The sequence below is a fragment of the Oncorhynchus mykiss genome, chromosome 13 (genome assembly GCF_057628025.1).
Source record: "Oncorhynchus mykiss isolate SJ-2025 chromosome 13, ASM5762802v1, whole genome shotgun sequence".
NCBI classification, from domain to species: Eukaryota; Metazoa; Chordata; class Actinopteri; order Salmoniformes; family Salmonidae; genus Oncorhynchus; species Oncorhynchus mykiss.
The window spans coordinates 5,616,460-5,850,077 of record NC_143034.1 but is presented as its reverse complement, the minus strand read 5'-3'; the positions used below and the strand labels follow the sequence as shown (position 1 = coordinate 5,850,077).

Here is a 233,618-nt window from a genome sequence, read left to right as displayed (position 1 = left end):
GTTGTTAATTAAATATATATAGACACAACCAGTCAAAAGTTATTACATATATATAGACACTCAAAAAGAAAGGAGGACCAAGGCGCTCTTCATATAATTGATTCAAATGTCTTTATTAGTATGGCATGTTCAATATAAACACTTTTTTTTTTTCGACTCGTTTTGGCTGCGTGGCCTTTTTTTTGTACTCCCTGGGGAAAGGCCACGCAGCCGAAACGCATCGGTTTTAAAAAAACTTTGTTTCTATTGAACATGCCATACTAATAAAGGCATTTAAATCAATTATATGAAGAGCGCCCTGGTCCTCCTTTCTTTTTGATGACCAATTCACCCCTTTTACCAAAGAGCACCTTCTATCTACCAAAATGTACTATTGTGTACCTTAGTAGCGCTTCCCTTCCTCCTATTTCTACTATATATAGACCAGTATATATATATATATATATATATATATATATATATATATATATATATATACCTATATATCTACCAGTCAAAAGTTTCAGAACACTGACTCATTCAATTTTTTTTGATTTTTTTTTTTTTTTTTGACAGTTTTCTACATTGAAGAATAATAGTGAAGACATCAAAACTATGAAATAACACATATGGAATTATGTAGTAACCAAAAAAGTGTTAAACAAATCAAAATATATTTTATATTTGAGATTCTTCAAATAGCCACCCTTTGCCTTGATGACAGCTTTGCACGCTCTCGGCATTCTCTCAAACAGCTTCACCTGCAAAACCATCTCAATTTGGTTGAGGTTGAGGGATTGTGGAGGCCAGGTCATCTGATGCAGCACTCCATAACTCTCCTTCTTGGTAAAATAGCCCTTACACAGCCTGGAGGTGTGGTGGGTCATTGTCCTGTTGAAAAACAAATGATAGTCCAACTAAGTCCAAACCAGACAGGGTGGCGTACCACTGCAGAAGGCTGTGGTAGCCATGCTGGTTAAGTTAGCCTTGAATTCTAAATAAATTACTGACAGTGTCACCAGCAAAGGACCCCCACACCATCACACCTCCTCCTCCATGCTTTACGGTGGGAAATACACATGCAGAGATCATCCGTTCACCCACACCGCGTGTCACAAAGACACGGCGATTGGAACCAAAAATCTCCAATTTGGACACCGGTCTAATGTCCATTGCTCGTGTTTCTTGGCCCAAGCAAGTCTCTTCTTCTTATTGCTGTCCTTTAGTAGTGGTTTCCTTGCAGCAATTCAACCATGAAGGCCTGATTCACGCAGTCTCCTCTGAACAGTTGATGTTGAGATGTGTCTGTTACTTGAACTTTGTGAAGCATTTATTTGGCCTGAAATTTCTGAGGCTGATTTTTCAATGTAGAAAATAAATCATTTAAAAACAACCAGATGTGATGTTCTCTCTTACTTCTTACAGCCAATAGTTTCCTCCAAGGCTGACCTGCCCATTAGGCAGATTGAGAAGGGCGTCATTTTCCAAGCTCAATTGACCAAGACGCACCGCCAACAACACATAATAACACAGCACATAATTCTGCCAAAAAACAATTAAAACTTCTCTCATCCAGTGGCATATGGGCTATTTAGGTGAGTAGCCACATGAAGCAGTGCCCACTTTGCCAAACGTGGACAGATACGGCTTTACCTGTGCAGAGTAAATGCCCCTTTGCCCTTCCAGTCTCCTAATTGCCTTTTTTGGTTGGTGATATCATTTGCATAAAAACATTTGGCGTTGTTGCACTAAGCCCATTGCTTGCAAGTTGTTGTTAAATTAGTGTTTTGCATTTTCCTTCTACTTCCTGAAGAGGAAACAGAGAGGAATGCCTGTGGCGCTCAGATTGTCTACACTACGTGTAGCTGTTAGCGATGATGCTGATTGTCTCCCACTATGTAGCTGTTAGCGATGATGCTGATTGTCTACCACTGTGTGTAGCTGTTAGCGATGATTTTGATTGTCCACCACTGTGTGTAGCTGTTAGCGATGATGCTGATTGTCTCCCACTATGTAGCTGTTAGCGATGATTCTGATTGTCTACCACTGTGTTTAGCTGAAGGCGATGATTCTGATTGTCTACCACTGTGTGTAGCTGTTAGCGATGATGCTAATGATCCACGATGTGTAGCTGTTAGCGATGATGCTAATGATCCACTACAGTGGGGCAAAAAAGTATTTAGTCAGCCACCAATTGTGCAAGTTCTCCCACTTAAAAAGATGAGAGAGGCCTGTAATTTTCAACTTCAACTATGACAGACAAAATGAGGGAAAAAAATCCAGAAAATCACATTGTAAGATTTTTTAATGAATTTATTTGCAAATTATGGTGGAAAATAAGTATATGTGTGTGAATACCCCATTACACCATGTGAATACACTACTACCCCTGTGGATACCCTATTACACCATTACCGCCTGTGAATACCCTACCACACCGTTACCCCCTGGGAATTCCCTACTACATCATTATCCCCACAAATTCCCTACTACACCATTACCCCCTGTGAATACCCTACTACACTATTACCCCCTGTGAATACCCTACTACACCATTACCCCCTGTGAATACACTACTACACCATTACCCCCTGTGAATACCCTACTACACCATTACCCCCTGTGAATACCCTACTACACCATTACCCTGTGAATACCCTACTACACCATTACCCCTGTGAATACCCTACTACACCATTACCCCCTGTGAATACCCTACTACACCATTACCCCCTGTGAATACACTACTACACCATTACCCCCTGTGAATACCCTACTACACCATTACCCTGTGAATACCCTACTACACTATTACCCCCTGTGAATACAATACTACACCATTACCCCCTGTGAATACAATACTACACTATTGTATCTTCTATTGTTGACCAATGTTTTTCGTTTAAGTAAGCATGTTTAAGAAGGCTATTGCTCCAAAATGAACACCGTTTCGTTATTTAACAGTAGGCTAAATTCACTGAAGAGTAATTGAAAGCCACGTTCACAATGCTTTTAGTGTAGAGCAAATGTAAACCTGCACTGGGTAACTATATGTGTATTGCGTCACTATGTGTGTACAGGTGTTTTTGGAGACCCCTCTGGCAAGAATGTAGTATTATTCTAGATTTGAAAATGATATCCCAGAAACGATCAACTTCTCCTCTGGGACTTTGTACTGACTGCAAAATAAAAGTACATTTTATTGCCATACTTTCAGTTTATTTTTTTTTATTTCTTTCATTAAATAACATTATATTGAGACATACAAAGAGAAGCGTGTGTTAATTGATTAGTTCAGCTCATTTTTTAAATGATTGCGAATTTAAAAACATAATTTATATCTACTATACAGGGCTTCAGATACTAATCTGAAGATTTGGATTGAACTTTCATTTTTATGCTGCTGACATAAATATATGTGAGGACAAAGACTCACATTGAGATTTCAAGAACCAAACTGACAAACTGTCTAGATGAGGACACTGAGAACCAGACTGACAGACTGTCTAGATGAGGACACTGGCAGAGACTTCAAGAACCAAACTGACAAACTGTCTAGATGAGGACACTGAGACTTCAAGAACCAAACTGACAAACTGTCTAGATGAGGACACTGAGAACCAGACTGACAGACTGTCTAGATGAGGACACTGGCAGAGACTTCAAGAACCAAACTGACAAACTGTCTAGATGAGGACACTGAGACTTCAAGAACCAAACTGACAGACTGTCTAGATGAGGACACTGAGATTTCAAGAACCAAACTGACAGACTGTCTAGATGAGGACACTGAGAACCAAACTGACAGACTGTCTAGATGAGGACACTGAGACTTCAAGAATCAAACAGACTGTCTGGATGAGGACACTGAGAACCAGACTGACAGACTGTCCTTGATATGGCTGAGACTTCAAGAATCAAACTGACAGACTGTCTAGATGAGGACACTGAGACCCAGACTGACAGACTGTCTAGATGAGGACACTGAGAACCAGACTGACAGACTGTCTAGATGAGGACACTGAGAACCAGACTGACAGACTGTCTAGATGAGGACACTGAGAACCAGACTGACAGAATGTCTAGATGAGGACACTGAGAACCAAACTGACAGACTGTCTAGATGAGGACACTGAGAACCAGACTGACAGAATGTCTAGATGAGGACACTGAGAACCAAACTGACAGACTGTCTAGATGAGGACACTGAGAATCAGACTGACAGACTGTCTAGATGAGGACACTGAGAACCAGACTGACAGAATGTCTAGATGAGGACACTGAGAACCAAACTGACAGACTGTCTATATGAGGACACTGAGAACCAGACTGACAGACTGTCTAGATGCAATCAAAAGACGGACGCAGTTAAACGTAATTGCAGCAAACCAGACCTTCTGCTTTTTGGCTCTAAAAGTGCACAGAACTAGATGAGCACTTTCTCATTTGAAGGAACATAAAATCAGGTCGCGTAACATCGCTCCAATCAGGTCGCCTAACATCGCTCCAATCAGGTCGCCTAACATCGCTCCAATCAGGTCGCCTAACATCGCTCCAATCAGGTTGCGTAACATCGCTCCAATCGGGTCACGTAACATCGCTCCAATCAGGTCGCCTAACATCGCTCCAATCAGGTTGCGTAACATCGCTCCAATCGGTGTCGCGTAACATCGCTTCAATCAGGTCGTTCTTCAATCAGGTCGTTCTTCAATCAGGTCGTTCTTCACTACTGCTGACAGGAATCCCAGTAAGGCTTCTTTCCAGACCTCAAACCAAAAAAAAAACATCAACCCTGTTTTATAAAACCTCCATTGGCTTCCTGTTTAGGACGCTTCCTCTTTGCTCACCTCTATTGGCTTCCTGTTTAGGAAGCTTCCTGTTTGCTCACCTCTATTGGCTTCCTGTTTAGGAAGCTTCCTCTTTGCTCACCTCTTTTGGCTAACTGTTTTATTCAACCTCTATTGGCTTCCTGTTTAGGAAGCTTCCTGTTTGCTCACCTCTATTGGCTTCCTGTTTAGGACGCTTCTTGTTTGCTCACCTCTTTTGGCTAACTGTTTTATTCAACCTCTATTGACTTCCTGTTTAGTATCAAGTGTCAGATTGTGCTGCTCACCTTTAAGGTTCTCCAGAGTTAATGCACCTTCACACACATGCTATAACTTCTAGAGAACTACTCCCCAGCACCACACTACCATCATCAGACCAACAGCCTACACTATTCAGAAAAAAACTGTTGCATTAATCAAGTCCTTTTTTTATAATCATCACCTGTTTTATTCTGACATAGTGGAATAATACTGATGGGAACATTCATGGAGGTATTGAATGTTTTTAATGTCCAGTGTTATTATCAGAACAACATTTTCATATTCCTTGATGACTAGTACACACATTAAGTCAACGAAACACAACAACAACTAAACTAAAGAGGTTTCAAGGTTAGAATAAAGAAAATCTGAATTATATTAATCTACTTGTTAATTTACAATTTGAAATATCCAAATCATCAAATTAAACATCCACATTTGCATCCATTCAATCGATGTCTATAATCAAAGTGAAATACACATTTCATTTGATTAAATCCGATTTGAGATATTTGGAGGTTAAAATAGAAAAACAAATGTAGGTCTAATTGTGAGTATGATTTTATATATACAATTAGGATTTCATGTCAACAACCAAAAACAAAAAGTCTTAATCAAATACATAAGTCAGAACACAGCCTCTCTTTTCTCTCATGTGATTTCAGGTCCTCTGAAAGTGTATTTGGGCAATGAGGAGCAGTGGTATGTCTTCTCCTCCTGTGTTTGTACTTTCTCATGCTCTTTCAAGTCTTTCTTTAAAATGAACAAAACCCTTTTCACACTGGGAAAAGAGGTGAGGCTAGCCAACTTTATGTGTCACCTTATGCATTTTCAGGTTCCCTAACCAGGTAAAACGCTTTCCACACTGACGGCATTGGAACGGCTTCTCTCCCGTGTGTGTCATCTCATGCGTTTTCAAGTTCCCTAACCGGGTATAACTCTTTCCACACTGCAAGCATTGGAATGGCTTCTCTCTTGTGTGTATTCTCTTATGGACTTTCAGATGCGATGACTGGAAAAATCCCTTACCACACTGAGAGCACTGGAAAGGCTTCTCTTCAGAGTGTGTTCTCTCAGGCTTTTTCATGTCCCCTAATGACACATACTTATTTTTTTCACACTGGGAGAAGTTACATGGCTTTTCTCCAGTGTGTGTATACAGCTTATGTGATTTAAGGGACCCCAACCTTCTAAAACTCTTTCCACACTGGGAGCAGTGGTAAGGCTTCACTCCTGTGTGTGTTCTCTCATGCTCTTTCAGTTGTCCTGACCAGCTAAAAGTACTTTTACATTGGGAACAGTGGTAAGGCTTTTCCCCTGTGTGTATTCTTTCATGTGATTTCAGGTCCCCTGATCGTGAAAATGTCTTTCCACACTGAGAGCATTGGAATGGTTTTTCCCCTGTGTGTATTCTTTTATGTATTTTAAGGTTCCCTAACTTCGCAAAACTCTTTTCACACTGTGAGCAGTTGTAAGGCTTCACTCCTGTGTGTATTCGCTCATGCATTTTCTGGTTCCCTAAACGGGTAAAACTCTTTCCGCATTGAGAGCAGTGATAAGGCTTTTCCCCTGTGTGTGTTCTTTCATGTGATTTCAGGTCCCCTGATCGGGAAAATGTCCTTCCACACTGAGAGCATTGGAATGTTTTTTCTCCTGTGTGTATTCTCTTATGCTCGTTCAGATGTGATGACTTGAAAAACCTCTTTCCACACTGGGAGCAGTGGTAAGGCTTCACTCCTGTGTGTATTCTCTCGTGTTCTTTCAGTTGCCCAGACCAGCTAAAACTCTTTCCACACTGAGAGCAGTTGTAAGACTTCTTCTCTGCATGTGTTCTCTTGTGGTTTTTAAGACTCCCTAAATGGGTAAAACTCTTTCCACACTGGGAACAGTGGTGTCGTCTCACTGGTTCAGACGTCTCTGGTTCCTCTGAGTCGGGTCGCTCTTCTGCCAAAGATAAACAGAGTGGTTAAAACAGGGAGACCTGAATGAAATCTCCACATACATTTGAGTCATTTATCAGACCCTCTTATCCAGAGAGACTTACAGTCAAGTGCTCTTAGTATGTGATGCATGTGCTCCATTGTTCACATGACCCATGTATTTTACATTGTGTGGCTTTAAGAGAATAGTATGGTCACTATCAAGAGCAACTTGTTAGTCCATCCATCTTAAGGTAGCTTGGTGAGACAACCACAACAGTGATAGTAACCACATTTTCCCTCAATTAAATGGGATAATTTATAATGACCTGGCCTGTGTCCCATAATAGAACCACCCAATGGTATTATGCATTGACTTTAACATAATTAACATTCTAAAATATATCAGAATAATGTGGGCATTGCCTGACTAAATAAACAGCCTGACTAAATAAACAGCCCGACTAAATAAACAGCCCGACTAAATAAACAGCCCGACTAAATAAACAGCCCGACTAAATAAACAGCCTGACTAAATAAACAGCATGCTCCCCACAAACACACTAATGAAGTCTGTCCATGTGGTACTAGTCAGTCTGTCCATGTGGTACTAGTCAGTCTGTCCATGTGGTACTAGTCAGTCTGTCCATGTGGTACTAGTCAGTCTGTCCATGTGGTACTAGTCAGTCTGTCCATGTGGTACTAGTCAGTCTGTCCATGTGGTAGTAGACAGTCTGTCCATGTGGTAGTAGACAGTCTGTCCTTGTGGTAGTAGACAGTCTGTCCATGTGGTAGTAGCCAGTCTGTCCATGTGGTAGTAGACAGTCTGTCCATGTGGTAGTAGACAGTCTGTCCATGTGGTAGTAGACAGTCTGTCCATGTGATAGTCAGTCTGTCTGTCTATGTGGTAGCAGTCAGTCTTGTCCATGTGGTAGCAGTCAGTCTGTCCATGTGGTAGCAGTCAGTCTTGTCCATGTGGTAGCAGTCAGTCTGTCCATGTGATAGTAGTCAGTCTGTCCATGTGATAGTAGTCAGTCTCGAAATTTGAGATGTTGAAGACTTATTGAGGAGTTATTCAGAGGGTCAGACACGAGGCGTATGTGGCAGGGGCTTCTAACGATCATGGATTACCAAATGAAAGCCAGTCAAGTGGCGGACACCAACGCCGTCCTACAGGACGAGCTATTTACTGCAGAGGAAAACGAGGTCTCCACCACCAAGACCGTTGCTATGAGGTTCTTGCTGTGGAATGCAGTGATTGGTTTTCACCAGACATAACAGGACACCATTATCATGGAAAATGGATCTCATACATGACAGTAGTGTTTTTTTTAGATAGAAAGATAAGTGTGTTTATAAAAAAACATCTGAGAATAGACCAGGGCCAGGTTTCCCAAAAACATCTTAGAGACATGCTCTGGAACTTTGGCGACTAGTAAGTATGTTTTAAACTTCCTGCTTCGGGCCGAATGTGTCCATATGTAGTTTATACGTGTATATAATCTATGAGCAGAAATACTGTCTTCTCGCAATTTGCTAAGAAATCCCTTCCGCCTCACTTTCTTCAGAGAAGATCTCCGCTAAACATAGAATCAAGAAGTGACCTCCGATAACTTCAGAACACAGATGACCAGGCCTATAAATACACAGTTGACCAGGCCTGTAAATACACAGTTGACCAGGCCTGTAAATACACAGTTGACCAGGCCTGTAAATACACAGTTGACCAGGCCTGTAAATACACAGTTGACCAGGCCTGTAAATACACAGTTGACCAGGCCTGTAAATACACAGTTGACCAGGCCTGTAAATACACAGTTGCCAAAGTCTTACAAACAATTTACCCTTCGCTAAGCACTGAACCCCTTGATTACTGTTGTAACCCCGGACAACATTTTCCCGGGAGGCCCCATTCCCCTCTGGGGGGCAGGGTAGCCTAGTGGTTAGAGTGTAGGGACGGCAGGTTAGTCTAGTGGTTAGAGCGTAGGGACAGCAGGTTAGTCTAGTGGTTAGAGTGTAGGGGCGGCAGGGTAGCCTAGTGGTTAGAGTGTAGGGGCGGCAGGGTAGCCTAGTGGTTAGAGTGTAGGGACGGCAGGGTAGCCTAGTGGTTAGAGCGTAGGAGCGGCAGGGTAGCCTAGTGGTTAGAGCGTAGGGGCGGCAGGGTAGCCTAGTGGTTAGAGCGTAGGGGCGGCAGGGTAGCCTAGTGGTTAGAGCGTAGGGGCGGCAGGGTAGCCTAGTGGTTAGAGTGTAGGGGCGGCAGGGTAGCCTAGTGGTTAGAGTGTAGGGGCGGCAGGGTAGCCTAGTGGTTAGAGTGTAGGGGCGGCAGGGTAGCCTAGTGGTTAGAGTGTAGGGACGGCAGGGTAGCCTAGTGGTTAGAGTGTAGGGACGGCAGGGTAGCCTAGTGGTTAGAGCGTAGGGGCGGCAGGGTAGCCTAGTGGTTAGAGTGTAGGGGCGGCAGGGTAGCCTAGTGGTTAGAGTGTAGGGGCGGCAGGGTAGCCTAGTGGTTAGAGTGTAGGGACGGCAGGGTAGCCTAGTGGCTAGAGTGTAGGGGCGGCAGGTTAGCCTAGTGGTTAGAGAGTAGGGACGGCAGGGTAGCCTAGTGGTTAGAGTGTAGGGGCGGCAGGGTAGCCTAGTGGTTAGAGAGTAGGGACAGCAGGGTAGCCTAGTGGTTAGAGCGTAGGGGCGGCAGGGTAGCCTAGTGGTTAGAGCGTAGGGGCGGCAGGGTAGCCTAGTGGTTAGAGCGTTGGACTAGTAACCGAAAGGTTGCAAGTTCAAACCCCCGAGCTGACAAGGTACAAATCTGTCGTTCTGCCCCTGAACAGTTAACCCACTGTTCCTAGGCCGTCATTGTAAATAAGAATGTGTTCTTAGTTCTTAGTTAAATAAAGGTAAATTATAAAATACTACAGGAGAAAACCCCTCACATTGATCTCAAAATGTGTTTTTAATACACAATCAAATTAAACACGCTTGTTAATCAGAGAACTCTCTGGAATGTTGTGGTGGACAGCAGACGATAGCTGTATTCATAATACAGCTAGCTAACATACATTTCGAGAAGTTTTTCCATGGTTCTCATTGGCTTTCATGCATTTGAAAGGTGAGCTTGTCTGACGTGTCGGACTTGACGACTGTTGACAATCCATTAAGCACTGTGATTGGTTGCCCAGAATTCTGCAAATACACTGCGACTTCGTGTCAGATTCCAGCGCTAGGTATTAACAGCCAATCTACAGCGCTAGGTATTAACAGCCAATCTACAGCGCTAGGTATTAACAGCCAATCTACAGCGCTAGGTATTAACAGCCAATCTACAGCGCTAGGTATTAACAGCCAATCTACAGCGCTAGGTATTAACAGCCAATCTACAGCGCTAGGTATTAACAGCCAATCTACAGCGCTAGGTATTAACAGCCAATCTACAGCGCTAGGTATTAACAGCCAATCTACAGCGCTAGGTATTAACAGCCAATCTACAGCGCTAGGTATTAACAGCCAATCTACCGTGTTTGCCAGCACCCACACAAGGGCGACGCTAACGTGGCTATCCACATGTCCTCGTATATAGTGGATCCCCTCTGTAAGTTTCACACAGGACATTCCATATACTACACATGCAAAGGTAATGCCCGTAACACTGGAATTGACTCATAACTCAAAAAATGAAAGGGCTTTACACAGCCACCGGAATATTGTAGTTTGTCACCGAGTACCCCAGTTGTCCCTCTAGTTAAAGAGGCTAGTGCCTTCACACCATTCACATGCAGGGCAACAACCACCGCGGACCATCGCAACGAAATAAATCAAAATATTAATCGCTGTTAGACCAGAAGCATTAAAAAAAACGAATGATTCATCCTAAAGTAGATTTCGAATTTGTATTTATTTATTGTTTACCGTGACTCTGTAAACTGATAGTGTTAGCCAGCTAGCTAGCTAGAGTGGGCAAGTTAACTGGCCCTGTTGTCAAACATACATTTCAACTCAGTTTTTCACAATTCCTGACATTTTAATCTTAGTAAAAATTCCCTGTCTTCAGTCAGTTAGGATCACCACTTTATTTTAAGAATGTGAAATGTCAGAATAATAGTAGAGAGAATGATTTCTTTCAGCTTGTATTTCTTTCATTACATTCACAGTGGGTCAGAAGTTGACATACACTCAATTAGTATTTGGTAGCAATGCCTATAAATTGTTTAACTTGGGTCAAACATTTCGGGTAGCCTTCCACAAGCTTCTCACAATAAGTTGGGTGAATTTTGGCCCATTCCTCCTGTCAGAGCTGGTGTAACAGTCAGGTTTGTAGGCCTCCTTGCTTGCACACACTTTTTGCCACAATTTTGGAAGTATGCTTGGGGTCATTGTCCATTTGGAAGACCCATTTGCGACCAAGCTTTAACTTCCTGACTGATGTCTTGAGATGTTGCTTCAATATATCCACATAATTCTCCTCCCTCATGATGCCATCTATTTTGTAAAGTGCACCAATCCCTCCTGCAGCAAAGCACCCCCACAACATGATGCTGTCACCTCCATGCTTCACAGTTGGGATGGTGTTCTTCGGCTTGCAAGCATCCCCCTTTCTCCTCCAAAAATAACAATGGTCATTATGGCCAAACATATCTATTTTTGTTTCATCAGACCAGAGGACATTTCTCCAAAAAGTGCCATCTTTGTCCCCATGTGCAGTTGCAAACTGTAGTCTGGCTTTTTTTATGGCGGTTTTGGAGCAGTGGCTTCCTTGCTGAGCGGCCTTTCAGGTTATGTTGATATAGGACTTGTTTTACTGTGGCTATAGATACTTTTGTACCCGTTTCCTCCAGCATCTTCACATGGTCCTTTGCTGTTGTTCTGGGATTGATTTGCACTTTTCGCAACAAAGTAAGTTCACCTCTAGGAGAAAGAACCCGTCTCCTTCCTGAGCGGTATGACTGCTGTGTGGTCCCATGGTGTTTATACTTGCGTACTAATGTTTGTACAGATAAACGTGGTACCTTCAGGCTTTTGGAAATGGCTCCCAAGGATGAACCAGACCTGTGGAGGTCTACAAAATGTCTTCTGAGGTCTTGGTTGACTTCTTTTGATTTTGCCATGATGTCAAGCAAAGAAGCACAGAGGTTGAAGGTAGGCCTTACACAGGTACATCTCCAATTGACTCAAATGATGTCAATTAGCCTATCAAAAGCTTTTAAAGCCATGACATTATTTTCTGGAATTTTCCAAGCTGTTTAAAGGCACAGTCAACTTAGTGTATGTAAACTCCTGACCAACTGGAATTGTTATACAGTGAATTATAAGAGAAATAATTAGTCTGCAAACAATTGTTGGAAAAATGACTTGTGTCATGCACAAAGTAGATGTCCTAACTGACTTGCCAAGAGTATAGTTTGTTAACAAGAAATGTGTGGATTAGTTGAAAAACGAGTTAATGACTCCAACCTAAGGTTGTAAACTTCCGACTACAACTGTACCTGCTGACATACCACCACGCAGGCTACGTTGACAGGATACAGGAAATGAGTTTAAATAGTATATTGAGTGAACGTCATTAGATATAGTCTCAAATATTTTGGTTATTATTTTTTAAGAGCAATGGGGCTGGCAGGTAGATTTAGTTCCTCCCTGTCTTTGGCCAACACTCCAGTACAGTAGGTTGCGGTAACGCACCATAACGTCGGATGCCAACTGACGATAAACCCCACGGAAGAAGAAAAGATTTCTCAGCTTTTTTTTGCATCACTCAACTCTCATTTATAATGAGTCTCCTTAGCAATGAGAGGGATGTAGTTAGATATAGGCCTATGTATTGTTGATGTGTTGCTGTAGTCGTGGATGGAGCAGAAGGATAGAACGTGCGCGAGAGGAACGATCAATAGGCCTTTGCGTCATAATTACCTTCAGAAATCTGACCTACAATTTGTAAACAAAGCTGCTGTACTTAAAATTCGTAAAACCTACAGTTTTATCAATTGGATGTGACCCAAATGGCAAATTAATTTCGAGATATTTTAAACCAGCAAAAAAAGTTACATTATATTTGGGATTTACTGAGTCTATGGGATGTCGAGTATTTAATCTGAACGAAGCACTGCATGAAGAGATATGGGAAGCATTTGATCCATTACTAACGTGCTGTTGGTGCTTTGTAGCTTTAACGATTCCTACAGTCCTGAACAAGATTTCCAAGTGTAGAACTTCAGTAGAGTGCACCTTAAAAACCGCACAATGATTCAACAACAGCAGAGGTTGTGCCTCTGTTTTTAAGACAATACTCACTGGAGTTAATCAGATCTCCAGTCTCCTCCTCCAATGTGACAGTAATCTCGCCCTCCTCCTTCAATCCAAACACTTCCTCTTCTATCTCTTCTTTCGCAATAAAATCCTCTTCTTTCACTCTGAAGTCTTCTTCCTCTTTTTTCACCGTAACTTCTTTCTCTTCCTCTTTCACTGTGACCTCTTCCTCTTTCATGAGAGTTTCTTTCTCCGTCCAGCAGACCTCTTCTTTAGCAGGGAGGGAGTAGCTTAGTGAGTTCATGGTCGGGATGTTAGCTAGCTAGTTAGCATTAGTGAGCCAGCTGACTACTAACAACGTAAAATGAAATTAAATGCGGCAACTAGCTATAAAACATACGTTTGCTTAAAACACAGAGGCTAATATACACAGATAGTGTCTAAAGAGCTGTAATGTTCCGGCTATGTTGGCTAGCAAGCTACCAAAGAGGCTTAACTAGCTGTTGTTGAAGAAGCGTCCCGTCCACTAGATTATACGTCACACCAGCAGCTTCGCCTGCAAGTCGCACATCGCCCTCTATTGACTGGAGTTGGTAACGCAGTTCAGCGAAAAGTTTATTTTATTGCCATTTACGAACTTGAATACACGACATGGGTACATGTATTTCACAAGATAGTTTGTTTATGGACAGACTGCATTAGTTGCAATGTTGTACAGCAAGCTTGGGCCCAACTAGTCAAGCAGTATGTTAAAGGAGGGGGCCATAGCATTATCATAGCATTGAAGTACAGTTTTGCTGTCTCTGTAAATCAAACATTTCCGTATGTGTAGAACATTATAGCAGACGCAAACATGAGTCACTGAGCCACTTTGTAACATGGGACAATTTCTGCTGTGAGTTCTTGTGCAGCTTGTTGTTTCTCTTTGCATGCACATATCACTGTATAATCTGCATGTGTACTTTGGACCCAGTACAGACAGAAGGCAGATCATTACTGTAGAGGCTGAACAGGATGGGGCCCCAGTAAACAGCTAGGCCTGTTTCCACACGTGCCGCCCAAACTGCTGGCTTTCCCAATAGCATAGGCTTGCGGTTTGAAACAATCCACAGCTATTTAAGTGTTTTGAATAATTTTATTTAGACAGGAGTAATTGTGTAATTTTGGCAAAATTACAGTCTCTGATATGTATTATAATCCAAGGGGCAGGCAAGAGACAGGTCGTGGACAGACAATGGATCATAAACAAGGTCAGGAGGAGGAGTCCAGGAGGAGGAGTCCAGGAGGGACAGAATGGCAGGTATGCTCGGGGTCAGGGCAGGCAGAATGGGCAGGCAGGCGAGTTCAGAGTCCAGGAGGGACAGAGTGGCAGGCGTGCTTGAGGTCAGGGCAGGCAGAATGGGCAGGCAGGCTGGTTCAGAGTCAAGGCAGGCAAGGGTCAAAACTGGGAGGACTAGCAAAACAGAGATGAGGGGGAAAAAGCAGGCACACGGCAAAACCACGCTGGTTGACTTGATAAGAGAAGACGAACTGACAGACAGAGAACACAGGTATAAATACCCAGGGACTAAATGGGGAAAACAGGTGACACCTGGAGGTGGGTGGAGACAATCACAAAGACAGGTGAAACAGATCAGGGCGTGACAAAGCATCTGAACTCTGCACCGCCAACTTTCCTTTCTAATTCACAAGAGGCTGAAGCCAGAGATCTGTATATAACGACGAGATGCTCATGTCTCCACCATAACAATGTGAGTCGTTGTCCCTAAAACGTGTATGCAGACGACAAGCTCAGTAATGCATATTATGCCCATAGAAACGCATTGGGCTTATTCAGGACAGGTTTTGGCAAGTGAGCCCTCTCGTTTGTTGCCTCTTCCTTTCTGCTGAAACAAGCGAGCAAAACAGCATTGCACAGTGGAGGTGTCATTAATACCCATAAAACCTAACGGTCAAACAGGGAAATGGTTCCAATCATTTTTCCACCATTCATTTTTTTCTCCATATGGGATTTTAGAAACACTTAAAATAAGGGGTATGTTTTGTGTCGGTTTATCTTGTCGTGACGTTTTGATAACAATATAAATCTCTCTCGGACAAGGTGACTTGTCAATATATATTCGGCGTGTGCAGGATTCTGTACTTTACGCACGGTCTCTGCTGTACTAGTTGGGCTGATCAGAGAACAGGTTTAATGAAGTCAGATCAGTCTCTGCTCTACTAGTTGGGCTGATCAGAGAACAGGTTTAATGAAGTCAGATCAGTCTCTGCTCTACTAGTTGGGCTGATCAGAGAACAGGTTTAATGAAGTCAGATCAGTCTCTGCTGTACTAGTTGGGCTGATCAGAGAACAGGTTTAATGAAGTCAGATCAGTCTCTGCTCTACTAGTTGGGCTGATCAGAGAACAGGTTTAATGACGTTAGATTGAGGTAAATAAAAAAGGTGTTCCAAAAGGGAGGATTTAAGATACTCTTTGAAGAGGAAGGTGGGTTTCAGATGTTTTTGGGAAGATGGACAGGGACTCTGCTATCCTAGCTCCAGGGGGAAGATGGACAGGGTCTCTGCTATCCTAGCTCCAGGGGGAAGATGGGCAGGGTCTCTGCTATCCTAGCTCCAGGGGGAATATGGGCAGGGTCTCTGCTATCCCAGCTCCAGGGGGAAGATGGACAGGGACTCTGCTTTCCTAGCTCCAGGTGGAAGATGGGCAGGGACTCTGCTGTCGCAGATGGACAGGGACTCTGCTATCCTAGCTCCAGGGGGAAGATGGACAGGGACTCTGCTGTCCTAGCTCCAGGGGGAAGATGGGCAGGGACTCTGCTGTCCTAGTTCCAGGAGGAAGATGGGCAGGGTCTCTGCTATACTAGCTCCAGGGGGGAGATGGGCAGGGTCTCTGCTATCCTAGTTCCAGGGGGGAGATGGGCAGGGTCTCTGCTATCCTAGTTCCAGGAGAAAGATGGGCAGGGTCTCTGCTATTCTAGTTCCAGGAGGAAATGGGCAGGGTCTCTGCTGTCCTAGCTCCAGGAGGAAGATGGGCAGGTTCTCTGCTGTCGCAGATGGACAGGGACTCTGCTATCCTAGCTCCAGGGGGAAGATGGTATTCCCAGAATCTCTATGTTAACCAAGGGTTTTTTAAATGTAACCTCAATAGGTTAGAGAAGAGAAAAGGACGGAAGCGGTATTTATGACGGTCATAAACCTATCCCCCAGGCCAACGTCATGACAGTGATGTGGACACCAAGGAACTTGAAACTCTCGACCTGCTCCACTACAGCCCCGTCGATGTTAATGGGGGCCTGTTCGAACCCGCCTTTTCCTGTAGTCCATGATCAGCTCCTTTGTCTTGCTCACATTGAGGGAGAGGTTGTTGTCCTGGCACCACACTGCCAGTTCTCTGACCTCCTCCCTGTAGGCCATCTCATCGTTGTCGGTGATCAGGCCGACCACTGTTGTGTTGTCAGGAAACGTATTATCTGTAAGACGTAAGATAAAATATATCAGCTTATTGTTCAATTATTATGACGTTCTTTCCAATACAAAAGTGTTGTAACTATTGTTTCCAAACTGCGTTACCCACTCCAGCCAGCAGATGGCGATGTGCGTCTTTCAGTTGATGCTTCTTCCGTGACGTATAATGGACTGGACGGGACGCTTCTTCAGGAACAAACAACACGGATACTATTTCAACCACCTCGGTAGCTTGCTAGCCAACATAAAACTGAAACATTCAGGTTTTAAATATGTTAATTAGCTGATCTCAGTGTTTAAAAACATTTCTGTTGACGTATTAACTGGTTAACTTGAACCTAATTTGCAAACTTGTTAAAGATTGATACTGAGCCAAGCCGCTAATGCTACCTAGCTAGCAAACTAGCTAACATCCCTGACCACGAGTTCACTAAACTACTATTCCCCTGCTAAAGAAGATGGCTACTGGTTCAATTTGCAAACTTGTTAAATATTGATACTGAGCCTAGCACTAGGTTACTCGCTAATGCTAGCTAGCTAACTAACATCACTGACCATGAGCTCACTAAACTACTCCTCCTCTGCTAAAATAGAGGATGTCTGCCGTACGGAGAAAGAAGCTTTGGCGCTGGACATTGTCGTGAAAGAAGAAGAAGAGGATATTACAGTGAAAGGAGAGAAAGAACCTTTCAGAATTAAAAAGGAGGAAGAGGAGGCTGTTATAGTGAAGGAAGAAGAGGATGATGTTATAGGAAAAGAAGAGAAAGAACCGCTTAGAGAGGAAGATGATGCTGTCTCAACAAAGGTGAAGAAGGAAGACGTTTTGGGAGTGAAAGAGGAGGAGACAGAATATCTGATTAACACCAGTGAGTACTGTCTTCAACAGGGACACAAACTATGCCGTTGTTGAACTAATGTGTGGTTTTAAAGTGGCATTCTACTGAAGTTCTACACTTGAATATGTTGTTCAGTACTGTAGGAAATGTTAAAAGGTCGATCTGCCATTGGTTCATATAATTTGGGGTCTTTTAAATTAGATTTATTTAATTCTCCATGTGGACTATATTAAAGTCCCCCCCATCTACTATAACAAGCTTTTAAAATTCACTATTGAAACATAATCTCTTCTTAAAATATCAAAGGGATGGGAAAGGCACCCATTTCGTGGAACGACCCTTTTACATTTACATCACAAACAATATTTTATAAAATCATGATGAAAGTGGCCATTTTAGGCTCTTTTTAGACATATTCATGCCTCTTGTAAGACTCTGTGATTGGAATAGACGGTCATACATTTACCATCTGTTTTATGTTCTCATTCACACAGGAGAGAGACATGACTATGGTGGATCCTCTGGGGAGCCTCAACAACATCCTGATGCTGACGAGGAAGAGAAGAGTCTCTCCAGATCAGAACACCAGATGGTACAGCTTGGTCTGGTCTAGCATACAGCTTGCTCTATCGGGCTCTGGGCTGGGTTTCTGTAAAGCACTTTATGTCAACAGTGACATCAGCATCCATAATGATATGTGTCTGCGTCCACTCTTTATGGTTACCAGGACAACGCTAGCCCTTCCTCCCTCCCGGAGTCCCTGTGTCATGCCTCTCCCGGTAGCTCCTTACTGCTGGGTATGAAGAGGTTGTCTGTGCTGCTGGTGGACTGCAAGAAAACAACGGGGCTGAGTGGAACTGTGAGAGGAGGAGAAGAGATGAAAGGATCAGATTTGACACATCAAAGTAAGTGCTGTAGTTCAGTTTGAACAAATAAAATACATCTGCCCACTGGTATCTGTTCCCAATAGGGCTGTCCCCGACTAATACAAATACAGCTTTGCAGACTCTTGGCATTCTCTCAACCAGCTTCACCTGGAATGATTTTCCAACCGTCTTGAAGGAGGTCCCACATATGCTGAGCACTTGTTGGCTGCTTTTCCTTCACTCTGCGGTCCAACACATCCCAAACCATCTCAATTGGGTTTAGGTTGGGTGATTGTGGAGGCCAGGTCATCTGATGCAGCGCTCCATCGCTCTCCTTCTTGGTCAAATAGCACTTACACAGCCTGGTTGTGGTTGGGTCATTGTCCTGCATTGAAAAACAGATGACAGTCCCACTAAGCTCAAAGCAGATGGGATGGCATATCGCTGCAGAATGCTGTGGTAGCCATGCTGGTTAAGTGTGCCTTGAATTCTAAATGAATCACAGACATTGTCACCAGCAAGCACCATCACACCACCACCTCCATGCTTCACGGTGGAAAAAGACACGGCGGTTGGAACCAAACATCTCAAATTTGGACTCATCAGACCAAAGGACAAATTTACGCCCGGTCTAATGTCCCTTGCTCATGCTTCTTGCAAGTCTCTTCTTCTTATTGGTGTCCTTTAGTGGTGTTTTTTTTTTGCAGCACTATGAAGGCCTGATCCACGATGTTGAGATGTGTCTGTTACTTGAACTCCGAAGAATTTATTTGGGCTGCAATCTGAGGTTCAGTTAACTCTAATGAACTTATCCTCTGCAGCAGAGGTGTAACTCTGGGTCTTCCTTTCCTGTTGCGGTCCTCGTCAGAGACAGTTTTCATCATAGCGCTTCAAGTTATGTGTGACTGCACTTGAAGAAACTTTGAAAGTTCTTGACATTTTCGATGTTGACTTACCTTCATGTCTTAAAGTAATGATGGACTGTCATTTCTCTTTGTTTATTTGAGCTGTTCTTGCCATGATATGGACTTGGTCTTTTACCAAATAGGGCTGTCTCCCCCCTACCTCATCACAACACTGTCTCCCCCCCACCTCATCACAACACTGTCTCCCCCCCCACCTCATCACAACACTGTCTCCCCCCCACCTCATCACAACACTGTCTCCCCCCCACCTCATCACAACACTGTCTCCCCCCCTACCTCATCACAACACTGTCTCCCCCCCTACCTCATCACAACACTGTCTCCCCCCCACCTCATCACAACACTGTCTCCCCCCCACCTCATCACAACACTGTCTCCCCCCCACCTCATCACAACACTGTCTCCCCCCACCTCATCACAACACTGTCTCCCCCCACCTCATCACAACACTGTCTCCCCCCACCTCATCACAACACTGTCTCCCCCCCACCTCATCACAACACTGTCTCCCCCCCACCTCATCACAACACTGTCTCCCCCCCACCTCATCACAACACTGTCTCCCCCCCACCTCATCACAACACTGTCTCCCCCCACCTCATCACAACACTGTCTCCCCCCACCTCATCACAACACTGTCTCCCCCCCACCTCATCACAACACTGTCTCCCCCCCACCTCATCACAACACTGTCTCCCCCCCACCTCATCACAACACTGTCTCCCCCCCACCTCATCACAACACTGTCTCCCCCCCACCTCATCACGACACTGTCTCCCCCCCACCTCATCACGACACTGTCTCCCCCCCACCTCATCACGACACTGTCTCCCCCCCACCTCATCACAACACTGTCTCCCCCCCACCTCATCACAAGACTGTCTCCCCCCCACCTCATCACAACACTGTCTCCCCCCCTACCCCATCACAACACTGTCTCCCCCCCACCTCATCACAACACTGTCTCCCCCCCTACCCCATCACAACACTGTCTCCCCCCCACCTCATCACAACACTGTCTCCCCCCCACCTCATCACAACACTGTCTCCCCCCCTACCTCATCACAACACTGTCTCCCCCCACCTCATCACAACACTGTCTCCCCCCCACCCCATCACAACACTGTCTCCCCCCCACCTCATCACAACACTGTCTCCCCCCCACCTCATCACAACACTGTCTCCCCCCACCCCATCACAACACTGTCTCCCCCCCACCTCATCACAACACTGTCTCCCCCCCACCTCATCACAACACTGTCTCCCCCCCTACCTCATCACAACACTGTCTCCCCCCACCTCATCACAACACTGTCTCCCCCCCACCCCATCACAACACTGTCTCCCCCCCACCTCATCACAACACTGTCTCCCCCCCACCTCATCACAACACTGTCTCCCCCCCACCCCATCACAACACTGTCTCCCCCCCACCTCATCACAACACTGTCTCCCCCCCACCTCATCACAACACTGTCTCCCCCCCCACCTCATCACAACACTGTCTCCCTCCCTACCTCATCACAACACTGTCTCCCCCCCACCTCATCACAACACTGTCTCCCCCCCTACCTCATCACAACACTGTCTCCCCCCCTACCTCATCACAACACTGTCTCCCCCCCTACCTCATCACAACACTGTCTCCCCCCCACCTCATCACAACACTGTCTCCCCCCCACCTCATCACAACACTGTCTCCCCCCCTACCTCATCACAACACTGTCTCCCCCCCTACCTCATCACAACACTGTCTCCCCCCCACCTCATCACAACACTGTCTTCCCCCACCCCATCACAACACTGTCTCCCCCCCACCTCATCACAACACTGTCTCCCCCCCACCTCATCACAACACTGTCTCCCCCCTACCTCATCACAACACTGTCTCCCCCCCTACCTCATCACAACACTGTCTCCCCCCCTACCTCATCACAACACTGTCTCCCCCCCTACCTCATCACAACACTGTCTCCCCCCCTACCTCATCACAACACTGTCTCCCCCCTACCTTGTCACAAAACAACTTATTGGCTCAAACGCATAAAGAAGATAAGAAATTCCACTAATTACCTTTTTTAACAAGGCACACCTGTTACGGATATAATCAGTCTCTCCCAGTCTGCTGTCCCCACATTCTTCAAGATGGCCACCATTGTTCCCGTACCCAGGAAAGCAAAGATAACTGAACTAAATGACTGTAGCAATCACTTCTGTCTTCATGAAGTACTTTGATAGACTAGTCAAGGATCGTATCACCTCTACCTGACACCCTACCTGACACCCTACCTGACACCCTAGACCCACTTCAATTTGCTTACCAGGTCCATAGACGATGCAATCGCCATCACACTGCCCTATTCCATCTAGACCAGAGGAATACCTATGTACGAATGCTGTTCATTGACTACAGCTCAGCATTCAACACCATAGTAGTTGACTACAGCTCAGCATTCAACACCATAGTACCCTCCAAGCTCATCATTAGGCTCAAGGCCCTGGGTTTGAACCCCGCCCTGTGAAACTGGGTCCTGGACTTCCCGCCCCCAGGTGGTGAAGGTAGGAAACAACACCACTTTGCTGATCCTCAACACAGAAGCCCCTCAGGGGTGTGTACTCAGTCCCCTCCTGTACTCACTGTTCACTCATGACTGCACGGCCAGGCATGACTCCAACACCATCATTAATTTGCCGATGACACAACAATAGCCCTGATCAACGACGAGACAGCCTATAGGGAGGAGATCAGAGACCTGTTGCCAGGCCAACAACCTCTCCCTCAACGTGATCAAAACAAAGGAGGTAATTGTGGACTACAGGAAAAGGATGACCGAGCCACGCCCCCATTCTCATCGACCAGGGCTGTAGTGTCCACATCACCAACTAACTAACATGGTCCACAGTTGTGAAGAGGGCACAACAAAACCTATTCCCCCTCAGGAGACTGAAAAGATATGGCATGGGTCCTCAGATCCTCAAAAAGTTCTACAGCTGCACCATTGAGAACATCCTGCAACAATTTCAATTATTTACAGTTCATATAAGGAAATCAGTCAATGTAAATAAATCAATTAGGCCCTAATCTATGGACTTCACATTACTAGGCAGGTGCGCAGCCATCCACCCACTGGGGAGCTAGTCCCACCCACTGGAGAGCCAGGCCCAGCCAATGAAGCTGTCCGGGTGGCTGGTCTAAGACAATGTGGAGGTCCTGGACTGGCATGGTTATACGTAGTCTGCGGTTGTGAGGCCGGTTGGATGTACTGCCAAATTCTCTAAAACAACATTTGAGGTGGCTTATGGTAGAGAAATTAAGAAAAAGAGAAATTCAATTCTCTGGTAACAGCTCCAGTGGATATTCCTGCATGCCAATTGCACACTCCCTCAAAACTTGAGACATTTGTGGCATTGTGTTGTGTGACAAAATTGCAAATATTTAGAGTGGCCTTTTATTGTCCCCAGCACAAGGTGGACCTGTGTGATGTCCATGCTGTTTAATCAGCTTCATGATATGCCACAACTGTCAGGTGGATGGATTATCTTGGCAAAAGGATGTTAACAAATTTGTGCACACAATTTGAGAGATATAAGCATTTGTGCGTATGGAAAAAGTCTAATTATGTATCTTACAACTATGAAGGTTATATACTGTATTTAGAACCACCTGCTTGATAGGAATCCATCGATGTCTGTGTCTTGAGGGTTCTAGAACTTTCTAGTTGTTTGTATTCTGACTTCTAAAACAGAATTAATAAATAAGTAAGTAAACGTATCAGTAATTACCAGGAAGCTCTACAACATAATTTATTTTAAATTATTACATGTTTGAAAACTGGCCTCAGGTTGAGTGCTCTGATTTGGATTAAACCTCATAGCAAGCACTTTTATCATGGGGAGATTTCATTTTGGTCTCTCTTTAAAAAAAAAAAACATTGTCTTTGGCAGGAGGAAAACCAAATTTGGAGGAACCGGAGACGTCCGAACCAGCAAGACGACACCTCTGCTCCCAGATTGGAAAGCATCTTACCAAGCTAGGAAGCCTGAAAAGACATGGGAGGACACACACTGGAGAGAAGCCACACCATTGCGCCCAGTGTGGACATAGTTTTAACCAGTTAAGAAGCCTGAAAGCTCATGAGCGAATACACACAGGGGAGAAGCCTTACAAATGCTCAGACTGTGGGAAGACATATTACTCATCATGGTCACTTAAAGTTCATGTGAGAACCCACACAGGGGAGAAGCCTTACCACTGCTCCCAGTGTGCAAAGAGTTTTAGCCAGTTAGGATACCTGAAAGCTCATGAGCGAATACACACAGGGGAGAAGCCTTACCACTGTTCCCAATGTGGAAGTAGTTTTAGCCAGTTAGGAAACCTGAAAGTTCATGAGCGAATACACACAGGGGAGAAGTTTTACCACTGCTCCCAGTGTGGAAAGAGTTTTAGCCAGTCAGGAAGCCTGAAAACTCATCAGCGAATACACACAGGGGAGAAACCTTACCACTGCTCCCACTGTGCAAAGAGTTTTGTCCATTTAGGACATCTGAAAGAACACATGAGACTGCACACAGGGGTGAAGCCTTACCAATGCTCAGACTGTGGGAAGACATATTACTCATCACAGTCACTTAAAGTTCATGTGAGAACCCACACGGGAGAGAAGCCTTACCACTGTTCCCAGTGTGCAAAGAGTTTTAGCCAGTTAGGACACCTGAAAGCCCATGCGCGAATACACACAGGGGAGTAGCCTGCTCCCGCTGTGCAAAGAATTTTACCAAATTATGAAGCCTGAAAAAACACATGAGACTGCGCACAGGGGAGAACCCTTACAAATGGTCAGACTGTGGGAAGACATATTGCTCATCACAGTCACTTAATCATCATGTGAGAATCCACACAGCAGAGAATAATTACTTATAGTGTGTAAATTTATATTTCACTTCACATTGACCTAATTACTTCTCCTAGTGTGTAAATTGATATTTCACATCACATTGACTTAGAATTCATCAACAAACATACACAGTGCTCCCATTGTCTTATATTGTTGACTGAGAATGTGTTCTTGTTTATACCAGATGAAAATGTAAAATGTACTTATACAAAGAATCCTAATAATACAGGGATAATACAGGGATATTTGGATGTGATGCATTTGCTCCATTGTTTACATTTGCATTGTAGCAAATTGAATGTAAAGAAGATCAGGTTCCTTGTTTTAAATGGTCCTTTTTTAAGCTCTGACTGTGTGTTTATCTGAATGTAATTGTTGACATTTGCATTGTTGGCCCACTGATGATTTAATTAAATTAAAATGTTCACAGACTCTGTAATGGAAAATGTTAGTTGTATGTGTGTCCACATAACTGAGTATGTGACTAACCTTGTGAAACTGTCCTATTATAATCTCCTGTTTTTGGGAGGATCATTCTGTGTTGCAAACCGGCTGCACCTGCATCCTTGTATGAATAAAGTCCCTCCCAGGAACAAGAAACTATATAAAGATATCACTCAATGCTTCAGGAATTCATACTGTCTACGCTGCGCTGTGTATCTCTGTTATTCTCTCTGAGCTCAGAAATAAAGAATCTTGGTTTGACTTGGACTCCAGCAGATCCTTATTTTTATCAAAGTGAGGGGGAAAAAGTATTTGATCCCCTGCTGATTTTGTACATTTGCCCACTGACAAAGAAATGATCAGTCTATAATTTTAATGGTAGGTTTATTTGAACAGTGAGAGACAGAATAACAACAACAAAAACATCCAGAAAAACGCAAAGGTCAAAGATGTTATAAATAGAAGAGGAAATGCCCCTGTCTGAGTGTGTGCATTTGTCTACCACTATGTATAGCTGTTAACAATGACGCTAATGACCACCATCTCCTGGTTGATGGAAAAGCTTTCCCAAACACGTTGTCAATTAAATGTTAGCAGGTGGCGTTGTCAATTAAATGTTAGCAGGTGGCGTTGTCAATTAAATGTTAGCAAATGGCGATATGAGTCTTTCAGGTGATGTTTCTTGCGTGACGTATAATCTGGTGGACGGTAACAGGAGGCTTCTTCAACAGCGACAAAAAGGCTTCTGATTCAACCAAAGCGGTGGTTTGCTAGCCAACATAAAACCGAAACATTGAAGCGCTTTCGACCAATCTTGTGTATATTACTCTTGGTGTTTTAAACATAATTCTGTTTACGTATCTACTAGTTCATTTAAACGCAATTTGCTTAAATTAGCAAATGTGTTAACTAGATACGGCACTAGGCTAATCTCCCGGAGCATGAGGTCACTAAACTCAACGGAGAAAGAAGCTCTGGTGAAAGGAGACGAAGAAGCTTTCAGGATGATAGAGGAAGAGGAGGCTATTGCTTTGAAAGAAGAAGTGGATGATATTACAGTGAAAGAGGAAGATGGGAAAGAGGTTGTCAGAGTGGAAGGGGAGGAGGTAGAAGCTTTCCGAATCAAAAAGGAGGAAGATTCCATAACATTGAAAGAAGAAGAGAATGTAGTGAAAGAAGAGGAAGAACATGTTGGAGTAAAAGAGGAAGAGGATGCTGTCTCAATTAAAGAGGAGGAGGAAGACGTTTTGGGAGTGAAAAAGGAGGAGGAGACTGAAGTACCGATTAACACCAGTGAGTACTGTCTTAAAAACAGGGGCACAAACTATGCAGTTGTTTTACTAATGTGTGATTTTTTTTTTTTATAAGGGCATTCTACTGAATTGGAATTGTTAAAGGGGCAATCTGCCATTGGTACATATATTTTTTGGACTTTTAAATTAGATGTGTTGAATTCTTATACTTATAACAAAGGGACGCAAAAGGCAACCATTTTGTGGAACGACCCTTTAACATTTTCATCACAAACAATATATTTAGAAATCATGATGAAAGTGGCCATTTTAGGCCCTTTTTAGACATATTAATGCCTCTTGTAAGACTCTGTGATTGTAATAGAAGATCATAAATTTGTTTGATGTTCTCATTCACATAGGAGAGAGACATGACTATCGTGGATCCTCTGGGAAGCCTCAACAACATCCTGATGCTGACGAGTCTGAGAAGAGTCTCTCCAGATCAGAACACCAGATGGTACAGCTTGGTCTGGTCTAGCATACAGCTTGCTCAATCTGGGTCTGGGCTGTGTTTCTGTAAAGCAGTTTATGACAACAGTGACATCAGCATCCATAATGGTATGTGTCCCCTCTTTATGGTTAACAGGACAATGCTATCTCACCCCCTTCCACCCTCCTGGAGTCACTTTGTCATGCCTCTCCCGGTAGCACCTTACTGCTGGGTATGAAAAGGTTGTCTGTGCTGCTGGTGGACTGCAGGAAAACAACGGGGCTGAGTGGAACTGTGAGAGGAGGAGAAGAGAAGAAAGGATCAGATTTGACTCATCAAAGTAAGTGCTGTAGTTTAGTTTGAACAAATACAATAGATCTGCCCACTGGTATCTGTTCCCATTAGGGCTGTCCCCAACTAATACAAATACAGCTTTGCACACTCTCTCAAATCTTAAACTGCATTGACTGCTACTGTTTTGGTGGTGGACCAGTCTTGGTACACATGGGAAACTGTAGAGTTGCAGTTCTTGACACAAACCGGTGTGCCTGGCACCTAATACCATACCCCGTTCAAAGACACTTCAATATTTTGTCTTCCCAATTCACCCTCTGAATGGCACACACACACAATCTATGCCTCAATTGTCTCAAGGCTTAAACATCCTTATTTAACCTGTCTCCCCCCCCTTCATCTACACGGATTGAAGTGGATTTAACTTGTGACATCACTTAGCCTGGATTCACCTGGTCAGTCTAAGTCATGGAAGGAGCAGGTGTTCTTAATGTTTTGTCTACCCAGTGTAAAGCACTACAGATAATCAAGTGCTATTTGCATGTGATGCATTTGCCATATTGTGTCCAGCAGGGCAAGTAGTTCTGACATCATAATACATCCTTCTGATAATCAAGTGATATTTGGAATGTCTGAGTAGTTCTATATGATGTCATAATACACCAGTCTGATAATCAAGTGATATTTGGAATGTCTGAGTAGTTCTATATGACCCCTCTGATAATCAAGTGCTATTTGCATGTGATGCATTTGCTCTGTTTACAGGTTTATTCATATTTTATAGAGCGTGGCTTTAAGGAAATAGTACCGTCACATCTAGATTAAAACTAATGTGAAAAATGAGCAGAGAAAATGTGTATTAACACGCTACCTATTCATCTAAGTTATTCTGCCCTTGAAGTGCGTTCCCATGCAAAACTAGACAGATAGATAGCTAACAACTAAGTCTTCAATAAAACTTCCAAGGCGTCACTTTTCTTGAATTAATATTGAATTAATATTCAAAATGTTTAGGTTGTGAAACTACAAAATACAGAAAATAATATACTTTAGTATTCAATTCACATCGACATACTGTAGCTGTACATTATACATTTCAAGTTGAAGTTGCATAAATACAAAGCACGTGCCAATGTACCATGTATCTGGCATGATGCCAAACCATATAGCTAATTGTTACTCATATGGTAATTCTCAGTCAACTCCTTTAATTACTCTAATGTACAACCACCTCTGTAAAATAACAAAGCATATTACACTAGAAACAGTAACAAAACTTCAGTATTGTATGTTTTACAATACGGCATACATGATTGGCAAGGTAATTTGTGTGAGTAAATGCAACCAACTAACATTGATTAGTAAGCAATTCTATCAATAACAAGATTATCATCACTAGCAACATGCTTGAATCGAACTTACAAACAAATATTTTCCGAGGATGAAGCGTGACAAGAAATAACTGCACTGAAAGACTGAACCGTAGCGCTGCTTCTATGCGCGCAGAACGAATTCTCTACTTACTGTTTCCGTACAGTCTTTCTAAGTACCAGGAACCTCCACTAGGGGGCGATAAACACCATGGAACACAATGAAAATCCATCGTTACCACGGTAATAAAACAGTCTGTTACCTTCTGACAGGATGGCGGCACAGAAGCATTTATTCATTATCTACATATTCATATTACGCTTCTACGTCTGTGAACAGGAACGTATTATTTGTAAGACGTAAGAGAAAATATATCAGCTTATTGTTAAATTATTATGACGTTCTTTCCAATACAAAACGTGTCCTGACTATTGTTTCCAAACTGCGTTACCCACTCCAGACAGCAGATGGCGATGAGCATCTTTCAGGTGATGCTTCTTGCGTGACGTATAATGGACTGGACGGGACGCTTCTTCAGGAACAACAAGGCAGCTACTCTTTCAACCACCTCGATAGCTTGCTAGCCAACATAAAACTGGAAGATTGTCGCTTTAAACCATGTTAATGTACATTATCTAATCTCAGTGTTGTAAACGCAGTTCACTTGACGTAATAACTGGTTAACTTGAACCTAATTTGCATGTTCAATTTGCAAACTTGTTAAAGATTGTTGCTGAGCCTAGCACTAGGCTAGTCGCTAATGCTAGCTAGCTAGCTAGCTAATGTCACTGACCATGAGCTCACTAAACTACTCATCCCCTGTTAAAGAAGAGGTCTGCTGTTTGGAGAAAGAAGCTCTGGCGATGAACATTGTCGTGAAAGAAGAAGAAGAAGAGGAGGATATTACTCTGAAAGGAGAGGAAGAATCTTTCAGAATGAAAAAGGAGGAAGATGAGGCTGTTATAGTGAAAGAAGAGAGAGAACCTTTTAGAGAGGAAGAGGATGCTATCTCAATAAAGGTGAAGGAGGAAGACGTTTTGGGAGTGAAAGAGGAGGAGACAGAATATCAGATTAACACCAGTGAGTACTGTCTTAAAAACAGGGGCACAAACTATGCAGTTATTGAATGTTGGGTTTGTAAGGGGCATTCTACTGAAGTTCTACACTTGAATATGTTGTTCAGTACTGTAGGAATTGTTAAAGGGTCAATCTGCCATTGGTTCATATATTTTGGGGACTTCTCAATTAGATGTATTGAATTCTCCATGTGGTCTATATTAAAGTTCCCCTCATCTAATATAACAGGCTTTTAAAGTTCAATATTGGTGCATAATTTCTACTTAAATATCAAAGGGATGCAACAGGCACCCATTTCGTGGAACAACCCTTTAACATTTGCATTTTAGGCCCTGTTTAGAGATATTAATGCCTCTTGTAAGACCCTTTGTAATAGTAGATCATAAGTTTACCACCTGTTTGATGTTCTCATTCACACAGGAGAGAGACATGACTATCGTGGATCCTCTGGGGAGCCTCAACAACATCCTGATGCTGACGAGGCAGAGAAGAGTCTCTCCAGATCAGAACACCAGATGGTACAGCTTGGTCTGGTCTAGCATACAGCTTGGTCTGGTCTAGCATACAGCTTGGTCTGGTCTAGCATACAGCTTGGTCTGGTCTAGCATACAGCTTGGTCTGGTCTAGCTCACAGCTTGGTCTGGTCTAGCTCTATCGGGGTCTGGGCTGGGTTTCTGTAAAACACTTTATGACAACAGTGACATCAGCATCCATAATGATATGTTTCTGTGTCCCCTCTTTATGGTTACCAGGACAACGCTAGCCCTTCCTCCCTCCCGGAGTCCCCGTGTCGTGCCTCTCCCGGTAGCACCTTACTGCTGGGTATGAAGAGGTTGTCTGTGCTGCTGGTGGACTGCAGGAAAACAACGGGGCTGAGTGGAACTGTGAGAGGAGGAGAAGAGATGAAAGGATCAGATTTGACTCATCAAAGTAAGTGCTGTAGTTTAGTTTGAACAAATTAAATAGATCTTCCCACTGGTATCTGTTACCAGGACAACCAGCAGAGTTCTGTTAGTTGACAGGAAGATAGACTGGTGGATATGGATGTTATGAATATCATAACACTGAAAAATGATTCTGCCAGTGAAAAGAGAGAAACCAATAGACCATATAAAACCTTGATGAAAGTTCGCTTTAGAGAGAAACCAATAGACCATATAAAACCTTGATGAAAGTTCGCTTTAGAGAGAAAGTTTCAAGATGATCTGATGTAAGGTGCATGTTTTACAAAACATTTTCCTCTAAACATTATGGATTTTACATTGCCTGTCCCAGTCAACCCCCCTATCTTTACAAGACTGTAGAACAGGAAAACTAAACTCCAGACACTTCAATGTGTCCTGTTTTAATTAATTAACTAATACTGGAGGAAAGCTGTGATCAGGCTGCCCACTCAAGAGAAAGCTTCAAACTGTAACCAGTGCCTGCATCCTGGTTATCAATCAACCTACCAGGGTAGTTACAAACAGTAGAGGAATGAAATCATCAACATGGTTTGATCATATCTTTACTAATGCTGCAGAAATGGGGTTTAAAGCAGCATCCAGATCCATCAGATGAAATGATCCCAAGATAGTAGCATGTCTAGGAAGACCAAAGCTCCAAAGGCGGGGCCCTAGTAATTAAAGAGGGTTAAAGATAGAGATTTTGTTGGGGCGCCAGGCAGATATTAACCTGCTGAAAGGAAAAGAGTAGATTAGCGCTACCAGGCACACATCATCAGAAGATGCTGAATAAGAGTGGAACCTGTTGGCCAGATAGCCAGTGGAGCCTGTTGGCCAGATAGCCAGTGGAGACTAGAGTGGAGCCTGTTGGCCAGATAGCCAGTGGAGGCTAGAGTGGAGCCTGTTGGCCAGATAGCCAGTGGAGCCTGTTGGCCAGATAGCCAGTGGAGACTAGAGTGGAGCCTGTTGGCCAGATAGCCAGTGGAGACTAGAGTGGAGCCTGTTGGCCAGATAGCCAGTGGAGGCTAGAGTGGAGCCTGTTGGCCAGATAGCCAGTGGAGCCTGTTGGCCAGTGGAGGCTAGAGTGGAGCCTGTTGGCCAGATATCCAGTGGAGGCTAGAGTGGAGCCTGTTGGCCAGATAGCCAGTGGAGGCTAGAGTGGAGCCTGTTGGCCAGATAGCCAGTGGAGGCTAGAGTGGAGCCTATTGGCCAGATAGCCAGTGGAGGCTAGAGTGGAGCCTGTTGGCCAGATAGCCAGTGGAGGCTAGAGTGGAGCCTGTTGGCCAGATAGCCAGTGGAGGCTAGAGTGGAGCCTGTTGGCCAGTGGAGGCTAGAGTGGAGTCAGATAGCCACTCTCAGCTACGTACCCCCTCTGCGCTGACCCTGGTGCTACTCTCAAATGTTTGTTTTTTTACGTCATTGTAAGCCGGTCTCACACTATACGATACATTTATTAAACATAAGAATGAGTGTGAGTTTTTGTTTACAACCCGGCTCGTGGGAAGTGACAAAGAGTTCTTATAGGACCAGGGCACAAATAATAATATAATAATAATCAATCATTTTGTTCTTTATTTAACCATCTTACATATAAAACCTTATTTGTTCATCGAAAATTGTGAATAACTACAGGTTAATGAGAAGGGTGTGCTTGAAAGGATGCACATGCAGTAACTCTGCAATGTTGGGTTGTGTTGGAGAGACTGGGTCTTAAATCGTTTTCCACACAGTCTGTACCTGTATTTAAAACGTGTCTATACTTTGCCCCTTGATGACCAGGTAATCTGTATTACCTCCCGGTGGTGGAGTGCAGGGGGGGGTAATAATCTGTATTACCTCCTAGTGGTGGAGTGCAGGGGGGGTAATAATCTGTATTACCTCCTAGTGGTGGAGTGCAGGGGGGGTAATAATCTGTATTACCTCCTAGTGGTGGAGTGCAGGGGGGGTAATAATCTGTACCTCCTAGTGGTGGAGTGCAGGGGGGGTAATAATCTGTATTACCTCCCAGTGGTGGAGTGCAGGGGGGGTAATAATCTGTATTACCTCCCAGTGGTGGAGTGCAGGGGGGGGTAATAATCTGTATTACCTCCCAGTGGTGGAGTGCAGGGGGGGGGGGGGGGGGGTAATAATCTGTATTACCTCCTAGTGGTGGAGTGCAGGGGGGGTAATAATCTGTATTACCTCCTAGTGGTGGAGTGCAGGGGGGGTAATAATCTGTATTACCTCCCAGTGGTGGAGTGCTGGGGGGGGGGGTGTAATAATCTGTATTACCCCCCAGTGGTGGAGTGCAGGGGGGGGGGGGTAATAATCTGTATTACCTCCTAGTGGTGGAGTGCGGGGGGGGGGTAATAATCTGCATTACCTCCTAGTGGTGGAGTGCGGGGGGGGGGTAATAATCTGTATTACCTCCCAGTGGTGGAGTGCAGGGGGGGGTAATAATCTGTATTACCTCCCAGTGGTGGAGTGCAGGGGGGGTAATAATCTGTATTACCTCCTAGTGGTGGAGTGCGGGGGGGGGGTAATAATCTGCATTACCTCCCAGTGGTGGAGTGGAGGGGGGGGGGGTAATAATCTGTATTACCTCCTAGTGGTGGAGTGCAGGGGGGGTAATAATCTGTATTACCTCCTAGTGGTGGAGTGCAGGGGGGGTAATAATCTGTATTACCTCCCAGTGGTGGAGTGCTGGGGGGGGGGTGTAAAAATCTGTATTACCTCCCAGTGGTGGAGTGCAGGGGGGGGGGGGGGTAATAATCTGTATTACCTCCTAGTGGTGGAGTGCAGGGGGGGTAATAATCTGCATTACCTCCCAGTGGTGGAGTGGAGGGGGGGGGGTAATAATCTGTATTACCTCCTAGTGGTGGAGTGCAGGGGGGGTAATAATCTGTATTACCTCCTAGTGGTGGAGTGCAGGGGGGGTAATAATCTGTATTACCTCCCAGTGGTGGAGTGCTGGGGGGGGGGTGTAATAATCTGTATTACCTCCCAGTGGTGGAGTGCAGGGGGGGGGGGTAATAATCTGTATTACCTCCTAGTGGTGGAGTGCAGGGGGGGTAATAATCTGTATTACCTCCTAGTGGTGGAGTGCAGGGGGGGTAATAATCTGTATTACCTCCCAGTGGTGGAGTGCTGGGGGGGGGGTGTAATAATCTGTATTACCTCCCAGTGGTGGAGTGCAGGGGGGGGGGGGGTAATAATCTGTATTACCTCCTAGTGGTGGAGTGCAGGGGGGGTAATAATCTGTAATACCTCCCAGTGGTGGAGTGCAGGGGGGGGGGGGTAATAATCTGTATTACCTCCTAGTGGTGGAGTGCAGGGGGGGTAATAATCTGTATTACCTCCCAGTGGTGGAGTGCAGGGGGGGTAATAATCTGTATTACCTCCCAGTGGTGGAGTGCAGGGGGGGGGGGGGGGTAATAATCTGCATTACCTCCCAGTGGTGGAGTGGAGGGGGGGGGGGGGGGTAATAATCTGTATTACCTCCCAGTGGTGGAGTGCAGGGGGGGGGGGGGGGGTAATAATCTGTATTACCTCCCAGTGGTGGAGTGCGGGGGGGGGGTAATAATCTGCATTACCTCCCAGTGGTGGAGTGGAGGGGGGGGGGGGGTAATAATCTGTATTACCTCCCAGTGGTGGAGTGCAGGGTGGAGTGCAGGGGGGTAATAATCTGTATTACCTCCCAGTGGTGGAGTGCGGGGGGGGGGTAATAATCTGCATTACCTCCCAGTGGTGGAGTGGAGGGGGGGGGGGGGGGGTAATAATCTGTATTACCTCCCAGTGGTGGAGTGCAGGGTGGAGTGCAGGGGGGTAATAATCTGTATTACCTCCCAGTGGTGGAGTGCAGGGGGGGGGGGGGGGGGGGGGGGGGTAATAATCTGCATTACCTCCCAGTGGTGGAGTGCAGGGGGGGTAATAATCTGCATTACCTCCCAGTGGTGGAGTGGAGGGGGGGGGGGGGGGGTAATAATCTGTATTACCTCCCAGTGGTGGAGTGCAGGGTGGAGTGCAGGGGGGTAATAATCTGTATTACCTCCCAGTGGTGGGGGGGGGGGGGGGGGGGGGGGTAATAATCTGCATTACCTCCCAGTGGTGGAGTGCAGGGGGGGTAATAATCTGTATTACCTCCCAGTGGTGGAGTGCAGGGGGGGTAATAATCTGTATTACCTCCCAGTGGTGGAGTGCAGGGGGGGTAATAATCTGTATTACCTCCCAGTGGTGGAGTGCAGGGGGGGTAATAATCTGTATTACCTCCCAGTGGTGGAGTGCAGGGGGGGTAATAATCTGTATTACCTCCCAGTGGTGGAGTGCAGGGTGGGGGGGGGGGGGGTAATTACCTCCCAGTGGTGGAGTGCAGGGGGGGTAATAATCTGTATTACCTCCCAGTGGTGGAGTGCAGGGGGGGGGGTAATAATCTGCATTACCTCCCAGTGGTGGAGTGGAGGGGGGGGGGGGGTAATAATCTGTATTACCTCCCAGTGGTGGAGTGCAGGGTGGAGTGCAGGGGGGGTAATAATCTGTATTACCTCCCAGTGGTGGAGTGCAGGGTGGAGTGCAGGGGGGGTAATAATCTGCATTACCTCCCAGTGGTGGAGTGCAGGGGGGGTAATAATCTGTATTACCTCCCAGTGGTGGAGTGCAGGGGGGGTAATAATCTGTATTACCTCCCAGTGGTGGAGTGCAGGGGGGGTAATAATCTGTATTACCTCCCAGTGGTGGAGTGCAGGGGGGGTAATAATCTGTATTACCTCCCAGTGGTGGAGTGCAGGGGGGGTAATAATCTGTATTACCTCCCAGTGGTGGAGTGCAGGGGGGGGGGGGGGGGGGGTAATAATCTGTATTACCTCCCAGTGGTGGAGTGCAGGGTAATAATCCATTGGTGGCCCTGGGTGGGCATAACCCAGAACCTCCAATCAGAATTAGTTTTTCCCCACAAAAGGGCTTTATTGCAGAGAGAAATACTCCTCAGTTTCATCATCAATGTGGTCTGCGGTTGTGTCTGATGTACTGCCAAATTCTCTAAAATGACGTTGGAGGCGGCTTCAAGTAAAGAAATGAACATTAAATTATCTGATAGCTGCTCCAGTGGATATTCCTGCAGTCAGCAGGCCAATTGCACGCTCCCTCAAAACTTGACACATCTGTGGCATTGTGTTGTGTGACAAAACTGCACATTTTAGAGTGGCATTTTATTGTCCCCAGCACAAGGTGCACCTGAGTAATGATCATGCTGTTTAATCAGCTTCTTGATATGCCACAACTGTCAAGTGGATGGATTGTCTTGGCAAAGGAGAAATGTTCACTAACAGGAATGTAAACAAATTTGTGCACAGAATTTGAGAGAAATTAGCTGTTGTGTGTATGGAAGAATTCTGTTATTTCAGGTCATGAAACATGGGACCAACACTTTACATGTTGCGTTTATATTTTTTAGGAACATCTATCCAAAATATGTGACACCATTTTTTTTTACTTTACACAAAATATCATGACATGATTAGTCAAAAATGTAAAAAATGTGTGAATGTCTAAATAATAAAAAGCCATTGTGTCGAACCCTTTCAACAACAGGGAGATGTTACTGATGAGCTTTGTGTCTGTCTCCAAGTTTTGGACTTCCACACAGAATTACTTCTTTACTTATTTTATGTTTAAGGAAGTGTGTAGGTCACATTCTGTATCGTACAGCTATGAAAGTTATATATTTAGAACCACCTGCTGATTGGAATCCAGTGACGTCTGTGTCTTCAGTGTCACAGAACTGTAGAACATAGAATCCAATTATGTCTTGAGTGATCTAGAACTGTCTAGTTCTTTGTGTTCTGACTTATAAAACAGAAAGAATAATATGTAATGTAAACAGATCAGTAATTACTATTAATGACCAAATTATGACATTTTTGGAAAACTAGCTTCAGGTTATTGAGAGATCTGATTTGGATTAAACCTCATAGCAAGGCAGTTTTATGATGTGGAGATGCAATTCTGTTCTCTCTTTAAATAAACACTGTCTTTGGCAGGAGGAAAACCAAACTTGGAGGAACCAGAGACGTCCGAACCAGCAAGACGACACCTCTGCTGCCATTGTGGAAAGAGTTTTACTAAGTTAGGAAGCCTGAACAGACATGAGAGGGGACACACAGAACCGAAGACACAAAATTGCGCCCAGTGTGGAAAGAGTTTTAGCCAGTCAGGAACCCTGAAGGAACACATGAGACTGCACACAAGGAAGAAGCCTTACTACTGCTCACATTGTGGGAAGAGTTTTAGCCATTTAGTTAGCATGAAAAGACATGAGAGGATACACACAGGAGCGAAGCCACACCTGTGCTCCCGGTGTGGAAAGAGTTTTAAGCGGTTAGACACTCTCAAAACCCATGAGCAAATACACATTAGGCAGAAGCTGTACCATTGTGCCCAATGTGGAAATAGTTTTAGCAAGTCAGGAAGCCTGAAAGTTCATGAGCGAATACACACAGGGGAGAAGTCATACCTTTGCGCCCAGTGTGGAAAGAGTTTTAGCCAGTCAGGAAGCCTGAAGGAACACATGAGACTGCACACAAGGAAGAAGCCTTACTACTGCTCACATTGTGGGAAGAGTTTTAACCATTTAGTTAGCATGAAAAGACATGAGAGGATACACACAGGAGCGAAGCCACACCCGTGCTCCCAGTGTGGAAAGAGTTTTAAGCGGTTAGACACTCTCAAAACCCATGAGCAAATACACATTAGGCAGAAGCTGTACCATTGTGCCCAGTGTGGAAAGAGTTTTAAGCGGTTAGACACTCTCAAAACCCATGAGCAAATACACATTAGGCAGAAGCTGTACCATTGTGCCCAGTGTGGAAAGAGTTTAAAGCGGTTAGACACTCTCAAAGCTCATGAGCGAATACACACAGGGGAGATACCATACCATTGCGCCTAGTGTGAAAATAGTTTTTGCCGGTCAGGAAGCCTGAAAGTTCATGAGAATACACACAGGGGAGAAGTCATACCTTTGCGCCCAGTGTGGAAAGTGTTTTACCCATTTAGGAAGCCTGAAGGAACACATGAGACTGCACACAGGGGAGAACCCTTACAAATGTTCAGACTGTGGGAAGACATATTACTCATCACAGTCACTTAAAAGTCATGTGAGAATCCACACAGCAGAGAATAATTACTTATCCTAGTGTGTAAACTTGTAATTCACATCACATACACTTAAAATTCATCGGAGAGCGTACACACTGCTCCCATTGTCTTATGTTGTTGACTGAGAATGTTTACTTGTTTATACTATAAGAAATTAAATTGTACACAGTCTACTCAAACATATATATATTTGTATGTTTTTATTAGAAAACATGAATTGAATATGGAGTATGTCAGTTTGAATACAGAGTAAATCATATAATCTCCTGTTCCTGGGAGGATCATTATGTGACTGTAATAGAAAATGTTAATTGTTTGTGTGTCCACATAACTGAGTATGTGACTAACCTTGTGAAACTGTCCTATTATAATCTTCTGTTCTTGGGAGTATCATTCTGTGTTGCAAACCAATTTGGACCTGTGTCCTTGTATGAATAAAGTCCCGCCCAGGAACAGGAAACTATAAAGATATTTGCTAATCACTCAATGCTTCAGGAATTCAGACTGTCTACACTGCGCTGTGTAACTCTGTTATTCTCTCTGAGCTCAGAAATAAAGAGACTTGTTTTGACTTGGACTTCACCCAACTTGCAACCTAAATCCAATGACAGTTGACATGTTGTGTTTATTTCATGTTGAATTCACTTTAGTTGACGACTCAAAGAAATGTAAATAGAAACTAGATGTTGAACTGACGTCTGTGCCCAGTGGGCTGGTTTGAATAAACGGCAGGTGTTGGATAAATATCCACCTTCGTTGGTTACGGGATCGTCAGCCATCTCCTTCAGCGCCATTCTTCATATGATCTATTACATCATAAAACACTACTCAACCCATATGATCTATTACATAATAAAACACTAACCCATATGATCTATTACATCATAAAACACTACTCAACCCATATGATCTATTACATCATAAAACACTACTCAACCCATATGATCTATTACATTATAAAACACTAACCCATATGATCTATTACATTATAAAACACTAACCCATATGATCTATTACATTATAAAACACTAACCCATATGATCTATTACATAATAAAACACTAACCCATATGATCTATTACATAATAAAACACTACTCAACCCATATGATCTATTACATAATAAAACATTAACCCATATGATCTATTACATAATAAAACACTACTCAACCCATATGATCTATTACATTATAAAACACTAACCCATATGATCTATTACATAATAAAACACTAACCCATATGATCTATTACATAATAAAACACTACTCAACCCATATGATCTATTACATAATAAAACACAACTCAAACCATATGATCTATTACATAATAAAACACTACTCAACCCATATGATCTATTACATCATAAAAGTCTAATAAAACATCTACAAATATGTCATAGTGATGCCATGACGTGAATGAATACCTTATAAAATGGCTTTATATATATATATATATAATATATCTCTACTGAACAAAAATATAAACGCAACATGCAACAATTTCAACGATTCACAGTACATATATGGAAATCAGTCAATGTCAAATGTATTAGGCCCTGATCTATGGACTTCGTGTAACGGATGTGAAACGGCTAGCTTAGTTAGCGTGGGCGCTAAATAGCGTTTCAATCAGTGACGTCACTTGCTCTGAGACCTTGAAGTAGTAGTTCCCCTTGCTCTGCAAGGGCCGCGGCTTTTGTGGAGCGATGGGTAACGATGCTTCGAGGGTGAAATATAAAATACACTGCTCAAAAAAATAAAGGGAACACTTAAACAACACAATGTAACTCCAAGTCAATCACACTTCTGTGAAATCAAACTGTCAACTTAGGAAGCAACACTGATTGACAATAAATTTCACATGCTGTTGTGCAAATGGAATAGACAACAGGTGGAAATTATAGGCAATTAGCAAGACACCCCCAATAAAGGAGTGGTTCTGCAGGTGGTGACCACAGACCACTTCTCAGTTCCTATGCTTCCTGGCTGATGTTTTGGTCACTTTTGAATGCTGGTGGTGCTTTCACTCTAGTGGTAGCATGAGACGGAGTCTACAACCCACACAAGTGGCTCAGGTAGTGCAGCTCATCCAGGATGGCACATCAATGCGAGCTGTGGCAAGAAGGTTTGCTCTGTCTGTCAGCGTAGTGTCCAGAGCATGGAGGCGCTACCAGGAGACAGGCCAGTACATCAGGAGACGTGGGGGAGGCCGTAGGAGCGCAACTATCCAGCAACAGGACCGCTACCTCCGCCTTTGTGCAAGGAGGAGCAGAAGGAGAACTGCCAGAGCCCTGCAAAATGACCTCCAACAGGCCACAAATGTGCATGTGTCTGCTCAAACGGTCAGAAACAGACTCCATGAGGGTGGTATGAGGGCCCGATGTCCACAGATGGAGGTTGTACTTACAGCCCAACACCGTGCAGGACGTTTGGCATTTGCCAGAGAACACCAAGATTGGCAAATTCGCCACTGGCGCCCTGTGCTCTTCGCAGATGAAAGCAGGTTCACACTGAGCACATGTGACAGACGTGACAGAGTCTGGAGACGCCGTGGAGGACATTCTGCTGCCTGCAACATCCTCCAGCATGACCAGTTTGGCGGTGGGTCAGTCATGGTGTGGGGGGCCGCACAGCCCTCCATGTGCTCCACAGAGGTATCCTGACTGCCATTAGGTACCCGAGATGAGATCCTCAGACCCCTTGTGAGACCATATGCTGGTGCGGTTGGCCCTGGGTTCCTCCTAATGCAAGACAATGCTAGACCTCATGTGGCTGGAGTGTGTCAGCAGTTCCTGCAAGAGGAAGGCATTGATGCTATGGACTGGCCTGCCCGTTCCCCAGACCTGAATCCAATTGAGCACATCTGGGACATCATGTCATCCACAGACTGTCCAGGAGTTGGCGGATGCTTTAGTCCAGGTCTGGGAGGAGATCCCTCAGGAGACCATCCGCCACCTCATCAGGAGCATGCCCAGGCATTGTAGGGAGGTCATACAGGCACGTGGAGGCCACACACACTACTGAGCCTCATTTTGACTTGTTTTAAGGACATTACATCAAAGTTGGATCAGCCTGTAGTGTGGTTTTCCACTTTAATTTTGAGTGTGACTCCAAATCCAGACCTCCATGGGTTGATAAATTTGATTTCCATTGATACATTGTTGTGTGATTTTGTTGTCAACACATTCAACTATGTAAAGAAAAAAGTATTTAATAAGAATATTTCATTCATTCAGATCTAGGATGTGTTATTTTAGTGTTCCCTTTATTTTTTTGAGCAGTGTATATATACTGAACAGAAATATAAATATATACTGAACAGAAATATAAATATATACTGAACAGAAATATAAATATATACTGAACAGAAATATAAATATATACTGAACAGAAATATAAATATATACTGAACAGAAATATAAATATATACTGAACAGAAATATAAATATATACTGAACAGAAATATAAATATATACTGAACAGAAATATAAATATATACTGAACAGAAATATAAATATATACCAACAGAAATATAAATATATACTGAACAGAAATATAAATATATACCAACAGAAATATAAATATATACCAACAGAAATATAAATATATACTGAACAGAAATATAAATATATACTGAACAGAAATATAAATATATACTGAACAGAAATATAAATATATACTGAACAGAAATATAAATATATACTGAACAGAAATATAAATATATACTGAACAGAAATATAAATATATACCAACAGAAATATAAATATATACTGAACAGAAATATAAATATATACTGAACTGAAATATAAATGCAGCCTTCCGAGTGGTGCAGGGTATAAGGCACTGCATTGTGCTCGCTGCATTAACACAGATTCTGGTTTGATACCCAGCTCTGTCGCAACCGGCCACAACCGGGAGAGCCAATTGGCCCAGCGTCGTCCGGGTTGGGGGGGGGGGGGGGGGTTTGGCCGGTCGAGATGTCCTTGTCCCATCGACTCCTGTGGCGGGCCGGGCGCCAGGTGTAAGGTATGTAAGGTATTTCCTATTTCCTCCGACACATAAGTGCTTCCAGGTTAATTGCATTGTGTCAAGAAGCAGTGCTGCTGTGTTTCGGAGGATGCATGGCTCTATAGCGCTTGTCAACTGCGTTTATTTTCAGCAAATGGCTCTTGAAGTTCACCTCTCCTGAGTCCGTATGGACGTTGCAGCGATGAGACAAGACTAACCACCAATTGACGAAAAAATATCAATATAATAATAATCATTTTTAAAAAGTCTGCCCCAAATATTTCACTCTTTTTTATATCCATTAGCGATTAGTAAAAATGTAAAAAAATGTGAACATTGTGTCGAACCCTTCAGACAACGGGGAGATGTTACTGATGTGCTTTGTGTCTTCAAAGTTTAAAAAAAACATTTGACTTCCACACAGAATTACTTATTTACTCATTTTAGGTTTACGGAAGTGTGTAGGTCACATTCTGTATCATTCAGCTGTGAGGGTTATATATTAAGAACAACCTGCTCAATAGGAATACAGCGACTTCTGTGTCTTGAGTGTCAGAGAACTGTCTAGTGTTTAGTGTTCTGACTTGTAAAACAGGATGAATAATTCATGTTAACATATTACCAGGAAGCTCTACAACATTTGTTTTAAAATCACACCAAGATTGTTTTAAATTTTGAAATGTTTGAAAATTGACCTCAGGTTACTGAGGGATCTGATTTGGATTAATTTGCTACAGATTTTGATGTGAATATTCTCAAATCTGCATAAAACAATATATGCCTTTTCCCACCAGAAATGTTTCTATCAAACAAACTTATTGCGATAAAAGGCTTTGCATGATTACGTAGTGCATTCCCATGTACCGAATGAAAAATACAAGTTAAATGGCTTTCCATCTCATTTTCACACATGACTGCAAAACCCTTTGGATAAAAGTGTCTGCTAAATGGCAGATATATCCACTGATTCTACCAAACATTTGGAACAACTTCCTAATATGGAGTTGGACACTCCCCTTTTCCCCCCAGAACAGCCTCAATTAGTCAGGGCATGGTCTCTGCAAGGTGTCGACAAGCGTTCCACAGGAATGCTGGCGCATGTTGACTCCAGTGCTTCCCACAATTGTGTCAAATTGGTTGGATGTTCTTTGGGTGCAGTGGAGGCTCCTCAGAGGAGGAAGGGGAGCCCCATTTTCAGAAGAATAAAAATGGTAAAACATTTAGAAAGTAATTGTTATCCTTTTTAGATCAAACTACACCAAATATAATCACATCACCAAATAATTGATTAAAACATACTATTTTGCATCCTCCTCTGGGTACATTGACTTCAATACAAAACCTAGGAGGCTCATGGTTCTCAAGCCCTTCCATAGACTTACACAGTAATTATGACAACTTCTGGAGGACGTCCTCCAACCTATCAGAGCTCTTGCAGCATGAACTGACATGTTGTCCACCCAATGAAAGGATCAGAGAATGAATCTAGTATGAGCTACAGCTAGGTAGCACTGCAAGTGCATAAAATGTGGTGAGTAGTTGACTCAAAGAGAGAAAAAGTAAAGGGGTTAAGTAGTTCTGACATCATAATACACCCTTCTGATAATCAAGTGATATTTGGAATGTCTGAGTAGTTCCATCTGATGTCATAATACACCCTTCTGATAATCAAGTGATATTTGGAATGTCTGAGTAGTTCTATATGATGTCATAATACACCCCTATGATAATCAAGTAATATTTGGAATGTCTGGGTAGTTCTATATGACCCCTCTGATAATCAAGGGCTATTTGCATGTGATGCATTTGCTCTGTTGTTTACAGGTTTATTCATATTTTATAGAGCGTGGCTTTAAGGGAATAGTACCGTCACATCTAGATTAAAACTAATGTGAAAAATGAGCAGAGAAAATGTGTATTAACACGCTACCTATTCATCTAAGTTATTCTGCCCTTGAAGTGCGTTCCCATGCAAAACTAGACAGATAGATAGCTAACAACTAAGTCTTCAATAAAACTTCCAAGGCGTGACTTTTCTTGAATGAATATATTGAAAAGTTTTAGGTTGTGAAACTGAAAAATACAGAAAATAATATACTTTAGTATTCAATTCACATCGATATACTGAAGCTGTACATTATACATTTCAAGTTGAAGTTGCATAAATACAAAGCACGTGCCAATGTACCATGTATCTGGCATGATGCCAAACCATATAGCTAATTGTTACTCATATGGTAATTGGCTAACTCCTTTAATTACTCTAATAATGTGCAACCACCTCTGTACAATAACATAACGAATTCTCTACTTACTGTTTCCGTACAGTCTTTCTAAGTACCATAAAGCTCCACTAGGGGGCGATAAACACCATGGAACACAATGAAAATCCATCGTTACCACGGTAATAAAACAGTCTGTTACCTTCTGACAGGATGGCGGCACAGAAGTATTTATTCATTATCTACATATTCATATTACGCTTCTACGTCTGTGAACAGGAACGTATTATTTGTAAGACGTAAGAGAAAATATATCAGCTTATTGTTAAATTATTATGACGTTCTTTCCAGTGCAAAACGTGTCCTGACTATTGTTTCCAAACTGCGTTACCCACTCCAGTCAGCAGATGGCGATGAGCGCCTTTCAGGTGATGCTTCTAGCGTGACGTATAATGGACTGGACGGGACGCTTCTTCAGGAACAACAACACGGATACACTTTCAACCACCTCGATAGCTTGCTAGCCAACATAAAACTGGAAGATTGTCGCTTTAGACCATGTTAATGTACATTATGTAATCTCAGTGTTGTAAACGCAGTTCAGTTGACGTATTAACTGGTTAACTTGAACCAAATTTGCATGTTCAATTTGCAAGCTTGTTAAAGATTGTTGCTAAGCCTAGCACTAAGCTAGTCGCTAATGCTAGCTAGCTAGCTAACATCCCTGACCATGAGCTCACTAAACTACTCCTCCCTTGCTAATGAAGAGGAGGTCTGCTCTATGGAGAAAGAAGCTCTGGCGATGAACATTGTCGTGAAAGAAGAAGAAGAGGAGGATATTACTGTGAAAGGAGAGGAAGAACCTTTCAGAATGAAAAAGGAGGAAGAGGAGGCTGTTATAGTGAAAGAAGAGAAAGAGCCTTTTAGAGAGGAAGAGGATGCTGTCTCAATAAAGTTGAAGAAAGAAGACGTTTTGGGAGTGAAAGAGGAGGAGACAGAATATCAGATTAACACCAGTGAGTACTGTCTTCAACAGGGACACAAACTATGCCGTTGTTGAACTAATGTGTGGTTTTAAAGTGGCATTCTACTGAAGTTATACACTTGAATATGTTGTTCAGTACTGTATAAATTGTTAAAGGTTCGATCTGCCATTGGTTCATATATTTTGGGGACTTCTCAATTAGATGTATTGAATTCTCCATGTGGTCTATATTAAAGTTCCCCTCATCTAATATAACAGGCTTTTAAAGTTCAATATTGGTGCATAATTTCTACTTAAATATCAAAGGGATGCAACAGGCACCCATTTCGTGGAACAACCCTTTAACATTTGCATTTTAGGCCCTGTTTAGAGATATTAATGCCTCGTCTAAGACCCTTTGTGATTGTAATAGTAGATCATAAGTTTACCACCTGTTTGATGTTCTAGTTCACACAGGAGAGAGACATGACTATTATGGATCCTCTGGGGAGCCTCAACAACATCCTGATGCTGACGAGGCAGAGAAGAGTTGCTCCAGATCAGAACACCAGATGGTACAGCTTGGTCTGGTCTAGCATACAGCTTGCTCTTTCGGGGTCTGGGCTGGGTTTCTGTAATGCACTTTATGACAACAGTGACATCAGCATCCATAATGATATGTGTCTGTGTCCCCTCTTTATGGTTACCAGGACAACGCTAGCCCTTCCTCCCTCCCGGAGTCCCCATGTCGTGCCTCTCCCGGTAGCTCCTTACTGCTGGTTATGAAGAGGTTGTCTGTGCTGCTGGTGGACTGCAGGAAAACAACAGGGCTGAGTGGAACTGTGAGAGGAGGAGCAGAGAAGAACGGATTAGATTTCACACATCAAAGTAAGTGCTGTAGTTTAGTTTGAACAAATACAATAGATCTGCCCACTGGTATCTGTTACCAGGACAACCAGCAGAGTTGTCTCTCCACAAAGAGCCGGAAGTGCTATCGGTTGGCGCAGAAGTTTTGACAGTGTGTGCAACTCTGCAGAACTCTTGTTCGTTTTCAGCGTGCTTAGTTGTGAAGTGTTTAAAACTTCTTAAGACTAGCGGAACCCCTCGACAACATCCGCTGAAATGGCAGAGAGCGAAATGGAAAAATATTTTTGGGAAATATTTAACTTTCATACATTCACGCGTGCAATACACCAAATTAAAGCTTAACCTCTTGTTAATCTAGCCATCGTGTCCAATTTCAAAAATGCTACACAGGGAAAGCTCACCATACGATTATGTTAGGTGAGCACCTAGTCACAAAAAACATATAAACATTTTCCAGTCAAAGAGAGGAGTCACAAAAGGCAGAAATAGAGATAAAAATAATCCCCAACCTTTGATGATCTTCATCAGATGGCACTCATAGGACTTCATGTTACACAATACATGTATGTTTTGTTGGATAAAGTTCATATTTGTATCCAAATATCTCAGTTTACATTGGAGAGTTTGTTCAGTAATGTTGTGCCTCGAAAACATCTGGCGAATTTGCAGAGAGCCAAATCAATTTACAGAAATACTCATCATAAAATTTGATAAAAGATATAAGTGTTATGCATAGAATTAAATATATACTTCTCCTTAATGCAAGCACTGTGTCAGATTTCAAAAAAGCTTTACGGAAAAAGCACACCATGCAATAATCTGAGGACAGCGCGAAGCCACAAAAAACAAGCCATACAGATACCCTCCATGTTGTGGAGTCAGAAATAGCGTTATAAATATTAACTTACCTTTGATGATCTTCATCAGAATGCACTCCCAGGAATCCCAGTTCCACAATAAATGTTTGTTTTGTTCAATAAAGTTCATCTTTATGTCCAAATACCTCCTTTTTGTTAACGGTTTTAGTTCACCTATCGAAATTCACAAGGCGCTGGCAAGTCCAGACGAAAGTCCAGACGAAAAGTCAAAGAAGTTCTATTACAGTTCGTAGAAACATGTATAGAATGTATAGATGTATAGAATCAATCTTTAGGATGTTTTTATCATAAATCTTCAATAATGTTTCAACCGGACAATTCCTTTGTCTTTAGAAATGAAAAGAAACGCAGCTCGCTCACGGCCGCGCTCATGACTTAGCTCAAGGCATTCTGCCAGACCCCTTAGTCAAACAGCTCTTATTCGCTCCCCCTTCATAGTAGAATCCTGCAACAAGGTTCTAAAGACTGTTGACATCTAGTGGAAGCCTTGGGAAGTGCAATATGACCCAATTTACACTTTATATACGAAAGGCAATGACTTGAAAAACTACAAACCTCAGATTTCCCACTTTCCCCCTCTCTCTCCCTGTAGTGTTGTACTGAAACAGCTGCTCTCCCTCTCTCTCCATGTAGTGTTGTACTGAAACAGCTGCTCTCCCTCTCTCTCCCTGTAGTGTTGTACTGAAACAGCTGCTCTCCCTCTCTCTCCATGTAGTGCTGTACTGAAACAGCTGCTCTCCCTCTCTCTCCCTGTAGTGTTGTACTGAAACAGCTGCTCCCCCTCTCTCTCTCCCTGTAGTGCTGTACTGAAACAGCTGCTCTCCCTCTCTCTCCCTGTAGTGCTGTACTGAAACAGCTGCTCCCCCTCTCTCTCTCCCTGTAGTGCTGTACTGAAACAGCTGCTCTCCCTCTCTCTCCATGTAGTGTTGTACTGAAACAGCTGCAAAACGTGACTCGTGACGTTGCTGCATGCGGGCCTCGCTCTTCTGCTTTGCCAGTTAATTTGTTATTTTATTGAAGTTATGGCTTTTGTCTTGCAGCTGGATTTTTTTTATTTGTTTGAGAGAAAAAAAACACTTTTCAACCTGTAAAACATATACAAATAAACACAACAAAAAAATTAACGTATCTTTTTTCAGGACCCTGTCTTTCAAAGATACTTTGTAAAAATCCAAATAACTTCACAGATCTTCATTGTAAAGGTTTTAAACACAGTTTCCCATGTTTGTTCAGTGAACCATAAACAAGTAACGTAAAACATATACAAATATGATGATGTCATAATGAATTCATGACACGTGATTGAACAAATATGATGATGTCATAATGAATTCATGACACGTGATTGAACAAATATGATGATGTGGGGCGGCAGGGTAGCCTAGTGGTTTGAGCGTTGGACTAGTAACCGGAAGGTTGCAATATCAAATCCCCGAGCTGACAAGGTACAAATCTGTCGTTCGTCCCCTGAACAGGCAGTTAACCAACTGTTCCTATGACGTCATTGAAAATTAGAATTTGTTCTTAACTGGCTTGCCTAGTTAAATAAAGATAAAATAAAAAATAAATAAATGTCATAATGAATTCATGACACGTGAATGAACAAGCCTTTCTATATACGGTGCCTACATTATTATATACACTATATACGGTGCCTTCATTATTATATACACGGTGCCTACATTATTATATACACTATATACGGTGCCTACATTATTATATACAATATATACGGTGCCTTCATTATTATATACACTATATACGGTGCATACATTATTATATACACTATATACATTATTACATACACTATATACGGTGCCTACATTATTACATACACGGTGCCTACATTATTATATACACTATATACGGTGCCTACATTATTATATACAATATATACGGTGCCTACATTATTATATACACGGTGCCTACATTATTATATACACTATATACGGTGCCTACATTATTATATACACTATATACGGTGCCTACATTATTATATACAATATATACGGTGCCTTCATTATTATATACACTATATACGGTGCATACATTATTATATACACTATATACATTATTACATACACTATATACGGTGCCTTCATTATTATATACACGGTGCCTACATTATTATATACACTATATACGGTGCCTACATTATTATATACAATATATACGGTGCCTACATTATTATATACACTATATACGGTGCATACATTATTATATACACTATATACATTATTACATACACTATATACGGTGCCTACATTATTACATACACTATATACGGTGCCTACATTATTATATACTCTATATACGGTGCCTACATTATTATATACACTATATACATTATTACTTATTACATACACTATATACGGTGCCTACATTATTATATACACTATATACGGTGCCTACATTATTATATACATGGTGCCTACATTATTATATACACTATATACGGTGCCTACATTATTACATACACTATATACGGTGCCTACATTATTATATACACAGTGCCTACATTATTATATACACTATATACGGTGCCTACATTATTATATACATGGTGCCTACATTATTATATACACTATATACGGTGCCTACATTATTACATACACTATATACGGTGCCTACATTATTATATACACAGTGCCTACATTATTATATACATGGTGCATACATTATTACATACACTATATACGGTGCCTACATTATTATATACATGGTGCCTACATTATTATATACATGGTGCCTACATTATTACATACACTATATACGGTGCCTACATTATTACATACACTATATACGGTGCCTACATTATTATATACTCTATATACGGTGCCTACATTATTATATACACGGTGCCTACATTATTATATACATGGTGCCTACATTATTACATACACTATATACGGTGCCTTCGGAAAGTATACATAACCCTTGACTTTTTCCGTGTTTTTTTACATTACAGTCTGAATGTAATATTGAGGGGGCACCTGTGTAATGATCATGCTGTTTAATTAGCTTCTTGATATGCCACAACTGTCAAGGGAGATGTTACTAATGTGCTTTGTGTCTGTCTCCAAGTTTTGGACTTCCACACAGAATTACTTCTTTAGTTATTTAATGTTTAAGGAAGTGTGTAGGTCACATTCTGTATCATACAGCTATGAAGGTTATATATTTACAACCACCTGTATGATAGGAACAACATCTGTGTCGTCTGTGTCTTGGGTGTCATAGAACTGTCTAGTTGTTTGTATTCTGACTTGTAAAACAGAAATAAAGATAAGTCATGCAAACATATCAGTAGTTACCAGGAAGCTCTACAACATAATTTGTTTTAAATTATGAAATGTTTGAAAACTGGCCTCAGGTTGAGGGCTCTGATTTGAATTAAACCTCATAGCAAGCACTTTTATCATGGGGAAATTTCATTCTGTTCTCTCTTTAAATAAACACTGTCTTTGGCAGGAGGAAAACCAAACTTGGAGGAACCAGAGACGTCCAAACCATCAAGACGACACCTCTGCTCCCAGATTGGAAAGAGTTTTACCAAGTTAGGAAGCCTGAAAAGACATGAGAGGGGACACACAGAACCGAAGCCACAAAATTGCACCCAGTGTGGAAGGAGTTTTAGCCACTTAGGAAATCTGAAAGCTCATGAGCGAACACACACACGGGAGAGGCCTTTCCATTGCTCCCAGTGTGGAAAGAATTTTAAGCGGTTAGACACTCTCAAAACCCATGAGCAAATACACACAGGGGAGAAGCCATACCATTGTGCCCAGTGTGGAAATAGTTTTAGCCAGTCAGGAAGCCTGAAAGTTCATGAGCGAATACATACAGGGGAGAAGTCATACCTTTGCGCCCAGTGTGGAAAGAGTTTCAGCCAGTCAGGAAGCCTGAAGGAACACATGAGACTGCACACAAGGGAGAAGCCTTACTACTGCTCACATTGTGGGAAGAGTTTTAACCATTTAGTTAGCATGAAAAGACATGAGAGGATACACACAGGAGCGAAGCCACACCCGTGCTCCCAGTGTGGAAAGAGTTTTAAGCGGTTAGACACCCTCAAAGCTCATGAGCGAATACACACAGGGGAGACACCATACCATTGCGCCCAGTGTGGAAATAGTTTTAGCCAGTCAGGAAGCCTGAAAATACATGAGAGAATACACACAGGGGAGAAGCCATACCATTGTGGCCAGTGTGGAAAGAGTTTTAGCCTTTTAGAAAGCCTGAGAGTACATGAGCGAATACACACAGGGGAGAAGCCTTACCACTGCTCCCAGTGTTCAAAGTGTTTTACCCATTTAGGAAGCCTGAAGGAACACAGGAGACTGCACACAGGGGAGAAGCCTTACAAATGTTCAGACTGTGGGAAGACATATTACTCATCACAGACACTTAAAAGTCATGTGAGAATCCACACAGGAGAGAATGCTTACTTATCCTAGTGTGTGAACTCATTTTTCACATCACATTGTCCATTGTCTTATATTGTTGTCTGAGAATGTGTTTACCTGTCTTTACCATATGAAATTAAATGGTACAGGGTATACTCCAACATATATTTGTTTGTTTTTATTAGAAAACATGAATTGAATATGGAGTTTGTCAGTTTGAATACAGAGTAGATCAGATTCCATGTGTTTAAATGGTCCTTTTTTAAACTCTTTGTGTGTGTTTATCTGGGTGTGTCATTCCTCCAGCACTACAGATAATCAAGTGATATTTGGATGTGATGCATTTGTTCCATTGTTGACATTTGCATTGTTGGTCCACTGATGATTTAATGAAATGAAAATATTCAGACTAATAGAAAATGTTAATTGTATGTGTGTCGACATAACTGATTATGTGACTAACCTTGTGAAACTGTGCAATTATAATCTCCTGTTCTTGGGAGTTTCATCCTGTGTTGCAAACCAATTTGCATCTGCGTCCTTGTATGAATAAAGTCCCTCCCAGGAACAGGAAACTATAAAGATATGTGCTCATCACCCAATGCTTCAGGAAATCAGACTGTCTACACTGCGCTGTGTAACTCTGTTATTCTCTCTGAGCTCAGAAATAAAGAGACTTGGTTTGACTTGGACTCCACCCAACTTGCAACCTAAATCCAATGACAGTTGACATGTTGTGTTGATTTCATGTTGAATTCACTTTAGTTGACGACTCAAAGAAATGTAAATAGAAACTAGATGTTGAACTGACGTCTGTGCCCAGTGGGCTGGTTTGAATAAACGGCAGGTGTTGGATCAATATCCACCTTCGTTGGTTACGGGATCGTCAGCCATCTCCTTCAGCGCCATTCTTCACTTTAATAGATCATATCATAAAAGTCTGATAAAACGTAACAAATATGTCATAGAGAATTCATATTTACTTTATAATATGGCTATATATATATGTATATGTACTGAACAAAAATATAAACGCAACATGCAACAATTTCAACGATTCACAGTACATATATGGAAATCAGTCATTGTCAAATGTATTAGGCCCTGATCTATGGACTTCACATGACTGGGCACGGTGCAGCCATGGGTGGGCCTAGGAGGGCACATGTGGTGAGTAGTTGACTAAAAGAGAGAAAAATACAATAGTTGAACAGTTTTGAACAAATTAGGAGAAGGGAGAGAGAGAGATGACGCATGGCTTTTGACGTTCGCCTCTCCCGAGTCCGTACGGGAGTTGCAGCAGTGAGATGAAATAAGACTAACTTCCAATTGACAAAAAATTGGGGAGAAAAAGGGGGTGAAAAATATAAATATAATAATAATTTAAAAAATGTCTGCCCCAAATATTTCGCTTTTTTTTAATTTTACCCAAAATATCATGACATTAGTGATTGGCCAAAATGTAAAAAATGTGAACATCTAAGTCAACATTGTGTCGAACCCTTGAGACAACGGGGAGATGTTACTGATGTGCTTTGTATCTGCGACGTAAAAACAAGTTTTGGACTTCCACACAGAATTACTTCTTTAGTTATTATATGTTTAAGGAAGTGTGTAGGTCACATTCTGTATCATACAGCGATGAAGGTTATATATTTACAACCACCTGCTGATAGGAATCCAGCGACTGTCTAGTTTTTTGTTTTCTGACTTGTAAAACTGAATGAATAATTAATGTTAACATATTACCAGGAAGCTCTACAACATTTGTTTTAAAATCACACCAAGATTGTTTTAAATGATGAAATGTTTGAAAATTGACCTCAGGTTATTGAGGGATCTGATTTGGATTAATTTGCTACAGATTTTGATGTGAATATTCTCAAATCTGCATAAAACAATATATGCCTTTTCCCACCAGAAATGTTTCTATCAAACAAACTTATTGCGATAAAAGGCTTTGCATGATTACGTAGTGCATTCCCATGTACCGAATGAAAAATACAAGTTAAATGGCTTTCCATCTCATTTTCACACATGACTGCAAAACCCTTTGGATAAAAGTGTCTGCTAAATGACAGATATATCCACTGATTCTACCAAACATTTGGAACAACTTCCTAATATGGAGTTGGACACTCCCCTTTTCCCCCCAGAACAGCCTCAATTAGTCAGGGCATGGTCTCTGCAAGGTGTCGACAAGCGTTCCACAGGAATGCTGGCCCATGTTGACTCCAGTGCTTCCCACAATTGTGTCAAATTGGCTGAATGTCCTTTGGGTGCAGTGGAGGCTCCTCAGAGGAGGAAGGGGAGAACCATCGTCCTCAGTTATTTTCAGAAAAATAAAAATGGTAAAACATTTAAAACATTTAATCCTTTTTAGATAAAACTATACTAAATATAATCACATCACCAAATAATTGATTAAAACATAGTATTTTGCATCCTCCTCTAGGTACATTGACTTAAATACAAAACCTAGGAGGCTCATGGTTCTCAAGCCCTTCCATAGACTTACACAGTAATTATGACAACTTCTGGAGGACGTCCTCCAACCTATCAGAGCTCTTGCAGCATGAACTGACATGTTGTCCACCCAATGAAAGGATCAGAGAATGAATCTAGTATGAGCTACAGCTAGGTAGCACTGCAGTGCATAAAATGTGGTGAGTAGTTGACTCAAAGAGAGAAAAAGACAATAGTTTAACAGTTTTGAACAAATTAGGAGAAGCAAGAGAGTTTTGGTCATTTATTTTCCACTTTCAGTTTCACTTACTTAGCTAGCAAGTTTAGCGTACTCAAACAGAGCGATGCTATGCTAAAAGAATCATCCTCCCTCATCTTAAACCACATTGACCTCTACTGTTTTGGTGGTGGACCAGTCTTGGTACACATGGGAAACTGTAGCGTTGCAGTTCTTGATGCAAACCGGTGCACCTGGCACCTAATACCATACCCCGTTCAAAGACACTTCAATATTTTGTCTTCCCAATTCACCCTCTGAATGGCACACACACACAATCTATGCCTCAATTGTCTCAAGGCTTAAAATTCCTTATTTAACCTGCCCCCTTCATCTACACTGATTGAAGTGGATTTAACTAGTGACATCAGTAAGGGATCATACCTTTAGCCTGGATTCACCTGGTCAGTCTAAGTCATGGAAGGAGCAGGTGTTCTTAATGTTTTGTAGACTCAGTGTAAAGCACTACAGATAATCAAGTGCTATTTGCATGTGATGCATTTGTTCTATTGTGTCCAGCAAGGCAAGTAGTTCTGACGTCATAATACACCCTTCTGATAATCAAGTGATATTTGGAATGTCTGAGTAGTTCTATATTGTTACTCATATGGTAATTGGCTAACTCCTTTAATTACTCTAATAATGTACAACCACCTCTGTAAAATAACAAAGCATATTACACTAGAAACAGTAACAAAACTTCAGTATTGTATGTTTTACAATTCGTTTACATGAGCAAAGGAATACAGCTGACGGCATACATGATTGGCAAGGTAATTTGTGTGACTAAATACAACCAACTAACATTGATAAGTAAGCAATTCTATCAATAACAAGATTATCATCACTAGCAACATGCTTGAATCGAACTTACAAACAAATATTTTCCGAGGATGAAGCGTGACAAGAAATAACTGCACTGAAAGACTGAACCGTAGCGCTGCTTCTATGCGCGCAGAACGAATTCTCTACTTACTGTTTCCGTACAGTCTTTCTAAGTACCAGGAACCTCCACTAGGGGGCGATAAACACCATGGAACACAATGAAAATCCATCGGTACCACTGTAATAAAACAGTCTGTTACCTTCTGACAGGATGGCGGCACAGAAGTATTTATTCATTATCTACATATTCATATTAAGCTTCTACGTCTGTGAACAGGAACTTATTATTTGTAAGACGTAAGAGAAGATATATCAGCTTATTGTTAAATTATGACGTTCTTTCCAACACAAAAAGTGTCGTAACTATTGTTTCTAAACTGCGTTACTCACTCCAGTCAGCAGATGGCGATGAGCGTCTTTCGGGTGATGATTCTTGCGTGACGTATAATGGACTGGCCGGACGCTTCTTCAGGAACAACGAGGCGCCAACTCTTTCAACCACCTCGGTAGCTTAGTAGCCAACCTAAAACTGGAAGATTGACGCTTTAGACCATGTTAATGTACATTATGTAATCTCAGTGTTGTAAATGCAGTTCAGTTGACGTATTAACTGGTTAACTTGAACCTAATTTGCATGTTCAATTTGCAAACTTGTTAAAGATTGTTGCTGAGCCTAGCACTAGGCTAGTCGCTAATGCTAGCAGGCTAACATCACTGACCACGAGTTCACTAAACTACTCCCCTGCTAAAGAAGAAGAGGTCTGCTGTACGGAGAAAGAATCTCTGGCGATGAACATTGTCGTGAAAGAAGAAGAAGAAGAGGAGGATATGACTGTGAAAGGAGAGGAAGAACCTTCCAGAATGAAAAAGGAGGAAGAGGAGGCTGTTATAGTGAAAGAAGAGAAAGAACCTTTTAGAGAGGAAGAGGATGCTGTCTCAATAAAGTTGAAGGAGGAAGACATTTTGGGAGTGAAAGAGGAGGAGACAGAAGATCAGATTAACACCAGTGAGTACTGTCTTTAACAGGGACACAAACTATGCCGTTGTTGAACTAATGTGTGGTTTTAAAGTGGCATTCTACTGAAGTTCTACACTTGAATATGTTGTTCAGTACTGTAGGAATTGTTAAAGGGTCAATCTGCCATTGGTTCATATATTTTAGGGACTTTTCAATTAGATGTATTGAATTCTCCATGTGGTCTGTATTAAAGTTCCCCTCATCTAATATAACAGGTTTTTAAAATTCTATATTGGTGCATATTTTCTACTTAAAATAACAAAGGGATGCAAAAGCCACCCATTTTGTGGAACGACCCCTTTTACATTTGCATCACAAACAATATTTTAGGAAATCATGATGAAAGTGGCCATTTTAGACATATGCATGCCTCTTGTAAGACTCTATGATTGCAATAGATGATCATAAGTTTACCATCCACTATCGTGGATCCTCTGGGGAGCCTCTATTATTATTATTATTATATACACTATATACGGTGCCTACATTATTATATACACTATATACGGTCCCTACATTATTATATACACTATATACGGTGCCTACATTATTATATACACTATACACGGTGCCTACATTATTATATACACTATATACGGTGCCTACATTATTATATACACTATATACGGTCCCTACATTATTATATACACTATATACGGTGCCTACATTATTATATACACTATATACGGTGCCTACATTATTATATACACTATATACGGTCCCTACATTATTATATACACTATACGGTGCCTACATTATTATATACACTATATACGGTGCCTACATTATTATATACACTATATACGGTGTCTACATTATTATATACACTATACGGTGCCTACATTATTATATACACTATATACGGTGCCTACATATAATTCTCCATGTGGTCTATATTAAAGTTCCCCTCATCTAATATAACAGGCTTTTAAAATTCAATATTGGTGCATAATTTCTACTTAAATATCAAAGGGATGCAACAGGCCATTTAGTGGAACAACCCTTTAACATTTGCATTTTAGGCCCTGTTTAGAGATATCAATGCCTCGTCTAAGACCCTTTGTGATTGTAATAGTAGATCATAAGTTTACCACCTGTTTGATGTTCTAGTTCACACAGGAGAGAGACATGACTATTGTGGATCCTCTGGGGAGCCTGAACAATATCCTGATGCTGACGAGACAGAGAAGAGTCTCTCCAGATCAGAACACCAGATGGTACAGCTTGGTCTGGTCTAGCATACAGCTTGCTCTCTCTGGGTCTGGGCTGGGTTTCTGTAAAGCACTTTATGACAACAGTGACATCAGCATCCATAATGATATGTGTCTTTGTCCCCTCTTTATGGTTACCAGGACAACGCTAGCCCTTCCTCCCTCCCTGAGTCCCTGTATTGTGCCTCTCCCGGTAGCTCCTTACTGCTGGGTAGGAAGAGGTTGTCTGTGTTGCTGGTGGACTGCAGGAAAACAACGGGGCTGAGTGGAACTGTGAGAGGAGGAGCAGAGAAGAACAGATTAGATTTCACACATCAAAGTAAGTGCTGTAGTTCAGTTTGAACAAATACAATAGATCTGCCCACTGGTATCTGTTACCAGGACAACCAGCAGAGTTCTCTCTCCACAAAGAGCCGGAAGTGCTATCGGTTGGCGCAGAAGTTTGACAGTGTGTGCAACTCTGCAGAACTCTTGTTCATTTTCAGCGTGCTTAGTTGTGAAGTGTTTAAAACGTCTTAAGACTAGCGGAACCCCTCGACAACATCCGCTGAAATGGCAGAGAGCGAAATGGAAAAATATTTTTGGGAAATATTTAACTTTCATACATTCACGCGTGCAATACACCAAATTAAAGCTTAAACTCTTGTTAATCTAGCCATCGTGTCCAATTTCAAAAATGCTATACAGCGAAAGCTCACCATACGATTATGTTAGGTCAGCACCTAGTCACAAAAAACATATAAACATTTTCCAGTCAAAGAGAGGAGTCACAAAAGGCAGAATTAGAGAGAATATTAATCCCCAACCTTTGATGATCTTCATCAGATGGCACTCATAGGACTTCATGTTACATGTATTGTGTATGTTTTGTTCGATAAAGTTCATATTTATATCCAAATATCTCAGTTTACATTGGAGAGTTATGTTTAGTAATGTTATGCCTCGAAAACATCTGGCGAATTTGCAGAGAGCCAAATCAATTTACAGAAATACTCATCATAAAATTTGATAAAATATATAAGTGTTATGCATAGAATTAAATATATACTTCTCCTTAATGCAAGCACTGTGTCAGATTTCAAAAAAGCTTTACGGAAAAAGCACACCACACTATATACGGTGCCTACATTATTATATACACTATATACCTTGCCTACATTATAATATACACTATATACAGTGCCTAAATTATTATATACACTATATACGGTGCCTACATTATTATATACACTATATACTGTGCCTACATTATTATATACACTATATACTGTGCCTATATTATTATATACACTATATACCGTGCCTACATTATTATATACACTATATATGGTGCCTGCATTATTAAATGCACTATATACGGTGCCTTCATTATTATATACACGCTGCCTACATTATTATATACACTATATACTGTGCCTACATTATTATATACACTATATATGGTGCCTAAATTATTATATACACTATATACGGTGCCTACATTATTATATACACTATATACGGTGCCTTCATTATTATATACACTATATACGGTGCCTACATTATTATATACACTATATACGGTGCCTACATTATTATATACACTATATACGGTAACTTCATTATTATATACACTATATACGGTGCCTACATTTAATTCTCCATGTGGTCTATATTAAAGTGCACCTCATCTAATATAACAGGCTTTTAAAATTCAATATTTGTGCATCATTTCTACTTAAAATAACAAAGGGACGCAACAGGCACCCATTTCATGGAACAACCCTTTAACATTTGCATTTTAGGCCCTGTTTAGAGATATTAATGCCTCTGGTAAGACTCTATGTTATTGTAATAGTAGATCATAAGTTTACCATCTGTTTGATGTCCTCATTCACACAGGAGAGAGACATGACTATTGTGGATCCTCTGGGGAGCCTGAACAACATCCTGATGCTGACGAGGCAGAGAAGAGTCTCTCCAGATCAGAACACCAGATGGTACAGCTTGGTCTGGTCTAGAACACAGCTTGCTCTCTCTGGGTCTGGGCTGGGTTTCTGTAAAGCACTTTGTCAACAGTGACATCAGCATCCATAATGGTATGTGTTTGTGTCCCCTCTTTATGGTTACCAGGACAACGCTAGCCCTTCCTCCCTCCCTGAGTTCCTGTATTGTGCCTCTCCCGGTAGCTCCTTACTGCTGGGTATGAAGAGGTTGTCTGGGCTGCTGGTGGACTGCAGGAAAACAACAGGGCTGAGTGGAACTGTGAGAGGAGGAGCAGAGAAGAACGGATTAGATTTCACACATCAAAGTAAGTGCTGTAGTTTAGTTTGAACAAATACAATAGATCTGCCCACTGGTATCTGTTACCAGGACAACCAGCAGAGTTCTCTCTCCACAGAGAGCCGGAAGTGCTATCGGTTGGTGCAGAAGTTTGACAGTGTGTGCAACTCTGCAGAACTCTTGTTCGTTTTCAGCGTGCTTAGTTGTGAAGTGTTTAAAACTTCTTAAGACTAGCGGAACCCCTCGACAACATCCGCTGAAATGGCAGAGTGCGAAATGAAAAAATATTTTTGGGAAATATTTTAATTTCATACATTCACGAGTGCAATACACCAAATTAAAGCTTAACCTTTTGTTAATCTGGCCATCGTGTCCAATTTCAAAAATGCTATACAGCGAAAGCTCACCATACGATTATGTTAGGTCAGCACCTAGTCACAAAAAACATACAGACATTTTCCAGTCAAAGAGAGGAGTCACAAAAGGCAGAATTAGAGATAATATTAATCCCCAACCTTTGATGATCTTCATCAGATGGCACTCATAGGACTTCATGTTACACAATACATGTATGTTTTGTTGGATAAAGTTCATATTAGTATCCAAATATCTCAGTTTACATTGGAGCGTTTGTTCAGTAATGTTGTGCCTCGAAAACATCTGGCGAATTTGCAGAGATCCAAATCAATTTACAGAAATACTCATCATAAAATTTTATAAAAGATATAAGTGTTATGCATAGAATTAAATATATACTTCTCCTTAATGCAAGCACTGTGTCAGATTTCAAAAAAGCTTTACGGAAAAAGCACACCACACTATATACGGTGCCTACATTATTATATACACTATATACCGTGCCTACATTATTATATACACTATATACGGTGCCTACATATAATTCTCCATGTGGTCTATATTAAAGTGCACCTCATCTAATATAACAGGCTTTTACAATTCAATATTGGTGCATAATTTCTACTTAAATATCAAAGGGATGCAACAGGCACCCATTTCGTGGAACAACCCTTTAACATTTGCATTTTAGGCCCTGTTTAGAGATATCAAATCCTCTTGTAAGACCCTTTGTGATTGTAATAGTAGATCATAAGTTTACCACCTGTTTAATGTTCTAGTTCACACAGGAGAGAGACATGACTATTGTGGATCCTCTGGGGAGCCTCAACAACATCCTGATGCTGACGAGGCAGAGAAGAGTCTCTCCAGATCAGAACACCAGATGGTACAGCTTGGTCTGGTCTAGCATACAGCTTGCTCTCTCTGGGTCTGGGCTGGGTTTCTGTAAAGCACTTTATGTCAACAGTGACATCAGCATCCATAATGGTATGTGTTTGTGTCCCCTCTTTATGGTTACCAGGACAACGCTAGCCCTTCCTCCCTCCCTGAGTCCCTGTATTGTGCCTATCCCGGTAGCTCCTTACTGCTGGGTATGAAGAGGTTGTCTGGGCTGCTGGTGGACTGCAGGAAAACAACAGGGCTGAGTGGAACTGTGAGAGGAGGAGCAGAGAAGAACGGATTAGATTTCACACATCAAAGTAAGTGCTGTAGTTTAGTTTGAACAAATACAATAGATCTGCCCACTGGTATCTGTTACCAGGACAACCAGCAGAGTTCTCTCTCCACAGAGAGCCGGAAGTGCTATCGGTTGGTGCAGAAGTTTGACAGTGTGTGCAACTCTGCAGAACTCTTGTTCGTTTTCAGCGTGCTTAGTTGTGAAGTGTTTAAAACTTCTTAAGACTAGCGGAACCCCTCGACAACATCCGCTGAAATGGCAGAGTGCGAAATGGAAAAATATTTTTGGGAAATATTTAACTTTCATACATTCACGCGTGCAATACACCAAATTAAAGCTTAACCTCTTGTTAATCTAGCCATCGTGTCCAATTTCAAAAATGCTACACAGGGAAAGCTCACCATACGATTATGTTAGGTCAGCACCTAGTCACAAAAAAACATAGGGCCATTTTCCAGTCAAAGAGAGGAGTCACAAAAGGCAGAAATAGAGATAAAATTAATCACTAACCTTGGATGATCTTCATCAGATGTCACTCATAGGACTTCATGTTACACAATACATGTATGTTTTGTTCGATAAAGTTCATATTTATATCCAAATATCTCAGTTTACATTGAAGAGTTATGTTCAGTAATGTTGTGCCTCGAAAACATCCAGCGAAATTTGCAGAGTCACATTAATTTACAGAAATACTCATCAGAAACTTTGATAAAAGATACAAGTGTTATGCATAGAATTAAAGATATACTTCTCCTTAATGCAAGCACTGGGTCAGATTTTAAAAAAGCTTTACGGAAAAGCACACCATGCAATAATCTGAGGACAGCACGAAGCCACAAAAACAAGCCATACAGATACCCGCCATGTTGTGCAGTCAGAAATAGCGTTATAAATATTAACTTACCTTTGATGATCTTCATCAGAATGCACTCCCAGGAATCCCAGTTCCACAATAAATGTTTGTTTTGTTCGATAAAGTTAATCTTTATGTCCAAATACCTCCTTTTTGTTAACGGTTTTAGTTCACCTATCGAAATTCACAAGGCGCGGGCACTAAGTCCAGATGAAAAGTCAAAGAAGTTCTATTACAGTTCGTAGAAACATGTCAAACGATGTATATAATCAATCTTTAGGATGTTTTTATCATAAATCTTCAATAATGTTTCAACCGGACAATTCCTTTGTCTTTAGAAATGAAAAGGAACGCAGCTCGCTCACGGCCACGCGCGTGTGACTTAGCTCAAGGCATTCTACCAGACCCCTTAGTCAGACAGCTCTTATTCGCTCTCCCTTCATAGTAGAATCCTGCAACAAGGTTCTAAAGACTGTTGACAGCTAGTGGAAGCCTTGGGAAGTGCAATATGACCCAATTTACACTTTATATTCGAAAGGCAATGACTTGAAAAACTACGAACCTCAGATTTCCCACTTTCCCCCTCTCTCTCCCTGTAGTGCTGTACTGAAACAGCTGCTCTCCCTCTCTCTCCCTGTAGTGCTGTACTGAAACAGCTGCTCTCCCTCTCTCTCCCTGTAGTGCTGTACTGAAACAGCTGCTCTCCCTCTCTCTCCCTGTAGTGCTGTACAGAAACAGCTGCTCTCCCTCTCTCTCCATGTAGTGCTGTACTGAAACAGCTGCTCTCCCTCTCTCTCCCTGTAGTGTTGTACTGAAACAGCTGCTCTCCCTCTCTCTCCATGTAGTGTTGTACTGAAACAGCTGCTCTCCCTCTCTCTCCCTGTAGTGCTGTACTGAAACAGCTGCTCTCCCTCTCTCTCCCTGTAGTGTTGTACTGAAACAGCTGCTCTCCCTCTCTCTCCCTGTAGTGCTGTACTGAAACAGCTGCTCTCCCCCTCTCTCTCTCCATGTAGTGTTGTACTGAAACAGCTGCTCTCCCTCTCTCTCCATGTAGTGTTGTACTGAAACAGCTGCTCTCCCTCTCTCTCCATGTAGTGTTGTACTGAAACAGCTGCTCCCCCTCTCTCTCTCCCTGTAGTGTTGTACTGAAACAGCTGCTCTCCCTCTCTCTCCATGTAGTGTTGTACTGAAACAGCTGCTCTCCATCTCACTCCATGTAGTGTTGTAGTGAAACAGCTGCTCCCCCTCTCTCTCTCCCTGTAGTGCTGTACTGAAACAGCTGCTCTCCCTCTCTCTCCCTGTAGTGTTGTACTGAAACAGCTGCTCCCCCTCTCTCTCTCCCTGTAGTGCTGTAGTGAAACAGCTGCTCTCCCTCTCTCTCCATGTAGTGTTGTACTGAAACAGCTGCTCTCCCTCTCTCTCCATGTAGTGTTGTACTGAAACAGCTGCTCTCCCTCTCTCTCCATGTAGTGTTGTACTGAAACAGCTGCTCCCCCTCTCTCTCTCCCTGTAGTGCTGTAGTGAAACAGCTGCTCTCCCTCTCTCTCCCTGTAGTGCTGTACTGAAACAGCTGCTCTCCCTCTCTCTCCCTGTAGTGTTGTACTGAAACAGCTGCTCCCCCTCTCTCTCTCCCTGTAGTGCTGTAGTGAAACAGCTGCTCTCCCTCTCTCTCCATGTAGTGTTGTACTGAAACAGCTGCTCTCCCTCTCTCTCCATGTAGTGTTGTACTGAAACAGCTGCTCTCCCTCTCTCTCCATGTAGTGTTGTACTGAAACAGCTGATCTCCCTCTCTCTCCATGTAGTGTTGTACTGAAACAGCTGCTCTCCCTCTCTCTCCATGTAGATTTGTACTGAAACAGCTGCTCTCCCTCTCTCTCCCTGTAGTGCTGTACTGAAACAGCTGCTCTCCCTCTCTCTCCCTGTAGTGCTGTACTGAAACAGCTGCTCTCCCTCTCTCTCCCTGTAGTGCTGTACTGAAACAGCTGCTCTCCCTCTCTCTCCCTGTAGTGCTGTACTGAAACAGCTGCTCTCCCTCTCTCTCCCTGTAGTGCTGTACTGAAACAGCTGCTCTCCCCCTCTCTCTCCCTGTAGTGCTGTACTGAAACAGCTGCTCTCCCTCTCTCTCCCTGTAGTGCTGTACTGAAACAGCTGCTCTCCCTCTCTCTCCCTGTAGTGCTGTACTGAAACAGCTGCTCTCCCCCTCTCTCTCCCTGTAGTGCTGTACTGAAACAGCTGCTCTCTCCCTCTCTCTCCCTGTAGTGCTGTACTGAAACAGCTGCTCTCTCCCTCTCTCTCCCTGTAGTGCTGTACTGAAACAGCTGCTCTCCCTCTCTCTCCCTGTAGTGCTGTACTGAAACAGCTGCTCTCCCTCTCTCTCCCTGTAGTGCTGTACTGAAACAGCTGCTCTCCCTCTCTCTCCCTGTAGTGCTGTACTAAAACAGCTGCTCTCCCTCTCTCTCCCTGTAGGGCTGTACTGAAACAGCTGCAAAACGTGACTCGTGACGTTGCTGGATGCAGGCCTCGCACTGCTGCTTTGCCAGTTAATTTGTTATTTGTGGGGCGGTAGGGTAGCCTAGTGGTTCGAGCGTTGGACTAGTAACCGGAAGGTTGCAAGTTCAAATCCCCGACAAATCTGTCATTCCTCCCCTGAACAGGTAGTTAACCAACTGTTCCTAGGACGTCATTGAAAATTTGAATTTGTTCTTAACTGGCTTGCCTAGTTAAATAAAGATAAAATAAAAAAATACATGTCATAATGAAGTGATGACACGTGAATGAACAAGCCATACTTCATAACATGGCTTTATACATTATTATATACACTATATACATTATTATATACACTATATATGGTACCTACATTATTATATACACTATATACGGTGCCTACATTATTATATACAATATATACAGTGCCTACATTATTATATACACTATATACGGTGCCTACATTATTATATACAATATATACAGTGCCTACCTTCTTATATACACTATATACGGTGCCTTCATTATTATATACACGGTGCCTACATTATTATATACACTATAGACCGTGCCTATATTATTATATACACTATAGACCGTGCCTAAATTATTACATACACTATATACGGTGCCTTCGGAAAGTATTCAGAACCCTTGACTTTTTCCGTGTTTTTTTACATTACAGTCTGAATCTAATATTGATTTTTATTTTATTCCTCATTAATCTACACACAATACCCAAAAACAGGATTTTAGACATTTTTGGAAATGTGTTAAAAACAGAAATACCTTATTACAGTATTAGTATTCAGACGCTTTGCTATGAAACTCAAAACCGAGCTGTTCATCATGTTTCCATTGATTATCCTGTGTAGCGACGCTCCCCATCCAACCTGACAGGGCCTGAGGGGATCTGCAGAGAAGAATGGGAGAAACTCCGCAAATGCAGGTGTGTTCATCATACCCAAGAAGAATCTAGGCTGTAATCGCTAGTTTTTCCCCACAAAGTGGCTTTATTGCAGAGAGAAATACTCCTCAGTTTCATCATCTGTCCTGGTGGCTGGTCTCAGACGATGGTCCTGGGTTGGTGTTGTTAAACGTGGTCTGCGGTTGTGAGGCCAGTTGGATGTACTGCCAAATTCTCTAAAATGACTTTAGAGGTGGCTTCTAGTAGAGAAATGAACATTCAATTATCTGATAACTCCTCCAGTGGATATTCCTGCAGTCAGCAGGCCAATTGCACGCTCCCTTGAGACATCTGTGGCATTGTGTTGTGTGACAAAACTGCACATTTTAGAGTGGCATTTTATTGTCCCCAGAACAAGGTGCACCTGAGTAATGATCATGCTGTTTAATCAGCTTCTTGATATGCCACAACTGTCAAGTGGATGGATTGTCTTGGCAAAGGAGAAATGTTCACTAACAGGGATGTAGACAAATTTGTGCACAGAATTTGAGAGAAATTAGCTGTTGTGTGTATGGAATAATTCTGTTATTTCAGGTCATGAAACATGGGACCAACACTTTACATGTTGCGTTTATATTTTTTAGGAACATCTATCCAAAATATGTGACACAATTGTTTTATTTTACACAAAATATCATGACATGATTAGTCAAAATGTAAAAAATGTGTGTCTAAATAATAAAAAGCCATTGTTTTCGAACCCTTTCAACAACAGGGAGATGTTACTGATGAGCTTTGTGTCTGTCTCCAAGTTTTGGACTTCCACACAGAATTACTTCTTTACTTATTTTATGTTTAAGGAAGTGTGTAGGTCACATTCTGTATCATACAGCTATGAGGGTTATATATTTACAACCACCTGCTCAATAGGAATCCAGCGACGTCTGTGTCTTCAGTGTCCTAGAACTGTCTAGTTTTTTGTTTTCTGACTTGTAAAACAGAAATAATAATAAGTTATGTAAACATATCAGTAGTTACCAGGAAGCTCTACAACATCATTTGTTTTAAATTATGAAATGTTTGGAAACTGGCCTCGGGTTATTGAGGGATCTGATATAGATTTAACCTCATAATAAGGCAGTTTTATCGTGTGGAGATTTCATTCACGTCTCTCTTTAAATAAACACTGTCTTTGGCAGGAGGAAAACCAAACTTGGAGGAACCAGAGACGTCCAAAACAGCAAGACGACACCTCTGCTCCCAGATTGGAAAGAGTTTTACCAAGTTAGGAAGCCTGAAAAGACATGAGAGGGGACACACAGAACCGAAGCCACAAAATTGCGCCCAGTGTGGAAAGAGTTTTAGCCACTTAGGAAATCTGAAAGCTCATGAGCGAACACACACACGGGAGAGGCCTTTCCATTGCTCCCAGTGTGGAAAGAATTTTAAGCGGTTAGACACTCTTAAAACCCATGAGCAAATACACACAGGGGAGAAGCCATACCATTGTGCCCAGTGTGGAAGTAGTTTTAGCCAGTCAGGAAGCCTGAAAGTTCATGAGCGAATACATACAGGTGAGAAGTCATACCTTTGCGCCCAGTGTGGGCATCACATCACATTGTCCGTTGTCTTATATTGTTGACTGAGAATGTGTTTACTTGTTTATACCATGTGAAATTAAATGGTACAAAGTCTACTACATGTTGTGTTGATTTCATGTTGAATTCACTTTAGTTGACGACTCAAAAGAAATGTAAATAGAAACTAGATGTTGAACTGACGTCTGTTCCCAGTGGGCTGGTTTGAATACGGGGCAGGTGTTGGATCAATATCCACCTTCGTTGGTTATGGGATCGTCAGCCATCTCCTTCAGCGCCATTCTTCACTTTAATAGATCACATCAGAAAAGTCTGATAAAACGTAACAAATATGTCATAGAGAATTCATATTTACTTTATAATATGGCTATATATATATGTATATGTACTGAACAAAAATATAAACGCAACATGCAACAATTTCAACGATTCACAGTACATATATGGAAATCAGTCAATGTCAAATGTATTAGGCCCTGATCTATGGACTTCACATGACTGGGCACGGTGCAGCCATGGGTGGGCCTAGGAGGGCACATGTGGTGAGTAGTTGACTAAAAGAGAGAAAAATACAATAGTTGAACAGTTTTGAACAAATTAGGAGAAGGGAGAGAGAGAGATGACGCATGGCTTTTGACGTTCGCCTCTCCCGAGTCCGTACGGGAGTTGCAGCAGTGAGATGAGATAAGACTAACTTCCAATTGACAAAAAATTGGGGAGAAAAAGGGGGTGAAAAATATAAATATAATAATAATTTAAAAAATGTCTGCCCCAAATATTTCGCTTTTTTTTAATTTTACCCAAAATATCATGACATTAGTGATTGGCCAAAATGTAAAAAATGTGAACATCTAAGTCAACATTGTGTCGAACCCTTGAGACAACGGGGAGATGTTACTGATGTGCTTTGTATCTGCGACGTAAAAACAAGTTTTGGACTTCCACACAGAATTACTTCTTTAGTTATTTTATGTTTAAGGAAGTGTGTAGGTCACATTCTGTATAATACAGCGATGAAGGTTATATATTTACAACCACCTGCTGATAGGAATCCAGCGACTGTCTAGTTTTTTGTTTTCTGACTTGTAAAACTGAATGAATAATTCATGTTAACATATCACCAGGAAGCTCTACAACATTTGTTTTAAAATCACACCAAGATTGTTTTAAATGATGAAATGTTTGAGGCTCCTCAGAGGAGGAAGGGGAGAACCATCGTCCTCAGTTATTTTCAGAAAAATAAAAATGGTAAAACATTTAAAACATTTAATCCTTTTTAGATAAAACTATACTAAATATAATCACATCACCAAATAATTGATTAAAACATAGTATTTTGCATCCTCCTCTAGGTACATTGACTTAAATACAAAACCTAGGAGGCTCATGGTTCTCAAGCCCTTCCATAGACTTACACAGTAATTATGACAACTTCTGGAGGACGTCCTCCAACCTATCAGAGCTCTTGCAGCATGAACTGACATGTTGTCCACCCAATGAAAGGATCAGAGAACGAATCTAGTACTGAAAGCAAAAGCTACAGCTAGCTAGCACTGCAGTGCATAAAATGTGGTGAGTAGTTGACTCAAAGAGAGAAAAAGACAATAGTTTAACAGTTTTGAACAAATTAGGAGAAGCAAGAGAGTTTTGGTCATTTATTTTCCACTTTCAGTTTCACTTACTTAGCTAGCAAGTTTAGCGTACTCAAACAGAGCGATGCTATGCTAAAAGAATCATCCTCCCTCATCTTAAACCACATTGACCTCTACTGTTTTGGTGGTGGACCAGTCTTGGTACACATGGGAAACTGTAGCGTTGCAGTTCTTGATGCAAACCGGTGCACCTGGCACCTAATACCATACCCCGTTCAAAGACACTTCAATATTTTGTCTTCCCAATTCACCCTCTGAATGGCACACACACACAATCTATGCCTCAATTGTCTCAAGGCTTAAAATTCCTTATTTAACCTGCCCCCTTCATCTACACTGATTGAAGTGGATTTAACTAGTGACATCAGTAAGGGATCATACCTTTAGCCTGGATTCACCTGGTCAGTCTAAGTCATGGAAGGAGCAGGTGTTCTTAATGTTTTGTAGACTCAGTGTAAAGCACTACAGTTAATCAAGTGCTATTTGCATGTGATGCATTTGTTCTATTGTGTCCAGCAAGGCAAGTAGTTCTGACGTCATAATACACCCTTCTGATAATCAAGTGATATTTGGAATGTCTGAGTAGTTCTATATTGTTACTCATATGGTAATGTGTCTAGCATGATGCCAAACCATATAGCTAATTGTTACTCATATGGTAATTGGCTAACTCCTTTAATTACTCTAATAATGTACAACCACCTCTGTAAAATAACAAAGCATATTACACTAGAAACAGTAACAAAACTTCAGTATTGTATGTTTTACAATTCGTTTACATGAGCAAAGGAATACAGCTGACGGCATACATGATTGGCAAGGTAATTTGTGTGACTAAATACAACCAACTAACATTGATAAGTAAGCAATTCTATCAATAACAAGATTATCATCACTAGCAACATGCTTGAATCGAACTTACAAACAAATATTTTCCGAGGATGAAGCGTGACAAGAAATAACTGCACTGAAAGACTGAACCGTAGCGCTGCTTCTATGCGCGCAGAACGAATTCTCTACTTACTGTTTCCGTACAGTCTTTCTAAGTACCAGGAACCTCCACTAGGGGGCGATAAACACCATGGAACACAATGAAAATCCATCGGTACCACTGTAATAAAACAGTCTGTTACCTTCTGACAGGATGGCGGCACAGAAGTATTTATTCATTATCTACATATTCATATTAAGCTTCTACGTCTGTGAACAGGAACTTATTATTTGTAAGACGTAAGAGAAGATATATCAGCTTATTGTTAAATTATGACGTTCTTTCCAACACAAAAAGTGTCGTAACTATTGTTTCTAAACTGCGTTACCCACTCCAGTCAGCAGATGGCGATGGGCGTCTTTCCGGTGATGATTCTTGCGTGACGTATAATGGACTGGACGGGACGCTTCTTCAGGAACAACAAGGCGCCAACTCTTTCAACCACCTCGGTAGCTTAGTAGCCAACCTAAAACTGGAAGATTGACGCTTTAGACCATGTTAATGTACATTATGTAATCTCAGTGTTGTAAATGCAGTTCAGTTGACGTATTAACTGGTTAACTTGAACCTAATTTGCATGTTCAATTTGCAAACTTGTTAAAGATTGTTGCTGAGCCTAGCACTAGGCTAGTCGCTAATGCTAGCAGGCTAACATCACTGACCACGAGTTCACTAAACTACTCCCCTGCTAAAGAAGAAGAGGTCTGCTGTACGGAGAAAGAATCTCTGGCGATGAACATTGTCGTGAAAGAAGAAGAAGAAGAGGAGGATATTACTCTGAAAGGAGAGGAAGAACCTTCCAGAATGAAAAAGGAGGAAGAGGAGGCTGTTATAGTGAAAGAAGAGAAAGAACCTTTTAGAGAGGAAGAGGATGCTGTCTCAATAAAGTTGAAGGAGGAAGACATTTTGGGAGTGAAAGAGGAGGAGACAGAAGATCAGATTAACACCAGTGAGTACTGTCTTTAACAGGGACACAAACTATGCCGTTGTTGAACTAATGTGTGGTTTTAAAGTGGCATTCTACTGAAGTTCTACACTTGAATATGTTGTTCAGTGCTGTAGGAATTGTTAAAGGGTCAATCTGCCATTGGTTCATATATTTTAGGGACTTTTCAATTAGATGTATTGAATTCTCCATGTGGTCTGTATTAAAGTTCCCCTCATCTAATATAACAGGTTTTTAAAATTCTATATTGGTGCATATTTTCTACTTAAAATAACAAAGGGACGCAAAAGCCACCCATTTTGTGGAACGACCCCTTTTACATTTGCATCACAAACAATATTTTAGGAAATCATGATGAAAGTGGCCATTTTAGACATATGCATGCCTCTTGTAAGACTCTATGATTGCAATAGATGATCATAAGTTTACCATCCACTATCGTGGATCCTCTGGGGAGCCTCTATTATTATTATTATTATATACACTATATACGGTGCCTACATTATTATATACACTATATACGGTCCCTACATTATTATATACACTATATACGGTGCCTACATTATTATATACACTATATACGGTCCCTACATTATTATATACACTATATACGGTGCCTACATTATTATATACACTATACGGTGCCTACATTATTATATACACTATATACGGTGCCTACATTATTATATACACTATACGGTGCCTACATTATTATATACACTATATACGGTGCCTACATTATTATATACACTATATACGGTGCCTACATATAATTCTCCATGTGGTCTATATTAAAGTTCCCCTCATCTAATATAACAGGCTTTTAAAATTCAATATTGGTGCATAATTTCTACTTAAATATCAAAGGGATGCAACAGGCCATTTAGTGGAACAACCCTTTAACATTTGCATTTTAGGCCCTGTTTAGAGATATCAATGCCTCGTCTAAGACCCTTTGTGATTGTAATAGTAGATCATAAGTTTACCACCTGTTTGATGTTCTAGTTCACACAGGAGAGAGACATGACTATTGTGGAGCCTGAACAATATCCTGATGCTGACGAGACAGAGAAGAGTCTCCAGATCAGAACACCAGATGGTACAGCTTGGTCTGGTCTAGCATACAGCTTGCTCTCTCTGGGTCTGGGCTGGGTTTCTGTAAAGCACTTTATGACAACAGTGACATCAGCATCCACAATGATATGTGTCTTTGTCCCCTCTTTATGGTTACCAGGACAACGCTAGCCCTTCCTCCCTCCCTGAGTCCCTGTATTGTGCCTCTCCCGGTAGCTCCTTACTGCTGGGTAGGAAGAGGTTGTCTGTGCTGCTGGTGGACTGCAGGAAAACAACGGGGCTGAGTGGAACTGTGAGAGGAGGAGCAGAGAAGAACAGATTAGATTTCACACATCAAAGTAAGTGCTGTAGTTCAGTTTGAACAAATACAATAGATCTGCCCACTGGTATCTGTTACCAGGACAACCAGCAGAGTTCTCTCTCCACAAAGAGCCGGAAGTGCTATCGGTTGGCGCAGAAGTTTGACAGTGTGTGCAACTCTGCAGAACTCTTGTTCGTTTTCAGCGTGCTTAGTTGTGAAGTGTTTAAAACTTCTTAAGACTAGCGGAACCCCTCGACAACATCCGCTGAAATGGCAGAGAGCGAAATGGAAAAATATTTTTGGGAAATATTTTAATTTCATACATTCACGAGTGCAATACACCAAATTAAAGCTTAACCTCTTGTTAATCTAGCCATCGTGTCCAATTTCAAAAATGCTATACAGCGAAAGCTCACCATACGATTATGTTAGGTCAGCACCTAGTCACAAAAAACATATAAACATTTTCCAGTCAAAGAGAGGAGTCACAAAAGGCAGAATTAGAGAGAATATTAATCCCCAACCTTTGATGATCTTCATCAGATGGCACTCATAGGACTTCATGTTACATGTATTGTGTATGTTTTGTTCGATAAAGTTCATATTTATATCCAAATATCTCAGTTTACATTGGAGAGTTATGTTTAGTAATGTTATGCCTCGAAAACATCTGGCGAATTTGCAGAGAGCCAAATCAATTTACAGAAATACTCATCATAAAATTTGATAAAATATATAAGTGTTATGCATAGAATTAAATATATACTTCTCCTTAATGCAAGCACTGTGTCAGATTTCAAAAAAGCTTTACGGAAAATATATATATATACGGTGCCTACATTATTATATACACTATATACCTTGCCTACATTATAATATACACTATATACAGTGCCTAAATTATTATATACACTATATACGGTGCCTAAATTATTATATACACTATATACGGTGCCTACATTATTATATACACTATATACTGTGCCTACATTATTATATACACTATATACTGTGCCTATATTATTATATACACTATATACCGTGCCTACATTATTATATACACTATATATGGTGCCTGCATTATTAAATGCACTATATACGGTGCCTTCATTATTATATACACGCTGCCTACATTATTATATACACTATATACTGTGCCTACATTATTATATACACTATATATGGTGCCTAAATTATTATATACACTATATACTGTGCCTACATTATTATATACACTATATACGGTGCCTACATTATTATATACACTATATACGGTGCCTACATTATTATATATACTATATACGGTGCCTAAATTATTATATACACTATATACGGTGCCTACATTATTATATACACTATATACGGTGCCTACATTATTATATACACTATATACGGTGCCTAAATTATTATATACACTATATACTGTACCTACATTATTATATAAACTATATACGGTGCCTATATTATTATATAAACTATATACGGTGCCTACATTTAATTCTCCATGTGGTCTATATTAAAGTGCACCTCATCTAATATAACAGGCTTTTAAAATTCAATATTTGTGCATCATTTCTACTTAAAATAACAAAGGGACGCAACAGGCACCCATTTCATGGAACAACCCTTTAACATTTGCATTTTAGGCCCTGTTTAGAGATATTAATGCCTCTGGTAAGACTCTATGTTATTGTAATAGTAGATCATAAGTTTACCATCTGTTTGATGTCCTCATTCACACAGGAGAGAGACATGACTATTGTGGATCCTCTGGGGAGCCTGAACAACATCCTGATGCTGACGAGGCAGAGAAGAGTCTCTCCAGATCAGAACACCAGATGGTACAGCTTGGTCTGGTCTAGAACACAGCTTGCTCTCTCTGGGTCTGGGCTGGGTTTCTGTAAAGCACTTTGTCAACAGTGACATCAGCATCCATAATGGTATGTGTTTGTGTCCCCTCTTTATGGTTACCAGGACAACGCTAGCCCTTCCTCCCTCCCTGAGTTCCTGTATTGTGCCTCTCCCGGTAGCTCCTTACTGCTGGGTATGAAGAGGTTGTCTGGGCTGCTGGTGGACTGCAGGAAAACAACAGGGCTGAGTGGAACTGTGAGAGGAGGAGCAGAGAAGAACGGATTAGATTTCACACATCAAAGTAAGTGCTGTAGTTTAGTTTGAACAAATACAATAGATCTGCCCACTGGTATCTGTTACCAGGACAACCAGCAGAGTTGTCTCTCCACAGAGAGCCGGAAGTGCTATCGGTTGGCGCAGAAGTTTGACAGTGTGTGCAACTCTGCAGAACTCTTGTTCATTTTCAGCGTGCTTAGTTGTGAAGTGTTTAAAACTTCTTAAGACTAGCGGAACCCCTCGACAACATCCGCTGAAATGGCAGAGTGCGAAATGAAAAAATATTTTTGGGAAATATTTTAATTTCATACGAGTGCAATACACCAAATTAAAGCTTAACCTCTTGTTAATCTAGCCATCGTGTCCAATTTCAAAAATGCTATACAGCGAAAGCTCACCATACGATTATGTTAGGTCAGCACCTAGTCACAAAAAACATACAGACATTTTCCAGTCAAAGAGAGGAGTCACAAAAGGCAGAATTAGAGATAATATTAATCCCCAACCTTTGATGATCTTCATCAGATGGCACTCATAGGACTTCATGTTACACAATACATGTATGTTTTGTTGGATAAAGTTCATATTAGTATCCAAATATCTCAGTTTACATTGGAGCGTTTGTTCAGTAATGTTGTGCCTCGAAAACATCTGGCGAATTTGCAGAGATCCAAATCAATTTACAGAAATACTCATCATAAAATTTTATAAAAGATATAAGTGTTATGCATAGAATTAAATATATACTTCTCCTTAATGCAAGCACTGTGTCAGATTTCAAAAAAGCTTTACGGAAAAAGCACACCACACTATATACGGTGCCTATATTATTATATACGCTATATACGGTGCCTATATTATTATATACACTATATACGGTGCCTACATTATTACATACACTATATACGGTGCCTACATTATTATATACACTATATACTGTGCCTACATTATTATATACACTATATACTGTGCCTACATTATTATATACACTATATACTGTGCCTACATTATTATATACACTATATACGGTGCCTACATTATTATATACACTATATATGGTGCCTGCATTATTAAATGCACTATATACGGTGCCTTCATTATTATATACACGCTGCCTACATTATTATATACACTATATACTGTGCCTACATTATTATATACACTATATATGGTGCCTAAATTATTATATACACTATATACTGTGCCTACATTATTATATACACTATATACGGTGCCTACATTATTATATACACTATATACGGTGCCTACATTATTATATATACTATATACGGTGCCTAAATTATTATATACACTATATACGGTGCCTACATTATTATATACACTATATACGGTGCCTACATTATTATATACACTATATACGGTGCCTAAATTATTATATACACTATATACTGTACCTACATTATTATATAAACTATATACGGTGCCTATATTATTATATAAACTATATACGGTGCCTACATTTAATTCTCCATGTGGTCTATATTAAAGTGCACCTCATCTAATATAACAGGCTTTTAAAATTCAATATTTGTGCATCATTTCTACTTAAAATAACAAAGGGACGCAACAGGCACCCATTTCATGGAACAACCCTTTAACATTTGCATTTTAGGCCCTGTTTAGAGATATTAATGCCTCTGGTAAGACTCTATGTTATTGTAATAGTAGATCATAAGTTTACCATCTGTTTGATGTCCTCATTCACACAGGAGAGAGACATGACTATTGTGGATCCTCTGGGGAGCCTGAACAACATCCTGATGCTGACGAGGCAGAGAAGAGTCTCTCCAGATCAGAACACCAGATGGTACAGCTTGGTCTGGTCTAGAACACAGCTTGCTCTCTCTGGGTCTGGGCTGGGTTTCTGTAAAGCACTTTGTCAACAGTGACATCAGCATCCATAATGGTATGTGTTTGTGTCCCCTCTTTATGGTTACCAGGACAACGCTAGCCCTTCCTCCCTCCCTGAGTTCCTGTATTGTGCCTCTCCCGGTAGCTCCTTACTGCTGGGTATGAAGAGGTTGTCTGGGCTGCTGGTGGACTGCAGGAAAACAACAGGGCTGAGTGGAACTGTGAGAGGAGGAGCAGAGAAGAACGGATTAGATTTCACACATCAAAGTAAGTGCTGTAGTTTAGTTTGAACAAATACAATAGATCTGCCCACTGGTATCTGTTACCAGGACAACCAGCAGAGTTGTCTCTCCACAGAGAGCCGGAAGTGCTATCGGTTGGCGCAGAAGTTTGACAGTGTGTGCAACTCTGCAGAACTCTTGTTCATTTTCAGCGTGCTTAGTTGTGAAGTGTTTAAAACTTCTTAAGACTAGCGGAACCCCTCGACAACATCCGCTGAAATGGCAGAGTGCGAAATGAAAAAATATTTTTGGGAAATATTTTAATTTCATACGAGTGCAATACACCAAATTAAAGCTTAACCTCTTGTTAATCTAGCCATCGTGTCCAATTTCAAAAATGCTATACAGCGAAAGCTCACCATACGATTATGTTAGGTCAGCACCTAGTCACAAAAAACATACAGACATTTTCCAGTCAAAGAGAGGAGTCACAAAAGGCAGAATTAGAGATAATATTAATCCCCAACCTTTGATGATCTTCATCAGATGGCACTCATAGGACTTCATGTTACACAATACATGTATGTTTTGTTGGATAAAGTTCATATTAGTATCCAAATATCTCAGTTTACATTGGAGCGTTTGTTCAGTAATGTTGTGCCTCGAAAACATCTGGCGAATTTGCAGAGATCCAAATCAATTTACAGAAATACTCATCATAAAATTTTATAAAAGATATAAGTGTTATGCATAGAATTAAATATATACTTCTCCTTAATGCAAGCACTGTGTCAGATTTCAAAAAAGCTTTACGGAAAAAGCACACCACACTATATACGGTGCCTATATTATTATATACGCTATATACGGTGCCTATATTATTATATACGCTATATACGGTGCCTATATTATTATATACGCTATATACGGTGCCTACATTATTACATACACTATATACGGTGCCTACATTATTATATACACTATATACTGTGCCTACATTATTATATACACTATATACGGTGCCTACATTATTACATACACTATATACGGTGCCTACATTATTATATACACTATATACTGTGCCTACATTATTATATACACTATATACGGTGCCTACATTATTATATACACTATATACGGTGCCTACATTATTACATACACTATATACGGTGCCTACATTATTATATACACTATATACTGTGCCTACATTATTATATACACTATATACGGTGCCTATATTATTATATACGCTATATACAATGCCTATATTATTATATACACTATATACGCTGCCTACATTACTTAATACACTATATATGGTACCTACATTATTATATACACTATATACGGTGCCTACATTATTATATACACTATATACCTTGCCTACATTATAATATACACTATATACAGTGCCTAAATTATTATATACACTATATACGGTGCCTACATTATTATATACACTATATACTGTGCCTACATTATTATATACACTATATACTGTGCCTATATTATTATATACACTATATACTGTGCCTACATTATTATATACACTATATATGGTGCCTACATTATTAAATGCACTATATACGGTGCCTTCATTATTATATACACGGTGCTTACATTATTATATACACTATATACTGTGCCTACATTATTATATACACTATATACGGTGCCTACATTATTATATACACTATATACTGTACCTACATTATTATATACACTATATACGGTGCCTACATTATTATATACACTATATACGGTGCCTACATTATTATATACACTATATTCGGTACCTACATATAATTCTCCATGTGGTCTATATTAAAGTGCACCTCATCTAATATAACATACTTTTAAAATTCAATATTGGTGCATAATTTCTACTTAAATATCAAAGGGATGCAACAGGCACCCATTTCGTGGAACAACCCTTTAACATTTGCATTTTAGGCCCTGTTTAGAGATATCAAATCCTCTTGTAAGACCCTTTGTGATTGTAATAGTAGATCATAAGTTTACCACCTGTTTAATGTTCTAGTTCACACAGGAGAGAGACATGACTATGGTGGATCCTCTGCGGAGCCTCAACAACATCCTGATGCTGACGAGGCAGAGAAGAGTCTCTCCAGATCAGAACACCAGATGGTACAGCTTGGTCTGGTCTAGCATACAGCTTGCTCTCTCTGGGTCTGGGCTGGGTTTCTGTAAAGCACTTTATGTCAACAGTGACATCAGCATCCATAATGGTATGTGTTTGTGTCCCCTCTTTATGGTTACCAGGACAACGCTAGCCCTTCCTCCCTCCCTGAGTCCCTGTATTGTGCCTCTCCCGGTAGCTCCTTACTGCTGGGTATGAAGAGGTTGTCTGGGCTGCTGGTGGACTGCAGGAAAACAACAGGGCTGAGTGGAACTGTGAGAGGAGGAGCAGAGAAGAACGGATTAGATTTCACACATCAAAGTAAGTGCTGTAGTTTAGTTTGAACAAATACAATAGATCTGCCCACTGGTATCTGTTACCAGGACAACCAGCAGAGTTCTCTCTCCACAAAGAGCCGGAAGTGCTATCGGTTGGCGCAGAAGTTTGACAGTGTGTGCAACTCTGCAGAACTCTTGTTCGTTTTCAGCGTGCTTAGTTGTGAAGTGTTTAAAACTTCTTAAGACTAGCGGAACCCCTCGACAACATCCGCTGAAATGGCAGAGAGCGAAATGGAAAAATATTTTTGGGAAATATTTAACTTTCATACATTCACGCGTGCAATACACCAAATTAAAGCTTAACCTCTTGTTAATCTAGCCATCGTGTCCAATTTCAAAAAAGCTATACAGCAAAAGCTCACCATACGATTATGTTAGGTCAGCATCTAGTCACAAAAAAACATAGGGCCATTTTCCAGTCAAAGAGAGGAGTCACAAAAGGCAGAAATAGAGATAAAATTAATCACTAACCTTGGATGATCTTCATCAGATGTCACTCATAGGACTTCATGTTACACAATACATGTATGTTTTGTTCGATAAAGTTCATATTTATATCCAAATATCTCAGTTTACATTGAAGAGTTATGTTCAGTAATGTTGTGCCTCGAAAACATCCAGCGAAATTTGCAGAGTCACATTAATTTACAGAAATACTCATCAGAAACTTTGATAAAAGATACAAGTGTTATGCATAGAATTAAAGATATACTTCTCCTTAATGCAAGCACTGGGTCAGATTTTAAAAAAGCTTTACGGAAAAGCACACCATGCAATAATCTGAGGACAGCGCGAAGCCACAAAAACAAGCCATGCAGATACCCGCCATGTTGTGCAGTCAGAAATAGCGTTATAAATATTAACTTACCTTTGATGATCTTCATCAGAATGCACTCCCAGGAATCCCAGTTCCACAATAAATGTTTGTTTTGTTCGATAAAGTTAATCTTTATGTCCAAATACCTCCTTTTTGTTAACGGTTTTAGTTCACCTATCGAAATTCACAAGGCGCTGGCAAGTCCAGACGAAAGTCCAGACGAAAAGTCAAAGAAGTTCTATTACAGTTCGTAGAAACATGTCAAACGATGTATATAATCAATCTTTAGGATGTTTTTATCATAAATCTTCAATAATGTTTCAACCGGACAATTCCTTTGTCTTTAGAAATGAAAAGGAACGCAGCTCGCTCACGGCCACGCGCGTGTGACTTAGCTCAAGGCATTCTACCAGACCCCTTAGTCAGACAGCTCTTATTCGCTCTCCCTTCATAGTAGAATCCTTTAAAGACTGTTGACAGCTAGTGGAAGCCTTGGGAAGTGCAATATGACCCAATTTACACTTTATATTCGAAAGGCAATGACTTGAAAAACTACAAACCTCAGATTTCCCACTTTCCCCCTCTCTCTCCCTGTAGTGCTGTACTGAAACAGCTGCTCTCCCTCTCTCTCCCTGTAGTGCTGTACTGAAACAGCTGCTCTCCCTCTCTCTCCCTGTAGTGCTGTACTGAAACAGCTGCTCTCCCTCTCTCTCCATGTAGTGTTGTACTGAAACAGCTGCTCTCCCTCTCTCTCCCTGTAGTGCTGTACTGAAACAGCTGCTCTCCCTCTCTCTCCCTGTAGTGTTGTACTGAAACAGCTGCTCTCCCTCTCTCTCCCTGTAGTGCTGTACTGAAACAGCTGCTCTCCCCCTCTCTCTCTCCATGTAGTGTTGTACTGAAACAGCTGCTCTCCCTCTCTCTCCATGTAGTGTTGTACTGAAACAGCTGCTCTCCCTCTCTCTCCATGTAGTGTTGTACTGAAACAGCTGCTCCCCCTCTCTCTCTCCCTGTAGTGTTGTACTGAAACAGCTGCTCTCCCTCTCTCTCCATGTAGTGTTGTAGTGAAACAGCTGCTCCCCCTCTCTCTCTCCCTGTAGTGCTGTACTGAAACAGCTGCTCTCCCTCTCTCTCCCTGTAGTGTTGTACTGAAACAGCTGATCCCCCTCTCTCTCTCCCTGTAGTGCTGTAGTGAAACAGCTGCTCTCCCTCTCTCTCCATGTAGTGTTGTACTGAAACAGCTGCTCTCCCTCTCTCTCCATGTAGTGTTGTACTGAAACAGCTGCTCTCCCTCTCTCTCCATGTAGTGTTGTACTGAAACAGCTGATCTCCCTCTCTCTCCATGTAGTGTTGTACTGAAACAGCTGCTCTCCCTCTCTCTCCATGTAGTGTTGTACTGAAACAGCTGCTCTCCCTCTCTCTCCCTGTAGTGCTGTACTGAAACAGCTGCTCTCCCTCTCTCTCCCTGTAGTGCTGTACTGAAACAGCTGCTCCCCCTCTCTCCCTGTATTGCTGTACTGAAACAGCTGCTCTCCCTCTCTCTCCCTGTAGTGCTGTACTGAAACAGCTGCTCTCCCTCTCTCTCCCTGTAGTGCTGTACTGAAACAGCTGCTCTCCCCCTCTCTCTCCCTGTAGTGCTGTACTGAAACAGCTGCTCTCCCTCTCTCTCCCTGTAGTGCTGTACTGAAACAGCTGCTCTCTCCCTCTCTCTCCCTGTAGTGCTGTACTGAAACAGCTGCTCTCCCCCTCTCTCTCCCTGTAGTGCTGTACTGAAACAGCTGCTCTCTCCCTCTCTCTCCCTGTAGTGCTGTACTGAAACAGCTGCTCTCCCTCTCTCTCCCTGTAGTGCTGTACTGAAACAGCTGCTCTCCCTCTCTCTCCCTGTAGTGCTGTACTGAAACAGCTGCTCTCCCTCTCTCTCCCTGTAGTGCTGTACTGAAACAGCTGCTCTCCCTCTCTCTCCCTGTAGGGCTGTACTGAAACAGCTGCAAAACGTGACTCGTGACGTTGCTGGATGCGGGCCTCGCTCTGCTGCTTTGCCAGTTAATTTGTTATTTGTGGGGCGGTAGGGTAGCCTAGTGGTTCGAGCGTTGGACTAGTAACCGGAAGGTTGCAAGTTCAAATCCCCGACAAATCTGTCATTCCTCCCCTGAACAGGTAGTTAACCAACTGTTCCTAGGACGTCATTGAAAATTTGAATTTGTTCTTAACTGGCTTGCCTAGTTAAATAAAGATAAAATAAAAAAATACATGTCATAATGAAGTGATGACACGTGAATGGACAAGCCATACTTCATAACATGGCTTTATACATTATTATATACACTATATACATTATTATATTCACTATATACATTATTATATACACTATATACATCATTAAATGCACTATATATGGTACCTACATTATTATATACACTATATACGGTGCCTACATTATTATATACACTATATACATTATTATATTCACTATATACATTATTATATACACTATATACATTATTATATACACTATATACATTATTATATTCACTATATACGGTGCCTACATTATTATATACACTATATACGGTGCCTACATTATTATATACACTATATACATTATTATATTCACTATATACATCATTAAATGCACTATATATGGTACCTACATTATTATATACACTATATACGGTGCCTACATTATTATATACACTATATACGGTGCCTACATTATTATATACAATATATACAGTGCCTACCTTCTTATATACACTATATACGGTGCCTTCATTATTATATACACGGTGCCTACATTATTATATACACTATATACGGTGCCTTCATTATTATATACACGGTGCCTACATTATTATATACACTATAGACCGTGCCTATATTATTATATACACTATATACCGTGCCTAAATTATTACATACACTATATACGGTGCCTTCGGAAAGTATTCAGAACCCTTGACTTTTTCCGTGTTTTTTTACATTACAGTCTGAATCTAATATTGATTTTTATTTTATTCCTCATTAATCTACACACAATACCCAAAAACAGGATTCTAGACATTTTTGGAAATGTGTTAAAAACAGAAATACCTTATTACACTATTAGTATTCAGACGCTTTGCTATGAAACTCAAAACCGAGCTGTTCATCATGTTTCCATTGATTATCCTGTGTAGCGACGCTCCCCATCCAACCTGACAGGGCCTGAGGGGATCTGCAGAGAAGAATGGGAGAAACTCCGCAAATGCAGGTGTGTTCATCATACCCAAGAAGAATCTAGGCTGTAATCGCTAGTTTTTCCCCACAAAGTGGCTTTATTGCAGAGAGAAATACTCCTCAGTTTCATCATCTGTCCTGGTGGCTGGTCTCAGACGATGGTCCTGGGTTGGTGTTGTTAAACGTGGTCTGCGGTTGTGAGGCCAGTTGGATGTACTGCCAAATTCTCTAAAATGACTTTAGAGGTGGCTTCTAGTAGAGAAATGAACATTCAATTATCTGATAACTCCTCCAGTGGATATTCCTGCAGTCAGCAGGCCAATTGCACGCTCCCTTGAGACATCTGTGGCATTGTGTTGTGTGACAAAACTGCACATTTTAGAGTGGCATTTTATTGTCCCCAGAACAAGGTGCACCTGTGTAATGATCATGCTGTTTAATCAGCTTCTTGATATGCCACACCTGTCAAGTGGATGGATTGTCTTGGCAAAGGAGAAATGTTCACTAACAGGGATGTAGACAAATTTGTGCACAGAATTTGAGAGAAATTAGCTGTTGTGTGTATGGAAGAATTCTGTTATTTCAGGTCATGAAACATGGGACCAACACTTTACATGTTGCGTTTATATTTTTTAGGAACATCTATCCAAAATATGTGACACCATTGTTTTATTTTACACAAAATATCATGACATGATTAGTCAAAATGTAAAAAATGTGTGTCCTAAATAATAAAAAGCCATTGTTTTCGAACCCTTTCAACAACAGGGAGATGTTACTGATGAGCTTTGTGTCTGTCTCCAAGTTTTGGACTTCCACACAGAATTACTTCTTTACTTATTTTATGTTTAAGGAAGTGTGTAGGTCACATTCTGTATCATACAGCTATGAGGGTTATATATTTACAACCACCTGCTCAATAGGAATCCAGCGACGTCTGTGTCTTCAGTGTCCTAGAACTGTCTAGTTTTTTGTTTTCTGACTTGTAAAACAGAAATAATAATAAGTTATGTAAACATATCAGTAGTTACCAGGAAGCTCTACAACATCATTTGTTTTAAATTATGAAATGTTTGGAAACTGGCCTCGGGTTATTGAGGGATCTGATATAGATTTAACCTCATAATAAGGCAGTTTTATCGTGTGGAGATTTCATTCACGTCTCTCTTTAAATAAACACTGTCTTTGGCAGGAGGAAAACCAAACTTGGAGGAACCAGAGACGTCCAAAACAGCAAGACGACACCTCTGCTCCCAGATTGGAAAGAGTTTTACCAAGTTAGGAAGCCTGAAAAGACATGAGAGGGGACACACAGAACCGAAGCCACAAAATTGCGCCCAGTGTGGAAAGAGTTTTAGCCACTTAGGAAATCTGAAAGCTCATGAGCGAACACACACACGGGAGAGGCCTTTCCATTGCTCCCAGTGTGGAAAGAATTTTAAGCGGTTAGACACTCTCAAAACCCACGAGCAAATACACACAGGGGAGAAGCCATACCATTGTGCCCAGTGTGGAAATAGTTTTAGCCAGTCAGGAAGCCTGAAAGTTCATGAGCGAATACATACAGGTGAGAAGTCATACCTTTGCACCCAGTGTGGGCATCACATCACATTGTCCGTTGTCTTATATTGTTGACTGAGAATGTGTTTACTTGTTTATACCATGTGAAATTAAATGGTACAAAGTCTACTACATGTTGTGTTTATTTCATGTTGAATTCACTTTAGTTGACGACTCAAAAGAAATGTAAATAGAAACTAGATGTTGAACTGACGTCTGTTCCCAGTGGGCTGGTTTGAATACGGGGCAGGTGTTGGATCAATATCCACCTTCGTTGGTTATGGGATCGTCAGCCATCTCCTTCAGCGCCATTCTTCACTTTAATAGATCATATCATAAAAGTCTGATAAAACGTAACAAATATGTCATAGAGAATTCATATTTACTTTATAATATGGCTACATATATATATATGTACTGAACAAAAATATAAACGCAACATGCAACAATTTCAACGATTCACAGTACATATATGGAAATCAGTCAATGTCAAATGTATTAGGCCCTGATCTATGGACTTCACATGACTGGGCACGGTGCAGCCATGGGTGGGCCTAGGAGGGCATAGGCCCACCCACTGACGAGCCAGGCCCAGCCAATCAGAATTTGTTTCGCCACAAAATGGCTTTATGACAGAGAGACATTCTACTTGGTTTCCTCAGCTGTCCAGGTGGCTGGTCTCAGTCTCCTGAGGTGAAGAAGCCAGTTGTGGAGGTCCTGGGTGGGTGTGGTTACGCGCGGTCTGCATTTATGAGGTCGGTTGGACGTATTGACAAATTCTCTAAAATGACATTGTGTGTAGAGGAACTTACAGTACCAGTCAAACCTACTCATTTGAGGGTTTATCTTTATTTTTACTATGTTCTACAGTTTTCTACATTGTAGAATAATAGTGAAGGCATAAACTATGAAATAACACATATGGAATCATGTAGTAACCAAAAAAGTGTTCAATCAAAATATTTTAGATTCTTCAAAGTAGCCACCCTTTGCCCTGATGACAGCTTTGCACACTCTTGGCATTCTCTCAACCAGCTTCATGAGGTAGTCACCTGGAATGCATTTCAATTAACAGATGTGCCTTCTTAAAGTTAATTTCTGGAATTTCTTTCCTACTTAATGCGTTTGAGACAATCAGCTGTGTTGTGACAAGGTAGAAGATATACAGAAGATAGCCCTATTGGGTAAAAGACCAAGTCCATATTATGGCAAGAACAGCTTATATAAGTAAAGAGTAACAATTGTCTATCATTACTTTAAGACATGAAGGTCAGTCAATCCGGAAAATGTCCGTAACTTTGAAAGTTTCTTCAAGTGCAGTCGCAAAAACCATCAAGAGCTATGATGAAACTGGCTCTCATGAGGACCTCCACAGGAAAGGAAGACCCAGAGTTACCTCTGCTGCAGAGGATAAGTTCATTAGAGTTAATTAGAGTTAACTGCCCAAATAAATGCTTCACAGAGTTTAAGTAACAGACAAGAGTTCAAGTAACAAACACATCTCAAGATCATCTGTTCAGAGGAGACTGTGTTTATCAGTCCTTCATGGTTGAATTGCTGCAAAGAACCCACTACTAAAAGGACATCAATAATAAGAAGAGACTTGCTTGGGCCAAGAAACACGAACAATGGACATTAGACCAGTGGAAATCTGTCCTTTGGTCTGATGAATCCAAATTTGCGATTTTTGGTTCCAAACGCTGTGTCTTTGTGAGACGTGAGTAGGTGAACAGATGATCTTTGCATGTGTAGTTCCCACCGTGAAGCATGGAGGAGGAGGTGCGATGGTATGCGGGTGCTTTGCTGGTGACGTTGTCAGTGATTTATTTAGAATTCAAGGCACACTTAACCAGGTTGACAACCGTAGCATTCTGCAGCGATACTCTATCCCATCTGGTTTGCGCTTAATGGGACCGTCATTTGTTTTTCCACAGGACAATGAGCCAAAACACAGAGTGAAGGGAAAGCAACCAATAAGTGTTCAGCATATGTTGGAACTTCTTCAAGACTGTTGAAAAAAGCATTTCAGTTGAAGCTGGTTGACAGAATGCCAAGAGTGTGCAAAGCTGTCAAGGCAAAGGGTGGCTACTTTGAAGAATCTCAAATATAAAAGATATATATACTGAACTGAAATATAAAGATATACTGAACAGAAATATAAATGCAGCCTTCCGAGTGGCGCAGCGTATAAGGCACTGCATTGTGCTCGCTGCATTAATACAGATTCTGGTTTGATACCCAGCTCTGTCGCAGCCGGCCACAACCGGGAGAGCCAATTGGCCCAGCATCGTCCGGGTTGGGGGAGGGTTTGGCCGGTCAGGATGTCCTATTGCAACTCCTGTGGCGGGCCGGGCGCATGTGTGAGAATTGTGTCAAGAAGTATTGCGGTTGTGTTTCGGGGGACGCATAAGCTACAGCTAGCTAACACTGCAGTGCATAACATGTGGTGAGTAGTTGGCTCAAAGAGAGAGAAATACAATAGTTGAACAGTTTTGAACAAATTGGGAGAAGGGAGAGAGAGAGAGGATGCATGGCTGTTGACGTTCGCCTCTCCCGAGTCCGTACAGGAGTTGCAGCAGTGAGATGAGATAAGACTAACTTCCAATTGACAAAAAATTGGGGAGAAAAAGGGGGTGAAAAATATAAATATAATAATAATCATTTAAAAAATGTCTGCCCCAAATATTTCGCTTTTTTAAAAATGTTACCCAAAATATCATGACATTAGTGATTGGCCAAAATGTAAAAAATGTGAACATCTAAGTCAACATTGTGTCGAACCCTTGAGACAACGGGGAGATGTTACTGATGTGCTTTGTATCTGTGACGTAAAAACTAGTTTTGGACTTCCACACAGAATTACTTCTTTACTTATTTTATGTTTAAGGAAGTGTGTAGGTCACATTCTGTATCATACAGCTATGAATGTTATATATTTAGAACCACCTGCTGATTGGAATCCAGCGACTGTCTAGTTTTTTGTTTTCTGACTTGTAAAACTGAATGAATAATTCATGTTAACATATCACCAGGAAGCTCTACAACATTTGTTTTAAAATCACACCAAGATTGTTTTAAATGATGAAATGTTTGAAAATTGACCTCAGGTTACTGAGGGATCTGATTTGGATTAATTTGCTACAGATTTTGATGTGAATATTCTCAAATCTGCATAAAACAATATATGCCTTTTCCCACCAGAAATGTTTCTATCAAACAAACTTATTGCGATAAAAGGCATGATTACGTAGTGCATTCCCATGTACCGAATGAAAAATACAAGTTAAATGGCTTTCCATCTCATTTTCACACATGACTGCAAAACCCTTTGGATAAAAGTGTCTGCTAAATGACAGATATATCCACTGATTCTACCAAACATTTGGAACAACTTCCTAATATGGAGTTGGACACTCCCCTTTTCCCCCCAGAACAGCCTCAATTAGTCAGGGCATGGTCTCTGCAAGGTGTCGACAAGCGTTCCACAGGAATGCTGGCCCATGTTGACTCCAGTGCTTCCCACAATTGTGTCAAATTGGCTGAATGTCCTTTGGGTGCAGTGGAGGCTCCTCAGAGGAGGAAGGGGAGAACCATCGTCCTCAGTTATTTTCAGAAAAATAAAAATGGTAAAACATTTAAAACATTTAATCCTTTTTAGATAAAACTATACTAAATATAATCACATCACCAAATAATTGATTAAAACATAGTATTTTGCATCCTCCTCTAGGTACATTGACTTAAATACAAAACCTAGGAGGCTCATGGTTCTCAAGCCCTTCCATAGACTTACACAGTAATTATGACAACTTCCGGAGGACATCCTCCAACCTATCAGAGCTCTTGCAGCATGAACTGACATGTTGTCCACCCAATGAAAGGATCAGAGAACGAATCTAGTATGAGCTAAAGCTAGGTAGCACTGCAGTGCATAAAATGTGGTGAGTAGTTGACTCAAAGAGAGAAAAAGACAATAGTTTAACAGTTTTGAACAAATTAGGAGAAGCAAGAGAGTTTTGGTCATTTATTTTCCACTTTCAGTTTCACTTACTTAGCTAGCAAGTTTAGCGTACTCAAACAGAGCGATGCTATGCTAAAAGAATCATCCTCCCTCATCTTAAACCACATTGACCTCTACTGTTTTGGTGGTGGACCAGTCTTGGTACACATGGGAAACTGTAGCGTTGCAGTTCTTGATGCAAACCGGTGCACCTGGCACCTAATACCATACCCCGTTCAAAGACACTTCAATATTTTGTCTTCCCAATTCACCCTCTGAATGGCACACACACACAATCTATGCCTCAATTGTCTCAAGGCTTAAAATTCCTTATTTAACCTGCCCCCTTCATCTACACTGATTGAAGTGGATTTAACTAGTGACATCAGTAAGGGATCATACCTTTAGCCTGGATTCACCTGGTCAGTCTAAGTCATGGAAGGAGCAGGTGTTCTTAATGTTTTGTAGACTCAGTGTAAAGCACTACAGATAATCAAGTGCTATTTGCATGTGATGCATTTGTTCTATTGTGTCCAGCAAGGCAAGTAGTTCTGACGTCATAATACACCCTTCTGATAATCAAGTGATATTTGGAATGTCTGAGTAGTTCTATATTGTTACTCATATGGTAATGTGTCTAGCATGATGCCAAACCATATAGCTAATTGTTACTCATATGGTAATTGGCTAACTCCTTTAATTACTCTAATAATGTACAACCACCTCTGTAAAATAACAAAGCATATTACACTAGAAACAGTAACAAAACTTCAGTATTGTATGTTTTACAATTCGTTTACATGAGCAAAGGAATACAGCTGACGGCATACATGATTGGCAAGGTAATTTGTGTGACTAAATACAACCAACTAACATTGATAAGTAAGCAATTCTATCAATAACAAGATTATCATCACTAGCAACATGCTTGAATCGAACTTACAAACAAATATTTTCCGAGGATGAAGCGTGACAAGAAATAACTGCACTGAAAGACTGAACCGTAGCGCTGCTTCTATGCGCGCAGAACGAATTCTCTACTTACTGTTTCCGTACAGTCTTTCTAAGTACCAGGAACCTCCACTAGGGGGCGATAAACACCATGGAACACAATGAAAATCCATCGGTACCACTGTAATAAAACAGTCTGTTACCTTCTGACAGGATGGCGGCACAGAAGTATTTATTCATTATCTACATATTCATATTAAGCTTCTACGTCTGTGAACAGGAACTTATTATTTGTAAGACGTAAGAGAAGATATATCAGCTTATTGTTAAATTATGACGTTCTTTCCAACACAAAAAGTCTCGTAACTATTGTTTCCAAACTGCGTTACCCACTCCAGTCAGCAGATGGCGATGGGCGTCTTTCGGGTGATGATTCTTGCGTGACGTATAATGGACTGGACGGGACGCTTCTTCAGGAACAACAAGGCGCCAACTCTTTCAACCACGTCGGTAGCTTAGTAGCCAACCTAAAACTGGAAGATTGACGCTTTAGACCATGTTAATGTACATTATGTAATCTCAGTGTTGTAAATGCAGTTCAGTTGACGTATTAACTGGTTAACTTGAACCTAATTTGCATGTTCAATTTGCAAACTTGTTAAAGATTGTTGCTGAGCCTAGCACTAGGCTAGTCGCTAATGCTAGCAGGCTAACATCACTGACCACGAGTTCACTAAACTACTCCCCTGCTAAAGAAGAAGAGGTCTGCTGTACGGAGAAAGAATCTCTGGCGATGAACATTGTCGTGAAAGAAGAAGAAGAAGAGGAGGATATGACTGTGAAAGGAGAGGAAGAACCTTCCAGAATGAAAAAGGAGGAAGAGGAGGCTGTTATAGTGAAAGAAGAGAAAGAACCTTTTAGAGAGGAAGAGGATGCTGTCTCAATAAAGTTGAAGGAGGAAGACATTTTGGGAGTGAAAGAGGAGGAGACAGAAGATCAGATTAACACCAGTGAGTACTGTCTTCAACAGCGACACAAACTATGCCCGTTGTTGAACTAATGTGTGGTTTTTAAGTGGCATTCTACTGAAGTTCTACACTTGAATATGTTGTTCAGTGCTGTAGGAATTGTTAAAGGGTCAATCTGCCATTGGTTCATATATTTTAGGGACTTTTCAATTAGATGTATTGAATTCTCCATGTGGTCTGTATTAAAGTTCCCCTCATCTAATATAACAGGTTTTTAAAATTCTATATTGGTGCATATTTTCTACTTAAAATAACAAAGGGATGCAAAAGCCACCCATTTTGTGGAACGACCCCTTTTACATTTGCATCACAAACAATATTTTAGGAAATCATGATGAAAGTGGCCATTTTAGACATATGCATGCCTCTTGTAAGACTCTATGATTGCAATAGATGATCATAAGTTTACCATCCACTATCGTGGATCCTCTGGGGAGCCTCTATTATTATTATTATATACACTATATACGGTGCCTACATTATTATATACACTATATACGGTCCCTACATTATTATATACACTATATACGGTGCCTACATTATTATATACACTATACGGTGCCTACATTATTATATACACTATATACGGTGCCTACATTATTATATACACTATATACGGTGCCTACATTATTATATACACTATACGGTGCCTACATTATTATATACACTATATACGGTGCCTACATTATTATATACACTATATACGGTGCCTACATTATTATATACACTATACGGTGCCTACATTATTATATACACTATATACGGTGCCTACATTATTATATACACTATATACGGTGCCTACATTATTATATACACTATACGGTGCCTACATTATTATATACACTATATACGGTGCCTACATATAATTCTCCATGTGGTCTATATTAAAGTTCCCCTCATCTAATATAACAGGCTTTTAAAATTCAATATTGGTGCATAATTTCTACTTAAATATCAAAGGGATGCAACAGGCCATTTAGTGGAACAACCCTTTAACATTTGCATTTTAGGCCCTGTTTAGAGATATCAATGCCTCGTCTAAGACCCTTTGTGATTGTAATAGTAGATCATAAGTTTACCACCTGTTTGATGTTCTAGTTCACACAGGAGAGAGACATGACTATTGTGGATCCTCTGGGGAGCCTGAACAATATCCTGATGCTGACGAGACAGAGAAGAGTCTCTCCAGATCAGAACACCAGATGGTACAGCTTGGTCTGGTCTAGCATACAGCTTGCTCTCTCTGGGTCTGGGCTGGGTTTCTGTAAAGCACTTTATGACAACAGTGACATCAGCATCCATAATGATATGTGTCTTTGTCCCCTCTTTATGGTTACCAGGACAACGCTAGCCCTTCCTCCCTCCCTGAGTCCCTGTATTGTGCCTCTCCCGGTAGCTCCTTACTGCTGGGTAGGAAGAGGTTGTCTGTGCTGCTGGTGGACTGCAGGAAAACAACGGGGCTGAGTGGAACTGTGAGAGGAGGAGCAGAGAAGAACGGATTAGATTTCACACATCAAAGTAAGTGCTGTAGTTCAGTTTGAACAAATACAATAGATCTGCCCACTGGTATCTGTTACCAGGACAACCAGCAGAGTTCTCTCTCCACAAAGAGCCGGAAGTGCTATCGGTTGGCGCAGAAGTTTGACAGTGTGTGCAACTCTGCAGAACTCTTGTTCATTTTCAGCGTGCTTAGTTGTGAAGTGTTTAAAACGTCTTAAGACTAGCGGAACCCCTCGACAACATCCGCTGAAATGGCAGAGTGCGAAATGGAAAAATATTTTTGGGAAATATTTTAATTTCATTCGAGTGCAATACACCAAATTAAAGCTTAACCTCTTGTTAATCTAGCCATCGTGTCCAATTTCAAAAATGCTATACAGCGAAAGCTCACCATACGATTATGTTAGGTCAGCACCTAGTCACAAAAAACATACAGACATTTTCCAGTCAAAGAGAGGAGTCACAAAAGGCAGAATTAGAGATAATATTAATCCCCAACCTTTGATGATCTTCATCAGATGGCACTCATAGGACTTCATGTTACACAATACATGTATGTTTTGTTGGATAAAGTTCATATTAGTATCCAAATATCTCAGTTTACATTGGAGCGTTTGTTCAGTAATGTTGTGCCTCGAAAACATCTGGCGAATTTGCAGAGATCCAAATCAATTTACAGAAATACTCATCATAAAATTTGATAAAAGATATAAGTGTTATGCATAGAATTAAATATATACTTCTCCTTAATGCAAGCACTGTGTCAGATTTCAAAAAAGCTTTACGGAAAAAGCACACCACACTATATACGGTGCCTATATTATTATATACGCTATATACGGTGCCTACATTATTATATACACTATACGGTGCCTACATTATTATATACACTATACGGTGCCTATATTATTATATACACTATATACGCTGTCTACATTACTTAATACACTATACACGGTGCTTACATTATTATATACACTATATACGGTGCCTATATTATTATATACACTATATACGGTGCCTACATTATTATATACACTATATACGGTGCCTACATTATTATATACACTATATTCGGTACCTACATATAATTCTCCATGTGGTCTATATTAAAGTGCACCTCATCTAATATAACATACTTTTAAAATTCAATATTGGTGCATAATTTCTACTTAAATATCAAAGGGATGCAACAGGCACCCATTTCGTGGAACAACCCTTTAACATTTGCATTTTAGGCCCTGTTTAGAGATATCAAATCCTCTTGTAAGACCCTTTGTGATTGTAATAGTAGATCATAAGTTTACCACCTGTTTAATGTTCTAGTTCACACAGGAGAGAGACATGACTATGGTGGATCCTCTGCGGAGCCTCAACAACATCCTGATGCTGACGAGGCAGAGAAGAGTCTCTCCAGATCAGAACACCAGATGGTACAGCTTGGTCTGGTCTAGCATACAGCTTGCTCTCTCTGGGTCTGGGCTGGGTTTCTGTAAAGCACTTTATGTCAACAGTGACATCAGCATCCATAATGGTATGTGTTTGTGTCCCCTCTTTATGGTTACCAGGACAACGCTAGCCCTTCCTCCCTCCCTGAGTCCCTGTATTGTGCCTCTCCCGGTAGCTCCTTACTGCTGGGTAGGAAGAGGTTGTCTGGGCTGCTGGTGGACTGCAGGAAAACAACAGGGCTGAGTGGAACTGTGAGAGGAGGAGCAGAGAAGAACGGATTAGATTTCACACATCAAAGTAAGTGCTGTAGTTTAGTTTGAACAAATACAATAGATCTGCCCACTGGTATCTGTTACCAGGACAACCAGCAGAGTTGTCTCTCCACAGAGAGCCGGAAGTGCTATCGGTTGGTGCAGAAGTTTGACAGTGTGTGCAACTCTGCAGAACTCTTGTTCGTTTTCAGCGTGCTTAGTTGTGAAGTGTTTAAAACGTCTTAAGACTAGCGGAACCCCTCGACAACGTCCGCTGAAATGGCAGAGAGCGAAATGGAAAAATATTTTTGGGAAATATTTAACTTTCATACATTCACGCGTGCAATACACCAAATTAAAGCTTAAACTCTTGTTAATCTAGCCATCGTGTCCAATTTCAAAAATGCTACACAGGGAAAGCTCACCATACGATTATGTTAGGTCAGCACCTAGTCACAAAAAAACATAGGGCCATTTTCCAGTCAAAGAGAGGAGTCACAAAAGGCAGAAATAGAGATAAAAATAATCCCCAACCTTTGATGATCTTCATCAGATGGCACTCATAGGACTTCATGTTACACAATACATGTATGTTTTGTTGGATAAAGTTCATATTTGTATCCAAATATCTCAGTTTACATTGGAGAGTTTGTTCAGTAATGTTGTGCCTCGCGCTGGCAAGTCCAGACGAAAGTCCAGACGAAAAGTCAAAGAAGTTCTATTACAGTTCGTAGAAACATGTATAGAATGTATAGATGTATAGAATCAATCTTTAGGATGTTTTTATCATAAATCTTCAATAATGTTTCAACCGGACAATTCCTTTGTCTTTAGAAATGAAAAGAAACGCAGCTCGCTCACGGCCGCGCTCATGACTTAGCTCAAGGCATTCTGCCAGACCCCTTAGTCAAACAGCTCTTATTCGCTCCCCCTTCATAGTAGAATCCTGCAACAAGGTTCTAAAGACTGTTGACATCTAGTGGAAGCCTTGGGAAGTGCAATATGACCCAATTTACACTTTATATACGAAAGGCAATGACTTGAAAAACTACAAACCTCAGATTTCCCACTTTTCCCGCTGCTCTCCCTCTCTCTCCATGTAGTAGTGTTGTACTGAAACAGCTGCTCTCCCTCTCTCTCCCTGTAGTGTTGTACTGAAACAGCTGCTCTCCCTCTCTCTCCATGTAGTGTTGTACTGAAACAGCTGCAAAACGTGACTCGTGACGTTGCTGCATGCGGGCCTCGCTCTTCTGCTTTGCCAGTTAATTTGTTATTTTATTGAAGTTATGGCTTTTGTCTTGCAGCTGGATTTTTTTTATTTGTTTGAGAGAAAAAAAACACTTTTCAACCTGTAAAACATATACAAATAAACACAACAAAAAAATTAACGTATCTTTTTTCAGGACCCTGTCTTTCAAAGATACTTTGTAAAAATCCAAATAACTTCACAGATCTTCATTGTAAAGGTTTTAAACACAGTTTCCCATGTTTGTTCAATGAACCATAAACAAGTAACGTCAAACATATACAAATATGATGATGTCATAATGAATTCATGACACGTGATTGAACAAATATGATGATGTCATAATGAATTCATGACACGTGATTGAACAAATATGATGATGTGGGGCGGCAGGGTAGCCTAGTGGTTCGAGCGTTGGACTAGTAACCGGAAGGTTGCAATATCAAATCCCCGAGCTGACAAGGTACAAATCTGTCGTTCGTCCCCTGAACAGGCAGTTAACCAACTGTTCCTAGGACGTCATTGAAAATTAGAATTTGTTCTTAACTGGCTTGCCTAGTTAAATAAAGATAAAATAAAAAATAAATAAATGTCATAATGAAGTCATGACACGTGAATGAACAAGCCTTTCTATATACGGTGCCTTCATTATTATATGCACTATATACATTGTTATATACACTATATACATTATTATATACACTATATACGGTGCCTACATTATTATATACACTATATACGGTGCCTACATTATTATATACACTATATACAGTGCCTACATTATTATATACACTATATACGGTGCCTACATTATTATATACACTATATACGGTGCCTACATTATTATATACACTATATACGGTGCCTACATTATTATATACACTATATACGGTGCCTACATTATTATATACACTATATACGGTGCCTACATTATTATATACACTATATACGGTGCCTACATTATTATATACACTATATACGGTGCCTACATTATTATATACACTATATACGGTGCCTACATTATTATATACACTATATACGGTGCCTACATTATTATATACACTATATACGGTGCCTACATTATTATATACACTATATACGGTGCCTACATTATTATATACACTATATACGGTGCCTACATTATTATATACACTATATACGGTGCCTACATTATTATATACACTATATACGGTGCCTACATTATTATATACACTATATACGGTGCCTACATTATTATATACACTATATACGGTGCCTACATTATTATATACACTATATACGGTGCCTACATTATTATATACACTATATACGGTGCCTACATTATTATATAGACTATATACGGTGCCTACATTATTATATACACTATATACGGTGCCTACATTCTTATATACTCTATATACGGTGCCTACATTATTATATACTCTATATACGGTGCATACATTATTATATACACTAAATACGGTGCCTACATTATTATATACACTATATACGGTGCCTACATTATTATATACACTATATACGGTGCCTACATTATTATATACATGGTGCATACATTATTATATACATGGTGCATACATTATTATATACATGGTGCATACATTATTACATACACTATATACGGTGCCTACATTATTATATACACTATATACGGTGCCTTCGGAAAGTATACAGAACCCTTGACTTTTTCCGTGTTTTTTTACATTACAGTCTGAATCTAATATTGAGGGGGCACCTGTGTAATGATCATGCTGTTTAATTAGCTTCTTGATATGCCACAACTGTCAAGGGAGATGTTACTAATGTGCTTTGTGTCTGTCTCCAAGTTTTGGACTTCCACACTTCTTTAGTTATTTAATGTTTAAAGAAGTGTGTAGGTCACATTCTGTATCATACAGCTATGAAGGTTATATATTTACAACCACCTGCATGATAGGAACAACATCTGTGTCGTCTGTGTCTTGGGTGTCATAGAACTGTAGAACATAGAATCCAATTATGTCTTGGGTGTCATAGAACTGTAGAACATAGAATCCAATTATGTCTTGGGTGTCATAGAACTGTAGAACATAGAATCCAATTATGTCTTGAGTGATCTAGAACTGTCTAGTTGTTTGTATTCTGACTTGTAAAACAGAAATAAAGATAAGTAATTTAAACATATCAGTAGTTACCAGGAAGCTCTACAACATCATTTGTTTTAAATTATGAAATGTTTGAAAACTGGCCTCAGGTTGAGGGCTCTGATTTGAATTAAACCTCATAGCAAGCACTTTTATCATGGGGAAATTTCATTCTGTTCTCTCTTTAAATAAACACTGTCTTTGGCAGGAGGAAAACCAAACTTGGAGGAACCAGAGACGTCCAAACCATCAAGACGACACCTCTGCTCCCAGATTGGAAAGAGTTTTACCAAGTTAGGAAGCCTGAAAAGACATGAGAGGGGACACACAGAACCGAAGCCACAAAATTGCACCCAGTGTGGAAGGAGTTTTAGCCACTTAGGAAATCTGAAAGCTCATGAGCGAACACACACACGGGAGAGGCCTTTCCATTGCTCCCAGTGTGGAAAGAATTTTAAGCGGTTAGACACTCTCAAAACCCATGAGCAAATACACACAGGGGAGAAGCCATACCATTGTGCCCAGTGTGGAAATAGTTTTAGCCAGTCAGGAAGCCTGAAAGTTCATGAGCGAATACATACAGGGGAGAAGTCATACCTTTGCGCCCAGTGTGGAAAGAGTTTCAGCCAGTCAGGAAGCCTGAAGGAACACATGAGACTGCACACAAGGGAGAAGCCTTACTACTGCTCACATTGTGGGAAGAGTTTTAACCATTTAGTTAGCATGAAAAGACATGAGAGGATACACACAGGAGCGAAGCCACACCCGTGCTCCCAGTGTGGAAAGAGTTTTAAGCGGTTAGACACCCTCAAAGCTCATGAGCGAATACACACAGGGGAGACACCATACCATTGCGCCCAGTGTGGAAATAGTTTTAGCCAGTCAGGAAGCCTGAAAATACATGAGAGAATACACACAGGGGAGAAGCCATACCATTGTGGCCAGTGTGGAAAGAGTTTTAGCCTTTTAGAAAGCCTGAGAGTACATGAGCGAATACACACAGGGGAGAAGCCTTACCACTGCTCCCAGTGTTCAAAGTGTTTTACCCATTTAGGAAGCCTGAAGGAACACAGGAGACTGCACACAGGGGAGAAGCCTTACAAATGTTCAGACTGTGGGAAGACATATTACTCATCACAGACACTTAAAAGTCATGTGAGAATCCACACAGGAGAGAATGCTTACTTATCCTAGTGTGTGAACTCATTTTTCACATCACATTGTCCATTGTCTTATATTGTTGTCTGAGAATGTGTTTACATGTTTATACCACATGAAATTGAATGGTGCAAAGTATACTCAAACATATATTTGTATGTTTTTATTAGAAAACATGAATTGAATATGGAGTATGTCAGTTTGAATACAGAGTAAATCAGATTCCATGTGTTTAAATGGGCCTTTTTTAAACTCTTTGTGTGTGTTTATCTGGGTGTGTCATTCCTCCAGCACTACAGATAATCAAGTGATATTTGGATGTGATGCATTAGTTCCATTGTTGACATTTGCATTGTTGGCCCACTGATAATTTAATTAAATGAAAATTTTCAGACTCTGTAATGGAAAATGTTAATTGTTTGTGTGTCCACATAACTGAGTATGTGACTAACCTTGTGAAACTGTCCTGTTATAAGCTCCTGTTCTTGGGAGTATCATCCTGTGTTGCAATCCAATTTGGACCTGTGTCCTTGTATGAATAAAGTCCCTCCCAGGAACAGGAAACTATAAAGATATTTGCTCATAACCCAATGCTTCAGGAAATCAGACTGTCTACACTGCGCTGTGTAACTCTGTTGTTCTCTCTGAGCTCAGAAATAAAGAGACTTGGTTTGACTTGGACTCCACCCAACTTGCAACCTAAATCCAATGACAGGTGACATTTTGTGTTGATTTCATGTTGAATTCACTTTAGTTGACGACTCAAAGAAATGTAAATAGAAACTAGATGTTGAACTGACGTCTGTGCCCAGTGGGCTGGTTTGAATACGGGGCAGGTGTTGGATCAATATCCACCTTCGTTGGTTATGGGATCGTCAGCCATCTCCTTCAGCGCCATTCTTCACTTTAATAGATCACATCAGAAAAGTCTGATAAAACGTAACAAATATGTCATAGAGAATTCATATTTACTTTATAATATGGCTACATATATATATATATGTACTGAACAAAAATATAAACGCAACATGCAACAATTTCAACGATTCACAGTACATATATGGAAATCAGTCAATGTCAAATGTATTAGGCCCTGATCTATGGACTTCACGTGACTGGGCACGGTGCAGCCATGGGTGGGCCTAGGAGGGCATAGGCCCACCCACTGACGAGCCAGGCCCAGCCAATCAGAATTTGTTTCGCCACAAAATGGCTTTATGACAGAGAGACATTCTACTTGGTTTCCTCAGCTGTCCAGGTGGCTGGTCTCAGTCTCCTGAAGTGAAGAAGCCGGATGTGAGGGTCCTGGGTGGGTGTGGTTACGCGTGGTCTGCATTTATGAGGTCGGTTGGACGTATTGCCAAATTCTCTAAAATGACGTTGTGTAGAGGAACTTACAGTACCAGTCAAACCTACTCATTTGAGGGTTTATCTTTATTTTTACTATGTTCTACAGTTTTCTACATTGTAGAATAATAGTGAAGGCATAAACAATGAAATAACACATATGGAATCATGTAGTAACCAAAAAAGTTTCAATCAAAATATTTTAGATTCTTCAAAGTAGCCACCCTTTGCCCTGATGACAGCTTTGCACACTCTTGGCATTCTCTCAACCAGCTTCATGAGGTAGTCACCTGGAATGCATTTCAATTAACAGATGTGCCTTCTTAAAGTTAATTTGTGGAATTTCTTTCCTACTTAATGCGTTTGAGACAATCAGCTGTGTTGTGACAAGGTAGAAGATATACAGAAGATAGCCCTATTGGGTAAAAGACCAAGTCCATATTATGGCAAGAACAGCTTATATAAGTAAAGAGTAACAATTGTCTATCATTACTTTAAGACATGAAGGTCAGTCAATCCGGAAAATGTCCGTAACTTTGAAAGTTTCTTCAAGTGCAGTCGCAAAAACCATCAAGCGCTATGATGAAACTGGCTCTCATGAGGACCTCCACAGGAAAGGAAGACCCAGAGTTACCTCTGCTGCAGATGATAAGTTCATTAGAGTTAATTAGAGTTAACTGCCCAAATAAATGCTTCACAGAGTTTAAGTAGCAGACAAGAGTTCAAGTAACAAACACATCTCAAGATCATCTGTTCAGAGGAGACTGTGTTTATCAGTCCTTCATGGTTGAATTGCTGCAAAGAACCCACTACTAAAAGGACATCAATAATAAGAAGAGACTTGCTTGGGCCAAGAAACACGAACAATGGACATTAGACCAGTGGAAATCTGTCCTTTGGTCTGATGAATCCAAATTTGCGATTTTTGGTTCCAAACGCTGTGTCTTTGTGAGACGTGAGTAGGTGAACGGATGATCTTTGCATGTGTAGTTCCCACCGTGAAGCATGGAGGAGGAGGTGCGATGGTATGCGGGTGCTTTGCTGGTGACGTTGTCAGTGATTTATTTAGAATTCAAGGCACACTTAACCAGGTTGACAACCGTAGCATTCTGCAGCGATACTCTATCCCATCTGGTTTGCGCTTAATGGGACCGTCATTTGTTTTTCCACAGGACAATGAGCCAAAACACAGAGTGAAGGGAAAGCAACCAATAAGTGTTCAGCATATGTTGGAACTTCTTCAAGACTGTTGAAAAAAGCATTTCAGTTGAAGCTAGTTGACAGAATGCCAAGAGTGTGCAAAGCTGTCAAGGCAAAGAGTGGCTACTTTGAAGAATCTCAAATATAAAAGATATATACTGAACTGAAATATAAAGATATACTGAACAGAAATATAAATGCAGCCTTCCGAGTGGTGCAGCGTATAAGGCACTGCATTGTGCTCGTTGCATTAATACAGATTCTGGTTTGATACCCAGCTCTGTCGCAGCCGGCCACAACCGGGAGAGCCAATTGGCCCAGCGTCGTCCGGGTTGGGGGAGGGTTTGTCCTCTAGCAACTCCTGTGGCGGGCCGGGCGCATGCGTGAGAATTGTGTCAAGAAGTATTGCGATTGTGTTTCGGGGGACGCATAAGCTACAGCTAGCTAGCACTGCAGTGCATAACATGTGGTGAGTAGTTGGCTCAAAAAGAGAGAAAGACAATAGTTGAACAGTTTTGAACAAATTAGGAGAAGGGAGAGAGAGAGGACGCATGGCTGTTGACGTTCGCCTCTCCCGAGTCCGTACGGGAGTTGCAGCAGTGAGATGAGATAAGACTAACTTCCAATTGACAAAAATTGGGGAGAAAAAGGAGGTGAAAAATATAAATATAATAATAATAATTTTAAAAATGTCTGCCCCAAATATTTAGCTTTTTTTTATTTTACCCAAAATATTATGACATTAGCGATTGGCCAAAATGTAAAAAATGTGAACATCTAAATCAACATTGTGTCGAACCCTTGAGACAACGGAGAGATGTTACTAATGAGCTTTGTGTCTGTCTCCAAGTTTTGGACTTCCACACAGAATTACTTCTTTACTTATTTTAGGTTCAAGGAAGTGTTTAGGTCACATTCTGTATCATACAGCTATGAAGGTTATATATTTACAACCACCTGCTGATTGGAATCCAGCGGCGTCTGTGTCTTGTCATAGAACTGTCTAGTGTTAAGTGTTCTGACTCTAAAACAGGATGAATAATTAATGTTCAATATTTAGTCTTCCCCATTCACCCTCTGAATGGAACACACACACAATCCATGTCTTATTTGTATCAAAGTTTAAAGATCCTTATTTGACCTGTTTCCCCCCACCTTCATCTACACGGATTGAAGTGGATTTAACTAGTGACATCAGTAAGGGATCATAGCTTTAGCCTGGATTCACCTGGTCTTTCTAAGTCATGGAAGGAGCAGCTGTTCTTAATGTTTTGTAGACTCAGTGTAAAGCACTACAGATAATCAAGTGCTATTTGCATGTGATGCATTTGTTCTGTTGTTTACAGGATGATTTGTATCTTATAGAGCGTGGCTTTAAGGGAAGAGTATGGTCACATCTAGACAAAAACAAATGTGAAAAATGAACAGAGAAAATGTGTATTAACACGCTACCTATTCATAGAAGTATTTATTCATCATCTACATATTTATATTCAAATCAAATCAAATGTTATTTGTCACATACACATGGTTAGCAGATGTTAGTGCGAGTGTAGCGAAATGCTTGTGCTTCTAGTTCCGACAATGCAGTAATAACCAACAAGTAAACTAACTAACAATTCCAAAACTACTGTCTTGTACACAGTGTAAGGGGATAAAGAATATGTACACAAAGATATATGAATGAGTGATGGTACAGAGCGGCATAGGCAAGATACAGTAGATGGTATCGAGTACAGTATATACATATGAGATGAGTATGTAAACAAAGTGGCATAGTTAGTGGCTAGTGATACATGTATTACATAAAGATGCAGTAGATGATATAGAGTACAGTATATACGTATACATATGAGATTAATAATGTAGGGTATGCAAACATTATATTAGGTAGCTATGTTTAAAGTGGCTAGTGATATATTTTACATCAATTCCCATTATTAAAGTGGCTGGAGTTGAGTCAGTGTGTTGGCAGCAGCCACTCAATGTTAGTGGTGGCTGTTTAACAGTCTGATGGCCTTGAGATAGAAGCTGTTTTTCAGTCTCTCGGTCCCAGCTTTGATGCACCTGTACTGACCTCGCCTTCTGGATGATAGCGGGGTGAACAGGCAGTGGCTCGGGTGTTTGTTGTCCTTGATGATCTTTATGGCCTTCCTGTAACATCGGGTGGTGTAGGTGTCCTGGAGGGCAGGTAGTCCTGGAGGGCAGGTGTTAAGCTTCTACGTCTGTGTACCGGAAAGTAGTAGTTGTAAGACGTCAGAGAAAATATATCAGCTTATTGTTAAATAATTATGACGTTCTTTCCAATACAAAAAGTGTAGTAACTATTGTTTCCAAACTAAGTTACTCACTCGTCAGCAGATGGCGATGAGCGTCTTTCAGCTGACTCTTCTTCCGTGACGTATAATGGACGGGACGCTTCTTCAGGAACAACAAGGCGCCAACTCTTTCAACCACCTCGATAGCTTGCTAGCCAACATAAAACTGAAGGATTGACGCTTTAGACCATGTTAATGTACATTAGCTAATCTCAGTGTTGTAAACGCAGTTACGTTGACGTATCAACTGGTTAACTTTAACTTAATTTGCATGGTCAATTTGCAAACGTGTTAAAGATTGATACTGAGCCTAGCACTAGGCTAGTCGCTAATGCTAACTAGCTAGCTAACATCCCTGACCATGAGCTCACTAAACTACTCCTCCCTTGCTAAAGAAGATGAGGTCTGCTGTTTGGAGAAAGAAGCTCTTGCGCTGAACATGGAAGAAGAAGAGGAGGATACAGTGAAAGGAGAGAAAGAACCTTTTAGAGAGGAAGAGGATGCTGTCTCAATAAAGGTGAAGGAGGAAGACATTTTGGGAGTGAAAGAGGAGGAGACAGAAGAAGCTTTCAGGATGATAAAGGAGGAAGAGGATGATATTACAGTGAAAGAGGAAGATGGGAAAGAGGTTGTCAGCGTGGAAGAGGAGGTAGAATCTTTCAGAATCAAAGAGGAGGAAGATGCCATAACATTGAAAGAAGAGAATGTAGTGAAAGAAGAGGAAGAACCTTTTGGAGTAAAAGAGGAAGAGGGAGCTATCTCAAAAAAAGAGGAGGAGGAAGATGTTTTAGGAGTGAAAAAGGAGGAGGAGTCAGAATATCCGATTACCATCAGTGAGTACTGTCTTAAAAACAGGGGCACAAACGATGCTGTTGTTGAACTAATGTGTGGTTTTAAAGGGGCATTCTACTGAAGTTCTACACTTGAATATGTTGTTCAGTACTGTAGGAATTGTTAAAGGGTCAATCTGCCATTGGTTCATATATTTCGGGGTCTTTTCAATTAGATTTATTGAATTCTCCAAAAGCACCCATTTTGTCGAACAAATGCTTTTACATTTGCATTTTAGGCCCCGTTTAGAGATATTCATGCATCTGGTAAGACTCTGTGATTGTAATAGTAGATCATAAGTTTACCACCTGTTTGATGTTCTCGTTCACACAGGAGAGAGACATGACTATTGTGGATCCTCTGGGGAGCCTCAACAACATCCTGATGCTGACGAGGCAGAGAAGAGTCTCTCCAGATCAGAACACCAGATGGTACAGCTTGGTCTGGTCTAGCATACAGCTTGCTCTATCGGGGTCTGGGCTGGGTTTCTGTAAAGCACTTTATGACAACAGTGACATCAGCATCCATAATGATATGTGTCTGTGTCTCCTCTTTATGGTTACCAGGACAACGCTAGCCCTTCCTCCCTCCCGGAGTCCTCATGTCGTGTCTCTCCCGGTAGCACCTTACTGCTGGGTTGGAAGAGGTTGTCTGTGTTGCTGGTGGACTGCAGGAAAACAACGGGGCTGAGTGGAACTGTGAGAGGAGGAGAAGAGAAGAAAGGATCAGATTTGACTCATCAAAGTAAGTGCTGTAGTTTAGTTTGAACAAAAATAATAGATCTTCCCACTGGTATCTGTTACCAGGACAACCAGCAGAGTTCTGTTAGTTGACATGAAGATAGACTGGTATCTGTTACCAGGACAACCAGCAGAGTTCTGTTAGTTGACATGAAGATAGACTGGTATCTGTTACCAGGACAACCAGCAGAGTTCTGTTAGTTGACAGGAAGTTAGAGTAGTGTATATGGATGTTATGAATATCATAATACTGAAAAAGGATTCTGCCAATGAACAGAGAGAAACCAATAGACCATATAAAACCTTGATGAAAGTTAGATTTAGAGAGAAAGTTTCAAGATGATCTGATGTAAGGTGCATGTTTTACAAAAACCTTTCCTCAAAACATTATGGATTTTACATTGCCTGTCCCAGTCAACCCCCCTGTCTTTACAAGACTGTAGAACAGGAAAACAAAACTCCAGAAACTTCAATTTGGCCTGTTTTAATTAATTAACTAATACTGGAGGAAAGCTGGGATCAGGCTGCCCACTCAAGAGAAAGCTTCAAACTGTAACCAGTGCCGGCAACCTTGTTCAGGTTATCAATCAACCTACCAGGGTAGTGACAAACAGTAGAGGAATGAAATCATCAACATGGTTTGATCATATCTTTACTAATGCTGCAGAAATGGGTTTTAAAGCAGTATCCAGATCCATCAGATGTAGTGATCACAATATAGGAGCCATGTCTAGGAAAACCACCGTTCCAAAGGCTGGGACTAATATTGTGTATAAGAGGTCATACATTTTTTTGTAGTGATTCCTATGTTGTTGATGTAAATAATATTTGTTTGTCCGTAGTGTGTAATGACGAGCAACCAGACACTGCCCTTGACACATTTGAAACTGCTTATCCCAGTTACTAATAAGCAGCACCCATTAAGAAAACGACTGTAAAAACTGTTAAAACCACGTGGATTGATGAGGAATTTTAAAAATGATATGATGAAGAGGGAGGCAAAAGAGATGGCATATAATGGCTGTATAACTGAAGGAATAGAAAAAGGGTATGATGTAGAGCAGTGGTTGCCAAACTTTTTATAGTTCCGTACCCCTTCAAACATTCAACCTCCAGCTACGTACCTATATCTATCTATATGATACAGTTATTAAACATAAGAATGAGTGTGAGTTTTTGTTTACAACTCGGCTCGTGGGAAGTGACAAAGAGCTCTTATAGGACCAGGGCACAAATAATAATTATATAATTTTGTTCTTTATTTAACCATCTTTCATATAAAACCTTATTTTGTTCATCGAAAATTGTGAATAACTCACCACAGGTTAATGAGAAGGGTGTGCTTGAAAAGATGCACATAACTCTGTGACCCAAGTGGCGTCGGGAGCAACTGTTTGCACGCTCGTTACCACTCCACTATGTCTCCCTGTCATGGCGTTTGCACCATCAGTACAGATACCAAAATGTATTTCAGGTAACCTGGCCTACTATGGTCTACTATGCTAATTCTGTAGCGGTATTGTTAGAGATTTTGTTGTGGCGCCAGGCAGGTATTAACCTGCTGGAGGGAAAGAGTAGATTAGCGCTACCAGGCACACATCATCAGAAGATACTGAATAGAGTGGAGCCTGTTGGCCAGATAGCCAGTGGAGACTAGAGTGGAGCCTGTTGGCCAGATAGCCAGTGGAGCCTGTTAGCCAGATAGCCAGTGGAGGCAAGAGTGGAGCCAGATAGCCAGTGGAGCCTAGAGTGGAGCCTGTTGGCCAGATAGCCAGTGGAGACTAGAGTGGAGCCTGTTGGCCAGATAGCCAGTGGAGCCTGTTGGCCAGTGGAGGCTAGAGTGGAGCCTGTTGGCCAGATAGCCAGTGGAGGCTAGAGTGGAGCCTGTTGGCCAGATAGCCAGTGGAGCCTGTTGGCCAGATAGCCAGTGGAGACTAGAGTGGAGCCTGTTGGCCAGATAGCCAGTGGAGCCTGCTAGCCAAATAGCCAGTGGAGGCAAGAGTGGAGCCTGTTGGCCAGATAGCCAGTGGAGCCTAGAGTGGAGCCTGTTGGCCAGATAGCTAGTGGAGACTAGAGTGGAGCCTGTTGGCCAGATAGCCAGTGGAGCCTAGAGTGGAGCCTGTTGGCCAGATAGCCAGTGGAGCCTAGAGTGGAGCATGTTGGCCCGATAGCCAGTGGAGCCTAGAGTGGAGCCTGTTGGCCAGATAGTGTGGTGGTTAATTTCTTTACTATCAAATGAGGAGATACGAACTTATCACACCAAGTCAGAGTTATACTTAAACTACATCTTTAATAATAAGAGCTTTGCAATACCAATGACTTGTCAACGATTCACCATTTTCTAATGATCCGTTGAGAGTGGCAAAACAAAAGTACAAAGGTCTTTTATAACCAAGATACACCCCTTTCAACCTACATGACGAACAACAGATACATAGAATGGCCACAAGGTTAAGATTTGTATGAAAGATATTTATAATACATAGTAAACAGCATCTGCTCTGTCAACAGTTTTCATTGTATAGACCAAATGTCTGGAACCGTCTCTTCCTGGTACGGTATAGAACAGAACCATTACCTCATGTTCTCTGGAATTCTCTTTAGGTTTTATCACCCAAAGACATCGTAAATCTCCTCTGTCAGTGTTATCTCATAGAGGCCCATCCTCAGTAGAACACACACACAATAGTTAACAGAATACTCTATTCTGTCGAATAAAACAACCATTATAATGCAATACAAGCGTTATAACATGATCTTGCAATTTCCATGACAGTAGCCAGTGGAGAGAGAACATACAGTGGGGGAAAAAAGTATTTAGTCATCCACCAATTGTGCAAGTTCTCCCACTTAAAAATATGAGAGAGGCCTGTAATTTTCATCAAATCAAATTTATTTATATAGCCCTTCGTACATCAGCTGATATCTCAAAGTGCTGTACAGAAACCCAGCCTAAAACCCCAAACAGCAAGCAATGCAGGTGTAGAAGCACGGTGGCTAGGAAAAACTCCCTAGAAAGGCCAAAACCTAGGAAGAAACCTAGAGAGGAACCAGGCTATGTGGGGTGGCCAGTCCTCTTCTGGCTGTGCCGGGTGGAGATTATAACAGAACATGGCCAAGATGTTCAAATGTTCATAAATGACCAGCATGGTCGAATAATAATAAGGCAGAACAGTTGAAACTGGAGCAGCAGCACGGTCAGGTGGACTGGGGACAGCAAGGAGTCATCATGTCAGGTAGTCCTGGGGCATGGTCCTAGGGCTCAGGTCCTCCGAGAGAGAGAAAAAAAGAGAGAATTAGAGAGAGAATATGTGGGGTGGCCAGTCCTCTTCTGGCTGTGCCAGGTGGAGATTATAACAGAACATGGCCAAGATGTTCATCATAGGTACACTTCAACTATGACGGACAAAATGAGAAGAAAAAAATCCAGAAAATCACATTGTAGGATTTTTAATGAATTTATTTGCAAATTATGGTGGGAAATAAGTATTTACAAAAATAAAAAGTGTTGGTCCCATGTTTCAAAAGCTTATTTCTCTCATATTCTGTGCACAAATGTGTTTACATCCCTGTTAGTGAACATTTCTCCTTTGCCAAGATAATCAAAATAAAATAAGTAATGTTATTACCAGGAAACTCTACAACATTTGTTTTAAATTATAAAATGTTTGAAAACTGGCCTTGGGCTATTGAGGGATCTGATTTGGATTAAACCTCATAGCAAGGCAGTTTTACGATGTGGAGATGTAATTCTGTTCTCTCTTTAAATAAACACTGTCTTTGGCAGGAGGAAAACCAATCTTGGAGGAACCAAAGACGTCCGAACCAGCAAGACGACACCTCTGCTCCCAGATTGGAAAGAGTTTTACCAGGTTAGGAAGCCTGAAAAGACATGAGAGGGGACACGTAGAACCGAAGACACAAAATTGCGCCCGGTGTGGAAAGAGTTTTAGCCACTTAGGAAATCTGAAAGCTCATGAGCGAACGCACACACAGAACAGGCCTTTCCATTGCTCCCAGTGTGGAAAGCGGTTTAAGCGGTTAGACACCCTCAAAACTCACAAGAAAATACACACAGGGGTGAAGCCGTACCATTGCACCCAGTGTGGAAAGTGTTTTATCCGGTCAGGAAGCCTGAAGGAACACATGAGACTGCACACAGGGGTGAAGCCTTACTACTGCTCACAATGTGGAAAGAGTTTTAACCATTTAGCTAGCCTGAAAAGACATGAGAGGATACACACAGGAGTGGAGCCACACATTTGCTCTCAATGTGGGAAGAGTTTTAAGCGCTTAGACACCCTCAATGCTCATGAGCGAATACACTAGGGAGACACCATAACATTGCGCCCAGTGTGGAAACAGTTTTGGCCCTTTATAAAGCCTGAGAAGTCATGAGTGAATACACACAGGGGAGAAGCCTTACCACTGCTCCCAGTGTTCAAAGTGTTTTACCCATTTAGGAAGCCTGAAGGAACACAGGAGACTGCACACAGGGGAGAAGCCTTACAAATGTTCAGACTGTGGGAAGACATATTACTCATCACAGACACTTAAAAGTCATGTGAGAATCCACACAGGAGAGAATACTTACTTATCCTAGTGTGTGAACTCATATTTCACATATCATTGTCCATTGTCTTATATTGTTGACTGAGAATGTGTTTACATGTTTATACCACATGAAAGTGAATGGTACAAAGTATACTCAAACATATATTTGTATGTTTTTATTAGAAAACATGAATTGAATATGGAGTATGTCAGTTTGAATACAGAGTAGATCAGTGCTTCTACACCTGCATTGCAGGTTTGGGGTTTTAGGCTGGGTTTCTGTACAGCACTTTGAGATATCAGCTGATGTACGAAGGGCTATATAAATACATTTGATTTGATATGATCAGGTTCCATGTGTTTAAATGGTCCTTTTTTAAACTCTGACTGTGTTTATCTGGGTGTGTCATTCCTCCAGCACTACAGATAATCAAGTGATATTTGGATGTGATGCATTAGTTCCATTGTTGACATTTGCATTGTTGGCCCACTGATGATTTAATGAAATGAAAATATTCAGACTCTGCAATAGAAAATGTTAATTGTATGTGTGTCCACATAACTGATTATGTGACTAACCTTGTGAAACTGTCCTATTATAATCTCCTGTTCTTGGGAGTTTCATCCTGTGTTGCAAACCAATTTGCACCTGCGTCCTTGTATGAATAAAGTCCCGCCCAGGAACAGGAAACTATAAAGATATGTGCTCATCACCCAATGCTTTTGAATTCAGACTGTCTACACTGCACTGTGTAACTCTGTTATTCTCTCTGAGCTCAGAAATAAAGAATTTTGGTTTGACTTGGACTCCAGCAGATCCTTATTTTATAATATCCACCACAACTCTCCCACGGATTGCTGTTTATCATTGTCTCAAAGAAGAATTCCTCGTTACACTTTCCTGGGGGAATTTACAAGCCTCCCACTGGTTGAATAAACATTGTTTCCACATCATTTCAACAAAAGAAATCCATGTGATGTTTGATCAATGTGAAAAATCTGACCACCCCTCATCGCTGTCAAACTCTCTGTTCAGTGGCAGAACGACAGATCTGTACCTTGTTATCTCGGGGATTTGAACTTGCAACCTTCCGGTTACTAGTCCAACGCTCGAACCACTAGGCTACCCTGCCGCCCCACATCATCATATTTGTTCAATCACGTGTCATGAATTCATTATGACATCATCATATTTGTTCAATCACGTGTCATGAATTCATTATGACATCATCATATTTGTTAATTCACGTGTCATGAATTCATTATGACATCATCATATTTGTATATGTTTTACGTTACTTGTTTATGGTTCACTGAACAAACATGGGAAACTGTGTTTAGAACCTTTACAATGAAGATTTAAGTTCAAGTATTCTTTTTGTATTTTATTTGTAAAATGGCAACCAATCATCAATCATCATGTCACAAGACATCATGTCACAAGACCATGAACAAGACCATCAAAATGTATTGGAAAGGAGCATCAAGCTCATCACATGCAGTTTCACCACCCTGTGAAGTTCATAACTTATTTCATCTGTAGCCTAATAAACTGCATGGGTTCCCAAGTCATAGTGGGAGGACCACACAACATATCAGCATGTGACTCCAAGTTAACTAAGACATGATGGTTATTATATAAATATTTGCTCATAAAGGAGTTTCCACCTCCATTTCTCGCTTATACATTTTTACTGACACAAAAAGACCCCACCATGTCAAACGAAGTAACAAATCGTCTGTCGGCTTTTAGAAAAGTATACAGGCATATCCTGTTTCCATCAGCCCGGTCATTACTTTTGAAATGGTTGGATCAATATCCACCTTCATGAAATGGATGAAGCCTGATTTGGAATGTCTGAATAGTTCTATCTGGCTTCGTACCCCTCTGATAATCCTGAAATGTCCATCTCTAACTATAACATTTTCCGACAAGCTAGAACTGCTAAAGGGGGCGGAGTTGAAATCTACTGCAGAGTTCTGTCTTACTATCAAGGTCTGTACCCAAAACAATTAGAGCTTCTACCTTTAAAAATCCACCTTTCCAGAAACAAGTCTCTCACCGTTGCCGCTTGTTATAGACCCCCTTCAGCCCACAGCTGTGCCCTGGACACCATATGTGAATTAATTTCCCCCCATCTATCTTCAGAGTTCGTACTGTTAGGTGACCTAAACTGGGACCAGTTTAACACCCCAGCCGTCCTACAATCTAAGCTAGATGCCCTCAATCTCACACAAATTATCAAGGAAACCACCAGGTACAACTCTAAATCCGTAACAATGGTCACCCTCTTAGATATCATCCTGACCAACTTGCCCTCTAAATACGCCTCTGCTGTCTTCAACCAGGATCTCAGCCATCACTGCCTCAGTGCCTACGTGCGTAATGGGTCCACGGTCAAATGACCACCCCTCATCGCTGTCAAACTCTCCCTACAACACATCACCGAGCAGGCCTTTTTAATCGACCTGGCCCGGGTATCCTGGAAGTATACTAACCTCTTCCCGTCAGTAGAGGATAACTGGTTGCTCTTTAAAAGTGCTTTCCTCACCATCTTAAATAAGCACACCCCTTCAAAAAAAAATGTAGAACTAAGAACAGATATTGGTTCACCCCAGACTTGACTGCCCTTGAACAGCACAAAAACATCCTGTGTCGTTCTGCATTAGCATCGAATAGCCCCGCGATATTGAACTTTTCAGGGAAGTCAGGAACCAATATACTCAGTCAATTAGGAAAACTAGAAATTCTGTTTTCAAACAGAAATTTGCATCCTGGAGCACGAATGGAGAAGTCCATGGAGAATAAGTGCACCTCCTCCCAGCTACCCACTGCACTGAGAGATACCACCGATAAATCCACGATCATCGATAATTTCAATAAGCATTTTTCTACGGCTGGCCATGCTTTCCACCTGGCTACCCCTACCCCGGCCAACATCTCAGTACCCCCTGCAACATCTTGCCAAAGCCCCGTCCCCCCCGCTTTTCCTTCACCCAAATCCAGATAGCTGATGTTCTGAAAGAACTGCAAAATCTGGATCCCTACAAATCAGCCGGGCTAGACAATCTGGACCCTCTCTTTCTAAAGTTTGCTGTACCCCTATTACTAGCCTATTCAACCTCTCTTTTGTATCGTCTGAGATCCCCAAAGATTGGAAAGCTGCCGTGGTCATCCCCCTCTTCAAAGGGGGAGACACTCTAGACCCAAACAGTTATAGACCTATATCTATCCTACCCTGTCTTTCTAAAATCTTGAAAGCCAAGTTAACAAAGAGGTCACCGACCATTTAGAATCCCACCGTACCTTCTCCACTATGCAGTCTGGTTTCTGAGCTGGTCATGGGTGCACCTCAGCCACGCTCAAGGTCCTAAACAATATCATAACTGCCATCGATAAAATAGAGTACTGTGCAGCCGTCTTCATCAACCTGGCCAAGGCTTTCGACTCTTGTCAATCACTGCATTCTTATCGGCATACTCAATAGCCTTGGCTTCTCAAATGACTTCCTCGCCTGGTTCACCAACTGCTTCTCAGATAGAGTTCAGTGTGTCAAATCGGAGGGCCTGTTGTCCGGACCTTTGGCAGTCTCTATGGGGGTGCCACAGGGTTCAATTCTCGGGCTGACTCTTTTCTCTGTATATATCAATGTTGCCCTATTGCTGCTGGTGACTCTGATCCCCCTCTACTCTGACGACACCATTCTGTATACATCTGGCCCTTCTTTGGACACTGTGTTAACAAATCTCCAAACGAGCTTCAATGCCATACAACTCTCCTTCCGTGGCCCCCAATTGCTTTTAAATGCTAGTAAAACTAAGTGCATGCTCTTCAAGCGGTTGCTGCCTGCATCCGCCCACCCGACTAGCATCACTACTCTGGACGGTTCTGACCTAGAATATGTGGACAACTACAAATACCTAGGTGTCTGGTTAGACTGTAAACTCTCCTTCCAGACTCACATTAAGCATCGCCTATCCAAAATTACATCTAGAATCGGCTTCCTATTTCGCAACAAATCCTCCTTCACTCATGCTGCCAAACATACCCTCGTTAAACTGACTATCCTACCGATCCTTGACTTCGGCGATGTAATTTACAAAATAGCCTCCAACACTCTACTCAGCAAACTGGATGTAGCCTATCACAGTGCCATCCGTTTCGTCACAAAAGCCCCGTATACTACCCTACATATTTGTCGCCAAATGACCTGTATGCTCTCGTTGGCTGGCCCTCAATACATATTCATCACCAAACCCACTGGCTCCAGGTCATCTATAAGTCTTTGCTTGGTAAAGCCCCGCCTTATATCAGCTCACTGGTCACCACAGCAACACCCACCCATAGCACACGCTCCAGCAGGTATATTTCACTGGTCATCCCCAAAACCAACACTTCCTTCAGCAGCCTTTCCTTCCAGTTCTCTGCTGCCAATGACTGGAACGAATTGCAAAAATCACTAAAGCTGGAGTCTTATATCTCCCTCTCTAACTTTAAGCATCAGCTGTCAGAGCAGCTTACCGATCACTCTTCTACATTTGCACACACTGTACACTGTAGATTTTTCTATTGTGTTATTGACTGTACGTTTGTTTACGTGTAACTCTGTGTTGTTTTTGTCACACTGCTTTGCTTTATCTTGGCCAGGTCGCAGTTGAAAATGAGAACTTGTTCTCAACTGGTTAAATAAAGGTAAAATAAAAAATTTAAAACAATTGACTCTGTACTGGTACATAGTACTGGTATATAGTCTCCACATTGACTCTGTACTGGTACATAGTACTGGTATATAGTCTCCACATTGACTCTGTACTGGTGCCTCCTGTATATAGCCTCCACATTGACTCTGTACCGGTAACCCCTGTATATAGCCTCCACATTGACTCTCTACCGGTAACCCCTGTATATAGCCTCCACATTGTCTCTGTACTGGTACCCCCTGTATATAGCCTCCACATTGACTCTGTACTGGTACCTCCTGTATATAGCCTTGTTATTGATATTTCATTGTGTTACTTTTTTAAATGTTTTTATTTAGTAAATATTTTCTTAACTCTTATTTTTCTTAACTACATTGTGTGTAAGTGCTTGTCAGTAAGAATTTCCTTGGTTAGATTCCAGGCTGTGCTTGTAAGAAGCATTTCACGGTAAGGTATAGCTATAGCAGTTGTATTCAGCATTTCACAGTGACGTCTACACCTGTTGTATGTATGACAAATAACATTTGATTTGAACTAAATATGGAGTTTGTCAGTTTCAATGTTACTGTCTTTAATTAAATTTGATTTTTCAAATTCAGGCTGTGTGTGTGTGTGTGTGTGTGTGTGTGTGTGTGTGTATGTGTGTGTGTGTGTGTTTTTATTTTCTCTGCGTCATTCCTTGATCATTTCTTGTGGTCCTGTAGCTCAGTTGGTAGAGTATGGTGCTTGTAAAACTAGGGTAGTGGGTTTGATTCCTGGGACCACCCATATGTAAAGTATTTGCACACATGACTGCAAATCACTTTGGATAAAAGTGTCTGCTAAATGACAGATATATCCACTGATTATACCAAAGATTTGGAACACCTTCCTAATATGGAGTTGGACCCTCCCCTTTCTCCCTCAGAACAGCCTCAATTCATTGACTCTTCAAGCTGTCGAAAGTGTTCCACAGGGATGCTGGCCCATGTTGACTCCTCAGAGGAGGAAGGGGAGGACCCTCCTCCTCACTGATTTTTTTTTTTTAGATAAAACTATACTAAATATAATCACGTCACCAAATAATTGATTAAAACATACTATTTTGCATCCTCCTCTAGGTACATTTACTTCAATACAAAACCTAGGAGGATTATGGTTCTCAAGGCTTCTATAGACTTACACAATAATTATGACAACTTCCGGAGGATGTCCTCCAACCTATCAGGGCTCTTGCAGCATGAACTGACATGTTGTCCACCCAATTAAAGGATCAGAGAATTAATCTAGTACTGAAAGCAAAAGCTACAGCTAGCTAGCACTGCAGTGCATAACATGTGGTGAGTAGTTGACTAAAAGAGAGAAAAATACAATAGTTGAACAGTTTTGAACAAATTATTTTATTCCAAAATGAAGGAAAAGCGAGAGAGAGATATTTCGTCACTTATTTTGCACTTACATTTTCACTTAATTAGCTAGCAAATGCAGCTATCTTGTTTAGCCTACTCAAACACTTGGCTCAAACAGAGCGATGCTATGATTGTAGCAGGTTAGTTCTATTAGCTCTGTTGACTATGATGTTACTTTAGCTAATATGTTGACAACAATGTAAGCTGTGTGTAGCAGTTATGAAATGGTTTGGCTTGGAAAGGTTTTTTTGCCTGGTCACATACAGCTGATGTGTTGTGCACTGAAGTACAGAAACAAAGGGAGAAGGTGATAAGAGGAGAGCACATAGATGCAAGAAGGAATACAACGTGTCTGTAATGAAAGTGAACTGTGTTTATGCATGATCAGGGGTGTATTCAGTCCTCCGATTCTGTTGACAAACATTACATAAACGGAACAAAACCGGGATCAACATTTGTCCAATAGAATCTCTTGTTTGAAACTGTTGGACTACTGATGACACCCATTTATCAGCTAGATGTAGTCAAGAGTGTGCTAGGCAGTATTTTTCTCTCGACCAGTGTGCACCTACATTCTAAACTTTCATTCATAGGCTAGGTTGCTACCTCATGATGGGTATAGGGACAATTAGAGTATCATGTAGTAGCCTAAACCTATTGCTGTTACATTGAACAGGGTGAGTGAAATATGAATGACAGTCGTCCAATATGCTGTAATAGAATTAAGGCCATGCTCATGAAAAAACAAACGGTCCTCCCTCATCTGAAACGGCACTGACCGCCACTGTTTTGGCTGGTGGACCATTCTTGGTGCACATGGGAAGCTGTAGCGTTGCAGTTCTTGACACAAACCGGTGCGCCCGGCACCTACTATCATACCCTGTTCAATGACCCTTATAATATTTTGTCTTCCCCATTCACCATCCGAATGGCACACATACACAATCCATGTCTCATTTGTCTCAAGGCTTAAAAATCCTTATTTAACCTGTCTCCCCCTCTTCATCGAAACTGATTGAAGTGGATTTAACTAGTGACATCAATAAGGGATCATAGCTTTCACATGGATTCACCTAGTCAGTCTATGTCAAGGAAGGAGCAGGTGTTCCTAAAGTTTTTTATACCCAGTGTATAGCACTACAGATAATCAGAAAATCAAGTGCTATTTGCATGTGATGCATTTGCACTGTTGTTTACAGGATGGTTTGTATCTTACACTGATTGAAGTGGGTAGCATGGTCGCATCTAGATTAAAACGAATGTAAAAAATTAACAGAGAAAACACACATTAACACACCACCTATTCATATAAGTATTTAATCATCATCATCTACATATTCATATTAAGCTTCTACGTCTGTGTACCGGAAATTATTATTTGTAAGAGAAAATATATCAGTTTATTGTTGAATTATTATGACGGTTTTTCCAATACAAAAGTGTAGTAACTATTGTTTCCAAACTGCGTTACACACTCCAGCCAGCAGATGGCGATGAGCGTCTTTCGGGTGATGCTTCTTGTGTGACGTATAATGGACTGGACGGGACGCTTCCTCAGGAACAACACGGCTACTCTTTCAACCACCTCGGTAGCTAGCTAGCCAACATAAAACTGAAAGATTGAGGTTTTAGACATTATTAATGTACATTAGCTAATCTCAGTGTTGAAAACACATTTCTGGCGACGTATCTACTGGTTAACTTTAACCTAATTTCCTTGTTCAATTTGCAAACTTGTTAAATATTGATACTGAGCCTAGCACTAGGCTAGTCGCTAATGCTAACTAACATCACTGACCATGAGCTCACTAAACTACTCCTCTGCTAAAGAAGTGGATGTCTGCTGTACGGAGAAAGAAGCTCTGGCGCTGAACATTGTCGTGAAAGACGAAGAAGAGGAGGATATTACAGTGAAAGGAGAGAAAGATGCTCTGGCGCTGAACATTGTCGTGAAAGACGAAGAGGAGGATATTACAGTGAAAGGAGAGAAAGAATTATTCAGAATGAAAATGGAGGAAGAGAAAGAACCGTTTCGAGAGGAAGAGGATGCTGTCTCAATAAAGGTGAAGGAGGAAGACGTTTTGGGAGTGAAAGAGGAGGAGACAGAATATCTGATTAACACCAGTGAGTACTGTCTTCAACAGGGACACAAACTATGCAGTTATTGAATGTGGGGATTTTAAGGGGCATTCTACTGAAGTTCTACACTTTAATATGTTGTTCAGTACTGTAGGAATTGTTAAAGGGTCAATCTGCCATTGCTACATATATTTTGGGGACTTTTAGATTATGTATTGAATTCTCCATGTGGTCTACATTAAACTGCACCTCATCTATTGCAACAGGCTTTTAAAATTCAATATTGGAGCATAATTTCTTCATAAAATATTGAAGGGATGCAAAATACACCTGTTTCGTGCAACAACCCTTTCACATTTGCATTATATGCCCAGTTGAGATATATTAATGCCTCGTCTAAGACCCTATGATTTTCAAAGAAAGATCAATAAGTTCAATATCTGTTTGATGTTCTCGTTCACACAGGAGAGAGACATTACTATTATGGATCTTCTGGGGAGCCTCAACAACATCCTGATGCTGACGAGGCAGAGAAGAGTCTCTCCAGATCAGAACACCAGATGGTACAGCTTGGTCTGGTCTAGCATACAGCTTGCTCTATCTGGGGCTGGGTTTCTGGAAAGCACTTTATGACAACAGTGACATCAGCATCCATAATGATATGTGTCTGTGTCCCCTCTTTATGGTTACCAGGACAACGATAGCCTGCCCCCCTCCTCCCTCCCGGAGTCACCGTGTCGTGCCTCTCCCAGTAGCACCTTACTGCTGGGTATGAAGAGGTTGTCTGTGCTGCTGGTGGACTGCAGGAAAACAACGGGGCTGAGTGGAACTGTGAGAGGAGGAGAAGAGATGAACGGATCAGATTTGACTCATCAAAGTAAGTGCTGTAGTTCAGTTTCAACAAATAAAATGATTACTAGCCTGTTCAACCTCTCTTTCGTGTCGTCTGAGATTCCCAAAGATTGGAAAGCAGCTGCGGTCATCCCCCTCTTCAAAGGGGGGGACACTCTTGACCCAAACTGCTACAGACCTATATCTATCCTACCCTGCCTTTCTAGGGTCTTCGAAAGCCAAGTCAACAAACGGATTGCCGACCATTTCGAATCCCACCGTACCTTCTCCGCTATGCAATCTGGTTTCAGAGCTGGTCATGGGTTCACCTCAGCCACGCTCAAGGTCCTAAATGATATCTTAACCGCCATCGATAAGAAACATTACTGTGCAGCCGTATTCATTGACCTGGCCAAGGCTTTCGACTCTGTCAATCACCACATCCTCATCTGCAGACTCAACAGCCTTGGTTTCTCAAATGATTGCCTCGTCACCAACAACTTCTCTGATAGAGTTCAGTGTGTCAAATCGGAGGGCCTTTTGTTCGGGCCTCTGGCAGTCTCTATGGGGGTGCCACAGGGTTCAATTCTTGGTCCGACTCTCTTCTCTGTATACATCAATGATGTCGCTCTTGCTGCTGGTGAGTCTCTGATCCACCTCTACGCAGACGACACCATTCTGTATACTTCTGGTCCTTCTTTGGACACTGTGTTAACAACCCTCCAGACGAGCTTCAATGCCATACAACTCTCCTTCCGTGGCCTCCAATTGCTCTTAAATACAAGTAAAACTAAATGCATGCTCTTCAAACGATCACTGCCTGCACCTGCCCGCCCGTCCAACATCACTACTCTGGATGGTTCTGATTTAGAATATGTGGACAACTATAAATAACCTAGGTGTCTGGTTAGGCTGTAAACTCTCCTTCTAGACTCATATCAAACATTGCCAATCCAAAGTTAAATCTAGAATTGGTTTCCTATTTCGCAACAAATCATCCTTCACTCATGCTGCCAAACATACCCTTGTAAAACTGACCATCCTACCGATCCTCGACTTCGGCGATGTCATTTACAAAATAGCCTCCAATACCCTACTCAATAAATTCGATGCAGTCTATCACAGTGCCATCCGTTTTGTCACCAAAGCCCCATATACTACCCATCACTGCGACCTGTACGCTCTCATTGGCTGGCCCTCGCTTCATACTCGTCGCCAAACCCACTGGCTCCAGGTCATCTATAAGACCCTGCTAGGTAAAGTCTCCCCTTATCTCAGCTCGCTTGTCACCATAGCATCACCCACCTGTAGCACGCGATCCAGCAGGTATATCTCTATGGTCACCCCCAAAATCAATTCTTCCTTTGGCCGCCTCTCCTTCCAGTTCTCTGCTGCCAATGACTGGAACGAACTACATAAATCTCTGAAACTGGAAACACATATCTCCCTCACTAGCTTTAAGCACCAGCTGTCAGAGCAGCTCACAGATTACTGCACCTGTACATAGCCCATCTATAATTTAGCCCAAACAACTACCTCTCCCCCTATTGTATATTTATTTATTTTGCTCCTTTGCATCCCATTATTTCTACTTTGGCACATTCTTCCACTGCACATCAACCATTCCAGTGTTTTTACTTGCTATATTGTATTTACTTCGCCACCATGGCCTTTTTTTGCCTTTACCTCCCTTATCTCACCTCATTTGCTCACTTCGTATATAGACTTGTTTACACTGTATTATTGACTGTATGTTTGTTTACTCCATGTGTAACTCTGTTTGTATGTGTCGAACTGCACTGCTTTATCTTGGCCAGGTCGCAGTTGTAAATGAGAACTTGTTGTCAACTAGCCTACCTGGTTAAATAAAGGTGTTCTCAACTAGCCTACCTGGTTAAATAAAGGTGTTCTCAACTTGCCTACCTGGTTAAATAATGGTTAAATAAATATGTTTTTTTTTTAAATAGATCTTCCCACTGGTATCTGTTACCATGACAACTAGCAGAGTTCTGTTAGTTGACATGAAGCTAGACTGAGAGAAACCAATTGACCATATTAAACCTTGATGAAAGTTAGCTCTAGAGATGCATGTTTTACATAAACTGTTCCTAAAAACATGATAGATGTTACATTGCCTGTCTCAGTCAACCCCCCCCCCCCCCATATCTTTACAAGACTCTAGAACTAAACTCCAGACACTTCAATGTGGTCTGTATTCCTTCATTAACGTCCGATCTACAGAACTTGTTAAATATGGCACATATGTATTTAAAACAAGCTCTCTAAACCTTTTCTTAAAGCTATGAAATGTGATTAAATGAAAAGCAATTTTTGTGAGACTTGTTCTTCGTCTCTGTAGTGGATCAAATGTATTCCATTTCCTCCGACCTTCTTTAAGGTCTATATAGTATATATATTAAACCATGTTCTTTAAGGTCTATATAGTATATATATATATTAAACCATGTTCTGTTAAGGTCTATATATATATATATATTAAACCATGTTCTGTTAAGGTCTATATAGTATATATATTAAACCATGTTCTGTTAAGGTCTATATAGTATATATATTAAACCATGTTCTTTAAGGTCTATATAGTATATATATATATTAAACCATGTTCTGTTAAGGTCTATATATATATATATATTAAACCATGTTCTTTAAGGTCTATATAGTATATATATTAAACCATGTTCTGTTAAGGTCTATATAGTATATATATATATTAAACCATGTTCTGTTAAGGTCTATATAGTATATATATATATTAAACCATGTTCTGTTAAGGTCTATATAGTATATATATATATTAAACCATGTTCTTTAAGGTCTATATAGTATATATATTAAACCATGTTCTTTAAGGTCTATATAGTATATATATATATTAAACCATGTTCTGTTAAGGTCTATATAGTATATATATATATTAAACCATGTTCTTTAAGGTCTATATAGTATATATATTAAACCATGTTCTGTTAAGGTCTATATAGTATATATATATATTAAACCATGTTCTTTAAGGTCTATATAGTATATATATTAAACCATGTTCTTTAAGGTCTATATATATATATATATATATTAAACCATGTTCTTTAAGGTCTATATAGTATATATATATATTAAACCATGTTCTGTTAAGGTCTATATAGTATATATATTAAACCATGTTCTTTAAGGTCTATATATATATATATATATATATATATATTAAACCATGTTCTGTTAAGGTCTATATAGTATATATATATATTAAACCATGTTCTGTTAAGGTCTATATAGTATATATATATATTAAACCATGTTCTTTAAGGTCTATATAGTATATATATATATTAAACCATGTTCTGTTAAGGTCTATATAGTATATATATATATTAAACCATGTTCTGTTAAGGTCTATATAGTATATATATATATTAAACCATGTTCTGTTAAGGTCTATATAGTATATATATTAAACCATGTTCTGTTAAGGTCTATATAGTATATATATTAAACCATGTTCTTTAAGGTCTATATATATATATATATATATTAAACCATGTTCTTTAAGGTCTATATATATATATATATATATATATATTAAACCATGTTCTTTAAGGTCTATATAGTATATATATTAAACCATGTTCTGTTAAGGTCTATATAGTATATATATTAAACCATGTTCTGTTAAGGTCTATATAGTATATATATTAAACCATGTTCTTTAAGGTCTATATATATATATATATATATATATATTAAACCATGTTCTGTTAAGGTCTATATAGTATATATATTAAACCATGTTCTGTTAAGGTCTATATAGTATATATATTAAACCATGTTCTTTAAGGTCTATATATATATATATATATATATATATTAAACCATGTTCTGTTAAGGTCTATATAGTATATATATATATTAAACCATGTTCTGTTAAGGTCTATATAGTATATATATATATTAAACCATGTTCTTTAAGGTCTATATAGTATATATATTAAACCATGTTCTGTTAAGGTCTATATAGTATATATATATATTAAACCATGTTCTGTTAAGGTCTATATAGTATATATATTAAACCATGTTCTGTTAAGGTCTATATAGTATATATATTAAACCATGTTCTGTTAAGGTCTATATAGTATATATATTAAACCATGTTCTTTAAGGTCTATATAGTATATATATTAAACCATGTTCTTTAAGGTCTATATATATATATATATATATATATATTAAACCATGTTCTGTTAAGGTCTATATAGTATATATATTAAACCATGTTCTGTTAAGGTCTATATAGTATATATATTAAACCATGTTCTTTAAGGTCTATATATATATATATATATATATATATATATATATATATATTAAACCATGTTCTGTTAAGGTCTATATAGTATATATATATATTAAACCATGTTCTGTTAAGGTCTATATAGTATATATATATATTAAACCATGTTCTGTTAAGGTCTATATAGTATATATATTAAACCATGTTCTTTAAGGTCTATATATATATACTATATAGACCTTAAAGAACATGGTTTAATATATATACTATATATATATATACTATATAGACCTTAAAGAACATGGTTTAATATATATACTATATAGACCTTAAAGAACATGGTTTAATATATATACTATATATATATATACTATATAGACCTTAAAGAACATGGTTTTTTATATATATATATATATATATATACACTATATAGACCTTAAAGAACATGGTTTAATATATATATATATATATATATATATATATATATATATATATATATATATATATATATATATATATATATAATATATAGACCTTAAAGAACATGGTTTAATATATATACTATATATATATATATATATATATATATATATATATATATATATACTATGTAGACCTTAAAGAACATGGTTTAATATATATATATACTATGTAGACCTTAAAGAACATGGTTTAATATATATACTATATAGACCTTAAAGAACATGGTTTAATATATATACTATATAGACCTTAAAGAACATGGTTTCATTTGGAAATGACTAACTTTATTTGTTCATATGTAACTGACGCCAGTGTGGTGCTAACAGTTTAGCTTCCTCGAGTGTCCCTGATTCTCTCCATCTGTGACGTTTCAAGCTAACATTCTCTGTTTCACGGAAACATGGCTCACTCGGGATACGTTATCAGAGTCGGTACAGCCACCTGATTTCTTCACGCATTGCGCCGACAGTAACAAACATCTCTCTGGTAAGAAGAAGGGCGGGGGTGTATATGCCTTATGATTAATGAGACGTGGTGTCATCATAACGACGTACAGGAAGTCAAGTCCTTTTGTTCACCTGATCTACAATTCCGTACAATCAAATGCCGATCGCGTTATCTACCAAGAGAATTCTCTTCGATTATAATCACAGCCATGTATATCCCCCCAAGCAGACACCAAGCAGACACCTCGACGGCCCTGAACGAACTTCATTGGACTCTATGTAAACTGGAAACCACATATCCTAAGTCTGCAGTTATTGTAGCTGAGGATTTTAACAAGGCTAATCTGAAAACAAGGCTCCCTTAATTTGATCAGCATATCGAGTTCGTGACCTGGGCTGGCAAAATCCTGGATCATTGTTACTCTAACTTACGCGACGCATACTAAGCCCCATCCTCTTTTCGGAAAATCTGACCACGACTCCATTTTGTTGCTCCCAGCCTATAGACAGAAACTAAAAACAGGATACGCCCGTGCTCATGTCTGTTCAACGCTGGTCCAACCAATCTGATTCCACGCTTCAAGATTCTTCGATCACGTGGACTGGGATATGTTCCGGATAGCGTCAAACAATAACATTGATGTATATGCTGATTCGGCAAGTGAGTTTATTAACAAGTGCATCGGTGATGTTTTACCCATGGCGATTATTAAAAACTTCCCCAACCAGAAACCGTGGATTGATGGCAGAATTCACGCAAAACTGAAAGCGCGAACCACTGCTTTTGATGAGGGCAAGGTGACCGGAAACAAACAATGTAGCTATTCCCTCTGCAACACAATCAAACAAGCTAAGCGTCAGTTTAGAGACAAATTAGAGTCGCAATTCAACGGCTCAGACACAAGACGTATGTGGCAGGGTCTACAGTGAATCACGGACTACAAAAAGAAAACCAGCCCCGTTGCGGACCCCGATGTCTTGATCCCAGACAAACTAAACAACTTCTTTGCTCGCTTTGAGGACAATACAGTGCCACCGACACGGCCCGCTACCAAAACCTGCGGGCTCTCCTTCACCGCAGGCAACGTGAGTAAAACATTTAAACGTGTTAACCCTCGCAAGGCTGCCGGCCCAGACGGCATCCCTAGCCGCGTCCTCAGAGCATGCGCAGACCAGCTGGTGTGTTTACGGACATATTCAATCAATCCCTATTCCAGTCTGCTGATCCTACATGCTTCAAGAGGGCCACCATTGCTCCTGTTCCCAAGAAAGCTAAGGTAATTGAGCTAAATGACTACCGCCCTGTAGCACTCACTTCCGTCATCATGAAGTGCTTTGAGAGCCTAGTCAAGGATCGTATCACCTCCACCCTACCTGACACCCTAGACCCACTCCAATTTGCTTAAAGCCCCAATAGATCCACAGACGACGCAATCGCCACCATACTGCACTATGCCATCTGGACAAGAGGAATATCTATGTGAGAATGCTGTTAATCGACTACAGCTCAGCATTTAACACCATAGTACCCTCCAAACTCGTCATTAAGCCTGAGACCCTGCGTCTCGACCCCGCCCTGTGCAACTGGGTCCTGGACTTTCTGACGGGACGCCCCAAGTGGTGAGGGTAGGAACCAACATCTCCACTCAGCTGATCCTCAACACTGGGGCCCCACAAGAGTGCGTTCTCCAGCCCTCTCCTGTACTCCTTGTTCACCTATGACTGCGTGGCCATGCACACCTCCAACTCAATCATCAAATTTGCAGACGACACTACAGTGGTAAGCTTGATTACCAACAACGACAAATTGGCCTACAGCGAGGAGGTGAGGGCCCTCGGAGTGTGGTGTCAGGAAAATGACCTCACTCAACGTCAACAAAACAAAGGAGATGATCGTGGACTTCAGGAAATAGCAGAGGGAGCACCCCCCTATCCACATCGATGGGACAGTAGTGAAATGGTCCACCCACACAGACAGAGTGGTGAAGAAGGCGTAACAGCGCTTCTTCACCTACACCACCCGATGTCACAGGAAGGCCAAAAAGATCATCAAGGGCAACAACCACCCGAGCCACTGCCTGTTCACCCCGCTATCATCCAGAAGGTGAGGTCAGTACAGGTGCATCAAAGCTGGGACCGAGAGACTGAAAAACAGCTTCTATCTCAAGGCCATCAGACTGTTAAACAGCCATCACTAACATTGAGTGGCTGCTGCCAACATACTGACTCAAATCTCTAGTCACTTTAATAATAAAAAAATGTTGATGTAATAAATGTATCACTTCAAACAATGCCACTTTATATAATGTTTACATACCCTACATTACTCATCTCATATGTATATACTGTAGAGGGAATAGCTACTGCATCTTGCTACTGCAAGGTGGCGGCAGCGTAGCTCTAGTGGTTAGAGCATTGGACTAGTAACCGGAAGGTTGCGAGTTCAAACCCCCGAGCTGACAAGGTACAAATCTGTCGTTCTGCTCCTGAACAGGCAGTTAACCCACACACACACCAGGCCGTCATTGAAAATAAGAATGTGTTCTTAACTGACTTGCCGAGTTAAATAAATAAAAAATGCATCTTGCCTGTGCCGTTCGGCCATCGCTCATCCATATATTTATATGTACATATTCATCCATATATTTATATGTACATATTCATCCATATATTTATATGTACATATTCATCCATATATTTATATGTACATATTCATCCATATATTTATATGTACATATTCTTATTCATCCATATATTTATATGTACATATTCATCCATATATTTATATGTACATATTCATCCATATATTTATATGTACATATTCTTATTTATCCATATATTTATATGTACATATTCTTATTCATCCATATATTTATATGTACATATTCATCCATATATTTATATGTACATATTCTTATTTATCCATATATTTATATGTACATATTCATCCATATATTTATATGTACATATTCTTATTCATCCATATATTTATATGTACACATTCATCCATATATTTATATGTACATATTCATCCATATATTTATATGTACATATTCTTATTCATCCATATATTTATATGTACATATTCATCCATATATTTATATGTACATATTCTTATTCATCCATATATTTATATGTACATATTCTTATTCATCCATATATTTATATGTACATATTCATCCATATATTTATATGTACATATTCTTATTCATCCATATATTTATATGTACATATTCTAATTCATCCATATATTTATATGTACATATTCTAATTAATTCCTTTACACTGTGTAAACGGTAGTTGTTGTGAAATTGTTAGATGACTTGATAGATAGATATTACTGCTTTTATTACTGATATTACTGCTGTTATTACTGATATTACTGCTGTTATTACTGATATTACTGCTGTTATTACTGTTATTACTGCTGTTATTACTGTTATTACTACTGATGACTTGTTAGATATTACTGCTGTTATTACTACTGGTCGAAACTAGAAGCACAAGCATTTCGCTACACTCACATTAACATCTGCTAACCATGTGTATGTTAACAATAAAATGTGATTTGATTTGATAGCTGGTACCAGTTGGACAGCTCCATCTGTGACGTTTCAAGCTAGCTGTGAAGTGAGTTTACGGCACGCTCTAACCTCCGTTACACATGTTCAGGTTGACTTTCCCACGGAATCGGCCATATACAGTACCAGTCAAAATTTAGGACACACAACTACTCATTCAAGGGTTTTTCTTTATTTGTACTAATTTCTACATTTTAGAAAAGTAGTGAAGACATCAAAACTATGAAATAACACTTATGGAATCATACAGTAACCAAAAGTGTTAAACAAATTATTCAAAGTAGCCACCCTTTGCCTTGCACACTCTTGGCCTTCTCTCAACCAGCTTCATGAGGAAGTCACCTGGAATGCATTTCAATTAATTAACAGATGTGCCTTGGTAATTTGTGGAATTTCTTTCCTTCTTAATGCGTTCGAGCCAATCAGTTGTGTTGTGACAAGACATCAAAGCTATAAAATATTACATATGAAATCATATAGTAACCAAAAAAGGGTTAAGTGAATCTTCAAAGTAGTCACCGTTTGCCGACAGATTCTGGTTTGATACCCAGCTGTGTCGCAGCCGACCACAACCGGGAGAGCCAATTGGTCCGGCGTCGTCCGGGTTGGGGGAGGGTTTGGCCGGTCAGGATGTCCTTGTCCCATCGTGCTCTCCTGTGGCGGGCCGGGCTAATGCACGCTGACACGGTCGCCAGGTGTAAGGTATTTCCTCCGACACATAAGTGCGGCTGGCTTCTGGGTTAATTGTGCATCGTGTCAAGATGCATTGCGGTTGTGTTTCGGAGGACGCATGACGTTCGCCTCTCCCGAGTCCGTACGGGAGTTGTAGCGATGAGACAATTGACGAAAATTGGGGCAAAAAAGGGGGTAAAAAATATAAATATAATAATCCTTTTTAAAAAGTCTGCCCCAAATATTTCATTATTTTTATTTTACCCAAAATACCATTCCATTAGTGATTAATCAAAATGATCTAATCTAAATAAAAAAATGTGCCATTTCAACATCATGTGTCAAACCATTGAGACAACGGGGAGATGTTACAGAGGTGCTTTGTCTCCAATGAAAAAAAATATTGTTTTTTGACAAAATTACTTATTTTAGGTTTAAGGAAGTGTGTAGGTCGCATTCTGTATCATACAGCTATGAAGGTTATATATTTAGAACCACCTGCTCGATAGGAATCCAGAGATGTCTGTGTCTTGAGTGTCGTAGAACTGTTTAGTTGTTTGTGTTCTGACTTCTAAAACAGAAAGAAAATTAAGAATATGAATAAGTAAGTAAACATATTACCAGGAAGCTCTACAACATTTGTTTTAAAATCACACCAAGATTGTTTTAAATGATGAAATGTTTGAAAACTGACCTCCGGTTATTGAGGGATCTGATTTGGATTAAACCTCATAGCAAGGCAGTTTTATCATGTGGAGATGTAATTCTGTTCTCTCTTTAAATAAACACTGTCTTTGGCAGGAGGAAAACCAAACTTGGAGGAACCAGAGACGTCCAAACCAGCAAGACTCTGCTCCCAGATTGGAAAGAGTTTTGCCAAGTTAGGAAGCCTGAAAAGACATGAGAAGAGTCTCACAGGGGAAAAGCCTTACCACTGCTCCCAGTGTGGAAAGTGTTTTAACAGGTTAGGAGGCCTGAAAGCTCATGGCCGAATACACACAGGGGAGAAGCCTTACCACTGCTCCCATTGTGGAAAAGGTTTTAGACAGCAAGGAAGCCTGACAGTTCATGGCCGAATACACACAGGGGAGAAGCCTTACCACTGCTCCCATTGTGGAAAGAGTTTTAACAGGTTAGGAGGCCTAATAACTCATGAGCGAATACACACAGGGGAGAAGCCATACCGTTGCGCCCAGTGTGGAAAGAGTTTTGGCTCGTTAGGAAACCTGCAATCTCATGCACGATTACACACAGGGGAGAAGCCATACCATTGCACCCATTGTGGAAAGAGTTTTCGCATGTTAGTAAACCTGCAGTCTCATCTGCGAATACACACTGGGGAGAAGCCATACCGTTGCGCCCAGTGTGGAAAGAGTTTTAGACAGCAAGGAAGCCTGAAAGCTCATGGCCGAATACACACAGGGGAGAAGCCTTACCACTGCTCCCATTGTGGAAAAGGTTTTAGACAGCAAGGAATCCTGAAAGTTCATGGCCGAATACACACAGGGGAGAAGCCTTACCACTGCTCCCATTGTGGAAAGAGTTTTAACAGGTTAGGAGGCCTAATAACTCATGAGCGAATACACACTGGGGAGAAGCCATACCGTTGCGCCCAGTGTGGAAAGAGTTTTAGCATGTTAGGAAACATGAAAAGACATGTGGACACACACCGAAGTCTTTCCATTGCTCCCTGTGTGGAATGAGTTTTAACCATTTAGGGAGCCTGAAAAGACATGAGAGAATACACCCATGGGAGAAGCCTTGCAAATGTCACTTATAAGGCAGGTGAGGATCCACACAGAGAAAAATAACTTATCCTACTGTGTAAACTGATATTTCACATCACATTGACTTAAAATTCATCAGAGAACATACACAGTGCTCCCATTGTCTTATTTTATTGACTGTGTTTAATTGTTTTTACCAGATGAAATTGAATTGTACAAAGCATACTCTAAAATATATTTGTATGTTTTTATTAGAAAATAAAACTGAATATGGAGTCTGTCAGTTTGAATACAGAGTAGATCAGATTCCATGTGTTTAAATGGTCCTTTTTTAAAGTCTGACATTGTGTGTTTATCTGAGTGTGTCATTCCTCCAGCACTACAGATAATCAGAATAAGACCTTCAAATATGTCACCATAACAACAGGCATTTTACAAGCCTCCCACTGGTTGAATAAACGTTGTTACCCGAATGATGAGATTATTATTTTATTTGTCAAATGTCACCAGAATAAGACCCTCAAAATGTATTGGAAAGGAGCATTTTTATTTAAGGTCAGTTAAGAACAAATTCACATTTTCAATGACGGCCTGGGAACACTGGTCTAGGAACAGTGGGTTAACTGGTCTAGGAACAGTGGGTTAACTGGTCTAGGAACAGTGGGTTAACTGGTCTAGGAACAGTGGGTTAACTGGTCTAGGAACAGTGGGTTAACTGGTCTAGGAACAGTGGGTTAACTGCAGAACGACAGATTTGTACCTTGTCAGCTCGGGGATATGAACTTGCAACCTTTCGGTTACTAGTCCAACGCTCTAACCACTAGGCTACCCTGCCAGCCCAAGCTCATCACGTGCACTTTCACCACCCTGAGTTCATAACTTATTTCATCTGTAGCCTAATAAACTGCATGGGTTCCCAAATCGTAGTGGGAGGAACAATCAACATTTCATCACGTGACTCCAAGTTAACTAAGATGTGATGGTTATTATATAAATATTTGCGCATAAAGGAGTTTCCATCGCCATTTCTCCCTTATACATTTTTACTGACACAAAAAGAACCCACCATGTCAAACGAACTAACAAATTGTCTGTTGGCATTGAAAAATAAATAAATTGTAGGGAAAATCAGTAGGTCACACAAATGACTATTTCTAAACAAAGATAATAGACAAGTAGAATGGGGCAGGTTTCTTATACTATCTATACTTACTCGGTTAAGAGACTCCAGGGACGGAGATGAAGGCTGTAGGAATGAAGATCAGTCAGTGAAGAGACTCCAGGGATGGTGATGAAGGCTGTAGGAATGAAGATCAGTCAGTGAAGAGACTCCAGGGACGGAGATGAAGGCTGTAGGAATGAAGTCAGGTGGGGGTGTGGTTGAGGCAGCCAATGATTGTGAGGAAGCATGCAGGGAACAGGCTCCTTTCTACTACCATTCTGGGGTCTGGATACATGCCAACAAAGACCACAACTGCTTCAAACAATGGGAGTGGCTACCATTGACCATCACACTTTCTTTCATAACCAGGAAGCCCATGTTGAGCTAGCAGTGTTCCCACTATGGAAGATTGAGCAGGCAGCCGTCATCCAGTCTCTCAGAAAACCATGTTGAGCCATCAGTGTTCTCACTATGGAAGAGGGAGCAGGAAGCCGTCATCCAGGGACAAGGACAAAGGTACAGCACTGGTGTTAGTAGCTGATGACAGAAGTGACAGCCTGGACACAGCAAAGTTTGTTGTGAGCAGAGAATCAACCAGATTGATTCTCAGTCAGTGTTGTTGAGCAGAGAATATGGAATGAATATGAAGCCGTCATCCCTCAGAAAACCATATTGAGCCATCAGTGTTCTCATATTGTCCATGTTGAAGTTATTCAGATTAACTCTGTACTGGTATCTCCTGTATATAGCCTCCACATTGACTCTGTACTGGTACCCCCTGTATATAGCCTCCACATTGACTCTGTACTGGTACCTCCTATATATAGCCTCCACATTGACTCTGTACTGGTACCTCCTGTATATAGCCTCCACATTCACTATGTACAAGTACCTCCTGTATATAGCCTCCACATTGACTCTGTACTGGTACCCCCTGTATATAGCCTCCACATTAACTCTGTACTGGTACCCCCTGTATATAGCCTCCACATTGACTCTGTGCTGGTACCCCCTGTATAAAGCCTCCACATTGACTCTGTACCGGTACCTCCTGTATATAGCCTCCACATTAACTCTGTACCGGTACCTCCTGTATATAGCCTCCACATTAACTCTGTACTGGTACCCCCTGTATATAGCCTCTACATTGACTCTGTACTGGTACCCCCTGTATATAGCCTCTACATTGACTCTGTACTGGTACCCCCTGTGTATAGCCTCCACATTGACTCTGTACTGGTACCTCCTGTATATAGCCTCCACATTGACTCTGTACTGGTACCCCCTGTATATAGCCTCCACATTGACTCTGCACTGGTACCCCCTGTATATAGCCTCCACATTGACTCTGTACTGGTACCCCCTGTATATAGCCTCCACATTGACTCTGTACTGGTACCCCCTGTATATAGCCTCCACATTGACTCTGTACCGGTACCCCCTGTATATAACCTCCACATTGACTCTGTACTGGTACCCCCTGTATATAGTCTCCACATTGACTCTGTACTGGTACCCCCTGTATATAGTCTCCACATTGACTCTGTACTGGTACCCCCTGTATATAGCCTCCACATTGACTCTGTACTGGTACCCCCTGTATATAGCCTCCACATTGACTCTGTACCGGTACCCCCTGTATATAACCTCCACATTGACTCTGTACTGGTACCCCCTGTATATAGTCTCCACATTGACTCTGTACTGGTACCCCCTGTATATAGCCTCCACATTGACTCTGTACCGGTACCCCCTGTATATAACCTCCACATTGACTCTGTACTGGTACCCCCTGTATATAGCCTCCACATTGACTCTGTACCGGTACCCCCTGTATATAACCTCCACATTGACTCTGTACTGGTATCTCCTGTATATAGCCTCCACATTAACTCTGTACTGGTACCCCCTGTATATAGCCTCCACATTGACTCTGTACTGGTACTCCCTGAATATAGCCTCCACATTGACTCTGTACTGGTATCTCCTGTATATAGCCTCCACATTAACTCTGTACTGGTACCCCCTGTATATAGCCTCCACATTGACTCTGTACTGGTGCCTCCTGTATATAACCTCCACATTGACTCTGTACTGGTACCCCCTGTATATAGCCTCCACATTGACTCTGTACCGGTACCCCACGTATATAGCCTCCACATTGACTCTGTACTGGTGCCTCCTGTATATAACCTCCACATTGACTCTGTACTGGTACCCCCTGTATATAGCCTCCACATTGACTCTGTACCGGTACCCCACGTATATAGCCTCCACATTGACTCTGTACTGGTATCTCCTGTATATAGCCTCCACATTGACTCTGTACCGGTACCCCCTGCATATCAAATCAAATCAAATCAAATATAGCCTCCACATTGACTCTGTACTGGTACCTCCTGTATATAGCCTCCACATTGACTCTGTACTGGTACCTCCTGTATATAGCCTCGTTATTGATATTTAATTGTGTTACTTTTTTTGTTTTTTGTTTATTTAGTAAATATTTTCTTAACTCTTATTTTTCTTAACTACATTGTGTGTAAGTGCTTGTCAGTAAGAATTTCCTTGGTTAGATTCCAGGCTGTGCTTGTAAGAAGCATTTCACGGTAAGGTATAGCTATAGCAGTTGTATTCAGCATTTCACAGTGACGTCTACACCTGTTGTATGTATGACAAATAACATTTGATTTGAACTAAATATGGAGTTTGTCAGTTTCAATGTTACTGTCTTTAATTAAATTCGATTTTTCAAATTCAGGCTGTGTGTGTGTGTGTGTGTGTGTGTGTGTGTGTGTGTGTGTGTGTTTTTTTTTCTCTGCGTCATCCTTGATCATTCCTTGTGGTCCTGTAGCTCAGTTGGTGGAGTATAGTGCTTGTTAAACCAGGGTAGTGGGTTTGATTCCTGGGACCACCCATGTGTAAAGTATTTGCACACATGACTGCAAATCACTTTGGATAAAAGTGTCTGCTAAATGACAGATATATCCACTGATTATACCAAACATTTGGAACACCTTCCTAATATGGAGTTGGACCCTCCCCTTTCTCCCTCAGAACAGCCTCAATTCATTGACTCTTCAAGCTGTCGAAAGTGTTCCACAGGGATGCTGGCCCATGTTGACTCCTCAGAGGAGGAAGGACCCTCCTCCTCATTGATTTTTTTTTTGTTGATAAAACTCTACTAAATATAATCACGTCACCAAATAATTGATTAAAACATACTCTTTTGCATCCTCCTCTGGGTACATTTACTTCAATACAAAACCTAGGAGGATTATGGTTCTCAAGGCTTCTATAGACTTACACAATAATTATGACAACTTCCGGAGGACGTCCTCCAACCTATCAGGGCTCTTGCAGCATGAACTGACATGTTGTCCACCCAATTAAAGGATCAGAGAATTAATCTAGTACTGAAAGCAAAAGCTACAGCTAGCTAGCACTGCAGTGCATAACATGTGGTGAGTAGTTGACCCAAAGAGAGAAAAATACAATAGTTGAACAGTTTTGAACAAATGATTTTATTCCAAAATGAAGGAGAAGCGAGAGAGAGATATTTCGTCACTTATTTTGCACTTTCAGTTTCACTTACTTAGCTAGCAAATGCAGCCATCTAGTTTAGTCTACTCAAACACTTGGCTCAAACAGAGCGTTGCTATGATTGTAGCAGGTTAGTTCTATTATCTCTGTTGACTATGATGTTACTTTAGCTAATATGGTGACAACAATGTAAGCTGTGTGTTTCAGTTATGATATGGTTTGGCTTGGAAATGTTTTCTTTCCTGGTCACATACAGCTGATGTGTTGTGCATTGAAGTACAGAAGCGAGGGGGAAAAGGTGAGAGGAGGAGAGAAGGAATACAACGTGGCTGTTATGAAAGTGACCTGTGTTTATGCATGATCAGGGGTGTATTCAGTCCTCCGATTCTGTTGACAAACATTACATAAACGGAACAAAACCGGGATCAACATTTGTCCAATAGAATCTCTTGTTTGAAACTGTTGGACTACTGATGACACCCATTTATCAGCTAGATGTAGTCAAGAGTGTGCTAGGCAGTATTTTTCTCTCGACCAGTGTGCACCTACATTCTAAACTTTCATTCATAGGCTAGGTTGCTACCTCATGATGGGTATAGGGACAATTAGAGTATCATGTAGTAGCCTAAACCTATTGCTGTTACATTGAACAGGGTGAGTGAAATATGAATGACAGTCGTCCAATATGCTGTAATAGAATTAAGGCCATGCTCATGAAAAAACAAACGGTCCTCCCTCATCTGAAACGGCACTGACCGCCACTGTTTTGGCTGGTGGACCATTCTTGGTGCACATGGGAAGCTGTAGCGTTGCAGTTCTTGACACAAACCGGTGCGCCCGGCACCTACTATCATACCCTGTTCAATGACCCTTATAATATTTTGTCTTCCCCATTCACCATCCGAATGGCACACATACACAATCCATGTCTCATTTGTCTCAAGGCTTAAAAATCCTTATTTAACCTGTCTCCCCCTCTTCATCGAAACTGATTGAAGTGGATTTAACTAGTGACATCAATAAGGGATCATAGCTTTCACATGGATTCACCTAGTCAGTCTATGTCAAGGAAGGAGCAGGTGTTCCTAAAGTTTTTTATACCCAGTGTATAGCACTACAGATAATCAGAAAATCAAGTGCTATTTGCATGTGATGCATTTGCACTGTTGTTTACAGGATGGTTTGTATCTTACACTGATTGAAGTGGGTAGCATGGTCGCATCTAGATTAAAACGAATGTAAAAAATTAACAGAGAAAACACACATTAACACACCACCTATTCATATAAGTATTTAATCATCATCATCTACATATTCATATTAAGCTTCTACGTCTGTGTACCGGAAATTATTATTTGTAAGAGAAAATATATCAGTTTATTGTTGAATTATTATGACGGTTTTTCCAATACAAAAGTGTAGTAACTATTGTTTCCAAACTGCGTTACACACTCCAGCCAGCAGATGGCGATGAGCGTCTTTCGGGTGATGCTTCTTGTGTGACGTATAATGGACTGGACGGGACGCTTCCTCAGGAACAACACGGCTACTCTTTCAACCACCTCGGTAGCTAGCTAGCCAACATAAAACTGAAAGATTGAGGTTTTAGACATTATTAATGTACATTAGCTAATCTCAGTGTTGAAAACACATTTCTGGCGACGTATCTACTGGTTAACTTTAACCTAATTTCCTTGTTCAATTTGCAAACTTGTTAAATATTGATACTGAGCCTAGCACTAGGCTAGTCGCTAATGCTAACTAACATCACTGACCATGAGCTCACTAAACTACTCCTCTGCTAAAGAAGTGGATGTCTGCTGTACGGAGAAAGAAGCTCTGGCGCTGAACATTGTCGTGAAAGACGAAGAAGAGGAGGATATTACAGTGAAAGGAGAGAAAGATGCTCTGGCGCTGAACATTGTCGTGAAAGACGAAGAGGAGGATATTACAGTGAAAGGAGAGAAAGAATTATTCAGAATGAAAATGGAGGAAGAGAAAGAACCGTTTCGAGAGGAAGAGGATGCTGTCTCAATAAAGGTGAAGGAGGAAGACGTTTTGGGAGTGAAAGAGGAGGAGACAGAATATCTGATTAACACCAGTGAGTACTGTCTTCAACAGGGACACAAACTATGCAGTTATTGAATGTGGGGATTTTAAGGGGCATTCTACTGAAGTTCTACACTTTAATATGTTGTTCAGTACTGTAGGAATTGTTAAAGGGTCAATCTGCCATTGCTACATATATTTTGGGGACTTTTAGATTATGTATTGAATTCTCCATGTGGTCTACATTAAACTGCACCTCATCTATTGCAACAGGCTTTTAAAATTCAATATTGGAGCATAATTTCTTCATAAAATATTGAAGGGATGCAAAATACACCTGTTTCGTGCAACAACCCTTTCACATTTGCATTATATGCCCAGTTGAGATATATTAATGCCTCGTCTAAGACCCTATGATTTTCAAAGAAAGATCAATAAGTTCAATATCTGTTTGATGTTCTCGTTCACACAGGAGAGAGACATTACTATTATGGATCTTCTGGGGAGCCTCAACAACATCCTGATGCTGACGAGGCAGAGAAGAGTCTCTCCAGATCAGAACACCAGATGGTACAGCTTGGTCTGGTCTAGCATACAGCTTGCTCTATCTGGGGCTGGGTTTCTGGAAAGCACTTTATGACAACAGTGACATCAGCATCCATAATGATATGTGTCTGTGTCCCCTCTTTATGGTTACCAGGACAACGATAGCCTGCCCCCCTCCTCCCTCCCGGAGTCACCGTGTCGTGCCTCTCCCAGTAGCACCTTACTGCTGGGTATGAAGAGGTTGTCTGTGCTGCTGGTGGACTGCAGGAAAACAACGGGGCTGAGTGGAACTGTGAGAGGAGGAGAAGAGATGAACGGATCAGATTTGACTCATCAAAGTAAGTGCTGTAGTTCAGTTTCAACAAATAAAATGATTACTAGCCTGTTCAACCTCTCTTTCGTGTCGTCTGAGATTCCCAAAGATTGGAAAGCAGCTGCGGTCATCCCCCTCTTCAAAGGGGGGGGCACTCTTGACCCAAACTGCTACAGACCTATATCTATCCTACCCTGCCTTTCTAGGGTCTTCGAAAGCCAAGTCAACAAACGGATTGCCGACCATTTCGAATCCCACCGTACCTTCTCCGCTATGCAATCTGGTTTCAGAGCTGGTCATGGGTTCACCTCAGCCACGCTCAAGGTCCTAAATGATATCTTAACCGCCATCGATAAGAAACATTACTGTGCAGCCGTATTCATTGACCTGGCCAAGGCTTTCGACTCTGTCAATCACCACATCCTCATCTGCAGACTCAACAGCCTTGGTTTCTCAAATGATTGCCTCGTCACCAACAACTTCTCTGATAGAGTTCAGTGTGTCAAATCGGAGGGCCTTTTGTTCGGGCCTCTGGCAGTCTCTATGGGGGTGCCACAGGGTTCAATTCTTGGTCCGACTCTCTTCTCTGTATACATCAATGATGTCGCTCTTGCTGCTGGTGAGTCTCTGATCCACCTCTACGCAGACGACACCATTCTGTATACTTCTGGTCCTTCTTTGGACACTGTGTTAACAACCCTCCAGACGAGCTTCAATGCCATACAACTCTCCTTCCGTGGCCTCCAATTGCTCTTAAATACAAGTAAAACTAAATGCATGCTCTTCAAACGATCACTGCCTGCACCTGCCCGCCCGTCCAACATCACTACTCTGGATGGTTCTGATTTAGAATATGTGGACAACTATAAATAACCTAGGTGTCTGGTTAGGCTGTAAACTCTCCTTCTAGACTCATATCAAACATTGCCAATCCAAAGTTAAATCTAGAATTGGTTTCCTATTTCGCAACAAATCATCCTTCACTCATGCTGCCAAACATACCCTTGTAAAACTGACCATCCTACCGATCCTCGACTTCGGCGATGTCATTTACAAAATAGCCTCCAATACCCTACTCAATAAATTCGATGCAGTCTATCACAGTGCCATCCGTTTTGTCACCAAAGCCCCATATACTACCCATCACTGCGACCTGTACGCTCTCATTGGCTGGCCCTCGCTTCATACTCGTCGCCAAACCCACTGGCTCCAGGTCATCTATAAGACCCTGCTAGGTAAAGTCTCCCCTTATCTCAGCTCGCTTGTCACCATAGCATCACCCACCTGTAGCACGCGATCCAGCAGGTATATCTCTATGGTCACCCCCAAAATCAATTCTTCCTTTGGCCGCCTCTCCTTCCAGTTCTCTGCTGCCAATGACTGGAACGAACTACATAAATCTCTGAAACTGGAAACACATATCTCCCTCACTAGCTTTAAGCACCAGCTGTCAGAGCAGCTCACAGATTACTGCACCTGTACATAGCCCATCTATAATTTAGCCCAAACAACTACCTCTCCCCCTATTGTATATTTATTTATTTTGCTCCTTTGCATCCCATTATTTCTACTTTGGCACATTCTTCCACTGCACATCAACCATTCCAGTGTTTTTACTTGCTATATTGTATTTACTTCGCCACCATGGCCTTTTTTTGCCTTTACCTCCCTTATCTCACCTCATTTGCTCACTTCGTATATAGACTTGTTTACACTGTATTATTGACTGTATGTTTGTTTACTCCATGTGTAACTCTGTTTGTATGTGTCGAACTGCACTGCTTTATCTTGGCCAGGTCGCAGTTGTAAATGAGAACTTGTTGTCAACTAGCCTACCTGGTTAAATAAAGGTGTTCTCAACTAGCCTACCTGGTTAAATAAAGGTGTTCTCAACTTGCCTACCTGGTTAAATAATGGTTAAATAAATATGTTTTTTTTTTAAATAGATCTTCCCACTGGTATCTGTTACCATGACAACTAGCAGAGTTCTGTTAGTTGACATGAAGCTAGACTGAGAGAAACCAATTGACCATATTAAACCTTGATGAAAGTTAGCTCTAGAGATGCATGTTTTACATAAACTGTTCCTAAAAACATGATAGATGTTACATTGCCTGTCTCAGTCAACCCCCCCCCCCCCCCCATATCTTTACAAGACTCTAGAACTAAACTCCAGACACTTCAATGTGGTCTGTATTGCTTCATTAACGTCCGATCTACAGAACTTGTTAAAGATGGCACATATGTATTTAAAACAAGCTCTCTAAACCTTTTCTTAAAGCTATGAAATGTGATTAAATGAAAAGCAATTTTTGTGAGACTTGTTCTTCGTCTCTGTAGTGGATCAAATGTATTCCATTTCCTATTTTAACAGGTGAAATGAAGCCTGAACATATAGACCTTAAAGAACATGGTTTCATATATATATATATATATATATACTATATAGACCTTAAAGAACATGGTTTCATATATATATATATATATATATACTATATAGACCTTAAAGAACATGGTTTAATATATATACTATATATATATACTATATAGACCTTAAAGAACATGGTTTTTTATATATACTATATATATACTATATATATATACACTATATAGACCTTAAAGAACATGGTTTAATATATATATATATATATAATATATAGACCTTAAAGAACATGGTTTAATATATATACTATATATATATATATATATATATATATATATATATATATATACTATGTAGACCTTAAAGAACATGGTTTAATATATATATATACTATGTAGACCTTAAAGAACATGGTTTAATATATATACTATATATATACTATATAGAACTTAAAGAACATGGTTTAATATATATACTATATATATACTATATAGAACTTAAAGAACATGGTTTAATATATATATATATATATACTATGTAGACCTTAAAGAACATGGTTTAATATATATACTATATAGACCTTAAAGAACATGGTTTAATATATATACTATATAGACCTTAAAGAACATGGTTTAATATATATACTATATAGACCTTAAAGAACATGGTTTCATTTGGAAATGACTAACTTTATTTGTTCATATGTAACTGACGCCAGTGTGGTGCTAACAGTTTAGCTTCCTCGAGTGTCCCTGATTCTCTCCATCTGTGACGTTTCAAGCTAACATTCTCTGTTTCACGGAAACATGGCTCACTCGGGATACGTTATCAGAGTCGGTACAGCCACCTGATTTCTTCACGCATTGCGCCGACAGTAACAAACATCTCTCTGGTAAGAAGAAGGGCGGGGGTGTATATGCCTTATGATTAATGAGACGTGGTGTCATCATAACGACGTACAGGAAGTCAAGTCCTTTTGTTCACCTGATCTACAATTCCGTACAATCAAATGCCGATCGCGTTATCTACCAAGAGAATTCTCTTCGATTATAATCACAGCCATGTATATCCCCCCAAGCAGACACCAAGCAGACACCTCGACGGCCCTGAACGAACTTCATTGGACTCTATGTAAACTGGAAACCACATATCCTAAGTCTGCAGTTATTGTAGCTGAGGATTTTAACAAGGCTAATCTGAAAACAAGGCTCCCTTAATTTGATCAGCATATCGAGTTTGTGACCTGGGCTGGCAAAATCCTGGATCATTGTTACTCTAACTTACGCGACGCATACTAAGCCCCATCCTCTTTTCGGAAAATCTGACCACGACTCCATTTTGTTGCTCCCAGCCTATAGACAGAAACTAAAAACAGGATACGCCCGTGCTCATGTCTGTTCAACGCTGGTCCAACCAATCTGATTCCACGCTTCAAGATTCTTCGATCACGTGGACTGGGATATGTTCCGGATAGCGTCAAACAATAACATTGATGTATATGCTGATTCGGCAAGTGAGTTTATTAACAAGTGCATCGGTGATGTTTTACCCATGGCGATTATTAAAAACTTCCCCAACCAGAAACCGTGGATTGATGGCAGAATTCACGCAAAACTGAAAGCGCGAACCACTGCTTTTGATGAGGGCAAGGTGACCGGAAACAAACAGTGTAGCTATTCCCTCTGCAACACAATCAAACAAGCTAAGCGTCAGTTTAGAGACAAATTAGAGTCGCAATTCAACGGCTCAGACACAAGACGTATGTGGCAGGGTCTACAGTGAATCACGGACTACAAAAAGAAAACCAGCCCCGTTGCGGACCCCGATGTCTTGATCCCAGACAAACTAAACAACTTCTTTGCTCGCTTTGAGGACAATACAGTGCCACCGACACGGCCCGCTACCAAAACCTGCGGGCTCTCCTTCACCGCAGGCAACGTGAGTAAAACATTTAAACGTGTTAACCCTCGCAAGGCTGCCGGCCCAGACGGCATCCCTAGCCGCGTCCTCAGAGCATGCGCAGACCAGCTGGTGTGTTTACGGACATATTCAATCAATCCCTATTCCAGTCTGCTGATCCTACATGCTTCAAGAGGGCCACCATTGCTCCTGTTCCCAAGAAAGCTAAGGTAATTGAGCTAAATGACTACCGCCCTGTAGCACTCACTTCCGTCATCATGAAGTGCTTTGAGAGCCTAGTCAAGGATCGTATCACCTCCACCCTACCTGACACCCTAGACCCACTCCAATTTGCTTAAAGCCCCAATAGATCCACAGACGACGCAATCGCCACCATACTGCACTATGCCATCTGGACAAGAGGAATATCTATGTGAGAATGCTGTTAATCGACTACAGCTCAGCATTTAACACCATAGTACCCTCCAAACTCGTCATTAAGCCTGAGACCCTGCGTCTCGACCCCGCCCTGTGCAACTGGGTCCTGGACTTTCTGACGGGACGCCCCAAGTGGTGAGGGTAGGAACCAACATCTCCACTCAGCTGATCCTCAACACTGGGGCCCCACAAGAGTGCGTTCTCCAGCCCTCTCCTGTACTCCTTGTTCACCTATGACTGCGTGGCCATGCACACCTCCAACTCAATCATCAAATTTGCAGACGACACTACAGTGGTAAGCTTGATTACCAACAACGACAAATTGGCCTACAGCGAGGAGGTGAGGGCCCTCGGAGTGTGGTGTCAGGAAAATGACCTCACTCAACGTCAACAAAACAAAGGAGATGATCGTGGACTTCAGGAAATAGCAGAGGGAGCACCCCCCTATCCACATCGATGGGACAGTAGTGAAATGGTCCACCCACACAGACAGAGTGGTGAAGAAGGCGTAACAGCGCTTCTTCACCTACACCACCCGATGTCACAGGAAGGCCAAAAAGATCATCAAGGGCAACAACCACCCGAGCCACTGCCTGTTCACCCCGCTATCATCCAGAAGGTGAGGTCAGTACAGGTGCATCAAAGCTGGGACCGAGAGACTGAAAAACAGCTTCTATCTCAAGGCCATCAGACTGTTAAACAGCCATCACTAACATTGAGTGGCTGCTGCCAACATACTGACTCAAATCTCTAGTCACTTTAATAATACAAAAATGTTGATGTAATAAATGTATCACTAGTCACTTCAAACAATGCCACTTTATATAATGTTTACATACCCTACATTACTCATCTCATATGTATATACTGTAGAGGGAATAGCTACTGCATCTTGCTACTGCAAGGTGGCGGCAGCGTAGCTCTAGTGGTTAGAGCATTGGACTAGTAACCGGAAGGTTGCGAGTTCAAACCCCCGAGCTGACAAGGTACAAATCTGTCGTTCTGCTCCTGAACAGGCAGTTAACCCACACACACACCAGGCCGTCATTGAAAATAAGAATGTGTTCTTAACTGACTTGCCGAGTTAAATAAATAAAAAATGCATCTTGCCTGTGCCGTTCGGCCATCGCTCATCCATATATTTATATGTACATATTCATCCATATATTTATATGTACATATTCATCCATATATTTATATGTACATATTCATCCATATATTTATATGTACATATTCATCCATATATTTATATGTACATATTCATCCATATATTTATATGTACATATTCATCCATATATTTATATGTACATATTCATCCATATATTTATATGTACATATTCATCCATATATTTATATGTACATATTCTTATTCATCCATATATTTATATGTACATATTCTTATTCATCCATATATTTATATGTACATATTCTTATTCATCCATATATTTATATGTACATATTCTAATTAATTCCTTTACACTGTGTAAACGGTAGTTGTTGTGAAATTGTTAGATGACTTGATAGATAGATATTACTGCTTTTATTACTGATATTACTGCTGTTATTACTGATATTACTGCTGTTATTACTGTTATTACTGCTGTTATTACTGTTATTACTACTGATGACTTGTTAGATATTACTGCTGTTATTACTACTGGTCGAAACTAGAAGCACAAGCATTTCGCTACACTCACATTAACATCTGCTAACCATGTGTATGTTAACAATAAAATGTGATTTGATTTGATAGCTGGTACCAGTTGGACAGCTCCATCTGTGACGTTTCAAGCTAGCTGTGAAGTGAGTTTACGGCACGCTCTAACCTCCGTTACACATGTTCAGGTTGACTTTCCCACGGAATCGGCCATATACAGTACCAGTCAAAATTTAGGACACACAACTACTCATTCAAGGGTTTTTCTTTATTTGTACTAATTTCTACATTTTAGAAAAGTAGTGAAGACATCAAAACTATGAAATAACACTTATGGAATCATACAGTAACCAAAAGTGTTAAACAAATTATTCAAAGTAGCCACCCTTTGCCTTGCACACTCTTGGCCTTCTCTCAACCAGCTTCATGAGGAAGTCACCTGGAATGCATTTCAATTAATTAACAGATGTGCCTTGGTAATTTGTGGAATTTCTTTCCTTCTTAATGCGTTCGAGCCAATCAGTTGTGTTGTGACAAGACATCAAAGCTATAAAATATTACATATGAAATCATATAGTAACCAAAAAAGGGTTAAGTGAATCTTCAAAGTAGTCACCGTTTGCCGACAGATTCTGGTTTGATACCCAGCTGTGTCGCAGCCGACCACAACCGGGAGAGCCAATTGGTCCGGCGTCGTCCGGGTTGGGGGAGGGTTTGGCCGGTCAGGATGTCCTTGTCCCATCGTGCTCTCCTGTGGCGGGCCGGGCTAATGCACGCTGACACGGTCGCCAGGTGTAAGGTATTTCCTCCGACACATAAGTGCGGCTGGCTTCTGGGTTAATTGTGCATCGTGTCAAGATGCATTGCGGTTGTGTTTCGGAGGACGCATGACGTTCGCCTCTCCCGAGTCCGTACGGGAGTTGTAGCGATGAGACAATTGACGAAAATTGGGGCAAAAAAGGGGGTAAAAAATATAAATATAATAATCCTTTTTAAAAAGTCTGCCCCAAATATTTCATTATTTTTATTTTACCCAAAATACCATTCCATTAGTGATTAATCAAAATGATCTAATCTAAATAAAAAAATGTGCCATTTCAACATCATGTGTCAAACCATTGAGACAACGGGGAGATGTTACAGAGGTGCTTTGTCTCCAATGAAAAAAAATATTGTTTTTTGACAAAATTACTTATTTTAGGTTTAAGGAAGTGTGTAGGTCGCATTCTGTATCATACAGCTATGAAGGTTATATATTTAGAACCACCTGCTCGATAGGAATCCAGAGATGTCTGTGTCTTGAGTGTCGTAGAACTGTTTAGTTGTTTGTGTTCTGACTTCTAAAACAGAAAGAAAATTAAGAATATGAATAAGTAAGTAAACATATTACCAGGAAGCTCTACAACATTTGTTTTAAAATCACACCAAGATTGTTTTAAATGATGAAATGTTTGAAAACTGACCTCCGGTTATTGAGGGATCTGATTTGGATTAAACCTCATAGCAAGGCAGTTTTATCATGTGGAGATGTAATTCTGTTCTCTCTTTAAATAAACACTGTCTTTGGCAGGAGGAAAACCAAACTTGGAGGAACCAGAGACGTCCAAACCAGCAAGACTCTGCTCCCAGATTGGAAAGAGTTTTGCCAAGTTAGGAAGCCTGAAAAGACATGAGAAGAGTCTCACAGGGGAAAAGCCTTACCACTGCTCCCAGTGTGGAAAGTGTTTTAACAGGTTAGGGGGCCTGAAAGCTCATGGCCGAATACACACAGGGGAGAAGCCTTACCACTGCTCCCATTGTGGAAAAGGTTTTAGACAGCAAGGAAGCCTGACAGTTCATGGCCGAATACACACAGGGGAGAAGCCTTACCACTGCTCCCATTGTGGAAAGAGTTTTAACAGGTTAGGAGGCCTAATAACTCATGAGCGAATACACACAGGGGAGAAGCCATACCGTTGCGCCCAGTGTGGAAAGAGTTTTGGCTCGTTAGGAAACCTGAAATCTCATGCACGATTACACACAGGGGAGAAGCCATACCATTGCACCCATTGTGGAAAGAGTTTTCGCATGTTAGTAAACCTGCAGTCTCATCTGCGAATACACACTGGGGAGAAGCCATACCGTTGCGCCCAGTGTGGAAAGAGTTTTAGACAGCAAGGAAGCCTGAAAGCTCATGGCCGAATACACACAGGGGAGAAGCCTTACCACTGCTCCCATTGTGGAAAAGGTTTTAGACAGCAAGGAAGCCTGAAAGTTCATGGCCGAATACACACAGGGGAGAAGCCTTACCACTGCTCCCATTGTGGAAAGAGTTTTAACAGGTTAGGAGGCCTAATAACTCATGAGCGAATACACACTGGGGAGAAGCCATACCGTTGCGCCCAGTGTGGAAAGAGTTTTAGCATGTTAGGAAACATGAAAAGACATGTGGACACACACCGAAGTCTTTCCATTGCTCCCTGTGTGGAATGAGTTTTAACCATTTAGGGAGCCTGAAAAGACATGAGAGAATACACCCATGGGAGAAGCCTTGCAAATGTCACTTATAAGGCAGGTGAGGATCCACACAGAGAAAAATAACTTATCCTACTGTGTAAACTGATATTTCACATCACATTGACTTAAAATTCATCAGAGAACATACACAGTGCTCCCATTGTCTTATTTTATTGACTGTGTTTAATTGTTTTTACCAGATGAAATTGAATTGTACAAAGCATACTCTAAAATATATTTGTATGTTTTTATTAGAAAATAAAACTGAATATGGAGTCTGTCAGTTTGAATACAGAGTAGATCAGATTCCATGTGTTTAAATGGTCCTTTTTTAAAGTCTGACATTGTGTGTTTATCTGAGTGTGTCATTCCTCCAGCACCATTGATAATCAGAATAAGACCTTCAAATATGTCACCATAACAACAGGCATTTTACAAGCCTCCCACTGGTGGAATAAACGTTGTTACCCGAATGATGAGATTATTATTTTATTTGTCAAATGGCAACCAAGCATCATGTCACCAGAACCCTCAAAATGTATTGGAAAGGAGCATTTTTATTTAAGGTCAGTTAAGAACAAATTCACATTTTCAATGACGGCCTAGGAACAGGGGGTTAACTGCAGAACGACAGATTTGTACCTTGTCAGCTCGGGGATATGAACTTGCAACCTTTCGGTTACTAGTCCAACACTCTAACCACTAGGCTACCCTGCCACCCCAAGCTCATCACGTGCACTTTCACCACCCTGTGAAGTTCATAACTTATTTCATCTGTAGCCTAATAAACTGCATGGGTTCCCAAGTCGTAGTGGGAGGACCACACAACATATCATCACGTGACTCCAAGTTAACTAAGATATGATGGTTATTATATAAATATTTGCGCATAAAGGAGTTTCCACAGCCATTTCTCGCTTATACATTTTTACTGACACAAAAAGAACCCACCATGTCAAACGAACTAACAAATTGTTACGGTGAGTGAATGAGGACCCAAAAGCGAACTAACTTAAACAGAGCTTCTTTAATAACCAAACATAGGTAGGCTCAGATAGACCGGCAGATTCCGACAGGACAGGACAAGGTTACAGCAAACATGACGATAGTCTGGCTCAGGCATGAAACACAACAAACATGAATCCGACAAGGACAGGAATAAAAACAGAGAGAGATATAGGGGACTAATCAGAGGGAAAAGGGGAACAGGTGGGAGAAGGGGTGACGAGGTAGTCAAGAGGAGACAAGGAACAGCTGGGGGAAAGTGGGGGAGAAAAGGTAACCTAATACGACCAGCAGAGGGAGACAGGGTGAAAGGAAAGGACAGAAAGACACAACATGACAATACATGACACAAATTGTCTGTTGGCATTGAAAAATAAATAAATTGTAGGGAAAATCAGTAGGTCACACAAATGACTATTTCTAAACAAAGATAATAGACAAGTAGAATGGGAGAGGTTTCTTATACTATCTATACTTACTCGGTGAAGAGACTCCAGGGACGGAGATGAAGGCTGTAGGAATGAAGATCAGACAGTGAAGAGACTCCAGGGACGGAGATGAAGGCTGAAGGAATGAAGATCAGACAGTGAAGAGACTCCAGTGATGGAGATGAAGGCTGTAGGAATGAAGATCAGACAGTGAAGAGACTCCAGGGACGGAGATGAAGGCTGTAGGAATGAAGATCAGACAGTGAAGAGACTCCAGGGACGGTGATGAAGGCTGAAGGAATGAAGATCAGACAGTGAAGAGACTCCAGTGATGGAGATGAAGGCTGTAGGAATGAAGATCAGACAGTGAAGAGACTCCAGGGACGGAGATGAAGGCTGTAGGAATGAAGATCAGACAGTGAAGAGACTCCAGGGACGGAGATGAAGGCTGTAGGAATGAAGGTCAGACAGTAGTGCTGGTCCTGTGGTCAGTTGGGGGAGTGGTCGATGCAGCCAATGATTGTGAGGAAGCATGCGGGGAACAGGCTCCTTTCTACTACCATTCTGGGGTCTGGATACATGCCAACAAAGACCACAACTGCTTCAAACAATGAGAGTGGCTACCATTGACCACCACACTTTCTTTCATAACCAGGAAGCCCATGTTGAGCTAGCAGTGTTCCCACTATGGAAGAGGGAGCAGGCAGCCGTCATCCAGTCTCAGAAAACCATGTTAGTAGCTGATGACAGAAGTGACAGCCTGGACACAGCAAAGTTTGTTGTGAGCAGAGAATCAACCAGATTGATTCTCAGTCAGTGTTGTTGAGCAGAGAATATGGAATGAATATGAAGCCGTCATCCCTCAGAAAACCATGTTGAGCCATCAGTGTTCTCATATTGTCCATGTTGAAGTTATTCAGATTAACTCTGTACTGGTACCCCCTGTATATAGCCTCCACATTGACTCTGTACTGGTACCCCCTGTATATAGCCTCCACATTGACTCTGTACTGGTACCCCCTGTATATAGCCTCCACATTAACTCTGTACTGGTACCCCCTGTATATAGCCTCTACATTGACTCTGTACTGGTACCCCCTGTGTATAGCCTCCACATTGACTCTGTACTGGTACCTCCTGTATATAGCCTCCACATTGACTCTGTACCGGTACCCCCTGTATATAACCTCCACATTGACTCTGTACTGGTACCCCCTGTATACAGCCTCCACATTGACTCTGTACTGGTACCTCCTGTATATAGCCTCCACATTGACTCTGTACCGGTACCCCCTGTATATAACCTCCACATTGACTCTGTACTGGTACCCCCTGTATACAGCCTCCACATTGACTCTGTACTGGTACCCCCTGTATACAGCCTCCACATTGACTCTGTACTGGTACCTCCTGTATATAGCCTCCACATTGACTCTGTACCGGTACCCCCTGTATATAACCTCCACATTGACTCTGTACTGGTACCCCCTGTATACAGCCTCCACATTGACTCTGTACTGGTACCTCCTGTATATAGCCTCCACATTGACTCTGTACCGGTACCCCCTGTATATAACCTCCACATTGACTCTGTACTGGTACCCCCTGTATACAGCCTCCACATTGACTCTGTACTGGTAACTCCTGTATATAGCCTCCACATTGACTCTGTACTGGTACCTCCTGTATATAACCTCCACATTGACTCTGTACCGGTACCCCCTGTATATAGCCTCCACATTGACTCTGTACTGGTACCTCCTGTATATAGCCTCCACATTGACTCTGTACTGGTACCCCCTGTATATAGCCTCCACATTGTCTCTGTACTAGTACCCCCTGTATATAGACTCCACATTGACTCTGTACCGGTACCCCCTGTATATAGCCTCCACATTGTCTCTGTACTAGTACCCCCTGTATATAGCCTCCACATTGACTCTGTACTGGTACCCCCTGTATATAGCCTCCACATTGACTCTGTACTGGTACCCCCTGTATATAGCCTCCACATTGACTCTGTACCGGTACCCCCTGTATATAGCCTCCACATTGACTCTGTACTGGTACCCCCTGTATATAGCCTCCACATTGACTCTGTACCGGTACCCCCTGTATATAGCCTCCACATTGACTCTGTACTGGTACCTCCTGTATATAGCCTCCACATTGACTCTGTACCGGTACCCCCTGTATATAGCCTCCACATTGACTCTGTACTGGTACCCCCTGTATATAGCCTCCACATTGACTCTGTACTGGTACCCCCTGTATATAGCCTCCACATTGACTCTGTACTGGTACCCCCTGTATATAGCCTCCACATTGACTCTGTACTGGTACCTCCTGTATATAGCCTCCACATTGACTCTGTACTGGTACCCCCTGTATACAGCCTCCACATTGACTCTGTACTGGTAACTCCTGTATATAGCCTCCACATTGACTCTGTACTGGTACCTCCTGTATATAACCTCCACATTGACTCTGTACCGGTACCCCCTGTATATAGCCTCCACATTGACTCTGTACTGGTACCTCCTGTATATAGCCTCCACATTGACTCTGTACTGGTACCCCCTGTATATAGCCTCCACATTGTCTCTGTACTAGTACCCCCTGTATATAGACTCCACATTGACTCTGTACCGGTACCCCCTGTATATAGCCTCCACATTGACTCTGTACTGGTACCTCCTGTATATAGCCTCCACATTGACTCTGTACTGGTACCCCCTGTATATAGCCTCCACATTGTCTCTGTACTAGTACCCCCTGTATATAGACTCCACATTGACTCTGTACTGGTACCCCCTGTATATAGCCTCCACATTGTCTCTGTACTAGTACCCCCTGTGTATAGCCTCCACATTGACTCTGTACTGGTACCCCCTGTATATAGCCTCCACATTGACTCTGTACCGGTACCCCACGTATATAGCCTCCACATTGACTCTGTACTGGTACCCCCTGTATATAGCCTCCACATTGACTCTGTACTGGTACCCCCTGTATATAGCCTCCACATTGACTCTGTACTGGTACCCCCTGTATACAGCCTCCACATTGACTCTGTACTGGTACCTCCTGTATATAGCCTCCACATTGACTCTGTACTGGTACCCCCTGTATATAGCCTCCACATTGACTCTGTACTGGTACCTCCTGTATATAGCCTCCACATTGACTCTGTACCGGTACCCCCTGTATACAGCCTCCACATTGACTCTGTACTGGTACCTCCTGTATATAACCTCCACATTGACTCTGTACTGGTACCCCCTGTATATAGCCTCCACATTGACTCTGTACCGGTACCCCCTGTATACAGCCTCCACATTGACTCTGTACTGGTACCTCCTGTATATAGCCTCCACATTGACTCTGTACTGGTACCCCCTGTATATAGCCTCCACATTGACTCTGTACTGGTACCTCCTGTATATAGCCTCCACATTGACTCTGTACTGGTACCTCCTGTATACAGCCTCCACATTGACTCTGTACTGGTACCCCCTGTATATAGCCTCCACATTGACTCTGTACTGGTACCTCCTGTATATAGCCTCCACATTGACTCTGTACTGGTACCCCCTGTATATAGCCTCCACATTGACTCTGTACTGGTACCTCCTGTATATAGCCTCCACATTGACTCTGTACTGGTACCTCCTGTATACAGCCTCCACATTGACTCTGTACTGGTACCTCCTGTATTTTGCCTCGTTATTGTTATTTTATTGTGTTACTTTTTTTTCTTTTGTTTATTTTGTAAACTACATTGTTAACTACATTGTTGGTTAAGTGCTTGTCAGTAAGCATTTCACAGTGAAGTCCACCTGCTGTATTCAGCATTTCACAGTGAAGTCCACCTGCTGTATTCAGCATTTCACAGTGAAGTCCACCTGCTGTATTCAGCATTTCACAGTGAAGTCCACCTGTTGTATTCAGCATTTCACAGTGAAGTCCACCTGTTGTATTCAGCATTTCACAGTGAAGTCCACCTGTTGTATTCAGCATTTCACAGTGAAGTCCACCTGTTGTATTCAGCATTTCACAGTGAAGTCCACCTGTTGTATTCAGCATTTCACAGTGAAGTCCACCTGTTGTATTCAGCATTTCACAGTGAGGTCTACAGCTGTTGTATTCATGTGACAAATAGCATTTATTTGAACTAAATATGGAGTATGTCAGTTTCAATGTTACGTCTTTGATTAAATTAGATTTTTCAAACTCAGGCTGTGTGTGTGGTGTGTGTTTATCTGCGTCATTCCTTGATCATTCCTTGTGGTCCTGTAGCTCAGTTGGTAGAGTATGGTGCTATTCAAACCAGGGTAGTGGGTTTGATTCCTGGGACCACCCATATTTAAAGTGTTTGCACACATGACTGCAAATCCCTTTGGATAAAAGTGTCTGCTAAATGGCATATATTCTAGTCTGGAACAGCTGATGCCCTCATGCATGCCTCAGTGTTGCTTGCCTCGAAGCGAGCATAGAAGTGATTTAGCTCGTCTGGTAGGCTCGTGTAACTGGGCAGCTCGTGGCTGTGCTTCCCTTTGTAGTCTGTAATAGTTTGCAAACCCTGCCACATCCGACGGGCTTCGGAGCCGGTGTAGTACGATTCAATCTTAGCCCTGTATGACTGTATTGACTTGTTTGATGGTTCGTCGGAGGGCATAGCAGGATTTCTTAGAAGCTTCCGGTTAAAGAGTCCCGCACCTTGAAAGCGGCAGCTCCTACCCTTTAGCTCAGTGCGAATGTTTCCTGTAACCCATGGCTTCTGGCTGGGGTATGTACGTACAGTCACTGTGGGGACGACGTCCTCAATGCACTTATTTCTAAAGCCAGTGACTGATGTGGTGTACTCCTCAATGCAAAACAGTCCTGGCATTACACACCTGGCTAAAAGACAATTGTAGCTCTGCTGGAGTCACTTTTATTGATAACTTTGACACTTTCTGGAAACAGACGATACTCTACAGGAATGACGGAGTCCATCCAAATCTTCTTGGCTCCTGGACTGTGTCCACGCTTTTCAAGGCTGTGTTGAAACAATGACTGGTAAATGATCCTAATCATCTTGGCTCTCTTGATCCAAGATCAGCTCAGTTAATCCCTTCCATTGTGACAACGAGTCATCATAATGCTGCATCAAATGTACATGATTTTAGGTGTATTGGAAAACACAATATAAGTCATTTAATTTATGTACCCCTAATTGCACCGAATACATCTGTTTGTCCTACAGCTATTGTAAGCAGTAATCATGAGTAATCATAAACCATTGTTACACTGTTAGCACTGAGGCAGTGTGCAATAGCAGTAAGACCACTTCATGCAGCTCACCCTATACTATCAGCTCCAATGTAAATAACAGGAGTGAGTCTACCTCTGATAAGCATTAAAAACCTTTGGTGATACAGTGGCAGCAACACATGGTTATAACATCTACCGAAAAGACAGAAATGCCAACAGAGGCGGTGTTGCTGTTTATATTCAGAACCACATTCCTGTAAAGCTTAGAGACGATCTAATGTTAAATACTGTTGAAGTAATATGGCTACAGGTTCATCTGCCTCACCTAAAGCCCATTCTGGTGGGAAGCTGCTATAGACAGTCAGTATCTGGATAATGTTAAATACTGTTGAAGTAATATGGCTACAGGTTCATCTGCCTCACCTAAAGCCCATTCTGGTGGGAAGCTGCTATAGACAGTCAGTATCTGGATAATGTTAAATACTGTTGAAGTAATATGGCTACAGGTTCATCTGCCTCACCTAAAGCCCATTCTGGTGGGAAGCTGCTATAGACAGTCAGTATCTGGATAATGTTAAATACTGTTGAAGTAATATGGCTACAGGTTCATCTGCCTCACCTAAAGCCCATTCTGGTGGGAAGCTGCTATAGACAGTCAGTATCTGGATAATGTTAAATACTGTTGAAGTAATATGGCTACAGGTTCATCTGCCTCACCTAAAGCCCATTCTGGTGGGAAGCTGCTATAGACAGTCAGTATCTGGATAATGTTAAATACTGTTGAAGTCATATGGCTACAGGTTCATCTGCCTCACCTAAAGCCCATTCTGGTGGGAAGCTGCTATAGACAGTCAGTATCTGGATAATGTTAAATACTGTTGAAGTAATATGGCTACAGGTTCATCTGCCCCACCTAAAGCCCATTCTGGTGGGAAGTTGCTATAGACAGTCAGTATCTGGATAATGTTAAATACTGTTGAAGTCATATGGCTACAGGTTCATCTGCCTCACCTAAAGCCCATTCTGGTGGGAAGTTGCTATAGATCACCAAGTGCTAACAGTCAGTATCTGGATAATATGTGTGAAATGCTTGATAATGTATATGATATCAACAAGAGAAGTATATTTTTCTGGGTGATTTAAATATTGACTGGCTCTCATCAAGCTGCCTACTCAGGAATAAACTTCCAACTGTACCCAGTGTCTGTATCCTGGTTCAGGTTATCAATCAACCTACCAGGGTCATTACAAACAGTAGAGGAATGAAATCATCAACATGGTTTGATCATATCTTTTACTAATGCTGCAGAAATGGGTTTTAAAAGCAGCATCCAGATCCATCAGATGTAGTGATCACAATATAGTAGCCATGAGTAGCCGCTAACTCGTCCAGTTTGTTATTTAATGACCTGCACATTTTGACAGGGTGATCACCCGGAGCGGGTGAGTTCTTCCCCGCCTCCGTAATCTGTTCCTGATAACACCTCTTGAGCCTCTGGCTTCTTCTTAGTTCACCTTTTTTTGTTTGTTGATTTTGTAGAACAACCATCTGGCCATGCTGCCATGCTGTCATGCTGCCATGCTGCCATGCTGTCATGCTGCCATGCTGCCATGCTGTCATGCTGTCATGCTGCCATGCTGCCATGCTGCCATGCTGTCATGCTGCCATGCTGCCATGCTGTCATGCTGCCATGCTGCCATGCTGTCATGCTGCCATGCTGCCATGCTGCCATGCTGTCATGCTGCCATGCTGCCATGCTGCCATGCTGCCATGCTGCCATGCTGTCATGCTGCCATGCTGTCATGCTGTCATGCTGCCATGCTGTCTTTATCTGGGAAAGAGAGCAGAAACCCACGGGAGTAGGTGATAGTGGTTGATTTACTCACTGAATCCATACAACCTCCCTGTAGTGGTTGTGACATTTCCGCATATTACAGCGATTAGGTGTCACGCCCTGACCTTAGAGAGCTTTTCTATTTCTCTATTTGGTTAGGGTGTGATTTAGTTTTCCTGTTTCTTTTGTTTGGCCTGTTCCCAATCAGAGGCAGCTGTCTATCGTTGTCTCTGATTGGGGATCATACTTAGGCAGCCCTTTTTTTCCACCTTAGGTTGTGGGATCGTGATTTTGTATAGGTGCTGTGAAGCAGAACTTTAACAGGTTCTATCTCATACAACAGGTTCTTTCTCGTACAACAGGTTATATCTCGTACAACAGGTTCTATCTCATACAACAGGTTCTATCTCATACAACAGGTTCTATCTCATACAACAGGTTCTATCTCATACAACAGGTTATATCTCATACAACAGGTTCTATCTCATACAACAGGTTCTATCTCATACAACAGGTTATATCTCATACAACAGGTTCTATCTCATACAACAGATTCTTTCTCATACAACAGGTTCTATCTCATACAACAGGTTCTTTCTCGTACAACAGGTTCTATCTCGTACAACAGGTTCTATCTCATACAACAGGTTCTATCTCATACAACAGGTTCTATCTCATACAACAGATTCTTTCTCATACAACAGGTTCTATCTCATACAACAGGTTCTTTCTCGTACAACAGGTTCTATCTCGTACAACAGGTTCTATCTCATACAACAGGTTCTATCTCATACAACAGGTTCTATCTCATACAACAGGTTCTTTCTCATACAACAGGTTATATCTCATACAACAGGTTCTATCTCATACAACAGGTTCTATCTCATACAACAGGTTCTATCTCATACAACAGGTTATATCTCATACAACAGGTTCTATCTCATACAACAGGTTATATCTCATACAACAGGTTCTATCTCATACAACAGGTTATATCTCATACAACAGGTTCTATCTCATACAACAGGTTCTTACTCATACAACAGGTTCTTACTCATACAACAGGTTATATCTCATACAACAGGTTCTATCTCATACAACAGGTTCTATCTCATACAACAGGTTCTATCTCATACAACAGGTTCTATCTCGTAGTATTGTGATCCTAGCGAGGCAACACAAACATTCTAAATTCTAAATGGTCTTTATGAGTAGTATTGTGACCCTAGGGTGGCAACACAAACATTGTAAATGTTCTTTATGAGTGGGATTGTGACCCTGTGGTGGCAACACAAACATTCTAAATTCTAAATGTTCTTTATGAGTAGTATTGTGACCCTGTGGTGGCCACACAAACATTCTAAATGTTAATTATGAGTAGTATTGTGACCCTGTGGTGGCCACACAAACATTCTAAATGTTATTTATGAGTAGTATTCTGACCCTGGGGTGACAACACAAACATTCTAAATGTTCTTTATGAGTAGTATTCTGACCCTGGGGTGGCAACACAAACATTCTAAATTCTAAATGTTATTTATGAGTAGTATTGTGACCCTGGGGTGGCAACACAAACATTCTAAATGTTATTTATGAGTAGTATTCTGACCCTGGGGTGGCAACACAAACATTCTAAATTCTAAATGTTATTTATGAGTAGTATTGTGACCCTGGGGTGGCAACACAAACATTCTAAATGTTATTTATTAGTAGTATTCTGACCCTGGGGTGGCAACACAAACATTCTAAATTCTAAATGTTATTTATGAGTAGTATTCTGACCCTGGGGTGGCAACACAAACATTCTAAATTCTAAATGTTCTTTATGAGTAGTATTGTGACCCTGGGGTGGCAACACAAACATTCTAAATGTTCTTTATGAGCAGTATTGTGACCCTGGGGTGGCAACACAAACATTGTAAATGTTCTTTATGAGTAGTATTGTGACCCTGGGGTGACAACACAAACATTCTAAATTCTAAATGTTATTTATGAGTAGTATTGTGACCCTGGGGTGGCAACACAAACATTCTAAATGTTCTTTATGAGTAGTATTGTGACCCTGGGGTGACAACACAAACATTCTAAATGTTATTTATGAGTAGTATTGTGACCCTGGGGTGGCAACACAAACATTCTAAATGTTCTTTATGAGTAGTATTCTGACCCTGGGGTGACAACACAAACATTCTAAATTCTAAATGTTATTTATGAGTAGTATTCTGACCCTGGGGTGGCAAAACAAACATTCTAAATTCTAAATGTTATTTATGAGTAGTATTCTGACCCTGGGGTGACAACACAAACATTCTAAATGTTCTTTATGAGTAGTAATGTGACCCTGGGGTGGCAACACAAACATTCTAAATGTTCTTTATGAGTAGTATTGTGACCCTGGGGTGACAACACAAACATTCTAAATGTTCTTTATGAGTAGTATTCTGACCCTGGGGTGACAACACAAACATTCTAAATTCTAAATGTTATTTATGAGTAGTATTCTGACCCTGGGGTGGCAAAACAAACATTCTAAATTCTAAATGTTATTTATGAGTAGTATTCTGACCCTGGGGTGACAACACAAACATTCTAAATGTTCTTTATGAGTAGTAATGTGACCCTGGGGTGGCAACACAAACATTCTAAATGTTATTTATGAGTAGTATTCTGACCCTGGGGTGGCAACACAAACATTCTAAATTCTAAATGTTATTTATGAGTAGTATTCTGACCCTGGGGTGGCAACACAAACATTCTAAATTCTAAATGTTATTTATGAGTAGTATTCTGACCCTTGGGTGGCAAAACAAACATTCTAAATTCTAAATGTTATTTATGAGTAGTATTGTGACCCTGGGGTGGCAACACAAACATTCTAAATTCTAAATGTTATTTATGAGTAGTATTGTGACCCTGGGGTGGCAACACAAACATTCTAAATGTTCTTTATGAGTAGTATTGTGACCCTGGGGTGGCAACACAAACATTCTAAATTCTAAATGTTATTTATGAGTAGTAATGTGACCCTGGGGTGGCAACACAAACATTCTAAATGTTCTTTATGAGTAGTAATGTGACCCTGGGGTGGCAAAACAAACATTCTAAATGTTCTTTATGAGTAGTATTGTGACCCTGGGGTGACAACACAAACATTCTAAATGTTCTTTATGAGTAGTAATGTGACCCTGGGGTGGCAACACAAACATTCTAAATGTTCTTTATGAGTAGTAATGTGACCCTGTGGTGACAACACAAACATTCTAAATGTTCTTTATGAGCAGTATTGTGACCCTGGGGTGGCAACACAAACATTCTAAATTCTAAATGTTATTTATGAGTAGTATTGTGACCCTGGGGTGACAACACAAACATTCTAAATGTTCTTTATGAGTAGTAATGTGACCCTGGGGTGGCAACACAAACATTGTAAATGTTCTTTATGAGTAGTATTGTGACCCTGGGGTGGCAACACAAACATTCTAAATTCTAAATGTTATTTATGAGTAGTATTGTGATCCTGGGGTGGCAACACAAACATTCTAAATTCTAAATGTTATTTATGAGTAGTATTGTGACCCTGGGGTGGCAACACAAACATTCTAAATTCTAAATGTTATTTATGAGTAGTATTGTGACCCTGGGGTGGCAACACAAACATTCTAAATTCTAAATGTTATTTATGAGTAGTATTGTGACTCTGGGGTGACAACACAAACATTCTAAATGTTCTTTATGAGTAGTAATGTGACCCTGGGGTGACAACACAAACATTCTAAATGTTCTTTATGAGTAGTATTCTGACCCTGGGGTGGCAACACAAACATTCTAAATGTTCTTTATGAGTAGTAATGTGACCCTGGGGTGGCAACACAAACATTCTAAATGTTCTTTATGAGTAGTAATGTGACCCTGGGGTGGCAACACAAACATTCTAAATGTTCTTTATGAGTAGTAATGTGACCCTGTGGTGACAACACAAACATTCTAAATGTTCTTTATGAGTAGTATTGTGACCCTGGGGTGACAACACAAACATTCTAAATGTTCTTTATGAGTAGTATTGTGACCCTGGGGTGACAACACAAACATTCTAAATGTTCTTTATGAGTAGTATTGTGACCCTGGGGTGGCAACACAAACATTCTAAATGTTCTTTATGAGTAGTATTCTGACCCTGGGGTGACAACACAAACATTCTAAATGTTCTTTATGAGTAGTATTGTGACCCTGGGGTGACAACACAAACATTCTAAATGTTCTTTATGAGTAGTATTGTGACCCTGGGGTGACAACACAAACATTCTAAATGTTATTTATGAGTAGTATTCTGACCCTGGGGTGGCAACACAAACATTCTAAATTCTAAATGTTCTTTATGAGCAGTATTCTGACCCTGGGGTGACAACACAAACATTCTAAATGTTCTTTATGAGCAGTATTCTGACCCTGGGGTGACAACACAAACATTCTAAATGTTATTTATGAGTAGTATTGTGACCCTGGGGTGGCAACACAAACATTCTAAATGTTATTTATGAGTAGTATTTTGACCCTGGGGTGACAACACAAACATTGTAAATGTTCTTTATGAGTAGTATTCTGACCCTGGGGTGGCAACACAAACATTCTAAATTCTAAATGTTCTTTATGAGTAGTATTGTGACCCTGGGGTGGCAACACAAACATTCTAAATGTTCTTTATGAGTAGTATTGTGACCCTGGGGTGGCAACACAAACATTCTAAATTCTAAATGTTCTTTATGAGTAGTATTCTGACCCTGGGGTGGCAACACAAACATTCTAAATTCTAAATGTTCTTTATGAGTAGTAATGTGACCCTGGGGTGGCAACACAAACATTGTAAATGTTCTTTATGAGTAGTATTGTGACCCTGGGGTGGCAACACAAACATTCTAAATTCTAAATGTTCTTTATGAGTAGTATTCTGACCCTGGGGTGGCAACACAAACATTCTAAATTCTAAATGTTCTTTATGAGTAGTAATGTGACCCTGGGGTGGCAACACAAACATTGTAAATGTTCTTTATGAGTAGTATTGTGACCCTGGGGTGGCAACACAAACATTCTAAATTCTAAATGTTCTTTATGAGTAGTATTCTGACCCTGGGGTGACAACACAAACATTGTAAATGTTCTTTATGAGTAGTATTGTGACCCTGGGGTGACAACACAAACATTGTAAATGTTCTTTATGAGTAGTATTGTGACCCTGGGGTGACAACACAAACATTCTAAGGGATTTAAATGGGTCTTTCAATTCAGCCAAAAATAAATGTTCTGCATTTTGATCACTTTATGCATTTCCTGCACTAATTTGAGATCATTTCCATACGGCCACGTAGGGCTGCACGATATGGGCAAACAATCTAGGCCTTAATTTTTTACCAAATGTTGCAATTGCGATTTAACTTGTGATTTAGAGCAAAAACACTTGGGTGAACTATTGGAATCATGGAAATAAAATGATTATTCTAATTCACGATCATTAGAAAATAAAATTACTCTTTGCATCTGCGTATTTCTCCAAAACTCAGTTGTCCTGAGTCTGCACGAAACTGACCTCAGATCAATGGAAACACTAGATTTTTTAAAATCTTGTATCTCTTGACACATTCCATTAAAATAGTCATGGCCTCTAAACCTTCAAGCTACATACTGGACTCTATTCCAACTAAACTAGTGAAAAGAGCTACTTCCTGTGCTTGGCCCTCCTACATATACCAAACTCACTAAAAGTGAGTAAGTAATAAAGCAGATCTTCAAAACAACAGAAGACATGTCAGATATAGAGTTGAAATGTATTACATTTTGAGTTTGCATCCCAGTATTACAGTTTATATACAGGACCAGTCAACAGTTTGGACACACCTACTCATTCAAATCTAAATCAAATCACATTTATTTATATACATCAGCTGATATCTCAAAGTGCTGTACAGAAACCCAGCCTAAAACCCCAAACAGCAAGCAACGCAGGTGTAGAAGCACGGTGGCTAGGAAAAACTCCCTAGAAAGGCCAAAACCTAGGAAGAAACCTAGAGAGGAACCAGGCCATGTGGGGTGGCCAGTCCTCTTCTGGCTGTGCCGGGTGGAGATTATAACAGAACATGGCCAAGATGTTCAAATGTTCATAAATGACCAGCATGGTCCAATAATAATAAGGCAGAACAGTTGAAACTGGAGCAGCAGCACGGCCAGGTGGACTGGGGACAGCAAGGAGTCATCATGTCAGGTAGTCCTGAGGCATGGTCCTAGTGCTCAGGTCCTCCGAGAGAGAGAAAGAAAGAGAGAAAGAGAGAATTAGAGAGAGCACACTTAAATTCACACAGGACACCGAATAGGACAGGAGAAGTATTCCAGATATAACAAACTGACCCTAGCCCCCCGACACATAAACTACTGCAGCATAAATACTGGAGGCTAAGACAGGAGGGGTCAGGAGACACTGTGGCCCCATCCGAGGACACCCCCGGACAGGGCCAAACAGGAAGGATATAACCCCACCCACTTTGCCTAAGCACAGCCAAGGACGACACCCAGACAGGACGACCACATCACTGACTCAACCCACTCAGGTGACGCACCCCTCCCAGGGACGGTATGAGAGAGCCCCAGTAAGCCAGTGACTCAGCCTCTGTAATAGGGTTAGAGGCAGAGAATCCCAGTGGGGACAGGGGAACCGGCCAGGCAGAGACAGCAAGGGCGGTGCGTTGCTCCAGAGCCTTTTCGTTCACCTTCACACTCCAGGGCCAGACTACACTTAATCATATGACCCACTGAAGAGATGAGTCTTCAGTAAAGACTTAAAGGTTGAGACCGAGTCTGCGTCTCTCACATGGGTAGGCAGACCATTCCATAAAAATGGAGCTCTATTGTAGAAAGCCCTGCCTCCAGCTGTTTGCTTAGAAATTCTAGGGACAAATAGGAGGCCTGCGTCTTGTGACCGAAGCGTACGTGTAGGTATGTACGGCAGGACCAAATCAGAAAGAAAGATAGGAGCAAGCCCATGTAATGCTTTGTAGGTTAGCAGTAAAACTTTGAAATCAGCCCTTGACAGGAAGCCAGTGTAGAGAGGCTAGCACTGGAGTAATATGATCAAATTCTTTGGTTCTAGTCAGGATTCTAGCAGCCGTATTTAGCACTAACTGAAGTCTATTTAGTGCTTTATCAGGGTAGCCGGAAAGTAGAGCATTGCAGTAGTCTAACCTGGAAGTGACAAAAGCATGGATTAATTTTTCTGCATCATGTTTGGACAGAAAGTTTCTGATTTTTGCAATGTTACGTAGATGGAAAAAAAGCTGTCCTTGAAACAGTCTTGATATGTTCGTCAAAAGAGAGATCAGGGTCCAGAGTAACGCCGAGGTCCTTCACAGTTTTATTTGAGACGACTGTACAACCATCAAGATTCATTGTCAGATTCAACAGAAGATCTCTTTGCTTCTTCGGACCTAGAACAAGCATCTCTGTTTTGTCCGAGTTTAAAAGTAGAAAGTTTGCAGCCATCCACTTCCTTATGTCTGAAACACATTATTCTACCAAGGGCAATTTTGGGGCTTCACCATGTTTCATTGAAATGTAACAGCAAACTAATTTAACAGCAAATGTTATTTTGTTGTGCACTACTACTACTACTAATAATAATCTCATCATGTAATCATGTAGATTACCTGCACTGTATCTGTGAGCTGTTGGCTACAGAGCACGTTTTCTATATAATGAGAAGAGTTGAAAATGCGATAGAACACCTGCTGCTTATTCAAACCAGCCCACTGGGCACAGACGTCAGTTCAACATCTAGTTTCTATTTACATTTCTTTGAGTTGTCAACTAAAGTGAATTCAACATGAAATCAACACAAAATGTCACCTGTCACTGGATTTAGGTTGCCAGTTGGGTGAAACACAAAATGTCACCTGTCACTGGATTTAGGTTGCCAGTTGGGTGAAACACAAAATGTCACCTGTCATTGGATTTAGGTTGCCAGTTGGGTGAAACACAAAATGTCACCTGTCACTGGATTTAGGTTGCAAGTTGGGTGAAACACAAAATGTCACCTGTCACTGGATTTAGGTTGCCAGTTGGGTGAAACACAAAAACATAAAAATACCAGATTTTTTACAAATCCAATCAGTTGTCGACACTGATCTGACATCATCACATGGATTTGTTTTGTTGAAATGACGTGGAAACAATGTTTATTCAACCAGTGGGAGGCTTGTAAATGTAAATGCCCCCAGGAAAGTCGAAAGAGAAACTCTTCATTGAGACAATAATACACAGCAATCTGTGGGAGAGTTGTGGTGGATATTATAAACTAAGGATCTGCTGGAGTCCAAGTCAAACCAAGATTCTTTATTTCTGAGCTCAGAGAGAATAACAGAGTTACACAGTGCAGTGTAGACAGTCTGAATTCCTGAAGCATTGAGTGATTAGCAAATATCTTTATAGTTTCCTATTCCTGGGCGGGACTTTATTCATACAAGGACACAGGTGCAAATTGGTTTGCAACACAGAATGATACTCCCAAGACCAGGAGCTTACAATAGGACAGTTTTCACAAGGTTAGTCACATACTCAGTTATGTGGACACACATACAATTAACATTTTCCATTACAGAGTCTGAACATTTTAATTTCATTAAATCATCAGTGGGCCAACAATGCAAATGTCAACAATGGAACAAATGCATCACATCCAAATATCACTTGATTATCTGTAGTGCTGGAGGAATGACACACCCAGATAAACACAGTCAGAGATTAAAAAATAATATACTACTCTATATTCAAACTTACATACTCAATTCATGTTTTCTAATAAAAACACACAAATATGTGTTTAAGTATACTTTGTACAATTCAATTTCATCTGGTATAAACAAGTAAACACATTCTCAGTCAACAATATAAGACAACGGGACCACTGTGTATGTTCTCTGATGAATTTTAAGTCAACGTGATGTGAAAAACCTAAGAGAAGTAATTATTCTCCCGTGTGGATTCTCACATGACGTTTAAGTGACCATGATGAGTAATATGTCTTCCCACAGTCTGAGCATTTGTAAGGGTTCTCCTCTTTGTGCAGTCTCATGTGTTCTTTCAGCTTTCCTGAATGGTTAAAACGCTTTCCGCAGTGGGAGCAGTGGTAAGGCTTCTCCCCTGTGTGCATTCGCTCGTGAGCATTCAGGTTTCCTGACTCTCCAAAACTCTTTCCACACTGGGAGCAATGGAAAGGCTTCTCCCCTGTGTGTATTCGTTCGTGAGATTTCATGTTTCCTAACTGGTTAAAACTCTTTCCACACTGTGTGCAATGGTGTGGCTTCTCCCCTGTGTGTATTCTCTCATGTCTTCTCATGCTAACGAACTGGTTAAAACTCTTTCCACAGTGGGAGCAGAGGTGTTGTCTTGCTGGTTTGGACGTTTCTGGTTTCTCCAAGTTTGGTTTTCCTCCTGCAATAAACAGTGTTAATTTAAAGAGAGACCTGAATGAAATCTCTACATGATAAAAAACTGCCTTGCTATGAGGTTTAATCCAAATCAGATCCCTCAATGTCCTGAGGTCAGCTTTCAAACATTTCATAATTCAAAATAATCTTGGTGTTATTTTTAAATCAAATTATGTTGTAACGTTTCCTGGTAATTACTGATATGTTTACATTACCTATTATTATCTCTGTTTTATAAGTCGGAACACAAACAACTAGACAGTTCTATGACACTCAAGACAGACATCGCTGGATTCCTATCGAGCAGGTGGATCTAAATATATAATCTTCATAGCTGTATGATAATGAATGTGACCTACACACTTCCTTAAACCGAAAATAAGTAAAGTCCAAAACTTGGAGACAGGCACAAAGCGCATCAGTGACATCTCCCGTTGTCAATAGGGTCGACACAATGGCTTTTAATTTTTTTTTAATTGACACATATTTAATATTTTGACTACCATTAATGTCACGATAATTTGGGTAGATGTTCCAAAAAATATAAATATTTATGTGAAAAGATTATTTCTCTCAAATTTGGTGAAAATAAAACAATTGTGTCACATATTTTGGATAGATGTTCCTAAAAAATATAAACGCAACATGTAAAGTGTTGGTCCCATGTTTCATGAGCTGAAATAACAGAATTCTTCCATACACACAACAGCTAATTTCTCTCAAATTCTGTGCACAAATTTCTTTACATCCCTGTTAGTGAACATTTCTCCTTTGCCAAGACAATCCATCCACCTGACAGGTGTGGCATATCAAGAAGCTGATTAAACAGCATGATCATTACTCAGGTGCACCTTGTGCTGGGGACAATAAAAAGCCACTAAATGTGTTTTGTCACACAACACAATGCCACAGATGTCTCAAGTTTTAAGGGAGTGTGCAATTGGCAATGCTGACTGCAGGAATATCCACTGGAGCTGTTCACTTAGGGGTGTACTCACTTTTGTTGCCAGTGGTTTAGACATTAATGGCTGTGTGTGGAGTTATTTTGAGGGGACAGCAAATTTACACTGTTATACAAGCTGTACACTCACTACTTTACATTGTAGCAAAGTGTCATTTCTTCAGTGTTGTCACATGAAAAGATATACTCAAATTTTTACAAAAATGTGAGGGGTGTACTCACTTTTGTGATATACTGTATATATATAGCACCAGTCACAAGTTTAGACTCACCTACTCATTCAAGGGTTTTTATTTTTTACAATTTTCTACATTGTAGAATAATAGTGAAGACATCAAAACTATGAAATAACACAAATGGAATCATGTAGTAACCAAAAAAAAAAGTGATAAACAAATCAGAATATATTTTAAATTTGAGATTCTTCAAAGTAGCCACCCTTTGCCTTGATGACAGCTTTGCACACTCTTGGTATTCTCTCAACCAGCTTCATGAATTATGTAATGGTGGAGACGCAGGGCAGCGTTCATATATGGTCGATTCCGTGGGAAAGTCAGCCTGAGCATGCTCACTCCACAGCCAGCTTGAAACGTCACAGATGGAGCTGTCCAACTGGTACCTTTTCTATAGCTCCATCGGTTCATTGTCAAGGAGAGCGGTCACATGTGATGAGATGAGAAGCAGAGGATCACTAGTTTGAGCACAGTATGGGGACAGTGACAATGGAGGCTAAACTGGCACACTAACGTTAGTTACACATGAACAAATGAATGAATTTTGTCCATTACACAGACCGAGGCCAAGTCTCACAAGAAATGCTTTTCATTCAGTCATATTTCATGGCTTTTAGAAAAGGTTTACGGAGCTTGTTTTAAACAAATATATGTATTTGACATTTTTAACAAGTTCTGTATATCAGATGTTAATGAAGCAATACAGACCACATTGAAGTGTCTTGAATTGTTCTTGCCTGTTCTACAGTTTTTTAAAGATAGGGTGGTTGACTGGGACAGGCAATGTAACATCCATAATGTTTTGAGAAAATGTTTTTGTAAAACATGAACCGAAACTTACATTGGATCATCTTGAAACTTTCTCTCTAAAGCTACCTTTCATCAAGGTTTTATATGGTCTACTGGTTTTTCTCTGTTCATTGGCAGAATCCTTTTTCAGTGTTATGATATTCATAACATCCATATCCACCAGTCTATCTTCCTGTCAACTAACAGAACTCTGCTGGTTGTCCTGGTAACAGATACCAGTGGGCAGATCGATTGTATTTGTTCAAACTAAACTACTTACTTTGATGTGTCAAATCTGATCCTTTCTTCTCTTCTCCTCCTCTCACAGTTCCACTCAGCCCCGTTGTTTTCCTGCAGTCCACCAGCAGCACAAACAACCTCTTCATACCCAGTAAGGCGCTACCGGGAGAGGCACGACACGAGGACTCCAGGAGGGAGGAAGGGCTAGCATTGTCCTGGTAACCATAAAGAGGGGACACAGACACATATCATTATGGATGCTGAGGTCACTGTTGTCATAAACTGCTTTACAGAAACCCATCCCAGACCCCGATAGAGCAAGCTGTATGCTAGACCAGACCAAGCTGTACCATCTGGTGTTCTGATCTGGAGAGACTCTTCTCTGCCTCGTCAGCATCAGGATGTTGTTGAGGCTCCCCAGAGGATCCACTATAGTCATGTCTCTCTCCTGTGTGAATGAGAACAGCAACAGAGTCTTACAAAAAGGCATGAATATGTCTAACATCATCATTTTATAAAATATTGTGATGCAAATGTTAAAGGGTTGTTCCACTAAATGGCCTGTTGCATCCCTTTGATATTTAAGTAGAAATTATGCACCAATATTGAATTTTAAAAGCCTGTTATATTAGATGAGGTGCACTTTAATGTAGACCACATGGAGAATTCAATACATCTAATTTAAAAGTCCCAAAAATATGTGTGTACCAATGGCGGATCGCCCCTTAAACAATTCCTACAGTACTGAACAACATATTCAAGTGTAGAACGTCAGTAGAATGCCCCTTAAAAACCCCACGGTGGTTCAACAAATGCCTACTTTGTGCCCGTTATTAATTATTGTTTGTAAGACAGTACTCACTGGTCTTAATCTGATATTCAGTCTCCTCCTTTTTCACTCCCAAAACGTCTTCCTTCTTCTCTTTTATTGAGATAGCCTCCTCTTCCTCTTTTACTCTAAAATGTTCTTCCAATGTTATGGCATCTTCCTCCTTTTTGACAACCTCTTTCACTGTAATATCATCCTCTTCCTCCTTTTTCATTCTGAAAGCTTCTTCCTCTCCTTTCATCACAGCTTCTTTCTCCGTCGAGGTTAGTGACCTCATGATCCGGACGATTAGCTTAGTGCAGTATCAATTTAACACATTTGCAAATTTAACAAGCAAATTACGTTTAAATTAACTAGTAAAAACGTAAACACATTTTTGTTCTAAACACTAAGAGTAATATACACAAGATTGGTCTAAAAAGCTTCAATGTTTCGGTTTTATGTTAACTAGCAAGCTACCGCGTGGTTAAATCAGCATGTTGTTGCTGTTGAAGAAGCTGCCCATCTCGTCCACTAGATTATACGTCACACAAGAAGCATTATCCTGAAAGACGCACATCGCCATCTGCTGACTGGAGTGGGTAACGCAGACTGGAGAAAAATCTCCCTTACGATGTTTATTCTGGCAAGCAATGTCATAAGAAGTCATTTAAAAAGAACAAGATGTTATGTTTTCTCATACTTCTTACTGCCAATACTTTAACACAGTTCATCCTCCATGGAGTTAGACAGACCCTGGTGGAAAGCGGTGACCAGAGCCTCAGTAGTCCACCCACTCTCTGTGGCGACGCCTGTAGCACTGGGTGATGAGACTTGGGCATTGGCTCCTCCTGGGTTGGAGTTGCCAATACAGGGCTAAAATTAAATTGTACTACACCAGCTCTGACGCTCGTCTTATGTGGCAGGGCTTGCATACTATTACAGACTACAAAAGGGAAGCACAGCCGCGAGCTGCCCAGTGACACGAGCCTACCAGACGAGCTAAATCACTTCCATGCTTCTATGCTTCTATGCTTCTATGCTCGCTTCGAGGCAAGCAACACATCGGTTCTCCATAGCATGAGTAACACCTTAAACAGGTCAACATTCACAAGGCCGTGGGGCCAGACGGATTACCAGGACCACTGAGTAACACCTTAAACAGGTCAACATTCACAAGGCCGTGGGGCCAGACGGATTACCAGGACCACTGAGTAACACCTTAAACAGGTCAACATTCACAAGGCCGTGGGGCCAGACGGATTACCAGGACCACTGAGTAACACCTTAAACAGGTCAACATTCACAAGGCCGTGGGGCCAGACGGATTACCAGGACCACTGAGTAACACCTTAAACAGGTCAACATTCACAAGGCCGTGGGGCCAGACGGATTACCAGGACCACTGAGTAACACCTTAAACAGGTCAACATTCACAAGGCCGTGGTGCCAGACGGAGTACCAGGACCATTGAGTCTGCTGATAAGAATGCGGTGATTGACAGAGTCAAAAGCCTTGGCCAGGTCGATGAAGACTGCTGCACAGTACTGTCTCTTATCGATTGCTGTTATGGCGGTTATGATATCGTTTAGGACCTTGAGTGTACGGCTAAAGGCTATAAGAACTGGTTGTCTAGTGCCTTAGGAACAGAGAATAAAAGGAGCAGGTTTTTGGGCGTGGTAGAATAGATTCAGGGCATAATGTACAGACAAGGGTATGGTAGGATGTGAGTACAGTGGAGGTAAACCTAGGCATTGAGTGACGATGAGAGAGGTTGTGTCTCTGGAGGCACCAGTTAACCCAGGTGAGGTCTCCCCGTGTGTGGGGGTGGGACAAAAGAGCTATCCAAGGCATGTTGAGCGGGACTTGGTGCTCTACAGTGAAATAAAACAATAGTAACTAACCTAAACAGCAATAGACAAGGCATATTGATATTAGAGAGAGGCATAAAGCAATCAAAGGTGTTGATCAGCTAAAACAACAACGGGTAAATGGCCATGAATGGGCAGAGGGGGTCAGTTAGGTACACGCAGGACCTGAGTTCGAGGCTGGGGCCGACAGGTAAACTAAATGAGGTACAGTGTTAATGAACAGTCCAGCAGGCATCAGCTGTGTAGCCAAGTGATCATAGGGTCCAAAGAGCAGCAATAGGTGAGTCAGGGAGCCGTTCAGTAGTCGCTACTACGCTAGGCAAGCGGGAGACACGGCGTTCAGAAAGCTAGCGGGCCGGGGCTAGCAGATGGGTCTTCGGCGATATCACAACGGAAAAGCCTGTTGAAACCACATCGGACGATTACGTCGGCAGAACAGTCGTGATGGATCGGCGGGGCTCCTGTAAGGAAGTGCTATTTCTTATGCAGGTGACCAGCCTACTGCTATTACATTGCTATAACTGAGACAACGTATTTTCACAGTAAAACATGTTAGGTCCCATACAGGATAGCTCCCACACCCACAGCACACACTAACTGCCGAGGACACACAGATAAGACATACACCCACACATTGGGAGGAAGAGACAGCCTTGACTTGCAGAAACCAGCGCACACACCTAATCTCCTTTCTAGCCGAACATTGTGTGACTGAGGACAGCGCACACACCTAATCTCCTTCTTAGCTGAACATTGTGTGACAAGGAACGGCATGACAAGACTCAGAGGGATGACGGACGGCCCAACAGGGCCAATCCAAGAAGACTACACCTCAGCCTGAACCAACCCGAAGACCCGATCTTCTAGAATCAACCTACTTTCTGTACTGTATATAACATACATGCACTCTGTTATCTGGGTCTTCTTTTCTGCTGGTTCCTTAAGAACCGAATGAAATGGGCCTGTATACGTTGTACCAGATATCTTTACTCATAATTAAACTGTCACTTGTCATACAATAGACCACCTTGTCTGAATCGATCCTTGACCGGCTCACCCTCCTACATATCCCATTATCAACACTCCGTGTTGACAATAAAGGGTCCAGGCCAATTGGAAAAAGAGGTAGTCTAGCCCAAGAATTAGCTGTTATTACTTCGTCGGCTAGCCGGGAGATGCGCCTAGCTCAAGGCTAACTGGTGCAGGCTTCGGGACAGAGGCGTTAGCCACAATAGCCACTCGGTTGCAGCAAGCTGGCAGCAATGATCTGGTGTAATGGTCCAGAGCATGCGTCAGGAATCCCGGTGATGTGGTAGAGAAAAGCAGTCCGATATCCTCTGGTTTGATATCGCGCTGTGCAGACTGGCAGGAAGCTGGTGTCTGAGCTAAAGGTGAAGACCGCTAGCAGTGGCTAACAATGACTAGTAGCTAGTTTGCTGGCTAGCGTCTGATGGAGGTTCCAGTTATAAGGTATATTTAAAAAATGATGAACCAACTCCTTTTCCATATTTCTATAAGAGCCCCCGTGACCCAATTCACATCGGACTAAGCAAACCACAGCATGGTTGCGGATAGTTAAATATCCACTCTACATAACGAAAAGTGAGCTGTGGTTGCGGATAGTTAAATATCTACATAACGAAAAGTCACTTACGTTCCAAATAACGGGAGGACTTGTTCTCAACCATACAGGAACAGGAAACGTGGGAGCTTTTGCTCTACACGTGAAATGTTTTGAACTCTGAAATATTGATCACTCAAGAAGAAGTGAGTCCTCGGTGACAGCCTAACAGACAGCAGCTGGAAAGGTAGCAAATCTAGTATGACGACACTGACCGACGTGGACCAATCTCCAGAGAGAGAGGTGGACCTTTCAGACCACGTGACCACACCACAAGAGTTAGATTCAGGAAAATTATAACTTTGTAATCTGAACATTTTCCGTGGTGCCCCGACTTCCTAGTTAGTTAAATTTACATGATTTGTTTAATCACGTAATAATAACTACAGAGAATTGATTTGATAAAATAACAGTCTTCCCCTTTAATGATACTAAAGACAAGACAATATAGTTTATTGTACAGTCGTGGCCAAAAGTTTTGAGAATGACACAAATATTAGTTTTCAAAGTCTGCTGCCTCAGTTTGTATGACGGCAATTTGCATATACTCCAGAATGTTATGAAGAGTGATCAGATGAATTGCAATTAATTGCAAAGTCCCTCTTTGCCATGGAAATGAACAGAATCCCCCAAAAAGATTTCCCCTGCATTTCAGCCCTGCCATAAAAGGACCAGCTTACATCATGTCAGTGATTCTCTCGTTAACTTCTTTGGGACTGGTGGGCAGTATTGAGTAGCTTGGATGAATGAGGTGCCCAGAGTAAACTGCCTGCTACTCTGGCCTAGTTGCTAATATTTGCATATTATTAGTAGATTTGGATAGAAAACACTCTGAAGTTTCTAAAACTGTTTGAATGATGTCTGTGAGCATAACAGTTCTCAGGCAAAAACCTGAGAAAAAATTCAACCAGGAAGTGGGAAATCTGAGGTTTGAAGTTTTTCAACTCATTCCCTGTCGAAGACACAGTGTCTATGGGGTCATCTTGCACTTCCTAAGCTTCCACTAGATGTCAACAGTCTTTAGAACATTGTTTGATGCTTCTACTGTGAAGTGGGGGCTCTTAAGGGCTGTTTGAGCCAGGTGTCTGGCAGAGTGCCAAGAGCTCGTGACGCGCGTTCACGTGAGTGTTAGCTTGCGTTCCATTGCATTTCTACAGACAAAGGAATTCTCCGGTTGGAACATTATTGAAGATTTATGATAAAAACATCCTAAAGATTCTATACTTCATTTGACATGTTTCTATGAACTGTAATGGAACTTTTCGTCTGAACTTTCACATGGACTTGCTGTCGCGATTTTGGATTGTGTACTAAACGTTCGACCAAATAGGAGGTATTTGGACATAAATGAGGGACTTTATCGAACAAATCAAACATTTATTGTGGAACTGGGATTCCTGGGAGTGCATTCTGATGAAGATCATCAAACGTAAGTGAATATTTCTAATGCTATTTCTGACTTCTGTTGACTGCACAACATGGCGGATATCTGTTTGGCTGTTTTGTTGTCTGAGGGCCGTACTCAGATTATTGCATGGTGTAAAGCTTTTTTGAAATCTGACACAGTGGTTGCAATTGAGAAGTTTATCTAAAGTTCCATGTATAACACTTGTATTTTCATCAACATTTATGATGAGTATTTCTGTAAATTGATGTGGCTCTGCAAAATCACCGGATGTTTTGGAACTACTGAACATAACACGCCAATGTAAACTCAGATTTTTTTATATAAATATGAACTTTATCAAACAAAACATATATGTATTGTGTAACATGAAGTCCTATGAGTGTCATCTGATGAAGATCATCAAAGGTTAGTGATTCATTTGATCTCTATTTCGGCTTTTTGTGACTACTCTCTTTGGCTGGAAAAATGGCTAAGTTTTTCTGTGACTTGGCTCTGACCTAACATAATCGTTTGTGATGCTTTCGCCATAAAGCCTTTTTGAAATGAGACACTGTGGCTGGATTAGCGAGAAGTTTATCTTTAAAATGGTGTAAAATACTTGTATGCTTGGGGAATCTTAATTATGAGATTTCTGTTGTTTTGAATTTGGTGCCCTGCACTTTCGCTGGCTGTTGATGAGGTGGGACGCTACCGTCCCGAATATCCCAGAGAGGTTAACACAGATGTGAGTGTTGACGAGGACAAGGCTGGCAATCACTCGGTCATACTGATTGAGTTCGAATAACAGACTGGAAGCTTCAAAAGGAGGGTGGTGCTTGGAATCATTGTTCTTCCTCTGTCCAACCATGGTTACCTGCAAGGAAACACGTGCCGTCATCATTGCTTTGCACAACAAAGGCTTCACAGGCAAGGATATTGCTGCCAGTAAGATTGCACCTAAATCAACCATTTATCGGATCTTCAAGAACTTCAAGGAGAGCGGTTCAATTGTTGTGAAGAAGGCTTCAGGGTGCCCAAGAAAGTCCAGCAAGCACCAGGACCGTCTCCTAAAGTTGATTCAGCTGCGGGATCGGGGCACCACCAGTACAGAGCTTGCTTACGAATGGCAGCAGGCAGGTGTGAGGGCGGCAGGCAGGTGTGAGTGCATCTGCATGCACAGTGAGGCAAAGACTTTTGGTGGATGGCCTGGTGTCAAGAAGGGCAGCAAAGAAGCCACTTGTCTCCAGGAAAAACATCAGGGACAGACTGATATTCTGCAAAAGGTACAGGGATTGGACTGCTGAGGACTGGGGTTAAATCATTTTCTTTGATGTATCCCCTTTCCGGTTGTTTGGGGCATCGGGGAAAAAAGCTTGTCCGGAGAAGACAAGGTGAGCGCTACCATCAGTCCTGTGTCATGCCAACAGTAAAGCATCCTGAGACCATTCATGTGTGGGGTTGCTTCTCAGCCAAGGGAGTGGGCTCACTCACAATTTTGCCTCAGGACACAGCCATGAATAAAGAATGGTACCAACACATCCTCCGAGACCATCTTCTCCCAACCATCCAGGAACAGTTCGGTGACGAACAATGCCTTTTCCAGCATGGTGGAGCACCTTGCCATAAGGCAAAAGTGATAACTAAGTGGTTTGGGTAACAAAACATCAATATTTTGGGTCCATGGCCAGGAAACTCCCCAGACCTTAATCCCATTGAGAACTTGTGGTCAATCCTCAAGAGGCAGGTTTTTGTACAAACAAAAACCCAAATTCTGACAAACTCCAAACATTGATTATGCAAAAATGGGCTGCCATCAGTGGATTGCAGAGGTCTTGAAAAAGAAGAGTCAACACTGCAAATATCGACTCTTTGCATCAACTTCATGTAATTGTCACTGAAAGCCTTTGACACTTATGAAATGCTTGTAATTATACTTCAGTATTCCATAGTAACATCTGACAAAAATATCTAAAGACACTGAAGCAGCAAACTTTGTTTAAAGTAATATTTGTGTCATTCTCAAAACTTTTGGCCACGACTGTAGGATACATGATAGTGACAACACATGGAGTAGGGTTGGATATAGTCATGGTAGGATACATGATAGTGACAACACATGGAGTAGGGTTGGATATAGTCATGGTAGGATACATGATAGTGACAACACATGGAGTTGGGTTGGATATAGTCATGGTAGGATACATGATAGTGACAACACATGGAGTTGGGTTGGATATAGTCATGGTAGGATACATGATAGTGACAACACATGGAGTAGGGTTGGATATAGTCATGGTAGGATACATGATAGTGACAACACATGGAGTTGGGTTGGATATAGTCATGGTAGGATACATGATAGTGACAACACATGGAGTTGGGTTGGATATAGTAATGGTAGGATACATGACAGTGGCAACACATGGAGTAGGGTTGGATATAGTAATGGTAAGATACATGATAGTGGCAAAACATGGAGTAGGGTTGGATATAGTCATGGTAGGATACATGATAGTGACAACACATGGAGCTGGGTTGGATATAGTCATGGTAGGATACATGATAGTGACAACACATGGAGCTGGGTTGGATATAGTCATGGTAGGATACATGATAGTGACAACACATGGAGTAGGGTTGGATATAGTCATGGTAGGATACATGATAGTGACAACACATGGAGCTGGGTTGGATATAGTCATGGTAGGATACATGATAGTGACAACACATGGAGTAGGGTTGGATATAGTCATGGTAGGATACATGATAGTGACAACACATGGAGCTGGGTTGGATATAGTCATGGTAGGATACATGATAGTGACAACACATGGAGTAGGGTTGGATATAGTCATGGTAGGATACATGATAGTGACAACACATGGAGTAGGGTTGGATATAGTCATGGTAGGATACATGATAGTGGCAACACATGGAGTAGGGTTGGATATAGTCATGGTAGGATACATGATAGTGACAACACATGGAGTTGGGTTGGATATAGTCATGGTAGGATACATGATAGTGGCAACACATGGAGTAGGGTTGGATATAGTCATGGTAGGATACATGATAGTGGCAACACATGGAGTAGGGTTGGATAACATCCTCTTTGAAAGGTTCATTGTACTCTTTAACTATGCTTCCTTTACTGATGACCTGAACAGATCATTTTTACCCTTTTAAAAATAGTTGTCAGCTATCCAGATATAATGGTCAAGAGGTTGTGAAGGGGCCCTTGAACACATGTTGTGTTTAGGTACATATGTTTTCTGTTTATGAAGGAATAAAGGATTGACAGGATATAGACCACAAAAAATAATATATAATTGTATTCTTTAACGATGTGCCCTTTACTAATGACTTAAACAGATCATTTTACCCTTTTACCCCAGGGGGCAAATTCAGGGCCCTTCACTGCTGTAGAAATGTTTTGGTACCCTTCCCCAGATCTGTGCCTCAACACAATCCTGTCTCGGAGCTCTACGGACAACTCCTTCGACCTCATGGCTTGGTTTTTGCTCTGACATGCACTGTCAACTGTGAGACCTAAAATCGACAGGTGTGTTCTTTCCAAATCATGTCCAATCAATTTAATTTACCCCAATCAAGTTGTAGAAACATCTCAAGGATGATAAATGGAAACAGGATGCACCTGAGCTCAATTGAGTCACATAGCAAAGGGTCTGAACATTTATGTACATGTGATATTTTTAAAAACATGTTTTACATTTGTTTTATTTCATCAATTGTAGAATAAGGTTGTAACATAACAAAATGTGGAAAAAGTCAAGGGGTCTGAATACTTTCCAAAGGCACTGTAAGTGATTGAGACAGCATAATTTCTATATTTTAATTCAAAATAATTGACCCATAAGAGAACATGACCAAAGCAAGGCGTGACCCATATAGAATTAAAACAATATTCATCTTAATGATAAATATAATCTAATAAACAAATGTTTGCAAAACCAAAGACATCAAAACTGACACCAACATTGTATTTAGCTAGGATTTCATATGGCCAGGAAGGTCATTCAGAATAACAATAGACAATAGTTATTGTTGCTAGTTTAGCGATGAAGACAGTGAAGGTTCATGAATGTTGGATCCACCCATTTTTTCCCCCCATTTTCACCATTATTGACAAACCCAAATCCAACTGCCTGTAGCTCAGGACCTGAAGCAAAGATATGCATTTTCTTGATACCATTTGAAAGGAAACTCTGAAGGTTATGGAAATGTGAAAGGAATGTTGTGGAATTTAACACATTAGATCTGGTGAAAGATAACGCAAAGAAGAAAAAAAAAACGTTAAAAAAAATATTTTTTGTAACATCATCTTTGAAACGCAAGAGAAAGGCCATACTATATTATTCCAGCACAGGCGCTATTTAGATTTTGGCCACTAGATGGCATCAGTGTGTGTGTAAAGTTTTAGACTGGTAACGTCAGGAATGAGCGAGCGACATGACATTTAGAATGAAGTCACCCAGGTGTCCCACACCAGTTGCCCAAATGTACCCAAGTGGCCAAATTGGTAAAGTGATACATTTTCAAGCAAATAACTATATACAACATACAAAAATGCTATGCTAACACCCCCCCCCCCCCAAAAAAAAAATAATGAAAAAAATAATAATCCAAATGACACACTTTAGAATGACAGTATTTGGAAGATCCTCAGTCCTCTACACAATATCCTGCTGCTGATGCCAAGGCCCATAACAGTCTCTTTCTGGTGTAGATCCTCAGTCCTCTACACAATATCCTGCTGCTGATGCCAAGGCCCATAACAGTCTCTTTCTGGTGTAAAGCAGAGGGTAACAGAACAAGCGGTGCAGGCGACAGCGCATTTCCTGTGACACAGAACACAACGACGCCTCCCTACGGTTCCCTTTTTGCCCCGAGGCACATTCATGCCTGCAGATAAGAATTTGGGAATGTGAACACCACTGGCGGCATGAGTAGAAGGGACATAATGTGATGCAGTGGACATGTTGTAGCCAGCAAGCTCCTGGATGAGCAGCTCTCTGAAGGCTAGCGGTTTCATGGAGGTCTGTCCACAGCTCTGAGCCATTTCCTTATGAAGGACGAATGCATTCATCACAGCAATGTCAATGAAGTGATAGAACAATGTCCTGTACCATTTCATTGTCTTGTGAAGAACATTGTTGTAGCCTATCAGAGCGTCTGACTGGTCCACACCTCCCCCCATGCTCTTGTTGTAATCCTTTACAGCAGCAGGAATGGGGACATGTTTAGTGGTCCGTGCCCCAGTAGCATCCTTCACACGCCTGTTGACGTGATCGCCACTGAAGGATTTGTGGATACTGGAGCACATGACCACCAGGGAACACGGTCACTATGGTGAGGTGATTATATAGAGTAGAGGGAACACAATCACTATGGTGAAGAGCTGTTCCCTTCCACTCCGGCCATTGTTGTGGGCCGTCCTCCCCTCACCAGCCCCCAATGGATATTTATATAATAATGGAATGTAGTAGAATGGAACAGCACACAGTCACCTCACCACAGTGACCATGTTCCCTCTACTCCATACAGTCACCTCACCACAGTGACCGTGTTCCCTCTACTCCACACTGTGGGGAACATGGTGAGGTGATTGTGTGGAGTAGAGGGAACACGGTCACTGTGGTGAGGTGACTGGGTGCTGTTCCATTCTACTACATTCCATTTATATAAAACCTATTGATATTGATTATATTCTACTACATTCCATTGATATAAAACCTATTGATATTGATTATATTCTACTACATTCCATTGATATAAAACCTATTGATATTGATTATATTCTACTACATTCCATTGATATAAAACCTATTGATATTGATTATATAAATAATATATTGATTATATAATATAGATATATTCACACACACACAATGTATAGCCAAGCGTACTTTACACATTTCATTACTGATTATATTTTTTTAATATTGCAAATAAAATTGAATGGATCCATCTCTAATGGATAATATTTGATATTTTTAATTTCAAATCACGGCATTATCATGAGAAGAACGTACCAGTCCAAAACCATGTCCTCGCCATGTAGAAACATATCTTCCGTCTGGGAGTCAAAGCTGTGTTCGCTCAGTGACTCGTCTTCGTCCTGTAGTAATTCTGTGTCACTTTCCCCATCTCCAGTGTGTGTCCCCTCATGTCTGTTCAGGCTTCCTAACTTGGTAAAACTCTTTCCAATCTGGGAGCAGAGGTGTCGTCTTGCTGGTTCGGACGTCTCTGGTTCCTCCAAGTTCGCTTTTCCTCCTGCCAAAGACAGTGTTTATTTAAAGAGAGAACAGAATTAAATCTCCACTTGATAAAACTGCCTTGCTATGAGGTTTAATCCAAATCAGATCCCCTCAACCTGGGGCCAGTTTTCAAACATTTAATCATTTAAAATAATCTTGGTGTGATTTTAAAACAAATGTTGTAGAGCTTCCTGGTAATATGTTGACCTACTTATTAATTCTGTATTAGAAGTCAGAATGCAAACAACTAGACAGTTGTGGGACACAGACGTCGATGGATTCCTATCCATCAGGTGGTTCTAAACATATACAACCTTCATAGTTGTAAGATACATAAGTTAACTTTTTCCATAAAAAGCTTATTTCAATCATTTTGTGCTTAAATTTTTTGTAGCCCTTTGCCAAGATAATCCATCCACCTTACAGGTGTGGCATGTCAAGAAGCCGATTAAACAGCATGATCATTACACAGGTGCACCTTGTGCTGGGGACAATAAAAGGCCACTAAAATGTGCAGTTTTGTTACACAATGCCACAGATGGCTCAAAGGAGTGTGCAATTGCTGTGCATGAATATCCACTGGAGCTGTTACCAGAAAATTAAATCGTACTTTCTCTACTGTAAGCCACCTCCAACGTCGTTTGAGAATTTGGCAGAACATCCAACCAGCCTCACAACCGCTGACCACGTATAACCACGCCAGTCCAGGACCTCCACATTATCTTAGACCAGCCACCCGGACAGCTTCATTGGCTGGGCCTGGCTCCCCAGTGTGTGGATGGCTGTGCCCCTGCCTAGTAATGTGAAGTCCATAGATTAGGGCCTAATTTATTTATTTACATTGACTGATTTCCTTAAATGAACTGTAAATCATTGAAATTGTTGCAGGATGCTCTCGATGGTGCAGCTGTAGAACATTTTGAGGATATGGGGACCCATGCCATATCTTTCCAGTCTCCTGAGGAGGAATAGGTTTTGTCGTGCCCTCCTCATGCCTGTCTTGGTGTGCTTGTACCATGTTAGTTAGTTGGTGATGTGGACACCAAGGAACTTAAAGCTCTCAACCTGCTCCACTACAGCCCTGTCGATGAGCATGGGGGCGCGCTCGGTCCCCCTTTCCTGTAGTCCACAATCATCTCCTTTTTATTGATCTTGTTGAGGGAGAGGTTGTTGTCCTGGCACCACACGACCAGGTCTCTGACCTCCCTATGGGCTGTCTCGTCGTTATCGGTGATCAGGCTGTTGGGTCATCTGCAAACTTAATGATGGTGTTGGAGTCATGCCTAGCCGTGCAGTCATGAGTGAACAGGGAGTACAGGAGGAGACAGAGTACGCACCCCTGAGGGGACCCCATGTTGAGGAACAGAGAAGTGGAGGTGTTGTTTCCTACCTTCACCACCAGGGGGCGGCCCGTCAGGAAGTCCAAAACCCAGTTGCACAGGGCGGGGTTCAGACCCAGGGCCCTGAGCTTAATGATGAGTTGAGGGAACTATGGTGGTAAATGCCGAGCCATAGTCAGAAAACAGCATTCTTACATAGATATTCCTCTTGTCCAGATGGGATAGGGCAGTGCATTGTCTGTGGATCTATTGGGGTGGTAAGCAAATTGAAGTGGGTCTAGGGTGTCAGGTAAGGTAGAGGTGATATGATCCTTGACTAGTCTCTCATAGCACTTCGTGATGACAGAAGTGAGTGCTATAGTCATTTAGTTCAGTTACCTTTGCTTTCTTGGGTACGGGAACAATGGTGGACATCTTGAAGCATGTGGGGACAGCAGACTGGGATAGGGAGAGATTGAAGATGTCCATAAACACACCAGCCAGCTGGACTGTGCGTGCCCTGAGGATGCGGATAGGGATGCCGTCTGGGCCGGCAGACCTGCGAGGATGAACAATTACTCATTGCGGCCACTGAGAAGGAGAGCCCAAAGTCCTTGGTAGCGGGCCACGTCAGTGGCACTGTGTTCAAAGCAGGCGAAGAACGTGTTTAGCTTGTCCGGAAGCAAGAGGCCAGTGTCCGCAACGTGGCTGGTTTTCCCTTTCTAGTCAGTGATTGTCTGTAAACCATATACACATACAGACCCTGCTATATACGTCTCGCGTCTAAGCCGGTGTATTGCGACTCTACTTTGTCTCTATACTGATGATTTGCCTGTGATTGCCTTACGGAGGGAATAACGACACTGTTTGTATTTGGCCATATTCCCAGTCACCTTGCCACGGTTAAATGCGATGGTTCGCGCTCTCAAGTTTTGCACGAAAGCTGCCATCTATCCACGGTTTCTGGTTATCAGATCCCAGTCCGCGTGATCAAACTGGAGCTGTTACCAGAGATTTAAATGTTAATTTCTCTACTATAAGCCACCTCCAATGTCACGTTTGAGAATTTGGCAGTATATCCAACTGACCACGTATAACCACGCCAGTCCAGGTCCTCCACATTGTCTTAGACCAGCCACCCAGACAGCTTTGTTTCCTGGGCCTGGCTCACCAGTGGGTGGATGGCTGCGCCCCTGCCCAGTAATGTGAAGTCCATAGATTAGGGCCTATTTAATTGATTTACATTGACTGATTTCCTTAACTTTTTATGGCTGCAAGGGGCAGTATTGAGTAGCTTGGATGAAACGGTGTCCATTGTCAACGGCCAGCTCCTCCGTCTCAGTTGCTAATATATGCATATTATTATTAGTATTGGATAGAAAATACTCTAACATTTCCAAAACTGTGAAAATATTGTCTGTGAGTATAACAGAACTGATATTGCAGGCGAAACCCTGGGGAAAATCAAAACAGGAAAGTGGCTTCTATTTTGAAAACTCCATGTTCCATAGCCTGCCTTTGCCTGATTTAAAGGGATGTGAACCAAATTCCTTTTCCTATCACGTCCACCAGGTGTCAACAGTCTTCAGACATAGTTTCAGGCTTTTATTTGGGAAAATGAGCCAGAACGATAACATCGCGTCAAGTGGTCACATGAGTTTTGCTCGCCAAACAGAATCCGACAGCCATTGTTTTCCCCTCCTGTGAAAGACATTTGCGGGGGATATATTATCAATTATATATTTTTTTAAAAACCTGAGGATTGATTATAAAAAACGTTTGACATGTTTCTGTGGACATTATGGAAACTATTTAGAATTTTTGTCTGCGTTGTCTTGACCGCTCCTGTGGATTTCTGAACATAACGCGACAAACAAGCAAAGGTATTTTGGATATAAAAATCATCTTTATGGAACAAACAGAACATTTGCTGTCTAACTGGGAGTCTCGTGAGTGAAAACATCCGAAGATCAAAGGTAAACAATTAATTTGATTGCTTTTCTGATTTGTGACCGAGCTTCCTGATGCTAAGTGTACTTAATGTTTTGTCATGTGATCGATAAATTTACAAACGCTTGGATTGCTTTCGCTGTAAAAGCGTAATTTCAAAATCTGACACGACAGGTGGATTAACAAAAGGCTAAGCTGTGTTTTCCTATATTGCACTTGTGATTTCATGAATATAAATATTTATAGTAATATTTATTGTATGTAGCGCTTTGCTATTCAGCGGTTGTTGATGACACTTATCCCGATATCAGGATTGCAGCCAAAACAAGTTAAATTAAATGTAAATAATTGACATTGTTGCAGGATGCTCTCGATGGTGCAGCTGTAGAACATTTTGAGGATCTGAGGACCCATGCCATATCTTTTCAGTCTCCTGAGTGGGAATAGGTTTTGTCTGTGTCCTCTTCATGCCTGTCTTGGTGTGCTTGGACCATGTTAGTTTGTTGGTGATGTGTAGTGCAGCTCTCAACCTGCTGCACTACAGCCCCGTGGATGAGGGAGTGAGAGAAAGTGAGATATGTGGGGTTACATCTGGCCAGAGAGAGTAGGGGTGTTACTTGGTATATAGGCTCTCTCGCCGTTGTTCACTTTAATGTAGACCACGTGACCACATGGAGAATTCAATACGTCTAATTAAAAAGTCCCACAAAGATATGAACCAATGGCAGATCGCCCCTTCAACAATTCCTACAGTACTGAACAACATATTCAAGTGTAGAACTTCAGTAGAATGCCACTTTAAAACCACACATTAGTTCAACAACTGCATAGTTTGTGCACGTTTTTAAATCAGTACTCACTGGTGGTAATCGGATGTTCAGTCTCCTCCTCCTCCCTTTTCACTCCCAAAACGTCTTTCTTCTCCTCTTTTACTGAGATAGCCTCCTCTTTCACTCCAAAATGATGTTCTTCCTCTTTCACTCCAAAATGTTCTTCCTCCTCTTTCACTCCAAAATGTTCTTCCTTTTTTTTCACTACATTCTCTTCTTTCAATGTTATGGCATCTTTCTCCTTTTTCATTCTGAAAGCTTCTTTCTCCGTCTTGCTTAGTGAGTTTATGCTCCGCGAGATTAGCCAGATGCTGTATCAATGTTGCTAATTTCACAAGCAAATGACGTTGAAATTAGCTAGTAGATAAGTAAACACAAGTATGTTCAAAACACTAAGAGTAATATACAAAAAATTGGTCTAAAACGCTTCAATGAATCGGTTTTATGTTTGCTAGCACACCACCACGTTGGTCAAATCAGTAGCCTTTTGTCGCTGTTATAGAAGCCTCCAGTTCCGTCCACTCGATTATACGTCACACAAGAAGCATCACCCGAAAGACGCTGATGCTAATGATCCACTATGTGTAGCTGTTAGCGATGATGCTAATGATCCACTATGTGTAGCTGTTAGCGATGATGCTAATGATCCACCATGTGTAGCTGTTAGCGATGATGCTAATGACAACCATCTTCTAGTTGATGGAAAAGCTTTCCCAAAAACGTTGTCAACTACAAAGTAGTCTATGCCTCCCTGGCAGAATGATGAGCAAGGCTCTTGCTGGTGCCACTTAAATTAAAGGGTATCTACACCCAAAAATCAAATTTTCAGATTTTCCTCAGACTTCAAAAATGGTCTCCTGATGTGGTTTAAGTATGGTTGTGGACTTACATCTGTAAGGAAGTGCTATTTCTTATGCAGGTGACCAGCCTACTGCTATTACATTGCTATAACTGAGACAACGTATTTTCACAGTAAAACATGTTAGGTCCCATACAGGATAGCTCCCACACCCACACACACAGCACACACACATTACACACACTAACTGCCGAGGACACACAGATAAGACATACACCCACACATTGGGAGGAAGAGACAGCCTTGACTTGCAGAAACCAGCGCACACACCTAATCTCCTTTCTAGCCGAACATTGTGTGACTGAGGACAGCGCACACACCTAATCTCCTTTTTAGCTGAACATTGTGTGACAAAGAACAAGACTCAGAGGGATGACGGACGGCCCAACAGGGCCAATCCAAGAAGACTACACCTCAGCCTGAACCAACCCGAAGACCCGATCTTCTAGAATCAACCTACTTTCTGTACTGTATATAACATACATGCACTCTGTTATCTGCGCTTCTTTTCTGCTGGTTCCTTAAGAACCGAATGAAATGGCCCGTATACGTTGTACCAGATATCTTTACTCATAATTAAACTGTCACTTGTCATACAATAGACCACCTTGTCTGAATCGATCCTTGACCGGCTCACCCTCCTACATATCCCATTATCAACAGAAACTTGGTAGCAGAGGATGGTTTACTAACGACCCAGTCCAGAGTGGTTGATGTGGGTGTGAGGGGGCGAGTTGGTGAAAGGACGGTTCCCGGAGGACAGGTGAAAACCATTCGGGGGTGGACAACAATTCTGCTCAACTCGGGAAACTGATCTCTGGTCGACCACAAAATAAGGTAAGCAAAACCTGTTTTATCAAACTTTGCATATTGTCGAATAGTCATACCAAATTACGATCAGTAGTACCGAGTGTGGGTAAGAATTTTTGTGTAAATTTTACATAAATAATGGACTTGAAATTGACAGTGAAGTAAACATATGTGGTAATTAGAATATCCCGATAGTCCGGCATGAGAACGGTCCGGTGGCAGACACCGGTAAGGGATAAGTAGTAGTTAGAATATTCCGATAGTCCGGCATGAGAACGGTCCGGTGGCAGACACCGGTAAGGGATATGTAGTAGTAGACCTAATATTAATAGAATATTCTGATAGTCCGGCTGTGAACGGTCTGGTGGCAGACACCAGTAAGGAATAAAATATAGTCTAGGATAGATTTTCACCGATAGTCCGGCTAGTGACCGGTCCAGCTGTGTCTGGTAAGGTGGTCTATTATTGAGTATTGATGTGACCAGGATTATATTCTTTGTATAAGTGATATTCGTTCGGGCGTCTGAAAAAGGGCGTGATCAGTTTTATCATTAACATCTGAGTGTGATTCGATCATCCATCTGCAAAAGATAAATTCAATTAGTGTTTTAGAGAAAACCAATAGCCGGTAGTGTCCGGTGAGGTAAAATCCAATAGCCGGTAGTGTCCGGTGAGGTGTCTACAATAGATTAATGTATGATTAAGGTATGTTGGACTGAAAAGTCCGCTTTGTGTTGTGGCCAGAATGAATGTGATAAATGTACTAATGTGTGATGTCATAGAATAAGATGTTCTAATTGATCAATTTTGTTTAAGACTATGTCCATGTAAGAATATTTGTGTGTTGACTATAGACTAAATGTAAACGGCGTTTCACAAGTCCCTGATATCATTACCAATATTTAAAATTATTGTGGAAAAAGTATTTCCTAAATTCAAAAAAAATATATATATATATATTATATGAGGTTTGAACTATACTAATATTGTAGAATTACATAATCAACATCTGAACATACTTACGTTAAACATTAATTGAGCCACTGAATAATAGATAAGATATACACTAGGGACGGGGCGAAGGGTGTGTTCGATGTAAAACGGGAGTGATGTTCTAACCAAGTGCTGAGAAATAAGGTAGATTTATTTTGTTCTTTTAATTAATTTACACAAGTACTTCCCGGTTATTGATTTTGGTTTGATTGTTCAGATAACACCACTGAAATTAAACAGGAGGTTAAGGTATACTAACATTAGAATCTGTTTTCATTATGGGGAACAATGAAAGGCCCTCAGAGTTAATTGCAGGCTGATATTATTTTATGTTAAAGGGACAGTGCACGTTTATCACAATTGTGTGAGTTTATTGGCAGGGTATAAAGCATTTTGGGGAGACAATCCTTTAAAGACTGAATGAGTTACATGAAACATTGAGGAAATTTAAAACAAATTATTTGAAGGTATTATTATAATTATTAGGTTTTGTTTGTAGCAAACGTTTTGGGTTTAAGGGGATTTCCATGTTCCCAGAGACAAGATATCTTAAAGGGGTACACTCACATATGAAATATTATACGTTTTTATTTTCTGAGTCTTAATTAAATAGGTGAAATCTTTTGATAGAGGAATGTTGTTTAATATAGTAAGAAACACTTCTTTGAAGGGGTGGTATGACTTATGACCTCCATTGTAACTTTCCTTTGTGGTCTGATCAGCCTCATTGGAAAGCCATTTGGATGGAGAATCTAGGGTAATTTATAATACTGATATTAAGGTAATTTAATAAAAAAAGGCAGTGAAATTTACATTATAGTGTCAATATATTTTCTCTGATGAACGTGGTGTGAAAATTTAGCTAGGATAAGTTTTATTTATGGTAGACTCATGTTAAGTATTTGGGACATATTTTGAGCCAACAGGGCAGGGAAGAAATTGAGATATTTGTGTTTGGTTTTAACACCTGTGTATAGGGGGCGCCATTTGAATATTTAATTTGTGGTCATGGGTAATACGGTTTGTTTTTATTTTTTAAGGTAAATTCATAGTGGGGTTTAATTAACCTATATAAGGACTTTAGAAAGTGCCACCATAGACATGTTTTTCTAAAAAAAAATCCATGAGTTTAGATAAAGCCAAACAGTGAGACATTTAGTTCAAATTTGGAAACATGAGAAAACGAGCTACAGACAGATAAGGGGAAAAGGCAGACAGAAGAGCCCTCCCCTGCACTGCAGAGACCTTGAAGGTTGGAGAGCAGAGAGGAGAAGTTTTAAAAGGGAGCCAGGACGAGCAAAGATAACAGAATGTGTAGATAACAGTTACTGAGTGGAGACAAAAGGGATAATTGGACATGTGGAAAATGAAAGGGGCGCTCCTACATGATAATGTCAGAACAGAAGGATAATATACTAATCTTACCTAAGTCATTATTTAGAGTAGGTAAGGTTGTTACCTGGGCAGAGCCAGGTATCAAAAGGGGGATGGGTAAATTGTGGTCTAGGATAGGATGGGGCCTATTGGATAAGAAACTAAAGATATAATCAGATAAAACATATGAGAAACTGTTTGTTAACCAAGCCTGTATGTCCAGGATTTTATGCATTACAGGTGAACTACAGGTGAAGTCACTCAATCCAGTCCCAGAGGCTTGTTGGGGGGACCATACAAGGACTCCTGCTGACAGCTAGCTGAAAGAGCTACCCGGATCATATCGCACGGGGGAGGGTAGGACACATGACACTGTCGAACAATAAACAGTGTTCGAGAGGAGAACTGGAATTAACAGAATTCCGGGGGCCATCTCTCGAATGAAGTAACCCTCCCTGTCCTGTCACCCCTGTTTTTGTTCATAGAAGTGAAGATGTGTCTGGCTCTTGCTAGTGATGTGTTCTCTGGGAGAGGGTGGGGTTTTACAGGAGTGTCAGTGTACCTGTGTAATGGGGGAGGGTGTCCATATGGGGATTACATGATAACCAACTTGGGACAATTCTAGGATTGGAGAAGAGGGTATTCTTATAGCATAGGGGATCCCACAAAGGTGGATAGGTTTTCCATCATATGGGGAAAACCTGGGAGCACTGTTGAACTTTGTAAAGGTGATGAAATCCTACTAACCATCAAAACTATTAAGCTCTCTGATGCAGGCACTTACACCCTCGGACTACAAAGGACCGGGACAGACACGATGGGTGTGTTTTCTATTAGGGAGCTGCCAAAACCAGAGGTCCCAGACGAACCAGGGCCAGACACACTCCTCTACCACCCCTGGACCGAACCTGCCACCTACCACCACTGTGTTAAAAAATCCTATTCAGGTAATTAATGTTAGAGACTACACAGCTATTGATCAATTAGGCACTGAGACTGGTTTTGATGGTAGGGACAATTTGTGGCTGTCTTATATGAGGTACACAGCTAAAACCCTGAGAAGAAAGGAAAGCACTATTTGTAGTCATGCTAGACTTGTTCTGGCTACACACCCATTTGCTATAGGAGAAGGAGAGGGGTGGTTGTGTATTCTGAGAGGTTTTTACCAGGTTCAGCCCAATTCAACCCTCTGTTCCTCTTTGAGCCTTGTGTTTCCTACAGTACCTCCTCATCGGGCCCCTTGGGGTGTTAAGGCATATGGGGGCAATTACAGTTGCATCACGGGTACAGGTAGTGGCATGGACTATGGGAGATTGCCTGAAGCTGATTGCAGCAGTAACATAACCATTTATGCCACTTGGCCAGTTACAGGCCTAAACCAAACTAGTGGTCTGGCTGATGTGTGGTGGATATGTGGACCCAAAAGAGTACTGAGACCCATTCTTAGAGGAGACTGGCAAGGTACGTGTGCTCTGACCAGTTTGATAATTCCACTGACCATTGTTGATGTTACTTCTGAACAGCTGTTGGGTTTTGTATCCAGGGGACCTGAAAACATTCCATCCCATGGGAGACATAGATGTAGTGCTCCATGGACAGAAGATGTAGTTGACATACACACTAACCTGTTGGGAGTGCCAGTGGGGGTTCCTCATGAGTTTCAGGCCTTGGGTAGGAATGATGGACTCTGGCACTTACTACCTATTATAGGTCCAGCCATAGTGGATGCTAGACAGACTGCATGGATCAGTTATATCTACTATAATCAACAGCGTTTTGTGAATTACCCCCGTGATGCACTCACTGGTCTGTCTGAACAGCTTGAGGCCACATCTAGGGTTGCCAGACAGTCTGCAAGATGTTCGGTGAACAATGTTGCACGAATATTCCTAATAACACCACTCCAGATGGTGGTATAGCTAAGGCCTTTAATGGGCTTGGTGCACTATCTGCTGAGATGAGGACCATGGCGGGGGTGGAGGAGTCTGGACTGTTCTTTTGGTTGGGAGCCTGGTTTGGTAAGTACACTGGTATGGTGGTTACTGGATTTCTGACCCTAATTCTTGTATTTTCATTATTGATGTGTTGTGCTGCTTGCATCATACCGTGTTTTAAGAAGTCTGTTACAGATGTGACTCTAACATGTTTAATCCCATTAATGACTACGGATAACCCCAGTTGTAATTGCTCTGCCTGGGATGCTGTCTATCCCATGACTAAATCTACTGCTAGGAAACTATTGTTTTCCAACAAGGTTGCCAGGGCACATTTCACCTGTGTCAAAATGACGGGAGGCGGTACTAATGTGGGACAGGTTCCTGGGAATTGGTGTCTGGATACAATCAACATTGTTGGGAGTTTCAGGCCAATATCCAGAGCAGATGTGTGGTGGTGGTGTGGCAACACTGTCCTGTTTGATAAATTACCCTCCAATACTACTGGAAGCTGTGCACTTGTTACTCTCCTTTTGCCTGTTTATATCTACCCTACAGAGGCTGGAGACCTCATCCTTAGGGTCCAGAGGGTGAACCCTGAATATTGGAGGGGACGTTCCAGGCGTGCCACCACCCCATCTAGTGGTGATCCGACGTACATAGACGCCATTGGAGTCCCAAGGGGAGTTCCTGACGAGTACAAGTTGGTGGATCAGGTGGCAGCTGGGTTTGAGTCCTCCATTTGTTGGTGGTGCACTGTTAATAAAAATGTGGATAGAATACATTCCAGAATCGCATTGCAGTGGATATGCTACCGGCAGAGAAAGGTGGAGCTTGCACTATGTTTGGTGAACAGTGTTGTACTTTCATCCCTAATAACGCAGCCTCCGATGGTAGCTTGACCGTAGCCCTAGAAGGTTTGAGGACTCTTAATGGTAAAATGAAATCTCATTCTGGGATTGATACCTCAATGTGGGACTCCTGGATGAGTGCCTTTGGTAAATATAAAACCCTGGTCTCCTCCATTTTGGTCTCCATTTCGGTGTTCGCGGCCATTTTGGTTCTCTGTGGATGCTGTTGCATTCCATGTATCCGTTCCCTTACCACTAGGGTTATCTCTAGAGCTATTGACCCTTCCCCCCTTTCCCAGATGTTTCCTCTGCTTGCTAATGACCTGCCCGAATTTGAGGATGAGGTTGAGAGTGCCTACTAGGTTTTGTTTTTTCTTTTCATGAAATGCTATGACTGCTGAAATAAGGGATAATGAGTGACACCCTAGTGGGTGTCAAAAAGGGGGGCTTAAATTTCACATCATTTTCTTTTGTTCTGTTTTTCAATGAGTTGTTGTTCTCTTTTGACATGAGGGTTGCAAGTTCCTAGGTGGCTGGTAGCCAATCTAGTACATAGTGGGATCGAATGGAGAACATGAAGGTATTTTCAACTTTGTAATTGTTAGCCTAGTTTATGTCACATCTCTTAGGAGATGTGAAGAGAGGGAATCACAAAACTTTTCCTTCTGGGAAAAGTTTTATTTTTGTGTCTGGATCTAGTTAGGTTGTGTCACGTCTCTGGGGAGACGTGAAGAGAGGGATTTGTAAGGAAGTGCTATTTCTTATGCAGGTGACCAGCCTACTGCTATTACATTGCTATAACTGAGACAACGTATTTTCACAGTAAAACATGTTAGGTCCCATACAGGATAGCTCCCACACCCACACACACAGCACACACACATTACACACACTAACTGCCGAGGACACACAGATAAGACATACACCCACACATTGGGAGGAAGAGACAGCCTTGACTTGCAGAAACCAGCGCACACACCTAATCTCCTTTCTAGCCGAACATTGTGTGACTGAGGACAGCGCACACACCTAATCTCCTTTTTAGCTGAACATTGTGTGACAAAGAACAAGACTCAGAGGGATGACGGACGGCCCAACAGGGCCAATCCAAGAAGACTACACCTCAGCCTGAACCAACCCGAAGACCCGATCTTCTAGAATCAACCTACTTTCTGTACTGTATATAACATACATGCACTCTGTTATCTGCGCTTCTTTTCTGCTGGTTCCTTAAGAACCGAATGAAATGGCCCGTATACGTTGTACCAGATATCTTTACTCATAATTAAACTGTCACTTGTCATACAATAGACCACCTTGTCTGAATCGATCCTTGACCGGCTCACCCTCCTACATATCCCATTATCAACACATCCAATTGTGTAGTTTCTCTATTAACAGTGTGATTTAGAGAGAGAAGAACAGGGACCACTCGGAAACCAAGGGGGAAACACTTGTGGAACCTACAAGAAATATGTGTATGAGACCAATAACATTTCATTTGATCTGATCTGTGGTCAGAGGTGTGCAGACAACAGATGGTGTTTATGGTGGAGAGGACTGTGGACTCAGTGGAGGACATCCCAGCCACTTGGCAGTGTTGACACTGCTACTTCCTGTCTGACTGGTAATAGGACTTCACTGCTACTTCCTATCTGACTGGTAATAGGACTTCACTGCTACTTCCTACCTGACTGGTAATAGGACTTCACTGCTACTTCCTATCTGACTGGTAATAGGACTTCACTGCTACTTCCTGTCTGACTGGTAATAGGACTTCACTGCTACTTCCTATCTGACTGGTAATAGGACTTCACTGCTACTTCCTGTCTGACTGGTAATAGGACTTCACTGCTACTTCCTATCTGACTGGTAATAGGACTTCACTGCTACTTCCTACCTGACTGGTAATAGGACTTCACTGCTACTTCCTGTCTGACTGGTAATAGGACTTCACTGCTACTTCCTATCTGACTGGTAATAGGACTTCACTGTCACTATCATGTATCCTACCATGACTATATCCAACCCAACTCCATGTGTTGTCTCTATCATGTATCCTACCATGACTATATCCAACCCAACTCCATGTGTTGTCTCTATCATGTATCCTACCATGACTATATCCAACCCTACTCCATGTGTTGTCTCTATCATGTATCCTACCATGACTATATCCAACCCAACTCCATGTGTTGCCACTATCATGTATCCTACTTGGCTGAAGCTTTGATCCAGTGGAAGAAGTATTGAGTAATAGGGAGGTTAAAGGTCAATTCAGGATACAGCTGTTACTCTACACTATCCCTAGATAATCCAGTAATGAGAGAAAATGTTGGGCATCAAATCCATTTTATATTTTTAACCTAATGCCGTTTGTTTTTTTCTCAAATTCCATTTTCTCTGTTTTGTTTTTCCAGATTTCTGATTTGTCCATGTTCTGTTTTTCTTTCAAAATAACACTGTTAATAGAGAAACTACACAATTGGATGTAAGTCCACAACAATACTTAAACCACATCAGCTGACCGTTTTTTTTTTCCTGAGAAAAATCTAAGAAAATGTTACTTTGGGGTGTAGATACCCTTTAATTAAAGTGGCACCAGTAAGAGCCTTACTCGGTTTGTGGTTGGTTCTCTGGAACACAAATCAAATCAAACTTTATTTGCCACATGCGCCGAATTAAACCTTACCGTGAAATGCTGAATACAACAAGTGTAGACCTTACCGTGAAATGCTGAATACAACAAGTGTAGACTTTACCGTGAAATGCTGAATACAACAAGTGTAGACCTTACCGTGAAATGCTGAATACAACAAGTGTAGACTTTACCGTGAAATGCTGAATACAACAAGGGTAGACTTTACCGTGAAATGCTGAATACAACAAGTGTAGACCTTACCGTGAAATGCTGAATACAACAAGGGTAGACCTTACCGTGAAATGCTGAATACAACAAGGGTAGACTTTACCGTGAAATGCTGAATACAACAAGGGTAGACTTTACCGTGAAATGCTGAATACAACAAGGGTAGACTTTACCGTGAAATGCTGAATACAACAAGGGTAGACTTTACCGTGAAATGCTGAATACAACAAGGGTAGACTTTACCGTGAAATGCTGAATACAACAAGGGTAGACTTTACCGTGAAATGCTGAATACAACAGGTGTAGACTTTACCGTGAAATGCTGAATACAACAGGTGTAGACTTTACCGTGAAATGCTGAATACAACAGGTGTAGACTTTACCGTGAAATGCTGAATACAACAGGTGAAGACTTTACCGTGAAATGCTGAATACAACAAGTGTAGACTTCACCGTGAAATGCTTTACTTACAAGCCCTCAACCAACAGTGCAGTTCAAGAAGAAGAAAATATTTACCAAGTAGACTAAAATTAAAAAGTAGCACAATAAGAACAACAATAACGAGGCTACATACAGGGGTACCCGAGTCAGTGTGCAGGGGTACAGGCTACTTGAGGTAATCTGTACATGGTGGTGGGGGGGGTGAAGTGACTATGCATAGGTGACTATGATATCATGTAAATTGTCCGGTGGTGATTTTTTATGAAATGATCAGCAGTCTAATGGCTTGGCGGGTAGAAGCTGTTGAGGAGCCTTTTGGTCCTAGACTTGGTGCTCTGGTACCGCCTGCCGTGCTGTCGAGGAGCCTTTTGGTCCTAGACTTGGTGCTCTGGTACCGCCTGCCGTGCTGTCGAGGAGCCTTTTGGTCCTAGACTTGGTGCTCTGGTACCGCCTGCCGTGCTGTCGAGGAGCCTTTTGGTCCTAGACTTGGTGCTCTGGTACCGCCTGCCGTGCGCTACCAGAGAAAACAGTCTATAACTTGGGGGACTGGAGTCTCTGATTATTTTATGGGCCTTCCTCTGACACCGCCTGGTATAGAGGTCCTGGATGGCAGAACAAATCACAACTGGATTGATGCAAATAATCATGATATCATTCTGCCAGGTAGGCCAGGGAGGCATAGACTACTAATAATCATGATATCATTCTGCCAGGTAGGCCAGGGAGGCATAGACTACTAATAATCATGAAATCATTCTGCCAGGTAGGCCAGGGAGGCATAGACTACTAATAATCATGATATCATTCTGCCAGGTAGGCCAGGGAGGCATAGACTACTTTGTAGTTCACATTTAATTGACAAGGTTTTTTTGGATTAAGCTTTTCCATCAACCAGAAGATGGTTGTCATTAGCATCATCGCTAACAGCTATACGTAGTGGATCATTAGCATCATCGCTAACAGCTACACATAGTGGATCATTAGCATCATCGCTAACAGCTATACGTAGTGGATCATTAGCATCATCGCTAACAGCTATACGTAGTGGTAGACAAACTCACTCAGACAGGGGCATTTCCTGGCTGTTTCCTCTTCAGAAAGTTGAAGGAAATTACAAATCCCTGAGGTGAATTTAACAATGACTTGCAGGCAGTGGGTTCAGAATAACTGATGAGAAAAAATGAATACAAATTATACCACCACCCAAAAGGGCACTTTAGAGACTGTAAGGGCAAAGGGGCATGTGCTCTACACAGGTAGAGTCCTATCTGTCCATGTTGCCTTTTACAAAATGGGAAGTGCTTCATGTGGCAACAGCAACACTCACATAAATATCCCATATGCCGCTGGGTGAGAGAAGTTAGCATTGTTTTTGGGCAGCATTATGTGAGGTGTTAATATGTGTTGCTGATCAATTTAGCTCGGGGATATACCTCCCTTGTCTATCTGTCACCTAATCCTGTCTAATGGGCAGTGGCGTGCCGTGGGCTTGGGGCCTAATGGGCAGTGGCGTGCCATGGGCTTGGGGCCTAATGGGCAGGTCAGCCCTGGAGGAAAGGATTGTCTGTAAGAGAAAACATAACATCTGGTTGTTTTTAAATTACTTCTCATGACATTGCTTGCCAGAATTAACATTGTAATGGAGATTTTTCTTCCAATCTGCGTTTCCCACTCCAGTCAGCAGATGACGATGTGAGTATTTCAGGTGATGCTTCTTGCGTGACGTATAATCTAGTGGACGGAACAGGAGGCTTCTTCAACAGAGACAAAAGGCTACAGATACAACCGACGCGGTGATTTGCTATCGAACATAAAACTGAAATATTGAAGCTTTTTAGACCAATCTAGTGTAATAATAATAATAAGTAATCAAATTAAAGTAAGTAAGAAAGTAATAGTGTAATAAGTAATCTTGTGTATATTACTCTTAGTGTTTAGAACACAACTATGTTTACGTTTCTACTAGTTCATTTAAACGTAATTTGCTTGTTAAATTAGCACATGTTACATTGATACTGCACGAGGCTAATCGCCCGGAGCATGAGGTCACTAAACTAGACGTAGAAAGAAACTGGTGAAAGGAGAGGAAGAAGTTTTCAGGATGATAAAGGAGGAAGAGGAGGCTATCACATTGAAAGAAGAAGAGGATGATATTACAGGGAAAGAGGAAGATGGGAAAGAGGTTGTCAGAGTGGAAAAGGAGGAGGTAGAAGCTTTCAGAATCAAAAAGGAAGAAGGTGCCGTAACATTGAAAGAAGAGAATGTAGTGAAAGAAGAGGAAGAACATTTTGGTGTAAAAGAGGAAGAGGAGGCTATCTCAATAAAAGAGGAGGAGGAGACGGAAGTTCCGATTACCACCAGTGAGTACTGTCTTATAAACAGGGCCACAAACTATGTTGTTGTTGAACTAATGGGGTTGGTATAATTTGTTGTCCCAACGGGAATCTGTTCCAAAAACTTCGTAAAGTACAAGGTTGCCAACAAACGCGGCATTCAAAGTAGCATGATCAATTCACCGAGCTAACTAACTAGCTGCCGAATAGGCATCAACTCACCACGTAGTTTATTCTTAATGATTGTCCGTAGGCTACCAGAGTGGATTAACGTGGTGAGTGTAAAACGTCTTAAAATAGCCCACTCCCTACCCGGTATCTCATTCTACTGTTATACGACTCTGTATGCGTTGCTTGTTGGCAGCCTTGTTATTTACGAAGTTTTTGGAGCAGATTCCTGTTGGAACGTTCCACAAATTATACCCACCTGAGCTAATGTGAGTACTGTCTTAAACAGGGACACAAACTATGCCGTTGTTGAGCTAATGTGAGTACTGTCTTAAACAGGGACACAAACTATGCCGTTGTTGAGCTAATGTGTGGTTTTAAAGGGGCATTCTACTGAAGTTCTACACTTGAATATGTTCTTAGGTACTGTAGGAATTGTTAAAGGGTCAATCTGCCATTGGTACATATATTTTTGGGGGACTTTTAAATTAGATGTATTGAATTATCTATGTGGTCTATAATGAAGTGCACTTAATTTGGTATAACAGGCTTTTAAAATTCACTGTTGGAGCTTCATTTCTACTTAAAATATCAAAGGGGTGGAAAAAAAGGCATCCATTTCGTGGAACGACCCTTTTGCATTTGCATCACAAACAATATATATATAAAAAAACATAATTGAGTGGCCAATTTAGGTCCTTTTTAGACATATTAATGGCTCTTGTAAGACCCTATGATTGCAATAAAAAAATCATAAGTTGACTTTGATGTTCTCAATCACACAGGAGAGAGACATGACTATTGTGGATCCTCTGGGGAGCCTCGACAACATCCTGATGCTGACGAGGAAGAGAAGAGTCTCTCCAGATCAGAACACCAGATGGTACAGCTTGATCTGGTCTAGCATACAGCTTGGTCTATCTGGGTCTGGGCTGGGTTTCTGTAAAGCACTTTGTCAACAGTGATATCAGCATCCATAATGATCTGTGTCCCCTCTTTATGGTTACCAGGACAACGCTAGCCCTTCCTCCCTCCTGGAGTCCATGTGTCGTGCCTCTCCTAGTTGCTCCTTACTGCTGGGTATGAAGAGGTTGTCTGTGCTGCTGGTGGACTGCAGGAAAACAACAGGGCTGAGTGGAACTGTGAGAGGAGGAGAAGAGAAGAAAGGATCAGATTTGACACATCAAAGTAAGTGCTGTAGTTTAGTTTGAACAAATACAATAGATCTGCCCACTGGTAGCTGTTCCCAATAGGGCTGTCCCCGACTAATACAAATACAGCTTTGCACACTCTTGGCATTCTCTCAACCATCTTCACCTGGAATGATTTTCCAACCGTCTTGAAGGAGTTCCCACATATGCTGAGCACTTGTTGGCTGCTTTTCCTTCACTCTGCGGTACAACTCATTCCAAACCATCTCAATTGGGTTGAGGTCGGTTGATTGTGGAGGCCAAGTCATCTGATGCAGCACTCCATCACTCTCCTTCTTGGTCCAATAACCCTTACACAGCCTGTAGGTGTGATGGGTCATTGTCCTGTTGAAAAACAAATGATAGTGACTACTAAGCTCAAACCAGATGTGATGGCGTATTGCTGCAGAACATTGTGGTAACCATGCTGATTAATTTCCCCCGGCACAAGGTGCACCTGTGTAATGACCATGCTGCTTAATCAGCTTCTTGATATGCCTGTCAGGTGGATGGAATATCTTGGCAAAGCGACGTAAACAAATTTGTGCACAAAATCGGAGAGAAATAAAGCTTTCATGCGTATCGAAAAAGTCACATTCTGTATCGTACAGCAAAGGTTATATATACAATCACCTGCATGAAAGGAATCCAGTGATGTCTGTGTCTTGAGTGTCGTAGAACTGTCTAGTTCTTTGTGTTCTAAAACAGAATGAGTAAAATAAGTAATGTAAACATATCATTAATTACCAGGAAGCTGTACCACATTTTGTTTTAAATTTTGAAATGTTTGAGAACTTAAATCTCATAACAAGGCAGTTTTATCATGTTAAGGTTTCATTCAGGTCTCTCTTTAAATAAACACTCTTTGGCAGGAGAAAAAAACAACTCGGAGGAACCAGAGCCAGAGATAGAGATGTCCAAACCAGCAAGACGACACCTCTGCTCCCAGATTGGAAAGAGTTTCATCAAGTTAGGAAACCTGAAAGTTCATGAGCGAATGTACACAGGGGAGCAGCCATACCATTGCGCCCACTGTGGAAAGAGTTTTAAACGGTTAGACACCCTGAAATCTCATGAGCGAACACATACAGGGGAGAAGCCTTTCCATTGCTCCCAGTGTGGAAAGAGTTTTAGCCAGGTAGGAAACCTGAAAACTCATGAGAGAATACACACAGGGGAGAAGCCTTTCCATTGCTTCCAGTGTGGAAAGAGTTTTAGCCACTTAAGAAATCTGAAATCTCATGAGCGAACACACACAGGGGAGAAGCCTTTCCATTGCACCCATTGTGGAAAGAGTTTTAGCCAGTTAGTTAACATGAAAAGACATCAGCGGATACACACGGGAGCAAAGCCACACCATTGCTCCCAGTGTGGAAAGAGGTTTAGCCAGCCAGGAAAGCTGAAAGCTCATGAGCGAATACACACAGGGGAGAAGCCTTTCCATTGCTCCCAGTGTGGAAAGAATTTTATGCGGTTAGACACCCTCAAAACTCATGAGCGAATACACACGGAGGAGAAGCCATACCATTGTGCCCAGTGTGGTGAGAGTTTTAGCCAGTCAGGAATCCTGAAAGATCATGAGCGAACACACACAGGGGAGAAGCCTTTCCATTGCACCCATTGTGGAAAGAGTTTTAGCCAGTTAGTTAACATGAAAAGACATCAGCGGATACACACGGGAGCAAAGCCACACCATTGCTCCCAGTGTGGAAAGAGTTTTAGCCAGGTAGGAAACCTGAAAACTCATGAGCGAACACACACAGGTGAGAAGCCTTTCCATTGCTCCCAGTGTGGAAAGAGTTTTAGCCACTTAAGAAATCTGAAATCTCATGAGCGAACACACACAGGGGAGAAGCCATACCATTGTGCCCAGTGTGGTGAGAGTTTTAGCCAGTCAGGAATCCTGAAAGCTCATGAGCGAACACACACAGGGGAGAAGCCTTTCCATTGCACCCATTGTGGAAAGAGTTTTAGCCAGTTAGTTAACATGAAAAGACATAAGCGGATACACACGGGAGCAAAGCCACACCATTGCTCCCAGTGTGGAAAGAGTTTTAGCCAGGTAGGAAACCTGAAAACTCATGAGCGAACACACACAGGTGAGAAGCCTTTCCATTGCTCCCAGTGTGGAAAGAGTTTTAGCCACTTAAGAAATCTGAAAGCTCATGAGCGAACACATACAGGGGAGAAGCCTTTCAATTGCTCCCAGTGTGCAAAGCGTTTTACCCATTTAGGAAATCTGAAAGAACATGTGAGACTGCACACAGGGGAGAAATCTTACAAGTGCTCAGACTGTGGGAAAACATATTGCTCATCACAGTCACTTAAACGTCATGTGAGAATCCACACAGGAGAAAATAATTACTTATCCTAGTGTGTAAATTGATATTTCACATCACATTGACTTAAAATTCATCAGAGAACATACACAGTGCTCCCATTGTCTTATATTGTTGACTGAGAATGGGTTTACTTGTTTATACCATATGAAATTAAATTAATAATTGTACCAAGTATACTCAAACATATATTTGTATGTTTTTATTAGAAAACATTAATTGAATATGGAGTTGTCAGTTTCAATGTAGGATAGATCAGGTTCCATGTGTTTAAATTGTCATTTTTTAAACTCTGTGTGTGTTTATCTGGGTGTCATTCCTCCAGCACCACAGATTAATTAACAAGTGATATTTGGATGTGATGCATTTGTTCCATTGTTGACATTTGCATTATTGGCCCACTGATGATTTAATGAAATGAAAATGTTCAGACTCTGTAATGGAAAATGTTAATTGTTTGTGTGTCCACATAACTGAGTATGTGACTAACCTTGTGAAACTGTCCAATTATAATCTCCTGTTCTTGGGAGTATCATTCTGTGTTGCAAACCAATTTGCACCTGTGTCCTTGTATGAACAAGGTCCCGCCCAGGAACAGGAAACTATAAAGATATGTGCTCATCACCCAATGCTTCAGGAATTCAGACTGTCTACACTGCGCTGTGTAACTCTGTTATTCTCTCTGAGCTCAGAAATAAAGAATCTTGGTTTGACTTGGACTCCAGCAGATCCTTATTTTATAATATCCATCACAACTCTCCCACGGATTGCTGTTCCATTATTGTCAAAATGAAGAGTTCCTCTTTTGACTTTCCTGGGGGCATTTACATTTACTCCCACTGGTTGAATAAACATTGTTTCCACGTCATTTCAACAAAACAAATCCACGTGATGATGTCAGATCAGTGTCGACAACTGATTGGATTAAAAACGCATCAACATCAGGTATTTTTATTAATTTTTCTAAATCTAACGACAGGTGACATTTTGTGTTTCATCCAACTGGGAACCTAAATCTAACGACAGCTGACATTTTGTGTTTCATCCAACTGGGAACCTAAATCTAACGACAGCTGACATTTTGTGTTTCATCCAACTGGGAACCTAAATCTAACGACAGGTGACATTTTGTGTTTCATCCAACTGGGAACCTAAATCTAACGACAGCTGACATTTTGTGTTTCATCCAACTGGGAACCTAAATCTAACGACAGCTGACATTTTGTGTTTCATCCAACTGGGAACCTAAATCTAACGACAGGTGACATTTTGTGTTGAATGTAACTAGAAACTAGATGTTGAACTGACGTCTGAGCCCAGTGGGCTGGTTTGAATAAGCAGCTAAGTTTCAGTGCAACTTAAAGTATGTCCGTGTTTCTATCAAACACACTGTTAAAGTATGTCAGTGTTTCTATCAAGTAGATAAGCTAAGCTATGTATTTTTTGCTGTTACATTCTGCATGACTAAATAAGAAATACAAGTTAAATGGGTTTCCATCGCATTTTCAACTCTACTGATGGTTTTAAAAAACTGTTGCGTTATATAGAAAACGCGCTCTTGTCCCCGTGCACTGTAGCCAGCAGCGGGTGATTACAGTGATTATTATGGATAAGAGAGATATTATTTCATTTGTCAAATGGCAGCCAAGCATCGATCATCATGTCACCAGAATAAGACCATCAAAATGTATTGGAAAGGAGCATCAAGCTCATCACGTGCACTTTCACCACCCTGTGAAGTTCATAACTTATTTCATCTGTAGCCTAATAAACGACATGGGTTCCCAAGTCGTAGTGGGAGGACCACACAACATATCATCATGTGACTCCAAGTTAACTAAGATGTGATGGTTATTATATAAATATTTGCTCATAAAGGAGTTTCCACCTCCATTTCTTGCTTATAAATGTTTACTGACACAAAATGATCCCACCATGTCAAACAAACTGACAAATCGTCTGTCAGCATTTATAAAAGTGTACAGGCATATCCTGTTTCCATCAGCCCGGTCATTACTTTTGAAATGGTTGGATCAATATCCACCTTCATGATGTGGATGAAGCCTGATTTGAAATGTCTGAGTAGTTCTATCTGATGTCATAATACACCCCTCTGATAATATTGTTAGGTTCTTATTTTTCAGAGTAATTAACCCACGGACACTAGAGAAGCTTTAACCAAGTTTAATTCTTCCCAAAGGGTCTGTACAGCTGTATTCAGACAGCAAAACATTTCTCTCCATCACAGTTACACAGAACACATATAACACACAGAACATATAACACACAGAACACATATAACACACAGAACACACAGAACACATATAACACACAGAGCATATAGAACACATTTTTCCCCCACCTTTATTTAACCAGGTAGGCTAGTTGAGAACTAGTTCTCATTTGCAACTGCGACCTGGCCAAGATAAAGCAAAGCAGTGTGACACAGACAACAACACAGAGTTACACATGGATTAATCAATAAACAAGCCAATGACACAAACAAGTCAATGACACAGTAGAGAAAATAAAGTCTGTATACAGTGTGCGCAAAAGGCATGAGGAGGTAGGCAATAAATAGGCCATAGGAGCGAATAATTACAATTTAGCAGATTAACACTGGCGTGATAAATGAGCAGATGATGATGTGCAAGTAGAGATACTGGTCTGCAAATGAGCAGAAAAGTAAATCAAATAAAAAACAGTATGGTAGATTGGGTGGGCTATTTACAGATGGACTGTGTACAGCTGCAGCGATCGGTTAGCTGCTCAGATAGTTGATGTTTAAAGTTGGTGAGGGAAATAAAAGTCTCCAACTTCAGAGATGTTTGCAATTCGTTCCAGTCAGAGGCAGCAGAGAACTGGAAGGAACGGCGAGGTGTTGGCTTTGGGGATGACCAGTGAACTGAGATAAGGCGGAGCTTTACCTAGCATAGACTTATAAATTACCTGGAGCCAGTGGGTCTGGCGACGAATATGTAGCGAGGACCAGCCAACTAGAGCATATACAGTGGGGCAAAAAAGTATTTAGTCAGCCACCGATTGTGCAAGTTTTCACACTTAAAAAGACGAGAGAGGCCTGTAATTTTCATCATAGGTACACTTCAACTACGTCAGACAAAATGAGACAAAGAAAATCCAGAAAATCACATTGTAGGATTTTGAATGAATTTATTTGCAAATTATGGTGGAAAAGTAGTATTATTTTAATAAGTATTATACAGAGTCCCAAAACTTTCTGGAGTTACAGGATGCAAATTTCTATTTGAAAAAGCTAGCCTTTGCTTTCCTGACTGACTGCGTGTATTGGTTCCTAACTTCCCTGAAAAGTTGCATATCGCGGGGACTATTCAATGCTACAGGATGTTTTTGTGCGGGTCGAGGGCAGTCAGGTCTGAAGTGAAAAAGTGAACCAAGGGCTATATCTGTTCTTATTTCTACATGTTTTTGAAAGGTGCACGCTTATTTAAAGAACGACCAGGCACCCTCGACTGACGGGATTTGGTCAATATCCTTCCAGGATACCCGGGCCAGGTCGATTAGAAAGGCCTGCTCGCAGAAGTGTTTTAGGGAGCGTTTGACAGTGATGAGGGGTGGTCGTTTGAGGCAGTGATCCCTGAGATCCTGATTGAAAACACACAGTAACACACTACCTATTCAGATAAGTATTTATTCATCGTCCACATATTCATATTGTAATGAAACAGCGGGGAGCAGGTCTTGAACCCTCGACCTTCGAGCCCGAGGACCGTCGCGCTATCGACTGTGCCGCAAAAGCTCGTGCGGCAGGGTCGATTTCCGCGCTTATAAACCCAGGCTCGTTACAATATTAAGCTTCTACGTCTGTGTACAGGGACGTATTAGTTGTAAGACGAAAGAGAAAATATATCAGCTTATTGTTATTAAATTATTATGACGTTCTTTCCAATACAAAACGTGTCGTGACTATTGTTTCCAAACTGCGTTACCCACTCCAGCCAGCAGATGGCGATGGGCGTCTTTCAGGTGATGCTTCTTGCGTGACGTATAATGGACTGGACGGGACACTTCTTCAGGAACAACAAGGCGCCAACTCTTTCAACCACCTCGGTAGCTTGCTAGCCAACATAAAACTTACAGATTGACGTTTTAGACCATGCTTGTGTACATTCGGCAAACCCAGTGTTTAAAACACATGTCAGCTGACGTATCAACTGGTTAACTTTAATCTAATTTGCCTTTTCAATTTGCAAACCTGTTAAAGATTGATGCTGAGCCTAGCACTCGGCTATTCGCTAATGCTAGCTAGCTAGTTAACTAACATCCCCGACCATGAGTTCACTAAACTACTATTCCCCTGCTAAAGAAGAGGATGTCTGCTGTACGAAGAAAGAAGCTCTAGAGATGAACATTGTCGTGAAAGAAGAAGTGGATATTACAGTGAAAGGAGAGAAAGAACATTTTAGAATTAAAAAGGAAGCAGAGGAGGCTGTTATAGTGAAAGAAGAGGAGGCTGTTACAGTGAAAGAAGATAAAGAACCTTTTATAGAGGAAGAGGATGCTGTCTCAATAAAGGTGAAGGAGGAAGAAGTTTTGGGAGTGAAAGAGGAGGAGACAGAAGATCAGATTAACACCAGTGAGTACTGTCTTAAACAGGGGCACAAACTATGCCCGTTGTTGAACTAATGTGTGGTTTTAAAGGGGCATTCTACTGAAGTTCTACACTTGAATATGTTGTTCAGTACTGTAGGAATTGTTAAAGGGGCGATCTGCAATTGGTGCATATATTTTGGGGACTTTTAAATTAGATGTGTTGAATTCTTCATGTGATCTATATTAAAGTTCCCCTCATCTAATATAACAGGCTTTTAAAATGCAATATTGGTGCATAATTTCTACTTAAATATCAAAGGGATGCAACAGGCACCCATTTAGTGGAACAACCCTTTAACATTTGCATTTTAGGCCCTGTTTAGAGATATTGCCTCTTGTAAGACTCTATGTGATTGTAATAGTAGATCATAAGTTTACCACCTGTTTGATGTTCTCGTTCACACAGGAGAGAGACATGACTATGGTGGATCCTCTGGGGAGCCTCAACAACATCCTGATGCTGACGAGGAAGAGAAGAGTCTCTCCAGATCAGAACACCAGATGGTACAGCTTGGTCTGGTCTAGCATACAGCTTGGTCTGGTCTAGCATACAGCTTGATCTGGTCTAGCATACAGCTTGCTCTATCTGGGTCAGGGCTGGGTTTCTGTAAAGGCACTTCATGACAACAGTGACATCAGCATCCATAATGATATGTGTCTGTGTTACGAATCCCTTTTGGCCCGACAGTCTAGGGGGGATGGTAGTGAGACCCGTAACATAACTCATGTAAATTATAATTGTGACAAAGTGAGTGTGAACGAAATAACCACGACAACCGAAATAATACCGTCAAACTCAGGGTTTATTTATAAACACACGGTAATGGGGGGAGCAGGAAAAGGGGCTGAGCTGGACCCAAGGAAAGAAACAAATATGCAAAAACACCCCTAAGCTAGACTACTTTAACAACAGCTAACTAACTAACAAAAAAAATACAGTGGGTGGTCCGCCCAGTTCTAACTAGTGTTTTTAACAAAGTTCACCTACGGGTAGTGTATGCCCATGGGCGACTTGTCTTGGTTTCCCCTTTTCCCACCAGCAACAAACAAACACCATAACCAAAACAATACTCACAGGAGATGACAAAGTGATTTGGAGGTGCTCAAACAAAAGAAGAGGTTAATTAATACACAGAGAGCGAGTCAAACACAGAGCTCTACCAACATGGCATTAACAAAGAGATTGAGCTACTGAAATCTATAAAGACCAGCGATCTACCCACATGGTATTAACAAAGAGATTGAGCTACCGAAATCTATGAAGAATAGAGATCTACCAACATGGCATTACAAAGATTGAGCTCCTGAGCAAACAAATGATGGGGTTTTTAAACCATGGGGAAGGAACTGTGATAGGGTAGGAAACAGGAGGAGGTGTGTCTTCTGATTGATGGGTTGATTGTTGACTGATTGGGGAGTGATGATGTTCACCTGTGAGGGAAGACAGAGAGAAAAGAAACACACAGGATACACACACACACAGGATAATGGTATCCGTAACACTCCCACCCTTAAAAGAGCAACCCTAGGGGGGGATTGCGACCACAGTATTACCATGAATACTCATAACAATAACAAAGTCAACAACCTTGCAAAACATACAACAATCATTAGACACGAGACAAAAACTCGTAATTGCTTACTCACTACTGGGGCTGTTATCCTTCGCAGAGGAATAGCCTCGAGGTATCTTGTAGCCATACACATTATCGTTAACAAAAACTGGTTACCCGATTTTGTCTTCGGTAACGGTCCGACACAATCAACCACCACATGCTCGAATGTTTCACCTATGACAGGTATAGGACAAAGAGGAGCGGGAGGAATAACCTGATTTGGTTTTCCTGTTATCTGACAGGTGTGGCATGTCCGACAGAACTGCGCCACATCTTGTTTTAAACCCGGCCAAAAGAAATGTCGAAGGATCCGATCATACGTCTTTGTAATTCCTAAATGACCAGACCACTGGTGATCATGAGCAAGGGATAACACATTTTGTCGAAAGGCTGTAGGAATCACTATTTGGTAAACAGCATTCCAATCTCCACCCGCGTCAACATGGGATTTCCATTTACGCATGAGGAGATTACCCTCAATGAAGTAAGCCACATTCTTATTCTTCACCTCTTCTAACGAGACAACACTAGTAAAACATTTAGCAAGTTTGTTGTCAACCTTTTGGTTAGCAATCAGCTGCTCACGAGTGACTGGTAACTGTATTGCATCAGCAATAAGTTCAACGTTCTTTAATTCTTTTCTGGGCTGTTTGTCAGAGGTGATCAACTTCTCAGAGGTATCACACAATCCATCCTCTTGATCATCCTCTTTGAACAGAACAGTGTTCGACAAATCTATCACGTCACCCTCTTGTAGTGCCTGAGCACGAGTGACAGCACAAGCGGGGAACACATGTGGATAACTCTGTGCCAACTCATTCGAGAGAGAGTGGTCACTTTTATCCAATACTTCCAATACGGGTACTACCTTTCCTCCGGCAATATCGTTACCCATTATAAAGGTCACACCTTTCACTGGCAACTTAGGACGTACCCCCACTCTGAATATTCCACTGATTAACTCAGAGTGTACTTTCACAAAGTGCAACGGCACTGGGACAAAACCCATTTCAATACCCTGCACTAACACACTGGAACCACAGTATGTATCGTCAGATAAGGGCAACACATCAGACAATATAAACGACTGCGCCGCACCAGTATCTCTAAGGATTTTAACCGGACGCTGAGACGCTCCGTCATTCGTTAGGGACACAAACCCCTCGGAAATGAATGGTTCATAACTGCGGTCGGGGACTGAGACTTTCAAACTGCAGTTACCCTGAGGCACCTGTTTTGTTGCAGACCTCACAACCGTACGAATTAGAGCAACACCTGTTGGTGGCTTGGCACGAAGAGGCATCCCTTGTTTGCGTTTTAGCAGGAAACAATCATTAATCATATGTCCCACTTTATGACAATAGAAACAGGAACGCTCATTCTTCTGGCGTGCTTGATATACCACTGCTGGCCGACTAGGGCTAAAGGTAGGAAACTCAGTGGTTCTACTCTCAGTATGAGCCGAAAACACACTCTTGTGCGTCAACACAAACTCGTCTGCCAACACAGACGCTTCTGCCAGGGAGGATACTTTCTGTTCGTTTAGGTAAACTACAATGCGTTCGGGTAAGCAATTTTTAAACTCTTCCAACAAGATTAACTCCCGGAGAGAGTTGAAATCAGTTACCTTACTAGCAGCATGCCATTTATCAAACAGATTTCCCTTGTCTCTAGCAAATTCCACATAAGTCTTACTAGAAGACTTTCTATGAGACCTAAATCTCTGTCGGTATGCCTCAGGCACAAGCTCATAGGCACGAAGAACAGTAGCTTTGACCACTTCATAATTCAAACTGTCCTCCAGAGGTAGCGCTGACAAAACCTCTTGGGCTTTACCAGTTAATTTACACTGAAGTAATAGGCACCATACCTCTTCAGGCCACTTCAATGCTACGGCTATACGCTCAAATACGCAAAAATAGGAGTCAACCTCCGACTCTCTGAACAAAGGTACTAAGGCTATCTGCCTGCTAATGTCAAACGTGTTTGAGGACACAGCTGGTGAGGACGACTCACTAACAGTGACAGCAGGAACGAAGGCTAGCCTCGCTGTCTCTGCCTCCAGTTCCATCTGGCGCATTTTAAACGTCATCTGCCTCTGTTCTCGTTCTCGTTCTTTTTCTGCCTCAATTTTACACATCTCCAACTGGAGAGTCTCTCGCCTAATTTGGGCTCTCTCTTCCACCTCTAGTTGTAACTGTGCTAAACGGACATCCCTCCTGGCATCGCCGTTTGACAGTGGGGAGAGTGGATCTAAATGGGACAATGTGGCTGGTGTTTTAGCCTCGCCCTCACTATCAGACACCAATGGGCTTACAGGAGCAGCAACATCCCCTACAGGGTTAGTATGCCCAGGCAGCGGTAACACAAGCACCTGCTCTTCCAACAATACATTTAACACCAGCTGTTTAACCTCCGCCTTAACTAAACTCTGTGGAATCAATACCGAATAATGGTCAGCCAAGGTCATTAAATCAACTCTACGACATTTATCAAAAACCTCCCATGAAGGATTATCCAAAAAGGACTTCAAATCAAAAGTAGCCATCTTACACTACTTCACAAGAGCCAAAAAAAATAGCAAACACTAATGCTACTTCAGCTATGACGCTCAACACTGAACTATACCACGATCACAATCTACATGAGCGGCATGGGTGTCAGTAAAGACATCCCGGGCGAGCCCCCACTTATGTTACGAATCCCTTTTGGCCCGACAGTCTAGGGGGGATGGTAGTGAGACCCGTAACATAACTCATGTAAATTATAATTGTGACAAAGTGAGTGTGAACGAAATAACCACGACAACCGAAATAATACCGTCAAACTCAGGGTTTATTTATAAACACACGGTAATGGGGGGAGCAGGAAAAGGGGCTGAGCTGGACCCAAGGAAAGAAACAAATATGCAAAAACACCCCTAAGCTAGACTAGCCTACTTTAACAACAGCTAACTAACTAACAAAAAAAATACAGTGGGTGGTCCGCCCAGTTCTAACTAGTGTTTTTAACAAAGTTCACCTACGGGTAGTGTATGCCCATGGGCGACTTGTCTTGGTTTCCCCTTTTCCCACCAGCAACAAACAAACACCATAACCAAAACAATACTCACAGGAGATGACAAAGTGATTTGGAGGTGCTCAAACAAAAGAAGAGGTTAATTAATACACAGAGAGCGAGTCAAACACAGAGCTCTACCAACATGGCATTAACAAAGAGATTGAGCTACTGAAATCTATAAAGACCAGCGATCTACCCACATGGTATTAACAAAGAGATTGAGCTACCGAAATCTATGAAGAATAGAGATCTACCAACATGGCATTACAAAGATTGAGCTACTGAAATCTATGAAGAACAGAGATCTATCAACATGGCATTACAAAGATTGAGCTACTGAAATCTATGAAGAACAGAGATCTATCAACATAGCATTACAAAGATTGAGCTCCTGAGCAAACAAATGATGGGGTTTTTAAACCATGGGGAAGGAACTGTGATAGGGTAGGAAACAGGAGGAGGTGTGTCTTCTGATTGATGGGTTGATTGTTGACTGATTGGGGAGTGATGATGTTCACCTGTGAGGGAAGACAGAGAGAAAAGAAACACACAGGATACACACACACACAGGATAATGGTATCCGTAACAGTCTGTCTCCCCTCTTTATGGTTACCAGGACAACGCTAGCCCTTCCTCCCTCCCGGAGTCCCCGTGTCGTGCCTCTCCCGGTAGCACCTTATTGCTGGGTATGAAGAGGTTGTCTGTGCTGCTGGTGGACTGCAGGAAAACAACGGGGCTGAGTGGAACTGTGAGAGGAGGAGAAGAGAAGAAAGGATCAGATTTGACACATCAAAGTAAGTGCTGTAGTTTAGTTTGAACAAATTAAATAGATCTGCCATCTAGTATGTTACCAGGACAACCAGCAGAGTTCTGTTAGTTGACATGAAGATGGACTGGTATCTGTTACCAGGGGCCTGTTGCACAAAACTAGGATAAGGGATTAAGCCAGGATATCTTGGTGATCCTGGCTCAATTGATCCGTAATCCGGTTGCACTAAAGATGGATAGGGGGCAGGAGGATATGTTATGGTATAAATTACCATGGAGATTTATTCTGTGGAGCTAGCCTGCTCCAGACCAGGCTAAATTCCAGGATCTATTTAATCTCATCCCTAATGTCAGTCAGCAGTCACCACAAATGGAAACCAATAGTTATTTCACTGCTCACTATACATTGTTATCACATATAACTAGACCCACTGTTATTTAAACGTTTGTGATCATTAATTTCAATGATTTTGGATAAAAAATGATTTTTAGATGATGTTGCTATCATTAGATAATTTACAGTTTCCCATAGACTATAAGGCTATATATAAAATGCTAGAATATTAGGGCCACAGAGGGGAAAAAAACACAAGTCATAATATTGTAACCAGTTGTTTTAAAGGAGGACAGTTGTTAAAATGACAGATGTGGGGCATTTCGTGAAATTGTACTTCAGTATGGTTTCATAAACAAAGACATGCTGATGTGCCAGAATATTAAGTATCACATTGTCATAAGTATCAAAACTGTAAAAACAATATGTAGCTTTTCTGCAGAAAGAACCAGCCTCATAAATTTATGACTTTATCCTTTTTCTTCAGTGTGGCCCTAGTACTCTGTCATATAAACAAATACACATTCCATATGAATATAAAAACACAATGTGTAACATTATGTTCCTTTATTGAATAAGGACAAAACAAAGCAGGTAAACCATCAGCTCCTTTCAAAACTGAAGTCACAGTGACTCTACAAGATGGAAAGCACAGAATCTAAGCATATTATACAAAATGATACATATACAGACCTTTGAATGTGTATAACACACCCTGCATGTCTGCACACTAAAATAAATGCAGGACAAATCCATACACATCAACTGAACAGACAAATGAATGGATGCAGTAGCCTCCCTGCAGCCTTGTATTACACACAGTATACCGCACAAACATCATAAGAGGCCAAATTCGTCAAAAAACGAACCCAAAAAAACCCAAATTCCTCTGCCACCGCAGGACATATTTAACCAAAATTGAAAGCACACATACTAACTAAAATAATTCAACACATATTGGTCCCTCAGCAGCCGACCACTGTCGTCATCAGGGAAGATTGCCGGATTGTCCCAGTCCATGGCTGGTGGCACTCTGGGGGCCCTCTCCTTCCTCAGGCAGGCCACATTGTGAAGGACAGCACAAGCCACAGTAATATCACATGCCCTAACAGGGCTGACCCTTAATTTGTGAAGGCAGTGAAAGCGTGCCTTCAGGAGGCCAAAGGTCATTTCAACTCTGGCCCTGGTCCTGGCATGGGCATGGTTGTAGGCCTGCTGTGCTTCCTGGGGGTCTGTGAAAGGTGTCAGGAGAAAAGGCTGGCAGCCATACCCCCTGTCTCCCAGCAACACACCAGAGAATTCACCTGTCAACACAAAATCTCATCATTACTACCTCATAAACACAGTGATATTCTTGACACAGCCATGATGGTTATAAATAGGGGTTGTGTGGCTTACCTTGTGATAGGCACTGATAGATTTCAGAGGCCCGAAAGATTCTGGAGTCATGGACTGAGCCAGGCCATTTTGCCACAACATTGCTGATCACACAGTCAGCATTGCAGACCATCTGAAATCATAAGATGAGGAATATTACACCAATCAATGCACATCACTGGCAATGCAGAGTGTTCGTCAATGGACAATATCAAAAAGTTATGTTCACCTGAACATTAATGCTGTGAAAGGATTTCCTATTCACAAAATCGGCCTCATGGGCACCTGAGGGGGCTTTTATCCTTATGTGTGTGCAGTCCACTGCACCAATGACATTGGGGAAACCTGTCACACAAAGTAATGAGTATCCTACTATGTGTTAACAGTTGTCCTGTAATTTGTAGATCCTCTTACCTGCAATCCTATAGAACTCCTCTTTGATGTCACAGAGTCTTCTGTGGCCAGGGAAGGAGATGAAGACATCTGCTAATGCTTTGATAGCCAGACACACACTCCTTATTGTGCGGCAAATTGTGGCCTTGTTCAGCTGTTCTGCATCCCCCACTGAGTACAGGAAGGCTCCACTAGCAAAAAAGCGCAAGGCCACACAAACCATTTGCTCCACACTCAGTGCATGGCTCCGTGCAGTGCGGTGCTTAATCTTGGGACCCAGTAGTCTGCATAGATACCTGATGCCATCTGCAGAAAACCTGTATCTTTCATATAGATGGTCATCAGGGAAGGCCAGTGGGTCCAACCGGTCCCTGAAGACCCTTTCTCACCTGAAGGCTCTCCTCAGCACAAGTGCTTCTTCATCCACCACATCTCGCACGAATGGGCATGCCATTGTCAGAGCAGAAAGGAACACACAATTTTGGGCCTTCATATAGGCTAGTGGCCACACCTGGTGCTGGGGGGGGTGGGCAAAAGAGGGCGATGCCTTATAACGATGACTTGGTTGTACTGATTGCTGGGAAAATAAAAAAAACCTTAGAAAGATGCCACCGTCCTGTGTGCTCACAATAAGAGCTCATATGTCATGGCTCACTTGACTTTACGAGAATATACCTAATTTTTATTTTGAGCTGTGTCATCTTCTTGGAGCTGGGGGAGGAAAGAAAAATAATGATGAATACATTTGTGTTACAGTTAGCATACAGTGTACATTGAAGGCATATCTCACCTCCCTCTCAAGTTTTTTTATTTCAAGGTCCAGTTTCCTAATTGTCCTCTTTTTTATTTCGAACTCCAGTGCAAGATTTTCCATCTTTTTCTTCTTGTACTGAATGTCTATGTCTGCCAGTTCTATTTGGCACCGGAGGTGGTTGCCATACAACTTTCTGATAGCTTGTGAGCTCTGTGAACACAATACAATTAGCGCAGCTGGAATTTGGCAGGATGTGGTGTCCTTTTATTAATACGCACTATGTTGCCAGGCTGGTTTTCCCACTGTATAGCATCTGGGTCCTGTAAAAGAAATTAGATTTTTTGATTTTGATGAGGACTCCTCACCATTGTAGAGTAAATAGTACTTTCACAGTCTTAACATGATACCTCATGCCTTCTGGAATCCAGAGAGATGGTCTCCTCCTCATCATCGTCTCCATCATGTGCTGTTGCTGCTGCACTGGGGCCTTCACCCTATCACATTTAATCGGATTCATATTGAAGCTAGTAGACAAGACATGCCAGGCCTACAGTATGCCTTTGATGGAGTACTCACTGGATCAGCATCGTCTGGTGCTTGTGCTGGTGGCTCTAACAGGAACACAGTGCTGCCAGACACTGCAAGGCAATAGGTAAACCAAAGTCAGACAGTCCAAATTGATTCAATATGAATGTGGTTGTATCCCATGTAGAGATGGAAGGACATACCTTGAATGAAGCGGGTGGCATCTTGGGAGGAACCTATGCTCGTCTCTTTCCCCCCAGGGATCCCCTCTAAGACGGGCCTGCCTTTATTTAGCTCCAAGGCCATGTCCTCTGCTGGGGTAAGGTCAGCCTTTGGTGACCCACCACCCGTGCCTTGTCTGTGGGTATTCTTTTTCACTGCTAAAACAGTACAGACAATGTGTGAGCAGGCACCTTCTGGGTACAATATATGCTTGTGCTTTGTTAAATATTAGTCAGGGACCATACCATTCTGCAGAATGTTCTTGTATTTGATTTTGACCTGCTGCCATGTCCGTTTTGGCCCGTTCATGTTTAATCTACACACACACACACACACACACACACACACACTTAATGGAGTCACACTGCAAAAAATTACTTGGTATTTTTGTCTTGTTTTCAGTAAAAATATCAAAAATTTTATCATAGCTTTATACAGTGTGTTGGAGTTACTTTACACAATTTCACTCATATCTGCAGTGCATTTCAATAAAAAAAATTAACCGTTTCATAATTACAGTACAACTGCATTTTTGGAGATGTGAATTAAATATTTGAATTGTAATTGTGATGTTTCAGCGGAGCGGTGAGTGTGTAATTGTGCACTACTTACGCATTCAGGCGGTCTGCAATACTTTGCCACGCTTTTTCTCTTTGCTTTATCACTGTGGCGGTGTTGCCTTTCTTCTTAATTATATCTTTTACCTCCTCGTATGCCTCCATGAGGATTTGTGCTTCCGACGGGGAAAAGTACGCGGCTCTAGTTGCCATGGTAAATCAGTTAATCTGTGATCTGTGGCGGGGTCTATTTGAGTGAGCCGTGAGCGCGCACCTATCCAGGATTGGTTTCACCTGGCTTAATGAATCCGTGTCTGCTCATCCTGGCTTGGTCTTTGTGCAACCAATTAAGCCTGGACGCACATGTTTTGGCTTCATTGAGCTCAGCTGAGTCATTTATCCCGGATGTCTTAATTCTACTTTTGTGCAACAGGCCCCAGGTATATTTCCACCACAGTAGACAGAGTTCTGTTAGTTGTGTTAGGTTCTTAAATAAACAAACAGAGTAAATAAACTCAGGGACGGTTGGTAAAGCTTAAACCAAGTTTAAATCACCCATTGGGTCTTACAGCTGCATGAGACAAGCAACCTATTCACACCAGCGCTGGTATTTAACCCTTCCAAGGCTGAGTCTCCTCCTCACATATGGTCAGACCAATACCTCTCTGTTGCTAGGCAGAACTGTAGTGATGACTATTCTTTCTCACGTCATCTGACCTCATCCTCAAATTCCTTCATCCTCCGTAACTCAGAGCTGTCCTGTTGACTCTGTGACCCCACCCCTCCTTTCCATGTGATCCCTGATGTCTAACAATAACATGTTCTTTCTCACGTCATCTGACCTCATCCTCAAATTCCTTCATCCTCCCTAACTCAGAGCTGTCCTGTTGACTCGTACCGGTCTGTGACCCCACCCCTCCTTTCCATATGATCCCTGATAACAATAACATGTTCTTTCTCACGTCATCTGACCTCATCCTCGAATTCCTTAATCCTCCCTAACTCAGAGCTGTCCTGTTGACTCGTACCGGTCTGTGACCCCACCCCTGCTTTCCATATGATCCCTGATGTCAATAACATGTTCTGACAGTATTTACATGTCCGGCACCTTCTCTCTCTCTCCCTGATGTCAATAACATGTTCTGACAGTATTTACATGTCCGGCACCTTCTCTCTCTCTCCCTGATGTCAATAACATGTTCTGACAGTATTTACATGTCCGGCACCTTCTCTCTCTCTCCCTGATGTCAATAACATGTTCTGACAGTATTTACATGTCCGGCACCTTCTCTCTCTCTCCCTGATGTCAATAACATGTTCTGACAGTATTTACATGTCCGGCACCTTCTCTCTCTCTCCCTGATGTCAACAACATGTTCTGACAGTATTTACATGTCCGGCACCTTCTCTCTCTCTCCCTGATGTCAATAACATGTTCTGACAGTATTTACATGTCCGGCACCTTCTCTCTCTCTCCCTGATGTCAATAACATGTTCTGACAGTATTTACATGTCCGGCACCTTCTCTCTCTCTCTCCCTGATGTCAACAACATGTTCTGACAGTATTTACACGTCCGGCACCTTCTCTCTCTCTCTCTCTCCCGCCGTGACATCATCAAGGATGTTTGAAGTTTATAGGTCAAAACCCATCAGTTGACATGAAGATAGACTGCAAAAATATTTCCTTAAAATCATGATGGATGTTACATTGCCTGTCCCATTTCCTTATAATCATGATGGGTGTTACACCACCTGTCCCATTTCCTTAAAATCATGATGGATGTTACATTGCCTGTCCCATTTCCTTATAATCATGATGGATGTTACATTGCCTGTCCCATTTCCTTATAATCATGATGGGTGTTACATCACCTGTCCCATTTCCTTAAAATCATGATTGGTGTTACATCACCTGTCCCATTTCCTTAAAATCATGATGGATGTTACATTGCCTGTCCCATTTCCTTATAATCATGATGGGTGTTACACCACCTGTCCCATTTCCTTAAAATCATGATGGATGTTACATTGCCTGTCCCATTTCCTTAAAATCATGATTGGTGTTACATCACCTGTCCCATTTCCTTAAAATCATGATGGATGTTACATTGCCTGTCCCATTTCCTTTAAATCATGATGGATGTTACATTGCCTGTCCCATTTCCTTAAAATCATGATGGATGTTACATTGCCTGTCCCATTTCCTTAAAATCATGGTGGATGTTACATTGCCTGTCCCATTTCCTTAAAATCATGATGGATGTTACATCGCCTGTCCCATTTCCTTATAATCATGATGGATGTTACATTGCCTGTCCCATTTCCTTAAAATCATGATGGGTGTTACATTGCCTGTCCCATTTCCTTAAAAACATGATGGGTGTTACATTGCCTGTCCCATTTCCTTATAATCATGATGGGTGTTACATTGCCTGTCCCATTTCCTTAAAATCATGATGGGTGTTACATTGCCTGTCCCATTTCCTTATAATCATGATGGATGTTACATTGCCTGTCCCATTTCCTTATAATCATGATGGATGTTACATTGCCTGTCCCATTTCCTTTAAAACATGATGGATGTTACATTGCCTGTCCCATTTCCTTATAATCATGATGGATGTTACATTGCCTGTCCCATTTCCTTATAATCATGATGGATGTTACATTGCCTGTCCCATTTCCTTATAATCATGATGGATGTTACATTGCCTGTCCCATTTCCTTATAATCATGATGGATGTTACATTGCCTGTCCCATTTCCTTATAATCATGATGGATGTTACATTGCCTGTCCCATTTCCTTATAATCATGATGGATGTTACATTGCCTGTCCCATTTCCTTATAATCATGATGGATGTTACATTGCCTGTCCCATTTCCTTATAATCATGATGGATGTTACATTGCCTGTCCCATTTCCTTAAAATCATGATGGATGTTACATTGCCTGTCCCATTTCCTTAAAATCATGATGGGTGTTACATTGCCTGTCCCATTTCCTTATAATCATGATGGATGTTACATTGCCTGTCCCATTTCCTTAAAATCATGATGGATGTTACATTGCCTGTCCCATTTCCTTAAAATCATGATGGATGTTACATTGCCTGTCCCATTTCCTTATAATCATGATGGATGTTACATTGCCTGTCCCATTCCTTAAAATCATGATGGATGTTACATTGCCTGTCCCATTTCCTTAAAATCATGATGGATGTTACATTGCCTGTCCCATTTCCTTAAAATCATGATGGGTGTTACATTGCCTGTCCCATTTCCTTACAATCATGATGGATGTTACATTGCCTGTCCCAGTCAACCCCCGTATCTTTACCAGACTGTAGAACAGGCAAACTAAACTCCAGACCCCTCAATGTGGTCTGTATTGCTTCATTAACATCTGATCTACAGAACTTGTTAAAAAATGGCAATAAAACAAGCGCCGTAAAACAAGCTCTTTAAAAGCCATGAAATATGGTTATGGTTAGGGGTTAGGGGTTATGGTTAGGGGTTAGGGGTTAGGGGTTATGGTTAGGGGTTATGGTTAGGGTTATGGTTAGGGGTTATGGTTAGGGTTAGGGGTTATGGTTAGGGGTTAGGGGTTATGGTTAGGGGTTATGGTTAGGGGTTATGGTTAGGGGTTATGGTTAGGGGTTATGGTTAGGGGTTAGGGGTTATGGTTAGGGGTTATGGTTAGGGTTATGGTTAGGGTTATGGTTAGGGGTTATGGTTAGGGGTTATGGTTAGGGTTAGGGTTAGGGGTTATGGTTAGGGGTTATGGTTAGGGGTAGGGGTTAGGGTTATGGGTTATGGTTAGGGGTTAGGGGTTATGGTTAGGGGTTATGGTTAGGGGTAGGGGTTAGGGTTATGGTTAGGGTTATGGTTAGGGTTATGGTTAGGGGTTATGGGTTATGGTTTATGGTTAGGGTTATGGTTATGGTTATGGTTAGGGGTTATGGTTAGGGGTTAGGGTTATGGTTAGGGGTTATGGTTAGGGTTATGGGTTATGGTTATGGTTAGGGTTATGGTTAGGGGTTATGGTTAGGGGTTAGGGGTTATGGTTAGGGGTTATGGTTAGGGGTTATGGTTAGGGGTTATGGTTAGGGGTTATGGTTAGGGGTTATGGTTAGGGGTTAGGGGTTATGGTTAGGGGTTATGGTTATGGTTAGGGGTTATGGTTAGGGGTTATGGTTAGGGGTTATGGTTAGGGGTTATGGTTAGGGGTTATGGTTAGGGGTTATGGTTAGGGGTTATGGTTATGGTTAGGGGTTATGGTTAGGGGTTAGGGTTATGGTTAGGGGTTATGGTTAGGGTTATGGTTATGGTTAGGGGTTATGGTTAGGGGTTAGGGGTTAGGGGTTATGGTTATGGTTAGGGGTTATGGTTATGGTTAGGGGTTATGGTTAGGGGTTATGGTTATGGTTAGGGGTTATGGTTATGGTTAGGGGTTAGGGGTTATGGTTAGGGGTTATGGTTAGGGGTTATGGTTAGGGGTTATGGTTATGGTTAGGGGTTATGGTTATGGTTAGGGGTTATGGTTATGGTTAGGGGTTATGGTTATGGTTAGGGGTTATGGTTAGGGTTATGGTTAGGGGTTATGGTTATGGTTAGGGGTTATGGTTAGGGTTATGGTTAGGGGTTATGGTTAGGGTTATGGTTAGGGGTTAGGGTTATGGTTAGGGTTATGGTTAGGGTTATGGTTAGGGGTTAGGGGTTATGGTTATGGTTAGGGGTTATGGTTAGGGGTTATGGTTAGGGGTTAGGGTTATGGTTATGGTTAGGGGTTATGGTTATGGTTAGGGTTATGGTTAGGGTTATGGTTATGGTTAGGGGTTATGGTTAGGGTTATGGTTAGGGGTTATGGTTAGGGTTATGGTTATGGTTAGGGGTTATGGTTATGGTTAGGGGTTATGGTTAGGGGTTAGGGTTATGGTTAGGGGTTATGGTTAGGGTTATGGTTAGGGGTTATGGTTAGGGGTTATGGTTAGGGGTTATGGTTATGGTTAGGGGTTATGGTTAGGGTTATGGTTAGGGTTATGGTTAGGGGTTATGGTTAGGGTTATGGTTAGGGGTTATGGTTAGGGTTATGGTTATGGTTAGGGGTTATGGTTATGGTTAGGGGTTATGGTTATGGTTAGGGGTTAGGGTTATGGTTAGGGGTTAGTGGTTAGGGTTATGGTTATGGTATGGTTAGGGGTTATGGTTAGGGGTTAGGGTTATGGTTAGGGGTTAGGGTTATGGTTAGGGGTTATGGTTATGGTAAGGGGTTATGGTTAGGGGTTATGGTTATGGTTAGGGGTTATGGTTAGGGGTTAGGGGTTATGGTTAGGGGTTAGGGGTTATGGTTAGGGGTTATGGTTAGGGGTTATGGTTATGGTTAGGGGTTATGGTTATGGTTATGGTTATGGTTAGGGGTTATGGTTAGGGTTAGGGGTTATGGTTATGGGTTATGGTTAGGGGTTATGGTTAGGGGTTATGGTTAGGGGTTATGGTTATGGTTATGGTTATGGTTAGGGGTTATGGTTAGGGTTATGGTTATGGTTAGGGGTTATGGTTAGGGTTATGGTTATGGTTAGGGGTTATGGTAATGGTTAGGGGTTATGGTTAGGGTTATGGTTATGGTTATGGTTAGGGGTTATGGTTAGGGGTTATGGTTAGGGGTTATGGTTATGGTTAGGGGTTATGGTTAGGGGTTATGGTTAGGGGTTATGGTTAGGGGTTATGGTTAGGGGTTATGGTTAGGGGTTATGGTTATGGTTAGGGGTTATGGTTATGGTTATGGTTAGGGGTTATGGTTAGGGGTTATGGTTAGGGGTTATGGTTAGGGGTTATGGTTAGGGGTTATGGTTAGGGGTTATGGTTAGGGTTATGGTTATGGTTAGGGGTTATGGTTAGGGGTTATGGTTATGGTTTTGGTTAGGGGTTATGGTTAGGGTTATGGTTAGGGGTTATGGTTAGGGGTTATGGTTAGGGGTTATGGTTAGGGGTTATGGTTAGGGGTTATGGTTAGGGGTTATGGTTAGGGGTTATGGTTAGGGGTTATGGTTAGGGGTTATGGTTAGGGTTATGGTTAGGGGTTATGGTTAGGGGTTATGGTTAGGGGTTATGGTTATGGTTAGGGGTTATGGTTAGGGGTTATGGTTAGGGGTTATGGTTATGGTTATGGTTAGGGGTTATGGTTAGGGGTTATGGTTAGGGGTTAGGGGTTATGGTTAGGGGTTATGGTTATGGTTAGGGGTTATGGTTATGGTTATGGTTAGGTGTTATGGTTATGGTTAGGGGTTATGGTTATGGTTAGGGGTTATGGTTAGGGGTTATGGTTAGGGGTTATGGTTAGGGGTTATGGGTTATGGTTAGGGGTTAGGGGTTATGGTTATGGTTAGGGGTTATGGTTATGGTTAGGGGTTAGGGGTTATGGTTAGGGGTTATGGTTAGGGGTTATGGTTAGGGGTTAGGGGTTATGGTTAGGGGTTATGGTTATGGGTTATGGTTATGGTTATGGTTATGGTTAGGGGTTATGGTTAGGGGTTATGGTTATGGTTAGGGGTTATGGTTATGGTTAGGGGTTATGGTTAGGGGTTATGGTTAGGGGTTATGGTTAGGGGTTATGGTTATGGTTAGGGGTTATGGTTAGGGGTTATGGTTATGGTTAGGGGTTATGGTTAGGGGTTATGGTTAGGGGTTATGGTTATGGTTATGGTTAGGGGTTATGGTTAGGGGTTATGGTTAGGGGTTATGGTTAGGGGTTAGGGGTTATGGGTTATGGTTATGGGTTATGGTTAGGGGTTATGGGTTATGGTTAGGGGTTAGGGGTTATGGTTATGGGTTATGGTTATGGTTAGGGGTTATGGTTATGGTTAGGGGTTATGGTTAGGGGTTATGGTTAGGGGTTATGGTTATGGTTAGGGGTTATGGTTATGGGTTATGGTTAGGGGTTATGGTTAGGGTTATGGTTATGGTTAGGGGTTATGGTTAGGGGTTATGGTTAGGGTTATGGTTAGGGTTAGGGGTTATGGTTAGGGGTTATGGTTATGGGTTATGCTTATGGTTAGGGGTTATGGTTATGGTTAGGGGTTATGGTTAGGGGTTATGGTTAGGGGTTAGGGGTTATGGTTATGGGTTATGGTTAGGGGTTATGGTTAGGGGTTATGGGTTATGGTTATGGTTAGGGGTTATGGTTATGGGTTATGGTTATGGGTTATGGTTATGGTTAGGGGTTATGGGTTATGGTTAGGGGTTATGGTTAGGGGTTAGGGGTTATGGTTATGGTTAGGGGTTATGGTTATGGTTAGGGGTTATGGTTATGGTTAGGGGTTATGGTTATGGGTTATGGTTATGGTTAGGGGTTATGGTTATGGTTAGGGGTTAGGGGTTATGGTTAGGGGTTATGGTTATGGGTTATGGTTATGGTTAGGGGTTATGGTTAGGGGTTATGGTTATGGGTAGGGGTTATGGTTAGGGTTATGGTTATGGTTAGGGGTTATGGTTAGGGGTTATGGTTATGGTTATGGTTAGGGGTTATGGTTATGGTTAGGGGTTATGGTTATGGGTTATGGTTATGGTTAGGGGTTATGGTTAGGGGTTAGGGGTTATGGTTATGGGTTATGGTTATGGTTATGGTTATGGTTATGGTTAGGGGTTAGGGGTTATGGGTTATGGGTTATGGTTAGGGGTTATGGTTAGGGGTTAGGGGTTATGGTTATGGGTTATGGTTATGGTTAGGGGTTATGGTTAGGGGTTAGGGTTAGGGGTTAGGGGTTATGGTTAGGGGTTATGGTTATGGTTAGGGGTTATGGTTATGGTTATGGTTAGGGGTTATGGTTAGGGGTTATGGTTAGGGGTTATGGTTAGGGGTTAGGGGTTATGGTTAGGGGTTATGGTTATGGGTTATGCTTATGGTTAGGGGTTATGGTTATGGTTAGGGGTTATGGTTAGGGGTTAGGGGTTATGGTTATGGTTAGGGGTTATGGTTAGGGGTTATGGTTAGGGGTTATGGGTTAGGGGTTATGGTTATGGTTAGGGGTTATGGTTAGGGGTTATGGTTAGGGGTTATGGGTTATGGTTATGGTTATGGGTTATGGTTAGGGGTTATGGGTTATGGTTAGGGGTTATGGTTAGGGGTTAGGGGTTATGGTTATGGTTAGGGGTTATGGTTAGGGGTTATGGTTATGGTTAGGGGTTATGGTTAGGGGTTATGGTTATGGGTTATGGTTATGGTTAGGGGTTATGGTTAGGGGTTAGGGGTTATGGTTAGGGGTTATGGTTATGGTTATGGGTTATGGTTAGGGGTTATGGTTATGGGTTATGGTTATGGTTAGGGGTTATGGTTAGGGGTTATGGTTATGGTTATGGTTAGGGGTTATGGTTATGGTTAGGGGTTATGGTTATGGTTATGGTTAGGGGTTATGGTTATGGTTAGGGGTTAGGGGTTATGGTTATGGGTTATGGTTATGGTTAGGGGTTATGGTTAGGGGTTAGGGGTTATGGGTTATGGTTATGGTTATGGTTATGGTTAGGGGTTAGGGGTTATGGTTAGGGGTTATGGTTAGGGGTTAGGGGTTATGGTTAGGGGTTATGGTTAGGGGTTAGGGGTTATGGTTAGGGGTTAGGGTTAGGGGTTATGGTTAGGGGTTATGGTTAGGGGTTATGGTTAGGGGTTATGGTTAGGGGTTATGGTTAGGGGTTATGGTTAGGGGTTAGGGGTTATGGTTAGGGGTTATGGTTATGGGTTATGCTTATGGTTAGGGGTTATGGTTAGGGGTTATGGTTAGGGGTTAGGGGTTATGGTTATGGTTAGGGGTTATGGTTAGGGGTTATGGTTAGGGGTTATGGGTTAGGGGTTATGGTTATGGTTAGGGGTTATGGTTAGGGGTTATGGTTATGGGTTATGGTTATGGGTTATGGTTATGGTTAGGGGTTATGGGTTATGGTTAGGGGTTATGGTTAGGGGTTAGGGGTTATGGTTATGGTTAGGGGTTATGGTTATGGTTAGGGGTTATGGTTAGGGGTTATGGTTAGGGGTTATGGTTAGGGGTTATGGTTAGGGGTTAGGGGTTATGGTTATGGTTATGGGTTATGGTTATGGTTAGGGGTTATGGTTATGGGTTATGGTTAGGGGTTATGGTTAGGGGTTATGGTTATGGTTAGGGGTTATGGTTATGGTTAGGGGTTATGGTTAGGGGTTAGGGGTTATGGTTATGGGTTATGGTTATGGTTAGGGGTTATGGTTAGGGGTTAGGGGTTATGGGTATGGTTATGGGTTATGGTTATGGTTAGGGGTTATGGTTAGGGGTTAGGGGTTATGGTTATGGGTTATGGTTAGGGGTTATGGTTAGGGGTTAGGGGTTATGGTTAGGGGTTAGGGGTTATGGTTAGGGGTTAGGGTTAGGGGTTAGGGGTTATGGTTAGGGGTTATGGTTATGGTTAGGGGTTATGGTTATGGTTATGGTTAGGGGTTATGGTTAGGGGTTATGGTTAGGGGTTATGGTTAGGGGTTATGGTTAGGGGTTAGGGGTTATGGTTATGGGTTATGCTTATGGTTATGGGTTATGCTTATGGTTAGGGGTTATGGTTAGGGGTTAGGGGTTAGGGGTTATGGTTATGGTTAGGGGTTATGGTTAGGGGTTATGGTTAGGGGTTATGGGTTAGGGGTTATGGTTATGGTTAGGGGTTATGGTTAGGGGTTATGGTTATGGGTTATGGTTATGGTTATGGTTAGGGGTTATGGTTAGGGGTTATGGTTAGGGGTTATGGTTATGGTTAGGGGTTATGGTTAGGGGTTATGGTTAGGGGTTATGGTTATGGGTTATGGTTATGGTTAGGGGTTATGGTTAGGGGTTAGGGGTTATGGTTATGGTTAGGGGTTATGGTTATGGGTTATGGTTATGGTTATGGTTAGGGGTTATGGTTATGGGTTATGGTTATGGTTAGGGGTTATGGTTAGGGGTTATGGTTATGGTTAGGGGTTATGGTTAGGGGTTATGGTTATGGTTATGGTTAGGGGTTATGGTTATGGTTAGGGGTTAGGGGTTATGGGTTATGGTTATGGTTAGGGGTTATGGTTAGGGGTTAGGGGTTATGGTTATGGTTAGGGGTTATGGGTTATGGTTATGGTTAGGGGTTATGGTTAGGGGTTAGGGGTTATGGTTATGGGTTATGGTTATGGTTAGGGGTTATGGTTAGGGGTTAGGGGTTATGGTTAGGGGTTAGGGTTAGGGGTTAGGGGTTATGGTTAGGGGTTATGGTTATGGTTATGGTTAGGGGTTATGGTTATGGTTATGGTTAGGGGTTATGGTTAGGGGTTATGGTTAGGGGTTAGGGTTATGGTTAGGGGTTAGGGGTTATGGTTAGGGGTTAGGGGTTATGGTTAGGGGTTATGGTTAGGGGTTATGGTTATGGTTAGGGGTTATGGTTAGGGGTTATGGTTAGGGGTTATGGTTATGGTTAGGGGTTAGGGGTTATGGTTAGGGGTTATGGTTATGGTTAGGGGTTATGGTTATGGGTTATGGTTATGGTTAGGGGTTATGGTTATGGTTAGGGGTTATGGTTATGGTTAGGGGTTATGGTTAGGGGTTAGGGGTTATGGTTATGGTTAGGGGTTATGGTTAGGGGTTATGGTTATGGTTAGGGGTTATGGTTAGGGGTTAGGGGTTAGGGGTTATGGTTATGGTTAGGGGTTATGGTTATGGTTAGGGGTTATGGTTAGGGGTTATGGTTATGGTTATGGTTATGGTTAGGGGTTATGGTTAGGGGTTATGGTTATGGTTAGGGGTTATGGTTAGGGTTATGGTTAGGGGTTAGGGGTTATGGTTATGGTTAGGGGTTATGGTTAGGGGTTAGGGGTTATGGTTAGGGGTTAGGGGTTATGGTTATGGTTAGGGGTTATGGGTTATGGTTATGGTTAGGGGTTAGGGGTTATGGTTATGGTTAGGGGTTATGGTTAGGGGTTAGGGGTTATGGTTATGGTTAGGGGTTATGGTTATGGTTAGGGGTTATGGTTAGGGGTTATGGTTATGGGTTAGGGGTTAGGGGTTATGGTTAGGGGTTAGGGTTATGGGTTAGGGGTTATGGGTTAGGGGTTAGGGGTTATGGTTAGGGGTTATGGGTTAGGGGTTAGGGGTTATGGTTAGGGGTTATGGTTATGGGTTAGGGGTTATGGTTATGGGTTAGGGGTTAGGGGTTATGGTTAGGGGTTATGGTTAGGGGTTATGGTTATGGTTAGGGGTTATGGTTATGGTTAGGGGTTATGGTTAGGGGTTATGGTTATGGGTTAGGGGTTATGGTTATGGTTATGGTTAGGGGTTATGGTTATGGTTAGGGGTTATGGTTATGGGTTAGGGGTTAGGGTTATGGTTAGGGTTATGGTTAGGGGTTATGGTTAGGGTTATGGGTTAGGGGTTATGGTTAGGGGTTAGGGGTTATGGTTAGGGGTTATGGTTATGGGTTAGGGGTTATGGTTAGGGGTTAGGGGTTATGGGTTAGGGGTTATGGTTAGGGGTTAGGGGTTATGGTTAGGGGTTAGGGGTTAGGGTTATGGTTAGGGTTATGGTTAGGGGTTATGGTTAGGGTTATGGGTTAGGGGTTATGGTTAGGGGTTAGGGGTTATGGTTAGGGGTTATGGTTATGGGTTAGGGGTTATGGTTAGGGGTTAGGGGTTATGGTTATGGGTTAGGGGTTATGGTTAGGGGTTAGGGGTTATGGTTAGGGGTTAGGGGTTATGGTTAGGGGTTATGGTTAGGGGTTATGGTTATGGTTAGGGGTTAGGGGTTATGGTTAGGGTTAGGGGTTATGGTTAGGGGTTAGGGGTTATGGTTATGGGTTAGGGGTTATGGTTAGGGGTTATGGTTATGGTTAGGGGTTATGGTTAGGGGTTAGGGGTTATGGTTATGGGTTAGGGGTTAGGGGTTATGGTTAGGGGTTAGGGTTATGGGTTAGGGGTTAGGGGTTATGGGTTAGGGGTTAGGGGTTATGGTTATGGTTAGGGGTTATGGGTTAGGGGTTAGGGGTTATGGTTAGGGGTTATGGTTATGGGTTAGGGGTTAGGGGTTATGGTTATGGTTAGGGGTTATGGTTAGGGGTTATGGTTATGGTTAGGGGTTAGGGGTTATGGTTATGGTTAGGGGTTATGGTTAGGGGTTATGGTTATGGTTATGGGTTAGGGGTTAGGGGTTATGGTTATGGTTAGGGGTTATGGTTATGGTTAGGGGTTATGGTTATGGGTTAGGGGTTAGGGTTAGGGTTATGGTTAGGGGTTATGGTTAGGGTTATGGGTTAGGGGTTATGGTTAGGGGTTAGGGGTTATGGTTAGGGGTTATGGTTATGGGTTAGGGGTTATGGTTAGGGGTTAGGGGTTATGGTTAGGGGTTAGGGGTTATGGTTAGGGGTTAGGGGTTATGGTTATGGTTAGGGGTTAGGGGTTATGGTTAGGGGTTAGGGGTTATGGTTAGGGGTTATGGTTAGGGGTTATGGTTATGGTTAGGGGTTATGGTTAGGGGTTAGGGGTTATGGTTATGGTTAGGGTTATGGTTAGGGTTATGGTTAGGGGTTATGGTTATGGTTAGGGTTATGGTTATGGTTATGGTTAGGGTTATGGTTAGGGCTATGGTTAGGGTTAGGGGTTAGGGTTATGGTTAGGGGTTATGGTTATGGTTAGGGTTATGGTTAGGGGTTAGGGTTAGGGGTTAGGGTTATGGTCAGGGTTATGGTTATGGTTATGGTTAGGGTTATGGTTAGGGTTATGAAATAGGACTGAATGAAAAGCTTTTCTTGTGAGACTTGGCCTCCGTCTCTAATGGACAAAATGTATTACATTTCCTACTCTAACAGGTCAAATGAACTCCAACATACATATACTATATAGACCTTAACAGAACATGGTTTAATATATATATATACTATATAGACCTTAAAGAACATGGTTTAATATATATATACTATATAGACCTTAACAGAACATGGTTTAATATATATATATATACTATATAGACCTTAAAGAACATGGTTTAATATATATATACTATATAGACCTTAACAGAACATGGTTTAATATATATATATATACTATATAGACCTTAAAGAACATGGTTTAATACATATACTATATAGACCTTAAAGAACATGGTTTAATATATATATACTATATAGACCTTAACAGAACATGGTTTAATATATATATATATACTATATAGACCTTAAAGAACATGGTTTAATACATATACTATATAGACCTTAAAGAACATGGTTTAATATATATATATACTATATAGACCTTAAAGAACATGGTTTAATATATATATACTATATAGACCTTAAAGAACATGGTTTAATATATATATACTATATAGACCTTAAAGAACATGGTTTAATATATATATACTATATAGACCTTAAAGAACATGGTTTAATATATATATACTAAATAGACCTTAACAGAACATGGTTTAATATATATATATATACTATATAGACCTTAAAGAACATGGTTTAATATATATACTATATAGACCTTAAAGAACATGGTTTAATATATATATACTATATAGACCTTAAAGAACATGGTTTAATATATATATACTATATAGACCTTAACAGAACATGGTTTAATATATATATATACTATATAGACCTTAAAGAACATGGTTTCATATATATATACTATATAGACCTTAAAGAACATGGTTTAATATATATATACTATATAGACCTTAAAGAACATTGTTTCATTTGGAAATGACTCACTTTATTGTTCATGTTTCTGACATCAGTGTGCTGCTTACAGTTTAGCTTCCTCCTCTATCCCCATAATGGACTCAAACTAGTGATCCTCTGCTTCTCATCACATGTGACCGCTCTCCTTGACAATGAACCGATGGAGCTATAGAAAAGGTACCAGTTGGACAGCTCCATCTGTGACATTTCAAGCTGTGGAGTGAGTTTAAAAGGTACCAGTTGGACAGCTCCATCTGTGACGTTTCAAGCTGTGGAGTGAGTTTATGGCACGTTCTCACCTCCGTTACACATGTTCAGGTTGACTTTCCCACAGAATCGACCATATATACAGTACCAGTCAACAGTTAGGACACAAGTACTCATTCAAGGGTTTTTCTTCGTTTTTACTATTTTATAAATTGTAGAATAGTAGTGAAGACATCAAAACTATGAAATAACACTTATGGAATCATACAGTAACCAAAAGTGTTAAACAAATTATTCAAAGTAGCCACCCTTTGCCTTGCACACTCTTGGCCTTCTCTCAACCAGCTTCATGAGGAAGTCACCTGGAATGCATTTCAATTAATTAACAGATGTGCCTTGGTAATTTGTGGAATTTCTTTCCTTCTTAATGCGTTTGAGCCAATCAGTTGTGTTGTGACAAGGTAGGGTGGTGTATAGAAGACCAAGTCCATATTATGGCAAGAACAGTTCAAATAAGCAAAGAGAAACGACAGTCCATCATTACTTTTAAGACATGAAGGTCAATCAAGAAAATTACGAACTTCGAAAGTTTCTTCAAGTACAGTCGCAAAAACAATCAGGCGCTACGATGAAACTGGCTCTCATGAGGACCTCCACAGGAAAGGAAGCCCAGAGTTACCTCTGCTATGATGAAACTGGCTCTCATGAGGACCACCACAGGAAAGGAAGACCCAGAGTTACCTCTGCTATGATGAAACTGGCTCTCATGAGGACCTCCACAGGAAAGGAAGACCCAGAGTTACCTCTGCTATGATGAAACTGGCTCTCATGAGGACCTCCACAGGAAAGGAAGACCCAGAGTTACCTCTGCTATGATGAAACTGGCTCTCATGAGAACCTCCACAGGAAAGGAAGACCCAGAGTTACCTCTGCTATGATGAAACTGGCTCTCATGAGGACCTCCACAGGAAAGGAAGACCCAGAGTTACCTCTGCTATGATGAAACTGGCTCTCATGAGGACCTCCACAGGAAAGGAAGACCCAGAGTTACCTCTGCTATGATGAAACTGGCTCTCATGAGGACCTCCACAGGAAAGGAAGACCCAGAGTTACCTCTGCTATGATGAAACTGGCTCTCATGAGGACCTCCACAGGAAAGGAAGACCCAGAGTTACCTCTGCTATGAGGAAACTGGCTCTCATGAGGACCTCCACAGGAAAGGAAGACCCAGAGTTACCTCTGCTATGATGAAACTGGCTCTCATGAGGACCTCCACAGGAAAGGAAGACCCAGAGTTACCTCTGCTGCAAAGGATCATTTTGTTAGAGTTACCAGCCTCAGAAATTGCAGCCCAAATAAAAGCTTCAGAGTTCAAGTAACAGACACATTCTCAACAACATCTGTTCAGAGGAGACTGCGTGAATCAGGCCTTTGTGGTCGAATTGCTGCAAAGAAACTACTACTAAAGGACACCAATAATAAGAAGAGACTTGCTTGGGCCAAGAAACACGAGCAATAAACCTTAGACCTGTGTAAATCTGTCCTTTGGTCTGATGAATCCAAATTTGAGATTGGGTTCAAACCGCCACGTCTTTGTGAGACGCAGAGTAGAATGATCTCTGCATGCGTGGTTCCCACCGTGAAGCATGGAGGAGGGGGTGTGATGGTGTGGGGGTGCTTTGCTGATGACACTGTCAATGATTTTTTAGAATTCATTACACACTTAACCAGGTTGGCTACCACAGCGATACACCACCCCGTCTGGTTTTGGCTTAGTGGGACTATCATTTGTTTTTCAATGGGACAATGACCCAAAACACACCTCCAGGCTGTGTAAGGGCAATTTGACCAACGAGAGTGATTGAATGCTGCATCAGATGTCTTGGCCTCCACAATCACCCAACCTCAACCCATTTGAGATGGTTTGGGATGAGTTGGACCGCAGAGTGAAGGAAAGCAACCAATAAGTGCTTAACATATGTGGGAACTCCTTCAAGACGTTTGGAAAAAAGCATTTCAGGTGAAGCTGGTTGAGAGAATGCCAAGAGCGTGCAAAGCTGTCATCAAGGCAAAGGGGGGCTACTTTGAATAATCTCAAATATAAAATATACTTTGATTTGTTTAACACTTTTTTGGTTTCTACATGATTCTGTATGTGTTACTTCGTAGTTTTGATGTCTTCACCATTATTCTAAAATGTGGAAAATAGCAAAAAAGAAAAACCCTTGAATGAGGTGTGTCCAACCTTTTGACTGGTACTATATACAGTGGAGGTCAGAAGTTGACATACAATTTAGCCAATCTTACCTGCCTAACCACTACTTACCTAATTTAGCACCACCTAGTGCCCTAACCAAAATACAGGAGGGGGTCCACCCAGGTCTTACCTAGTGTGCCTAGACAGTAAATATACTACGGGTATATGGATGCCCGCGGGCCTCTTGCCTAAGCACTCCCTAGGTGCCTTCCCCTTCCCCCCTGGGAACAAATTAAACTCTTCACAAACACACAGAAACACAGGACATCAAATAGGCTATGACTGAGCAACAAACTCAAACAGAACCTACCTAGTTGCTCCCATCTACAACTAACATAATACATACCAACTGCCTGAGAAACAACCAACATATGCTATAACCATCAGCCTCTTCTCTCAGCAATCATCTTTCTTCAATGATCTCTCAGCAATCATCTTTCTTCAATGATCTCTCAGCAATCATCTTTCTTCAATGAGCTCTCAGCAATCATCTTTCTTCAATGAGCTCTCAGCAATAATCTTTCTTCAATGAGCTCTCAGCAATCATCTTTCTTCAATGAGCTCTCAGCAATCATCTTTCTTCAATGAGCTCTCAGCAATCATCTTTCTTCAATGAGCTCTCAGCAATCATCTTTCTTCAATGAGCTCTCAGCAATCATCTTTCTTCAATGAGCTCTCAGCAATCATCTTTCTTCAATGATCTCTCTTCCAAACAGAACAATGGCTTTCATATAGCTTCTGAAAGAATGGGTAATTGGAGACAGCTGCATCTTGACAAGGGGGCGGGGTCAGTTCCAATTAGCCATGGAGTCGACCAATCAGCTGCTTAGGGGATTTCAGGAAGCCGTCCTGAAACACACATAACAAACCACAACCCAGAAACTGGGGAACGTAACAATCACCACTTTATTTTAAGAATGTGAAATGTCAGAATAATAGTCACATTCCCAGTGGGTCAGAAGTTTACATGCACTCAATTACTATTTGGTAGCATTGCCTTTAAATAGTTTTTCTTGGGTCACATGTTTCAGGTAGCCTTCCACAAGCTTCCCACAATAAGTTGAGTGAATTTTGGCCCCTTCCTCCTGCCAGAGCGGCCAACAACCAACAATTGGCCAACAACCAGCGTCGTCCTGGTTGGGGGAGGGTTTGCCCAGTTGGGGTGTCCTTGTCCCATCACGCTCTAGCGACTCCTGTGGCGGCTGGGCACATGCACGCTGTCACGGTCGCCAGGTGTACAGTGTTTCCTCCAACACGTTGGTGTGGCTGGCTTCCGGGTTGGCTCTTGACGTTCGCCTCTCCCGAGATATTACAGGAGTTGCAGCGAGGAGACAAGACTGTAAACTAGAAATTTACAAAAAAGTTGTTTATAATAATATATATTTTAATCTGCCCCAAATATTTCATTATTTTTACTTTACCCGAAATATCATGACATTAGTGATTAGTCAAAATGTTAAAGATTTTTGAACAGCAATGTGTCGAACCCTTGAGACAACGGGGAGATGTTACTGATGTGCTTTGTATCTGTCTCCAATGTAAAACACGTTTTGGACTTCCACACAAAATTACTTCTTTAGTTATTATATGTTTAAGGAAGTGTGTAGGTCACATTCTGTATCATACAGCTATGAATGTTATATATTTAGAACCACCTGTTCAATAGGAATCCAGCGACGTCTGTGTCTTCAGTGTCCTAGAACTGTCTAGTTTTTTGTTTTCTGACTTCTAAAACAGAATGAATAAGTAATGTAAACTAAACAAATTACTAGGAAGCTCTACAACATAATCTGCTTTAAAATCACACCAAGATTGTTTTAAATTATGAAATGTTTGAAAAATGGCCTCCGGTTATTGAGGGATCTGATTTGGATTAAACCTCATAGCAAGGCGGTTTTATCATGTGGAGGTTTCATTCAGGGCTCTCTTTAAATAAACACTGTCTTTGGCAGGAGAAAAACCAAACTCGGGGGAACAAGAGACGTCCAAACCAGCAAGACGACACCTCTGCTCCCAGATTGGAAAGAGTTTTACCAAGTTAGGAAGCCTGAAAGCTCATGAGCGAATACACTCAGGGGAGAAGCCTTACCACTGCTACCATTGTGGAACTAGGTTTACCAAGTTAGGAAGCCTGAAAAGACATGAGAGGATACACACCGAAGCGAAGCCTTTCCATTGCACCCTGTGTGGAACGAGTTTTAACCTTTTAGGAAATCTGAAAAGACACGAGAGAATACATACAGGGGAGAAGCCTTTCCATTGCGCCCAGTGTGGAAAGCGTTTTAGCTTGTTAGGGAACCTGCAATCTCATGAGCGAATACACACAGGGGAGAAGCCATACCATTGCGCCCAGTGTGGAAATAGTTTTAGCGAATTAGGACACCTGAAAGTGCATGAGCGAATACACACAGGTGAGAAGCCTTACAAATGCTCCCAGTGTGTAAAGAGATTTAGCCACTTAGGAAACCTGAATGAACACATGAGACTGCACACAGGAGAGAAGCCTTACCACTGCATCCAGTGTGGAAAGGGATTTAGCCACTTAGGAAGCCTGAAAGCTCATGAGCGAATACACACAGGGGAGAAGCCTTTCCATTGCACCCATTGTGGAAAGAGTTTTAGCCAGTTAGTTAACATGAAAAGACATCAGCGGATACACACGGGAGCAAAGCCACACCATTGCTCCCAGTGTGGAAAGAGGTTTAGCCAGCCAGGAAAGCTGAAAGCACATGAGCAAATACACACAGGGGAGAAGCCTTTCCATTGCTCCCAGTGTGGAAAGAGTTTTATGCGGTTAGACACCCTCAAAACTCATGAGCGAATACACACGGGGGAGAAGCCATACCATTGTGCCCAGTGTGGTGAGAGTTTTAGCCAGTCAGGAATCCTGAAAGCTCATGAGCGAACACACACAGGTGAGAAGCCTTTCCATTGCTCCCAGTGTGGAAAGAGTTTTAGCCACTTAAGAAATCTGAAAGCTCATGAGCGAACACATACAGGGGAGAAGCCTTTCAATTGCTCCCAGTGTGCAAAGCGTTTTACCCATTTAGGAAATCTGAAAGAACATGTGAGACTGCACACAGGGGAGAAATCTTACAAGTGCTCAGACTGTGGGAAAACATATTGCTCATCACAGTCACTTAAACGTCATGTGAGAATCCACACAGGAGAAAATAATTACTTATCCTAGTGTGTAAATTGATATTTCACATCACATTGACTTAAAATTCATCAGAGAACATACACAGTGCTCCCATTGTCTTATATTGTTGACAGAGAGTGGGTTTACTTGTTTATACCATATGAAATTAAATTAATAATTGTACCAAGTATACTCAAACATATATTTGTATGTTTTTATTAGAAAACATTAATTGAATATGGAGTTGTCAGTTTCAATGTAGGATAGATCAGGTTCCATGTGTTTAAATTGTCCTTTTAAACTCTGTGTGTGTTTATCTGGGTGTCATTCCTCCAGCACCACAGATTAATTAACAAGTGATATCTGGATGTGATGCATTTGTTCCATTGTTGACATTTGCATTGTTGGCCCACTGATGATTTAATGAAATGAAAATGTTCAGACTCTGTAATGGAAAATGTTAATTGTTTGTGTGTCCACATAACTGAGTATGTGACTAACCTTGTGAAACTGTCCTATTATAATCTCCTGTTCTTGGGAGTATCATCCTGTGTTGCAAACCAATTTGCACCTGTGTCCTTGTATGAATAAAGTCCCGCCCAGGAACAGGAAACTATAAAGATATGTGCTAATCACTCAATGCTTCAGGAATTCAGGCTGTCTACACTGCGCTGTGTAACTGTTATTCTCTCTGAGCTCAGAAATAAAGAATCTTGGTTTGACTTAGACTCCAGCAGATCATTATTTTATAATATCTAACACAACTCTCCCAAGGATTGCTGTTAAGTAATGTAAACATTGCAGTAATTACAAGGAAGCTCTACATTGGTTTTAAAATCACACTAAGATTGTTAAAACCGGCCTCAGGTTATTGAGAGATCTGATTTAGGATTTACCCTCGCAGCAAGGTTGTTTTATCATGTGGTTTCATTCTGGTCTCTATTTAAAAATAACACTGTATTTGGCAGGAGAAAGACCAGACACAGAGGATCCAGAGCCAGGGACGTCCAAACCAGCAAGAAGACACCAGTACTCCCACTGTAGAAAGGGTTGTAACCGGTTATGGGCTTTGAAACAACTTGAGAAAATACACACATGGGAGAAGCCTTACCACTGCTCCCAATGTGGAAAGAATTTTAACGATTTAGGGAACTTGAAACAACATGAGAGAATACACACAGGGGAGAAGCCTTACCACTGCTCCCATTGTGGAAAGTGTTTCAACCAGTCAGGGCAGCTGAATCGACATGAGAGAATACACACAGGAGAGAAGCCGTACTACTGCTCCAAGTGTGGAAAGAGTTTCAAACGACCTTGTCATCTGAAACGGCATGAGAGTATACACACAGGGGAGAAGCCTTACCACTGCTCCCAATGTTTAAAGAGTTTCAAACGTCCTTGTCATCTGAAACGGCATGAGAGAATACACACAGGGGAGGAGCCTTACCACTGCTCCCAGTGTGGAAAGAGTTTCAAACGGCCTTGTCATCTGAAACACCATGAGAGAATACACACAGGGGAGAAGCCTTATCACTGCTCACAGGGTGCAAAGCGTTTGCCCATTTACGAAGCCTGAAGGAACAGATGAGACCTCACACAGGGCGGAGAATGCTTACAAAAGCCCAGACTGTGGGAAAACATATTACTCATCACAGTCACTTAAATGTCATGAGATAATCCACACAGAAGAGAATAATTACTTGTATATTGATATTTCACATCTCATTGACTTAAAATTCATCAGAGAACATAGAACAGAGAACCCGTTGTCTTATATTGTTGACTGACAATGTGTTTACCTGTCTTTACCAGATGAAATTAAATGGTACAGGGTATACTCAAACATATATTTGCATGTTTTTTATCAGAAAACATGAATTGAATATGGAGTCTGTCAGTTTGAATATAAAGAAGATCAGGTTCCTTCTTTTAAACTCCTTTTTTTAAACTCTTTGTGTGTGTTTATCTGGGTGTGTCATTCCTCCAGCACTACAGATAATCAAGTGATATTTGGATGTGATGCATTAGTTCCATTGTTGACATTTGCATTGTTGGCCCACTGATGATTTAATGAAATGAAAATGTTCAGACTCTGTAATGGAAAATGTTAATTGTTTGTCTGTCCACATAACTGAGTATGTGACTAACCTTGTGAAACTGTCCTATTACAAGCTCCTGTTCTTGGGACTATCATTCTGTGTTGCAAACCAGCTGCACCTGCATCCTTGTATGAATAAAGTCCCTCCCAGGAACAGGAAACTATAAAGATATGTGCTCATCACCCAATGCTTCAGGCATTCAGACGGTCTACACTGCGCTGTGTAACTCTGTTATTCTCTCTGAGCTCAGAAATAAAGAATCTTGGTTTGACTTGGACTCCAGCAGATCCTTATTTTATAATATCCACCACAACTCTCCCACAGATTGCTGTTTATCATTGTCTCAATGAAGAGTTCCTCTTTCGACTTTCCTTGGGGCATTTACAACGCTCCCACTGGTTGAATAAACATTGTTACCCGATTGATGAGATTATTATGGATGAGAGCAATTATTGTATTTGTCAAATGGCAACCAAGCATCGGTCATCATGTCACCAGATTAAGACCCACAAAATGTATTGGAATTGAGCATCAAGCTCATCACATGTATTTTCACCACCCTGTGAAGTTTATAACTTATTTCATCTGTAGCCTAATAAACAACATGGTTTTCCAAGTTTTAGAGGGAGGACCACACAACATATCATCACGTGACTCCAAGTTAACTAAGACATGATGGTTATTATATAAATATTTGTACATAAAGGAGTTTCCATCGCCATTTCTCACTAAAACGTTTTTACTGACACAACCCACCATGTCAAACGAACTAACATATCGTCTGTCACCATTTATAAAAATATTCAGGCATAACCTGTTTCCATCAGCCCAGTCATTACTTT

At 41.4% G+C, this 233,618-nt stretch overlaps 10 protein-coding genes and 2 long non-coding RNA genes across 21 annotated transcripts; 8 read left to right on the top strand and 4 right to left on the bottom strand.

Annotated features, from left to right (window-relative positions):
- Nucleotides 1–5,292: 5,292 nt before the first annotated feature.
- Nucleotides 5,293–13,613, bottom strand: LOC110516175 (uncharacterized). Its single transcript, XM_036947943.2, has 2 exons — nucleotides 13,262–13,613; nucleotides 5,293–7,010 (listed from the first exon to the last, which is right to left on the bottom strand). The coding sequence occupies exons 1-2, from the start codon at nucleotides 13,518–13,520 to the stop codon at nucleotides 5,866–5,868; spliced, it is 1,404 nt and encodes a 467-aa protein (XP_036803838.2). The 5' UTR covers nucleotides 13,521–13,613; the 3' UTR covers nucleotides 5,293–5,865.
- A 1,902-nt stretch (nucleotides 13,614–15,515) lies between these two features.
- On the top strand, nucleotides 15,516–37,759 carry LOC149978676 (uncharacterized). 2 transcript variants are annotated; one of them, XM_090194846.1, is made up of 7 exons: nucleotides 15,926–17,548; nucleotides 18,013–18,110; nucleotides 18,246–18,423; nucleotides 28,868–29,119; nucleotides 29,537–29,634; nucleotides 29,869–30,046; nucleotides 36,075–37,759. In XM_090194846.1, exons 1-7 carry the CDS (start codon nucleotides 17,239–17,241, stop codon nucleotides 36,977–36,979), a joined length of 2,019 nt encoding a protein of 672 aa, XP_090050972.1. In that variant the 5' UTR covers nucleotides 15,926–17,238; the 3' UTR covers nucleotides 36,980–37,759. The 2 variants fall into 2 exon arrangements, with proteins under 2 accessions (XP_090050973.1, XP_090050972.1); XM_090194847.1 differs by lacking the exons at nucleotides 28,868–29,119; nucleotides 29,537–29,634; nucleotides 29,869–30,046; nucleotides 36,075–37,759 and adding an exon at nucleotides 23,256–24,910 and having other exon boundaries at nucleotides 15,516–17,548.
- Nucleotides 37,760–43,848: 6,089 nt separating this feature from the next.
- LOC110515698 (uncharacterized) lies at nucleotides 43,849–83,412 on the top strand. 7 transcript variants are annotated; one of them, XM_090194797.1, is made up of 15 exons: nucleotides 43,898–44,431; nucleotides 56,287–56,393; nucleotides 56,529–56,706; nucleotides 58,269–58,366; nucleotides 58,500–58,677; nucleotides 59,786–59,892; nucleotides 60,028–60,205; nucleotides 72,739–72,836; nucleotides 72,970–73,147; nucleotides 74,853–74,950; nucleotides 75,084–75,261; nucleotides 77,257–77,363; nucleotides 77,499–77,676; nucleotides 81,684–81,757; nucleotides 82,916–83,412. In XM_090194797.1, the coding sequence occupies exons 1-14, from the start codon at nucleotides 44,146–44,148 to the stop codon at nucleotides 81,713–81,715; spliced, it is 2,001 nt and encodes a 666-aa protein (XP_090050923.1). In that variant the 5' UTR covers nucleotides 43,898–44,145; the 3' UTR covers nucleotides 81,716–81,757; nucleotides 82,916–83,412. The 7 variants fall into 7 exon arrangements, with proteins under 7 accessions (XP_090050924.1, XP_090050925.1, XP_090050923.1 ...); XM_090194802.1 differs by lacking the exons at nucleotides 43,898–44,431; nucleotides 72,739–72,836; nucleotides 72,970–73,147; ... (4 more) ...; nucleotides 81,684–81,757; nucleotides 82,916–83,412 and adding exons at nucleotides 54,608–55,164; nucleotides 64,402–64,475; nucleotides 65,633–66,129; XM_090194803.1 differs by lacking the exons at nucleotides 43,898–44,431; nucleotides 56,287–56,393; nucleotides 56,529–56,706; ... (2 more) ...; nucleotides 59,786–59,892; nucleotides 60,028–60,205 and adding an exon at nucleotides 69,081–69,623.
- Nucleotides 83,413–88,708: 5,296 nt separating this feature from the next.
- On the top strand, nucleotides 88,709–92,319 carry LOC149978675 (uncharacterized). Its single transcript, XM_090194956.1, has 4 exons — nucleotides 88,709–89,244; nucleotides 90,361–90,467; nucleotides 90,603–90,780; nucleotides 92,089–92,319. Exons 1-4 carry the CDS (start codon nucleotides 89,028–89,030, stop codon nucleotides 92,214–92,216), a joined length of 630 nt encoding a protein of 209 aa, XP_090051082.1. The 5' UTR covers nucleotides 88,709–89,027; the 3' UTR covers nucleotides 92,217–92,319.
- On the top strand, nucleotides 92,267–97,388 carry LOC149978674 (uncharacterized). Its single transcript, XM_090194574.1, has 3 exons — nucleotides 92,267–92,275; nucleotides 92,331–92,508; nucleotides 96,037–97,388. Exons 1-3 carry the CDS (start codon nucleotides 92,267–92,269, stop codon nucleotides 97,020–97,022), a joined length of 1,173 nt encoding a protein of 390 aa, XP_090050700.1. The 3' UTR covers nucleotides 97,023–97,388.
- A 3,598-nt stretch (nucleotides 97,389–100,986) lies between these two features.
- On the bottom strand, nucleotides 100,987–102,613 carry LOC149978673 (uncharacterized). The gene is made up of 2 exons (XR_016485598.1): nucleotides 101,885–102,613; nucleotides 100,987–101,758 (listed from the first exon to the last, which is right to left on the bottom strand). It is a non-coding gene; the product is annotated as an uncharacterized LOC149978673 (long non-coding RNA).
- On the top strand, nucleotides 101,937–108,774 carry LOC118947616 (uncharacterized). 2 transcript variants are annotated; one of them, XM_090194934.1, is made up of 4 exons: nucleotides 101,937–102,684; nucleotides 103,016–103,113; nucleotides 103,249–103,426; nucleotides 107,210–108,774. In XM_090194934.1, exons 1-4 carry the CDS (start codon nucleotides 102,213–102,215, stop codon nucleotides 107,749–107,751), a joined length of 1,290 nt encoding a protein of 429 aa, XP_090051060.1. In that variant the 5' UTR covers nucleotides 101,937–102,212; the 3' UTR covers nucleotides 107,752–108,774. The 2 variants fall into 2 exon arrangements, with proteins under 2 accessions (XP_090051060.1, XP_090051061.1); XM_090194935.1 differs by lacking the exon at nucleotides 107,210–108,774 and having other exon boundaries at nucleotides 101,959–102,684; nucleotides 103,249–103,464.
- Nucleotides 108,775–115,564: 6,790 nt separating this feature from the next.
- On the top strand, nucleotides 115,565–145,146 carry LOC118947607 (uncharacterized). Its single transcript, XM_090194522.1, has 8 exons — nucleotides 115,565–116,189; nucleotides 116,610–116,707; nucleotides 116,838–117,021; nucleotides 127,268–128,167; nucleotides 134,661–134,999; nucleotides 135,420–135,517; nucleotides 135,648–135,831; nucleotides 143,754–145,146. Exons 1-8 carry the CDS (start codon nucleotides 115,865–115,867, stop codon nucleotides 144,653–144,655), a joined length of 3,030 nt encoding a protein of 1,009 aa, XP_090050648.1. The 5' UTR covers nucleotides 115,565–115,864; the 3' UTR covers nucleotides 144,656–145,146.
- Nucleotides 145,147–161,838: 16,692 nt separating this feature from the next.
- Nucleotides 161,839–166,249, bottom strand: LOC110515089 (uncharacterized). Its single transcript, XM_036947960.2, has 4 exons — nucleotides 165,756–166,249; nucleotides 165,244–165,341; nucleotides 164,934–165,108; nucleotides 161,839–162,674 (listed from the first exon to the last, which is right to left on the bottom strand). The coding sequence occupies exons 1-4, from the start codon at nucleotides 165,997–165,999 to the stop codon at nucleotides 162,208–162,210; spliced, it is 984 nt and encodes a 327-aa protein (XP_036803855.2). The 5' UTR covers nucleotides 166,000–166,249; the 3' UTR covers nucleotides 161,839–162,207.
- A 23,949-nt stretch (nucleotides 166,250–190,198) lies between these two features.
- Nucleotides 190,199–194,801, top strand: LOC110515087 (uncharacterized). Its single transcript, XM_036947926.2, has 3 exons — nucleotides 190,199–193,449; nucleotides 194,376–194,473; nucleotides 194,601–194,801. The coding sequence occupies exons 1-3, from the start codon at nucleotides 193,191–193,193 to the stop codon at nucleotides 194,799–194,801; spliced, it is 558 nt and encodes a 185-aa protein (XP_036803821.2). The 5' UTR covers nucleotides 190,199–193,190.
- Nucleotides 194,802–201,136: 6,335 nt separating this feature from the next.
- LOC118940008 (uncharacterized) lies at nucleotides 201,137–233,047 on the top strand. 2 transcript variants are annotated; one of them, XM_090194866.1, is made up of 4 exons: nucleotides 201,137–201,734; nucleotides 202,158–202,255; nucleotides 207,045–207,222; nucleotides 231,646–233,047. In XM_090194866.1, the coding sequence occupies exons 1-4, from the start codon at nucleotides 201,431–201,433 to the stop codon at nucleotides 232,251–232,253; spliced, it is 1,188 nt and encodes a 395-aa protein (XP_090050992.1). In that variant the 5' UTR covers nucleotides 201,137–201,430; the 3' UTR covers nucleotides 232,254–233,047. The 2 variants fall into 2 exon arrangements, with proteins under 2 accessions (XP_090050992.1, XP_090050991.1); XM_090194865.1 differs by having other exon boundaries at nucleotides 229,488–233,047.
- On the bottom strand, nucleotides 208,083–210,548 carry LOC149978672 (uncharacterized). Its single transcript, XR_016485597.1, has 2 exons — nucleotides 208,929–210,548; nucleotides 208,083–208,834 (listed from the first exon to the last, which is right to left on the bottom strand). It is a non-coding gene; the product is annotated as an uncharacterized LOC149978672 (long non-coding RNA).
- Nucleotides 233,048–233,618: the final 571 nt, after the last annotated feature.

Coding starts and splice junctions, on each gene's coding strand:
- LOC149978676 (XM_090194846.1), top strand. CDS start 17,239: ATGAGCTCACTAAACTACTCCTCCTCTGCTAAAATAGAGGATGTCTGC. Junction 17,549..18,012: donor AGAATATCTGATTAACACCA/GTGAGTACTGTC, acceptor TCATTCACACAG/GAGAGAGACATGACTATGGT. Junction 29,635..29,868: donor CCAGATCAGAACACCAGATG/GTACAGCTTGGT, acceptor TATGGTTACCAG/GACAACGCTAGCCCTTCCTC.
- LOC118947616 (XM_090194934.1), top strand. CDS start 102,213: ATGAGCTCACTAAACTACTCCTCCCTTGCTAAAGAAGATGAGGTCTGC. Junction 103,114..103,248: donor CCAGATCAGAACACCAGATG/GTACAGCTTGGT, acceptor TATGGTTACCAG/GACAACGCTAGCCCTTCCTC. Junction 103,427..107,209: donor ATCAGATTTGACTCATCAAA/GTAAGTGCTGTA, acceptor TGTCTTTGGCAG/GAGGAAAACCAATCTTGGAG.
- LOC110515698 (XM_090194797.1), top strand. CDS start 44,146: ATGAGCTCACTAAACTACTCCTCCCTTGCTAATGAAGAGGAGGTCTGC. Junction 56,394..56,528: donor CCAGATCAGAACACCAGATG/GTACAGCTTGGT, acceptor TATGGTTACCAG/GACAACGCTAGCCCTTCCTC. Junction 74,951..75,083: donor CCAGATCAGAACACCAGATG/GTACAGCTTGGT, acceptor TATGGTTACCAG/GACAACGCTAGCCCTTCCTC.
- LOC110515087 (XM_036947926.2), top strand. CDS start 193,191: ATGATAAAGGAGGAAGAGGAGGCTATCACATTGAAAGAAGAAGAGGAT. Junction 193,450..194,375: donor GGAAGTTCCGATTACCACCA/GTGAGTACTGTC, acceptor TCAATCACACAG/GAGAGAGACATGACTATTGT. Junction 194,474..194,600: donor CCAGATCAGAACACCAGATG/GTACAGCTTGAT, acceptor TATGGTTACCAG/GACAACGCTAGCCCTTCCTC.
- LOC110515089 (XM_036947960.2), bottom strand. CDS start 165,999: ATGAGGTCACTAACCTCGACGGAGAAAGAAGCTGTGATGAAAGGAGAG. Junction 165,342..165,755: donor TGAATATCAGATTAAGACCA/GTGAGTACTGTC, acceptor TCATTCACACAG/GAGAGAGACATGACTATAGT. Junction 162,675..164,933: donor ATCAGATTTGACACATCAAA/GTAAGTAGTTTA, acceptor TGTTTATTGCAG/GAGGAAAACCAAACTTGGAG.
- LOC118940008 (XM_090194865.1), top strand. CDS start 201,431: ATGAGTTCACTAAACTACTATTCCCCTGCTAAAGAAGAGGATGTCTGC. Junction 201,735..202,157: donor AGAAGATCAGATTAACACCA/GTGAGTACTGTC, acceptor TCGTTCACACAG/GAGAGAGACATGACTATGGT. Junction 207,223..229,487: donor ATCAGATTTGACACATCAAA/GTAAGTGCTGTA, acceptor TGTCTTTGGCAG/GAGAAAAACCAAACTCGGGG.
- LOC118947607 (XM_090194522.1), top strand. CDS start 115,865: ATGAGCTCACTAAACTACTCCTCTGCTAAAGAAGTGGATGTCTGCTGT. Junction 117,022..127,267: donor ATCAGATTTGACTCATCAAA/GTAAGTGCTGTA, acceptor TGTCTTTGGCAG/GAGGAAAACCAAACTTGGAG. Junction 135,518..135,647: donor CCAGATCAGAACACCAGATG/GTACAGCTTGGT, acceptor TATGGTTACCAG/GACAACGATAGCCTGCCCCC.
- LOC149978674 (XM_090194574.1), top strand. Junction 92,509..96,036: donor ATTAGATTTCACACATCAAA/GTAAGTGCTGTA, acceptor TGTCTTTGGCAG/GAGGAAAACCAAACTTGGAG.
- LOC110516175 (XM_036947943.2), bottom strand. CDS start 13,520: ATGAACTCACTAAGCTACTCCCTCCCTGCTAAAGAAGAGGTCTGCTGG. Junction 7,011..13,261: donor TGGAGATCTGATTAACTCCA/GTGAGTATTGTC, acceptor TATCTTTGGCAG/AAGAGCGACCCGACTCAGAG.
- LOC149978675 (XM_090194956.1), top strand. CDS start 89,028: ATGAACATTGTCGTGAAAGAAGAAGAAGAAGAGGAGGATATGACTGTG. Junction 89,245..90,360: donor AGAAGATCAGATTAACACCA/GTGAGTACTGTC, acceptor TTGATGTTCTAG/TTCACACAGGAGAGAGACAT. Junction 90,468..90,602: donor CCAGATCAGAACACCAGATG/GTACAGCTTGGT, acceptor TATGGTTACCAG/GACAACGCTAGCCCTTCCTC.